A 240967-nucleotide genomic window follows, 5' to 3' on the forward strand; every position below is an offset into this window, starting at 1 on the left:
CATAATCATATCCGGTCCAAACTAATATATGAAAAAAATCAACAAGGTGAATGTGTACACTAAAAGAAAATATTGCTTTAATGAGGTTTTATTTGGTTCCAGATGTCTGAAAATATCAGATGCTGCAGCAGAGAAAAGACCACTGCTTTGTTAAAAGGTCTCCAATAATAGCAAATTTTTGAGGATGAATGAGAAAAAAGCAAAAGCCCTCGGGAACATTTTTTGATTGGAGTTTTAAGCATCAAAGAAGTGAAGATGCTTTTCACATAGCAAGAAATTTGTCTTTTGTTTCTTTTTTTTCCAGCAAAAATAAGATATTTTTTTCATTTTAAGCCAAAAATGTCAATGACTTCCCCCATATACAATCAGCTTCTGCCACACCAAAATAGATCTGGCTGTGTGAATCACAAGAGAGGGTATTAGCTCAGATATTTTGCATGTTTGGATGTGGATTATGATGTAATGATCCAAATGTTATCGTAATTCAAACAGACATCCCTTAATTTTTTTCCCCCTCTCAGCTGGTTTGGGTTGTATTGGATTAGTTAGTATGCCAACTGTTACCCCTAGTGCTTGTGTAACTTCAGTAGTGTAGTTAATGGAGTTGGGAGGGGTCCTGGAAAAGACATGTGTTGCGTAACATTTTTTGGCTTTAAGTATTGCTGACATTCAACACGTACATATCACAGATGACCTGCTCAGCTGCCAGAAAATGAATGCCGCATATTTCAAAATATGTGTGTGTCAGTTGAGGTTATTTCAGGGCTTATTCATTCAGAGCTAAACTACAGAGTGGTTATTTATTGATGTTTGCATATTAATATGCTTTAGTTAGCAGAGTTGATGTCAGCTGAATATTTAAGCTGATACCAGCAGATCTTTAAGCCATTTTTTGATATTACAAATAATAACCAGAAAAAAAGCAGGAACCAGTTTCTCATATAGCTAAATGTCTCTCTCTGTCATCTCATTACATTTCTGAAATTGCAATTTGCCGTGTTTGTACACAACCTTTGGCTTGAGTTCTGTTTCTCACGTGTCACATTTTGCATAGCTGTTCAATGTCAGCATCACTCATCTGCACTACAGCAGCTCTGTATTCAACTAAAGTACAAAGAAAAGTCTGACTTATTTAGTTGATGCATTTGAATTTTTTATAGCAAAAATGGCTTTTAGACCTTAAGGTTTTGAATTGTTTTGTAACTCCTTTCCAAAGGATGAAGCTCAGTGTTAATCACAGATAAAAAACGTAAAAAAAAACCCAGATCAGTCACTTCTTGAGCCACACACGAATGCTGATTCAGACTGACGACTTTAATTAAACCAAGATTGGGCTACGAAGATGGTAGAGTTGTAATAGGATTGCAGGTCTGGTCTGTTTCCAACAGAGTCTATTAGGCTATCACGGACTGAAGGGATAAGGCTCTGACACTGGACAGCGACCAGCTGAAGCCAGGGTTTACCTAATCAGAAAACAGAGTTGGTCAAAGGATCATTATCAACCAATGTGATTATAATAAAAGTAAGTCAGGATTTCAAATGAGGAAGTCAAATTGCAACTCTGCAGAAGTGGTCTCAAATCTGAAGTAGTTCCCGCTTGTTTTTGTTGGAAATCTGTCCTGTGAGAGTTTGAGGGCAGTGCAAAATGTGAAAATGAATAAAAGAAATGGTTGTAGCAGCAAAGGACATGCAGGGTGAAATTGCACCAATCAAAGTTTTGCTTCGGTTCAGGTGACAAACTATAACACTGAAGACAGGGCTGAGATGTTGTTTAACGTCAACACATGAACCAGCTATAGTGCGGCGGATTTACTTAACTTTTAATGCCATCGTAAGATTTAATGGTTAGTGACAGCTCACCGCCACAAATTTCATTGGTGTGGGACTTAATGAGGTCTTGTGGTAATGTTCTTTTAAGTGGATGGAGCTGCAAAGAAATTACTGCAGGGCAGCAAGTTCTCCAGCAGCATATTTAGCACATTTACAAATATTTTTGTCAGTACGTTCTTCAAGTGAAGGTAAACTATTTCACCTGCAGTACTTTAAGTTTAAGTTTTTAACATGTTCTTGTGGGACTTTTCTGATAATGGGGAACATATATAAAGGAAATTCAGCTTAAAAATGCATTTCATAAAATATCTACAAAGTATAAAATAGAATCTAAAAGAGCCTCTGACTAATTTTCCTTGGCATTTCAGCAAGTGGGATTTTTGGTTGGACAAGTAATAACATGGAAGGCAATTACTAGATAAAATCAGGGATGTATAAACTGGTTTGGATTTTTTTTCTTAGATAACAGAATTGAAAGAGAGAAACATCAATCAAGGTTAAACATTAAGACCTCAAAGAGAAAAGACAAAACTGTTGTAAAGTTTTATTTTTGAACCACATAAATCAGATTGTTTAAAATTATGCTTTTGGGGTCATTACCCAAGAAACTAGAATCCAGAAGATGCTGATGCATCAGTGATTTTCGCTTCAGGATGGCCCCCGAATCATCAACCATGGACCCAGCAGAACCATCATACAGCCTCCCCCATGCCAGGCAGCTGTTGAGTCCCCTGTATTGTAAACCTTTAACTAGTCCCCAGAAAAAGGTCAGTTTAAGTCAGGGGTCTGCGACCTTTGACACTAAACAGTTTCAACCTCCCTCCTTATTGTTTAGAAAATTACAGTTTATTTAGCTTTTGTGGCAATTAAGCTAATCATTTCTAAAAAAAAAAAAAAAGAAAAGCTTTTAAACATTTTAAATTTCCTGTAGCAAAAACGAACGGCAAACACACTATATCACATCATTAGTATCATTAACCGTGGAATAAAGACAAAGCAGGATTCAGTCAATCCTAATGCCATTACAGGCTGCCTGCCTCGGCTGGATCCTTTCCAGTTTTTTCCTTGGAGTCCCTGGCAGTTGGCACGGGGACTGAAAATTCTAAAATGTTTATTTATTTGTTTATTTATTTTTACAATTTTTTTAAATAAGTTTTCTAACCAAGGTGTGTTTGTGTCTGAAAAAAAATAAATTTCCAAATTATGCTGCATGTGCATAAAATGCACTAGTCACAATGGTTCCTCCTGTTCTATGTCCGTTAACAGTGAATCTTTTGGTAGCTCAACAAATAATGTGCATACAAAATGTTGTTTTTACTAATGTTTTTTTTTTCTGGTGGACAGAGTTCAGTCTACAGCTTGGTTTAGGTCAGATGAGGTGCAACAGTTACACACACCTTTGGCCTGTGAAAACATATGCCCTAACTGTGGATCAGGTGTTGATGGACCATTGACAGCCTTTCACTGCCTAATTCCAGATTTGCGGCATGCACAGTGTTCACTTGCTAAGCGTAGTAATCCCAAAGGATTGGCAAGTATTTTTAGTAATGGATTTACTGACGTCTGTTGATCCCTTGATGGGTGGTGTCTTTCAGAACATGTAGAAGTGCACCACACACGGCTTGCTGAACAAAGTGTTTGTGTGGACTCTTAGCCATCTACTTAAAGGGCCAAGTGACCAAGATCTGCTCACAGTTCTCTCAAGGAGGAAGCTGACAAACCTGTAAAGGAGACTAATATTTCCGTCTGAAATATAACACAAAGCGTCCTGATTTGAATCTCAGACTGAAGACAGACGTTTCCTCAAAGTGCTGCGGCTAATGCACCAGTAATTGCCATTCTTAGTGCTGGAATTTTTGTTCCAATTAACGGGACATACAGTGTTTTTCAACTCTGAATCTTAAGGGATGTTTTTTTCGTCGGCCAATTACCGGGACATCAGAAGCTTTTAGGCTGCTGGTACTAAATGGCTGACCTTTGCCACCAGTAGTTAAGATATAAACAATCTTTTTCTGGAATTGAAATGTGATCGCTGAGGAAAGGATTTAAGTATTCAACTTATATTATCCTCATTCTACAATACTTTTAATTATTTAAAAAAAAAAAAAAAGACAAGTTGATGTGCAGAGAAAGAGAAAATCCCCCCAGGGATTAAGGTAAAGATACATTAGGCACACATCATTGATATCTGGAATTGGTTGTTTAAAAAAAAAGACAGTTTAATTTGTTTATTATTCTAGAGCATTGTTAAAAAGTCATACTTTTTTTTCTCTATCAAGTCTTTTGTCCTCTTGTACACATCTTAAGGTAAAAATGTGCAGATATGGAGGGCAGAACTAGAAAATTATTTATATATATATATATATATATATATATATATATATATATATATATATATTCATAATCTTAAATATGGCATAGCATTCCTTCAAACATTAGCTCTGCGAAAAATGTGAACTCTAGCAAACAGAATTTCTCTTAATTGAAAATATTGGGTGATTGATCCGAGTCGCTCTGAGTCATCATATATCTGGCGACTACTGTTGCCATTGCCATAGATACGCTGAGTCAGAGTGAGTGGAACCAATCACTGTCGACTGGTTTTAACATGTCGGCGCCCTTATCAGAAAGCAATGGTTGATGGATTTTGCCTCATTTGGAGAGCTGGAGGTAAGGCATTTTCTAGAAATGACGTTACACTACGATTCATGTTTTTACAGTCTATGGGACATACACAAAACCATGTACAAGTAACACAAATTTTGAGATGACAAAATTTTTAACATAAAATACCAAAGCTTTTAGTGACTGTTGGGTTAATACCATAGTAATCCATGGTTATGTGAAGTACTCCTAAGTACCAGGCAGGAGAGACCACAACCAGCTTTAGACTAACACACAGGGATGTACTCATCTCTGTGCACACTTACGTTTTTGCATTTAAAAAGAAAAATAACTGCTTCGGATGAATTCATAATGTAAGAAGAAGATACAACATTTAAAAGTTGAAAAAAGGAGTTTAAGTGAGCCTCTGCAGAGTAGTACAAGAGTTTTGATGTTTTCGTCATCCAGCCGCAGAATTATTCATCTTCTCCTGTTTCCACGCTACTTTTTCTGCCAGGTCTCTCCAAATGTATTTTTTTGTGACATTGCAGCCCTCCTTTTTTTCTGCATTTTTTCTTTTTCCCACTCCTTCTACTTCCTATTCTGCAATGGCAACGAAGCATCCTGTTGTTCAGCTCTGCTGTGTCAGCAGAACAGCAAGGATTAATCTTTCTACAAAAAAAAAAACCTTCCTACAACTTCACCCAAAACTCAAGACACTTAGTGACAGCAATTCAGTTTGATCATAGACTTCACATTTAAGGGAGTAAAATTAAACGGAACCCCTGCAAATGTGCTGGTATATATATATATATAGATAGATAGATAGACAGATAGACAGATAGATAGATAGATAGATAGATAGATAGATAGATAGATAGATAGATAGATAGATAGATAGATAGATAGATAGATAGATAGATAGATAGATAGATAGATAGATAGATAGATAGATAGATAGATAGATAGATAGATAGATAGATAGATAGATAGATAGATAGATAGATAGATAGATAGATAGATAGATAGATAGATAGATAGATAGATAGATAGATAGATAGATAGATAGATAGATAGATAGATAGATAGATCTATATATATATGTATATGTATATTTATATATATGTATATTTATAAACCACCCTTCCTCGGATGGTTTCTCCTCCAAGCTCGGGTCCTCTGCCAGAGGCCTGGGAGCTTGAGGGTCCTGCGCAGTATCTTAGCTGTTCCTAGCACTGCGCTTTTCTGGACTGAGAGGTCTGAGGTCTTTCCAGGTATCTGTTGTAGCCACTCCTCCAGCTTGGGGGTTACTACCCCAAGTACTCCAATTACCACAGGCACCACTGTCACCTTCACTTTCCAGGCTTTCTCCAGTTCTTCTCTGAGTCCCTGGTATTTCTCCAGTTTCTCATGTTCCTTCTTCCTGATGTTCCCATCACTTGGCACTGCCACATCCACCACAACGGCTTTCCTCTGTTCTTTATCCACCACTACAATGTCTGGTTGGTTCGCCATTACCATCCTATCAGTCTGGATCTGGAATTCCCACAGGATCTTTGCTCTCTCATTCTCTACCACCTTTGAAGGTGTTTCCCATTTTGACCTTGGGGTTTCCAGTTCATATTCTGCACACATGTTCCTGTATATTATTCCAGCCACTTGATTGTGGCGCTCCATGTATGCTTTCCCTGGCAGCATCTTACACCCTGCAGTTATGTGCTGGATTGTTTCATGCGCCTCTTTGCACAGCCTACACCTAGGGTCTTGTCTGGTGTGGTAGATCTGAGCCTCTATGGTGCTGGGTCTCTGGTGCTCAGGGCTTGTTCCTGAGCTGCCAGGATGAGTGCTTCAGTGCTGTCCTGTAGCCCAGCCCTTTCTAGTCATTGGTAGGACTTCTTGATATCAGCCATTTCAGTTATGGTCCGGTGGTACACCCCATGCAGGGGTTTGTCCTCCCATGAGGATCTGTCCTCCAGCACTGTATCCTCTACTCTTGATTGCCTGAGACACTGAGACATTCACTGAGCACACTGTCAGTTGGGGCCTTGAGCTTGATGTGTTTATGCATCTTGGGTGTTGGGTGTTTAATCCTGAATAGTGGCTTCTACGCTCACTAGTCCTATATATATTATATATATCTATATCTATCTCTCTCTCTCTCTCTCTCTCTCTCTCTCTCTCTCTCTCTCTCTCTCTCTCTCTCTCTCTCTCTCTATATATATATATATATATATATATATATATATATACACACACATATACATATATATATAGCACCTACAAGTTTTGGATTTATGCATTCAAAACTCTTGCATCGATATGCATATTTCTACGACCGTTTTTTGAATCCACATACAAAACATGTGGCCACTGAATGAATGCACATTGACAGTGAAACTAGCTCGAACTTTGACCAATCAGGGACATAGATTTGGTAGCGACGTGTATATGGCGTACCTTTTAATTCACAGAAGTGCCAACCGTTTAAAAAGTGATCAAGGAGGAGAAGTTAATGGTTTGTACTGGGACGTAATTATATGACACCAAGTCTTTCCTATATCAGAATAGAGCTGTGAAATAAAAAGGTTTGGAGCATGATTTGCACCACTTTGACATTTCGCTCGAACCCTTTCTTATAGTAGGTGTATATGTGCCAGTAAGCAGTAGAAAAAAGAAATGGAAGATAAAACCCCTCCCTGGTTATCCAGTGGCAACACCATGGGCTAAAGGCATGTTCAAGAACCCACATAGCGTGTTCTTGACAGCGTGTCACATGCCTGGTGTGTGCCTAGCCTTTCCTTGTGAATTTCCTTTTGTTTGTTTCCTGGTTTGGTGAACTGCCTCTTGTGTCTTCGGGTAAGATGTGTTGGTTTATATGGACACAATTGTAACTGTAAATGTATTTTTTTTTTATGTTTTCATTCAAGTGATGCTATTTTTTTTTCCTATGAGAGAGACAGGAAAACTATGGAGATAAAGCTTGATCCCTGTCCAGGTTCCTGCTGTTCTGCATGCTGGCTGATTGTCAAAGCTTGCTGGTGCAGTTGAGTGGATCATTGCTTAGTAACACCTAATGCTTCTACTTCTCTGACCAGCCGAGATGTCCAGTTTGAGAAAGGCAAAAATTCAATGGAGAGATGATTGCGGAGTAGTAAAAGTCAAAAGAAATTTCTAATGTTGTCTAGTCTAAACTCAGCTGTGTGACTATTTTTCTCAGCTACTTTAGCGTGTTATTTCTGGATTGAAAGTATTTTATTCATTTGTTCAAAGTGGACAGTTTACAGCTTCGGACTTTGTCAATAATTGATTGCCAAGCAGTTCATAACAGAAAACATTCCTCTGTTACCATCAGTGAAGCTTTAAGATGTGCATGAAAGTTGACAAAGCATTTTAGAAAGATCCACTTGAGGCCAGATTAGCTGTAAAATGAGCAGACTGATTTGAACTACAGACTTTATTACGTCTGGCTTTGGCATCTCTTGTGCCACATTCATCAGGAGTATTACATTGTTCCCATCCAAGATGAGAGACAGTCAGACTGCTTTGGCTGCAAGCGTGTTTTCTCTTGCTCTTTCTCGTCATGAACCAACTCGACCTAAAAGTCTTTAAAATGACACGATCGAAACAATCTGTTCCTTGTGCTGTTGTATTAAATTGCATCTGCTTTCTAAACTGCTGTATTATTTATGGTGTCCTGTCTATCAGAAAGTGAGATAAGCATCTCCTGGTCACAGCAATACTGTCAGGATGCATTAATGTTTAATTGATCGTTGAGAATCAGGTTTTTTTTAAGTGTATGGTGTCCAGTTTGACTGGCCATCTCTGATTAAGCATGACATTTTGTTCTGAGGAAGCTGCTATTTTTGAGGATAATAGGTTGCAGTTTTAAAATCTGATGGAGCTACTGTCAACAACAACAAAAAAAAAAAAAAAAACTCAGCAAAGAATGCTGGGAGCTTGCACGTTCACAGCGGGCCTCCTCCTCCAAGATAGAAAACAGGCTTTCAACTGTGAGCCTTTTCTTAATATATCAGTGGATCTCATTGGCTGCGTCCAAATTACATTACTTCTCATGACTTAGAGCACTATATAGTGCGTTCGCAATTTTGTCGGGATGTGCAAACCTACAATTCCAAAATCAAGTGCACTGGAAATTTCCCCGGACATCACTTTGAAAAACCAGTCTCCATCAATCACTAGATCAGAGCACTAATACCACAATGTACTGCGTGATTATTTCTGTGAAAACAACATATTTTTCTTTATTTTTTATGAAACATCCAATTTTTTATCTTCAGATCAGTGGATTGATAAATAGTCTTTGTAAAATGTTCTTATTTATTACGTTTTTATTACTCTTGAAAGCCTGCCGCCACGTCCAACCGTAGAATAAGATACTCAGTCAAACTAAACATTTAATGAAAACATCTAACTCCAGGTCTTTGAGCTAATCCTCATCAATAATTACATGCCTATAATGGTAAGGTTTACTTGCTCTATCTTAAACTGATGAATTCATCACTAATGACTTTCTTAGCTCACCAGGCTTGATATCCGTAGACCCAGCATTTAAACACAACATGGACGAGACAGCACAGCTCCTTTAACTTGAAGTGTAAAAAAAAAACCTTTTGTCTCCTGTAACTTCTATTCTGCATTTGTTTATTCATTTGCATTTCACAAGGATACACAAACCTTTGGTCAAGTTGCAAATTACTGATTACCCGGTATTCACAAATGAAACCTATTAGAGTCCTGAAATCTGGAGCATTTTCTCAGTTTCCTAGATTAACAGTTAAATAGGATTAGACGATTTGGGATTTATCAGCTCTTTAAAAGATCTTGTTGGTCTTGATCATTGAGTGTGTGTAAGAACTGGTTGTGGTTTCTCATCGAACATTTGAGATGTTTGATTGACAGATTCTCCTGGCCTTCCAGAGTCCTTGGCAAGCAGTTGCCATTGAAATGTTGATTCAGACCGACTCGAACCAATAAACTACTTACTGATGTCATCTGGCTCCAAGATGACGCCATTCTTATCGTGAAAAAATGGCAACTGACTTGACTTCATTCATTTTGCAGCCAGAAGTAAGCCATATTGAGTGGGTGACGTCACACTCAATTGGTCCAATTCTCATATAAAGTCAATGGTCTTGATAGCAACATTTCCAAAAGATCAAACCAGACCAGGAGAAAGCTTAAACACAAGAAAAGGAAGGACAGATGCCCTAGCTTTAAAAATCCATCCAGTTTTTATACCTGCTTTTTCCTGTTCCAGGGTCACAGGTCACTGTTAGGAGAAGTCCCCCAGAACCATCTGGATGAAGCCCATCTGCCACCCCATGCAAACATGTACTTGTAGAGTTAGATAAGCTAGATCTTCCTTAACTGTCCTGGTACACTGCCGGTCCGTCCTGGGAGAGGATCCCTCCTTCATGTGGACATTCTTCTTTTTTTTTTTGCCGGAAACGTTTTTTTTTAGGAGTTTTTCCTTACCAAGAAGGAGTGCCTAAAGGCAGGTATGCCTAGTTTAGCTTAGTTTATTTAGCTTAGTTTAGCAATTACCTGTTGAACTTTATGACAAATTTCATGTTTTTGTACAAGTATTGCTGTGAAGCCTTTTGACACCACTGTGTTGTCATGTTGGGCTATAAAAATAAAATTGATAAAATGATTTGAGAATTGAGAGAAGGTGTAGTACATCCTGGACAGTTTACCAGTCAATTGCTTTAATCTTCTTTCTCTTTCGGCTTTTCCCATCAGGGGTCGCCACAGCGAATCATCCTTTTCCACCTCACTCTATCATGGACATCTTCTACCCTAACATTAGCCAACTTCATGTCCTCTGTTAAGACATCCATGTATCTCCTCTTTGGCCGTCCTCTTGCCCTCCTGCCAGGCAGCTCCATCTCCAACATCCTTCTACCAATATATCCACTATCCCTCCTCTGAACATGTCCAAACCATCTCAGTCTGGCTTCTCTGACTTTGTCGCTAACACAGGCAACATGAGCCGTCCCTCTGATGTACTCGTTCCTTATCCTGTCTAACCTGGTCACTCCTAAGGAGAACCTCAACATCTTCATCTCCGCTACCTCCATCTCAGCCTCTTGTCTCTGTCTCACTGCTACCGTCTCTAACCCATAGAGCAGAGCTGGTCTCACCACTGTCTTGTACACCTTTCCTTTGAGTCTTGCTGACACTCTTCTGTCACACAACACTCCTGACACTTTCCTCCACCCGCTCCAACCTGCCTGCACTCGCCTCTTCACCTCTTTTCCACAATCCCCATCACACTGAACTGTTGACCCCAAGTACTTAAACTCCTGCACCTTCTTCACCTCAGCCCCCTGTAACCTAACGCTTCTACCTTGATCCCTCTCGTTCAGACACATGTATTCTGTCTTACTACGACTGACCTTCATACCTCTTCTTTCCAGAGCAAACCTCCACCTCTCTAGCTGTTCCTCCACCTGCTCTCTACTCTCACTGCAAATTACAATGTCATCCGCAAACATCATTGTCCAGGGAGATTCCTGTCTTACCTCGTCTGTCAGCCTGTCCATCAGCATAGCAAACAAAAAAGGACTCAAAGCTGATCCTTGGTGTAGTCCCACCTCCACCTTGAACTCCTCTGTCTGACCTACAGCACATCTCACCACCGTCATACTTCTCTCATACATGTCCTGAACTACTCTGACATACTTCTCTGCCACTCCAGACGACCTCATACAGTACCACAGCTCCTCCCTCGGCACCCTGTCATACGCCTTCTCTAAATCTACGAACACACAATGCAGCTCCTTCTGACCTTCTCTGTACTTTTCCATCAACATTCTCAAAGCAAAAATGGCATCAGTGGTGCTCTTACGGGGCATGAAACCATACTGCTGCTCACAAATCTCCACCTTCTTCCTAAGCCTGGCTTCCACTACTCTTTCCCACAGCTTCATTGTGTGGCTCATCAACTTTATTCCTCTATAGTTGCTGCAGTTCTGCGTGTCACCCTTGTTCTTAAAGATTGGAACCAGAACGCTTCTCCTCCATTCCTCAGGCATCTTCTCACTCTCTAAAATCCTATTGAACAACCTTGTTAGAAATTCCACTGCTGTCTCTCCTAGGCACTTCCATACCTCCACAGGTAGGTCATCAGGACCAACGGCCTTTCCGCTCTTCATCCTTTTCAGAGCCTTCCTAACCTCCTCCTTTCCAATCTCTGCTACTTCCTGCTCCACAACAACCACATCTTCCTCCCTTCTTTCCCTGTCATTTTCCACGTTCATCAGCTCCTCAAAATACTCCTTCCATCTTTTCTGTACACTCTCCTGGGTTGTTAGCACCTTTCCATCTCTGTCCTTAATCACCCTTATCTGTTGCACGTCCTTCCCATCTCTGTCTCTCTGTCTGGCTAGCCTGTACAAGTCCTTCTCTCCTTCCTTTGTGTCTAACCTGTCATATAGCTCATCGTAAGCCTTCTGTTTGGCCTTTGCCACCTCTCTCTTCACTCTACGCTGCGCTTCCTTGTACTCCTGTCTACCTTCCTCAGTCCTTTCTACATCCCACTTCCTTTTAGCCAACCTCTTCCTCTGGACGCATTCCTGTACTTCCTCATTCCACCACCAAGTCTCTTTACCGTCTTTCCTCTTTCCAGATGACACACCTAGCACCTTCCTACCTGTTTCCCTGATAATCTCTGCTGTAGTTTCCCAGTCATCTGGAAGCTCATCCTGACCACCCAGGACCTGTCTCAACTTCTGCCTAAATTCCTCACAAGTTTCTTCATTCTGTAGCTTCCACCACTTGGTCTTCTTTTCTGTTTTCCCTCTCTTCTTCTTCCTGGCCTCCAGAGTCATCTTACACACCACCATGCGGTGCTGTCTGGCTACACTCTCTCCTACCACCACTTTGCAGTCAATAACCTCTCTCAAATGACCTCGTCTACATAGGATGTAGTCCACCTGGGTACTCCTACCTCCACTTCTGTATGTCACTCTATGTTCCTCTCTCTTCTGGAAGTAAGTGTTGACTACAGTCAATTGCTTTAATAATAATAATATAATAATAATAATTGATACTTTATTTATCCCACAATGGGGAAATTCTTCTCCGCATTTTGGTGAGCTGCAGACTAGCTCGGGGGGCGACAGCTGGCTGGGGAGAGCAGGGATTGATCTGTCAATCCTTCGGTTGTTGGACGACCTGCTCTACCGCTTGAGCTAAACTGCCGCCCAAAAATAATCAATTAAAATCAAAAAAATGATCTTCAATGTCTAAAGAGAAAAGATCGTATTGCCTGTAAAAAAAAAAAAAATTGTCTTTGTAACAAAACTTTACCTGGCTGTCCTGACTCCACTTGAAATGAATTGTAGTTGCCTTTGACAAAGACAACATCATTAACACAAAGAGCTGAGTTAGTGCTGAAAAGAGGAAACACATCTGTTTAATGTTTTCTGCTCTTAGAATTTTAACCTTCTGTTCTTTTCTTGTTTTTTTAACCCTTTAACACTGGAGATGTAGCTAGAAACACATTCTTTGACTTAACACAATTCTTTACGCTAACAATGTGAATCAGTTGATTCTGACTGCTATGCATCACATCACTAGAATCAACTCAATTCATATTCATTGCGAAGCAGTTGAAAAGTTACGGTGATCGAAAGATGTCCACTAACTTAAAAGGTTAACTCAGGACTTCATTTTAACTATGTTTTTATTCACACACAGAAAAAATAATTAAAAAACATCAATATTACTTTAAAGTTGTTAAAGCCTTGGTCTCTAAAATGTCAACAGGAATTTGGCAGCCTCCACTGAGAGCAGTAACACCAGACCCCTAAGCTCATTCGGAATGATTCCCAAACAGCACAACATGGCAAACAGCCAATAAACAAAGGAACAGCAGAACACCTGCCAAGGTAAAAGACTCACTTTTAAATAAAGGTTTTAAACTGTAATCAGCCACTAGATTTAGATCAAAATCACTTTGACATATTTCCTTTCTTAGATCATTTTAATTCAAGCATTAAACAGTTTTATGACAAACAGGACAATAATAAATCAAACTGGACTTCATCTTTATTGTAATTGCTTTCACGGTTTCTATATATACATTATTGAGATGGTAATGAGACAGAGACCGCTACAATAAAAACACAATTTACATTGGCTAAGCAATGTAAAAGAAAATAAATTGAACAGAAAGCTATGGAAGCAACAACAAACAAACAAAAAGACATGGATTCTCCTTGACTGTGGTTCACCTTTTCATTTGAGTTCTTTGGCAATCAAGAAGAGGACAACAAGAATCTTATCAAAATTACCCCCCTGCTGTGATGACTGCAAAAGGAAATGCAGATTTTTTAAAATTAATCCAAGACAGTATTAACCATCCCCAATGAGAGCTTTCTTATCATGCTAAAATTTAACAAGAATATCATCTCCTTCGAATCACTGTAGAGCAGGAAATATTACCCCGACATAATTGTCTCAGCTTTACATTAATGTTAATTAAACAACCAAAATAAGTTTCATATTTACTTTCCTCAATTACAAGTATTGACATCATATTGTTAGTGAACAAAATATATTAAGCATTAGTGTTTTAGTATAAAGCCTGAATAGAAATTTTTCTTTTTCTCTTCACAGCTACTAACACGAGAAACTCTGACTTTTACTTCAGAGATCACAAACTGCGGCTCTGCTGTGGTGCAAAGGTATAGCTGTAAGCTTCTGATTAAAGGCTTCCAGGTTTGATTCCCGTTTGTCTCACCTTTCGTTGGAAGTGTCTTTGACACTAAAGCCCACATTTTTCCGGGTAGTCTGGTGAGTAGTGCCTTTCATGGTTGCTCTGCCATCAGTCATTGTGTGTGCACATGGCAAGTGACTTGAGGCTGCAAATTACTCAGACCCTTAATGAAAGTAGAAAATTCTTTACTTTTACCATGGTCACTTGAATTTTTAGCTTCTGTGAATGACACAAAAGGGCAACTCTCCTTTCAGTGGCACTTAAGCATTATTTGATACTCATGATTATAATGTACTATGAGTTTAGAGCTGAAAAAAACGTGAAATTTAATTTAAATCTTTATTTTCATCAAACAATTTCTACTATTTCTAGCAACTGTTTTCCTTTTGTTGTTGTTAAAAAGATAACAATGGTATATGAGTCCTTCACACCAAATTCTTTTAAAAAAAAGCAGATAACTTCCGCAGGAGGTTCTGATATTTTCTCCTTCTCAAATAATGTCAGAAGGATTTCAAACCAAAGTTTGTAACTCTACAATAATAACACTAACACACAGTATGGAAGGTAAGACTATGAATGTCGGTTTGATGTGCATCTAAAGTGGAAAGCTAAAGGTGATGCAAGTCATCCAGACTTTAGGAATTCTGCTGATTTGCATAAATAATTTGCAATCATGCAAATCACTTACAGGAAAACCGATGGGGAGGTTCATGGATGTAGTTTAGGAGGACAAGAGGAGGGTTGGTTTGATCGAGGAGAATGCAGAAGAGAGGGTTAGATGGAGGCGTATGATTTGCTGTGGCGAGCAGCCAAAAGGCAAAGATAAAAATGCTCCAATGCACTGTCGAATTAAAATTGCACAGGTTACAACTGGAATTGGCTCCACTTACTTTGTTTCAAGGAGGAGATGAAAGTGTAGTCTCTCAGAGAGGGGCAGCTGGAAGAAAAGATGTGATGACGTCTCTGTGAAACCAGGTTCTGCGTTCGACTCCTTGTGTAGGTGATTACTCACTACGAAAGAGAGCTCAACTGCACCTGTATGTTGTGATCTTGAACAAACAACATTATTAATGAATCTTTAAGATGATGTTTCCATCAAAGTATTCATTCTAAATCACATTTCTACCAAAACTTGAAAAATTAAACTTATATTATTAATCAAATTTGCACTTGTGTGATAGGAGCAGAGTTGTGCGTGTCTTTAACAGGACCATGCCTGGTTGATGCCTGCAAACCTTTCTCTGCAAATAATAAACCTGTCGTTCCATGTTTACAGCACTGGCTAGGTTATGGAAATTGCTCTAATCTGTTCACTAGTACAAAGCAGCCGTCATTTTGATAATTAATCTGGCTGGCTTTAGATGTGGAGTCTAGGCTGATAAGCACAGATGAGCTCCTGTCATGTGTAGACACCATCCTGTTATGACAATAGATGTGCGTCCTCAGCGATGATTGTTGAAACTTCCGCAGGGTTTGGCGATTGCAGTTTAACGCCATTGAGCAGTACCAAAAAAAAACAAAAAAAAAAACAGCTCAAGATCCAGAGGGTGCAAACTGTTGCCAGGCTGCTAGCAGAATCCGGACACTGACTGGTGTTATGTGGAGGCTTTCTAGAAAATGAGGTTTCAATGCCAGAACATACAGTTACTGATGGATTGCACTCGGCTTTTCCTTTTTGTGACCTTCTATTTGTCTGTGGAGGGTCAGACTAAAATTTCACTAATCAAGAACTGATTGCTTTATATTCGGTCTGCTTTATCGTGACCTCAGTGCATGTGAGAAGCAGAAGATTTAAAATCCAGCAACCTTCAATTTGTAGCAATGATGAGAACTTGAGCCAAAAGCACCACACTGTTTTTTGCACAGAAAAGTGAACAACAGCTGGATGGGACATGTGACTAAGCAGCTGCCACACAGCAAAAGAACTGCATCATGATTGATAAGCCCGAACATTGCCTTAATGGAAGATACTGTGTCACTCAAGGATACCAGTTTTACGCAGGCACACGCTCCGTGCAAGAATAATGACCAAAAAACGAAAGGATTTTTTCTCAGAAACACTCCCGTCCATTTGTTGTCTGCCTTTGCTAACCACCTGCTGTCTCTACATATTTTCTACTTTTTGTGGCTTACTGAAATCCCTTATACAACAACACTGGGGGCCTGTCACGGTATTCTACCCAGCTTCATCATCATACTAATAATGGAGGCAGAACAACACGTGGTGAACAGCTGGTGCAGCTTCCATCCATCCTCTGTCTGTCTGCCAGCATCTTTACACCGGAAGGTCAGCTGTGGACCGCTCGCCTTGTATCATTATGCAATGCAGATTTTCTTTTTTGGCTCAAATTTTTTTCCTATAAATAGCTTTAACGGTGATCCCAGGTTTTTCAAAGAGTCTTCTTGAGTTTGGAACAACTGAAACCAGGAGTGGCTTTAAGATTCTATTGGGTTCTACTCAAATAATCTGATATAATATAACAAAGTAATGTAAAAAATAATACTCTAATATAAGGATGGTGCAGTGGTTAGCACTCTCACTTTACCGTGGGAAGGCCCTGGTTCAAATCCCTGATGGGACCTTTCTTTTTGGAGCTTGAATGTGAATGTGTGGATTTTCTCCAGGCACTCCGGCTTCTTCCCACAGTTTAAAAGCATGCTTCATAGGTTCATTGTGGAATCCAAATCGCCTCTAGGTGTGCATGTATCACTCAAGTGACTCTACTGCACAAAGAAATTGACTTATTCACAAAAAGCTTGAACACTGAGGTTATGCTCTTTTTTCTGTCATTTCAGAATGTGACAGGAAGAAATCTCACTTAACTCCAGACTGTGATCAGACCTGGAATCGTGTGGAAAAATGCGAAGGTATGGAATCATTTTTACATGACTTGGTACTGACTTGGAATTGGATGAATCTTATTCAATTTCCCAATGTCACACTCCCCAGCAAGTAACTCAGGGAAAGCCTAAAAAATGTGAGATTTCTTTGTTTCTATTCAGTCAAAAATAAAGTTGAAAGTAAAAAACGTTCAGAAAAAAAAGGAATTACCAGACAATTTACTGTCTGATAAGGATCAGGATATGTGCAAACAAAACCAAGATTCAAGATTCATTTATGTTGTCATTGTCAGTGAAAACAACGAAAATGCGTTTGGAGCATCAACAACAACAGTCACTCAGTTCCAATTCACCAAATAAATACCAATAAATAAATAACCAAAAGTGCAGCATCAGTATAGAAGGGAACACAGCAAGGACTAAATGGTAAAAAAGATTAGAATCCAAGCAAAAGAAAGATAAAGAAGACAAATGTAAGAAACAGCTAAACAAATAACTAAGGCACATAAGCAAAGGCTTTAACGATATCCATAAAACATGATATGCAACCGTGAGGCCAGCATGAGGCTAAGATGTTTACAGAACACGAGCTGATGGTTCTTATCCGATCAAAGATTTATGTTCATTAGGAAGACGTCCTTCACTCCAACAGCCTGGACATCTGATTGTCATCTGTACTTTATTCTCCAAAAGGAATCAGAACACGCAAACACGCTAACAAACTCCAGTTCAAGCCTCATGACATGCAGAGGGTATGATGATGTACACAAAGGGGCTTTTTTATATGTTTGTGGCCTTTACTGTGTCCACAGGAACTTTTGGGTTTTAAGGTGAAGCGGTAGTGACTTGTTATGCAGCACGGCATCCTGTACAGAATGCGTGCAGAATGCATTATTCTTCTTTTGCCAAATGAGATATGCTTTTTCGCCCCTCTGGAAAGAAGCTCTTTAGCTTCACAGTGCTATTTTTCTCTGTCGGTGAGGTGGAGTGTGTGTTTACATCCAGTGCAGCTGACACCTGTGTGTAAACCTAGAACAGTGGCTGTAACACTCACAGCAGGACTGCAGCAGGAGAGGATTTGATCACAGATACTTCAAGTGCAAAGAAAGGACAATCCATCTGAGCTGGGACTAAATCTCTGGGATTATGATTGCCACCCTAACGCATCTATCCTTGCATGGTGTACTTGATCATTTATGCCTGCGTGAATATCATGGACACCAGAGGCATAAGTGTAACTTTTTTTAGATAAAGCATCAAAAACCTGCAAGAAACATCAGAACTTCATTGAGGACAAGAATCCTGACTCTTTTTTTTCCTTGTTTTTCTTTATCTAAGAGAACAAAAAAAGTACATATTTTACATCGAGAGAGATTGTTGTATTTGCAGATTTTAGATTATAGAGCAGGCACAGTTGGCTGCATGATTAATACCGCAGTTAACCAAGTACCCTGAGATAAATCAAAGACACTGCTTAAAATATAATCTTCACAGCTTTTATGTCAGCACAACTGTATACAAAGACTTTTATGTAGGTCAGCTTGATAAATTGTGTTTTCATGGATATCCAGTGGAGTATATCTGGAGTAATAAAGTGGAATTATTTAGCCGTGACTTTAAGGTGCAATCAGCTGCTGATCCATAGACCCCACCTGGGGATTCTCACTAAATAATGTCATCCAAAGGCAAGGTTTGTTTCTAGCTGATAGTCGATATTCCGACACACTGTGTTCGGCTGCAAAAACCCTTCGCAAACAAGTGGACGTTTTTTTTTATTTTTAAGAAGCTTCTAACTTTTTGATCTTTTTTTAATCAGTATTTAGTTAGCTAAAACATTAAGAATACACGTAAGCAAAAACTAGAAAGGCAATTATAGCAAAGGTTGACTTGCAGTTATTTTGGTTCCTTAAATTAACCTGCAGATTTTGTCTGGAAGTGGGTGAAGGCTGTTTGACAACAGTGTGTGTACGTGTGTTCTAATGTATGCCTGTTAACACCTGTACTATATATGGATCATCCCAGGTGTTTGCTTTGTACCATATGATGCAGTCCTAGTTTGTTATTTTAGGCCCACATGGAGCTTTACTGGGTCTCTTTCTCCTGTGTCATCATCTCTACGTGTTTATAGAGATTATATATTTTGTTTTGTTACAGGAAATTATTCAAATCAGGTCTTTTTGTTATCAGGCAATGCTCTTAGACCTGTCCGTGCTTGTATTTTAAGTGCAAAATATTGCAGTTGAGTCCAGCACGGTACATTTGTCAAGTTTTTGCCCAATAATCATTGATGGCCAGATGGCACATAACTGATGCTCGTGTTAACTGAGAAACAAAGGATCCCTTGTTTGAAATTTAGTTAACAAATAAAAAGAAGAAAAGGGGCGAGTCAGGTGACAGAAATTGTTCTTGCACAGAGGTTGTTGCGCAATAAGTCACTGGAAATGGAAGCCCTGTTCTTTTTCCAAATTGCTTTCCACCCTTGAGAAGATGGAAGCTGGTTTGCCTTTGGTTTGACGGGGGTGAGACCGCCCCAACCATCGGTGATGAACTGTCTCTGAGCCCAAGGATGGACAGACATCATAGACACCACCCTTGTGAAGTCTCTATTAAATATTAAGATGAAATAGACCTCAGCACAGTGTTCATTTTTTCGGAGAAAAATATTTTTAACAACTTATTCTCCCTTTATTGTTGCATCTGGCCCTCTTTAACCTCAGAAGAACAACAAAGGGTTACCTCATCTGGTGTTTTTGCATGATCCTCTGTAAGTACTGCAAGCGCCAGACTGAGAGGAAAATCACTCTTTAGATGAGATTATTCGTCTGATGACCCACATGTGGAAATTAGACTGCTGCGTGTCATAACAGCTGTGAGAAATCTTGAAAATGTGCATGGCGAATCCGCTGATGGATTCCAGTTTGTCTGCGGAAAAAGCAGGAAGGAATCTGGAGGTGCTGCATGTTTTTTTAGCAATTCCAGATTGTCTGGGATGTGGCACCACAGTGGATTGTCATACATGACCCCAGTGGAGGGAGGGGGGGGGGGGGGGTAAATTACTTCATCCAGATGTTTGATTTAATTTGAAAAGTGCATTTTTAATACCCATCTTCCATCTGTGCTGCTCAAAATTTCTAAAAGGAATAAAACGTTTTTTCACGTTTTATAATCCTTATTTTACTACAAAAAATGGTGAGTTTTGTAAAGAAAATAAATGTAAAAAGTGCAAGAGTTTCCTTTAAACTCATCATATCATAGAGAGACTGTGTTGCCCCCCAGACACTGCTGTTTTATGAATTGGAGCAGTCTACATCCCCAAACTCCTCCATGACTTCAGTTTGTCACCTCAGCTTATACCTCCACTCAGAGGAAACCTCAATCATTTTTAAAACGGGGGTTCCAGATAATATATTTCAATTAACAAGGTAGGAGGATCATATGTTGAACTGATTTTAATACAAAACCAAATAAAAGACAAAAACAAAACAACAACAAAAAAAGAGGATTTGGTGTGATGTCAGAAGCATCAAGGTGCTGATGCAAGGTGTAGGCTAAAGGGACACACTTTAAAATCATGAATGACTTTCATCCGTAAAAGAAACAATTTGATATTAATGACAATTTATACTCCTTCTATGAGTGTTTTTGGGACAATAGACCATTAGGTTTAATAAAACTCAAACATTTTTTAATCATGTACGGCACCAGTTAAGACTAAAAACTTGTGCTCAATTTCTAGAGATTATGTAACATTTGAAATCCTTCTACCAAACAAAGAAGAAAAAAATAAGTAATAATTTTATTTTTTGCATAGCAACACAATTTATTTATAAACACAGAAAAGAAACCCAATTTTTCTATTTATTGTTGTTTGTACTGGAAATGTACATAAATTCCTCAAAGTATATCAAAACACGTGAAAAATGTGGTTACTGAATTTTAAATAGAAGTGACTGAGAATATATATATATATATATATATAAATTTTAATGTTTTTTTTTACCCTTAAGCTTAACCCTTGTTTTAATGTCCTTGAATTTTTGTTTTATCATTTTTTATTTTTTTTTTCTACCCAATGTAGCATTTTTTTAAAGCCTTGCATCACAAAATCTGTGATTATTCTGTTTTTCCATTATATGTTGTTCTGTATCTGTTCCATCTCACTGCAATTACTAATTACTATTTCAAAATAGACAATAAACAAAAAAGGACAAAGACAAGGAGGCAAAGCCAGAAAAAAAGTTGAAGAATAAAAGAAGTCAGATCTTAACTGAACTTCCATCTTCCGTTCATTTGTTCACTTATTTATCAATTGTCATGTTTGAGTACATGTCCACAGTCAAATGCATATTTATACTAGTTATTAACTTTTTTTTTTTATTTATTAGAAAGCCTCAAACCTAAAAATGTAAATATTCTTTTACTCCATCTCATTAAAAAAAAAATCTATCTTTATATAAAGGGAAATGGTCCATCTTTTCATGACATAAACTTGTTTTAGTTTAGTTTTTAATCCTTTAATGTTGGTGTTTTAATATTTTTCCTATTAATTCCAATATTTTTTCTTATATAAACTTTGAAAAAATGCAGTTGGTAATATGTTAAATGAAATGAAAACAGGCTGAATCCCCACATTTTCAGTGCTCAGCTTTCATCTGGTCATAAATCTAACACACAGCCTCTCCTCCATCCACGTCAGAAGCTCCGTTCTGTCGGCTATCTCTCACAGATCACATCAGCCGCTCAGCTCTTTGTCAGGCGGGCAACAACATCCACATGACATCACAAACTGAAACTGGACCAGAGTCTAAAATGTCGCTGAGGGACGCAGGGCACACGGCGCCTGCCCCGACCTGTAATCAGAGGAGTGAAGGTGCCGGCCGGTCTACTCAAACAAGCCCTTTACAGCCCAAGCACACATCACATCACAGCGGTCCACTGACCCGCAAACAGTGCCCTTGTTTTCACAGCAGCCCTCATCCATTCACTGTCTAAATGAAATGAGCTTCTCAGATTGTGGATGGGGTGGGGTGGGGGCGTGAGGTGGTTGTGGAAGTGAGTGTGGGATCAGGTGACCATCATATTCCAGCTCTGCCTCATTGGAACAATGTAGGTCACACCTCTTTTGACTTATTAAAGTTTCAAGAAGAGAGGGGCCAGCTTTTCTTTGCAGACATGCTACAAATGTCTCGCAACAAAGAAAAGCTGAAGGGTTTGGAGCACAAATGCTGAGAAAAACAGTTTTCTTTTTTTTTTTCCAGACACACATTTGAAATAACCTTTGGGGAAATCTGAGATATAGTTTTTATTTAACAGGAATAAAATGTGTAAAGTTTACAGTATCCAACTTTGGTTCATTTGTTTAAATTTTAGCCTGCATTATCTGCTGATGCTCCATGTCACATACTGCTAAAAGGATACATGCCCCAATCAAAAACTTAGTTAATCAAACTGGAAATTTTTGGCAATTTTTGTATTTGGCTGAATTTACTGAAGACAAGAAAATTCCAATGAACATTGAAACATAATTTCCTTTATCTTTCTTAAACCAAACCAAACCCATGTATTATTTTCACCTGATTTCTCTTCAAAACCACCAGAAAATATTGACTGAAGTACTCTAACTTTTCCTCGAGTGCTTGGATGATGAGCATTTACTTCTAGTTGAGCAATAGTATCTTGAATTAAAGCTACTCCTACCAGAGTAAAGGTTTTCTTTGTTGTGACAACTTGGCTTGGTTGGACTGAAATATTCAAGGAACTAGAGGGATCAACTAAACAAGGCTATGTTTTTTTTTTTTTTACTGCATTACTGCAGGCATGAATTTGAAAATAGCATAATCTAAAAAAACTTAAATTGGAAATTCATTGTTACATCAGGAGAAAAAAAACTGCTAGTTTCAATATTTGTTTTCTTTTTTTAATCCTCCTTTGCTGCCCTGTAGTGAATTTGATCAGGTTAATTTCTCTCGTACGGTAATTTTTTTTTTTTCGTTTTTATTTACCAAAATGTCCTTTGACTCTTTTGATAGTTAAAGTAGATTTCAGATGTCCATCAGACAGAATCTGTCCATCAGATTCTATTTTTTTAAAACTTCTTGTTGGATCTCACACATACTGACGAAAACACACTAATTCCAGGGTAAACCTTGGGAAAAAGTAGTCTATTTAAGTATACAAGTATACATACTCTATACAAAAAGTGAGGCAGTATACTCAAAGTTCACTTTTTATATACCATCTATATAATGTCAACTCAAAATTTTCAAATTTTGTATGAAGAAGTATTCAATTAGTATACTTCCAACACTACATGGTCTTTAGTATACTTGCTATACTTAAACTCAAATCTACTTAAAAAAATAAAGTTTTACTTTTTTATTAAGGGATAGTACATCTTTCTTTAACTACATCTCTCACAGCTGGGACAGACATCTTCTGTTTGACCACAATTCTGATTGGAGAAAATTCCTATTGAGTAATGCGACCACACATTTAACATCCTCCACATTGTTGTCTGTTTGTTCTGATCAATTGAGCTGACAGTGACAAAGTGGAACATATTAGCTGACAGGAATGTGTACAATCAGCCATAAAGATATGTTTCTGCCCGGTCTTCCTGATGTCTACAGCAGCTTGCTGTACAGGATGCCCTCCTGTTTGAACTGAAAGCTTAATATACTCAAAGAAAAGTACAATCTTAAAAATGTATCTAATAGGGTTTGATCTACGTTTGTTTTTATTACTGAAATGAGTTTGATTTTAACTTGCATCAGAAAAAAGTGAAGGTTCATAATAAGTTAATTGGAGGTTGCAGCAGCCAGCAGAAATGTGTCTTAATTTTTTAAGTTGATTCATTGGGAAATGTATTAGAAATGAAAATCCAAGCTTGGTGCTGCATTTCTGACATCTATGTTTACAACTTTCAGATGACTTCTCACCTCCTCGTTTTGCAGTCGGCACCTAATATTCAAAACCAATTCTTGTCGTTGCTTTTTTTCCCCCGCTTTGGCCTTTCCACAGTTGCCGGCTTGATAGATGGATGTAATATTTATATCTGGCGAAGCTTCTCATGAGGAACGCTCCCCTTCTCAGCTGCAAGGCTGCTGATGGCAAGCTGAATTCTGCTTTACTGGCCACACAACTCACAGGGAAACAGATGGGTAATAAGGTCACAGCAGATGTCTTACTAGCACGGACAAATTGCAGACACACCAACTGTGCTGACTCAGGGAGTCATTGAACTCGTGGGGAAATGAATTAGGACTGTCTTTTGTAATATTGAGAAGTTTTGTCCCCCATTTTTTGTCTGGTTGTTTACAAAAAAAAAAGGCTAACGTACCGTTTAAAGGCTTAAAATCCATTGATTTAATTAGTTTTATTTCTGCTGACAATGTGGGATGTTTGAGTTCTTCACCCAACCAAGACTGGTTTTAATACATCTGCAGCTTTCTGGATCAGGAATAAGATTTTTGAGAAAAATATTGCAGATCTTATGTTGTGCGAGGCATCTTGTAGCATGGAACTCTGAATTCTGCTAATAAGCTAGCATTTTTTTTTTTTTTATTTCATAAATATCTATAATTTTATCATGTTGCAAATTTTAAGGGTCATTCAATAACAGGATAAAAAAAATAAAAAAATAAGACTAAGACAACCCAATATCACTGTAATTATTTTACACTCTTTATTTAATAATACTGACTACAACATGTGAGATTTCATCGAGTCTCTTCAAACAAACAGGCACATTCTCTCTGTTATTGTGGCTTATTTACCTAAGATTCTGAAACCCCTCTTGTAGCAGCACTGCAATAATTACAACACCATGCACGTGAAAAAAACCCAAAACAATATGCTACCGTACACATTTGGCAAATACAGTTTAGTTTCTGATCTCAGAGGAGTTACATTCATTATCATGTTTTCCCCAGCTTCAGTCTTCAATGTCTGAGCTGTCTGCTGGCTCTGTGTTGTGGGTCAGCATGTAGTTGTCCATGTCAATAGAGGTGCAGTTGTGGATTGAGTATCGGAGACGCTCAGCGAGGATTGCCTGGCTCGAGTACGGCGGCAGGCGAAGCAGGAAGAAGCAAGTCTGAGCGGTAGGAAGTCCGTTGATTGGCTGAGCAAAGAATGAAGGAAAAAAAAATCAAATTGTTGAGCGCATTTTTGAATTTTGCCATTTCTGCACGTTGGTGACCTTACCCTGTCGACTTTGATGATTTGAAACTTCTGCGACATGTCGGCAGGGTTGGAAGGCAGTCTGGACCTGCCAGAAACAAAACGCAGGAAGAGAACCCGCTCCTCATTGGTGAACTCCTCCAAGCTTTCCCAGAACCAGCCAATTAGCTGGTTGCTCTCGGTGATGTCGCGGTACCGCACCAGCCTCTTCAGCATCTCTACGGAGACCTCTGGCAGACCGCAGACCAGCTGTTCCAGCTGCTGCGCCGTCAGCAGGGAGAGGAGGGGCACGGGGATGATGGTGGACATGCCCTCTCTGACTGCTGCCACCTGGACACAACAGAACAAGCTCTGCTTTGATGGTCCTGACAACAATCAGGCTTTTGAGCGGGCACTAATGGAAACAGGTGGGCAGACAGGACCTGTGTGTGTTTACAGTAAAGAGAAAGTCACAACACAGCATCTTTCTTTTCCTAAAATAGCTTTGCTTCTCAGAGCCATGTATCATAATTAGATCCCGGTTTAAATTTGGATTGGGTGTTTGCTGACACCAGCAAACTGCTGCATGCGTGCAAATCTTTCCATAGATGTCCTCAAACCTGTGAGTCCATCTCATGCAGTCGGTAATCCAGGGCTCTCTCCACATATTCAGTGCGGTTTGCAAACGTCAAGGAGATGTTCTGACCTCCAGGCACTACAGGTACCAGCATTCCATCTGCACTGTGGGCCACAAATGAATCCAGTGGGATCATCTGTTCACCAAAAGAGAAAAAGAAGTCAGCAGGGAGTACCCTAACCCAAACACTAAATCTCAACAAAATATTTCTGTCTAGTTTCATTATCGTATTACTTCTCTTATTGATAAAGACAAAAACAGCTTTCTAGGAACTTTTAAGTAAGATGCAACAACTTTTTCTAAAATAATAAATCTTTAATATCTTTTTTGGTTACTTGATCTTGAAAACATCCTATTTTAAAGACCCACTCCAATGAAAAATGTGTTTGTAGTGTTCTTTTCTGATGATGGAGAACATATATGAAGAAAGTTAAGCTTAAAATGACATTTCTGGGTATTTCTTCATTCAAATTGGGGTCAAACAGGAGCAGACAGAAAGCTGACATTCAAAAAAGCTTGCAGGTCACAAATTCTCTGTTTTGCTTCATTCTGATGCATCAGCTTGCAGACAAATAGATTCATGTACGTCTTTGTTTTTCTCGTCTGAGCTGGAATCTGGATCTAAACTGTACAGCTGGATAGCTTCAATATTGCTCAGCATTTTTGTTGCACCAGTAATGTTAGGTTGGGGTTGTGAGGGCTGTAAACTAGTGGAAGAGCATGTAAACAGATGGATGATGGGAAGGAGATCGGGTTACCCTGGACAGTCCCGCTCAAAACTCAGAGGGGAATTTCTAATTGACTACTGCCGCTCTGCAGAAAATATGTCCTAAAAATGAACAGGTTTTTTGATTCTGGCAAAAAATAAATAAAAATGGCATAATTGGGAACACTTTCAGATCAAAAGATGATCAGAGTGGGATTTAAGGCATTTTATAACATGAAACAAGTTTTTTTTTTTTTTACTTAAATATTTTTAAGCGGAAGTTTTACTTGTGACTGATCAATCGTCTTGCTTCAAGAAACAGTATTGCTTGATTTGGGAAAAATAATATTTTTATTTGACTCGCAATTTACATAAAGTGTTTACATTTATCCTAAATGTGTAAATTCAGTCTTAGTTTAGGGTGATTTTGTCCTAAAAATAAGGTGGGTTGTTGTAGCACTTAAATTAGGATTCAATAGGGGGAAGGTGCATAAATATATGCATATTATATATGCACATAATATATATAAACATAACTTTTTTTTAGCAATACATGCTTATTTTAAGTCATAATATTTCCAATTAGTAGAGCAATATACATACATTTGAGTGTACCTCATTTTAAAATCTACTTTGGTCTACAAAAGGCAGGACACATCTACTTTTTTTCAGAAATATTACCAAGACAAATTCTTTTAGTTCTATTTAGTATTTTTTTCCCACTTATAACAACTCTTGTATTTTTTATATTTTTAAACTTGCTTTGGGGACATTTTTTTCCAGCGAACACACTTGTGACTGTAAAGTGCCTTGGGCCTTAAAGAAGGTAGAAAAGACCAAAAGAAACAAGTCATAAGTGCAGCTCCAACAATAACTTACCACATGAAAGTTTTCCTCTGTAATTCCACTGTTTTCTAAGTGAACAATGCCTTGAAGAGTGCGGTAGGTGAGCAGGTCGACCTCCTCCAAATCAGGTCCTCCCAAAGGCATGGAACAAAGCTGCTTCCACACCCAAGGGGCCAGATGCAGGTCCAGGGGCTTCTTGGTGCGGATGGCCACTGCCATTAGAATACCCAAGAAGCGAAACTGAACCATGTGATCATCAGAATGGGCGGCTGGATTGAGCAAAAACCTACAGAAGAGTGAAAACATTTTGAGAACTAAAGATCAGTCATTGGAACCATATATTTAGCCAAACTGACAGGAAAAAAAATGATCTGCACCTGTCTGTGTTGCTGCCTACATCTGCACAGCTGTTGGGAGTTCGAATCAGGAGATCCACCACACCCGACTGCAGCTCCTGATTCCACACAGTCCCTTAGTTTACATTGAGTGCTTTTCTATCACCATGTACTCATATTGCTTATTAGGGATGTCCTGGTCTAATCATGTGATCAGAAATCGGGTCCAATGACGCAGTTTCAGACTCGTTTGGAATCAGATGTTGTATCCCGACCAATGATTGGATATTTATTTTATTCTCATTGTGATAAGTGATATATATTTTAAGCTTATTATTACATTTAAATACTCTAGTAGAAGTCTGCATATCACAAACGGATCACGACTTTTATTGCCGTAAAGCGTAGCAGAATAAAGCACTAGTTTGAGCGCACAAAAAGAGTTCGGTGTAGTTAGTGAAATTCACTTATTTGGAATTCTCGGATCAAGAGCTCTTAAACATTTGAAACTGACAGCAAGCATCTGGTACTATTGGTTTATTTTAACGCAAACTACGACCTGCTAAAGCATTTTTAACAGAAAAAAGATCGTGTTTTTGTTTTTTTAATGAAAACTGCTTTCTCCGTGGGATTGTCTCCAAAGTGCAAGCTCCGTAAAAAGTGATTTAAAAAAAAAGAAAGAAAGAAATCCATTATGTCTCAAAAACAACCAGAACAAATAAATGGTTCCATTCATATGAGCTAGTCATGAATACATTCAATTTTAATGGAGATAGGAATCTCATATGATCCAAAATATTTAATAGTTCTGAGGATCTGAAGATACTAAAGCTACAGTCACAGAATTTTCTCATGTGATAAATTATCACCTATTTTAACGAGCCAATAGTTAACTATTTTTTCTAGTTGATAGCTTTATTGTTCAAGCTACTTCACAGAGGTGCAATGTTTAAGCGTTAAATGATAATAAAAGGGTTAATATAATAAAAATAGGGAAAAAACCTGGATCTATTCTTTAAATTTGTTCATTTTTTTAATATGTTACAAAGGATCGGATCGAGACTCGGTATCGGCAGGTACACAGAATCAAAAGAATCAAAATCAGATCAGAACATCCCTAGTGTTTGTAGATTGGTAATGTTTCATCTCACCTGGCACATTTCAGTGATGGTATCATCAAACACTCCCCCAGCATCATCAGCCCCCTCCCCCACTAACTTCACCTTCCAGGCCCGTGAGGGCAGCCGCAGCTCGAGGGGATTCAAGCCCACCACCTGCTTTGCGATCTGCACAAAGATGGGCTTACTGCAGCGTCCTCTGTAGGAAGAAACGACAAATATCTAAGTGGTAACAGAGTATAAAAAGCTTGAATAAAATATGGCATTCTTGCACACAAAAAAGAAAAATAAAGGTAGGCAAGGTAATGCCTGCTTTTGAAATCTCCCAATGACAAGAGCTCATGGTTCCTTTTACCTTGTGGAAATGCGTTTCACTGTGATCTGGGGCCCATATGTTTTGCCCTGGGTCATTGTCCTACCAATTGAGCGAACAAGAGGCAGTGTGTTGACCTTGGGTGATAGAAGGCCTCTGAGTTCACCCCGGATGATCGCCGATACCCCTAAATTATAGCGTGAAGTGGACATCTGTACAAAGGTGTAAAAACAAAAAGAAATGGAAGTGAGGCTAATGGCAACATGAAATCCAGGTTCACATTTCTGTATGGATTCATGTTATTGATACCAGGTTCCTGGTGTCCAGATTGAGCAGCCTCCAGGATTTGTACATAAGATCCGAGAAGTGGTGGAGCACCCTGAGACGCATGCTGAGCACGTCGAGGCTGCAGTCTTTCAAAGTGTGGTACTGGGGAGGGACGGATGGGGGAAGACCTAGCTGCAACTGTCCAATGCCACCTGCCATGCAATTCGAAACCAAAGTGTGCTGCTTCATCAGATCAGAGAACTAAAGTGGGCAGAGGGGCAATGTTGCTGCGGGCGTACCTGAGTTTTTTATTGAGGTAGACGGAGTTGTCCATCCGGCACTGTGGCAGCGGCCAGCAGAAATCTGTCGGATGTTCCGACCTTGCAGGGCCGTTATGAGTGTCGGCTCCCTCACTGGGTTGCAGTGCCCGAGGCCAAGCTACAGCAAACGCAGAGAAGAAAACAATGCCGTCTCTGGAGTGTCACTGCAGTGCAATGTAAGAAAATGGCAAGTTCTGATGGAGCCTGCTGGTTACCTGTCCCTCACTGTTGAAGCCCCAGGCATAGACATCCCCAGTGCAAGACAGGGCCAACACGTGTTCACAGCCTACAGCAATGTCGTCTATGAACAGCCCTTCCAGGGACGGCACCACCTGAGGGTGTGATTTATTCTTCAGCAAGTGCTCCGGTAGACCAATCAGACGCTCTGAAAAATGAGCAACACACAAAGAAACACTAGGACGAAAAAAATAACACTTTTTTGAATCCTGCCTTTAAAACTGCCAGCTGAGAAACAGAAGTGAACTTTTTCTGATTACATTACCAAGCCCCGAGTGACTGATGTACCTTGTCCAAACGTGTAAACGTGTCCGTCACTGGCCAAAGCCACAGAGAACTGAGTACCGCAACAGACCTTTTTAATTCCTTTTTTACAGAGTGGCTCCACTCTCTACAAATAAGGAAACACAATGATAGCATCTTATCTCCTGAAACAGCAGTTTGATCAATAAATACCTTATTTGTCAGATACTTTAACATCTGATTGTGTTTCAATACCTGAGGGTAGTATTTTGCTGTGGAGGAGCCTGTTCCCAGTTTTCCATAGTCACCATCTCCAAATGCCCACATGACCATGCCATCCAAAGACAGCACCAATGTGTGGTTGAGGCCACAAGACACCTAAGAAATGAATGTAAGCCATCAACGTTGTTGGGGGCCCAACGTCCTAGTGGCATTCGTCAAAGAAGGCGGCCTACTTCTCACCTGTCCGACGTGATATCCCTCTAGTGCAGTCACCCTTTCAGGGAGCATCTTGTTGGATGTTGACCTCTGACCCAAACGTCCAGACTCACCACTGCCGAAGGTGAACAATTTTCCATCTGCCGTGACAACAGCAGAGTGTCGGAAGCCACAAGCAAGCTAAGAAGAGAAAGAAAAGCCATTTTTTTTAAAACATAGGATAGTTCATATATTCATGGCTAAATAAAGTTTGACATTATTCACTTATTTTTATTTCCTGTCTTTTATAAAAAATAAATGGCTGAAATATTATAGTACTTTTTCTGGATGTTTTCTTTTCTTGAAAATAGGAAAGAAAATTTTAAACAAAATCACATTTTAAAAACATACAAAAACTGTTCTTACAAAAAATTGATAAATGTTAAAAAATCCTAGATCCAGAATGTCAAAGCCCTCAGTTGATCTTCACCTGAACTACTTCCTCTCCTTGTAAAGCCTCTATCTGCTTGGGTCTTCTTTGCCTCTCGCTGTTGCCATGCCCCAGTTTTCCAAAATCTCCATCTCCCCAGCTAAAAACTTCCCCCGTTTCCATGAGGGCCATGGAGTGTCCATCTGAGCCGCAGGACGTCACCAGCTGTGTTACCACATACCCTGCTCAAGGATTCAAAAGTTAATCCAAATTTAAGCGATTAAAATCCTTCTCAGTTGGGCCTGAAAATAACAGACCTTGAAAGGCAGAGATTATTGTGGGGACATAGAGGTCGTCAGAATTCCCCTGGCCCAGTCTACCATACTGTCCTTCTCCGATAGCCAGAACCGTCCCATTGGACTGGAGCAGAAATGTGCAGTTCTGTCCGCAAACAACCTGAAAGACCCACACAAAGGACAGAAATATTTTAAAACAGTGGAGGACAAAGTCAGTATAACCTCAGGGAAAAGGTCGCCAACTACCTGCTGTGTCTGTAACAGAGCGGGGGCCAGTGTGGGTAACATTAGGTTAGCTCCTGTTCCGGCCAACTGTCCATATCGCCCATTCCCCCACAGATACACTTCAGTCTTGCCCCCTTGTTGCCAATCCTAAGAACCACAAAAAGTGATCTGAAATGAGGATGTTTGCACATCTCTTTGAGGTCATAGGTAAAAATGGCTTTTCTGTTAACCTCAGGTCTGCAGGTGGACCATGACATCAGCTGTTCGTCCATCCTGAAACTCCACTTACTGTTGTCCTGTAAAAAAACAAATGACAGGATGAGAACACTTAATTAAGATGCAGAGAGCAAAGTTTACTGAGAAATACCACCCACCAGTGCCTTGGTAACACAGCTGTCCTGCACATCTGGAAACTCTGAAACAACAAAGGACTCTGGGAAGGCAGTGCCGCTGGCGATTGCCTCGGCACTGCGGACCGTAGTGGCATAGGTAAGAAGCCAGCTCCACTCTGACAAACACGAGTGAGCGTTGGGGTGGGTGTGGTGTGGGGGCCGAGGGTACGAACAGAGATGTTTTTCTAAGGACAATCCCACAGCCAAGGAAGCTAGACTCTGCAGGAAGGGACTGTGGACAAGCTGGTCTCCGGACGCCACATGGCTCTGCAAAAACAGAAGTCATTGAAATTCATGTCTCAGATGACACACAAAGCGGCTCCAAAAAAATAAAAATAAAAAAAGATTTTGGTTTGAGCAATGACCCGCTCATAGCTGTACTGCTCCTGCAGCAACAAGGGCAGCCTCTCCAGAAGAACAGCCAAACACAGAGCCCGATTCAGCCCCATGATGTTCTGACCTCTGAGGACCATGCGGCAAGTTGCCAGCGTGTGGTTTTGACTGATCCAATCAGGAGTGCAGCAGATCAACAAAAGATCCTGAAAAGGAAAGAAAAAAAAACTGTCATTTATCAGAGAAGCATTGAGGTATGCAACAGGTAAAAACAACTGTTACTAAACACAAACGGTTTAAAGAAATACAAGTAAAGAAAAACCCAAATTACCTTCGATCTCCCAAAACAGGCAGCCACACCCAAGTTTGGTATCCAGGCAGTGCTGACGACTGAACCCAATCCTGTGACGGTCTGCAACACTGAACCATCCTACAGAAGGAAGGGAAAGCCGCACAGCACAGCAGTGTTTACATTCTGTCATCTACTCTAGCTCTTCAACTATTTACCCAATTAACGTCATTCTAGCAGATTATAAAGCGGAGAAATGTAGCCACCGTTGGCGGCTCTGAATCCAAACACTGATCCCAACCTATAACCTCCAGGAGCAATGTGGGGTTCAGTGTCTTGCCCAAGGACACTTCGACACACAACTGAACCTGCGGTCACCCAATCAGGGCTTGACCGCTCTATGTCTGCACTGCTACCACTCATTTAGAATAGTTCCAAGATTCTTTCAGCATCTAAACAAATAGTAACAAAGCGAAAATCAATCCTCAACCAAATACAGTAAAGGAAAAAATAAGAAACATAATGACATGTTTGATTAAGGGATGTTGACAACTAAACATCTGCCATCTGAAAATCTTCATAACATATTGTTTATTTTACCTAAATTTTGATTTTAGTATGTTTTCAAGACAAGAATTATAATTTTACCCCCCATGTTAGTAATACAAGGATGATACAAAAATTTTAATGAGGAAAAATACTAATTTTAATTTGGACTGATCTTGAAAATGGGCCACCATATTGACACATTCAGGTGGCTACGTGCTTTTGTAACAGATGATGTCCTGCGGTAAACCTATACTTAATGTGGTGCTTACACAATAAAATGAATAAATAGGGCTAGAAAACTGGAATGCAGTAGATTTACAACACTAATACCTTTCATTATTTAACCTCAAAAAGTGACTTGATGCTTTTTCAGAGGTCAAAACACATAAAAGTTGTTTTTTTTTGGGGGGGGGGAACTTGACATTGACATTTGGTGATAATCACATTTCAAAAGAAATCATTCCTGTGAGAGTTTTAATGCACATGTGTTGCAGGTGGCATGTGCTGACCTGAACTCTCTTACCTCTAGGGACCAGATGTTGAGAAGTCCCCCAATCCCCCCAGAAACCAGTGCCAGGCCGCTGAAGCAAAAGGAAAGGGATTTCACGGCTGTGATGTGGCCGTGCAGGACAAATGCACACTTGGCACTATCCTGCTGACAAAGGAAAGAGACGGAAAGTCAGAGATGAAGAACGCTTCATTTGAAATATTTTTGGTAATGATTCAACTGATTCTGATGGATTTGGCTTGTGAATAAAAAAAAAAAATAGGTTCGGTAGAAAGTTGAAACTAACCCTCACTTCAGGGCTTTTATCCTGTGTGGGGGAGTTAAATATGTTCGGCAAAGACACAACAGTGCCCCCCTGTGGCATTGTCCAGACATAAACTGAGCCATTTTGACAGCCTCTGCAAAAGTGGATTTACATGAAAAACAAACAATACTATAGAAATGTATCAACAAAAATACAACAACCAATCAATCAAGAGATGGAGATATTTAACTGTGGACATAAAAAACCTTTCAGAAAGATCAGACTATATTGAGAAAAACTGAAACTTTTGAAAACTCACACAGCCATCATGAGCCTGGGATCAGGCGCTCTCCCTGCAAGGGGGCACCACTCTGCAATGTTGACTGTGCTGCTGTGGTAGAGTGAGTGCAGCGTCACCCAGGTGCCCCCGGCCTGTCCCAAGATCTTCACCACATCCGATCTCCCCAAACAGAGAAGCATGTGCCCTGTGGGGTCCCATTTTAGAGAACTCACACTGTCCTAAAGGGGGAATGGAAGAACAGATAAGTTGGAATTAAAATGGATTATTAAATAAAAAACATTCAAATTAATTTAGATGTATTTGCTTATTTGTTATTTTTATTGAAGTTTACAAATTATTAGGAAAAATCTAAATGCACTTTTGAACTTGTAAATATGGTGTGAGACAGACAAAGGTCCAGGCCAATGCATCAAGAAAAGTTAGGTCACACAAGCACAAAAGAGGTAAGAAGTAGACAGAGATCATCTGCTACCTTTGGTTCATTCATTCTTGATAGAATTTGATTTAACTTTGTTTCTCAATGATAGCATTAGATAAAAAATGTAAAGATTCTGGAAGAAAAAAAATGGGAAAAATGTGGATTACAGCCTAAAAGAGAGTAGAAAAACAAGAGTGGCTACTCAGTTAAAAGTCCTGACATGACCCAACCAGAATCTGGACCTGAATCAAGTTATACATCCCTGGAGGTGACTGAAGCTTCTGGCTCAGCAGAGCATGAAGGATTATGTCAAGAACAGGTGTGCCTCGATTTCAGGATCATTTATTAGGAACCAGCTTTCAGTAAATCTACAAAAAACTGAAAATCAGCCCCCTTTAAATGTTAAAGAAATTTGTGTAACTTGTTAAAAAAAATATTTAAAAAAAGATGAGTCTGTTTTTTTTCTTTTCCGCTGGAGTTGCAAAACGTGACAAACCTGGAAAGGAGAAAGCACGACAGGCTGCGTGGTGCCGTAGGTCTCTGTGGTACCCAGAAGTACCTTTCCGCTGAGGTAACCCACAGCAAAAGGCTTGTCCTCAGCATGCCAGGCGACACACAGGGGAGCTGCGGTAGACAAGAGGAGGCTCTAAGAGATAATCTACTTTTTATCTTTTGCAAAGAATTTTCTGAGAAAATAAGACCTAACCCTGAACAAAAATCAGAGTTTGTAGATGTTAGCTCTGCATACAAAAAGAAAACTAGAATAAGGGTTTTTCCTCTCTACATAAGAGACCTTTCTTACGCATATTTTTGTTTAATAAACTGAGTTATGAATAAAATTGAACTTAAAGGGTTTAAATGATATATTTTTAAGCCAGTATCAGAGAAGTCCTGATTATTCAACCTCAACTTCAAAATTTAATCAAAAAGCTAATCATTTTCTATAAAACCAAGTGCTCACAAGCTCTTGGAAGTGAAATCCTGTGTATTTTACAGCCCCAATGTTGACTTTACTCATTTATTTACAATCAGTGAAAAAAGGAAGAAAGTTTGTTTTTTGATAACCAAGAATAAAGCATTTCTATTCTGTTCTAAACATTTTTTGAATATTTCGTCTGGCAACATATGGTAGTATTCATTGATAAAAATATACATATTTGATCAATTTTATTATGTATATTTGTAAAAAGTGTGTTGGACATTCTTCTCACCCTCTTGACTTTGGCAGTGGGTTAGTTCTGTGCTTTTAACAAGCAGCTCAAAATCCTGCAGTGTGACTTGTAGCCAGCAGAGGGAGCCATCCAGCATCCCCACCAGCAGACTCTCAACAGTTCTGTTCTTGCAGTTTGCAGACTGGTCCATCATCCACAAACTGAAGCTCTGAGCCCAACAAAGAGCTGTGACCCGAGAACTCTGATGCTCCACATGGCAGAGAGATCCTAGAATTTGACAAAGAATGGTCACTGTTAAATTGCAACCATTTGCAGTTACTACCTTTTTTTTGGACAATTAAGAAAGCATAAGATGGGGAAAAAGTGAAAGGTATTAAGTACTGTAAAGTTTTGATATTAACTACATAGGCAAGTTCCATAGCTTTCTAATATTACTCTAAACCAACACTTTATATACAGATTGATCTTCAAGTCATTCTTTCTTGGTTTTCTCAAGTTATTAAAGGAAAAAGTCAAATAAAAAGTGGTAATTGTAAGATTGTGTTTTAATTTTTTGTCTTTTCAACCGGCGCTGTGATAGGCTGCCAGTTACCACAGCTCCAAGTTAGCCGTCTTGTGTTTGTGTTTCGTTTTGTTGCTCTGTTATTGTTAAACCTTTTATTTTAAATACATAGCGAGTGTGATGGCATGTCTGCTACTCCTTTTTGGGACGTTTTCCACCGCTTCTGGGGCTGAAGGGGAGCATTGTTTACCCGATCAACTGTTGTCGCTTGGCAACAACAAATGCCGCCGGAGAAGCGACCAGAGATCGCAGGAGAGGCTGAAGTGACTGGGGTTTTGCATCTGCCCTCCTCTACAATGGGGGTGGGGGTGCGGGTGCGGGAACAGAAAGAGGATCACCAAACTGGTGCGGAGATCTGGCTCCGTTCTGGGATGTCCCCTAGAGTCTGTGACTGTGGTGGGTAAGAGGAGGGTGTGACGGAAACTGGAATCCATAATGGACAATCCTCTTCATCATCAATCCTCTGCATGGGAAAGTGGGTACAGCGAGGAGCTCCTTCAGCAAGAGACTTTAACACCTCACTGCAGGAAGGAGTGCTTTCATAGATCTTTACTCCTGTAAGCTGTTAGACTATACAAGGCCTCATAGAAACTGTACACTTCATTGTCTTCATTATGATCCTTGTGTTTTTATTATCTGTTATCTGATGTTTTAATTCATATCTGTTGTTTATTGAGCCATGGTAACAAAGCAATGTCTCTGTCATGGGATCAATGAAAGTTCTATCTATGTTTACTATATCTATCTAGTTCCAAGCTTGCAAGAGTAAGAGCCTAACCTCTGAGGTTCATGATGTTGATGAGTTTGTTCTCAGGCGCAGCCAGGAAGTTTCCCCCACAACTCCAGTATACAGGAGACATGTGTTGGCATCTGCTTCCTCTCTCGCTGTTCGATCTGTCTGTCTTACTGTAAAACAAGAACATTACCACTTATCAGCATGGAAACTCCTGTGACAAACACAAAAATTAGAAAGATTTCTCACAAAATGTTAAAAATCTGAAAAGGTGAGACAGTGAGACTATTTTCTTTTTACAAAGTATTGTTAAAAAGTAGATGTAACCTGCTAATGCAGGAGAAAGTGGTCTGCAACTCCACAGAGTTCTGGCCGATGCTCCACAGTTGCACCACACTGTCCTGAGAGCATGTGGCAAGAAAACTGTGCTCACTGCTCCAGAAACAACTGGCCACCTGAACAGGAAACAAAAAACCGGAATAAGCCGAACTCAAACAGGATAGGTTCAGAAGGCATAAAAAAAAGCAACACTGGAAAACAGGAATGATGACACAATCACCTTGTTGTAATGGCCCTCTAGTCTCTTGAGAGGACATTTGCGCAAGTCACCAGCCAGGTCACTATATGTTTGTGGGCGATTAGGGCTGTCTCTCCCCGCAGCCGCCAAGGCCTGCACCAGCTGCCGCGCTGCCCACTGCCGGTGTATACTGGTCAGCTTTGCAGACAAAACACATGCTGCCAATGCGTTAGCCAGTTCTAGAGGGCCCACTCTGGCACCTAGGTGTGGCAAAGGCGAAGGAGGCAAAGATGGAGAAGACCCCTTCTGATTTCCTGAATCTGGACCACAAAAGTATTAAACAAGCTAATTAGAGCTCAGTTATATTCAACGTTACAAAGCAGTTTCATATAATCTCTACATTCTATCATTTTAGCACTTTTTTAATTTATTTATTCATTTATTTATTGATGTGTGTGTGTCTGTGGGTGTGTGTGTGTGTTTTTGCGGGGGGGGGGGGGGGGGGGGGGTTGTCGCACGGTTTGTCTTGTCATCTTGTTTTTAAATTTTATTGTATTTTATGCACAGCACTTTGAGTGACATATGTTGTTGAAAAAGTGCTATATAAATAAAGGTTGATTTGATATAATGCAAGTAATCAGTGATAGATCAGACCTCTGTGTTTTTACTATAATACCTTCTTGTTCAGTTCTGTCTGGGCTGTTGCAGTGAAGGCTCTTTTCAGTGAGCAGGGACACCAGACTTTGGGTGACCAGGAACGTGAGTGGCGTTTGGTCACCTTGGACTCTCTGCTGCTGGGCTCCCTGAGTGGCAATCGTGAGAATAGACCTCTGCTGAGGTTCTGTGATACCCCCGCTGTTTGCACCAGTAGCTGCAGCCTTTAGGTTCTGGATGTAGAAAATTAGTCAAGTTCAATTTAAACACTTTACCTTGATGTGTTATTTGTGTGCAACAAAGTTTAAAGAAATGAAATCACTGAAACAATGGTCACATTTTTCAACAGTTTTAAGTGGTTTTTAGACAATTTTGCCAAAAGTAAAAGATTCACATCGTTTTGCCACAAATGTGTTTGTTTATGTATAAGAACTGGTCCAAAATTTCAGTTAAAAATAAAAAAGAAACCAAAAACTTTTCCTAGCCTTGTACAATTTTATTTTTAAGCTGAGGTAAGCTAAAATGCTATACCTAACAATTCTCAAATCTCACTCTTCAAATTTAGCAAATAAAACTATCGTTCTTGTGTTTCAGACAGAAAACAAACCTACCTGAGTGCAAATCTCCACCAGCTGTCTGTAAGCAGTAGGGCAGTGGGACACGACGCTGCCGATGGCTGAGGTGAGAAAGTTGAGACAGGTGGACGTGTTGCGTTCTGACGGCAGTCCCTTCACACCTGACTGGTTGTTTAGGCAGGTGTGAACCCGTCCTCCCGCTGCCAACGTCATCAGACGAACCAGGATACGAATGTCTGCCAGGCCCAACAACTCCAACCCGTTAGACTGACTGCTCACTGATACACTGGGGGAAAAAAGGCAGACGAGGGCGACTGGACATCAAACGACTGACAAGTGTGGAGAAAAAAAATGAAGGGAAGGATAAAGTTCAGATGAGGCTTACCTGGAAGCAGCTTGAGACAGAACTTTCATTACCATGCTGTAAGCTAGCAGAATCTGCGCAGTAGATGTGACTCTTCTTAAAGCTTTAACTCTGTCGTGCGAGTCTCTCAGGGACACTGCCTGCTGCCCAAGGCTCAAAAGTGTCTTCTGCTCAGGAAGGCTGTTGCCTTGTGAAAAATGCATACATCAAAATATTTCAATTACAGCAAGACAAAGCCTTACCAAATGCTGCATTACATTTGTTGCATCTTTCACACTGAATAACAAGATCTTATTAGACATCGTTGACAAAGGTTTTGCTTCAGCTGTTATTTGATTCAAGTGGTGAGTCATTTTGCTGCAGAGAGTTGCTTGGATATTAACACTCCCAGCAGGCACAGAGGTAATATGGGTGAGTGCTACAAGTGAGCCACATTACCAGAGGAAAGAATGATTAAACAACCTCTGTAAACAGGAAAAAGACAAGCATAAGTGACCTTATCTCTCCAACAGTTTATTGGTTTAACTTTAACTTATTGGTGATTGAAAATAAGGGGGTTGGAAGATCAGTTTCATATCTGGAGCAACATTCTGTGTGCTTTCACCTGACTAAACGTTTAGGGGCATCTAAAGACTTGATGGATTGAAAAACAAAAAAAGGTTTGATTGGAAAGAAAAAAAAAATGTTTCTGGTTTTGTGAACAGCTCTTACTCTTCTTTTGGGTTATTTACTGTTAGTTTATCATAAAAAAGTGTTGCTTTTCATTATTATACAGAACGCAGTAGGGCTGCACAAGGAAAAAAATAAAAATAAAAATCATAATTTTCAATATTAGTGATCTATATTGCGATGAAGATATAACTTACGATACATGAACAGATGGCAAAACATCCAAAAACACAATTTCCATTTTACTGCAACAGTTTAATCTAAATAACCCTCGTCTACATAGGAGGCGAACATCTAACCTAAAAGGGGCTCCATCCAATTGGTCAACAACGTGAAGCACTCCATCCGATCGGTCAAATGCATAAAGGGATTTATTTGATTTAGGGCTGCACGATATGAGGAAAACTTGCGATATGCGATATTAGTGATCAATATTGGGATAACGATAAATTTGCGGTAAATAAACAAATAGAAAAATAAACAAAAACATCGTTCCCATTTCATTGCAACAGTTTAAAAATTATACTCCAAATGACCCTCATCGACATGGGGGACAAACGTCAGGGTGGCTAACCCTGGTCCTCAAGAGCCTCGACCCTGTCTGTTTTCCAATTCTCCCTAGACTGCTCGATAATGATAACCAAAATCAGGTGTGTTCAGTCAATCAGGATGTGAAATCACTTGAGTCAGCCAATCAACAGCAAGCTGGTTAAGGAGAGCTGGAAAACAGGCAGGGTTGAGGCTCTTCAGGACCAGGGTTAACATAATAGGCCTCCATCTGATTGGTCAACAATGGGAAGGCGTCCATCTGATTGGTCAAAGCATAAAGGGATTTATTTGATTCGTTAAATGCTTCAAGCGGCTAGAAGATTGTTTTAACACATTTTGGGTTTGCGATTTATTGCGATATTCGCCGTCTTTTGCGATATGCATATTGCAGAGCTGGATATTGCGATAACGATAAATTTGCGGTATATTGTGCAGGCCTAATTTGATTTGTTAAATACTTCAAGCTGCCATAAGATTGTTTTAACACAAGGTAAGCAGGTAACCATTTATTGCCATTATCGCTGTCTTTTGCGATAAGCGTATTGCACAGCTTGATTTTGCGATAACAATAAATGTGCGATTTATTGTGCAGTTATTTACTTTCATCTTCTGATGTTTACTTTTATCCTCAGATTTACCTCTTTATTAAACTGTAAAATCAAATTTAATGCCCTTAAAACATTTTTTTTTCTTAAAAGATACATCTTCTTGGGTGAAAGGAAAAGACAACCATAATACCTTTAGTAGAAGTCGCAGCTGGAGATGCTGAACAGCAAGCCAAAGCCCCTAGTGGATCGGGCTCAGTATAAACTATAGGATCTGGTATCAGCTTCTTTTCCGTCAGCCCCAGTGGTCTCAGTAGGAGTCCGAAATCCTCTAGTCCTGTCAGTTTGTCCGAGTCAAAGTCATCCTGGTGGCTTATTTCCCAATCATCTGAGCAAACGGGGGGGGGGGGGGGGGGGGGGGGGGGGGGGTTATAATAAAGTGGTATACTTGCACAGACTTTTTTTAGAATTTACTTTGAATATTTTTAAGTAAGCGTGACCTTCTTTACCATCTGATGTGCTGTCTCTTTGGCCAACCAAATCTGATGTCAGACCTTTCATCCTGCAGGAAGTTCATGCCAAAAAAACAACTTAAATCAAATTGTTCTTGCTTACAAAATGAGCAATTAATTCATTATATCTATAAATCATACTTGATTTCAAAACTTGAAACTGTTTTGTTAGCTTTTTTATGCAGTTATTTATTACATTTAAACAAATCAACATATAGTTGGGTAAAATTAGTTGGTATTTTTGCCCAAGAAATTTGCCCAATAAATCAATATTTCATGTAATCAAGCTGAATAATTTTTTTTTTAAATAAATAAAATTGTGAACTCAGACTCCCATCGAATCAATTCAGTGGAAAGGGAGTGAAACTTAGTCAATGCAGTCAACAAAATATATAGCGTACCTCTCATATTTGGAATTTGGATCGTTCGTATTTGCAGCCATGTACTTTTCTCTACACGAGTTGCACAGAAGGTAGAAGGGGAAGTTGGAGCCACACTCCCCTTTGAACCAGACATCAACATAAGCTCCAGAGCTGTCATAGCCCTTGCGGGCGGCGCTCTGCCCGCAGCCTGGGTGTCGCCGTTTAATGTGATTGTTGAACTGCAGAGTGAAGGTGTTGCACAGCTCACATTTCACCATCTGGCTGTTTTCTTCTCCTGTCTAAAAGAAGGGAATCATACTGGTTGATTATATATTAAAATAATAAATAAAATCTGTGCCGTACTACTTTGCTTCAATAGATTTTTAAAGAAGTAAATTGGTTCATGATCAGTTGAACTAAAGTTGGTCATGCATAAAAAAGCAATTATGAATGTTTAACATCACCTCCATTAGTTGGAGTGTGTCAGTCTCCAAACTGAGAAATGACGGTGTGAGCAGGTCCTCAAAAGTTTCTTCCTGGTATGGGTAATCCATGTAGCCCAGCTCTGACTCTTCAGCAGAGAATGGATGGACCTCCACTTGCTCTGGCCAATCACCAACTGCTGTGTGCTGCTGGTACAGCTGTGGGAGGGGGCTGGGTGACGGCAGGTCTAAAAATATGACATAGGGTGAGAATGAAAACAACATTTTCTCCACTTATGGTTGAAAATAGAACTTTTCTGTAAACTGTGCATTTTATTTGTGTACCACTTTGACCTGCTCTTCTGAAGGACGTTCTTTGAGTGGGCCCCAAGCGTCTCCGTCGGGCTGGGGGAGGTCGGTTCCGAGTGAGGTGGACATCCAAGAAGTTATCCCTCTCTATCCAGTCGAGCCCTGACAAAATGCTTTTAAAAACAAAAGGAAATCAGTGTCAAATACAACAAATGCAAAACAGAAATGTTCAGGTAACTGCAAAAAAAAAAACCTTTCGTGGGTTGGACCAGTGGGGTGTTCAGGACATTGCACCGTCTCTGGGCCGTCTGGAGACGGTGTGTCCGGAGCACCCTCTGGCCTCGGTGAGTCCGCAGCCTGCTGGTCGTCTGTTAATGGGTGCTCCAGCATCCAGCAGGCCAACACCTCAATGGTTTGAGAGTCCAGGTCTCCCGCGACATCTAAAAAAGCACGACAAGGAGAACCATTTGTCCCCATACTCCACAACGAAAATGGACTAGTGTGCGTTACATTGCAAATTAACATTGAACATCCCCAACAAGGGACCATGCTAACATTCATGCTGAGGTCAGGCTAATGCAGAAATATTTGTGAATAAGAATGGTGTGAAACCTGATAAAGTAGAGATATAAGACGTATGAAACTTATGCAAAAAAAAAAAAATGTACATACAAAAATATAGACCGGTAGATATACATCTATATAGATTTGTATGTGTAACGTGTATATAGATGCACTTGAATTTATTGACATGCTAGACAATTTATCAGTGTGAAATTGGAGTATGCTTGCACTTGACGTTGATCAATAACATTTTATTGTGCAAATGATTCTGATGTATGATTTAGTAAACAGAGTTTTTGCATATTGATATTGGGTATTAAAAAGTAGAAAGGAAAAGGTTCAAAATGAAAAACAAAACAATGAGTTTCCAATTTAATAATTATCCTGATAAAAGATATCACATTTGGTTTGAAAAGAAGTAGTTTTTGAGATTTTCTTTTTCAAATGTACATACAGCCCCTTAGGTTAAAATTGATTGGCATTGTATACAGCACTTAAAATAGTACCTGCCGCCTCCATGGCCCAGTAGATATGCCTCATTGTGAATCCCATTTCTAACAAGCGACTGGTGACAAACATTTGTGTCCGCTCTGATGGTTAAGGAAAAAAGGTGAAGTGCACGAAAAAATCCAGGAAACAAATATAAAGTCTAAAAACAGTTTAAGGGGTTGATCCATGTTTAATGTCCTCCCCACCAAATGAAATAAACTTTTATTAGATTAGACCATTAAGTCTCATGTTTTAGCTTTTTAACATCAAATGATCGCTGCAAAAAAACATCTACATCACAAACAAAACAAAAATTAATTAAGATGTCCATTTCATTTTGTAAGTGAATGCATGCACTTAAAGATCATTCAAAATCAGAGCAAAAACATGCAGTTTTGAGAAGCACTGACTTTTTAGTAAATCACATGCAAAATGCACAAGAAGTTACAATTTATTTGTTAATTTATTTACTTTTTTTACTATAATGATAATTCCCAGCAATAGTCAATTTACTTTTTGAATAAATATACATCTTAAAAGTCAGAAAACAATTTTTTTAAAGATCTGACAAATTAAAATGCCTGTCAATTGTACAATGGAATGATTCTAAAAGATAGTCTCCCTTTCTTGGCTTGTTTTGACAGAATAACTGACTCCTTGGCATTCGCCTTGCTCTTACCCAGGCTACTTCTGGCCTGTGTGCTGCAGGGGCCCGGTTCCATGAAGCTAGTCTGCTGTTCTGTGAAGGCATCACAGGAAGCAGAGCTGGCCAGGCTGAAGCAAGGGTGCAGCACTGGGGGGGCACTAACCAGGCCCGTAAGTGTAGGGAAGCGGGTTAGCACCATGTGCCTAGAGGAAGTGGAAAATATAGTAACATTGCATTGAGGCAAGGTTTTTAACCTTGGTCAAACTGACATTAGACTTTCTCTAAAATGTTCATCTTTAGAGCTTTGATTTGAAGTTTTGTTTTTTCTTTGTTTTTAAGTGAATTTTATGATAGACAGTGGCACTAAAATAGCTTTTTTTGACATGCCATTGAGTAAAAACCACACGGTTATGCTTTTTGGCTGGGTTAGACAAAGAAGAAACGGGCAGAGCTGGTGCCAACAATTAAGACCGAGCAAACAAACTCTTCTAAAGCTCCTTTTGCAAGTTACAACACATCCTAACTCACCAGATCCCTGGACTTCAGAATAGCTGCTTTTGCCACCAGAGTCAGGTCTATGATGTTCAGTAAACATTTCAACACTAATTACAATGAGAATGGCTACAGTGCTTTTGTGCAAACCTCCTAACTAAGCATCTAACATGGTTGTAACTTCAGATATTTTCCTTCTATTACTTACTGGAGGAGGCTGATGGGGAGAAAAGGGTTGAAATTATCAAGACCGTCCACTTGCAGGTTTGTTGGCAGAGAGGATGCCAAGTCTGTGTTGGAAGATGAAGCAGAGGCTCTGTTTGATTGGCCAAAGATGGCAGTGCCCTCTGAGCCAGCACTGTACAAGGACACCGAGCTGGAAGACTTGGAGATGGGCTGGGAGGACAGGCGGTGGGCGGAGTCTGTGAGGGAATGGTGGTGCTGTGGTTAGTTTGTAGTTACTCAAGCACAGACAACTTTTTTCAGATAGCAAATACAACCATGACAAATTAGCAGTCTTCATTTTTAACTGAAAACCAAGAGTAACTTTATTCAGCTGCATCAGTGTTTTTGAGATACAGTATCAGTTTTAGAACTGTTAATGACCATGACATTCATGTATTAAGTAGCTGTTTAACTTTTATTCGATCTGACAAAAAAAAAGTCATGTCATTAGCACAAGCATGCAGCATGGAAATTGAATATATTTATATACCTTTGTGTTCTTTGTCCTCCTGTCTGTTCAAGGCTCCCATGTATATCATGACTTGAGCTCTTTCCAAATCAGCGAGGGACACAATCTGTTTGATGGGACAGGGCCTGACGGCCCACTTCACCATAGTCTGCACCACGTACTGCAGCACTGATCTTAGCTCACAAACCTTGTCCCACCCTACACTGCTTGCCTTGGCCTGGTCTGGGGTTGAGCTGGAAAGGGGACTCACTGATGGCTTTGGAGGGTCAGGTTTAGGCACTAAGAGCAAGTCCGACAGCTTCTCACAGCTAAAAAAGACAGCCAGGGTTTTCAAACCTCCAGTGAGCAGATATGAGACTTTAACTGCCCTGAGTTCAAGAAGAAATGAATCATCTTTGGAGATTTGTGAGGTTTGGGGGGTCTGGGCTGAACTAGTTGATTCCTGAGAGTCGGCGGTCTTGTTGGTTTCGTTTTGCGATGGAAGCAGATCCCCCTCCACCTTTTGCTCTCTCTGCCTCCTCCACTCGTCCTCTAAAAGCCATTTTCCATCATGTGATTCACCTTCATCCAGACAGTACTGTGTCTCAGGCTCTTTAATCTCTTCAGAGTGTGTCCTTTTAGGAGGTGGATGAACCCCCATCCATCCCTGCTCTTCCAGCAGCCCCATCAGATAAATCAGATCTAACAACACTCTTGGCTTGAGACCTCCGAGGCGAGCGACATCGAGCCAGGATGTGTCGCAGGGCTCCAGTGAGGAAATTGGCGTGTCGCTGGGTGACCAAGAATTCATGGAGCTTAGTTATTGGGAAGGACGGAAAAACCCACAGAAACAGCATGGAGTGACATCAGGACGGATTTGACAGGGGATAATGGATTTAAGAATGAAAGGGAGAAGCAAGAAAAAGATCAGGAGGGAAAAATGATGAAAATAAATTTCAGACAGATTACAAAAGGAACAAAAAGGAAACACTGACAGAAAAAGAGTTCAAGTAACACACATACTGAGATGATCAAGACAAGAAAATATAAGAATTGTTCAATGGAAGTGAATGAGCTATTACATATGAGTCATTAGAAAATGTATTTTGATCATAAGTGAATGTATGCGTTTTGTGATACCTAAAAGAGAGATCAGCTTCCTCCCACTGAAGCTTGGCCAGATAGCTTCCTTCTTTTAGGACCCCGAGCAGAATGGCCCTGCGTGCGCTGGGCTTGTGCAAGCACAGACCTCCAGCACGAAGACCACTGTCGACCCCCCCAATCACAGCAAAAACAGGCCACACTTCTGTGCAAAGAGCAGCCAGCTTCACAGTAGAAAGTGGCTTTCGGTGTCCCGGGGGATCCCTGGAGCCATCACCAGTCAGATCTTTCTCACTCCCAGTCTCACAGTGTGGGAAGCACAGGTCTGTTGGAAAACAAAACACAAAAGCTGTCATCCTTTGAAGTATAAGCTTTACAAGACTGAAATTTAAAAGATAAATAAAAGACATTTACAATGTCTGCCTTGAGGCTAGAATATTGTGGGTTCCACTCCATAATCAAGTCTCACCAAAGACTCTAAAACCACATCTTTTAAATTGAACCTGAGGGCAAAAATGTCAAATACTTCTCAGAAATGTGTGTAACAGCAGCTCCCTCTGGGGGTTGGACCAAACTTTGCACAGCCGGCATGTAACAACCAGCAACACTTAAGACTTGATTTAAAACTTTATTACATTTTAAGGTGATCTACTATGATTTGAGCTTCTTGAATAAAATAACCCAATGTTGCATTTGGACTTAAAACACTGTCTAAAGTTTAAAATCTGAGTTTAAAACAGATAGAGAAAAGTAAATTAAGATTTACTCTAAACAAGCAGTGTCCAACTTTATTTCAGGGCCACAATACGATTTACTGTCAGACAATATTTTTAACGGCTGTCCTATTTTTTTATTTACCAACAGTTTTCTTTAACTTTTGAGGTTAACATTTATCTTCATCCTCTGTAAGTTATTTGTAACTTTATTTGCAGACTACATTTCATTTAGGGACAATTAAAAAGTAATATAGATTTCCCTTAACCATAACTGTCAAAATAAAAGCTAAAAAACAGACAACAAATTTAACTTCATCTGCATTGTAAGGTGCAGATACATTTAAAATAAAAAAGTAAACAAATCCTGGTATTTTCTAAAAATAATAATTGTAAATCTAATGTTTGAGCAACTTTATTAGCAGCATCCTCATAACATTAGACTTGACATTTTGACATGCATCAAGAATGAGTCAGATTTTGTGGGGAGGATCTAGTGGTTTTCCAAAATAAAACTTCCTTCAGAATAAGATATAAATAACACAAAAAAAAATTTAGGTAGTCTTTTTTTCCCTCTGCAACCCGGTACCAAGCTTCCCACGGACCGGTACCTTATTGTAAAATTACATATGAAAAAAAAACTAGAACTACTGTTGGTAGCATGAAAGGTTAGTATTTGCAAAAACTGTTCAGACTGACATCACAGACTGATTAAGAAATGGAGTGAAGACAGATTTGCTGGACGAAGAAAAGCTACTGCAACTGCTGCTTACTGCGGGAGTTTGCCTCACCTGGGTCTTTGCAGCATCCCGACTCATCCTCTCTCAGCAGGGGACCAATGAGCTCCAGCTGGCTGTGAATGTGCTGGTTAATGTGCGAGGACCACTGGTCACACTGATGGAGCCGTCGCAGGAGCTGCACTGTTGCTTCGAGCAGCACAGTGGTCCACGGGCTGCAAAGTGGCTCCCCAGGAAGGAGGTTACTCGGCATGCCTCTAATCTGCAGGTCACACAGTGCCACCTGTAACATATACAGAGATTATGTTCAGTGTTGCTTTCCCAATTATGCGACCTCGGAGATTCCTGGAATATCCAAGTCTTGAAAAGGTTTTTGCTCATAAATCGGATTCTATTCTAGTAATGTCAAATGGTTACTGTTGAAAAATTTGGATTCAAATGATGTGGGAGCACGGTCTTCCGTACCTTTTCTCCAGGATTGCTGCTGTAGAACAGCACACACGGGAAGAGTTCAGATGCAACCACACCCTCAAATGCCAACTTTGGCTCCTGGAAGATCATCAAAAGCAGTGAATAAATAAACACTTCAATCAATCTAGTCACAGGCAGTTACGGTAATTCCAATTCGAAATGTTTGCCCACACCTTGTCATTCTTAGCAAAGGAAATTGTATGGGCCTCCATGTCCAGAATGCAGGTGATGGTGTCACCCTGGGTGAAGGAAGGAAGCGTACGGACCAGCTCCCCTCCGTGGTATAAGTTCCCACTGTATGCACGATACAGCCACATGTCAGTGGTAGTGTGGTGGTTGTGATCTCTGACGGGCCAGCGGGAAACGCCGATGCACGTGCCCTCGTTGCCCCTGTTTTCTTTAGCAATGCTGAACTGAGAGCAGAGGAATAATATGGGGTTACCAAATAGCATTAAAGTCTAATTATGATAGAGAAGTGTTTCTTGAGGTACCTTCCATATATAACAGCCAGAGGTAATGGCTGTAGTAGCCAGGCCATAACCTTTCCCCCCTGAACCATGGGAGAGGATGTTCCCACTCTCCAAAGAGCAGCAGACCAGCTTTTGTGGGTCAAAGGAAAAATCTCCAATGGGGATGCACTCATCATAGCTGCTGTGATTCTGGAAAAAAAAAAAACATTAGTGGGAAATAAATGGTTGAGCACATTTTGATTTTGATTGTATTATTTACTCAAGAGAATATCAAAAATATTTTTGTCTTTTGGGGTTGTTAAAGGTTTAAGGGTCCTCGAGCTTCTTCAACTCTGCTCCCTAACCTCACTGTTAAATATCTGGTTCTCTTTCTTGGCAACCATACTGCTGCTCATTTCACTGTGTAACTAATCAGCTTTATTTCTCTGCAGTTTCCACAACTCTGCAGAAATAAGAACATTCCTTCAACATCTTTTAAAGATCTTGTTAAAAATTCCAGTCAGAAGCTCTACTTCCAGCTCTCCAGAACATTTCCACACCTCCAAAGGTATGTTGTCAGGAACAACTGACTTCATCTGATGCCCTCCTCACTTTATCCTTTCTGATTTACCAATTCAATTTCATAACCTCTTTGAAGTTCTTCTTCCATCTTTCCATCAAATTGTGGATGAATAAAATATAATTTAACAATATCTACCACTCTCTCTTTTCCAGTTGTTTCTTCGAGGTTGACTTCATCGAGCGGTTCCTCCCACATACACACAGACAACAGATGAAAGAGCTGTTTGACAATCTGGACAAAATAGAGTAAATTTGAGTCATTACACAAAAGCGGGTAGTAAAATACTAAAGATATTTCAGGGAAATAGCAGGCTTTAAAAACCTAGATGAGGCTTAAACCTTTTGAAGTCATACCTGTTGAATCTGAACAGGCTCCGAACAAGCAGGTAAAAGTCTTTCTAAAACATGAAAGGCCAAAAGTCTGGTGCGAAGGTTCTGGAAGTGTGGAGATCCTAAAAAACAAAAATGTGATGACAGAATTTTAAAAAGGAGATGGCTTTTGTTACACAAGCTACGATTAAAAAAGATGTGTGTGTGTTTTTTCCACCGTCATACCTTCGGAGCGTTTGTGCAGAATGATGGCCATTAGTGGATCAATCCACTTAACAAAAGTGGAAAGTCTTTTCATCACTCTTAATGACAAAACTCGCCTGAGAAAAACCAAGAAATCTGCCAGCTGAGATTCAACTACTTTGCTGCTTTCAGCTCCTGAAACATCAAAACAGAGGAAAAAAAACATGAAAGTTCATTTTGTCACGTTGTCATTAAAAATTTAATTTTTCCTTGTACTGTGCATGTACACCATTCAATTAAAACATTCACACATCACTAAAGAGTTGGGAGCATTTTAAATGCCACACACCAAGTATGTGTGTGCTTCTGTTGACATGCACATCCGTTCCGTCAGCCTCTCCTTTTTCTGACGTCTGTTGCTGGTGGAAACTGTGCAGGATGTTCTGCAGGTGCTGACACATGATCTCCATTAGAGCCTGGGATATTTCCAGTGGCAACAAATCCTCACAGGAACTGAGAGGAAATTATATGATTGGTTGAGCAGCAGACAAAACATAAAATCAAATAAATTAGAGCATCAATTTTGCAAGCGATTAAACTCTTGTCACGCCCACCTAGCAGCAACAGTAAGTATCTGAAGCAAGCGGGCACATGCTAGTTTGACAGCCCCACTGAGTAACGTTGGACCAGACGCCGAGGCTGCAAACCATCCCTGGTTCATCAAAGCGCAGCTGTTGTTATGTAGCATTGAGAGGATATCTAGGATGTCACTTTTGATGATGAGCACCAGGTCCACAGGTTGGTAACAGAAGTTCAGTGCAAACATTGTGGCTAACAAAAGGTGCTGGCAGGAACCTAAGTATTGATAGAGAAAGGAAAAAATATTATACAAAGACAAAAATCAACAAAAATGGAGAACAGAAATATCTAGCAGCATCTTCTGCAGCACTAATATCTACAGAATATCAATCTTTGAGTCCAGATTCTAGAGTTATTTAATAACCTCTTAGTAAATGTTGCTTTATACTTAATCAACATCTGCTCCTTCAAAATGTGTGCTTTTTTTCTAGGAATACCTGGATGTTGTTTTTCTAGCTGGACTTTCTGTTTGAGAACATGCACCACTTGTTGGTAAAAGATGTGAGCTGCTGACTGAAGCTCTCTTTGCGTTTCCATAGAAGCTGCACTTGTGCCAGACTGGATTTAGGTGAAAGAAGTAAAGACAAACAACAGCAATGAAGACAAAATATAACAGAATATATTATGTCAAGCGTTTGTCACATTAATAAATCGGATAAATTATTGATAGATTATTATGTCTTTTAAAAAAAATAACAAATCAAAGCCATCATTCTATTGTTATTATTAAATGTACCATGTAATGCTGAGTTTCATAATGAGCTCCAGACTGAGAATCAATGATTTGTGTTCCTAAAGAAAAGCACCCAGAAAGAAATTGGAGCTGCACCGACTGCAACAGAGCAGGAAAGGCTGGGGAAGCCGAGGATCGACTATTCTTCTCCTCCATCCTAGACAGGAAGGATGATATCTGACACAAGGCCTCCAAGCGCATCTGATTATAACAAAGACAGTTAGCAGTTGGTTAAAACCTTCACAATATTTAAGAGCTTAGAAGGGTTATTTGAGGTAAAAGCTACCTGTGCCCGCTGTTGCTGCTGTTGTATGGCAACAGCAATGGACTTTGGATCTGCCTGACGACAGCCTAACAGAGATGATGGGCTGGCCATGCTTCCACAGACAAAGTGAAACACTTGGTTTAAAATAGGCAAAATATTGATGCTATGTGGGTATGTGATGTCTGTTGGACTAATGCACTGCCGCAGGCGATCCCACGCATCTTTCATGATCCCCAAAGAGCACAGAGGTAAGCCTGGAGACAAGAAATGAAAACCTGCAGTCTTCACATAAAAAAAAAAAAATAAATAAAAAAAACTACTCAAACTGCATAACAGACTGCGTTTGAACAAGACATTATCCAAAGTGAGTTAAGATTGTTTGACTGGTGAAATAAATGAAAAAATTATTGTTTATTTAAAAAAACAACTGTTTCTCTTAGCTTTTGATGAGATATTGCATAGATATATATTGGTTTGGAGTAAAAATATTCAAGGTGTATTAGTCAAATGTTAAAATTCATCAAGAGAAGTTGGTGCTTTTAATTTGAAACAGCATGTTGAGTAATTTTAAAGTATCTTAGAAAAACACTAGCTTCAGCAGTAGCAGAAATTTAGGGATTTAACATTTTCCACTCACTCATTTTATTCTTTGAAGATCCATAGTTGGTTTTTGTATGCTCCAACTAAAAGAAAAAAGAAAAACATCAAAACCAGAATGTGTCTATAGTTTAGTATGCAGATGGCAGAACTGAGGTTGAACATTTGATTTACCTGTTTATGTCCACTACCAGCTGCTGTAAGGGACTCTGTTGGTGGTTTCCTGGAAAAATAAGTTGATGCCGATAGTTAGTGACCACACAAACAAACAAACTATTGTTCTACACAAATCTCACCTTCCTGCTGTGTTCACAGTTTGATTGTTTTCTCTTGTGCTGGGTTCGACCCAAGCGGGTCTGACCCCCAGTAGCAGGAACAGGCAACGGGACACGACCAGATGGCAGGCAGCGGGGAAAGAGGAGCTTTCCTCAGATTCCCAATGATTTTCCCGCAGTTGTTTGGTATCAGGGGCCCTTTCTGGGCTGGTTGGGCTCTCCATGCTGCTGGAGAGGTTGGACGTGCCAAACGACTCATAGACTGTCACATTCTGCTGCATTTGAAGGGCTTCCCGGGTGGCCATAAATGATTCTAAGACTTCTGCAGAAACAAGAAAGAGAAACAATTTATAGTCCCAATCAGTTTACAAATTTACTCCCGCCAGTCTGTAATTTTGTATGTTAAAAAAAAAAAAGCTCCCACACAGCCTACACACAGTGAGAGATTTAGGTTGAGCATATTTTAGTCAACTTAACCAGTCAAGAGATTCAGCTATATGTTCTAGTGATTTAAACCAATGTTAAAATGAATACTTGAGTAAATATTTAGATACATAAAAGAAGATAGATAGAAATCAGCATGATACTGACATCAAGTAAAAGCGATGACAGATTCTAACCTGACAAGTACATACGACTATTGCTGAATCTGTCCTCCTCGGTTGCCTCGTCCTGGTTGTGGTTTGCTGTGGGAGGTGGAGGTACCTGCACCTCTCGGTCACAGTGACTTCCTGATTGACGCCCCTGATCCTTTGCCACAGGCTCCAAGGAGCAGCATGGCTCTGTCCCATCTCTGTCTGGACTTTGGACAGACTGAGATGTCTGCAATGAAGAAACAACGTGAATATTTTTGCTTAGCAGAAAATGACAATACAACTTAATATAATGACAACAATCCTATTCATCAAAACATCCCTTTATATTGAAAATATCAAGAAAAATAATGGAAATATCTCATGAAATTATTAAGTAGGACTATTTAATGACTCTACCTGCTTAGTAGCTGCTTGCACCTGGGATATTTTCGGAGAGTTTTTAAAGGCCAGCAGAGTGCTCCTGATTTTACAAACAGTTTCATACACATCCAGCAGCATGTCACTGGGCTCATATCTGTCTCAGTTGGGTGGAGAAATAAAGCTTATTGTTGACATGGCAGCCCACAAAACAATATTTAAAGAAATCATGGAAAAATCCAGCACTTACATTGTACAGTACATTAATGAGCTTTCAAAACAGTTCTTAAACAAAAATCCACTTCTTTTACTGACCTGTCCTGGCAAAATGCCTCCTTCTGCAGGCCAGTGTGTTTCAGAAGAGCAGCCAGACTGCAGCGGCAGACCACTTCCAGGAGACAATCCCCTGAAGTGCCTCCACTCTCCCATTCTACTGACACAGCAAACGACAAAAAAGTACACCCCGATAATCAGAATCATAAAAAAGTATACAGCATCTACATTTTAGACATTTTGACTCAATTATTCAGAAACACGTTCCTTTTAAGAGACCTACTACGATAAAAATTGTTTTTGGTGTTTTTTCCATGCTCTTGTAGCACTATTTTTTCATAATGGAAGACATACCGGTACTTAAAAGAAAATCAAGCTTAACATTGCATATTTGAGTATTTCTTTGTTCAAATCCTTGTGAATCATGAGGAGGCAAAAAAAGTTCATTTGTAAAAGCTTGCACACAAGCCACAAGCTCCCTGCTCTGCTCCATTCCATCCAATGTAGGCGACTAGATCCATGTTTGTCTTTGTTTTCCTCATCTGAGCGGACATCTGGCTCATTATCAAACCCATCTGCAGTCCTCCTCCTCCTGCGGCTGTCCATTCTTTTCTTCACTTCTTTCTACCACAATTATCCCTTATTTTTTCAGATAGCTTTTTTTGGAGGGGCTTGTAGCTCCAATAATGCTCACCCTTTTTGTTACAGCTGTAATGTTAGATTGGGGATGTGAGGAGCTGTAAGATAGGGGGGGGGGGAGAGTGTAAGCAGATTGGTGACAGGAACAGTGGGTGGGCTTACTCCGTACAAAAGGTCTCGCCAATAACTCAGATGCAAATTTTTCTAAGGAACGCCAGCCGCTCTGTTAAAACTATGTCCTAGAAAACAACACAGGATTTTTTGATTTAGCTAAAAACGACATGATCATAAGTAAAAGACCGCTGGGTACACTTTTGAAATAGATCAAAAGATTATCAGAGTGAGACTTTAAAGAGAATTCAGAGTGGACACCTTTACTGTGGGCGTACTCCTCCATCTTCCACCAAAGACCACCAGCATGACCTCTGTTGGATCCGAGAGCCAGCTCCAATAAAATCCTGGTGTCTTCAGTGACATTCAGTTCTGCTACTCTGGCATCACTGCTGCCCAGCAGCACTACCTCAGTCAGCCATCCCGTGCTGAAGTCTGAAGGAAAAAGGATCAAGTCAATATGAATTCACAATTTACAACTACCGCCAACCTACTCTAACAATAAAACACCCTAATTCTTCTCTCTAAATAGTGTTGCACTTAGAATCTAATCTTTAAAATTAGGAAACTATTCTGTAAAAGCATGTTACTTACTGGCATTTAATGAGCTCACTTGCTCAACTTGAAACCTGTCTTACCTAGCTGTTGAAAGTCCATCTCAAGACCATTCCTGAGAAGGACATCCGATAACCAGACCTCTGATTTCTTCTCCTCAAGAGATGGTGGTGGTCCTTGCAGCATCCCACAAAGACAGCGACCAACCGCCAACGCAACAGACCGTTCCAGGTCCAACAACCAAACCCATCTGCAGTCGTCCTCCTCCTCATCCTCCTGCGGCTGTCCATTCTTTTCTTCACTTTTATCTACAAAAAATATCACTTATCATTTTTTCAGATAGCTTCTTTTTTTTTTACTTTCATTGTGACTAGCAATTTTGGGATTAGTGAGAAAAGTTCATAAAATGTAAAGATCGCTGAACTGACCAGAGCATATTTCCAGCTCTTGCTCCTCCAGCAGACCAGTCTCTGGCAGCAAACTGCTGTAATCATTGAGGTGCTCCAACAAGGACAGCAAATAACTGAGGAGAGGTTGAACCATGCCTACAGGCAGCAGCAGCAAGGAGTATATGATCTGACACAGGAGGCTGCCAGCCACTGAGTTGTACAACACGGCTGGATTAGAGCGGGAGACAAGAGTGGGATTAAAGTTGGGATAAAAAGGTAAAAGAACTCAGAGGATTTTACAGAAACAACAGATAAGGAAACAATGAATATCTTAAAACTAACTTGTACATTTCAAAAACTGTTAAAATAAAGAATAATTACAGTTACAATGATTATTTTCATATAAGTACTGATAGAATTAACAAACCTCTGCTAGAATTGTTGAGGACAACATTTTAATTATTGGGTTTAAATTGTTATTTTGAAAGATGCAAAATCAAACTAGATTTTGTCTTTATTAACTTAGATAAGTTTGTCAAAAATTGTGAAAAATGGCTTTTTATTGTTTTGTAAAAAAAACAACAAAAAAACAACTAACACTTCAAAAATCTTTGCAACACTTTTGCATTTAAAAGGATAAAATATAAAAAGAAAAGGGCTGAATTTAGCAAATGTGTTAATCAAATGTTTTTGCTGCAGTTTGAATTAAATTACATTTGACCTCACATTCTAAGAGCAGTGCGTTTTTTTTTGCATTTTGTGAATAAAAGAAGCAGAATAACTTGAAAAGGCCCTGAATGGATTGATTTAAAAAAAACAACAACACATAAGTAGACTTACTGTGCAGCTTTTTAATGATCCGTTTGTCTGTGGAACTCTCCTTTAACAGTTTGGTTGACCTCCTGAGTGTCTCAGCAGCACAAGGAAGCAGCAGATAGAGATGCTCATGAAGCAGAGTTACACTGCTGTCACCCTACAGAGCAGCAGGATAAACACAAACAAAAATGTAAAAATACATTTTTTACTGTAATGCATCACATGATTGTACAAAAAGATTTCCAATTGTGTTGTACAAATCTTTTATTTCTTGCACAAATCATAATTTCTGAAATCTTTCAACCCAAAAGGGGTTTATAAATGGTTGTGCACCTCAAGGCTAGACTGAATGTAGCAATGGGCAAGAAGGTGTTTGTGAAGACCAGAGAGCAGCTGGTGGAAGCGAGACGGAGGATCACTTTGTCCTCGAGTATCTTCAGATAGCTGTTTATCACTGTTTTTCTCCAATTCCCCAAACTGCTGCTCCTGTTTAGAGACAAACATAAAAAAATATATATATATATAAATATAGTAAAATTATAGCATCTAAATGTATCTACTTTTAATAAGTAGTAGTATGAATTGAAAATACATGGAAGAATTTATAAAAGCATTAACATAATTAAAACTCTGCTTCTTGTGTTTTATTGTAAAAAACTACAATTTTATTTTAATATCCATCATTTAAAGTAACTGAAGTTAAAATGGATTTTTTTTTTTATTAAAACATCAGGTTGAGTGTGGGACAACTATAAGCTCAAAGTGAATTTAGGTTATGAAACTGTTTGACAGAGAATGGCTTTGAGCAAACATCTCTATCATTCATAAAACACAAAAGAGTTTGCTGTTCGTACCGTGTAGAAACCAACACTGAGCAGCAAAGTTCTGAGCAGCACTTCTGCTAAGTGCAAAGGATCGTAGGCCTCGACAGAGCTGCACGAAGAAGGAGGTCGGCCTGACAGAGCAGGTGTCAGTGGAGGTCCCAAAGAGGTTATCTCACCAAAGTTGTTGTAACCTAATAGAGAAGCTATGTGGCTTTGGTCCTGAAGGCTGCTGAGGACCATGTCTAACTGAAGACGCTGCAAAAGATGCACAAGAGAAGAGAAGGAACAGTTTTAAACTGTAATATTCACACTTAGGTGTTTTCACAGCATTCTTTAACACATCTCTTCTGGCAATAATTCAAGTCAGTATTTATTTAAAGTTTTTTTGGAGAAATATTTAACGGATTCTTTGGATCAAAGTATGTTACAAGGAAATAAATAGCTGAAAGCAAGATACATGTGAAAAATTATGGTTAACTCTCCCTTATACAATCAACGTTGAATATGTGTCTGATGTTAGCAGTGTCCTTTCACAAAGGCATTGAAAATACACGAGGTCCTTATGAGAAACACTGCTATTATGGTACTCAAAATACCGGCACCTGTCCTTTGGAGAGAACATTTAAACTCTGGGGTCCCTGAGGAAGAAGAGATAGGAGCAGCTCTGTTCTTTCCTTGAGAGGAGGCAGCAGCAGGGATGCACCAATGGCCAGAGTGTCCAAAACTGCCTAGATATCACACAAAAATGGAAAGATGGACAACAACTACTACTAAAATCACTTTATCACATGACCATGTAAATATTAACACTTCTGATACGTATGCTTTTCAGAACAGCTGAAGTTTGATTTCTTTAAAGCGAATCTCTTCAAGTTGAGCAGTAAACATGAAACAACAGGTCTACTTTAATGCTAATTAAACATCACCAGAGTAATACAGTTAATTTTACTTGATGTATGGAATCTGGCATGTTGGTGTCTATGAGCCTAAAGAGCAGGTGTCTCAAGGGCCTGCCCTGAGCACCCAAAACCATGGCACCAGTGCCCCCCGCATGGGCCAGCGACAAGTGGATGGACAGCAGCTTCATGCACAGCATAAGAAAATGATGGTGGTCCCTGAGGAGACAGAGCAGAGCATTTTTAGAGTGTTTTAAGCAGACAGCTAGAAAGTGCTGACTCTCCGTACGACCATGACATGATCATTAATCTAAAAAAATGGATTCAGATGTAAGCGGTCAACCTCTTGGAAACAAATGGAGGAGGTGGCGTGTCGTTGCTGATGCCATCACAATAACTTTCAAGAAAGTTGCGCAGGTACGTAAATGTACTCTCCTCCAAGTCAACGCAGAAGGGTCTATGCCAGGCCACCAACTGTCTAGAGGAAAAAGCAGAGATCAGTGATAACCAAGAAAGAATTCTTTACATCTGTATAAGTGTACCTGCAAACCAAGGACGAGAAACAAAACTGCCCATGTTAATTATATAGATTGTGATAAAAATAACAATACAGTAGATTAAGTGTTTACCTGTCACTTGGAACTGCAGTCCATGCCAGACTGTGAGAAGTACCAGCAGTGATTTGCTGGATGGAAACTCCTTCTAAGCCAAGCACCTTTTTGGGTCTGGTGATGGGAGTAGAAGTGTGGCCCTGCCCACATTGGCCCATTGTGTTGTTACCCCATGCATACACTTCATTCTCTGAGGACAGAAGGCCAGTACAGGTCAGAGCACGTGTCATACAACAATGATCTGAATGGGTATAAAGTTATTGAGATGTCTAACCATGAGACAGAGCCAGGCAGTGGCTGTCCCCACATGAGATATCAATTATCTTAGTTATACTCAGGTCCTCCACAAATCTTGGCCTCAGTGACGTGGTTTCAGAGGAGCCACACCCCAAACAAGAGCCACAGCCCCATGCAAACACCTTCATAAGGACACAAATGACCAAAAGAAAAAAACAGTGCAGATGAATTTCTGCTTCATTTTTGTGTCTTGTTTGCACTGAATATAGAAAAAAATCAAATAAGTTATTTAGGCTAAAAAGCATTTTTCTTTGTTTTTCTTATAATAAATACAGTTGAAGTCAACCTAATATTAGATAAAAGGGAATTTTATCCCTGAAATCCACTGCAGCTCACCTGGCCTGCAGAGGTAAGAGCGAGAGATGATTGGCTGCCAGCGCACACTTTCCTAATGATAAAACCATGCAGGGCCTCTATCACCTTGGGACGGTAGATGCGATTGGTGTCACCATGACCGAGTTTACCTGTAAAGGTGAATTATTTTACATTAAAGTTTCATAATGCTCTCTGTAAATCGTTAGACTTTCTAACAAAAATATCAATATCAAAATGTCAAATGTCCTATGCCCAGTAGCATAGAACTGTCTGATAACTCACCATTGTCCCCTCCTCCAAAAGACCATACAGTGCGTCCATCTTGTGCCACTGCAATAGTGTGGGAGCTTCCACAGGCGACCTGGCCCACACCACTGATGTCCTTTACCAGTGTTGGCACACTACGACTCTGACTGTCACTGTGACCTTCATCAAGTTGACCAAAGAAAAAGAAACAAAAAAAAAAAGCACCAATTTAGTTTAGAATTTCTGTCCAAATGAAACTTTTACACTAATCTTCAGGTGTTTCATTGAAAAATATTGCTCAGATCGGTTTCAGAATATGAGCTGTGTACCAAGTCTTCCAAAGTCCCCCTCTCCCCACGTGTAAAGCTCTCCATCATAAGTCACAGCAGCACTGTGTCTGTATCCAGCAGACACACAAACAACAACCTGTGAGAGATACAGACAAATGTAATGAAATGTTATACCCCATGTTGTATTTTCATTAAAAAATACAATAAATTAAAATGTATAAATCTTTTTCTATTTTTTTTTTTTTTACAAACTTTGCCTAGCAGTGGTCCTTGTATGATTTTGGGGTATTTCTGAGTAGCACTGTTGCCATGACCCAGTTTCCCGTATTCTCCATCACCCCAGCTGAACACCTGGAAGAGACATTTTTAAAAAAGGAGAACCAGGAAAATCCAATTTAGATTCAGGGCTGCTCATTCCTGGTCCTCCAGATCTTCCACCCTGCCTGTTTTCCAGCTCTCTCTGCACCGCTTACTGCTGATTACCTGGACCAGGTGTGTTCATTCAATCAGAATCCAGAGACATCTGATCGAGATAATCAGCAGCTAGCAGGGCTTGGAGATCTGAAAAACAGTCAGGGTGGTAGATCTCGAGGACCAGGAATGAGCAGCCCTGAATAAAACCATCTGCATGTTTTTCATTTGCTCTGGTTAGTTAGGCAACTCTTGATACATTTTAGCATCTCACCTCGCCCTCCACAGTGATGGCCAAAGTGTGCCCATCAGAGCCCTTAGAGGAGGAAACTTTCTTCATGTTCCTATGTGGCTCCAGCACAAGTTTCTTGGGCATGGATTGGTTGTTTGAGTCCCCCAGCCCCAGGCGCCCATAGCTGCCTTTTCCACAAGCTTTTACTGAACCATCCGCAGACACTGAGAATGTGCAGTACTGGCCTGCCTCAATCTGAAACAAGCACAATGTGGGTTTTATTGAAAATGTTGATGCCGGGGGACAGTCTACCAGCTGTCCCCGACTTAGTACACACCCTTTACCCCTCAAAAAATACACTACAACACAAACACACATACAGGCACACACACACCCTCACAAACACACACACATGCATGCATTTCGCAAGGAAGGTGGGACCTCGGACCATCTATCCCCTACTACATTCCTGGTAGGGGTTACTGGGCCCTTGGCAACGGCGGCTGTGTTCCCTGGGTGCTGGCTTCCTGGGCCCGGCGACCCTCTCTCCACGCAGGGAGAGGGATCCCTGAGCTTTCTGGTAAGACCAAGAGCCGGGGATCACATCACACCTGAGCCTGGGGGTGTCTGTGTCCCTGTGGTGTGGGTTCTGGTCCTTGCCCCCAGGCGCTGGGCCTCGCCAAATTTCCAACTGTGGCCGAGCCTAGTCGGGCCATGTTTACAACACTTCTTGTGGACCCCCTCTTCCCCTGGGGGTCTTCCTCCTGGGCGGGGATGGCTGGCCCCTGCCTTGCTCCTTCCTGGAGTAACCGTGGGCGGGGTAGGTGGCTGCTTGGAGCGCTGGACTGGTCTCCCTTTTGGGGGGTCCTGGCTCGTGCCTGGGGTTGAGGTGGGGGGATGCCCAGAACTCCTGGGTGGTGGTGGTGTGCTTGTCTGGGGCTATGAGCACTCTTCTGGGACGGGGCCCTGGGTTGGGCCCTCCAGGTGCAGCGGGGGGCTGCTCTCCTGGTTGGGCCAGAGCTGCACTCTCTGTCCCCCCATGCCTCCCTGCTCTCTAGCTTTGGGGGCCCCCGTAGCGGTCCTGCTGGCCCTGGACTGGGTGGCGGATGTGATCGTGCGGGGGGGTGGTTGTTCTCTATCTGCTACTGTGCCGGTGTTGGGTAGTTCTAGCTGCCACTGCTGCTGCGGCAGGGGTCTTGGTGTGGGGATGACTGGGCTCTCTCCCTCCTTCTTTTTACATTCCATCATCCATTTTAGAAGAACATAAAGACTCACTTAAGCACAGGTATTAGCTCACCTTTGCACAAATACTTTGCGTTATTTAATGACATGTTTCACACTGGTTGGTTTGAAGGTATAAGTATGCATGTGTGAACAATATTTGTATTGTGTACATGTTGACATGTGAACATTTTTGGAGCCAGCAGGTATGTTTACAACATTTGAGTGTGTGTGTAGACAGACCCCACCCTTATAGATTTGTACTACATCTGAACCTCACCGTAATAAGGATAACCATCCAGAAACTTGTTGCTTTATGCTGCTTCATGGTTTACCCCCCCCTTCTATAATCACCCTCTTATTCCCCCCTCTCTAATGTCCCTCTCTTTTCTTTCCTACTTTCCTTTTCCTTCCGGTCCAACACAAAAGATTTTCAAATATGATTAACATGAATAAAGTTTGGCCTCGATTACAAAAGGGGTCTATTCAGACCTCTGGATTGTCAGAAGATTCATAATCCCTGTTGTTAAAATATAATATGTCCAACACAAGAGGCCTTCAGCTCTCATCTGTTTGCCCAGCTGTTGGACAGGGCAAGTAAAAAAAAAAACAAAAAAAACGGATGCAAAACTGCAGAATAATATTGTCCAGACAAAACTACATTTACGCAAGAGGTCCTGAACATTCAGAACTTAGAAATAACAAAACGCTCTTTGTAAATCCAATGAATGGTACAAGCTGAAGGTTTCCACATTCTAACAAACTTTTAACTTTTTCTTTCCTCTTTCAAACGTCTGCTTTGATACACTTACATAAATGCATTAACTCATTTGAATCTTTTCTGGATTTTAAGAAGGACTTTAAAATGTTTCTCTTATGCTCTATTTCATACACACTCTAGCAACATCACACAAAACAATCCATAGTTGAAGTGTTTGGCATCTACAATCCATACCTAAGAGGTACATGAAGGGAAATCGAACATCTGGGAAATTGTTTAAAGTAATGAAACAGGACCTTACAAGTAGACAAATTATAAATAATCTTTATTTAAGAGGATTAAATATTTTAAATTCTTAGGTTTTAAACAATCCTCCACCTGAAAGCTCTTGGTTGAACTACTATCAACCAACACAAAATCGATTTCCGCAAATTTCTAGAAAGAACACTATCAAAAAAACAAAAACTGTTCATTCTTAAACTAAGATTACTTTTTTTCCTTTTATAACAATCACAAAAGGTACCACACTACATCAGGAGTTCTCGCACTACTTTTCATAATCATCCGGTCAGAGCGTTGGTTTTCTGTTGAAGACTTGTTTACAGAGTCACTTCTATTACACAAAAGGTAAAGCCCATAATTTTCTCATTTGTACATGTATATGTGAATCTTAAAGACACAGATGCTGTCCCCCTGCACAGACAGGGTTGTGAATTTACTGATTGTTGTGGCAGAATGTTTAGACATTTTGCAACAATTGGATGAAAAACCCATTTTCAGGAGCACAATTTTTGCTTTAGAGGGATTTAAAAGACGAAGGCACATTTTTAAAATAGGAAAATCAAAGTCAGAAAGGGTTTTACCCCACATTTATTCACAGAGAAACAATTTGAAATCTGTTAAAATGAAAAAATATAAAATAAAATAGAGTGACTCAGTGGAGTCTAACATACCATTTGGGCATCACTGAAGCCCTGTGTGACTTTTGGCAGCAGGATTTTCTCCAGTGTTCCTTCTGCCAGCTGCTGGCTGCTGTTACTCCCCCACACATACACCATGACTGCATCCGTCTCCGAGCCGACTGCAGCTGCATTTGTGCTGCATGAGCTCAGGCAGTAGGATGCCAAGTTACATATCTGTAACGAGATCAGATTTTGCTGTTGCTCATAAAAGATCAAGTGTCAGGAGACCTTTGTTGTGTTGACATCTGTAAGCAGTGCAGTGTGTTTCTGTTTTTACCTCCTCAAACACAACGAGAGCTGCCTGAGAGAGTTGACACAGACCATCAGCATCCTTTGTTAGCACCTGAGTGTTGACAGCATCTCCACGAAAGCCCTGCAATAACAAAAGTTTTTTTACCTGTTCAGGTGTTATTCTGTAAACAAAGACTTTATATGATTGATGAAAGTTCTCATTAATCCAGGGGATTATTTTACCATTCATTCAAGTGGTTTTATCATAGCAAAAATTTTGAAGAAAGAAGACTTTAAGTTCATTTGTCAACTTCAAGACGTCACCTTGATAAATAAAACCTTTACTGATATTTAATTCTTACAGTTTCTTATTTTAGTCACTTATATAAAACCATCTGCAGGAACTAAATGTAGATCAAAGTTATTTTTCTTTCTTGATTTTAAATCAGAAGATAAAATAAACAATATTTAAAAGAAAATACTACATGCAAAAAATACTAATCTTATAAGGGTTTATGCAGTTAGAACAGAATTACAGGTTTAAATAAACAGGAGAGATAAAGCTTTACATGTAAAATGATAGGAAACAGTAATACTCAACCAGATATCACAAAAAATGTCAGCTCTTCTTTGACTTGCTCAACCATATAATAAAAAATAAAAAAAATCAGATATAAGATCTATGACAATCAAAGCATGGATAACTTATCTTAGCTACTAGCAGAAAGACTTGGCAGAAAACACTAACAGCAGCTGCCATTCATTTGTATGATCTGATGTGTGGTCCTGTGACTGTTAAATAGAATAAAATAACACACATTTTGACATCAGCAGAGAGATTTAAACTGAGCCTAATCTATGATATAATCAATAGTATCTTTCCCCTGATGATTATTAGATTATTTGATATGAAAATGTGTTTAAAGACGTACCGAATATTGCCTCATTTGTAGAAGAGTTTGTTGAATGACATCAAAGCCTGCACCAGCTGAATGCTGGGAGCCCATTGTGGAGGAGGACAAGGAGGTGGAGGAGGAACACAGCACAGAGGTTGAAGAGGACATAGATGCAGCCAAAGCTACTTCCACCCACTCCAACAAAAACTTCAGGGAGCCTCTCTGCATGGCCAACCCAAGCAGCAGCTCCAGCGCTAGTCTCCGACCGGTTGGGTCAGCCCCACCCAATCCGCTGCTCACTGCCGTCTTCTTTAGAAAGTTGGCCACCTGTGCCAAGCAATCCAAACCCACAGATGGGATCTTGTTCTCATTAGCAAGTGAAAGCGGCGGCAGTGAAGCCAGGACAGAGGAGGCTGTGGCCAGCACATCATTGCAAAGCACAGACTCTGGATGCATAGAGGCGGCATACCTCCAGTTCTGCTGCAGTAAAGAGAAGAGCAGACTCAAACCTGTCCTCACACCCATCTCTATCAGAACATCTGTGCCCGACTTGACTTTGCCAGCTGCTCCCGAGTGGCAAGGTTCTGTGGGCAGTTCCAGAGGGCCACCTTCAGTCCCAGTCTCTGTGCACTTAGAGGACAGCTGCACGCGGAATTTGTCATGATATTTGCTGTGAAATGCATAGTAGATCCTCTGCAGAACCACCAGCCTGCGGTGAAGGGCCAGGGTGTAGGAGGTTTCTGTGAGCATGCGGTGAGCCAGCCATCGTTGACTACGAAGCAGGGATGACAGGTACTCTTCCTTCTCCGCTGCTGCACTGGCATCACACTCAAAATCTGGCAGCCGCGGGCCGACAAGTTCTTGCACAGGCTGGGCAAGAGTCACCAACTCCTTATTGTGAAGTAGCTTATCGTAAAGAGCGGCAGCCCCGTGTCTCTTTGCTGTCTTCAAACCCTCCTCTGAAGCCCAGGAACTATTGAAGTGCTCCTGCCACTTCAACAACACATGGGTCTGACAAGGCACCATAACTGTGCATTATCCAAAATACTCCTGCATACCTGGAAAACACAAAGCAGCAGGTGGTGAAAGATTTGCACTGACTGAATTATCACCCCTTCAGACTTGACAACAAAATGAAGATCTGTTCTCACCTACATTTGCTGCAGAATTACCCAGTTATAATATCTTTTTTCAGCCAAGTAACTTGACTCTGAAGGCGTCAGGTTTCTCTTTAGTGAGGGAAAAGTGCAGCATACAGCAGGCTACATTCAAGCTAATGCCACAAACCCAGTAGGAATCCCTGAAATAGGTCGGCTCACTCCAGGATAAAAGCTAAGTGGCACACCCACATTAATAGAAGACTCTTGTCCTCATATGCTTTAACACCAAGACATGCCTATGCAAAATATGTATTACATAATTATTCAGATTTATCCCTGGTTTCCAGCATTGATAACACTAAAATGTGGTATACAAGCAAATAATAGTTTTTATTGTCCTTATTTTTAGTTTAAAAACTTTAAACTAAAAACTATGATTTAATATAATTTTTAAGGTGGGGAAAAAAATGAATGTGGCTTTATATGGATGACACTTTTCGGGATCAAAAATCCAAATCATGTGCCGATTGTCCAGAAATTACAAGTGAATGATGGGCAGCAAGGAGGCGTCATGTTCCACATTTTAACTGAAGGAAAGCCCACAACATCACACTTTGAAAAATCACTTCTGTGTTAATAATGAGCAAGATAAACTTGGGATTTTTTTGTGCATGTTAAATAGTCAGGCAGCTGAAAACAATATAACAAATAAAGAAGAATAACTTAAATCGCTGCATACATGTATTGCATGAAGTCCCTCGTTTTTTTTTATATTCTAAGATTCTCATTAAAATGTTAACTACATTTTATTCAAGGACATCTTTGCTGCACTAAATATAACTTAAATGTTTTGTTAATGTCACATACATTTCAAATAATGCTATGCTTGAATGTAGTGTCAGAGTAAAAAGGAATTACTCATGACCCAAGTTATCTCTATTATTAAAACCTATAATAAAATGCAAGCTACTGTGAGTTACAAGCTGCTAAACATATGGCAATGTCACTTTCCTCATAGACCCCTGTTGCAAAGACCCACTGCTCCTGCTTGCTTGACCTCGGGGGGCTATATGGTTTCCACTGGGGCCAAAAATAACAGCCAACACTGAGTAGCTGTTCCAACAGTCAGGGAACAACAACAAAAGCACCAGATATCTCTAATATATACCTAGTGAATGTACATAAATTTTTTTGATACCATCTCGGTTCAAAATATTTTTAACCAGATGTCAGCTATTCAAAAAAATGATTTAAAAAAATTTCAAGGCATGGGAATCTTCTAAAACCAGTCCGATTAAATGTTCTGTTACACAAGCTCAGACAAAGAAGGATATCAGTGTTTTTCTCTTTACAGACGTAAAATTTAAGGAAATTATTACAACCAACATACTATTACAAAACTGCAACATTTTTATTATAATATATTTTAATAACTAAATAGTGGTGCCTCTTTATCAATTAAATTTGTTTTGCTTTTAATAGAAGATATAAAGACTTTTCGATTTGGTTTAACAATATAAATAACAAAATCTCCTGATCTTTTCAACGAAATGTTGAACACATAAAACTAAATTTTGTAACAAAACTCCAAATTTCTTTGAGTTATTTGCCCAAATCAGACATTCTCTATACTCTTGATCCAGTACAAATGACACGGAATTGATCATATTTCTTATGTTTATAGACTAATGTAATTTAATTTATGTTTGCTTTTTTTACGTTTATAACCCCCCTTGTGTTTATCTATAGATTTTGATGTACAGTTTGTTGTCTATGTTCCTTACTGTATGCCATTTCTGTGTTTTCAATAAAGATTTGAAGAAAGAAAAAAAACAACAGAACTAGCAAATTGACTGAGCATTCTAATTAGGATCAAATAAGCATTTATTTCTAGCCTAAACTTTCATGTTCCCCCTTAAAACTGTGTTTTTACTAAATTCACCTCTGTCGACTTTGTTGTCTTTACTTAACTGGTATTAAAATAACATTTACCTAGGATCCGCGGGGCCGTGGACTCTTCCTGGACGGGCTGGAGGAAGTAGCTGGGCTAATTAGCGGCTGTTGTTGCCAGGGCAACCGTGTCCAAGGTGAACAGTTACCCTAGTACACTATGAGCGTGTGAGACTGGCCGTAAATGGAGAGGTTGGTGGATAATTACAAATTCTGTTCGCTTGCCTTAAAAGGGGATTGATGTAAATGTTTTATAAAGATAATAAAAAAAAAAAAAAATAAGTAAAGTTATCACAAGTGAGTCCAGCTGGAACACAAACGAGCAGGCGGTAGGACAAACTAACTAAATTCAAACATAGCGACATTGTCCATCCGACTCTCCCCGTCTTACTGCACTGTCGAAATGTAGCGTTAACGTCTCGCGCGGCTGATGATGATGATTTTTTTTAAGCTAGCTACTAGCTAGCTGCGTGACACCAGCACAACGTAAAGTGAGAATTGAAAACGCCTCGTCATCGGCCGTAACAACATTTTGGAAATGCGCTGACAGCTGAGCTAACACAGGCTGCACTGCAGTTGCTAGTCAGCACCACACCACGGCTGTCAACCCGACCAAGCCCCTCTGCTTGTTTTCCTGGCAGCAATAACACACCCGTGGACCGCTAACCATCATGGAGCTAATTTTTTTTTAAGCTGACTGCTATACTATAAAATAAATTGCGTGTATTCAACTAACCTTAACATTGGATCTCAGCCGTTGTGCGGTTTACGTTACCTGTCCCGTCCCACGGTCCCAGTGAGGTCTCCCTTGGACGTGATTCTCGCGTCAGCTTTATCCTAGCTCGCTCACCCACCCCCTTGTTCTGCTTAAAACATTGATGGCAACAAGATATTGCTTCATTACCTTCGCGCCACCGCCTACTCGGGAGTGATCCATTTCAACATATTTCTGTTGTTTTTGCTATTTTCATTTGTGTCGGATACCTGTTTGATGAACCAGAAGAACTGTCTGTGAGATCTGCGGCCCAAAGCTTAAACTTTTTTTAAATATGAAATATATAATAATTTATTCTTCCCAATTCGGTGGTAGTTTTGTAGTTTTTTTAATATATATATAAAAATGAATGTAATTATTTATACCCCGATATTATAAAGCAGCCCAAAAGGAAATTTTAATATGTTGCATTGTGGGAAATGTAGGCCGGATCAATGTCTTAGACAGAGGGCCTGACGTCACAGGTCATTTCTGGATCTGGATTATAAATAATTAAACGTGCCACTCTTGCAACTTTACACCGTAGAGCAAGTATAAACGACCAGAAATACAAAATATTATTTTTAATTAGGCAAGGCAAGGCAAGGCAAGTTTATTTGTATAGCACAATTCGTACACAAAGTAATTCAAGGTGCTTCACAAAACAGAAAAATGCATTAAAATCACAATACATCATAGAAATAATCAACGTAAAATTTACTTTAAAAGAAAAGAAAAAATTTGAAAATTGATTTAAAAATAAAGGAAGGAAAGGAAAGAAAAGTGTAGATAGGACCAGATAGGACCTTTCAGTCATATACACGGCTAAACAGAAATGTTTTAAGTCTAGATTTGAACATGAACACAGAAGAGGCCTGTCTTACGCCTTCAGGGAGGCTGTTCCAGATTTTAGCTGCAGAATATTGAAACGCTGATTCCCCTTGTTTAGTTCTGACTCTGGGAATCAACAGGAGGCCGGTCCCTGTGGTCCTCAGAGTACGAGATGGTTCATATGGCACTAACATGTCAGAGATGTACTTTGGTGCTCGGCCATGGAGAGACTTGTACACAAGCAGAGCTGCTTTGAAGTCTATTCTTTGAGGTACAGGGAGCCAGTGCAGAGACCTGAGCACAGGACTAATGTGATCATACTTCCTGGTTCTGGTCAGGACTCGAGCAGCAGCATTCTGGATGTACTGAAGCTGTTTTACAGCTCGTTTGGAGAGGCCGGTGAGCAGGCCGTTACAGTAGTCTAACCTACTGGAGACAAATGCATGAATAAGTATCTCCAGGTCTGGCTTTGACACTATGTTTTTGATTTTGGCAATGTTTTTCAGATGGTAAAATGCCACTGATGTTACTGACTTGATATGGCTGTTAAAGTTTAGGTCAGAGTCCATGATTACCCCTAGATTTCTGACTTGATTTGAGGGTTTAAGAGACAGAGAATGAAGGTAGCTACTGACTCTTTCTCTTTGTTTCTGTGGGCCAAAAATAATAACTTCGGTCTTGTTTGAGTTTAGCTGGAGAAAGTTGTTCTGCATCCACGCACTGATCTGTTGGAGGCAGTGGCTGAGTGAATCCACCGGCCCATATTCACCTGCTGTCAGTGACACATAGATCTGAGTATCATCTGCATAGTTGTGATAAGATATGTTATTACTGCGTATTAACTGCCCTAGTGGCAGCATGTAGAGGTTGAACAGAAGGGGTCCCAGGATCGATCCCTGGGGCACACCACAAGTCAAGGCCATGTAGTCTGAGACACAACTCCCAATTTCAACAAAATATTTCCTGTCTTCTAGATAAGACTTGAGCCAACTTAGGGCAGATCCAGAGATGCCAACCCAGTCTTTACTCAAAAATTTCATCTCAAATTTGTTACCAAATTAATGTATAAAGATTTTTAAAAAGTGGCTGTTTATTTAGCTAAATGTGGTTAAAGCTACAAACTCCAATTTGATTATCAAAAATTCAACCATATTAAAAAGCTTTTATGAAAAAAATGTCAAGGTTTTTATTTTAGTTAAATATAAAAAACCCAAAGTTTGCAGATTGCCTTAACATTTTCATTTATTCCAAGCAGGTTGGACAGTGTTTATTTCCTTTTTCCTTTAATCATTCTTTGAAAGCAGTGATAAACTTTATTTAATCTTTTTTCAAATAACACATAAGTGTGCTGAACATAAAAAGAAAAATAACTGCAAAAAGAAACACATGAAAACGTATTTTTGTTTCAACGTTTATCTTAAAGTGATTTTTGTGTCAAGTCTCTGGATGTTGTCTTATAGGTGACATGACTTTAGCAGGTGGTCGGTCGGGGAGAGTTCCTCTTGACTGTCAGACTGATGGTCCCTCTTCTCGAAAAGGGGGAACAAAGAGTTTGCTCCAGCTACAGAGCTACTTCCCCTCACTGTGAACTGGAAAGGAGAATTTGTCCGATAGCTGAACCTCTGATTCAGAAAGAACAGTGCAGTTTTTGCCCATTGAACATTGGATCAGCTCTACGTACACAGGGTGCTTGAGGGTTCATGGGAGTTCACACATCCACTCCAAGGCTGTGCGGATTTAGGGAAAGCATTTGATCTCGCCCCACCGTATTCTAGGTACTCTGGTAATATGGGATCTTGCCTCCGCAAATTAGGGTCGTCAGGTCTTTGTATAACTAGATCAGGAGCTTGGTTAATATTACTGGTAGTAAGTCAAACTTATTCACAGTAGATGTTTAAATCTGACACCCTGTTCAAAATCTTTATGGACAAAATTTATGGTAGCAGTCATAGGCCATGGATGGATGGATAAATGGATGGATGGACGACAGACTGTTGGAAGGGTGGATGGATGGTCAGATAAAGGATAGATGTGCAGGTGGATGGATTAATGGGTAGGTGGGAAAATGGAATGTTGGGATGGGTGATTTAGAGGGATCGTGTCTTTGAGGAATCAAATAGTTTAAAAAATCTATGAACATGCCATGTGAAAAATTAATCAAATTATACATTAAATGTTACTCTAAACCAAAGAAATGCCATTGTTTTTTGTTTTTTTTACTTTAAATCAAGTTAATTTTTTTCAGTTCAGTACTTTACTAAGACTTAATTATCTAGACTTGTTGGAAAATACATCACAACAAAAACACGACTTCCTCAGCTAATGGGTTTATTAAATATCCCATAAACACCAACATCACTTTTATCCCTATTTTTATCACTTTAAAAAAAATACCAGCAACATTATTTAGAAAATATTAGAGAAAATACTATTTAAGGCAAGTAAACCGCCATTCATATTTAAATTCTTATTGTCAATGAACTTGTGTGAAAGTGTAAAATATTTCCACTGTGGTATTTCCGTGTTACATAAGCAGAAGACAGCAGATGTGTGGACATTTTAACCACATGATTATCTTTGTTTTTCAAGTAAGTCTTAGCTATGTCTGACTGGAGCAACTGAAGTATGATCAGAGGCAGATAAGTCTCTCCGGGATATATGGGCATAAAACATTCCAAATAATGGGAAGTTCTCAAGTATGATTTTTACATTTCTGTTTACCTTAAATGTCCTTTTTTCGTGTCGCTTCTTCTAACAAAGCTTTCTTGATGTTGTGCTCTGACAGCTTGAATGAACTCTCCACATCCGCCAGAGTCACACAAAAAGCTGATGTCATGTGAGGTTGGGGGTTCCGAGACTCAGACAAAAACAAACCAAAGATAACTTATGACATCAGGTCACACCAACTTCAATTCCTGGATGGCGGTTCAGAGTTAATCCCACGGCGGATTTCTAAAAAGGGGTCTGACTGACAGAAAGGCACGACAACAACGGAACGAGGAAATTGACGAGGGCAAACCACGTGCAAAACAAAGTTGTTCTTCACTGAAAACCGTGCAACCTGATGAGCCGCAAGTCAGAGCGCGCAAGTCCTGCAGAGAGTCTCTTTCCTCCCACGGAGATCACGCATTTAGATCCGAGCATCCTCTCCGGGGTCCCTCGCGTCCAATAAAGATGTCCATTCTCCTCCTCACAGTGCTGTCCTCGCTGGTGGTGCGCGACGCGGACGCGTGGGGTGCCAGCCCAAAGTACGCGGTGAACTGCCCGGACAGATGCAGCGTGGAGCGCTGCGGCGGGACCCAGCGGTGCGCCCGGACGGTGCTGGATGACTGCGGCTGTTGCCAGGTGTGTGCAGCCGGCAGAGGGGAGCACTGCTACCGCACCGTGTCGGGCATGCACGGGGTGAAGTGCGGACCGGGATTGTTTTGCGACTTCTACAAGGACGAGGACGATTATGGAGACGAATATGGAATATGCAAAGGTAACGTTTAGAAATGACTAATAGATGCGGCATTTTAATTACAGTCATATTCTTTGCCCTTGTCTCGTCACACCTTTTTCAGCCTATAGGCTTTTCCCGTCTCAAAGTGGTTTATCTTCAGATATAAAACCCTTTTAAAAAATCCAAAATAGTCTTATTTCCATAATTATTGCTTTTCTCTTTTTCTCTTTGCAGACTGTCCATACGGCACCTACGGAGTTGAGTGCCGTAAATCATGCAACTGCAAGGGAGGCATCTGCGACAGGGAGTCTGGAGCTTGTCTCACTCTCACCTTTTTCTCCAAAATCGCTGGAAAGCTTAAAACTGGACCAAGACCAGGTGAAGAAAATGCTGCCCCCCCCCCCCCCCCCCATTAACTCTGTTGTTTGGTTGGAAGAATAACCAGCTCCTCCTCCCCGCAGGTGAGACGGGCTCAGGTGAAGTGATTTCTGCGCACATTGCAGCAGACCAGCGCGCAGACAGATCCGCCGCTCCAAAGAGACTCTCCCCCCGCTGACAACACGTGAAAAACGCGATTAAGGATGTGGAACATTAACTTATAAATGAGCCGAAAATTATATTTTATTATGTTAAAAGATAGGTTAAAAAAAAGATGATTTTTACAGCATTTGAAAGTTTTGTTCTAAAGTTGGCACGTGGACTGTTTTAAATGTTCATCCATGAAAGTGTTTAAAGTTCTTCATTCTTTATCAGTTCTTAAACGATTCCCATAGCTTTCAATATATTTAAGGGTGAAATTTAATACTGATTTATCATTGAATATGTTTTTCTTTGTCTTTGTTGTTAAAAGTACAACAACACACCTTGGATTTCCTTCTTCTATTCTGTTTGTACTGATAATGCAAACTGCTGATATCTACAACGCAGAAAATGTAATGTACCTTTTAAAAATCCGCTACTGTCTGAATAAAAGCAAAGTTTGCAAGTGTTATTTGGTTACCAGGAGTGACGTGATTTCAATTGACTTTTAACATTTGAGTGATACCTTTTCATCATTTTGGGCACACGTTTCATTATTGACTATTTTTGCAAAGACAAATACAATCCTTTTACCACAATTTAGAGTTATAATGGCTGTTAGGGGTCAATAATTGTGAATATACTTGGAAAAAAATCAAATTCTCTGCGAAGAAAATAGAAATTCAAATTACCTGGATAATTATACTAAATTAATTTTGATTATAGGATGTGCTGCGTTTATATAACATGAAAAAATCAACTCAAGGGGAAGTGAAAAAACTGTATAATTCTTTAAAAATATTTGGCTTTTTAATTAATAACATTAAAATGGTGAGAATATTTTTGCTATTTTTAGAATATCTTTTAGTTTTAAGAGACATTTGATTGCGTTTTCAGTATGGAAAGTGGCTTCAGCAAGACCATATAGTTCCAGGTAGAAAAGAAGAATTGTCCAAATGTGTACAGTTTAATAAGAAATCTGTTTTTATTTTTGAGAGTCACACAGTCAGTATTGCAGTTTTCTTTTTTTATGCCATTTATTCTGTAATGTTCTACTCAAATCAGCAATCTTCCTAAAAACAAATAACAAGAAAAATGCATATCAGTGCAATGTCAAATATTTGAAAGAAACAATTTCAGATAAAGCAGAACATTTTTATGTACACACTTAATATTTTTATGTGCCATTTTAAAAACAGAATGGAGCAGCAAAATCTGTTATATCAATTTTTAGTATATATCACTATTAAACCTTAACATAAATTTTTGAATTTTATACCACTCAGATATCAAAACTGATTCAAACAGCATTTTGAAACAGTTCTTCTACGCTCACAATCTATTGATCTCACCTCTGACTCTGTCTGGTACGAAACTGTTTTCCAGTATTCAGCCTGTTTATTTCCTGTGCTTCCTGACACCTGTGAAAATGGCCCTTCTTCCTGTTGTTGTTGTGTCTGCACGGCACAGGAATTTAAAGGCATGGCTTTTCTATTTTCTTCCAAGTGACACTCCGAAAGCTTGGATATTACGAGTGACACCAAACTGAAATGCATTAGAGTTCATCGAGGTCACGATATGAAAGATATCTCAACTCAATGCAAACAAGCTGTGATATACGTCAACATTTTCTTTTCCACAAATAAGTAAAGTTTATTGATTTCAGATCAGATCAGATCCTTATTTTGTTCCATTAGGGATTCAAATAGAAGTAACTAGCTCCAGGAAAAGGATAATACTAATTCCTCTGTAAATTTGCTTTTTAATGCAATGTTTCTTAAATAATTTGACTTTTCATTTTTTCTACTTTTTCCTATTTAAAAATTAGAAAAGGAAATGTTTGATCACAATCATTCTGCCAAGAAAAATTATGAGTTTTTACTCTTGAAATAATACATTGGTGTTTTATTCTCTTCATTAATGTTTCCTACCTCTGTTTGAAACATCTTAGATGCTGCTTCATCAAGATTTAGTTACCTACAGTTAATTTAGAGTTGATTTTATCTGGAAAAAAAGGAAAGTTGTTCAATGGAAACATTTAATTCACAGCTTTGATATAAGCAACTTTTAGCTTTATGTTCCCAATATAATTCAGTAAATATTTTTGCATTATTTTGTAATTTTCAATTTTAACCAGAAATTGTAAAATAGTTAGAAGTAGCATTGGTCATATAAAATGTTAAAGTTTCTAATTTAACAACATTGAAAAATGAGAATGATGCAAAACTTTTTGACATCTGACATAAAAATATTTCTATACTTTCTATAGAGCCCAATTACTGACTTCTTCATTAAGTACTTTGTAAGTCCAAAAACAAGGTGACAGACACCCAGGTATGTGAGCTGTGTGTTCATGAATGTTCCTCAGGCTCTAATATTCCTCTCAGTCCCCTGAGAGCCGACAGGCTGAGGTTCCGAAAACCAAACAAAGGACCCTGGAAAATAACAGGAAAGCATTGGTGAGAAAAACCCTCCATCTGACTCCCTGAACGCGTCACTGCCGCCTCTGCAGAAACAAAGGTGCGTGAATGGAGTAGTAAATAACACTGAATTACTACAAATAGATGTTCTGCTATTTAGGTCTGGCTGCGCCTCAACAGGTTGTTTACTGTAGCTGTGGAATGACAAGTGCTTTTTGTAGACAACACATCAATGCACCAAACAAGGAAATTAAGAACGCCGATTGATTACACTGATTGCAAACCCCAAAACTAAGATTTCTGAGAAGTACGTCATGCCATCTGTTTGAAGTGATGCAAACGGAGATGGATGAAAGAATTCCTTGGCTCTCTCTTCCTTTCTTCAGATTCTCAGATTCTCAGAACTTCAGTAAACAAGAAGCAAAACAAGAGGCCAGAACCTTGACCTCAGTGACCTAACAGAAGTCTGACCCTGGAGGGCTCGGCCTTTCTCTGACGAAATGACGTGAGGAGGAATATTTGTCACTCAGAAGAACCAGAACTTTCTAGACTTGTTCTGCTGTTCAAAAACACTTTATATTTTCATTGGAATCAAATGCATAATTTATACCACACAAAAAAGAGACAAACACATGTATCAAGCAACAGTTGACCACAAGAATGTTTTTTCCATTATTTAAGGTATTTAAATATTTCATTGAGATAATACATCTGTTTTTAAATTGGGTCTTTGTTTGGGGTTGGCATGAGATTACAACTGGAGAGAAAAGTGCAGCAGGCTTTCAGATGGTAAATCTTCATGCACATTAAATCTGTTTCCTAGATTCTAGTCACTTTTGACATCATGGTACAACAAAACTGATCAAAACCTCTTTCAGAGTGTTAGCTCGTGCACTAACCTTGCATGTTCAAAAGGCACCAGAGGATAGGAAGAGCTGAAAAAAAGTATTTTTCTTGTTTCAAATGAACACATCATGTTCATAGAATAAAACACACACACACACACACACACACACACACATTTAAATTTTAAAATTTGCTTACCAAAAGGTTTGGAGAAGAATGGATAGTTGTTTGTCATTTAGTGGGACAATAAAAGGTTGTACACTACTGATTTTGTTTTTTGTCAACCTTTCACACAAGTTTAAATGATTAAAGTTATGCCAGATAGAAATAGAAGCCTGTTGTAATTTGGAATGGAAATGGGGCAATGGTGAGCAATTAACATCACCCAATGAGGGTCCTTGGGCAAGACCCCTGACGCTACTGCCTACCTCACAACATGAGAGACAATGAACCACATTTGATGCCAGCTCAGACGTCGCCCGGCCACACAAGGTCTGCGTCAGGTGCTGGGGACCAGAGCATCCTCATGGAAAGTGGGCTACTGGAATAAGACGGAAATGGACTATATGTGATAATCGTACAACTCAAGTAATCCCACCCAGAGGGGTTACATACAGAGAATGTGGAATGAATGGATGCTTTGAAACCCACAATCAAGGCTAACTGCCAAACAACTGGTAGCCCAATGCTCAAACATCCATAAACGGCAACTCTTATCACAACTTGAGATTGAAGCGATACAATACAATTGCAATACCAGGGGAGAGCCAGAACAGCAGGTCAGAGAGGAGGCTATACCACACTCCCAACATGCGGTCAAAGGAGCTCTCCATGCAGGTGAAAGGAGCCATCATTAATCTGAGAAAACAGAAAAAAAAACATTCCAGAAATTGCTACAGTATTAGGAGTGGCAAAATCAACAGTGTGGTACATCCTGAGAAAGAAAGAAAGAAAGAAAGCACTGGTGAACTTAGCAACCAAAAAGACCTGGACGTCCACAGAAGACAACAGTGGTGGATGATGGCAGAATCATTTCCATGGTGAAGAGGAACCCGTTCACAACAGCCAACCAAGTGAACAACACTCTCCAGGAGGAAGGCGTATCATTATCCAAGTCTACCATAAAAAGAAGACTGCATGAAAGTAGATACAGAGGGTACACTGCAAGATGCAAGCCACTCATAAGCCTTAAGAATAGGAAGGCTAGATTGGACTTTGCTAAAAAGCCTCTCAAAAGCCAGCACAGTTCTGGAAAAACATTCTTTGGACAGATAAAACCAAAATCAACCTCTACCAGAATGATGGCAAGAGAAAAGTATGGAGAAGAGGTGGAGAAGCTCATGATCCAAAGCACACTACTGTACATCATCAGTAAAACACGGTGGAGGCAGTGTGATGGTCTGGGCGTGCATGGCTGCTAGTGGCACTGGGACACTAGTGTTTATTGATGACGTGACACAGGACAGAAGCAGCCCAATGAATTCTGAGGTGTTCAGAGACATACTGTCTGCGCAGATCCAGGTGAATGCAGCCAAACTGGACGGCGTTTCATAATACAGATGGACAACGACCCAAAACATACAGCCAAAGCAACTCAGAAGTTTATTAAAGCAAAGAAGTGGAATATTCTTGAACGGCCAAGTCAGTCACCTGATCTTAACCCAATGGAGCAGGATTTTACTTGTTGAAGACTAAACTTCAGACAGAAAGGCCAACAAACAAACAGCAATTGAAAGCTGCTGCAGTAAAGGCCTGGCAGAGCATTCAGAAGGAGAAAACCCAGCATCTGGTGATGTCCATGAGTTCAAGACTCCAGGCTGTCATTGCCAACAAAGGGTTTTCCACCAAATATTAGTAATGACCATTTTGTTTTCAGTTCTTTCATTTGTCCAATTCCTTACGAGCCCATGAAATAAATGAAGGGATTGAGTTTAAAAAATGCTTTAGTTTTACACATTTCTATGCAATCTTTTTGTTCAACCCATGGAATAAAAGCTGAAAGTCTGCACTTCAATGGCATCTGAGTTGTTTTATTTAAAATTCACTGTGGTAATGTACAGAAACTAAATTAGATAGAATGTGTCTCTGTCCAAATATTTATGGTCCTGACTGTAACTGCAGGGTGTAAGATGCTGGCAGGGAAAGCATACATGGAGCGCCACAATCAAGTGGCTGGAATAATATATAGGAACATGTGTGCAGAATATGGACTGGAAACCCCAAGGTCAAAATGGGAAACACCTCCGAAGGTGGTAGAGATTGAGAGGGCAAAGATCCTGTGGGACTTCCAGATCCAGACTGATAGGATGGTAATGGCGAACCAACCAGACATTGTAGTGGTGGATAAAGAACAGAGGAAAGCCGTTGTGGTGGACGTGGAAGTACCAAGCGATGGGAACATCAGGAAGAAGGAACATAAGAAATTGGAGAGATTTCAGGGACTCAGAGAAGAACTGGAGAAAGCATGGAAAGTGAAGGTGACAGTGGTGCCTGTGGTAATTGGAGTACTTGGGGCAGTAACCCCCAAGCTGGAGGAGTGGCTACAACAGATACCTGGAAAGACCTCAGACCTCTCAGTCCAGAAGAGTGCAGTGCTAGGAACAGCTAAGATACTGCGCAGGACCCTCAAGCTCCCAGCCCTCTGGTAGAGGACCCGGGCTTGTGTGAGAAACCACCCGCGGAGGGTGAGAGGGGCGTTTTTTTTTTTTTATATATATATGAACATAATATTGATGTGCTCATTCTCAAGTTTTAAAGTTATGGTTTTGGTCAAAGATAAGGATGTCATTCCAGGTTGACACTGAAAACAAAATACTTTTTTTTGTTGTGCATCCTCTTTAGCAAACAAAAGAATCTCGAAGAAGACAGGAAGTTTTGGTACAAGCCAAGGCAGGAAAGCCAATCTGGATGTTATCAGGAAGAGGTGTAAAAGCTAAAGTGTCTGATGAGGATGGTATGACCACAGAGGAAATAAATAAATCTTGCTGTTGTCAGGAATAAACAAACATTTAATATTTATTTAAAAAAATAATATAAGAATACATTCTTTATAAAAACGGATTGTTCACTGCTAGTAAGAAATTCTAGTTTTTTTTATTTTCATTTTTCATGGATTAGAAAAAAATCAGAATAGAATTAGTCATTAACAAAACATTGAATCATCAATTCATATATCTCTGACTCCCCAGAGTCAGAGATATATGAATTGATAATTGATATTAAACAAACATTGTTCATTTTAGAAACTTTTGTAGCCAAAAAAATTTTAGACTGTGAAGCACTTTGTGAGTTGCTCTCTGTGAAAAGGGCTATATAAATAAAGATTTACTTACTTACTTTTACTAAAAAATGTTTTTGAAAATGTCAATCAACCAAAATATTTAAGCTTTAGGATAAAAATACAAGAAAACTAGAAGCTTGTCTGTGGCAGAGGTGAAATAATCAAAATTATGATTCCGCGCCAGAAAGATTAGTTCATATAGCTTCAATTCAATTCATGTTGTTTATATGGTGCTTAAAAGAAGCTCTGAACATTAAAAACAACACCTAAAAGGCTAAAGCAAGTAATAGGAAAATAGTAAAACATAACTGACATATTAAAATAAAAAGCACAGAGAGAAGGCAAACCAGCAAATATTCTTAATTAGCATTCATATGGATTTTTTTACAAGTTTACAAGGCTGATAATCACCTCAGTAAAATTATTTTTTTAACAGTAAATAGAACTGCAAGTCTGTTCATCGTTTGCATGAAGAAACACAAAGCAATCAAGTTTCATCAAGTTTCTGAGTTGGTCTCCAGTATTTTGCTTTAAAAAAAAAAAAAAAAAGCTCAGGTCCATGTTTACACACTCAGACCTGATCCCCTGCAGCTTTTTCCTGTACTTCAAATAATTCAGACGATTGAAGGTGTTCAATCATTTTGCAGCAGACAAAGAAAATGTGTCTGTTTTAAGCAAATACAGGCCACAATGAACATGCAGCCTAATAATCTGTTGTGTGGTTTTCCGGCCTTCTGAATCAGATACCCACTGCCCCCTGGCTTAATTATCGTGTGCTGCACTGTGAATGGGCATGTATGGGAGAGACTCTAGGTTTACCATGAGTCGTTCAGAGACAAAGCAAAAAGAATTTGAATGTACAATTTTTCAACAACAGCACTCTGAAAGGGGCTTAATGCTGAGCAATGTTGTAACAATTCCTTTCTCAGCATTTTGTTTTCAACATCAAATTTGTGGTTTATTTCATTTTCAAAATGCAAATTAGGTACAAATTTCTATGTTCCAATATGAGTTTTATTTTGCCAAAGTTCTGCTCTGTTGTTTGGAGTCACGTCATCTTTTAGTTAGAAAGTTTGACACAACATTGTGCTGATTTTTTTCCATTCAATGTTGTATTCAGTTTAACAGTTGCTTCTTTCAGTGTGTTTTGCATTTTAATTTCTAAACTGTTACAAAAACAAGTGTATTCTTCAAGCCGCCATTCATTTTATTTTATTTTTAATATTTTATTTGTATATGTATGCAAGTAAATAATTAAAAAAAATGGCTTTTATAATTACAATAATAAACATCTAAAGGTATCTAATTAATCTATGAATACTCACAAGTTAACTATTCATGTAACGCAATCAATTGAAAATAAATTATGTTTCTCTTGTCTTGTCTTAAGTCAATGATGTTCTTACTGTTATGACATACACAGCAGGAAAATGTGTATTTCATGCTTGCTATTGGTGTTTTTTTTTATTTCGTTTTTTTTTCATCGTGCCAAAGAAAATACAGGATGAAATATTGTTTTGTTCAGAATCAGTATGACATTCTGCTACAATGCCCATGTGTATTTCTAAAAAGGATAATGCTGTGCTCTAAATACTATTGTCCATAGAAAAACAGAGGATTTTTTTATGGATTCACAAAAGCACAGGCAGGCAATGATGGAGGAGCACATTCCTGAGGTTTGCCTTTGGAAGATTCTTTGATCTACCAGTAGATGGCAGTGTTGCATAAAAATCACAGTTTTTTAAAGATTATTACTGCCCATTATTTTAGAGGCTTGTTGATAGGGAATCAACCATACAAGCAACATATTTTACTTTACTTGTTTTGATAAGAGAATAGAAACAAAATTCATCATCTGCTGCTGTGTCATGCTAGTGTATTCCTGACAGATTTTTTCATTTCTTTTATTTTGATATGTGTTATTTTGCACGAACATTTGCATTACGTTTGGCTGTTGAATAGTACTAAAGTCTTTGTTTAGGCAACTGATGAAAATCAACAACATACGTTCTCTTTTAATTTCATTCAGTACGTCTTCTGCCTGTTAATCCACTTTTAAATATAACTCTTAATTTATTGATTAAAAGATTTTTTTTCTCTTATTAGTAAACCTGGTCAGCAAGGCCAGGAGAGCCACAAGGTTTAAAAGTGATCAGAAAATATGGGCCCTGAATGGTTTCTTTTTTTTCAGTTTCCGTGGTGGCCCCACCTGCGTTTGCCCAGATTCACATTGGTGGAAGTGGGAACTCAGTGGGCTGGCTCGCTATGCTTGCCAGTGCTTCCTGCTTAGTCGGGTTCAAAGTCAGAGGGTACCTGGAGCCCATATCAGCTACCTCAAAGTAAAGATGGGGTTCACTAGTCCATTGCAGGGCCATGCACACAGACAAAAACATACCCGAAGGGTTATTTAAGAGTCCCTGATCAACCTACGAAGTGTTACAAGACTGTGGAAGGAAGCTGGAGGGCCTACAAACCCTAAAATGCATGGGAAAAAAATACATGGAAGTTCCAAATACCCAGGATTTAAACCTGGGCCACCATTCGCATCGTGTCACCATTCAAGCCTGGATCATAACTCATCTACCAAGTTGTGAAGTTAATGTGTGTTAAAAGATGACTAACTAGCCAAAAAACTTCAGAAAACAAGTAATAGCAGACTCTCATCTGTCTTCCCCATCTTACTTCTGGATGTTTTATTATATTTGTAAAACAAGGAATGCTAAACATGGGGGCTCTGTGACCTGATGATGCAAAAACAAAAAAAAAAAAAACTGACATCTGTAAACAAACTGTAGCTTTATCGTGTCTCTGGAGATTAAAGAAGACCTGATCTGAAATACAGCTACTGAGATGAGATTGGAGGAATCTTCAGAGAGGAAGCCTCTGGGACTTGAACTTTTCTCTATGGGCTGGGGTTCTCATGGCCTCTCTTTCAGAGGTTTTAGACAGTTGGTGACATCTGGAAAGGAAAGAAAAACAAAAAGCAGCGCCTCTATGAAAACAAGATGTCTGTATATTTCCTTAGTTTTTTTTTTTTAAGTCAAACCTAAACATGTCACTGTTTAAAATTTGAATGCTGGTTAAGTAAAAAGGAAGAATTAAATTGAGCATATTAGAATGTTGTCAGCTAAAATGTTTTTCATACTACTGTACTGATATTTTATCATAAAATGAATGTCTGTTTGTTTGATGTTGATGTTGTCATGAGAACCACATTGTTGCATCCAGGTGGTACATCCCCAGGATGTTAGTTATGGCGCCAAGGACTTGCTGTAGTCCAATGAAGACTCTGGAAATCAAATGGAGTCCTTTTTTTCTCTTTTGAATCTTAGATTTTGGCAAAGGAGAATAACAGCACAACTTCTTTGTCACACTTTCTCAAGATTTATACCTATAGGTTCTTTGTTATTAACCGCAAAACATTTAGTCAAAACTCATGTTTCCTACGTTATACCTAATGAAGTATTGTTAGAAATGTGACTTTCTCCATGAAAATAGTCTCCTTCTATAAAATTGCTCCTAAAATTTTTTTCCCCCTTTTTTCATTTTTTCTTTTTAAGTAATAATCATGTGTTGTATCCCCTGGTGAAGTTTGTGCGATGGAACCAATCTACAGAGCTGCAGCAACTCACAAGAAATTGAATGGAAACAATGTTCAGTCAAAAAAAACAGCTATTTAAAAAAAAGTATAATTATATATATATAATTATAATTTATATTATTATTATTATTTATATTTTTTATTATATTATAGGAGTCACCTACTCCACATTAAGTGCTAAAAATTCTTTTTCAACCAGTGCAGCTTGTTTTTCAGCTGTACCACAATACACTTTATATTGCTGAAGCTGGAATTTAGTTCTTTATTTGGCATCGTAAAATATACTCTGAACAAAAACAAAGCAAAACTGATTACAGCTTTTATGTGACGATACTTACCGGAGCCAGTTCCTCTTACTACAGTCAGGAGGTGCCAATTTAAATCGTGGCTGGGTCCTTTCTGTGGTAAGTTTGCTAGTTCTCCACGTGACATACATGAGTTTTCTCTTACCACAGTCCAAAAACATGCTTTTTAGGTTAATTGGGGATTCAGAAGTGACCAATTTCCTTTTGACTCCCATGTTGAAAGAGCCCACATTCTATCAAATATAAACTTATATTCAACCTGTTGACAAAAACGTTCATCTTCATCGTTTAATTATTTTATTTACTGTCCCACTTTTTCCTATCCCATTTTAGTTGGTCCATTTCAATTCAGTCAAATTTTTATTGTTCATAATCCCATGGATGATGCTAGAGATTATGCCTCTCTGGCCTTTAGTTACTGCTGGCTGATTGGCATTCGAGCTGATTTAAGATCCTGTTTCATTAACTAGAACTAGGAATGTAAAAAAAAAAAAATCAGCAAGTTTATAATGGCGTCTACTTTGTCTTAAGTCATTAAAAAAATGTGGTTGATAATGGAGGAAAAAAAATGTAGACATTGGTTTTTCAATGAGATATGCCAGAAGGAACTTTACTCAAAAACCACATTAGGTTGATAGATATGTCAGTTATTGAAGCAAGAAGTACACTTCATACTTTTTTTTGTTTCTTCATGCAAATAAAGCTATTTATTGCATACATAGCTGATGTTTGGTTATGCAAGCTGTCACTAGTTCCTAAAAAGATAACAGGAACTGAGAGTACCATAATCAGTAATCAGAATCAGCTGGTAAAACACGAATTGGTGCATCAGTAACTTTTTTTATGTCCATTGCTATAAAATGAGTACCATATATTTACCAGCTTATTTAAATTGAACTTTGAAATGTCTCTTTATAGGTGGAGAAATAATGGCTTTTCAAAGACTTACCTCAGACATATTTGCAGTCTGTATCCTTTTACTATGATCACATACATCGTTTTTATGTCTATTTTTTACATAATTAAGTAATTCATCTTTGTTATGTGCTTTATTGATACCTAAGGATTCTTAATTCTGTCTGATAATAAAAGATATGACCTGGATAATGATAAATCATGTAATAAAATGGTTATGGTTACAGGGGTGGGATTATATAAATTCGCTTCATTCCACTGCCTTTCAAGCAATATTTAATTTTATGTCTAATTACCCAAAGTTTGATACCTCATTGGATGAATTTATAGCTGATGATTGTAATGTTTTTTTGTGTATTATTCTTATTAGATTGCTTGAAATAGACCATTTAAAAAAAAAAACAATAAAAACAACTATAGAATGGGAAAAATGCCTTTCATTGTTACTACGTTGTTAAAAAATAACCAGCATAGCGCTATGAATTGAGAAAAAAGCATTTAGAAAAAGTCCCAAACAAACGACACATGCTTTCCAGGGTGTGTATACAGCTGGGTTTGCTACAAAGTGAGTACAAACCAGCTAAATAAATGTTTGCTGAGCTGCATTTACACATTGATTTGTTTATGTCATCTTGAGAAGTCTTTACAACTGGAAGATTTTCCAGGTGTGTTCAGGCGTAATCTCTAATGATGTATGGTAAGTTTGGATTCTTGAACCCCAGAATGAGGAAAACTTCAAATGGAGGCGACAATGTATACAAGTGTATTTCAAAGCTTGTTTAGCTTGACTTCTGCATAGCAGAGTCTTGGGACTTCCTCAAACACGCTTCTCCCCGCCTTGCCCTCCTTTCTGCTCCTGTTTTTGTACTGAGCTCACTCAGTTTCAGAGTGAGTGTACACGCCAGAGCGAGAGCACTCAGGGCTGCATAGATTGCGGTGTTGGGAGTGTGCACGGGTGTGTGCGAGTGTCTGGGCGGTCTACAGCTGCAGTGGTGTCTCGTGTGTTTCTGTGCTGACAGCCACCATCACCCTGTCCACAGTGGAGTCTTTCTCAGCATGCTGATGGTGTGAGCAGTCAAGGGAAAAGTTTCTAAGAGCTCATCTGAGGTCCAGTTTGCACACACTGAGTCAGCCAAGGAGGGAGCAACAGCAGCACTGGCACATTAGAGGGACTTGAGCTTGTCTCAGCCCGGGATTTCTACTGCTATTGGCACATTACCTGCAGTTGGATCTTGCATCACATCACATCAGAACTCAGGGATTCAACTAGGTGAGTGTGTGGGAGCTTGTTCTGTCAGAATGTTTTTTGTGGCACTATTGTCTTTGAGCTACATTCATATAACTGCCCACACTTTGGACTGTAACCCGAGAAGAAAAACCAGCAGGCAAATGGTCGGAAGAGAGAGTGACCCTGGAAGTTACTTAATTCTATTTTTAAGCACTTTTTTTCCTGAACTTCAGCTTGATGTGCAGCTGCTGTGGTAATGTCACACTTTGACAGCATATAGAATTAGTGGTGGGCTGATGTTCAGTTCTCTTTCATCAAGACCAAGCAGAGATGCTGGATCGCGTTTTTAGTAGGAAATAAATAGACATCCTTTTCATTGTTGACCCAGCTTTTGAAATGGGGTTTTGATTTGATTGATTTCTCTGCTGATGATTGGTTAAGGCAGTATTGGCTTCCCCAATGTTCTCCGAATCAGAGATTTCTGCAGAGATGCACAGGACCAGGTACATGCACAGGCTCTAGCTGTCTTTTGACAGTCAGACCTTTTTCCGTGAGTTTTCTACTGTGATTCAGATGTGTGGAGAAAGCACCCCCCCTCCTAAAAAGCTGCAGTCCAACTCTGCTGCTGCCCAGTCAAACAGACTAAAACTCAATTATCTCCAGATTAATTCACTGCCCTGTGCCAGTAAGCTGCTGATTGCCGTTGCTCAGCGCATAACTACATCTGGAAGCTGAAGTATAGACCGAATGTTGATAAAACGGATGGAAATGTCATGACTGCAGCTCGTGTCCCCTCTGCCTGCTGTGTTAATGGAAAAGGAGGATGTAAAAGCAAGCTGGGCATGAGCTGAGGTAAAAGCAGAGAGGATGACCCTCATGTGCCAGGAATGTCTGCAGCGCACAAGCTGTGCTGCTGGAAAGCTCAGGGATCGGGTTCCCGGCGTCAGCTGCTGCATTCAACTGTTCCCTGGTCTGACTTTGTGATATCTGTTTATTGATAGAGGAAGGGGTAGGAGGGTCAAAGCTTCAGCAAAACTGGGATGGGGATTGGTTTGAAGAATGCTAGAAAAAGTGCGATAACATCAGAATTACATTTGTTTATGTTGTGACAATCTTATGCTTTATTACATCAAGTATAGACAGCAAAAAATATGTTAGCTGCGAACATAGAAGTTATATTTTGCTTTAACAGAGTAAAAGGTTAGCAGCTCTAAAGATGCACAAGCTGCCCCTCAACCGAAAGAATTACAGAGGGTCTTGAAGAAACAGGGAAGGGACTCATGATGTAGGTGATTGTTAAACTCTGTAAATGAAGGAAGATGTCAATAATCAGATTTTACTGCCACAGATTCTATCTTATAAATAAATGATTGAGATAATTGAATGAGAGGATTTAGAAAAACAATCATATACAGTATATAATAGAAAGAAAATACACATAGGAAACATGGTTGACACCAGACCACACATTGGTTTATTTTTATTTTAGAAAGTCCTGTCTTCTGAAACTAGCCCCAAGTGTTTATTTGAGGAACTGTGATACGTCTTGGTTAGATTCAAATTTGGGAACAGAAAGTGGGGGTTTGATTAAAAGTCAAAGATAATAGCCTTCCCAATCCCCCAAACTCTGAGATGAGCTACCTGAAGCAAAAAATGAATGCAGCCTCATGGGTAAGAATGTCATCAACTATCAAGCATCATTATATTGCAGTCATTTTAGAATTGTTGCATTTGGTTGTAATTCAGGGCAAAAAACAAAATTCTAACTATTGACCCCTTAAACATCAGCTTCATTTGAGTCTCAGCTGTTTTTCCTTTCCTTTATTTAACCGTGTGGTTCTGGTCTTTTCTTGAGTGTCTGTCATGCTAAACTATATTTGGTTCTAAAGTTCACCAGAGCTTTGTGCTTTGAGCACTTTGACCATTTTTTTGGTGAAACAGAGGATCAGCATGATCATTTAAAAAGTGTGGTTTTATTATTTTTTTAAATAACTTAAAGATCCACTTTGACCATCTTTTGCAACATTTTAAAAGCCGACCCAGCCTCGAATTATGATTATGTCGATTTTAGCCAAAATCAAAAAACCTGTGTCGCTTTCTAGGACAGTTTCTGCAGAGTGGCAGTAGTACGGCACCATAGACGTGCCTCTCCATTGCTGATATGTCAGAGCAGGGAGCTAGTGGCCCGCCCAGCGTATTTTCTACATCACAAATAGGCTCTTTTTCAAACAGAAAATTCAGTAAATTCCTTCTGCGGTTTCCAATGGTTACTTTTTAAAGTTAAAAGCAACTTAAAAAATATGAAGGTTTTTCAAAACAAAATGCAATCTATTTAAGCTGTCTGCTTCTGATTCACTATGATTTGAATAAAGAAATTTTTAAAAATTTCTAGCTTTATTTTCATTATATATGTCCCCCCATCATAAGAAAAATGCCACACGAACATGTTAAAAACACCAAAAACACCATTTTCATTGGAGTGGGTCTTTAATCTGGCTTGAGTTTTTCCAAAGTTCCATCAACGCATAAATATTAGCATTAACCCACTATAAAACTGGCAATAAATGTTAAAAAAACAAAGTCAGTGTGGTGCCTACTTTGAAGAATAAACCCACTTTATTTAAACATATCTGTTTTTCTAAGAGTGCTAGTGTTCACATTAAAAAAAATCACCACATCAGCACTGTCAACAGTTTAGTTGCATCAGTGTGTTAAACACAAATAGCGTGACTCAGCGGTCAATGTGAGGTCCTTACCCTCGTCTCTCTACAGGGTTGCTGCTCAGTTCTCAGATATTCAGTGACACATGTTAGAGAGAAAATGAGGAGGGAGGGGTGATGACAGTGCTGAGAGGGGGTGGTGGTGTATCATTGAAGAATATAAAAGCATATGCTTTCTAAATCCGTGTGCACACATAGCAGACAGCGATTCATCTGGGGTTACAACCACACAACCAGGGTTTTTTATCTCTATGAATCGATTCTTGTGTGTTTGTGATCTTACCCACCACCTATCCTTTCATCTTTCCTGCCTTTTTTCTTTATCCAGTCTTCTATTTCTGTGACTCACAGTGAGTTGTGTGTGAGTGGCGACTGATCATGAACCAAGTACACCATAAAGGAAAGCCACCAAGTTCTTGACCTCCCCGCAACCCGGCCCTGCACTCCATCACGACAGACCTGACTCATGTATGTGTTGGAAGAAGTAATGGATCACTTCTTTTTCTTATATGTGCAACTGCTTCCATCTGTGGCCGCTCTAAAGCCCTTCTTTTTCACATCCTCCACAGCACAGCAAGCGACATGCCCTCCCTGCACCCCTGTGTCTTTATAGCTTGAGTCTTAACAGAAGCAGACTCCTGCTTTGGCAGGGTTATATTTGTCTTTAACACATTTGGGTTGTGGTGTCTTGACTGTGCCCACATTAAGAGAGAAAATTGCTTGGAGATATATAAAGATTTGACAGCAATGACAAAAAAAGGGAAATTTTCGAAGGGTTTTTGCATCTTTTTGGGATGCTTCATGCTAACATAGGCTCAGATGTGAAATGTGGATATGTGACTATGCTGCAGTTTGCTGTAACCTTTCTGTTTCTTGATGTCAGAGTGTTTGGCATGGGGGGGGGGGGGGGGGGGTAACAGCACTGTGTGCCATGTGTTCCAATCCATTTCTGTCATTCATGAATCATAAAACATTTAGGAATATTTGGACTATTGGCATCCTCAGTTTAAGACAGAAAAAATTGTTTACAGTGCTGTGAAAAAAATGAATAATAAAAAGTTATTAGCAGTCATCTAATCTTGTTAAAAAGAGCAAAATATGAATCCTGATTAACAGATTACTACTGAAGTGGTTGCTTAAAATTTTACAGTATAAAACGTTGAATTCCATAAGAAATGCTCAGATGCTTAACTTACATTTAATCCGATTCATACAGATTGCACTGCATTGGACACTTATTTGTTGCAGTATTTGGTCAGTTTCAATCAAATTTCTGTAAAAGTTGCAATTTCTCCTTATATGTGAAGTAGCAACAAAATTTGTCTCTGTTTCTCGTTGAATGACTTAGATGTCCATTCTTTTTTACAAGATGTCGTAATAATTACAGGTGGTTAGATGTATTTCAACAAGGAGAGATATTGTGAATAATAACGATTTATTTTGGGATACTTGGATGAGCATGAATAGTCCATAGTCTATTGGTGGTTAGGCTCTGGGCGGATGACGTCTTTATTCTGGTGTTATATGTTTAGACCACAGATGGATAAACCCCAGAGCCAAAACGCTGATGGTGGTTGAGGAAAGGACCTGCAAAACAGTCTATAATGTTGAGAGATAAACGTCCACGAATTTAAAGGCAGAAATATGATTGTGATTGGCTGACAAAAAAAGGTGGGGAAAGGAGCTATAGAGTATACTCAGAAGTGAGGTAGAACTTCCTTATTTGAAATGTGCCAAAGTTTCACTTCTTATGTGGAAAGGGGTAGTAGATACACAACATTACATATATCACGTAATTTACAAATGACAAAGGATCAAACACAACCTGAGAGAAACAGAACAAAAAATTAATTATAAAAAAATCCAGTGTTACAGGTTGTATTTGCATCCTGACAGCAACACATTGCCAAAGCTGCTTTTAACCGTTTCAACAGTTATTTGCTTGTTCGAAGATTTGAATTTTTTTCTTCCAGAAAATGAAAATAAAACAAATGTCTTGAAGTTGAACCATGGCATCTGGACTTAAAGTCTTCTTTCTTTGAAATACTTACCACTCATCAGTCAACTTCAAGACGTCATCTTCATCAACACAAAATATTATAGTTATGTTTACAAGTTATGCAGTAGTTAATCTAACAGCAAGCACTGGGTTGTTTATTACTGTGTTGCAAATGTTTGCTTTTTAAACGAAATTTTATGAATGTCTTTGTATGTTTGGTTAGTTTCAGAAAATTTGGAAAATCCCAGCAACAAATCTCTTCAAACAATCACAGCCAGTGAGTGTGCCTGTTAATAACCCAACATGAACAAGGCTTGACTTGTGTCTGTGGGTCAGAAAGTTCGGAAAATGTGCGACATCTCTTTAATAGTGTGGCCCCCAATGAGACTAAATTTTAGAAATTAGAAAACTGTTTGTCGGAATTTCCTTGATTTACAAAAATCTATCAAACAGCAGCTCAAACACGTTTGCATGCGGAGAAACAAAAAGTACTAAATACCGCAGCCCAGAAAAACTGAGATTTCCTTTTTTTAACTTTTGATATGACACTATATGGTACTTTTAGAAATGCTTCTCATTATCAGAAACTGGGGGTTGAGGACTCAGTGTTCAGAGTAACAAGAATGGTGGCAGAAAGTCAAACATTTTATATATAAACTCAAACATGTCAAAACCCATGGAGAACCACAAATGTGACAAGCAGATGATCTGGCATTAAAGAAATGAAATCCAACTTTTAAATACACTAAGGACCATTAACACAAATCAAGACAGCGGAAGATAATTGACAGCCTGGTGTGACTAACAGAATGAAAACAACAAACAGGACATGACAAGAACCAAGAATACCACTGAAAAACCAGATTAAAGCGCTCACACTCGATCTCTCTTGGGTCATGAACATAAAAATCAACACATGCAAACTTCCTTCTTAATCTTTTATTAGTGCTTGTGTAAACACAGTGTTTAAAAGCGCCTTCAGCATGTATCTGTTACATCAAGTAGTCATGCACTAGAATACTTCAGCGCTCATTTTAGTTCTACTGAATAACAGTCTTTCATTACCTGAGAGTCATTAAGTAGCTGTGTTTACGACATGACCGAAAAATGTTTGTTTTATTTTTGAACTAACGACGAGATGTCCCAGCAGAGCCTGAGACAGTCGGGAACAGACAAACACAGAAGCAAATCTGTTTATCTGTGCAAAAACAGAGGCAAACAATGATAATGGCTTAAATAATCTCTGACTTTCAGTCTGTTCTCTTCTACCCAACTAGTTTAAATTCATCCTTTTTCATGCCACTTCCTCAAAGCCGCAGATATGTTACGCCCTACTGAGAAATGACATGCTTGAAACCTTGTAGCTATCTTTGTGTTGTCCTTTCACATGCTCGGTGTTTATGTGAGGCTCTATTTGCTGTACACTGCATTTTTGTTGTTTACAGAGAAGGTCAGAGTGTCTCTTCCCACTCACTTCTCAAAACGGTCAGAGTTCGCACGCGTGCTGTGAGAACATCCGGGGTTGTGCTTTAATTCAAGATGTCTTCAGTGTTCCTTGGCAGATGTGGCAGACTCAAGTCTAGACATGATTTAGCATTATTCTAATAAAATTTATTGCAAAGGGGTATTTATGTATTAATGGTGTCACACATATTTAAAGACCCACTCTGATAAAAATCATGTTTTTGGTGTTTTTAACATGTTCTTGTGCCATTTTTCTGATGAAGGATGACGTAAAGCAAATTAAGTTCAAAATTGCATTTTCAAATCGTTATGAATCAGACGCAGACAAAAAAAAATGCTGTTTGAAAAAGATCATATTTATGACGTAGAAAATACACTGGGGGGGGCCACAGGTTTTCTGCTTCGAGTTCTCAGCAATGGGGAGAGGAAGGAGAGGCGAGGTTGCCACGCGCCAATGATCCCGCCGACAACTTATAGGTCGAATTTCTAATGAACTACTACCGCTCCGCAGAAACTATGTCCTGGAAAAAGACACCAGACACCAAAATGGTATAATTGAAAGACCACTGGAGAAGTGTTTAAAGTAGATATAAGATTGGAGTGGGTCTAAAAAATATGATTTCCCTTGAAAAGTGTGTATCTGCATTTTAATTTTAATTTTTCATCAAAGTAGATTTCCTTGCAAAGTTTCATAATCCAACTGTGTTCTGTATTCCAAGTTTGAGGTTCTGCAGGACAAAAATTTTTATAAAACCATAGAGTTGCAATGGTTATTTATTGGCTCTTGGGACAAAAAGGCTGCTGAAAATAGCATTCACACATTTAATACACTCACAGGTGTTACACAGAAACACAGGATACTTCTCTACCATGCTGTCTTTATGTGCTGAGTGGACACAACAGTCAAGAATTGATGTGTTCCTACAGTTGCTTTGCATCTGCTCCTACCCACACCCGGTGCCAGAAAAAGGTAGGTTTTTCATACCTGCTCAAAGGCAGGTATGAAAAATGGGTCAGTCATCTCACCTTCAGTTTACTTTTTGTCCTCACCTTCAAATGCTTCATTAGTCAGATTATGTAGAAGGTTATGTTGTGCCTACATGCTTTCTAACTTTTCAGAAAGAAAACAGAAATAATATAGCTGTTATCTTGGTTTTTGTGTTGCAGTGCATACTCAAAGCTAAAAAGAAAAAATACATAGATAGAGAAAATAGTACTTACTTTTTATGTTTGCATGTAGTTAAACATGCAAATAGACGTCAAATATCAGAAGTTCAGTCTCATTTGGGCTAAATCTTAATTCACCTTAGCTGCTCCAACCATTGGCTGTACCTCACATCTCCTACTCCACACGCTAAATATTAAGGGCTTGAAATGCAGAAACTCAATGTTTGGGAACCACGTTAGACCTAAAACAAAATTAACCCTTGGGGGCATCTGTGGCATCCCCGGTTAAAGCATTATATGGGGAGTAATGTGGTCTATCAATCTATTAACTGTTGTTCATCCAGGGTTCAGATCACAGGTACAGCAGGCTGAGTGAAATCCAAACCTTACTATAATAATAATGGATTAGATTTATCTGCGCTTTTCCGGACGCTCAAGGTGCTTACAATGTGTCCATTATTCATTCATTCATTCATACATGGTGATGACAGAAGCGTGGCTGCCAGCTCGTGCCTACGGTCTCTCTGATCATCACTGGAACATCCATACACATTCACACACCAGTGGAGCCACACTGGAGGTAGGGAGGGTGAAGTGTCTTGCCCAAGGACAAAATGGTAGTTGACTGGGGGAGCAGGGATTCAAACCGCTGACCGTTCGGACATTGGACGACCTGCTCAACATCCTGATAATGAAACCTGCTGCAATTGGAACCAGTCGTCTGCCAGTTCTTGTGACAGTTACAGAAATAAACATTACCCGAAGGTCAAAATTTACTTCATCACGATGGATCTAAATGAGCATGTTGACTACAAAGCTTCTAACCCTAACTGACATTGTGGTCTAGTTTTAACTTATCTTCTTTTATAACAATTTTTTTCTTGTGCACAAAACCATAGAGCAATGTTACTTTTAAATAATGTTCTTGCTGTCAGCTTCTGCAAACCTGTTCACATAAAAGAAGCTCAGAGTTATTTACATTTTACTGTGTGGCACAGGCTGTTAAAGTGTGCCATGTTCAGGAAGTGTGACACTGTGGAGCTGCAATCACCCATTTAAACAAACGATACCTGCATCAATCAACTAAATGTGTGAATGACACAGTTCCATCTGGTTCATGTGTTAACTTCACTTGCATACAAGTTCAAATGCTTGCAGCTCACTTTAGCAGAAGTGTAAGATGATGACATGAATAAACTAATTCCATAATGAAATTGTTTAACTCTAGCTTTGTTAGAATATTTAGAAGTCATGACATTTTTTCACAGTTTTAGCTGACGTGTCTGACAAATGTCTTTGGAGTGTGTTATCAAGTGTTTTGAGTTGATCTCAGTGTCTATCATGCACTTGCTTCTCCAATGCAGTGAGAAATTCTTATGAGCATCTGGATCTCATTTGGAGCTGTGGCCTGGTTGGACATCCACCAAGCCAAGCAGAAGCAGAGCAATGGACAAACTGGCATTGCTTAACATTGACAACAGCGGTCTCAGCATGTCATGCTGATGCAGAGTTATTCAATGTTGAGAAACAAGGGGAAATCGGAATTCATAATAACACACCATCTATATTTGATCAATGCAGGGTATTGACCAAATATTTATTAATGTTTGAAATGGAAGATAAGTACATATGTTTGTTCTAATGGGATAGTGTTTTCTTAATTTAAGACTTTGCTATGACAAACCAGAGATTACAACATTGAAATGAATTAGCCTCCTATCAAAGAAAACATTTGCTTCCATTTAATGACCTGATATAGACATAGGCAAGGAGACTTAATATAAAACATAAAGGCAAATCTACAGAGATATGAATCAGAAAGCCATTAGAGGATGGGACACCAAACAACACTTGTTTAATCCAAAAATACTGGAGCTGACGCTGACAACACCTCAATAACAAACGCTCTTTAAAGTATCATAAGTCTTTCACCATTTACGAGATCAACATGAATCAGTTGATAGTGATGGGGAGAAAAGTGACTTTTCATATCAGTCTCGCACTGATTTATAAGTACATTTCATATGAGTGCATGGCTCAAATCAGAATCCGTTAAAATTAGTTAAAGAGTAACGATTGTCAAAATAATGTCAACACTGGAGATTAAGTCCCAGTGTAAAAGGTTTACGATCATTTAAAACAGCAAATATACTTTTTTTACCATTTGGTAGGGGGAAAAAAGGCTGCTGTCAAAAAGACGGATTTAGGCCAATGTTACAAAGGACAACAGGTGGCTTACCAGTGAAGTAAGGCTTACACTACAGCAAAGCTATCATAAAAGCAGACAGAATGGACCAGACAACCATGACATCCAATCTGTCTTTAGAAGAGGACCCTGGTTATTGGGAGGCCAACTCTGTGAATGTGGGGTTTAAAGATGAAAAATAACAGTGTTGGGTTTTATTTTTCTGACAGAGTTCCCAGGTCTTTTTGTAATCAGAGTTACAACCTTATGTGAATTCAAACAGATTTCATTTATCTTTCTTTGTAGACTGTAATGGACGACCAGTGTGGGTCAAATGGCAGTCCTCAGCGCATTGGAGGTCAGCCCAGATCCGAGGCTCAAAGGTCGACTGTCATCAGGTGTGGATGGCTCAGAAAACAAGGAGGTTTTGTCAAGACTTGGCATACTCGCTGGTTTGTACTGAGAGGGGATCAACTCTACTACTACAAAGATGAGGAGGAGACCAAAGCCTTGGTAAGGCAACAACGCACCTGTTTAAACTATTGTGCTACTATGTTTCAGTCAAGGTCTTTGTTGGCAAGAGTTCAAAGTTTGCTAGTTTTGTCTACACCAAAGTTCAGATTGACTTTCACCCGCCAAATGAAGTGAATTATCTGAGGTAAAAACTCTGTTTTGGACCAAACGGTTTAGTGTGAAAGTGTCCACATGGTCTTGTAAAACTGCAGGCAGCAACTGAAATGTAGGTTAGGACAAAAGAATCTGTTCAAACTGTAGCATCTAACATAACTTTATCACTGTTTTATGATATTTTGACATTTTAGGTGATCTAACACGCTCATTAACCAACTGCTGTAGTATCCACTAATGGTTTGTCATAACAGATAAACAATTTTTAACTAAACACCATGTGTAAGTATTAATCACAAATGTGTGTTTCATGACCTGTTTTAATCTTCATCCATTTGATCTTTGATATTTTCAGGTGCTTGTTAAACCATGCAAATGGTTGAATCAGGGTCTTGCTTGTAAGTGCAACCTAAGTCCAATGCTTTCTCCCTAAATCCTATTGTATACCAAAATGAGAATTAACTTATGATTAAAAAATGTATTAGTATCAACCAAACTACTTTGACTTGGTAGATTTAAGTTAAAGTTTTTTTTTTTTATTATTTCTTTCGTCCGGCCTTCCTGACAGTGAGAAATGAGTAAAGCACATGACAAAGTCATCTCTATCGTTACTGTCACCAGGCAACCCCTCTCACTGAGCATCTGTACTCAAGGCTGAACAAAGAAGCAGCCAGACATATGGTAGGTCTCCATGACAAAGCAGAAAACAAAGACATGCTCAATATTTATTCTCATCTGGGTAGTTTAATAAGGTTCTCTATTTGTCTTTGGTGCAGCTGAGCAGACAAATTTCATATTCAAATTGTTCATAATATTTGCTTTTTTTTGCAAAAAAAAAAAAGTTGTTGTATCCTGTAGTCTCTTTCTAAGGACCCCATTTCTGTCTGTAAAATCAGTTCCTTGTAACTTCATTTTCCAGGAGAAAAACTAACACTTAAACACAAGGAACATCTTTATTCTGTGTGTCTACCCACTCATCTTTCTCTGGCTAATTTCCCAGTAAACTGAGCCACATCAACAGCAGTTGTCCATAGAGGTTTGAATCTCCAGACCTGAAGGTGGGCTGCTGGCCAGACTCAGCAGTGGAGCTATTACTCACAGCTGGTTTTAGGAGCTTGAGTCTTTAAGCAGTGCACTTAAAAGTAGAGGCTGGCCCTCCTTTTTGAGTACCAATTGTTTTATTTTTGTTTTTGGAAGTCTGCCAATCTCATAGCAAATGAAGGATCATGGGTCTTCATATATAGAAGTTAAAAAAAAGCTCATTTTAAAAAAATACTTTGGTTTCTTGATTAATTTACCAGAAAAAGATGGATATCTGCTGCTACAATAGCTACGGAAGAGGATCAGGGCCATTGAGAAAAAAAAGGGGCATATAAAATTCTGACTTTAATTTCAGAATTCTGAGATTAAAGACAGAATTCTGAGAAAAAAGTCAGAATTTTCTATGCCTTTTTTTTCCTTTCTCCATGGCCCTAATCCTCTTTCGTAAATAGCAGACACATGAGGAAAAAAACTTTTTGTTGTTGTAATTCTACCTACTTTTGCTCTACTTCTTACCTGAGGCAAAAACGAATGCCTGAAATTGATATTTGAATGGAAGAAAATTTCAGTTAAAGTAGGTCAGGAGCAGGAGAGTGCTCAAACTCCTTAAATCTCCATGACCTCCAAGACAGAGAGGCATGGAGCACCACGAAAGCAATATGATAGTACCAGCAGAGTTCGAGATAACAAGGCCAGGATCCCATAGGGAAAAACACAAGTAGGACAAAGAGGAGACAAAGTCATGACTGTCTGCATTCCTGGCCTTTAAAGTCAGTCTTAAAGGTCAGGGCAATCAGACATACTAAAGGAAACATTCAGAACAATTTTCTGAGCATATACCTCTGTGCAATGACATGATATTGACCTGAAAAACCTTGTGACGCAGAGTTGTGAAACCATGTCCACAACAGCCATTAATTAAATCTCCCTCACGCTGTGAAGTCTCTGTTTGTTCATAGTCACATTAGCCTAATTGCTACCTCCTCAGTGGGAGAAAAGACATCTGTCCTTTCCCATAAAACCACAAGGGTCCCTAACATTATGCCTTCTTTATGAAGCTAAAGCAGAATTAATTTATGCTCATCATTAGGAAGAAAAATTAAAAAGTCTTGATCTTTTTTTTTTATCAAGTAACTAACTGTGCTGAAAATTTTTTTTTATTAACGTTAATGGAGGAAAACGAGCAGTGCTGAAAGAGGCAAATTTGTTAATAAATACACACACAAAAGAATGTATATTGTTCAATCTTTGAGTTGTAAAATTAATTTTTCAAAGGGATTTAAAAAAAAGTTCATATTGCTTTTAGTGTCGTAATATGCACTAGCTCCAGGCCCGGAGCATAAGGGGTCCCGGGTGGGGGTGAGGGGCAGCCCCCCCCCACCCGGGACCAAGCAAAGTCAATTTTGAAGTCAATATTAGTAGAATTATTGGCAAAGCTTAATTAATCATCAATACAAGCATCATTAAGCATTGCAAAAATGAATAAAACAATACTTCCTATGAAATCTTTAACCCCTCAAATTTTTTGCTTCACCCCTGTGTTTTGCCTCTGACTAGCTCCACTAAAAGAGCACACATTTTTTACATTTATGTATGAATATAAAATAGTGGATTTTAAATAACATCCCTCTGATAATATAAAATAGTGGATTTTAAATAACATCCCTCTGATTATGACTAAACAATCATTCTAATTTTTTTGTTTTTACCAAGCACAAAGTCAGTCAATGTGTAAAGAAGAAGTTAATATTTTTCTTAGGATTGGTATGATCAAATTAAAACTATCATGCTGGGAGTTTATTATTGGTCCAACTATTGGTAACATAGTTGGAAATCAAACATATTACACTGAAATGGCATAGGCTGCATGATGGCAAAGTGGTTATCGCTTCCAACTCACAGCATGAAGGCTCTGGTTCAAATTCTGGCTGGGACATTTGTATGTAGAGTTTGCATGTTCCCCTTGCACATGAATGGGTTTTCTTCCTACAAAGTCCAGTAACATGCGTCCAGTAACAAATAAATTGGGGATTCTAAAATTGTCCCTTCGTGTCAGTCTCTGTGTGTGGCCCTGTGACAGGCTGCCGACCTTTCCAGTGTGTATTTCACCTTTGCCCAACAGGACAGGCTCCTGCATCCCCATAACACCAAAAGGGATGCAGTGGCTTAAGAAAATGGATGGATGGTGTAATGCTCCTCTCTAAATATGCATTAGAGCAACACTTCCAGCAGAACCTCTACTTCAGAACATTTGGAACAGCGTGAAATTATTGAGGTAACAAATAAAATCATTGGTTTCTCTGGACCACTATTAGACTGAATTTGCTTGTTTTTATAACAGTTAGTTTCAGAACTATCCGTGAGATTAAAGTAACTGTATGTCCTCCAAAAACTACTCTAAGGGATTTCACAGCAGGTTAGAAAATTGTCAAAGTTGTAATGGGAAAGCCCTAAAAAACCACACAGCTTTAAAATTTCATAAAGTTTTCCAACATTAGTTTTTTAAACTAGTTTTACCTGTTTTTTAGTCCATATTTTAACAGGCAAAGAAAGTAGACATATTGAAACCAGAGTTTTGCTGCTTTATTAACATCTCTTTAGATCCACCTGAACAAGTAACCTTTACTTCATCCAACTATCTTAGTTTTGTTGGTATGAACCAAACTGTGCTGCAGGGACAGACTGTAACATGATGCACTGTTTTCTCCAAGCCTCAGTAAAACACGGATGATTGCAGATAAGATTATACGCAAAAGTGTGTCACGGTGAAGGTGGTCATGTTTTGTCTTCTCCGGTTGTGCCAAACCTCACATTGCAGCGTGAGGAATCTGAAGAATGGGAGTCAGATGGAGGTGAAGGGTCACATGCACAGGGTACAGCTTGCGTAGGCTTAGTGTCAACATACCATCTGCCTGCCCCTACTCGTCTATAGAGATGTAAGAACAAACAGGCATGGAATCCCTCATATTCTAATGCACACACACACAAACATGCTCAGATTTTATCTCTGAGTCATAAACAAAGACAGTATTCATGTGGTGACTGAAACGCTTTCATTATACCCATTTAAAGTGCTCAAAAATGGATTTGCATGCCACAGAAGTAAGGTAATGAATGAGCAAAATGGTTGTAAATTGATATTTTGAAACTATTCATTTGGATTTGGAATTTTGCCCATCCATCTATCTATTCATCCATCCATTCAACCATCCATCTTTTACTTCTACTTATCTATCAAGACTTTAAGATATTTTAACTCTTTCACTTAGGGAAAGAATGCTCCACCTATCTGGAAAGAACAAACTGCCATATACCATGGCTTCTGACTGAATTCTAATTCCAACTTCTTCACACTTGACTGCAAACTGTCCCAGAGTACCTGGAAAGTCCTGGGTCAATGCTAGCAGGACAATATCAACTCCATAAAGAAAAGATAGAATCCTAGCTAGCAGGACAATATCAACTCCATAAAGAAAAGATAGAATCCTACCGTCCCTTAACTGGACTTCCAATTGCCCCTTGCTCTTCTGAGAAATTCTATCCATTAAATCTATGAATAGAACCAGAGACAAGGGGGGTTCCTCCCAGAACCCAAAATGCACTGGGAACAGGTTCAACTTACTGCCAGCAGAAACAACCAAGCTTCTGATTTGGTTGTTCAGAGACCAGACAGCCTTTAGCAAGAAGCTTGGACCTCATGTTTCCAGAAAAACTCCAACAGAGATTAGACCAAACTCAATCTCCAAATGGACTGGATGGGCAGACCCCTTTGAACCCGGAGGTGCCCTAAGATGTGGAGTAGAACCACCATTCCACACCTGAAACAAAACCAACACTGGTCTTCCAGAATGACAGATTTGACTGTCTGAGAAACTCCCAGAAGGCTGGGTAGTCTGTACTGTCCATAAACTGAAACTACAGCAAGAGACCAGAACCTGACCCAGCACAAAAACATCGCCCTTTTACTCATTAGGTCAAACCTCAACACATATTAGCTGAGCTGGGGGACCAAAAGCAAACCCAGACCAGCCAGTCACCTCTTACAATGGTAAGAGGATGTTAGTTCAACTCCTCTCATGGTGTTGGGTTTTAGAGCCCAAAATGTACATGGTGGCAAGGCCAGCCAGCTCTAAGAACCGCCCAATAAGCCTGGCCAGGTCCTGTGGGAGAAGACCCAACTTCCAGGTGCTCACCTGTCAGTCTGGGCTTTGCTTTTAAGGTGTCCAGTTTCCATTGGGGGTATTTGAATCACTCTCAGTCTGGCTCATCACGTGGGACCTGTCTGTCACGGGAGACCCCACCAGGGGCATTTGCCCCAGACAGCATAGCCTTCAGGGTCACTCAGGTTCCCAATCCCTCCCCACGTCACTGCTGAAAGTGGTTGAAAGGGAGGATTAACCCTTGTGCTATCCTAGGCACTTTAACATTGGGAGTGGGGTCATCTAGACCCCACAAGACAGCGCGCTAAACCTTTTTTCTTCAATGATTTGTGATCTTTTCTGGTGTCCATGGATTACATGAAATCCTCTTCACCTTTATCCACCTGTGTCATGTTAGGGATAACACATCAATGTAAGGATCGGGACATCTGGACCCCATAGGTTAGCACAAGGGTTAAGAAGATCTGAACGGAATTAAATAATATTATTCTCTCAAACCCAAAAGCCATACAAGAAAGCCATTTAATATTGGTGGCATGGGGGAGGATCCTTAAAAACACATATGTTTTTTTAGAGAGAGCACAACAAAGTTTATTTAATAGCAAGGTGAAGCTCTGAGACTAACTAGTACTGCCATTTAACTGAAGCAAATACAATGAAGCTGCAGTGCCACTTTAAGTGCCACTGCAGCTTCATTGTTATTCATAATATAAGACTGTAACTTCATCTTGTTATTTAGATGCCAAGAGCCACTCTATAGCCTCATTTGACAGTGATACACATAGACAATAGTAACCTTTTATTGGAATCTAGGTTCCATTATGACATTGAGACGTGATCTAACTCCCATTCTTGTTCGTGGAACCTGAAGAAAGTGGATACCATTCAAATACTCCCTTGTTTTTTTCATTAAAGCCACGCCTTATTGTCTTCTGGTCACAGACACAACATTTATATTATCATGCCACTGTAAATGCACATGTGACAGCTGATGTCAGACACTAAATCCTCTTATTACTGGCTTACTGCTAAGCTTGAGCAATAAACTTCAGACGAAGGGATTTTTTTAGGAGGCTAAACACATAGTAAACTTTGAAAAAAAAGGTTTAGCTTCACCAGAATATCTTTCTGTATTAGTATTCTTTTCATACATTCTAAATTTAATTACCATGTCCCTCATTCTTATGTGGCACACAATCTTTAATTGTCTGCAACTTTGAGTAAGTCAGTTGCAACAAGTTTATGCAAGTTGGTTTTGTAAGCATTTATGAGTCCTTTAGGAGATATGGAAACAGTCTTGCAATGGACTTTGGGGCGTGGTGGCTTTGTGCAAACAAACATTAGCTTGTTCAAAAGATAAAGACATGGAAGGAAAAAGCTGGAGGAATATGTGGCACACATCATTTACACTTAAATATACTGATAACTGCCTTTGGACCTGTTATGTTTTGTCTGAATTTATCATTCATTCATCTTCTAAACCCAATTTGTCCCTTTCGGGGTCATGGGGCTGCAGGAGCCTATCCCGGTCACTCAGCTGTTTTCTTAATTTGTAACCCTATGTCTGTTGTTTGTTTATTGGAGGCAAGTTATTTCTAGCTTTATACATAATGAGGGCTGTTTTAAGCTTCAGTGTTTCCATAATTTCAATAAACCCAACTTTAAAACAGTTCATTCGTATGTGTCCAATAATCTTTTGTAAGATGTACAAATACTGTAAAATTGTTTAATAAGTATGTCCCCCAAACGTCTACACTGTATTATAAATATGGTAGTATTATCAATGAATGTATTAGTAAACGTGCTGTGTGAGTGAGTGTATGAGGTTTTTCTTTCCCCTCAACACTGCAAGTTTAGCTCTGACTTGCTTTATTTGTGGCTTCCAGCTTATTTTGTGGTCCATAATTACTCCAAGGAACTCAGTTTCACTCACTCTTTTCAAAGCATGATTAAAAATATCAACTTTTACTTCCAGATCTGCGCGAATATGGTGATTTCCAAAAAAAATGACAAGTCACGTTTAGTCATGAAAGCATCTGTGACTATTTAGGTGAAAAAGAGGCCAAGAATTTGAGCTCTAAGAAAGTTTTTTTTTTTTTTTCATTTAAGCAAAGTTTCTGTAAAAATTGGTCATGTAAAAATCCCCAAATTGAAGAACAGCACAACTTAACACAACTGAAAAAGAAAAGCAAGAGATAAGCTCAATAAAGGAGAACACGTGATAAATAAAGTCATACAAAGTGAGGTCTGACAAAAAATTAGTCAGAGCCAATGATAAATAATCACTCCTTGGTTTGTATTCAGACAGGAATTTAGTTCATTTATCAGTTAAATTTCTGGTTTTGCAGCAACACCTAGCACTTATTTTTCCTTAACACAAAACATTGTTACTTTGGATCCCTGAGGTGGCTTTTTTTGTTGTTCTTTTGAGTCTTTCTCCTCTCAGAATCACTTGCAGGTTCATGATCATTTTCATCTAAAGCTGTTTTCATTTCTGTTCATGTCCATAAGTGTCTGGTTCGAACTTTTTGTCATTTTAGGTTTGTCATGAATTGCCCTCTTGTGATTTGGTTTTCTATTGAGTTGTTCTGTGTGGGTTGGCTGTGATTTCCTGGATGCCCTGTGCCATCTGGCTACTCGTGGAGATGTTTGCAGCTGCTTGGAATTAATTCATTAGGATTCACCATTTAAGTCAGTGTCTGCTCTGTTCTCACCATCTAATGCTGGGGTCACACTGGGCATGTGACACGTGCATTCTTGCATATAGTGTTCCCACTCGACTGTCACTACTGCAAATCTCACAAATCTTGCTCCAGGCTTTCTTCTTTCGCAGCTCTATTCCGATATGTGAAAGACTTGATGTCATGTAATTCTGGCCGGGGAAAAAAAAAACAATTTTCCAACAGTTGGCACTTTAAAAAGGGGTGCCATCCACACATCACTATCAAATCCGAGTCCCTGATTGGTCAAAGTTCAACTGGTTTAACTTTTAATACACGCTTAATGGGTGCAGGTTTTACAAACTTGCGTGAACTTGAGTTTTGAACGCAGACGCCTAAAACACACATTTACGCACGTTTACATTTTTCTTTTTCTTTGACGGCAGTCCAAATGTAGCCTCAGTGTCTTATGTATATTGCAGAGATCTCTCTAGTGTATTCAAAGGATCTCTCCAGTTTTTGTTATTTGACCTTTTTCCCACGCTGCCTTTTTGTTAATAAATTATTAGAAGACTCTGGATGTGTTCAAAACTTTCCTGCTCCTGAGTTTTCCTCTACCGATCAGCCACAAGAAATTCATCTGTTTTGTCACCCTTTTGTTGCTCCCTTTGTTTTCGGCTTTGTCATGTTTATGTTTAATTATTAAATATTTAAGTATCAAGCCTGGTTTCTTCCTGCATATTTGGGTCCAACACCACTGGTTCCTGATAAGAATTAGTCTAAGCATGCACATTATGTTCATAAAAATGTGCTTTACTGAAAAAAAAGAAAAGTACTAGTGCAAATATTGTCACTTATGTTGTGGTTCTGCTCTCAAATCAGTCTTCTTTCTTCATGTCGTCCACATGAAGTGACACTGGTGTTACAGATGGGTGGAGTTTGTAGTGGTAACAAACATCGATTGAAACTGATGCTGGAAATCATTTTTATTCTGACAAGCTGGAAAATTAGTTTTTATTAAAGCAATAAATCTTTTCTCTCTGAAGAAAAAGTCAACTGAAAACTGCCTGTTGTTCCTGCACCCCACACTGCTTGCTCCATGGAGTCCTGAAAGCCATTGGTCACACCGAGTTAACCGAAGGAGTCCCTAGAGAAGGTATTCCAGACTCATAATTAGGCACAGTAATGTGTATATCTATTATTTATACGTGTTGGAACATTTCAGGTTTATGTATCCCACTCAGTTTATGGTTGGGTGATAAATGTGGCCTTTAGGAACGATGGAAACAAACAACTGAGTTTTCTTCAGTCTTCTGGACTGAAAATGAAAATCTGAGGACTCAATAATGTATTATTTATTGTTTGGTTGCAGGTAGAAGCAAATAACCTAGCGTCAGAGTGAAAGAGCAAGAAAATACTCACTTCTCTCTTTGGGATCATGATAGATCTGCACCTGCAAATACATTTTAATAGTTTGTGAGAAAGGAAATTGACTCCCGCCTGCATATTTGCTCATTTTGCAAATCAAATTTCCACTGCAGCTGTGTTCCCTTTTTGAATGTTTGCAAAGGAGAAACCAATAGTTGCAGGTTAAACCAATGCTCTCTTCAAATTTTTGCATGAAACACATGGGTGGCCTTTACGGCTCAGTCAAAGAGCAACAACATCACTATGTTAGTCTGCTTGTTTCCAATAGCTATTTGATTTACTGCCGCTGTCCTCAACAGATGTTGGCTGAGAGAAAGTTACAAACTTTTCCCTTTTCTTGAACTTTTAGAGGCCAATAAAAATTTCATAGCTTCAGTGTTTTGTTGTCTAGGATAAAAATATTGCCTTTTGTTGTCCTCCGCCTTCTTTTCACGGGATGCAAGTTTTAGATTATTTCGCCTAAAATGTCTTTCTTTGTAATAAAGGGTTTTTGCTTCAAAATATAGGAGTGCAGCGGTTCTCAATCTAGTCACAAATCGACTCCACAAAGTTCTTTTAGACTGTGATAAATCCAGTTGTAGAGGCATCTACGCATGGTTAAATCATGAGTTATGCGTCTTTTTCATGCTGCAGTGATTTTCCAAGAAAAAAAAACAATTTCTTTGAAAACGGTCTTACAAGGAATAGATTGAAGATGTATAGAAAGAAGTTATTTAAAAAAATAAATCTCCTCAAGAATCTTTGATTCAAAGTCACTTTATCATTTACTTTCTGAGCCTTTTGGAGCTTTTTTCCTACTTGACAGTTTGCTCTATTCGTTTATCGTTAAAACTGTTTTAATGGTAAAGCTAGATATCCATCTTTTTGGTACAACTACAGCCCCCTTTTTTACACAACAATTCCACAATGAGCCTAAAAATGCCACACAAAAAAAAACTCGATTCCAGGTAGTAAATGCATTTATTTAATGCAAATATCACAAAAATTCACAAGTTTTTTATGTTCCGTAGCAAAAAAACAAACATGTAGAGACAAACGAAAATGTATAAATCACAAACAAAGCATGTACACGGTCAAACCAATGGGAAAATTATCTAAAAATGCAGATGAAGCTCTATTGCATCATTGTAAATGGTGTATACTTATATAGCGCTTTTCTACCTTCTTTCGATGGCCTGAAGCGCTTTACAGTCACAGTCACATTCACACACTGGTGGCGGCTCCGCTGTAAACACTGGTGCCAACCTCCCACCAGAGGCAAGGTGGGGTTCAGTGTCTTGCCCAAGGACACTTCGACACATGGGTTTGCAAGGCGGAAATCGAACCGGCAATCTTACAATCATGGGACGACTGCCCTACCACTGCTCCACAGCCGCCCATGACATAATGTAAACTAAAGTGATTGGCATTTCAGAGACTACTGAGGGCTAAAGTCCCACTCCGATCATCGTTTGATCCATGTTAAAAGTGTTCTCAGTGATATTTTCATAATGATTCTGCCATGTGTATCTAAAAACCTGTCATTTTTCAGGACATAGTTTCTGCAGAGTGTCAGGATTTCACTAGAAATGTCCCTCTTTCCCACTTCCTATCATCCATTTGTTTACCCGGTCACCAACTAGCTTAAAGCCACTCACAACCCCATCGTAAGATTAGCAGTGCAACAAAAATGTCGAGGAACATTGGAGCCAGATTCCAATTTAGATGAGGAAAACAAAGAAGTAAACAGATCTGTTTATCTGCAAGTAGATGCATCAGAATGGAGCAGAGCAAGGAGCTTGTGGCTTGCCAACAATAATGCCTACATCACTGCTGCAGGCGGTCTTTAAGATAGAATGACAATGGTTTGCCTGCTGAACAAAACTGTGGTTTCTCTTGAGAATACATCTGAACAGCATGACAAAAAACAGCAGCCCTTTTTTTTATTTTTTACTGATAAAAGGCTTTGATGGTATAAAGAAAGCTTATCTTACTTTTGTTAGGTTTCTTTCTTCTGTCAATGTAATCCAAACAAACATCACATCTGGTCCTTTTTTGCCCTGAGGTCATGTGTTCACCTAAATGAAACATCCGCTATTAAATAAAAGGTTTCACTGACAGTATTCCAGTGCCGATGCCAAATAAAAGAGAAAAGGTCTAATTAGAAGTGGAAGTCACTGCTGGGTACAGCCTTTGAAAAACTCCCCCCTGATGGACAGATCTTCTGCTTACAAGGTTGAACCTATTTTTTCTGACAAATTACCTGAATTTGTATTTTGTTGTTACTTTTCATGTAACATAAATCTGAAAAGGACTCATTTATCTGAAACAATACACTTTAGCTGGGTAAATAACACTCTATTATTGAGTTTGTCTACAGCAAATGGCAGCCCAAGTTGAAAAATCTGCGGTGCTGTGAGTTTTCTGTGCAGTTTTTTCTTTTTTTGTTTCGTTTTAAACCATTGAAACTGTCTTGAATACACACAATTCATTAAAACCTTGTGCTATCCCAGGCACTTTAACATTGGGAGTTGGGTCATCTAGACCCACTTGACAGTGCGCTGAATCTTTTTTCTTCAACGATTTGGTGACTGGTGTCCATGGATTACATGAAATCTTTCCACCTTTATCCACCTTTGTCATGTTAGGAAGAACCCGTCAATGTAAGGGTGGGGTCATCTAAGATAGCACAAGGGTTAAGTCCCATCCTGATACAATGTGAGGATGAAAATGTCTGCACTGGATGAAAAACAAGCTCTTTATGGTCTTTGGAATCTGGAGATGTTGAAGCAAAGCAGATTCTCTTGCTGACAGCCACATGAAACGAGCTCCTTCCCTCGGTGCTCCTCCACCCGTGCCTGTCTCATCATTATAGCTGTCTTTAAAACCTTTGATCTGAAGCCTCAGGTGGGGTTTCACTTCCTGGTTGTCACAGTTATGGTTCATTAAGGAGGAAAGAGACTCCCTCTTTAGATCCTGTTAATGTGCACAAGTTCTTTGGTACTGACGCTGTCACCCGTTCACAGCTTGTCTGCATTTGTCTGACCCAAATAGAGGTCAGTCTAATGGCTGTCAGATGCTGCACTGAAGGTGAAAGTTGGCAGAAGTTTGCCTATTCTGCAAAAGCATGTAATGTATTTGTTGGCTTAACATGTATTCAACTGAGCTATTTTGGAATATAATCAGTTTTTAGAAGAAAAGTAAGAGAAAGATAAGTCCTGATTTGCTCTTCTGATCCACAAAACTGTGTTTTTGATTAGTTAGTTTGATCAAAAGTTACCATCAGATTAAATTTCAGAACCAGCTCACTGTGAGACCTCCACGCTGAACACGATCCGTTTTTTCTGCCCTGCAAAGATTGCTGTGTGTTTGACTCCGCTGTGCTCCTGCTATTTGAAGCAGATGGTGAACCATCAGTGTGAGGCTGGGATGTGTTTTTGTGATGTTGCCACTTTGCCACATCAGTAACCACTCAAAGTCCATCGTCCTGAAGCATTCCAGGGGACCTGCACACCTCATTACAACCTTTCTGAATTAAAGAAAAAGGAGAAAAATAAAAGCTACACGCCTCTGAGATGAAGGTTTTGATGTTACACTAGAACAGCTGGAAAAGTTGCATTGTCTGCAAAGTTGTTTTATGCTTTGCACATATGACATGAATAAATCAAACGCGCGCTGTTGGCTCCTGAGCCGGGGAAGTTTTTCAACATCCAGCCCCCTTTGTCAGCCATTAAATAATTGCTTCAAAATGGCAAAACTACCTTTGATGAGTCCTTTCTTTTTTTTTTTTTCTCCACAGGGAGCCATTTTTCTACCTGGAAACAAAGTCACAGAGCATACAACAAGTGGGGATGAAGGGGGCAAATTTATTTTTGAGGTCATTCCAGGTAAGATTAAAACACTTTAATAGTCGCTTTGGTTTTTATTGAGTGTGGAGTGATGAAACACAGAGGAGCAGCTGGGTCAAATAAAAAGTAGCCGTCAAAACAATTGGGAAAATAAATGTTTAACTAATGACAGCTAACAATTTGCTTTCATCAGCTTTTTATCTTTGTAGACATGATGTCAGATGGAGGATTTCAGTTCAGACAGAATACTTTCTTCTTGTTTCGGCATGCTGTTTTTGAAAGTGGATGCACTTTTGGCACAGGTTAGTGTGGGTTTTTTTTTTTTTGTAAAAAAATATTAATAAACGATTTGATGAAAGAAAAACTAGAGTTAGTCAAAACCAGCCACCAGTAAGTGACAACAGGTACCTTTTTTTAATACTTTTTTCCAAAATTTAACCCAAGAGCTCCGCAGCCTGTTGCTGCTTTTAAATGTTTGCTTGTCTGGAACATTCAATGGTGAGGAAAAGGCATTAACAATGATTGAGGGGGGGGAATCATTGTTACTGAATATCAGTTTGGGTTTAAATCCATAATAAAATGTTTGGAAATCATGTTTTTATTAGTGAAAGGACTTATTCAAAAAGTTGAAAGTATTCAAGACAGCGTTGAGTGATTAACAAAGCAAACCAAAAACCACTTCACCTCCTTAACCCTTGTGCTATCCTAGGCACTTTAACATTGGGAGTTGGGTCATCTAGACCCACTAGACAGTGCTCTGAACCTTTTTTCTTCAATGATTTGTGAACCTCACTGGTGTCCATGGATTACATGAAATCTTTCCACCTTTATCCACCTTTGTCCTGGTAGGGAGAACACGTCAATGTAAGGGTGGGGTCATCTAAGATAGCACAAGGGTTAAACACTACAGGTCTCGCTTTACATGTTACCGTAAACAAATGTTTTTTTTTCTTTCTTTAAAAAAAGTTGTGAGATAAGACAATGGTTTGGCAGTTTAAACTTGAACTTATTTGATCAAAAGCTCCCTAAATCATCGCTCAAGCATGGTGGCAGAGGGTTCATGATTGGGGCTTCTTTTCCTAACCCCACAAATGCATGCCCATGTACTCTTCTGTATCCCACAGGCAAGTCTTATGAGTCAAAACTGTGTTGTGTAGATATAATCCAAAGGAGCAAGTCTAAAATCAAACAACTAAACTTGGCTTTAAATGCTTCGACTGGATGTCGAGGTAGCTGTATATAAAAGACTATCTGAGAAGGTATTTTGTTCAAGATGGTGCTGTATGTGTCTAAAATGCTGAATTAAAATACAACTTTATTTTTCCATCATGTTTCATTTGCTTTTTTTTTTTTTTTTTTTTTTAGAAGTCTCAGTACTTTTTACCCAAATCACGTCAGAGTTTCTTTGATTCTGGCATAGTGAAGTGTTTATTAACACAATACTCAGACCTATTTTGGGCAGAGATTTGTTGTTGGGTTTTTTTTTTCCCCCCCATACAATAATATATGCCAGTAATTCTAAGAACTCAGATCTTCGTCCTGGACTGTGTTTCTTTGTGTAGGTATTTTGCCCTTTTGTGGAGAAAATGTTTGCAAGTTCCCAATACAATCAATTGGAGCAATGAGAAAAAATGAGTACTGCTTTGTGAAATTGGACACTTAGTAATTTCTCTTTTTTTCTTCCTGAAACTACAACAAGAAGCCGATTCAACCCTTTTTAAATAGCATGACAATCATGCCAGAAAAATAGGATTCGAAATGTTCATCAAAATTTACTTCTATGACTAAACTCACAAATTCTGATATTTAAGAGCAAAAATAAATAAAAAGGTGGTGCAAAACTAAACTAAATCACAACAAAAAAATTGCTTTGTTTTCTTTTTTCAAAAGCACCAGAATTAAGAGTTCTTTTAGGATTTTTCAGCAGTGTGTCTTGACCACATGAAGCAAAACAACCATTCATCAGCCATTTATAAAGATCAGTAAAGGACTACCCAGGCTAAGATAAGAGTTACATAATGGATTTATGCAGCTGCACTAAGTGACAGAAACACAGTCTGAGTGTGTCTGATGTTTACATGAGGGCCTGTCTATGGTGTCCTTTGCTTCTTTTGAGATTTCTGCCAGTTTAAAATTTTGCACATCCGAGGAGTATTGATAGTTTTACATGGAGTTCCTTTTGAAGCTCTGCACAAGAGAAACAACACACCTTGTGTCTCTTTTCATAAGGCCTGCTTTGATCTGTCAGTGGAAAGAAAGCTCTTTTAATACAATGCCACACTTCAAATCCTATTGATACTAGTTCCTTTCAGTAGACTGTATGTTTTTAAGTGACTGTGAGATGATAGGTTGTCTTTTATTCATATTTTGGAGCCCAGAAATTACATGGGTAAATATTGCTTTGAAAATTTTAAACAAATGAGAGTAGAAAACATTAAAAAATGTGCAAAGTTTGTAACCAAGTAAATGTGACAGATTATGATAGCAAAGAACAAAAAGGAGGTTTTAAAAAAAACTAAAAGTTTTGCTCCTTTTTTGTGTTTTATTTTTTCGTTTTTTGTGTAGATGAAAACATGTTTTTTCCAGTTTTGGTAAATAAAGTGCATGTGAAACATTCTGCACATTCAGTCTAAAAAGTAACTAAACTAAACTAAATGTTGATTTTGTTTTCCACACCAAGAAACTTCTACTGCACTGACACGCACAATCACTTACTGGACTGATGGTATGTTTGGGTGGTCTATATCCACTATATGTTTCAAGGTGAAGCTGCATACTATGTTGAGTCAAAAGGGTTTTTCCAAAACGTTCATGTGACAACGTCAATCAATGTGGCATCAACATTTCTGATGCTGGTTAAAGACCCACTCTAAATCTCTTCTGATCTATTGTAAAAACGTTCCCAGTGGACTTTTAATTGTGCCATTTTTAGCCAAAATCAAAAACCTGTTTCATTTTCCTACAAAGTGGCAGGAGTTCGTTTAAAATTGGTCTCTAAATCATGGGTAGGACAGTTGGCGACTTGCCGCGGAGCAAGCCCAACCCCTTTTCCTCCCTATTGCTGAAAGCAAGGAGCTTGTGGCTACATCATAAATACACTCTTTTCAAACTAATTTTTTTGTCTGCTCCTGATTAACAATGATTTAAATAAAGAAATACTCAGAAATGTAATTTTGAGTTTCATTTTCTTTATACATATCTTTCATAATCAGAAAAATGCTACAAGAACGTGTTAAAAACATGTTTTTCATCAGAGTGGGTCTTTAAAGATTCGACATTTATGCTCACACGTTTGTTAGCCTTAACACAACAGAAGTTTTTGAATTTTTTCTTTACCACAAATCTGCTGTTTTCTTAGAAAAAATAAAGACTGGCTTAAAGTGGTGGAAGAATTCATTCTTTGCTAAATATTTTTTTTGTACCCAGTACTTTTACCCTCATATATCACCAAGGAATCTAGTTGTTATGTAACCCATTAGATGTGTGGATAAAATTTCGCCAAAAAAAAGTTGTTAAATGCATAAAATTGGTAGTGCATGGGTTGACATTTCTTCTGTATTTTATTAATCTTTTTCTATCTTCCTAAACATTTATATTTGTTGAATTTGTCTCCCATGTCCTTTTTCCTCTACTTGTAGTCCTCCATGTCATCAGTTTCAAAGGCTGGATTTGAGCTAATATTGAATCTGTTCAAATGATGGTTAAAGTAAATTCTGTCAACTTAGAAAAACACACACTTTGAGTTTGTGTGCACTGCTGTTGTTTAAAAGACACTTTTCAAGTATCTTACTTCACAAATCATCTTTGGGTGCTGCACCAAGCAAAAAGGTGATGGTGCACAGGGACAAACCCTAATTTAAACCCTAATATGTTTAAAAATCATAAACAAGCTGCTCAAGATTGTATCTGCGTCATAGAGCGGAAATCCTCTGACCAAATCGCAGACATATTTTGAAGAAGGCTACTTTGCTTTGGTCTTTTTGGATAGGAGCAAACAGGTTAAATAATAAACATCAATGCTTGCTCAATATCTCATCTAAAAGAACTGCTTTTTCACCAATTACTTTGCAAATACATTTGAATTATTTCTCTCTAGTATTCCCCCCAAGAAAAGACTTTTCTGCAACACAGTCTTGTCTTTTTATTTATTTATTTATTTATTTATTTATTTATTTATTTATTTATTTATTTATTTATTTATTTATTTATTTGACCAACCAGTGCAGTTTAGGGGTTTTGGGAGACTGGACCTAAGAAAAAAACAGAGCATTTCATGTGGAAAAGGATGTAGTATGCTGCAGCTAGTGAAAGGAAAGTGGAATTTGTGCTACAAATCCATAAAAGTGTTGTCTAAAATTTATAATGAAACCTGTGCACAAGTGAAGTATGGGCACCTTTTTCCAGTTATGACTTCAGGATTGCAGTTTTTTAATATGCAAACACTCCCTTACATCACCCCAGCACTGTCCAAATTTATGTCTTCTTCAAGCTGTCAAAGTTTTGATTGCATGCCGTGCACACACACACACACACACTCGCATGCACGCACGCACACACACACCTGTTTAAGAAACTTCCAGCTCAGACAGCCTCTGCTGTCTCACGTCTCCCCACTCTGCATCAGTCTCTGTGCCCCCGCTTCTGTTGGAAAACAACGAGCCTATAAAGGAGTCTAAGAGAAGCAAGAAAAGCACAACACATTTATTCCACTGCTCTAAATCTGGCTCTGCAGTTAGAACACACCATTCGCTGGCAGACAGACAGACAGGAAGTGGTGTAGCAGTAAGAGTCGCATGAACAGAGATATCTGTTGTCTTCTAGGGGTAGTGATGGGGTTTTAAGCCCAAGTTGGCTATTTGGTCACTTTCTGTGCAAAAATGTCAGATTTGAAGTTTAAAGAAGTCAAAGAATGTTAACAATCCATCTTTAATTAAACAGAGTTTGGCCGTCCCTGCTCCTCCTCAGCTGTGTCTTTGTGTCCCCACATCTGGAGGCCGTGTGCAAAAACTGCAGCAGTATGGGGCTGAACTCACCACAACATTTAGACTAGAATCATAGCTGTTTATGTTGTTTTCAACTGTTTCATATGAAAACCTGTGCAGAAACTTTGGAGTTTTTGTTTCAGTAATCCAAACTGAATTGTTTTCCAATGACATTGTTTTCCATTACTCCAACATGTTAGAGCATGCAAAAAAGAAAGTATAATGCATTTATACCTCTGAGGGTTCTGGGGCTGTTTTTGGCATCTAGTATCAAGATTATGTAAGTTAAGGTGTACAATTCATAGATTTAGGACTTTTCCAGCCCTCTGGAAAGCAGAACTAACTGAAAAATGATGTAAAAGTCTCTTGAAGACATGAATTACTATCAGAATAAAAATGTGATATTACTTTGTGCAAATATCTGGAATACACATCAGAACATCCTGCCTCTAAGGTTCACTGTGCAGTTTTTATCTGGTACTTAATCCTCCAAAGAATGCTGCATGGGGCTGAGCTACGAACAGCAGATTGAGGCTGCAGTCTTCAAACAGCAAATTATAAATTCAGAGTAAATGGCAAAGACTGTTATTCTACCCTAATTGTTCATGTAAGGCGTACCTGTTCCTAAATGTCATGCTCCACCATCCAACTGTGATTAATTATCTCATTTTGTTCAGCACAGGAAACACTCCCTGCTGTTTTGTCCGGGTCTTTTCCAAAGGTCCAATAAACACATGACTTTGGCTCCTGTGTGTGTTTCCCTCTCAGGTACTGTCTTTAAATTTGAGTTTATCTTTTATGTGAGTTCATAACTAGACTTAACAGACAGAATTAACGTGGGCTTGTCCCCATCCACAATCTCAAATAAAACTTGTTTCTTTATGTCCTTCAGTTTAAAATATCTCTACAAGTATGTGTAAAATACACAGTTTAATCCAACAAGAACGTAATTTTCCTTTTTCAATTTTTTTGATGTCTTGCTAAAGCTTAGAAAGTATTATTATAGCACCTATATATATTTATTTATTTTACAGTAAAATTGAGGGACTAGTGGAGCTTTTTTTCTTAAGAAAAACTATGCTGCCCTCTTGTGGCTACTTCAATGCATAACATTACCACAGGAAAGCGGCTAGATCATATTAATTTTCCCGCTCCCCTGAAGGGGAGTGGGAAAGAGGGATAATACCACATGAATCGCACTGCACCAAAAAGAGGCATCTTCTATTCATCTAGGCATCATCTTTCTAAACAGACATAATTTACATGTTGCTTATATATGCAAATCAAGAAACAAAAATGCATTTTGTCGCACTGAAATTTGCTTCCCTGTAGATTTAAACTATAAAACATCCTCATATGAAACTCTTATGGGACACTGCTTTACATAATTTTAGTTTGAACTCAAAACAATTAATATTTATGAACTTTTACTTTCTATCTTCTATACCTTTACCTCAAATAACCCAGTTTAAATTCGAGTAATTAAAGAAACCACATATCTGTCATGTCAATTATGAGTGACAGGTGGCACTGATTCATTTTTATACTAAGGAGCATGTTTTAATCTTTAAATTTGTAATGTCAGCAAAAATCTGACCTTTTTCTTAATATATTTTACTTTGCTGATTAAAAAAAATGTAACAATGTGTCTTTCTTGAAGGATAAATTGCCTTACCTGTCATGTCAATCCTCTCCTCCAAGAATATTAAACAGTATTGACTAAAAGTTATATTATTAAAGTAATATATTACAGGCTGGTGATAGACGTGCAATTTTGTGACCACAAATGAGGGCGCTGTTCTTTATATTGAAGCTGATTAATTGTATGTGTAAGCTAGAAGGTAGACTGAAAGGATCTAATGTTGATGATGGACAGAAGAATTAGGTAAAGCAGCAGCCAATAACTTTACAAACAATTATTCACTTGTTCATGTGTAGGAAATGTGACAGGCTGAGAATATTAAGTATTTGAGGTTAAGTAAACCCCCGTGGAGAAACAAAGAAAATGCAGGAATCTGCTGCAGGTGGTGTGTAACTGATGGGATTTATGGAGACAGTCTTCAAATAGGCTTCCCTGTAACATTAGTCACGAGTGGGTTTTGCTGCTGGGACCTATATGCATATGTTGCAGCATGCAAGAAGTCCTGCAACTACTGCTGCAGCTTCTACTGTGTCGCATTTTAGGGTTATCCTTTATTTTAATCCAAAACTAGTTTCAGGACAAATCTATTGAAATTCCTCCACAGTTCTGTTGTGGCCTCTATACCATGTAATAAAACAATATTCATTGAGTCTGAAATGAGATGTGCTATTTCAGTCACCCGATGTGTTATCTTCAGAACATTATGGGATTGAAAACTTAATTTTGTGGAACCAAATAACTAAACGGACAGGATAAGTTACCAAACCCTGAAAAACATGGAATTGGTGGCAAAAGAGGACAAAAAGTCAGAACACATATCTCTATGTAAAAAAACCTAGACAGATGTTTGCTATTTTTCCCCAGTGTTGCTTTTACTGTAACTAACACACATTAAAACACTGATTCAATATTATTTCCTAAAACAGTGAGGAAGCTTTGTTTCAAAATGCAAGGAAATAATAGATAAGTGAATATGTTATAAGAGAAAGATGGCTCGATTTCAGATATTTTAGGCTTTCTCTTCATTTAGCCAGGTCTCAGAAACCAATAAATAGCTATCTTGATAATTACAGGGACATGTATGCAATTCGGTGAAGCATTATTCTATGTGAAACAAAATCCTAAATCTTACGTTTGTTATTCCATCTGGAATTTAGTAAAACCTCTATAATCCATTCAAACAGTAACTACATTCACTTGAATCTGTAATTATAACATTTTTAGGAGGTTTTATGGAAAAGGTGCTGTTTTAATTTCCCAAAGAAAAACTGGTCAAATAATATGTTCTCTAGATTTATGTAAAATTAAAAAAACAGTGATAAAAAATAAATTTTAAAACGACCAAAAAGAGTTAATTCATTTAAAAAAATGTATTTTTGTGCAGACTATGGGAATGCTGTTAGATCAAAGACAGTCTGAACTGTCTCTATAAGGGCTGTATATTTCACGTCAAAGGTAAAAATTAAGTAATTTAATAATAATAATTTTTTTAATCTATACTTGTTAATTATCAACTTAACCAAATTTAGTCTGTATGTTAGTTTTCTAGTAAAACCAAATATAACGCCCTTTAAAAGAAAAAGACAAAAAAGATCCAGAAGCACCTTTGATGTCAAATGACCTTTTTATGGAAGTGACTTATTAAGGTTTGAAAGATACTTGGGCCTTGTAGCTCAAACTCTCGCCGCCAGTGAAGAAGGGGGGCTGTCAGTTTAAAATAGGAGACTCTCCGTCAGTTTGGTTCCCCTTACCCTGAGTTATTTGCAGGGCCAGTCAGGCTGTTTCCACGTAGTTACCAAGGCAGAAGCCTGGGGTGGAAGAAAACGCAGGGGAGGACAAGAAAAGGCTGGAATATTTTCCTCTTAAAATCAATCTGATTTTTCAGAAAGCATGGTGGAAATCCTTTGTAAATTTCAAAGAGGCCTCCCCTGCAAGCTCACTCCTCAATGAAAAACTGATGTATGAGAATTTTAACCCATAGAGTTGGACTTTTTTTTTTAGAATTTGCCACTTTGGCTGTGCATTGCCATCATAATTGTGAATGAGTTAGCAAGCGTTCTTTCTTTGGTCCTGTGATTTTTTTTTCAGAAGCACTTTCTCAGCTGCTTTAATGAGTGTGCCACCCTTCAAAGGCGAGGGTGTGCGGATGAATTACAAAATCCGTCTGGGTGGTGCTGCAGGAGGATGAGGGAGGCAGAATATTCTGAGGTGTGAATGAGCTGTTCAAACATAGTGTGCAACTTAATTCTCCTGAAAATTCCTAACAAGACAGTGAGTAAAAAGATCCTGTCTGACTCTCAGGACTTCAAAGAAATCAGTTTCTGTTGGTTATGAAAGCTCCTATAACCTTTTTAGGTTCTATAGTTAGAAAGAAGGAGGCTTTGTCATCCTGATTTACTTGTAAATGTGACTGAACAGGGTTATTTTTTCTCACAGGGAGTCGAAGCTTTCAGAGGCAGCTGCAAGCTGTTAGTCAGCATGGACTGAGAAAATTGTTTGCATGCTTAAAATGATCAGGTATGTTGGAGGATATTTTGGTGCGTCTGATGAGGAAGCCTGAAGCCTCCCATGTGGAGATTTTGCACAGTCTCCTCATTAAACCAGAGCCTGCAAAGCATTTATTTTAAGGAGGTGCAATCTGCAGTTTGTAAAGGTGTGCAGCTTCTTCTTTTTGGATTATCGTTTGCAGTGTATTTATTCAATGTATTTCATAAATACACAATGATGATGCAAGAATAACTATTGTTTTATCTATTAAATGTATCGTAGGACATAAAGCTATGAGCTGCTGGATTTGAGGGTTTGGAGGAACATGTACTTTTGGCACAAACTGTGACTTTTGACAAACTAGTCTAGTGCCTCAACTCAAGTTAGTGTAATGACAATCTGCTGCTGTCTGATGGTAGGAAAGGGATTTAGTCGTTTCCTGTCATAAAATCACAACAGTTTCCTCTCATTGTGTTAAGAAGAGCTAACCAACATCATTTTGTGGGTCGTACGCTGTGTTTTAGAGCCGATGTTATCTGTAAGTGTAGTCCACATGACACAAAATTATTCTAAAAAGTGTTTCAAAAGTTGCTCTAAAATCCATCTCTTCCTAATGCATACAAAGACACCTCTAGGATATTTGATGTGTGATGACATCATGCCAAAGGATTTGGTCTCTATTTTTCTACATGATACAATCAAACTTTAAAAATGAAGGATTTAAAGGTTTTAAATTTCAAAAAATTTGAAAAAAAATTTCACGTCTTTACAATTCATTCAACTATTTATTTGTATCAAATTCGCAAAGCAGAATTTCTTTACTTTTTTTTTTAATTAGAAAGTTTATGGTTTGACAATCTTTTCTTTAAAGTGGTTGGTACATTTGATTACAAAGACAACTAATTCAAGTTTTAATCTACGGACACACTGAGCATGCCCATTCTTGAAGGTGCTTTCAGCATATGGTTTTTATTCTAGACAAGCAGGAGTGGGGTGTCGTCATGTTTTTCTTTTTCTCCTTTTTATAAGCGCATGTCTACCACCTACAGCTTGAAGATTCAATTTTCAATTCAATTTTATTTATACAGCCCAAAATAGAAGAAGAGGCTTGGTGTGAAATGCTGAAGCGGTGCAAATCTCGCAAATCTTATCCCAGGCTTTTTCTTTCACAGCTCTAATGCGACATATGAAAGACTTATTGGTGTCATAGAATTCCGTCCGGGCACAGACCGCAATTACTAATTTCTCCTCCTTCATCAATTTTTAAACGGCTGGTACATAAAAACTACTAAATCAGAGTCCCTGATTGGTCAAAGATTGACCTGGTTAACTTTCAACACACGTTCAATTATAGCATTTTTGTACGTAGAGCCCATCCGTAGAAACCTGCGTAGTGACAAGTGAGCTCAAATGTTTTGAAAGCGGAAGCCTGAAAGACATTTACAAAACCTTCAATCGGAAGTGCCCGCTTGAACACGAGCTGTCGAGGGCAGTGGGAACGTAGCTTGACTTTTTGTATAAACAAAATACTTATTTACATAAAAACAGTTACTTAAAATTTTTTTACCAAATGTAGAAATACTTTATTCTATTGGATGCACCCTGTGTATGCTATATTGTTTACATAATATCCAACAATGTTTTTAACTTAGATTTTATAAAGTTACAATTTTTCTGTTATAAACTTACATTTTTATATGGTTTACAATTTAGTCGTCTTTCATCAATTTTCATCTGAAAGAGGATTTTCTTATTTGTTTCTTTTGTTAAAAATCTAAAAAAAATTTTTTTTTTTAAGTTAGGCCGGAACAAGAGTTTTTTTTTATCTTCCTACAGAGATACTTTATTGTATTTTTCAAAAAAAACAAAAAACAAAGATGTCTTCTTTATCCGAACAATAGGGTATAAAACATATTTAAAGCAATTAGTTTAACCTTTGTTTGGATTACCGCTAGTTTAAAAATATGTCCTGACTTGGACTTATAATCGGCCCTAAGTGGTTATTTGGTGAACTGCACCTGGTTTCACCCAATTTCTTTCTTAAATGAGCTTCAATCCAGAAGTTAAAGGGTCTCTACTTATGATCAAAACTTTGCAAAAAAACAAAAGTAGATTGAATAGATCATTTCTTATATTTAGCAGCACTCATAATTTTTTTAAATGTCAAATTTTTCAAAATACTGCAAAAAAAAAAAAAAGAATGTTTACTTTGCATTTCTTTGTTTTTTTAAGGTCCTAAACTGTTTTACAGGATTTCTCTGTTCTATTGCTGAGTAAATAAAGGCTGCTGAGGCAGCAAAAAGGGATGATATAGGAGGCTTTGATGGAAATGTGTTTTCTTCAGTTGCTACTAATGCTTCATTGATGACGCCTTCATTTCCCCACGATCAGAAAATAAGTTATTAGGTGAAAAGTCATGGGAAAGTTGGCTGTTAATGAGGTGAAACAAATCACGACCTTGTAATTTCCCATCCAAATCAGTCTCTGTGGTGGGTCGGAAATGTTTAATTGTTGTTTTAAAAAGAGACATGATGAAATGCAGGAGACTGTCCGGCCTGTCCAAACAATGAGCTGCATACCATTCGTATGCGTTGGATGTTTGGAATATCTCCCCTCATTTATGCTCCACCGAGAGTATCCGAGGTCTCCTTCCTCCCCCTGTTTTATGTCCACGCATCATTATTTCTGTGTGTGAGGCTGCAGTTGTGAGATCCTTGGGGGGGTGGGGGTGGGTAAGGGGGGATGATCAGGGGGTTGAGAGCAGGCCAAGTCAGAGATATAGGGGAGAAACAGCACAGGAAGTTTAAAGACTTTTGTAACAGACTTACTGAAGGGTCCAACATTTGACATGCAGCATTCCTTCCTCTGCTCTCAGAGTCTTTCTCTGACCCCCAAATGCGACCCCTGCACTCCCCCTCCTTTGTATGTCACTGATCAGGTTGACTGTTACAGTTTATTTATCAAACATGCACGAATTGAATGTCAAATTCTCAAGAATATTATTAGATTTCTTTGAGTATGTTCTTCCATTTGCCACTCAAAAGCAGCACTTTCTAATGAGTTTTTTAATGGTTCTACCATCGGCTGATGCCAGTATCAAAGAGACTGTTATTTTTTGTATCCCTGTGATGTACTTCAGCAATGAGATGAAGATAAGGAGGTGATTAGGAGCCTTCGACCCAGAAGGAGAAGCCCTTGTGTCTCAGGGTTTCTTGGCCTTCAGTAGCAACAGCCTTGTCGACCCGACACGGCCGTATTTATAGAGCACTGTGGATGAGTTATTTGGCTGAGTGCCCACTCTTGGTTCACCAGATTTACAGGTCCTCACTTTGGGGAGGGCTGCTTGATTTACAATGCCCCCACCTCCCTCTTCTAGCTCCCACCCCCTTCTCTTCCTTCAGAAAAGAGCAGACAAACCCTTTTGCCTTTGACTTGCCGTTTCGCTCGCAGCACCCCATCTTGCACTTTTTTTTTTCCTGAAATATGCTTCCTCCGCTCTTTCAGCTTCTTTGACAGGAGTTTAGAGGAAAAGCTTTGGAGCAGGCAGACGGACTAGCCTCAGCCTGACCTCGCTTTTAGCTTCCACTGATTGATGCATCATTGTGACCCGACTTTGACTCAGCTAAATGAAGTTGTGAGCCAGATTTATATGTTGTGGGGAGGAAAGAAAGACGTAAGAGGAGGAGAGTGTGAAGTGCAGCAAAGAGGGATTTAGCAGGAAGAAAGGGAGATAAAGCTACAGCAGTGGTGGTACAGAACTAGAACAGATGAAGAAGTGGCACTCGGGAGCCGGCAGTCAGCAGCGAGAGCGTGCCTTATGCTTCCCCAACCCTCAGCTGACAAGGGGGCACATCTTTTTCCGCTCCCCATGGATCTTAACTCCAACCCAGGTGTGTTATTTTTGCTTATTTCAGAAATAAATCAGATATTTAGTTGAAAGTCAAACTGGAATGGATTTGTACACTTTATATTTGCTTAAACTTGCAGAAAAGTAGCAGTGGAGTCTTTCTTAAATATAAAATAATTCCCAATTAGGGCTGGTCTTAAAATAATGATTAAAAAAACTCCATATTGATTAATCAAATTCATAAATCAGGATCCCTGTAAAGTAATTATACATTTTTCAGGCATAACTACATTAAGTCTGTTTTTATTATAAGAAATTATGAACTCATTCAAATAATTCCCACTTTTGCTCGCTAGTATGTGAAAATCATTTCTCAACAACAACAAAATTGAAAAAAAAAAGATTGTGAATCAAATTGAATTGGCAACTTATGAAGGAAAATCAATTTGATTTAGTACTTTTGCAGCAATACTTTTTTTATTGTGTCCATGCAATGCTAATCATAAGCTACTGTCTGCACGTTGATAAAGTTTCTTGTTTTTAAATTATTTTTTTCAATAAACTTTATTGAACATTATTCCATTTGAATTTGAAGTTGAATTTACTCAGGCATTTCCAGGTGCAGCACAAAAGTAAATATGTAATATTATAGATTATTCCCATCGTTATGTGAAATTTTGATGGAGCAATTTCTAAAATTAGTGCAGGACTAAAAAGTCTCTAAAAGCTCCTAAAAGATTATTAACCAAGTTTGTTGTTTGACATAAAAAAAATGAAAAACTTCCGGTTTTCTATCAATGTTTACCGTGTGGGGTTTTTGTGGAGCAAAATTTGCAGATGAAATTTATTTGTGAACCTTTCGGCCTTTTATGGACCTAACTTGTAAATTTCAGTGACTATTAATGCAGGATCAAATAAAAAAAGTAAACAAGCTCCACTGTAAACTGACAGATGGTAAATGTTTAGAAGTGCTCTTCAGATTTGTCGGTAGGAGTACAGCTCTATCTAAATTATGACCTGACGCCTCTGAAATAACACCAATGAAAATAACCACAAGCCTCTCAACGATTCATGTAGTTTTAAATGTCACTCTGCTTGGTTGCTTCAGAAATGCAGCAAGGAAATCTCGCCAGAGGATGAAAAATCATGCTTCCTCAACACAGCATTCTCATGGTTGGATCAAATTTCACTTTGCTTGGCTGCTTGAGGCCGATAACAGAACAGGCTGCTGAATTCATAGCTCCCAGCCGGCCTGTAAATCCATCCTGGTAGAGATGTTCTCATGCAGAAAATCTGCAGCAACAGATGGGATAGGAAGCAGGCAGAAGAAAAATTGTAGTAAAAAGAATGTTGGAACTGACTGTGCCTTTCAGGAGCTGTTGATGGAGATGTGGCAACTCTAAACCACAGAGAGAAAGAAGAGCTTAAAATATTAACTTGATATTTAGAAAAAGGTCCAAGGAGTTTCAAGAAAGCAGAAGTAATTTGCAAAAGAAACTCTCTGTGTTTCAGTTCAGCGGACATGTCCTAAACCAGGTCAGCTGTGGATTTGCTGAACCTGCATTTATTGTCTGAAGTCCAAGTGTTTTGCTATTTTACCTTGGGAGGCTGCAAGTGATGGATGATGAGCCAAGAATGCTGAATGAGAAGCTTGCAGCTCTGCAAATAGAACAATAACACCACTGTGCAATGGTCAAAACCAAAAACAACATTGGAGGGGGTGCCAGTGTAATTTATTCTTTATTGAACCAGGTCAAAAACAAACTTGTCGTTGTATAAACTTTTTTTTTCAATTTGCAATGAGTTAACCTGTACTTCATTGGGGCATGCTTGGTTTTTTTTATAATAAACACATGTGTAACTAACAAGGGATGCACCTACGTCTGAACCAATCCTGGAAACTTCTAGATAAAAGGATTGTTTTAGCTATAAACCTGCAGTACTTATAGCTAAACTCCCCATAAGCATTTATTTAGCCATCGTTTCCCTACATCACCCACATTTGTTTTCTCTGACAACATCAGCGTGCTGCCCTCAGTCTGCAGTGCAGCTTTTCTTTTAGATCTACGACCAGCTTTGTCAGAGGAATCAACAAGAATGAGGAGTGGCAATGCGGGCAGCAGCGCTGCTGCGGTGGTCGAAATGAAACCACTTATCTTGCTGAAGCTAATAACTGTTGGCTGCCCACATAGCAACTATACTTGAGTTATGGTTAGTTTGTTTTTTGAACTCTGCCACAAGCAGATGGATATTTAAAAAAAAAATAGTTGTTGCTTCTTCTTTATAAACTCTGTTCCTGTGCTTGTCATGTTTCATGATCCACCATATCAGTCACTTAGCAGAAAAATGTCAAACGAAGGAAGAAAAATGTGAAAGTCCACATATGTATTTCTATGTTTTATCATAGAATGACAGCTCTATTAATCTCTCAAAGCAATTTAACAAATGAAAATGCTGATTAATGCTTCCGTGGCACGTCCAATAACTGGAGTGAATTACTTGTCTCAGGAATTACATTTGGATTTGTCAAATGTGGTGGGGATATGCAGAATCAGGACTGTGCTGGGGGTGATGTGTATACTTGTAAACTTAAACAATTGAATTAAAACCTTTAAAGAATAGTAAAAATAATATTAATAAATAGATGACGTATCATTTTGCTCAAAGACACATCAGAGTCGTTGTAGTTACAGGTGACATTGAACAAATATATAAAATATGCCCATAGCATCTTTATTTCAAGGCACTCATGCATTTGTATGACGAGGACTGTAGTTTAACTGTCACGGAATTTGCATTTTCTAATAAAGTGACATTTTAAGAGTTTTTGAAATATTTATTACATTATTTAATTACAAAGACCCACTCTGATGAAAATTGTTTTTTTTACATGTTATTGGGGCATTTTTATGATGATAGATGACAAAATTAGACTTAAAATTACGTTTCTGACTATTTCCTTTACTGAATCTTTGTGAATCAGGAGCAGATGAAAACATGCTGTCTGAAAAAGATTGCATTTGTGAAGTAGAAAATACGCTGAACTGGCTACAAGCTCCCCACTCCGCTCCATTCAAATGCATCCTCTTGTAGACAAGGTCCATGTATGTCTTTAGTTTTCCTCATCTGAACTGGCATCTGGCTCAAAAGTGGACGACTAGATAGCTTCAATTTTGCTAGCCATTTTTGTTACACCGCTGATCTTAGTTTGGGGGTGTAACTGGAAGGGGAAGAGAAGCAAATTTCCAAAGAGCTGCTGCCGCTCTGCAGAATATACTTCATATATAATAATTTATACATATAATCATAATTAAAAGACCACTGCCAACACTTTTGAAACAGATGAAAAGATGATCAGAGTGGGTCTTCAATAACCCTTCCTAATACTGAACAGCATCCATCCATCCATCTTCTACTCTCCTGGATTCTGTTTCAGGGTCATGGGGCTGGAGCCAATCCCAGAACAGCATCAAAAGACAGCTTAATTTGCACACTATTTTCCTCTTGTTTTCTTGTTCATTTCATTTACTTTTTACTGAATTAATTTATTTCAAGTTTTTCTTTTATGCTGTAGCTCACCAAGTTAAACCGTCGTCTAGCTAGTGTGTTCTTGGCTATTAATAATTGAAATGATCTTGAGCAAAGCACTGCATTAAAGATTAAGCTCAGTATGACCAAAACAAAATCAATCCATAGGATAAATATATATATTTTTTTATTTAAGCTTTATTTAATAGGGACAGTGCACATTAATGAACATCTACCAAACAATGATAGGCGTAAACATGCTGGATTATAGCAATGATGCTAATTTGCATCCATAGTCCCTAGGCAGGAAACATAAAACAGGACAAAACAAAAGACAGAATCACAGATACAATAAGAACACAAGAAGGTGGTACATTATGAGAGTTAAAAGTCAGTGGCTACAGGACTGGTTTGCTTTCAGCCACTGCTTGAGCTGTGTTTTGAAGGTCTGTAATGTTTGACACTCCCTGATGTACAGTGGAAGACTGTTCCAGAGTTTACTGGCCTTTACAGAGAGAGCGTTTTGTCCAAACGCTGTTTTTCTGTATGGAACCTCACAGTCCCCCCGAGACGAGGCCCTAGTCCTGAGAGCGCTGTGAGCCCTTTTTTTTAAAAAAGTCAGACATGGGAGGCGGAGCAAGTCCATGTAACACCTTGTACATTAAACAAGCAAATTTAAAATTTTTAAAATTCTCAAAGCTTAACAACTTGTACTTTTTTTCTTGTACTTTTAATTTACTTGCTTTTAATAAAAGTGTGTGTGATGTAGATATACTAAAAAAGCCTTTAACCACACAGGTAAATATTTTCTTCAGGTTTTAGTTTCACTTTCACGTTGAATCTTTATCAGTTTATTTTCATTATTCTTATTTATTCTTTGAGTTGCTCTGTTGGTTAGAAACATACAATAAAACCCCAAATGCAAACTAAGGTGGAGAAGAGGTTTTAAGTGCGAGTATTGCTTTGATTGGCAGTCATAACTTATTTTAACATTGTTCCCTGTAAAGTACAGAGAGTGGTGCAACGATTAAAACTATAATCTAATAACTAAATCTTTTGATAATAAAAACATACTAGTTTGCTGAAAACTGATAGCTTTAGAAAACTAAATAATCAGTCAACTGTATCTATTTACACTGACCAAAAATATAAACGCAACACTTATTGTTGCTCCCATTTTTTATGGTATGAACTCAAAGATGTGAATACATACACAAAATATCCATACACAAAATAACCAGGTGTCTGAAATATTGTTCACAAATCTGTCTAAATCTGTGATAGTGAGCACTTCTCTTTTGTCAGGACAATCCATCCCACCCCACAGGTGTGCCATATCAAGATGCTGATTAGACAGCATGATTATAGCACAGGTGTGCCTTAGACTGGCCACAAGAAAAGGCCACTCGGAAATCTTCAGTTGTATCACACAGCACAATGCCACAGATGTCGCAAGTTTTGAGGGAGCGTGCAATTGGCATGCTGGTCAGTTATTTTTGGTCAGTGTATTTTGTTTTTTCTTCAATCCCCCATGGTGTGTGGGACATGTTACGGTTTACACCTCAGGAACCCAGATGCAGAGTAATACATGATGCAAAATGCTAAGTTTGAAGACTGTTTAATAACAGTTCACCAAAACCAAGGAGTAGCACACAAAAGGCTCCAACATAGAGATACAAAACAAGGTGGCTTAAATAGACAGACAACCCAATCAACTAACAGGGTCCAGGTGTGGACTCCAGCAGGAAGCACAGCCGAATGGGCGGAGCAGGAGGGAGAAGCCACAGCAGACCTGCACAAGATCACAGTGAAAACCAAAGACAAGCAGAACGTGTCAGGACAAGGGATCGCACACTGGACATGTAATCCGTTGGTTGCTGTTTTTTAGACCTGGTTTAATTACAATCTGGCCATAGAAAGAAAGAAAATTTGGAATACAGCATCTGTCAAATATGTGTAAGAATTGCTTTATGGAAGTGCCTGTTTAAATTGGAACTAAATGACAAACAAAAAATGTAATAAATAAGTGACTGGTTGTTGGCGAACAACAATCCTTAAATTGCTTAGTCTCAATCACATCACAAAAGGACGGAATGTCAGCTTACTTTAGTCTTGTCTAAGTTCAAAGAACTCTCCGAAGGCCAGGTTGACATAGCCTACCAATTTTGACTGCAGGGAGTGCAGGTGTGCGTCTAGCCTGAAGCTCAAACCCGCTGAAAGGTGATATTAGAGGGTATTATTTGGCAACAGGCACTTTTTAAAGTTCACTCCCTTTATTCTCTGGCATGAGAAAAGGTTTCCTCTTTTCTGAAAGAGCAAGACATTGTACCGGTATCCATTTAAGATGTGAGCTATCAGGAGGAACCCTACTGTCTGTAAAATTGCAATGCAGAAACAAAAGATCTCTGGGTTTTTCAAGACATTTATAATAATTAGACAAAACTCCATGACATTCTTTTTTGTAGTTTTATTTGAGTTCTCAATGATAAATTGCTGGAAAGTGATCAGAAATTCATCTCACAACCACATTTGCATTGAAAGGGGGTGATCAGAGAAAACAATTTAATTTATGACTGGAATTTATTACACAAAAACAAACATCCAGCTAGTTACTCATAATTTCAAATCAATTTGAAGAAACTGAGAACACTTAAAGACTCCAATCATCTTCTGAGCTGTTTTCAAAGCCTTTCCAGTGTTTTTGAATAATTATGATTATTCAATTTTCACCATAAATAAGAAAAACCTGTCATTTTCTAGGACAGTTTCTGCAGAGCGGCAGGAGTTCATCAAAGAGCACAGCTGTTCATCAAAAATGCAATTTTAAGCTTATTTTTTAAAATATATGTCCTTCATCATGAGAAAAAGAACATGAACGTGATAAAAAAAAAACTCCAGAAATACCATTTTCATTGAAGTGGATCTTTAATGGCATAATATTAAGTCACTTTTCCTGTCAACATCTCAATTTTCAGTGCATGTTACATTTATGTCCAACATCATGACACTGTAACCCAAACCACACGTTCAACAGTGCATCACCGTTGCACTGTGATGCCAGACTAACAATAGCCTGCTGTCTTAAAGGAGGTCTCTTGTGGTCCTGGTGAAGGGTTATCTCTTGATCTGTCTAGAAATCTTCTCTGGAATGTGTGTGTTTGTACCATTGAACCAATACTTCAGTCTCCCAGCATTCCATGTAAGTGAGGAAGTGGCAGCAGCTGCACGCCTTCTCTAAATTTCAACACTATACTTTTTGTTTGGATTAAGTTTTGAATACATTTTGCTTTTTTAATCATTCACTCCAAAGAAAAGTCGCAACTGAATTGCTAATAATATCACTATTATTAAGATGGCAAAGCCTTCAAAATGTAGCAGTTCAACTGGCAGCACATGCTACTTTACCTCTAGATTAATCTCCATTCATTGTGATGATTAGGTCATCTTATATTACCCAGGGCTGTCTGAAATTTTTCCTTTTTTTTAAAGTGAAAATTGATTCCCCTCACATAATGGTATATTTCCAGCAGCCCTGGCAGGACACGCAGCCACGGCTCTTAATTTAGTTGGCCTGAAATCAGAACGGAGACTCTTGGCTCTTTGACAGCCCTGTGACCTCGCTGAACGAACTGACCCAACGCTCCCCCAGTCGTCTTCATAACAACCCATTAAACAACTCGGCTCCCTCACACTACTCACCAGCTGCATTTTATCATTGACACAAAAAAAACTTGAGGCGTGAACTTGTGGTGACAAGCTTTCTCCATTTCTGAAATTTGCAAAATGCACAGATTTTAAATATATGTCTCCTGTTTGTTTGATTTTTTTACTTTTTCAAATTGTAATTATGTCGCCTCAAGTAAAAGCATCATGTATCCTTTTAGAATCAAACAATAAAATCTGTGCAACCATCATTCTCAATTTTTTGGTGCCGTGATCCCCCTCTTCCCTGTGGGCCCCTATTAAGAAACAGAGGAGCCAAACAAACCTTGTCCTCTTTGACCTCCTCACTCCTATTGACTTTGTTTTTGGTTCAGCATCAGGTGGTAATGGATAGCCTTCACAGCTCTATGGAGTCTGTGTTCTCCAGCTGATAATGTCTTTAGATCCAGTTTTGGTGTCTGCCTTGAGATTATGTCTGTTGACAAGAAAAGACCACCCTGACACCAAAAACACAATTAGGCATAGATACCTTACAGGGGGTCAGGTGAAACCAGACACCTGTTACTCATAGGCAGAAAAATGGAGCTGCAGGGAGAGGCTGGACATCATTGAGCTGAAAGGTCTGACTTTGTTGTCAAGCAGGACAGGAAGCATGTAAAACTTCTCATGTCATATTTTTTGGAAATGGCAGATTTGTACAGGTGTGTAACGTCTCACGATTGAGAAGGAGGGTCTAAGGGCAGGGATGCCCAGTTTAGCTTATGGTAGTCTGTTTAGTTTAGTTTAGCAATTACCTATTGTTTTTTATGACTGATTTCATGTTCTTATAAATTACCGGTATGAAGCCTGTTGAGACAACTATGCTGTAATATTGGGCTACTTAACTAAAATTTAATTGAATTGATTGTTTTTCTGTCTCTGTCGTTTTATCATATCTGCAAGATTCAGCCTTGCCAAAAGTTGCCAAATAGGTGGAACAAACAAAACAGACAGTTATGGGAAAATTCAAAGTATGAGGTCGTGAAACGGCAGAGAACACATGACCGTCAAAAGGCCACATCCACGTTTAACCCTTTATAGCTAAAGCTGTCGCCAGCGACAGGACATAACACACGCTTCCAACTATTGTAACTCTCGACCGTTTACGCAATAAAGTAAACCAAATTATTCTAACGCAGAGAAAACCAGCTTTGCACCATATCCGCACAAAACTCTTTAGTTCTTTAAAGTGATGCATATCATCCCAAAGCTGTTTTTTCGGAATCTGCTGGAATTAAGGTAATTGCAAAGGTAGTAGAAGTGTTATGGTAAGTCAAACAACATCAACCCTGGAGCTGAAGCTCTGTTGTTAAATTAAATTTAAAATAGAACTTTTGTAGCAAAAAAAAAAGTCACATGGAGTACAATTATCATGGATTGTAAATCTAACCTTAAAAACAAAAAAAAGAAAAAAAAAGTTGTGGAACCAGAGTAAGAGTGTGTTTACCTACATTGTAAATGTAGATCTTTTTGCATTGGAGTAAATGGGAATGGCATTTCATGTCTAACAAGCCACCTACTGGTTAGTAAAATGAACTGACATGGTTCCTGTTACAATTTCATACCAGTTTAGAAATAACTTTGAGGTTAACCTCTGGAGAGCAGTGGCGCCACCAGGGGGTGGCCAGGGGTGGCCACGGCCACCCCTCTCCGACACCTGGCCACCCCAGTGGCCACCCCACGGCCACCCCAGTAGCCACTATAAGCTGTGGTAGCATCAGTTGTGCGTTTCATCCCAAATGCACAGCCAGCAAGCGGGCAAGTCGCTCTGATCACCTAAACCGGCCCTCACCCCCTCCCCTCCCTGCTGCCTTTGAGTGCGCAGACATCTACAGAGAAGCCGCTGGACGCAGAATGAATAAGACGCGTGGTTCACTTCCGCTTTCGAACCCTCAGATCCTCCGGGCCGGTCAGACAAAAGAACCAGCCTCAGTCACTAAAGAAAAAACTAAACACTAAAAAACGGCGACTGACCGCGCGTGTATGCGCTCCACACCCTCACACGCGCTCTCCCCCCTCTCTTCCTGCATCGCGCGAGCACCGGTTTCAGCACGCACACACACGCGTGCGCGCGAGAACGCACGCACGCACACACAATCACACATCCCAAAATGCTACGTTTCTTTTCCTGTTAATTTTCCGTGGGTCTTTAACGATCTGTTTACTGTACTTTAGAACTAGATAGATTAGATAGATAGATAGATAGATAGATAGATAGATAGATAGATAGATAGATAGATAGATAGATAGATAGATAGATAGATAGATAGATAGATAGATAGATAGATAGATAGATAGATAGATAGATAGATAGATAGATAGATAGATAGATAGATAGATAGATAGATAGATAGATAGATAGATAGATGACTTTATTAATCCCACAATGGAGAAATTTCATTTATCTGTGGCAGCAACACGACATTCAGAAATAATCTATATAATATAACATCAATAAAGGACATCACAAATGACATTTATATTAAATAATAAAAAATATCACTCAAATTATTACGAAAAATTACTATCAAAAATTAGATTCTTATTAAATAAAGAAATAAATATTAAATGTTAAATAAATACAGCTGCAAAGGTGTAAAAAACATGCGGTCTGCAAAACATGTAAACCCAGTGTGCAAATACTTGGTGCAAATACGCCACATCATCAGCGGTGGTGGATGTGTCATTACTTCTTATTAATAAGTAAAAAAAGGATGTCCCTGTCACACGCGCCACTCATTTTCATGGCACTATTTAAGCACTGGTTGTTGTGTTACCGCAACATTTTGATGTGTTTTTGTTTCCACAGAGTTACCTATAGTCATTAGTTGATGCTTGTGTCTGTCCATTTTCAGAGAATGAAGAGAAATTCAACATATATTCTTATTTTAAGAATAAAAGTGCAGCAGAAGGAGTGAAAGAGATGGTAGGGGAACAACAGAGGAGTAGTGAGGAGGAGGAAGATGAGACAGAGCAGCATGAATGACAGAAGAGAATGAGGAAGACAAAGATGAGACGGCATCAGAGGAGGGACAGTCAGCATCATTGGTCAGAGAAGCAAAGCAGAACTCAGCATAAGCAGGGGCTCCACCTGTTCCTGGACCAACTGGTGAAGTTAGAATTATGTTACCCTAATAATAAAAATGTTTCATGATTATTAGTCTGAATAGAAATGTCAACAGATATAATTAATAATTAGAAGGATATTTTATTATTATTTCAGAACAACAGATTTCATTTTTTGTTTATTATAGACATCTCTCAGTCAAGAGCCGAACAGCCCAAGCAGACACACCAAAGCATTAAATATAAACAAAAGAAAATAAATATATATCAGTAGTAGTATCTACTAATGGTATCTACTAGTATCTATTAGTTATTATACTAGTAGTATCTACTATAAGTTCATGTTCTACAAAATATCAGTAGGCATTTATCTTTCTGTTGGTTTTCTAAAGGTTGTTTTACTACGTTTGGTAGAATGAATTTTAAAAATATAGCTCATGGTTTTTGTGTGCCACCCCAAGATTTAATGTGGCCCCCCACTGGCCACCCCCATGAAAAATTTCTGGAGGCGCCACTGCTGGAGAGGAACAATTTATCTGCTGAAAAGATTGCTCTGAACATTAAAGTCCCACTCCAGTCATCTTTTGATCTAGTTTAAAGTGTTCCCAGTGGTCTTTTACTTATGATTATGCATTTTTTGGGCAAAATTTAAAAAACTGTGTCATTTTCTAGGACATAGTTTCTGCAGAGCGGTAGTAGTTCATTAGAAATTCCCCTCTGGGTTGTGAGCAAGACTGTTGGTGTGGAGCAACCCCGCCCCTCTTGCCATCCCCACTGCTGAGAACTTGGAATTGGTTGCTTGTGGCCCAACTAGCATATTTTCTACGTCACACATAAGCTTTTTCAAATGACCTAATGATTCACAACAATTTGATTAAAGAAATACTCAGAAATAAAATCGTAATCTTAATTTCAGAAAAATAATACATGAACACGTTAAAAACACCAAAAACACAATTGTCATCGGAGTGGGTCTTTGAATTTGGGTCTTTGTCTTCTTTTTTATTTATTGTAACAGAAGAGTTTGATCATATCATATGCAAGAGATACCGGTGATACTTTGTCCTCTGTTTTTAAAGGTACAAAAGCCTCCCAGTATGAATTGGAGATGTTTGCTTGTAGGGTTGTGACCCTTATCAAACTGTGGCCTCTCCATGCCCAAACCTTCAGAGAGATCTGCCCATTGTTCCCATACTGTGCCTAAAGAGTGTCTGTGTGAATGCATGTGCATTTGAATACTCACCAACCCCCTCTACAAACCTCACCTCCCTCCCCCCTTGCCTTTCTCTTTCACACCCTCTCAGCTCAGCTGTGCTCTTTCGCTCACTCACACTTTGGCTGAAAACTGGCAGCGGGGTTTCTGAACTCAGGAAGTTGACCCACGCCGTTGGGACTTTGTAAAGCGCTCATGGAGGTGGTTTATCATGCGAGTCACACCTTACCACAGTATGGATTGTCTGATGTATGCTCTTCACATCAAGGTAAAGCAGTGAGCGTGTTGCTTGTACATTTTGAATGGTGCTTTATTCATCCTTTGCAGTTCGTTGTATGCATTTCTGTCAACATAATCTTTTAGATTTACCTTCTTTTGGAAACCAGCTGAGGTTTCAATATTAGATCACACCAAGTCAACAATAAAGAGCATCTTCAAAAGTCTTAACTCCTGCTTTTCTTTGCAACAGCCGTCATCCAAGCGGCGCAGGGAGCAACTTCCTGTCGTGTTGGAGGCATTTATGATGTGTGGATTTCAGAGAAGACTATCATTACACACATTGCTGCATTTCAACTTGCCCCTGCTTGCAGAAAACTGGGCAACTCCGCCGACAAAAGAGAGCAGACATGATTACATTCACTGACAAGCACAAAATGGACACAGCGAGGCGAACATTTTGCACATACTTTTGTCATTTCAAGCTAAACAAGCCTGCTTGCATGTGTTTGCATTGTTTTCTGGGACAGCAGCAGCAGCTGCTTCCTCCTCCTCCTGGCAGGGAACACAAAGTCTGGAAGAGCTCAACAAATCTTCCACATTATGAAAGTCTTTAGATCCTTTTTCACCCTTAACCATTACTTTTTATTGAATGTTCTTGTTTTTCTACCACATGATTCCTGTAAACTACTTAGAATAAGGTTTCCATTTGTCACCTTGTTGAAGGTTTAAACTGCCTCGAAGGCTGAGTAACTCAATATCCCAGTTGTTTGAAGTGCCTAGTTTTAATGTATGGCTTTGCTAGAAAGGGTGATCCTTCTATTAAGCTACGCTTGAAACAAATCTCTTAGGTCTCTGTAAAATGTAAAGCTGCAAACAGCTGAGATTCCCAAATCATGTTCATAAAACAAATAATGAATGGAAAATGGAAAAAACTCATTGTCTTGAAAAAGAAAACTTTAGAAATATCTTTCACTATTGTCATTTCAGAGGTCTTTGGCATTTGCTCCATACTTTCTGCAATTATAGGATATTTACACAAAAAGCAAAAAAGGCTTTGCTCGGTTTGTAATGAATAAAATATTGTATTTTCTTGCTGACATGTGTTTGTATCCCGGAATAACAAAGACCATATTCTGTTGTCCATTTTGTTAGCCGTTAAACTGATAGGCTTGGAAACACAGAGGGCAGCATTATGAAAGATGCTCAGGTGAATAGGACATGCTTAGCCCCAAACGAGGCTACAGCTAAACTGTCCCATCAGTGGAATTCAATACAGATCCTTGGAAAGTACATTCTGCAAAGACAAACTCAAAGCTCGCATCGTCTAATGTCAACAAATTGTTTTTTTAATGATTTTTAATTTGTCTTGTATTTGGATTTTATATATTTTGTATGACAGACGATAAAGCAGTTCTTACAAATGTTTTACTCCACCTAACTTCACTTTTACATCAAAAAGATGGGGGGAAAAGGTGGAGGTGTCTGTGCCTTTTTTTTTTTGTTGATGACAGAGTTACCTTCAGGCTGTCATTTGGGATGTTTTCATAGTTTGAATTTGTTTCATCAAAATGGAGCCAAAATGAACCTCTCCCATATGAATCGGTTATTTTACTTTTATTGTAGGTCATTTTTGATGTGCATGTGGGTGATGGCTTTAATAGAAATGCTGAAGAATGCTGTGCTGTTCTTGAAACCTTTGGGCTTTCTATGCATGTATATGAGCCTCCCCCATCAAAGGGCACACTCTGGACCTCCTCATCACTAGATATGTCAAGAATTTCAATATTTATGTTGTTCATATTGCTTTGCTTGATTACTTTTGAGTCTTTCGTGCCCAGTCTACATTCCTAAACCATTTGTGCAGAGGAGACACTTAAATCGCACCACAAGAACACTATTTATGCAGAAGATTAGGTCTGCACTGGCTTCCTGCTGCTCAGACTTAAAAACAGCTCTGCTGGTCTTTAAGTGGGGCCTTACAGACGACAAAGTACATCTCTGACAACTTGGTCATAAATGAACCACCTCGGATCCTGAGAAGCTCTGGGAAAGACCTTCAGCTGGTGTCCAGAGTCAGCAGTAAATGCAGTGAAGCACTGTTTTAGATTCATGCAGCTAAAATCCGAGGGAGGTATGGGCATTTCTGCTTAGACTGCTGCCCCCGCGACCCGGTCCCGGATAAGCGGAGGAAGATGAATGGATGGATGGCAGCTAAAATCCATAACAATTCCTGGAGATGCTAAACAAGCATTCACTCTGACTATGTTTAAGGCTGAAAACAGTGTTTTAGGGTCAAAGTATTACAGCTGACAGTCTTTCGCTGACCTTCTTGATTTTTAATTCTTTTCTGAAGGGATTTTTTTTTTTTATAACTTCTGATTTTTACTACTTTTAATGTGATTTAACTGCTTTCCTTGTGACTGTGATTTCATCGGATTGTAATTCTGGTTTGTCTTTTTTCTACTAAAAGCACTTTGGAGTGCTCAGAGTTTGCCTGAACATGTGGCGACTCCGTTTGGTTGTATGTGGGTTTATAAGTATAGGCCAGAGTGAAATATGTGAGAGCACCAAGTATTTGGGAGCATTTCCAGCACAGTGAGATCCTTTGTTGTCTCCCACCTGTTTTGGGCCATTAGTTAAAGTCTAGTCTGCAGCTGGTCACTCATGAAAGCAGGTGGTCACAACTGGAATGAGGAGGTTTTAGCCGTTGTGACTTAGCTCCTCTCAGATGGCAGTTTCAACACCAAGCGGCAAAAATGGTTTTATGTGATGCCAGCCAGTCAGTGATGGGCAACGAGATCAGCTGTTATTGTATGCTGCACACATCCAGTTCTATTTAGAATAGTTGTTCCTGTGACGAGTCCAGTTTTAATATAGTTTTTGTAGTTTATTGTAGTTTAAATATGATGACTGTGGAGTTCATTATTCTTTGCATAGCAGTGGAAGACAAGTTTATTTTGGGTTTCCAATCTGGTCCCATCTGAATTCCAAATGGAATTATTTATTATTTTTCCTTTCTGTAGAATCCTTTTAAACTTTATCTGTAATTGAAGTTAATCAGGGTAAAACAATGTCAGACTTTCACACTACAAATGTGGTCATCCCATTGTTGTGTTGGCCCAAAGATTACATTCAAATATACGATTGTGTGTCATTGTACAGTACATGAGGTTACTCAGCAAGTTATCTCACCAATCTTTTTAAAGAATGAAGCCAGCCCAGCCACTGTGAAAGAAAACCCACAGGATATGGCAGGAGGAACACAACTGTGCTGTACTGTAATGGCTGTGGTATGCTGCATAATCCTGTTGCATGCTTGTTTAACAACCTCACAGCGGTTGTTTCTGGGATAAAATGCAGCCTTTCCATGCAAACGATGGAGAGGTTTATTATAAAATAGTTAAAGCAGCATAAACAAATACAAACCCACACACACCTTGATACAATCCCGTTACAATTAACACAAAAAATACTGGTGGGGGGGCAAACTTTCAACTGACAGTCTAAACTCAGAGGTCTGCAACCTTTTACCTCGGTTGTGGCTCTCCGGTTAAGGAAAAATAAAAAGGTTTAACTTCAAACTGCAAAGTAAAAAGAAAGAAGTAGAGTAAACTAACTTAAACTTTATTCTACACATCCACAAACAGTTAGGGGACAGTATCTAAATTCAAACTAAATCATTTTAAAGGATTTCTGAGTGCTGTGTACCACCAAATCATTGTGAGGTCGGTAAGCACAACCATCACACCTACTGGATTATAGAGTAGATTTTCATATTTGGCAATTTCAAAGATTGTAAGTGGGCCTCATAGTTCGAAAAATGTAGGGTTGCTTCATTCGCTATGATTAAGTTTGGTTTGTTAGATTTATAAATTTCTTTGGGTTGGGGGTCTGGGCCTCCTGGTGCCCGGCAGGGGCGGTGTGGACTCCGTTGGTCGGGGGGCCGGGTCCGGTGCCTGGGTGGGGTGTGCGGGGGTGCCGGGTGGCAATGAGGCAGGAAACCCTCTTGGGGCCCGCGGTTGCGCCGGGCGTCCCCCACCGGGGCTGCAGGGTCTGGGGGAGGCGGGTGGGTCGGCCCTGGAGATTTGACGGGTTGGGGTCTCCGCTGAGGCAATCGGTGGCTGCCCCGGCTGGTCGGCTTCCTCGGTCCCATCGAGGCCTGACCAGAGTTCTCCTAGGGGCGGCGCTTTCTTCGCTCCTCTTTCCTTGTGTGGGGTGGGGGGGTATGGGGGTCGGCGCATCAGGCGATGGGGCCCCTGGGCTGGGGAGGCCTGGGCCCAATGCTGGGGGGGGGGGGGAACGGTTGATTTACCACCGGGGTCAGTCCTCCAGCTGTCCCCGATCCTCTTTCTCATATAATCATTTATTAGGGTGAGGGTGGTGGGGTCCTCCCTTGGGGGGTCCTGACCCAAGCCTGGGGCTGGGGGATACTCAGGACTCCTGGGTGGTGGTGGGCCACCTGTCTGGGCCCCCTGGGCGCGGTGGGGCGGCTGCTCTACGAGTCGGGCTGGGGCTTGTACTCTCTGCCCCCTGCGCCCCCCTGCTCTCTGTCGTGGGGGCCGCAGTGGCGGTCCCGCTGGCCCTGCCCGGGGTGGCGGATGTGGTTGCCCGGCAAGCGGTCTTTCTTTAGCTGCTGTACTGTGCAGGTGTTGGGGGGGGGGGGGGGGGGGGGGGGGGCCCCGGCTGCCGCTGCTTAAAAATACAAAGGAGAAATACACATTTTAAAAGTGGAATTTTTAAAGTTTCAAATTAGAATTTTTTTTAAAGCCACAATATAAGCTTGAGATTCCTGCATCTGCGACATCTGCTGCAACAAATAATAGCCAGGTTGTCACGATGCGGGGTGGCTCGAGAGCCGGTAGGACCCAGATGCAGAGGCGGAGGCACACGGTTCAAGGACAAGGGGGTTTAATAACAAAAACAAACAAAAGGCGCTGCCGAGCAGGATTACAAAACAAAACTTACTGTGGCGTGGCTAGAAACATGGACCGTGAGCGTGACTAGAAACATGGAGACATGAACACCATGACAAAAGGTAATGGACCAGCACAGGAGGAAGGCAGAGACAAGACTTAAATACAGACAGGGCAGACAAGACACAGGTGAACACGATCAGGGCAGATGGGGACCAAAGGAAGTAAAACTCAAGAAACAAGACAAGACAGGAAACCTTTCAAAATAAAACAGGAAACAGAACCAAACAAGACAGAACAAGAACTAATACGAAAAACAAGACACAACAAACTCAAACCATGACACAGGTCAGGCTAGTCAGCCAGGTTTGTATGATAACGTTAATGCACCTTCAAAAAAATAAGAAAATTAAAATATGTTATGTGTATTGTGTAACCCTAGCCTTTGATAATAGAACAAATTATATTGTTGAGTTAATTTCTTATTTGTCTTTGGTTAAAACAATAATACAATAATAAAACAAATTGATTAGACTATATAAGAAATCTAAAATAAAAATAAAATCATATATAAACAACATAATTCAATGTTTATGTGCAGTTATAAAGTATTTCTTAATCTTTCCCCTCTCTCCTACAACTTTCTGCACACTCATGAACATCACAGTTTTTATTTGTGACTGCTAAGGATTTTTTGGTCAGTCAACAACTACTTCTCCTATTGGTAGTGGGCCCCTCAAACCGGGCCCCCAAAAAAGCTTAGCACAGCCCTGCGCCTTATCTCGCATGTCTGAAGATATTTCAGCCGCAGCCAACGCGTCAGGAAATCTCTGCATTTTCTCTCAATGAAACTCGGTTATATATTAGCAATATTGTCGCTTTTGAGACACTAAAATGTTAGGTTAAAAGAGAACATTCGGTGGAGGAGTGGAAGCTTTGGCACCGGCTGAACGAACGCATGCGCGGATTAAGGAAACTGTTCATCCGGTTGGTGGTTTACTGCTATAGTTTGGAGTGTCATGAGTCAAGCTTGAGAAATCTTGAATGCAAACCTGCGTGTCAGAAGGTGAGTTCAGAATGTTTGCGTTGTTTTTCGTGAAAACATATTTGTTCAAAAAAAATGTTTAGGTCCAGAATTAAAATCTAGTATATTTGGGATTTTAAAAGGTGAAAACTGGATTAACAGGGTTTGTTTACTTCATAGGAACATAAGAAAAATAAATAGCAGTGGATGGTGGCCATACTACTTTAATACAATCAATGACTAAAAAAGAAAGCTGTTTTGGACAAAAACAAAACACGGAATTTTTCAAAAGATTTCATTATTTTTAAGACCCCCAGAGCAAATTTACACAGTTTTCTACTGAAGATTTTTCTTTTTTAAATATGGCAACAAACATAGTTTTAGGGTCAAAAAGGTGATCTTAAATATTAATGGGCTCTCTCTCTGTCTCTCTCTCTCTCTCTCTCTCTCTCTCTATCTATCTATCTATCTATCTATCTATCTATCTATCTATCTATCTATCTATCTATCTATCTATCTATCTATCTATCTATCTATCTATCTATTATTGATCCTCATTTTTTAAATAGTTGACAGGCCATAGATGATTTATCGAAACAAAAGCATGGACAAGAGAAAAAATGGAAAAACAAAATTTGAGTATTCTCCAATCTAATACTTTTTAAATACTTTAGTTTATTGTCTTTGTATGTGTGTGTGTAGTGTTTACATTGTGTTTGTCAAGGAGGCACTGTTACATTTTTTTTATTTTTTAAACATGACATCTAACTGCTAATGAGATTTTATGACTGACAGGGAACATTATTCTTGGTGTCCAAGTGAAGCTCTACACATAGCAATTAGACCTGTTGTGCTCACCCAGGCTCTCTGAACACCATAATCACTCAGTTGTTACCTCATAACTGCCTTGTTTACATGTTAAAGTTGTCCAGGATAAGCATTTGGAAAAGATGTCCATCAAACATCTACAGTTTTTTTTTTAAATCTTTTGTTTTGTTTAAATCTGTGTGGTTTATTATTATTATTTTTTCCTCTTAACAGCTTCAAATGTCAGATGCAGACCTCATCCTGGGATATAATCAATGGCCTAAAACCCCTGCTGCCAAAGACATGAATAAATGAGCGGTTACATGGCACTCCATTCGTCTTTTAATAGTGCCTTTCTTCCTGTAATAAACCAGGTGTATCCCTTTGAAATGCCATGATTTATTATTTTTTTGAGTCACGTTGGTAAAGCCGAAGTAGAGCTACGGAAAGGTTTCAGTTGTCATAGAAACATCTGCAGCCAGCATTGCTGTGCGTTTTTCTGACATCCCAGAATACAATATTAAGGGTAATGATGTCAATTGTCATTTATGTGCTTTTTGGAACAGGGGCAGACAGAGAGCGGATGACGGCTAACCATGAGACGTACCTTCTTATGGCCAGCACCCAGAATGACATGGAGGATTGGGTGAAGACCATCCGGAGAGTCATATGGGCACCTTTTGGTGGAGGTTAGTTAAAACTTTACAGATGTTTTTTTTTATTGGATGTTACCTTTAGACACCAGTGTTTAATTAATGATCAGTGTGAAAGCACAACTCAAGCGAAAAGTGTAGAGTTGTAGAGCATGTTGACCGAGCACTGAAAGCTTAAAGCTATTTCTGGTGACAAAGATCCTTTATTCTCACATAAAAGTGGCACTCACAATACCATAACATTAACACGTGTATTACACGAGTATTGATTAAACTCCCACTCCGATCATCTTTTGATCTATTTTAAAAGCGTTCCCAGTGATCTTTTAATTATGCTTATGCTGATTTTAGATAAAATAAAAAAAACTAGTGTCATTTTTTAGGACATAGTTTTTGGCAGATCGGGAAGAATTAATCAGAATTTCACCTGTGAGTTGTGGGTGGAACTGTTTGCACAAAAGTTAGCCGTTGCTCATTTCCCATCAACTCTTTGTTTACAATCTCTATCCTGCTAGCTTACATCCCCCTCGAACCCCCAAGTTAACATTTCTGGTGCAACAAAAATGGCGAGCAATATTGGCACTATCCAGCTGTACAGTTTAGAGCCAGATGCCTGCTCAGACGAGTAAAACAAAAACATTAATGGCTTTATTTACCGTATCTGCAAACATTTGCCACTACAATATTTTTTAGACAGCATGTTTTAGTCTGCTCCTGATTAACCACCTTCCATCAATTACAAAAATGCAACAAGTAAATGTTTAAAACACAATTTTCATTGGAGTGGACCTGTCAGGGTTTGATTTTCATTAAATGTTGATTCCAAATGTAAAACACCTGTTATATGGTTAGGGATACAAACTAAGGCAACCTTACCAAATGCAGGAATACCAAAAGCTTTAATAACTAAAAGTATTTTTTCTGAGCTAACAAACAGTATGATGAATGAGCTGAAACACTACAAATTGAACCAACAAACTGGTAAAGAATGAGGAACCAGATGAGATTTAGAGTGTTATTTTTGTCATTAATTCCTTCCTGACTCGATTGGAGTAACGTATAATGATTTGTCCCCTGGTTTTTGTTAACAACTGCTCTGCCAGATTTCGACCTGCATTGTGTCGAAACAGGACACAGGTTCAGCACTTGTAGGCAGGCATGCAGTTCGGGCAGCTTTCAGAGACAAAGTGAATAGATGAGGCAGAGCTGGCCCCTCTGTTTTCAGTGTGGGGAGTTTGATGTCTATTGAAGTTGACTGCTCTTCAAAAGGACGAGCCATTTGTCAAAGATGCCACAGGAAAAGGTGGCTTCATTTTGGAGCTAAGCGAGGCTTCCACTGCAGCACACAAACACATGCACTTGGGGCGCACACGCATCAGCCTTTTTAGATTTTGCTGTGGCAGCAGTGCGGAGCAAAGCCCCAATTGGAGGCTCATGCCTCCAGAAATGTGATGAAAAATTCCTCTTTAGAGAGTATCAGAGGCAGCACCCATAGAGGAACTTGTGTTGCCTTCAACGCTTGCTGGGATTTTGTGTTTTATCCCGTCAGGCTGAAAAAAATAGTTTGACTACAAACTTTTGGGAATTCAATTTTGATGAAACTTTAAAATGTGCAGTTGCGGCTTCTCAATCTGGATTTTAGGAGATATATTTCAAGGTAATTACCAATTTTCCGTCTTTAAAAGTAGGTTTTGAAAGAACTAAAGTGGATTAAGCATTTAAACTACGTATCTCAAGTGGTCTTTATTAGGTGTTATGATATTTTAAATAAATGAATAATGATAATTAACAGATCAAACCCCTTCAGCAAAACTGAAACAAAACTGAAACAAAATTGAAAGCTTTTTGTGTTTTTTTGTTTTATTTTTCTACAAATATCCAACACTGTTGCCAGCTAAATTCAATAAATGTGAATTTTCTCTTGCATGGTGCTTTTTGGTGCAGGAGCAGGGACACATTCAGAGAGCATTAAGAGAGCAACATAAGAAAAACTTGGAAAGTCTTAAAAAAATGAGAATTTTTGATTTTAAGTATCACTTTTGTACAATCAAGTTTTCGTAAGAAGTCTCCAGGTTCTTTCCATCACCTGTCCACAGATGATATTCTGACCTCAAATTCCTAGCTGTTGTAATGCAGAGAAATAGTGCCAATACTCTCAGACCCTCCAAAAACTGGGTGAGTCATATTCAAGAGGGCAAGAAGAAATTTTTTCCTGGATTTACTTGCATGTGTGTTTGAGCAGAAGTAGGTTTGAGTCTGAAGTGTCAAAGGAAACAAGTGCCCCGCTGAGTGCTTTGAGGCATCAGTCTTGTGTGCCAGAGTCTCGTCAGGGTAAAGGGTGTCTGAAAAGGGCTTTATACATGCATAATGAGTCATGCACACACTTTGCATAAGTTGATCTGCACATACTGTTACACGTGACCCACAGAAAACATTCCTGCACTCATGACTTCAACGTCTGGACGCATGACCTCACCTCAGTTTTGTCTTTTGTTCTGTAGTTTTTTTTTGGACACAAATTATTTGTATTCCTTCTGTTCAACTTTTCAGATCAGTCGAAGAAATTATTCTTTTTATATTTTACCAAGTCTTCTTGCATTTTTTTTACTTGAACGCTGTCTTCCCTTTCTATGGTAACTGTACTGTTAGGTGCTCTTAACGCTGCACCTCTGATATGCTTTCCTATCTCAAGTGTATTAATAGGCATCTTTTCCAGAAGCTTTGTAAATGTGTCATTTTCAGGAGAGGTGAGTACAGAAGATTTTACTGATAAAAGCTTAACTAAGAACATTTTCAAACATCTTTTTGCAACAAAAATAATACAGTTAATGCTCCACTTTATTCATTCAATAATCAAGTGGTTTAAGTTGAGCCTTCTGTGTCCTTTTAAATGTTGTCATGTATGTCATGAACTCTAATTTAGTCATCCTATTTTGTCAGAGTGCATGTTTGAAACTGTGTAAGTAGCCTCAGTCTTTATCTAGAGAGTGGAAAAGTATGCAGATCTAAATCTGTCTTAATCCCCTGCTGTATTGCGTTCCACTTGAGACGGCTGCTAATGGAAATAGCTGTCAGACAAAAGGTGAAAGGTGCTCCGCAGGAAGTTAGAGGTTTGACCATCAGGCTGAGGCTATATATATATATATATATATTGCTGGATCTGCCTTAACAGCTATTATGAAGATGTAAGTAACTAAGAAGCAGTACTTTTTTGCAGTTGCAAGGCGTGGGGTCCTGTATGAATGCTTTTAAAGACCCATTATAAAATGATTGTGTTTTTTAACATGTTCTTGTAACATTTTTCTCAGGGTGGAGGACATATCTAAAGAAAATTAAGCTTAAAATTGCATTTCTAAGTATTTCATCATTCAAAATGTTGTGAATCACAAACAGATGAAAAAGCTCTGTTGGAAAAAGCTTGTAAGTGTGATGTAAAAACTACAATCAGCAGGCCATAAGCTCCATTCTGATGTATCCACTTGCAGACAAATAGATCCATGTACGTCTTCGTTTTCCTCATCCAAGCTGGCGTCTGGCTCAAAACTGTATGACTGGCTAGTTCCAATATTGCTCGCCATTTTTGTTGCACTGGCAATATTAGCTTTGGGTTGTGAAAGGAGTGCAAATATATGGAATGTTGGGAAATAGGGGCAGGTTTACTCCACACCAACAGTTCCACCCACAATTCAGAAGTGAATTTCTAATGAACTCCTGCTGCTCTGCAGAAACTAAGTCGTAGAAAAGACAGTCTTTTCTTTTTTATTTTGCCTAAAAGAAGCAAAATCATTGTTAAAAGAGCACAGGGGACGCTTTTACAATAGATCTGGAGTGAGACTTAAAATGTGTTCCTGCATTTAGTCTACATGGTTACAAAGAAAGCAATTTCATCTATGGAAGCAATTTGTTTTTCTGATTTCTGATCTGTGATTCTGTTTAAAATAAAGATCACTGTTAATTGATTCTCAGGGATTTGGTTGTGTTTCAGGGATCTTTGGTCAGAAGTTGGAGGAGACGGTGCGGTATGAACGTCGTTTTGGGAACAAACTTGCCCCTATGCTGGTGGAGCAGTGTGTGGATTTCATCCGACAGTGGGGTCTTCGGGAAGAGGGCCTGTTCAGGCTGCCAGGACAAGCCAACTTGGTGAAAGAGCTGCAGGATGCCTTTGACTGCGGAGAGAAACCGTCTTTTGATGGGTAATGCTTGACTTGCACTGCACTTGAATAGCATTTAATTAATATAAAATTCCCACTATTTATATTTTTATCTATCTATGCCATTATGAGCATTTTTTTTTTATTGACATTGACTTCTTTGAATTTCCTCCCAACAAACAACAATAACTTTTCGGTGCTACTTAATACATTCTTAAAGTAGTAATTATTTCAAAAAACTGTCAAATTACCCACAAATTTTTTAGTTCCCCTTCATGCTATATATTTTGTGCTTAGACATCAAGCAGTTCTGCGCCCAGGAGCAGAACAAAAAACAATCCCAGCAACCAAATGGTCCTTTTTTGGCTCAGATGTCCTTTTGGCATGGAACAAATGGTATGCTGTGCATAGGCCCTAATGTGACAATCAGAAATATAACACCATACCATCTGGTTGCAGGCTGTATGTCAACATCTTATAAGAAACACAAGACAAAAACGCACTTCAGTTCCCACCTTAATGTTTTAACTATTTTGTTTACTGAGTGGCTTTATGCTTGTTCCTCTCTGTCAGTGTAAGGTTGTTCCAAGTTTCCCTGATTCCCTTATTAGCCCCATCAACCCCCTGCCTGCTTCACCAGCTGCCACTTGTTGGCCCATTCTTTCTCTTGAGCCCCACTGGAAATCCGTTTGTTTTTCAGCTGAGCTGCTTGAACACACTGACGCTGTTCTTCCTCTTGAAATTCTTTTCCTTGTTTTTACATCGCCACCTTACAGAGATAAATTTAACAGCAAAATTTAACTATTTAGAGCAGGGTTGCCCAATCGTGGTCCTTGAGATCTACCACCCAGCCTGTTTTCCAGTTCTCCCTGCACTCCTTGCTGATGATTAGCTGGATCAGATCTTCAGTCAATGAGAATAAAGAGACACCTGAATCAGCTGATCTACAGAAAGCAGTGAATAGAGAACTGGAAAACAGGCTGGGTGGTATAGACCTCGAGGACCAGAATTGGGCAGCCCTGATTTAGAGTATCACATTTCTCTTACTTGACTTTCTTGTTTTATGTTGCTTCAGGGTTTAAAGACAAATCCTGTTGTAACTGTTCAGTCTTTAAAGTCCCACTCCCGACATCTTTTGATCTATTGTAAAAGGGTCCAAGTGGTCTTTTAACTATGATTATGCAGTTTTTAGCCTAAATCAAAACCTGTGTCGTTTTCCAGGACATCATTTCTGTAGAGCAGCAGGAGTTCATCAGAAATTCACCTCTGAGTTGTGGGCGGGACTGCTGCTATGGAGTAAGCCTGTCCTCGTTTCCCATGATCCATTTGTTTATAGACTCTGGAACAACCCCAATCAAACATTACCAATGCCACTTAAATGGTGACAATATCGCCGCCATCCAGCTGACTTTGTAATTTTGATCCAGATGCCAGTTCAGACACGAAAAACAAAGACGCTAATGTGTTTGTCCACAACGGGTTGCAGAATGGAGCGGAGCAGGAAGCTTGTGGCTTGCCATAGTACCTTGTCTACAAGCATTTTTTTCCTCTGCTCCTGATTCACAACAATTTGAATAAAGAAATACGTAGAAAAGCAATTGAATTCTTAATTTTCTTTATATATGTCTTCCATCATGAGAAAAATGCTACAAAAGCATGTTATAAACACCAAAAACATTATTTTCATTGGAGTGGGTCTTTAAAGACAGTGGAAGGAAAATGCATCTTTTTGTAAATTTTACAAGTTCTTTTCAGCTTTTTTCTGTTATTCTTAGCTAGAACACGTGAAAGTGAGGGTAATAAATGTACAGTGTTTGTGTCTTATCTTTTGCATATGTATCAACAACTAAAAAGTGTAATTGATTCACCAAACTTGTTCTTTTTTTACATTTCTTTATATATTCTCTTGTGTTTGTTACACCTCACTGCTAAACACAGAGTCAATGATAGTCCCCCGTTTGCTTCAGTGCTTTAGTTGAACATGTTGTATGTCGACAGCAACACGGACGTGCACACAGTGGCTTCCCTGCTGAAGCTGTACCTCAGAGAGCTGCCTGAGCCGGTCATCCCCTTCCACAAGTACGAGGAGTTTCTGGCCTGCTCAAAACTTATTGGCAAAGATGATGAAATGGTGAGAAATAAAACATGAATTTCATTTTCTTCATGTATTACTTCCTCAGTTTCCGACATGCAAATGTAGTAAGTTAAATAAATCCACCCTCATGGTGCACAGTCCTTCATTTGACTCATGTTTTTCCTCAAATTTAGCTTTTTTGCCTCTTATCTCAGCGTGGATGGCTTTTTTGAGATGTTACCATTATTTAACTGAAAAAAAGGAAACAGATTTTTTAAATTCTGGTTTGTTTGTTTTTTATTATTGCTTGCTTTTGCCTTTGGATTTCCATGTCCTGATATTACTGTGTCAGAAGAATTTAGAATTATTAAGCTAAATTCTTAACAAAATGCGAAATACCACTGTTGCTTGATGTAAAAACTGTTGCCTCAAATGATAAAAAAGTAAAAATTTCCTTTCATTACCATTAAAAGCTTATTTTGCATTGTTTTAAATAAAGACAATACATCAGATTCATGAAAAACTAATTATTATTTTTTTTTTTAAATCGCATTTTTCCCTTCAATTCTTCATTGTATTTCTACATTTGGTATTTATGAATCTCGTGAAGCCAGAATTGATCCTCCAATATTTTATCATCATATGAATTCTGGATTAATAGCTTCTTAAAAGTATCTTTTGCCTGCAGGGTGTGAAGCAGTTGAAGACGCTTGTGGAAGGCCTTCCTCCCGTAAACTACAACCTTCTCAAGTACATCTCCAGGTATTGCTCCTCCATTAAGGTGGATAAAAGGTACACGGTTCGCAGCAGGGATTGAGATTTTTTCTTTCTTAGATTTTTAGATGAAGTCCAGTCATATTCAGGAGTGAACAAAATGAGCGTTCAGAACCTGGCTACAGTCTTTGGACCAAACATCATGAGGCCAAAGATTGAGGATCCAGTAACAATTATGGAAGGTCAGTGTTTAAAAAAAGGTTGTTTTTTTTTTTTCCTGTCTTATAAATGTGTCTTTTTACTAATGAGTTATCGAAAATGTGCGTTCTGATTTTGTCAGGAACTGTTCTGGTCCAGCAGCTGATGGCTGTGATGATCGGCCGCCATGACGTCCTTTTCCCTCGAGATGAAGACAGTCAAACACTTGAACTAGTCAACAACAACAACATTGAACTCCCTCGGCGACCAGCCCTCACAGCTACCTCCACTGTCCCCTCAGTGTCTCAAAATGCAGAGAACAACAACACTCAGGTGGTGCGGCAGTGCGTCTGGGAAGCTCCTGACTCCCCACCGCACCGCCAACACGTAGACAACAGCGGCTCCCCACGATCATCCAGCCCCCGCAACCTCGCCTCCGGACGCTTTGAAGTCACCCGCAGTCCACCGCTGACTGTGAAAAAGAATCCCGCCTTTAGTAAGGGCAGCGGGATTGTCACAAACGGCTCTTTCAGCTCCTCACCTTCCTCAGATCCCACTCTGGATAAGAGCCAGACTGTGACAGGAGGCGGGCACTTACCTGTGCGTCGAACTGGGACCTTTAAAGGTTCGGGTACAAAAATGGGAACCAGTGGTGTAACGAGTGTCAGCGGTCCTGCAGGGAACGGGACTGGTGTTGTACGAATGGGCATTTCAGCGGCTGATCCTGGAAGTATGAACGGTCACAGTGGAATTTGGCTGCAAAACGGCTGCGTCATGCTTCGAGAGAACACCAAAACTCGGGACTGTCCCAATGGGCATCAAGCAACCAATCAGAATCGCCTGTCCACATACGATAATGTGCAGCTTAACCAACAGAACCTGCAGCAACAGAACCAGATAAACAGTTTGTGTCTGAACAGCTGTGAGGACAAGCAGAGTGTGGACAGCGCCACCTGGTCCACTTCCTCCTGTGAAATCTCACTTCCAGACAATTCCACTTCCTGTCGCTCCTCCACCACCACCTGTCCCGAACAAGACTTCTATGGAGGCCACTACGAAGACTTGGACGGACCAGGCAGGCTGGCAGCGGACAGCGCGCCTTCTGAAGGAGGAGAGGGAGGTGGCAGGAACAGTAACAGAGAAGAGAATGAGACAGGGGGGAGCAGTCGGGACACCAGCAGCAGTGACAACAGTAAGTTTGTCACTGCTGGCAACGGACCTGGCAGCCACAGTGCACTGCATAGTCTAGTGGCAAGCCTGAAACAGGAGATGCAGAAGCAGAAGACGGAGTACGAGGCCAGGATTAAAAGGTGAGGATGCACAGGTCAGGCGGCACAGCTGATTGCGTTGCATTTCCAGGTGCATTTCCTTCCTAAATTGTCCTTTTGCAGCTTGGAGCAGCGAAACCTGGACCTGGAGACGGAGATGGTGAGCCTCCATGAGGACCTGGATCAGGAAAGGAAGAAGTACACCATGGTGGAGATAAAGTTGCGCAATGCTGAGCGGGCCAAAGAAGATGCAGAGCGGCGGAACCAGATGCTACAGAAAGAAATGGAACAGTTTTTCTCTACGTTTAGCGACCTGACTGCAGCTGGCAACGGCGGAGCCACCGAGCCCCGCCGGCCAGAACGAAGCAACCCAATCTGGATACAGTGAGGAGGGCTGATGAAAACCAGCATTTGAAAGGACTTCAAACAAGAAAAACCCTGATTAGTTAAAGCATGTGTAATTTAATTTAACAGAAGGTTAAATCTAATGGAAGCCGCCTGTATTATTGATAACATCACCTGGAGTGATGTCAGAATGATCTGTATATAGTCTTATTTAAAAAAAAATGTAGGAGAAGGTGCATTATTCATATGGTACTGCTATATCATGAAGCTCATAAGAGGAATCATATTTTTAAAATTGCGTCTTCATATCTAAAGATGCAGAAAAGATCACACATCAAATATCTGAACCGCTTTATTCATTCTTAACTTGCAACCAAAAACATGTCTGATGTTCAAAGTAAGTCTGTCTGTGCTAGTGTACATAGAGGGAAACAATGCAGAACATGTTTTTAAAGAGATGCTAACGTTAAATGTTACTATTTAAACAAAGTTATCCTTGTGCGATATTTTATATTAAGATGTTTTCTTGCACTTATGTGTCTGTTTTGTCCCCACAGGTCGGTACTGAGTCTTGTCTGTTGTCAATATCCGATCTGATGTGTGCACCGTTTTTGAAATGTATGCAGTTTGTGTGCTTCTGTGCTGCTCCATCCACTTATGACCAAAATCCTAGAGCCCTGTTCTGTAAATATTTTGTAGATAATGTCAGACGTTTCTCGTGGGACTGCGCTGTTGTGTGACATTCGGATGGGTACGGCACGAACTGAGTCAATTTTAACTGAACCTTTTGTAGCTTTTAAAATTCTTGAACAAGTGGGTAATCAAAACGGTAAAATAAATGTCTTGAACTGAGAATTTCACGTGAGAAATTGTACTTTCACATTTAAATATATGTAGCCATCCTAATGAATGTCCTTATAAATGATAACAGTTAAAAAGTTCACGATTTTCTTTGCCCTAATGTCGCTCAGAAGAAGGTGCTGCAGCTAAGCTGAGTGATCTGTGAACTCTTTAGTGCACTGAGGACAACCATCTGCAAGAATCATGTGACGTGTGCAGAAATCTGTGGGTAGAAATATTAGATGAAGTGTATTTATGTTACCATAAACCGAACATTTTCACAGATGGGTGGCAGGAGATGGTGATGTGTGCATGTGCTCAGACTTACTGCTTCCCCAGCTCCTGTATGAAGCCTGGCCAATGCAGATCATCTAGAATGTGTGCAAAAAAGGGACAAAAAAAAGTGCCTGGGCAACAAAGGAGAATGAAGTTGGGGGGGAGGGGGTCCTGCAATTCATTATGGACCATTCGCTGGCAAATAATAGGCTTTAGCCGAGCTGAGATTGTCACTCCGTTCTGTGAATTCCACACAAAAGAGCAGGAAAAAAATGGATGTGATGACAGATTTTCAAGATGTAATACTTGATACTCAAAGAAAATCCTTAGACATGAAAATATGAATGAAAACGTGTTTTCTTGTGACTTCTTTTACTCTGGTTTCTTGGGTGGTTCTTCAAAAACTGTTCTGTACACCTGCAACATGTGAATGTTGTAATGTCAATAAAACGTGAGTAATTCCTCCTCTTTATTTTTATAACTATATTGTTTTTACGTATGAAGTTTTCCAATAACATCTAATCAGGTCTAACAACGTCTCATAGACACCTGACAATAATTATTGTCGTTATGTATTTTTTTAGTGTTATTTACTGTGTCTTCTGCTGTTGATAGAGCTACAAGGTAATTTCCCCTTTGTGGGGAATTATTCTATTTAGGTGGTGATGCACACGTTTAAATCCTAAAAACGCTTTTGTTCTTTCAAAGTTGGTTTTTCATTTTTTTAAAACATTTTTTACATTTCCTTTTACAACAGGATTGACTACAGCTCCAGTCCCACGTTTACCTTTAAGCTACTAACCAAACTTTTCTTCTAACTGTCCCACCTTATAGTCTATTTTTATATTTATATAGGCGTTTCAAATCCTTGTTAAATAAAGTCCAGAATGAACATAAAATATATATTTTTGTGTTCAAACAAGCTTTGTAAAAGTACTTAATGGAAGGCAGAACTTTAACGGTTCATGCAACTTGAAACAACAACATTTTCATTAGAAACTACAGGGCAAGTCCATCTATCCATCCATTCAAGTCAATTTTATTTGTATAACCCAAATTCACAACAAAAGTAATCTCGATGAAATCAAAAGGATCATGAATACAAAAAATTCAATAGGAAAATACTAACTTGAACTAACAAATTGACTAAGCTAAACTGGCATCCCTGCCCTTAGACCCCCCTTCGCGGAAAGGAAAAACTCCTAAAAAATAGGAGCCAACTGGAATCTGGAAGCACTCCCACTCACCATCTATCTATCCATCCTTCCATCCATTTATCTATCTATCCATCCATCTATCCATCCTTCCATCCATCTTCTGAACCCACTTAATTACTTCAGAGTTACAACGTTCCTGGAGACAAGTCAACTACTGTTGAACGTTGGCGGGGTACTTCCTGAACAGGTCGCCAGTGTGGCTACAACTAATGCAGAATTTAGGACTTTGCTCGTTCAGGGCTCTGGTTTAAGGATTCATGTGAAAGATAGGGGGCTTCGTTTGCTTCATAGATTAAACAAAAAGATTAGACAACTAATTCACTTATAAAATGTTTCTTGGTCACACTTTTATTTGGAAATTTTGAAACGTGGGTGTGATCTAGTGTGTTTTACAAAGAAAAAAAATAGAAATGATAAAGCAAAAGTTGTCGCTGAGGCTCTTTACTGTAACTGTAAAAGTTGACAAATAATGGATAAAGGTATTGTCTTTTCAAGTTTAGAGAAGCTTGCATACAAGCATGTAGCTTTTCTAATTCGGGTAGTACACAAAAGGTTTAATTATCTACGCAAAAGTTTAATTTAATGTTTACAAAATGTACACGATGGCCAACAAGCACCAAAAAAAAATCAGTTCAAGTTCACAATTTTGGGGAATTCCATTTTTTTATCTGGTAAATGACACACCATCCATGCAAATTGACTATTGCAATCTTGGGTTTGCTAATCTTTTAATGTCAAAATCCACCTTAAAATAATCTCTTTAAGGGGCTCATCTTTCAATCCAGAATCATTTCTGGTCAGATGCGATGGATAACTACACAACTTAGGCATTATGTTATACAAAACAACAATATGTTCTGGAAAAAATCTGGATTGGTAACTGGACACAATTAAAAGCCAGCCATAATCCAAGGTCAAAGGTTTTGTTTATTTTCAGTCACATACATATACTATTTGTACATACACAGTTCCTTTAAAATGTTGTGTTTACAGTAACAGCTTTCAGTATTTCTTTTTTTTCCATTTGCATTTGTTTTTACTTTTATTTGAAACGCTATAGCCTGAAGCTTTAAGATCAGCGTGAAACAGATACAGTTCCATATTTTTTTTTTTTTTTTTTTTTTTTTACATTTTTATCCATAACTTGACAATGTCAAATAAATGATTCATTAAAACAGCACAGAGGAAAAAGAAACAAGAGAAGGAGTCAGAAAAGAACTGCAGAACAACATCACCTGATTCAGATGAGCTATACAGGGTATCTTTGTCCGGACACCGTCGTACCACCAAAATCTGCAGTAGCTTGCCTCCCTGTCTGAGTGCAATAACATGTTTATTGCATTGTTGGATTGTTAATATTTACAGTAAAACTTGTGAAAAGTTGTGAAAACAATGAAATAAAATACAAAAATTCAGGGGATTATTTTTACCAAGTGCAAAGTTTCCAAAACACAAGATGCGTAACATTTAGTCATTTATGTTTTTAATAATTGGCAATATTTATTATGGCTCAATGACAAATTCAGATTACGAATAGAACAAGATTTAATCCTTCCTGAACACAGAACATGTCACTTTTGACATAAATTAGAAAGATCCATAGCTTAAACTGTACTTTCATTGACCATCATCGAGGACACACCTCTTCTAAACACACAAATGTGCTGGTTCTCCTTCACAAAATCATTCAAATATGTGATTTTGTTTTGAACTATTCTCCAGAATCCAGCTCTCCAGTAAACAGTTTGACTTGAATGCTGGTAGTTAAATCTAAAACTGAGCAGAGCTGCAGTTAGGTGTTTGTGAGATCGGTCGTTTTTACATTCAGTGCCGACAACCCATCTGCTTGTGTGTGTTTCAATTGAGGGATGTCTTTGGAAAACGAAATCAACTTCACATTCAGAAGGAAAAAAAACAAAACAACAAAAGCATAAATACGTGTCAGTGTTTGCAATCAGCAACCAGGAGCATATCAAGATTTACAAGAAAATTGTGTTGTTACATGATTCAAAACACCCTGCAGAAAAACTGCACCACTACTGTGTGTGTGTCTGTGGTGAAGGAGCTCTGAACTCCTTTCTGAGAAATTCTTCTTAACATTTTCACACAAAAAAAAGAGATTTTCAAAGTTGCACCCTGTTTTTGAAATTCTGCCCCAGGCCAGACCCTGACCAGAAAGCCAAGCTAAAAGCAGCTTATTCTAGAGGAACACCAACCTCAGTTTCCTGAATCGTGCTCAAGCTGCAGGCTGCACAAGTGAAAGGAGCTTGTTAAAATCTATCATTAGGAGAGTTTCCCTGTGCTGGAAACACAAAATATGGAAGAGAAAGGTCCAATTTTTTGCAAGCCAAAATGTGCATTAGCCATTCAATTTTTTAAACCATGTAAAATGGCAAAGACTTTGGTGATAGTCAATACATCCGGACTGTTTTCTTGTATTTTGTGAAAATCTGCATGGCAGGAACAAAAGTCTCAAAAGTTAACCAGACTGTGTCGCAATAATAATTGGAAGTAATGATGGCCAATTGTAGGACTTTATTACTGAAAAAGAAAACATCCGTTTTAATTTATTTTTTAGCTAACTCATGTTTGAGGGCTCCATCAAAGATCAGACAGAGATTTGGAGATGTATGCACCATTGAGTGTTTCTTTATCCATTTATTTAAATAAAAAAGACTCCACTCCTATTTCCTTGTTTTATGTTCCTTTAGGCCTGTTTGAAGTCTAACAGTTGCCATGTTTGCTTTTTCCTACAAAAGGTAACATCTTAATTACAGTACTTGGTTTATGTTGTTGCCAGATCTGCTGAAAACAAGTAACGTAGACATTTAACTGCGGGAAGGCTTGCAAGTTTTGATTTGAAAAACTCCAAAAGTTAAACTCTAATGACTGAAATAATTATCAGCTAATTTCACAGCAGTTACATTTCCAGACACAGTGAGAGGCCAAAGTTAGGTTAAAAAGTAGTGTTAAGGAAAGAAGGATAAAACCAGTTTACAGAGCTTGTTACTGAATGTATTTGTAATATATAAAAAAGGACAAATATCATATTGTATTTAAATTTCATCTACCAATTTAAAATTATAGAGGAATTATTCAGCAGAGAAATTGAGATCTTTTCTATCCAGGTTTGAATTTTTATGAAGTGTGATTGTACGTGCAGGGTGTTTACCTCCAAACTACAGAGTTGGCACCCTTCACCTGTCTTTGATTCCTCTCCACATGTTTTAAAAGGGACTTAAAGTCACCTTGTTACCATGACACCACAGGTAAATGCATCCTTCTCCATCACAATGGAGCACAATGACATGCAGGACTGTGTGCCAGCATTTGGAGAGATAGAGGCAGCGCTCACATTCTGCCAGGAGGGGGTTAAAAAAAAGAGAGAAAGGATTAACCTCTTCCCAGGAAACACATTCATTTCTGACCCCTATTGATCTGTTTGGGCTAGAAACACACACACTCCCACATTTCACTGAGAAAAGACCCCCCAAAAACGTCTGGAGTCGAGTTAGTTTACATTGTACATCCACAGAAGCCTGTATTTTTTTACGCATACAGTGAGATTGTTTAAATCTAGTCATGCAGGACTACAGCGATAGGCGTGGACAACTGAGGGGGCGAGATGTAATGTGGCAAGGTGTGTGATTGTAGGAGGAAAAATAAGAAAACTCCCAGAGTACTGGCCGTCAGTCCCACACCGTCTTCCTTTGAGCTGTACAGAATTACATTATTTACAGGTATTTTAGGGAGCCTCCTGAAGACTCGCTGCGTAAAAACACACAAATCCGACAACCTTCCCTTAATTTGGATGGAGATGATGAGGAACAGTGATTACGTGAAATTAGAATGAAACGTGGTGATAAGAAGAACAGCAGCCCACCTTGCCACATTAAACAAAAATGGAAGGAATATCAGTCTGTCAGCACTGTGCTATATATGAAGAGTTCCTTTGCTTTTGTTTGAATGCCATATACAAGACATGTGGGGTAATATAAGCAAAGCAACTAGAGGATCATAACCATATATCTCATTTACTTCAGCTTAAATACCACTGTTGGTTTTCAATGACAATGCACAGGCTGTTGGGTTTTAGCATTTCATGTTCTGTGTTTCCATAGCTCATGTTTTTGTTCTCAATATAATCATTTTTCCCTTTTTTTGCATTTTTTTTCTTCTTTTTCCTCTGTCGTAGATAGTTCTTCACCGACGGAAGAACGCAGGGTTGCGCAGGCAGGCGGCTAGTCACCTGCAACACCCCAGGGGTCCCGCAGAGGTCTCCAGGCTGCTGTCAGTGTCGGAGGCCAGGGTCTGGTCGGTGGACATGGAGGAGATGTCGTTGATGGAGGAGGACGGAGGGAGGCTCTCGCTGCTATTCACTGCTGCACCTGTGCTAAGGGAATCAACAGCAGAGGGGGGGTTACAACGTAAAAGAGTGCTGGCAGGGGGAGAGATTCTTGTAAGCGCACACGGGGAGGCACCAACGATGAAAACAACAGCCAGGGGGCACAATCACACCATCTACAACAGAGACAAACTGATTAAGGTTTGGGTTCTTTTGGTTCCGCAAGTCAAAAAAACCTTGTTGCCTCATGTATCTTTTACTTTTTTTATAATATATTTATTATAATTAGTTTAGTATTTTTTTGTTATTTTGAGTCTCATAACATTATAAATAATGCTGAACTAGTACTTATTTTTCTACCCTTTAGAAAACAAGCTTTACAATTGTCCAGACTTTTTCTTTTAAAAACAACTTCCTAAAATGTTTTTTTTTTTTTAATTTAAATGGGGAACCTGACCTTCTAAAAGTCCTCACTGCTTGACTTAAATATTTTTCAAAGGTTTCATTGTTCCAGAGCGTTTTCTTGATTTCTCTGGTTTTGGGATTTAGTTCATTAGCTTTCTAAACAAACCATAACCAACATTTTCCTATTCATGTTTATCCTTTTTTTTGGTTTCTAAAGTTTGTTTAATCCATGAGAGTTTTTTTGTTTTGTTTTTTTTTTTTTTTTATTTCAGTCATTTTTCAATAGAATATCATGTAAAGGCTGTGATGCAGATATTTTGCTGATGCAAACACATGAGCCTGGGGGGAGTTCGGGAGGCCATGGAGAAGGACTGAAGTCATCAAAATAGTCAGAAAGCCTCTGGATGGAACTTCGCAGAGGATAGATGAGATTTGCACCAAATGCCTCAGGTTTCTGGGCTGTCTTTGTTAAAACCCCTATGCACAATTGAATCGGTTAGTTCAAAAGGGGCCCAAGTCCAAGAGGTTTGTTTTTCCAGGAAATGATATTAATTGCATAGCTTAAAGGGAGGCTACCCCAAATGATTAATACTTTACCCAGATTTAGCACCAGTTCATAGATTACAAATGCTATAAAATGAAGTACCTCCCTTTTATAATTTCAGTGGACTAACAAACTAATGTCTCTGGACTTGGGCCCTTCTTGAATTAAACAGGGGCGCTGTCATTTTGGATAACTAGTGCTGCCATCTATGGGATAGAGCAAAACCCATGCAAGAGAGGCCCAAGTCCAGGAATTTTGCACTTAATGCATTTTAAATGTCAAACAAAGTCAATACATTACAAAAGACTTGGGACTTTTTTGCACATAATCAGATAGCTTTTCCCTTGAAGACCATAGAACATATAATATCTCTATTTTGAAAAATTGTGGACTTGGGCCCCTTTTGAAACAACCGATTCATTTGTGTGGGGGTTGAGAACAGTGTCTCTGGACTGGAAAATAAGGGGTGGTGGTCCCTTTTTCAAGAAGGGGCATTGGGGAATGACCTCTACTTACAAGTTGATCAAAGGATTTCATATCTGCTTATTGAAAATGATCCTCCTCTGCTGGCTTCACCAAACCAGATTTACTGATCAAGCTAAGACCCTGCCCTCAGCTGCATGGTCATGAGCTTTGGGTCATGATCCAAAACGATAAGGTCCAAGATACCAGTGCATGGGTGCAGGGTGGCTCCCTTAAATATTGGGGCAAGGAATCCAGAAGATCCAGAAAAGTTTACTATCCACTTATTAAACCTGAGATTTCTCATAATTTGCATTATTTGATCATTGGTAGTCGTCCTCGCACAGGATGCAGTGGAACAAAAAGGGGAAAAGGACATTGAAATCTAGTCTCATCAGTCGCTAACAAAAGGTTAAATAGAGTTTTTGTGAAAATATTCTTTTTTTTTATAATGCATCAAGGCATTTTCATTTTTTCTTACATAAAAATGATGTGTTTTTTACGAGTATTTTTGCAGAACAACATGAATGTTAAGGTCTTCAGTGATACACTTTAACCAACTGTATTAATTTCATTAATTACAAAGTTTTTAGGACAGATTAAATGCAAAAAAACATCCAAATGCTGATGTTTTTTGTGTGTGTGTGTGTACAGTTCAGTGGAATATTTATCTCTTTAACTGACTAAACACAGAATCACAAAAGGCTTACATGCCAGGATCGGTGTTTCACTTTAATGGAATTGTGGGATGACTTGCAAAGACTCTAACAGCAGTGCAGATTTTCATAAAGTGAACGGGGATGGGCTCAATTTCAGAGCCCTTCTCCTTCTCTGCTGCAGTGAAATGCCCGTGTCTGCAACTCCTGCACTGCGTCTGATGTGCTCAGCCTCAGAAGCAAAAGTCCAGCCAGTCCTCTTATAGACAAGAGGATGGAAGGGTGGAAAAGGATAAAGGTTGTACGTTTTGGAAAGAAAAGAAGCATTCCAGACGATATGTCTATAAAAATTTTTTTCAAATGACAAGATTACATTTTTTTTTTTGCAGTATTGCTGTTCTGCTTTTTCCAATCCGTAGAGGAAGTCTGCCTGCTCTTTGTGGCTCTTTACTGCCCCCCTGCGGTAGATAAAGTGAACATCAGTTCTAAAAATTGTACAAATTTGTGGCTGTACCTCCTTTACATTGACCTTCACTGGAACTGCAGAACCCAAACCTTAAGTTATAACATATTTTAATCACATAGTGTCACAAATGAAACAAGTGCCATGAAATCCTCAGTGACAGGAAGTTGTTTGGTTGATTAACAGTTGCAAGTTTTTTAGTGTCAGTTTCACAAACACATCAAAGTACAGCCATTGAACTAAACGATATTTCACTAGAGATGCAGGACACACACACACGATCAAGAGCACAATGGGTTTCTCTATTTACAAGGGGAAACTCCAATAAGTTTATAGTAAATTCACTTACAGAGCGATTAGGCTTATGCACTGAGAGTACCTGAAGGTGAAGGCTGTCCCTTCACAACGCCATTCTTCGTTCTCTCCTCAAAGTTCATGACCTCTTTGTAGATTAGTTCTGACAAGGTGCACAGATTAAGGGGGATAGGTCAGAGAATTCACCCCCCAAAACAAAACAGTTCTGTTGGTTAGTAAAGTCTCGAAAACAACCATTCTCACCTTTCCATTCTTCAATGGAGTGTTCTCGCTCATCCAGCTGTTTGTCGTAGATCTGAGGAGGAGGCTAAAGAAGAGATAGAACAGTCCATTTTAGCATCAATGCAAGCTATCAAAACTAGGTACAAAATCATATTCAACACAAAAATGCACAAGGTTAGGTTGCTGTGCAACAGAACTTGAAGTTCAACAGTTGAAGAGCAAGAATAAAGCAGTATCTGAAGGCCAGGTGAACATAGCAATGTGTTTTTTTTTCCTTTTTGAAATTTGAAATTATTTGAAATAATGTGTTATGGTGTATGACTGAGTCTGAAAATATTTTTCTGGCACAAAAGACCACATATTCACAAGCAAGGTTATAAAGTAAACACCAAATCAACAGAAGAACGAACAGTTTAGCCCATAGCAGCATAATAGGAAACAATCTAAAAGAGAAGAGAAATTTATCGTATTCAATCCTAAATATTTGGATTGTATTAAACAACTTTCTTACATTTTTATATTTACTTACTTAGTTAAATGTCAAGGAAAAATGAAAGAAAATATGTTAACAGATGTATCTTTTGTCATTTAAAGCTTTTCACAGTCAGGAACAAATTGTTGTTAAAGTGCCTCAATCCTTCTTCCACATGATTTCATTGACCAGAGCACAGATATGTTGTCTGGCATCAACTCAATCTCTTTTATCTCTGTTTCATAATGATCCTGGCTCACATTCAGCCCAATGATCCTCCTCTCTTTTTCACTCAACCCACAAACTGAGCAGATACGACCTAGAAAAGTTCTTCTGAAAGAACTGAGTGGCTTTTTTTTTTTTTTTAAAGAATAAGTTAGCTATTATTCCCTTTACAAGCAGCCAGCAGAGATCAGACGCAAAAAAAAGGGTTTCTCCTCCTCTTATCTGCATATGCATTCAGCAATAAGGCAGTATTTATATACAACAGCAGTCAATTAACGATCTCATAATAAAACAAGATGTCCTTAAATGTCATATAAATTAGCAGAAATTAGCAGCGATCATTTATTTTAAGTAGAAAATTGCAGCCATAGTGAATTCTAGGAAGCAGTAAATGTCTGTAAATAAACAAAAACCTTATACCAAATTAGCTCAAATTATTACCCCTCCACCACCATGCTTGATTATTGGCCTAATTGGCATTTTACAAACGAAGTGGTGTTAAAGTTGTTTGTTTTGGATTTTAAGACTAAAGTTCAAATGACTTGCACTTCAAGGCCACCATTAAAGTAACACTAAAAAGACAGTTCCTTACAAGAAAATGCCAAAACGACATCACTGACTAAAGATAAATGTAAAATAAAAAAATTAAAAAGAACAAATAATACGATTGAAAAATATTTAAAGGGCCAGTCATCATTTTTGTCTACTTTTTAGTTTTTCCAGGAGACACTGATGGTTAATCTGCCCATGTTCTATAGATGTAGAGTGTCCTGACCAATCAATCACAGACAGAACTGAGCACCAACCACAGACAAACAGCTGACTCACCGCCTCCACTTCAGCCGGATCGTACCACACGTTGATGTAGGGGTGCTGTAAGGCCTCGTCCACTGATATTCGTTTAGCAGGGTCAATGATCAGCATCTTAGACAGCAGGTCTCTGGCCTGGCTGGCTGTGGGTGCAAATATAAACCAATGAAGCACAGTTGATATTCACCGCATTCAATGACATCAGGGAAAAATCAGCCTTTTGAACCCAGGAAACATTAAAGAACACTAATGAGGTGAATGATATTTTAGTACTCTCAGAGTATGATTTCAAAAATGGTCGTTACAAATAAACATCATAATCTGTTAATATTTTGTTAATTCCTGATAAAAATTAAAGCAAAAACTTGATTCTTTTTTTCTTTTTTTGACATTTAGTGTATTTTTCTAGTAACTATAAATAAATAAATAAATAATATATATATATATATATATATATATATATATATATATATATTTAGTTACTAGAAAAAACATTCACCTTTTTGCTTTTTTTTTATTTTATTTTTTACTTTTCTTCTTATTTTTTTATTATATGTGCCATTTTTGTGTTTTCTTTTAAACTGTTTCTGGGGTTGTTTTTATCGGATTGCTGTTTCACCATTGCTTTCAGTCTATTAGAAGCTTTTCCATCCTTTTATCAGGCACACTTTGGGTTTTTCGGATCTAAAAACTGCTTTAAACATAAACAGAGGCCTTCTCTCACACACACAGACCTTCATCAAAAATAGTTCCACAGCAGCTCAGGTGAAGGAGCTCAACAGAGAGCCTTTACAGGTACAAGAGTTGACGCAACCTGAGAGATTTGAATGTTTTGCCTTTTCTCTTGCATTTCATCAGTATCTTTCTATCCACAACAAATGGAATGAGAAAACACAACACAACGCCCCATAAAAACTCAGATGTACAAAAAAAAGCACTTTGCACTGCCTCTCCAGTCACCTTTCCTTTACAACAGTCACTCCAGCAGCCTATATATAAAAGATTTTCTTCTGTCAAAGTCGTTTATGCTGAAAAACAGAAAGTTAATTTTCTGTTTTCTCCTTAGGTGAAGAAGCAGCAAAAAAATTGTATTTAAACTTTAATTTCATTTTTGACAACTGAGAATTTAAAACGTTAATAAACTTCTTTTTAAACATTTTATTTCAAATATGTCTTATATTCCTGACCCATAAAAAAGTATAATCAATGAGATAAATTAATCCCTTTTTGAATTTTGTGGCATTGACATTTAGAATGTATTGTTAAAAATGACTTTTTTATTTGTAAAAGTAAAGTTGTAGCACATAAATTACATAATCTAGAATCTAGAATCACACCAAAATATTCTAAACATATCAGTATGTGTGGAAGCGATTTCATTTATTGTAGTTAACGTGTTAGTTTTTGCAATGTTTTTTTACACTCTATTAGGAATTTATGTGCCAGATAAAAAATAAGACAGCCAGCAGAAACTGTTATGTAAGATCATACTTGCTATTGGCATTTGTACAGAGCAATAAAGAATAAAGAAAAAATGAAAAATTTTGTGAACTGCTTCCCATCGCAGGTTGTTGCATCGTCTTATCTTTTTAATTCACATGGGTTTTTTTTTGTATTTTCTTAAAATAATTAATATTTACACCAGTCTTGTCCACATTTAAGACTAGTGCTGCTGTTTTTAAACACAATCCCAGCAGTAAAATAAATTGTTTCAGGTATTGCTTGATGTAATTTTAACGTGATAATGCACCATCTGCTTATGCAAAGTAACCAAAACATTCTCTTACCTTTGAGTTTGTTGTGCTCCGAGTCAGCAGGGAAAAGGCAGTCAGGGAATAGCTTGGGAAAGGTGAGGCCTGCATACTTTGGCCGGTTTTCAACGTAGTTCCTCACTGTGGGCTGCAGCTTCTTCATGAACTCTGGAGAAGGGGTGCCCAGCTGCTCAATCACCTTGTTCCACTGGTCGATGTCTAATGTGGCAGGTCAAGGTTCAGAGCAACACACAGCTGGAATTCAAAGTACCCCACCATCCTTCAGAGTCAACCACACACGCACAAAGCTATTTTTCTGGAGCACAAAAACACCAGCCACAACACCTCGAAATCTGTTGTAGAGGAAAAGCAGAGAAAAATGTTGTTCTGATGTGATGCTAAGGAAAATTTTGCTTTTCATATGCTGTAACCCCTTAAGACCTGAGCTACTATTTGAACTACCGTAATCCTCCACTCACGCAGGTCAAAATTGGGTTGCCCCAGTTAAGCAGAATTAACCACTGTGAACTCAAAATGTGATGTCTAAGTGGATGCCGGGTCTTCAGAGGTTAAGTTCTTTTTGCCTCCTAAATAAGCAAAAAAAAAAAAAAAAAAATTCGGGGGGGTTTCCATGTTAAAAGTGTAAATAACCTTCTCCACTCCTGACGTTCTCTCAGGGAGCCAGCTCAGATCAGTCCACTGCGATCTTCACTCCAGATCCCTTTCACTGGAAAGATCCAGTCTTCCACTTTACATCTTATGCTTTTACCTTTAACTTAAGTTCTCACTCTTCAGTTCTCTCTACCTTAGAATCCATTTTTTTTAATTTTTTTTAGAATGGCACCAAACACCAAAGAAAGAAGAGACGGATGGAAGGATACGGTCAGTCCCCAGGAACAGCACTGTTCCTCTTATCACCTCTCCAAAGATGCAGCCGACTGACCACATGTCCACTGGGGTCACACAAACATAGCACACGGCACAAACACAAATGTTGTGTCTCTGCCATTGCAGAAAATCATCTCTAAGCTATTAAATGCTCTAAATTGAAAGAAGCGCTATCTTGTGTCAGCTAACATGTTCCAATTTCATTTATTTGTCTTCGTTACTCCAAACAAAATATGAGCCACTTTGAAATTTGCAACTTCAGATTGAATGATTGGATTACAGGCTCACACCTTATATGTCGTCATTTAATTTCATGCTCTTTAAAAGTTTCCCCTCAACTTAAGATTGCTTTGCAACAGTTCTTTTTCATGTGAAAAATCCTGAGATTCACATCAAAGTGACTTTTTTTTTCTGCCAGAGAAGCTGCAGCTTTAGATTTGCAACACATCAGCTGTGGACATAAGCGAGATTCATTGCCGTGCAAAGACACACACCAAACACAGCGTTACAACAATTACTTAGCTAACTAAACAATAGGAACATAAAAAAGTTTGGAGGAAATGTTATGATTTGTTTAAGTAGCGCAAAAAAATGGAAGATATTTTTAGCCTTATGTCTGCCATCTTCACTTTTTAATAAAGTTACTGCAAAAAATTAACTTTGTTAATAGGATTAAATATGCTTAAAATAGAAAATATGCTGCTATTCTTCTTCCTGTTTTTCTTGTTTGAAAACAAGCTAGATTCAACACACTAATCAACCATTTGGTCAACTTTGTACTTGGAAAAATATAAGCTTGGCTCATGAGCACAACTCGTTGATTTATTGCTAGAGTTTAGATTAATTTTAGTAAAAGCAAATTGAGCAAAATCGTTGCTGAGAATCGTTGCAAGGGTGTCTAACAGTCCAGTACATTAATCTGTGTGCATCTTACACCGTTGGGGCTACAGAGCTGACGATTTCCCACAAAACACACACAAACACACTGGTCTTTCTACTTTTACCTAATTAAATTAGTACTGCGATGAAAAAGGCTGGTCATTCTTCTTGTTGACAATAAACACCAATGAAAGACCAGAAAAAACTCCCATAGGGACCTCGCTTTTTATCATGAATCCACCCACATGTAAAATCTGCAGGCATGCAGATTGACTGCCATTAATCTTTGTTCACTGTCACGCACAGAGGCTGCAGAGGAGCAGAAACACAGAATAATTGGACTAAAAAAACAACACTTACTTTATATCCTGCATGTATTTTTTATCTTTTTTGTGACTGTTTAATTACAAGGTTGCAAAAAGACAGCTTCAACTGAGAACAAAATCTTATTAAATTACAAATTTTCTTAACCCAATGATGAATTTGTATTTTAAGACAGTGTTAAGGTTAATAACGTCTGCCAAATTGTTCGCACAAAGTAAAAACTGTCACAACAGTTAAGAAATGTGGGTATAGTATTAAAAGTCCACAGCAAAGAAAAGGGAAAATTGTATGAATTTACACAAAATTATTTTCTTAAAGAGCCTGAGGGAGGAAGTTTAGGTTAGTTTTTCTTTTTGTTGATGTTGTTAGTTTAGTTAGTTTTTCTAAGGAAGAATGACCATGCAGGGCCACATTTGATTAGATCATAATGAACCAAATAAGGAAAAAATAATTTTTTTACAAAATCAGCAAGCTTTCAACAAGAAAACAAGATTTTGGAAAGCTCAGCTTAGATAGGTGAGACCGGAAACCACTGCTGGATGCCTTTGACCTTTGAGCCCTCAGGCGGCACGGCGTGAGACATCCGCATGGCACTGCGATCAATATGGCGCCATGGGCTCGTGTTAAACTGCTTCGATTCACTACACTCAGCTGCACCCAGAAATGTAACACAGAAGTATAATCTGTCTCCCAAAATGAAAAAAAAACAAAAAAAACGACAAAACAAATGAGGCAATTATTAGCAAAACAAGCTTTTTTGCTGGTATGTATGTATTAGCAATACAGTTTTTTATATATTTCGGTGGAGGCTATATCTGATGTGACACATCTTTTATTCAATTTAAGAATTTTAAAATATAACAAACATTTTTACAGTAAAGTTGTTACAGATTATAGATTGTGATTTCTTTGAACTCAGACAAATTTTATTATGAAGCAATAATTTAAAGGTAAATGTATCTATCCCATGATGCACAAATAATGCAAACAAATATATTAATAAAAACCAGTAAAAAAGTTAGACTACTTATTTTAACCAAATTATTAAATGTAGTCCAACTACTGTCAGAAAGGTCAAATCGCAATAATTTTATTTTAGCAATGTCTTAACAGACTCCATAATAGTGTTTTCAGTGCAAATCCCCTATACTGACTGTTCTATAGCCTGTCTTTAAAAGTAAAAAAAAGAGAATCCAGAACATTTAGAATATTAACTTCCAAAAGATAAAAAATTCATTAAGAAGAACATTTGAAAGTCGTTTTTTAGTCAGCACAGCTTTTTTATCAAGCAGTGTTATTCATGATATTAAGATTTTTGTTTTGTTTATAATACGATTTTCTTGTTTTATATTGCAGTTATTATGTACTTATTTAGTACTCAACTGAGGTATATGTTAGTAGTTGTGATTAGAAAACTGCAGTAAGCTGTTATTAAGAGGCGTTCAAGGGAAATATGTGAATGTTGGATCTTCATGAATGTACTTTTTGGTGCCAGTCTGGACTTCATTTGTTCACACTTTTCTACAAACAGACACCATTTCACCCAATTAGTGGGATGTAGTTAAATAGTCTCACTGTTGCTCTGAAGAGACACTTCACACTACTACTGTGCACATATGAAGCTCAGTGGAGAGTCTGCCCTGAGAGTGGGATTGTAGGCTCAAATTCACAGTTAAACTAGGAACCATGACTTCCTGCTTAACTTTCAGCATCACAATGATCAAACTTCCAATAATTCCATAGTGTGCTCCCTCAGAGGATAGGTTAGGTGTAGAGGGCAGATTTTGCACACTAGTGTGTAACAGCTAATAGGACTTTACCTTAGACTTTATATTCAGAGTAGGGATTCCTCAGATAACACATGACTGAGAAAAACTGCAGAGGCTATGTTAATGGTACTCTTCAAACAGCAAAACGCGAGCGTTTACCACTGAAACAAACATCAAGTCTGCATCGCTTCGTAAAAAAACACTGTCAATACTCCTTGCATATTTGAAACTGTAATAATTTCTCCAAACACAAAACAAGCAAACTCCATTTGTGTTAACAAGGATACAGTCCCGGCCAGGAAAAAGGATTTTGTGGCGTACCATTTCTCCCATAATGCAGCCCACCGACCAAATATCCACTGAACGTGTGGGAGCAGAGGGAAACAGGGAGAAAGCAAAGGAGACGAGGGAAAAGCAAAGGTTAGTGTCATCCAAGGTGATTAGCTGTTATTCAAGAGAGACATTTTTAGTAAGAGGCATGTTACAGGTAAAGTGCTTTGGTAGGGAACTACAAAAAAAAACCAATAGACATAAAAGCGGAGTCTAAGAAGAACCAACAAGCTGCAGGATGTTGAAAGTCTTAAAGCCTAGGGCTTCTATATTTGAAAGGACTGGCTAATGAATCATAGCAAGCATCCAGGCTTAATGTCTAGAGGGCTTTGAATCAATGTGACTCAGCTCAAACACTTGAGTTCACTCTCAACTGAACTAGAATTCCCAGTAAAGGTTTAGTTTTGTCTCTATTGTCCCAGAAACAACACTGCAGTGGCTGCTACGTTCTGGTGGAATGAATCGAAGCAAAAGCAGACAAAAGCTTCCATTAAAAAGGAAAAAAAAAACTAAAAACAGTGCTTCTCACCATTCTCTTTGTATCCCATTCCCAGGATGACTTCTGGGGCTCTGTAGTACCGCGTAACAACATACGGGGTCATCATGAAACTGGTGCCTGCCGTTCTGGCCAGACCAAAGTCCAAGATCTTCAGTGTGCAGTCGGATTTTACCACTATATTGCTTGGTTTGAGATCCTGGAGAAAGAACAACAAGGTATATGGCAAAGCCACTCAACTTTTATTCTTCTGTAATTCCCTTTTTTTTAAGCTAATACGGTAGAGCTTACTTAGCTGACACCTTATTTATTTGCTATTTTTCACGTTCCTCTGTAATATTGGTGTGATCTTAACAAAAGCTTAACCTATCATTTAAAGGGACATTTTAACACAGAATAGTTTTGGCTTTTTTTTAATGTTTGCTTTTGCAGATAAGTACACATTTTATCTCCATAAGTGGCACATAACCTTTGCAGGTCTTCATTGCCTATTTTAAGCTCAGTTATGGTGTAACAATATTGTAAAGGTCATTTTAATTATAAAATCTTATTGTTGTTTTCAAGTTAAAATCTTTTAAAAAGAAACAAGAACAATTTTGTTATATATTTTTCTAAACCCCAGAATGGCCACATTAGCGCTGGGGCTGTTTAAAGAAAAGCTATAATGAAATGAGTATAAAATGTTATTTAAACCACAGATGCAAAAATATATATATATTTAATTTTTATTAGACTAATTTTGACACCAGTAAGGACAATTTTTTGGCATTTTTTCATTTTAACTTTCAATTCATAACACTTTTAAAACCCAAAATTCTGGTTTAGATGTCTAATTTTTCAAAACTAACCCTTTAAATCATACTTACTAAAGCATGTGCACTGCATTTTTTTAAACAAGTTTTTTAATCTATTTCAAATATAATGCTGTTCAGTTGAATATCCAATCTGTGGTCTGTAAAAGCCCTTTTTAGGGGTTTTTAGTCCCTGCCAGTACAAAAGAATGTCTACAGGATCTCACAGTTTTACAGTCTTTTATCTCATATAACTATATAACTTTTATCTCATATAACATATAACATATAACTAAGGAAAGCTAGTAAGACGGAAATCAACTAAATTAAGCTGTGGTAAAAGTATATTTCCTCAGTTCTACTTGTGCATCATTGATGGATGAAACCTTTTTGTTTTCATGAATGTAAAAGCAAATTGTAATGCAGGCCAAGAAAAGTGGCCTGCCTTCCTACCCTGTGAATGATGCCCGCTGAGTGCAGATGCTTGATTCCACATAGCATCTGGTAGAGCAGGTAGGACATTCTCTCATGGTCGAGCTCCATCTGAATCACCTGGCATAAATTGGCATCCATAAGCTCCATCACTAAGTACCTGAAATCAGAAAGAGAGTTTTTCCATGCATGAGTAGCTGACAGGTTTGATTTTTGCAGAATTTCCCACCTTTTCAACAGAAAAAAAACATGAAACAATCAAGTCTTTGTGCATAGTCGTTTCAGGGAGCATCTATAGGACTTTTACTGACTGTATTTACTGCAATTGGCATTTTCTCTTCAATATGAAAATGCCTTAAATGTCCACCTCTCTTTTTCAGTTAGGATATTATAAAGTTTCAAAAATAATTATTTATTGCCTATCACCTGAAAAAATCTGATAAAAGATTTTTTTAAACTTAAAATGAATACTAGTTTCAATATTTTTTTTATACTAGTTGCATAGTTTTTCTATATTATTTTAATGTTATTTGCATTACGAAAAGTTTTTTTTAAACTATTATTTCTAAATAGAAAACCTCAACCACAAGTTCTAAAGTTAAGGAAAGTTATTATAAAACAAATTGTAAAAAAAACATCCAAAAGTGCTATTTCAAGCAAGCATATTAGGCACTATAATGCAAAACAAAATAAATTGTGGAATAAGTATGAAATATTTTGAAAGAAATATTTGGAAAAAGGCAATTTTATGGACAACCATTGAAACATTTGGGAAAACCATGTTTAACTGTTTTAAAGGAAACTTATTAAATTTAATTTTTAAGAGTTTAAACCCATTTATATTATTTACTGATGCACAAACCATTTTAAAATGAGGGAATAATTTCATTTTTTATGGCTCTCAATAAAGGTTGATATATTGAAAAAAAAACTCTGCAAAGACAAGTTTGCAGTACTTACACATCTTGAAACTCTTCTAATGATTTCTGTGGTGTGAAGACATTTAATAAACTGATAATCTGAAAGAAAAAATGAAAGAACAAGAGTAAAGAAAGGACAACAGTAATCATAGAACAGGAAGTTAAAAAAAAGTTGTCTTAAACACTGTGGATGCAAGTTAGCAGTGTAACTAACAAAGAGCCTAAGTCAAATTGCAGGGTTTTGATAAATGTAGTCATCAACTTTTAGTTTCACTATTTACAACATAGTAAATCTGTGAAAAGGTTTAATATAGTCACAACAGACACTCATCTAAATAGTTTTTATATCAAGGAATTGTGGAAGCCAGTAACAGAAACTAGTGTTTACAGGGTTTTGAAAACATCAGCTTCTTTTGATAGTAAAAGACATTTTTCTTCATTCTTCCATTTGTTATTATAAAAAGATATACTTACATTTTTGTGATTGACACATTTCATGAGCACCAATTCCCGATATGCCCTCTTGGCATGGGTCTGGTTCTGGAAGGGTCTGCTCAGCTTCTTAATGGCCACGTTTCTGTCCAGGACAGCATCATAGCCCGCGCTGCAGAGAAGAGACATATTCATCAGTATTCCTTTAGCATTCATCGTTGAGTGATTGCCTGCAAGTGAAGGTGTGTTTGTGTGAGCGTGACCACCAATAACTATGTTTTCTGTTTCTTTTTTAGTGGTTTCTTATCAGCTTTTTGGTTTATCGTGGATAGGTTTCAGATTTTAAGTTTCAGGTTTTGTCATGATTTAGTTTTTTGGGTTGTTTCATTAATGCTCCAATATATTTTAAAAATAATTTGGGATTTATTCATGTGCTTCTGGTTTTAGTCCCCGAACAGCTTCTAAATGTAACACAAGAATGATGTACTTCCTTTATATATGTCCTCCACCATTGGAAAAATGCCATAAAAACACCAAAAAGTACATTTTTATCAGAGTGCATCTTTAACCTTTTTTTCTAAACAGTACAGGAGAATGCTTTGCAGCCCCAACACAATCTCAAATTCAAATATTTTAGCTTGGAGCATCACTTCCTGTTGGTCTCTAATTACACAGGCATTATTCCAGCTACCGTGAAGATGTCACATCCTGTTCTGTAACTTTTCTGACGCTCCCCTCACAAGATGAAACAAATTGAGTTTCAAGGCATCTGGATGCAGGCTGCAGAAGATGTTAGGTGACATGTGCGGCGGTCTGTCGTTTCTCTGCAAACAACCAGGCCAGAAATGATGTGTGGTCATGGAAACAGTGGAGCCCTCATAAAAGCAGTTATGCAATAGGGATTTCAGCCAGTCTTCACTTTTGTAGCTGAGTGAAAGATGATGTCATGACCAGCTAAACTACTTAAAGCTTTTAAGATGCTTGAGAGAGCTCATTCTGACTAAGCATAAAAGTTGAAGGGGGCAGACATGTATCCAGATTGCTGTGTTTATGGGAAAACACTAAAGAAAAGCTCAGTTAAATGTCTATTAACATGCTCTTGGGCTATATTGGGACAACTCTGCTGATTGCATAACAGGAGCAGAATATGTGCTTCCTGAATTTTCAGACAAGCTGTTGGATCCCTTTGTTTGTATGCATATTTTCAATTTGTGGATTGCTGTTTTGAGTTTATGTATTATTAAATTGGGCAGATGTTTATGCAAATTATCTTATGTCATCAACGCAATGGTAAAAAATGGAACTTTTTTTATGTTTATTCTTCAGATTATGATAGAAACCTTTGTTTGAACTTACATAAATTTACAAGTCACAGCATGTTTTGATGCTTTTGTGATCTCCTACAGGGACACTGCTCAATCTCCAACATTATACGGACATTAGTCTGTATGATTAAGTAATAGGTTCATCATATGACACCACATGGCAGTTGTGGTCACAGCCAAGCAGGATAAAACTCAAAATTCAAAAAAATGTCCTCCCTTCACCACTCATCCAACACAATCCTCAAAACGGGCACAATCCCAGCATCTGCTCCCCCAGAGTGACCAAGCTTATTTGGCCCTGCTTGGTGTGGCTGTGGAGCAAAACTGTGAGCATCAGCAGCAAAGAAAGGTCAAGAAAAGAGGGAAAATGGAGGATGGGGGCGTTGAGAGCTCTTCACAGTTTAGACATAGCACTGTGTCATCTGGGCCACCTAAAATGGGGTTTCTGAGAGGGGCTGCATGTCAGCACAGCACTCACATGAATATGACTTATTGATCTGTTTAATTGTTCAATAGCAGCCATAAGAAACATTCTTTTTAAGTGAAATTCTGAGAAGGCGCTCCACTACTTTTGAAGAGAGTAGGAGATTTACAATTAATGCAATGTCTCAACGTGACCCGGATTAAGGATCCATCCTGTTAGACCCTGATAACCAACTCATCCCTATTCTAAATAGCAGTTATGTTGTCAGTTCACTAGGACAGCACGAGCAAACCATGCAACAATGTACGAGCAAACCATGCAACAATGTTGATGTTTTTCTTTTACAGAAATTAATTGTTAACTTTCTATCAACTTTTCTGCACTCATTTTAAGTGAATGCAGTATTTCCATTATTTACACATTTCTTCTATTACAAGAAAAGACAGAGCTGTTTTGCACAAAAGTGTAGGCAAAACTGTTATATTCCTCCACAAAAAAAAGTCCTGTCAATTAAAAAAAAAAAAAAAAAAAAAAACAATTCCCAGAAGCCCTATCCCTTACATTTGGTATCATTAAGCCCCAAATGTCCACTGTATGAGTGAATCCAGTAGCTTGTAATGGTTGGGAGTTATTCAGGTTCAGAAATGTTGAATGTTGAATTTAAACAATTCATCTCTTTTTACAGATCTTACCTTTGAACCCCATAAAATCATCTGCCCATAATTAGATTTAATTGAAAATCTCACAGCATAAAGCAAAAGTTTATCTTGTGTTGTCTTTTTTAATGGCAAATTTTTCAACTTTAAAAACAAAATTTTACAGATAAATAAATAAAACACCTGTTTCTTTTTTTAATGTTAGAATTCATAAGTTGATTATACCACACTTGATAAAACAGCTCATGTTCTTCTTTTTAAACAAAAATGTAAATGTAATCAAATACAGACAAACGGGACAGCAGCACACTAAATGAAATCTAAAAGCAACAGCTATCAAACAGTGGGATGTATAATAAAACAGGGCATAAAAGAGCTGAGCAGCTGAGAACCTACCAGACAATTCCCTGAGCTCCAGAGCCAATGGGTTTTAAATTCTGGTAGCGTTTTAAAACGGTGAAGGTGGAGTCTCCCACTTCCACGCTGTAGAACTGGTTGTCCACTTTGCTTTTGCTCATGTTGTAATGTTTGGCAATATATGACACATCCACTTGTTTTCCAAAACCCTGCATGAGCCAGAAATGACAGTGGGGACTTGTTAGTGATGCTGGAGATGATTAATAAACTCACTTACCTTTTAAGCAACAAGAAAACAGTCACTCTGAAGTTGACAATAAACACTCAGGAGGTTGTATAGTCACAAAGAATTAACCTTTGTATAGAAACACATAATAATAAAACCTAAATAAATGTCTTGCATCAGCAGTTTATATTACTGCCATGGACAGAAATGGCCTCCTGCTGTTTTAGAAGCACTTTCTTTTACTCTTGCAGTCCTTTAGCTGTAAGACATTTTAAGATTTTCCTGAATGTGCTCGACTGACTTATATCACCTTACCTCATGCCCGTGGAGCTAAAATCTGACTCTTTTCTTCACAAGCCTGTATGACTTGCTATCTCAAGTGGATTGTTATTTTGCTGAAAGCTTTTCTTTCATTTTGATTTTTAGCGTGAATCGTTTTCCTCAAGCAGTGTGTGATTTGGTGCAAAGTCATCAGACCTTAAATTATAGAGATACAATTTGTGTGCTTTACAAGTTTAATCAAAATCTTCTGGGGAAAATAATTAATATTTTATTGTTAATCTGTACCAAAGAAAAAAACGGCATCTGAGATTTAATTCAAGACAGAGGACGTTTGAGTTTCTTTTCAGTTTAAAGTTGTTGGTAGATGATCCTTGTTACGTAGCAACTGACTACTTTTATCCGAGCATTATAACTTTGAAACCATTAGTGCTTTTCACTGAAGAACATCTGACACATGCACTGACACATGCAAAGAGGAGGTGCTATTTTCTTTCTCTGACTGTACACATTCACACCAGCAGCTGCCACAGTAATCCACTGATTTATTGTTTCCATCATGCATCTGATGTTGTTGGTCCTGGATAAGGTGGAACCTTACCTCATATTTGATAAATTATTCATTTATTCAAACTAAATCGATGCGTTAATAACCATGCTTTTCCCATATTTCGCAAAAGATTTTGCACTTTGTCATGGGAATGTATAGTATTTTAATACATTACTTCAACAAATAGCAAAATTTCCTAGTACAATGTTCCTATTAACAGAAATTTGAATGAAAGTTATTAGTAATTCTTATTGCACATATTACATTTTAATTAATATAATGCAAAAACAGAAGTTACATTGAAGCCCTTTCAAGCTACAGGTGCCTATAAAAAGATGCTTGTTTAACAGTTGGTAGAGTTTTTATGCATATGCTAGCACAAGAAAAATTATAAGATAAAAGGCCTAGTGACCTTGTGGTAGAGTGTCCACTATGAGACTGGAAGGTTGTGAGTTCAATTCCACATCCAAGTCATAAAAAAAGGGATAATTCCCAAATTCAAGTTAAACCTGAGGTCATGTTAATGTAATATGCATTTACTGTGCACAACAGCAATAAACAATGGCACATTTATTTTGAAAATTCACTTTAAAGACATAATAGGTTATTCAAGCCATTGATGTGTCCCTGCCTCAAACAGTATTATGAAACCCATGGAACATATAGTGGATATCATATGCTCAGATGCACATGCATATATGATGCCAACATTTCATGCAAAATGTTTCAATAACTGTGGTAGACTGGCCTGTCGTATTAGCTTGTAGCTGTCCTCACAAGCATATCACATCTATGCTGCAGAGAATAGATGATTTGAATGAGCATCTAAAATGTCAGAGGTTAAGTTTCGGTCTAATTAATCTCCAGATGAAAATAAAAGATAAGTATAATTAGCACATTGTTTTAAAAACATTCCCATATGATAATTTCCCAACCATTTAATTGGATTGAATATGTATTGATAATTAACAGATTATAATGCTTGTGAGGACAAACGAGTTTAGTGGATCTCACTTTGTAAAACAAAAACACAAACCTTGCACATACATTGCATAACAGGGCAAATGGAAGTGAATGAGTACTGTACCTTTTTTACCTGTAAGGAACACACACCTGACAAAAGGCTATCTTTACATCCAGGACTGGTTGGCTGCAGTTATATAAGAAATGTCTGCTCATAAATACCTGGAAGACACAAAGAAGAGGAAAGGACAAGCAGACGGGCATTATTGGCGAAAATGTCTGAGGTTTAAATTGTTTTTTAAAAGACTTCTATCAAGAAGAGCCTCTGGATTAAAAAGAAAATAATGGTATTCATCTTGATTTGGATCAGCATGCAAAGAGCGGTGTGATTTATTACGGTCTGCCTGAGAAACTGAGGTTTATTCCTGCAGTCACTTAAAGCGGGAGTGGTACTGCATCCTCCCAGTTAATTCAGAGCTGCTCTCTCTTTTCTCTGCTCCAATCAGTCAATAAAATAAAAGAACCAGCGGAGTAACTGCCACCTACTCCTCTACAAATACAAACTCATCAGCCCATCAATTCTTCCGTAATGGACGACAGTGATTGCTGTCTTGGCTTTTCAAATTGACAGGAAAATCTTTTGCCTTTGAAGAAAAACAACACGACAATAAATGTTGACACATTTATAGTTTCTGATTGTCGCAGCTCTCAAAATTCCTTTTATTGTATGTCGTTTAGTTGAATTGCATTCACAATGGTCTGTATGAATCAATCTGTAAAAGCAGGAGACGTCCACTCGGTACATTTCAGGCAAAGATCAAACACCCAAATCTTTTAGATCTTTTTTTTTTTTTTCATAAAAAAATAGGTCCCATGTAGCACAACAAAATAATCAATCAACTTTTTATTCAATATGTGAACCATCAGTATGTTTATTCCTGATACTTGCTCTTGGCACATTTCAGTTTTAACAATTCAAGACTTCAAAAAAAAAAAATAAGAAGGTAAAATCGATGCTTCTCTTAAAAAATGTCAATTGATTTCTTTCTGCACAGCTGAGCTGGTGAGACAACATTCACAAATGATTACAGTAAACAATTGTTTCAGGATTTGGCCATTTAATGAACAGCCACAGTAAACCCGAGATTCCGAATTACAACTTTTGCTTCTTGTCACAATCAGAGCGTTTTCTACTGTTTTTATTTGTACTTACGTATTTACACTTGCCTGACTGAAAGTTTTAAATACTGAGCTTGACTATTGTGCCTTCCCATCAGAAATCAGGATTTAATTCAACTTGAAACAGGAAATGTTTAGTTTCTTGGCCTCAATCCTTAAGGTAATTAGAATGGAAAGGGTCGGGAAAAAGGTTGCTGGAATACAAACATTATTTTTCTCACTTGCAAAGTAAAAATTGGAGTTAAAAGTATTATAATATATATATACATTCATTTTTGTTGTTTTTTTTGTTTGACTTTGGATTTCTGCCAAGATTAAGATTTGTTTGTGTTGCAGTAATTTAAAGAGTGGTATATATTTTTTCAGCGACCAATGCTAGGTCTTAACTGATGCAGCCTTCAAAAAGACATTTAAGGAGGACATCGCATTTTTAATGAACCAAGATCCTGCCATAACTTCCCTTAGAATGTCTCTGAGGTGTCATTTAGCATTTTTAGATATAAACTTGTGTCATGAGTGAATTCTGACAGATCTCTAATGATTTTTGGTGCACATCCTTCATCTATTTAATGCCTGTGGGTTTACAAAAGTAGTCCTGTGGATTTAGTTTGATTGGAAAAAAAATGCAAAAAAAAAAAAAATGACAGCCTAATTATTTTAATCTGCTTTCACGTAACACTCTCAAGAGCAAACAAACCAGATCGAGAATTTACAACAGCTGCTTGTCTTTGGGGTGCGTTGAAATAGAAAAATGGGTTGTTTTGTTAGTTCTCTAACAATGATATATGTCTCACGATAAATGCTTCTACTTCTTCAACAAAATTACAAACAACATAACATAATGGTAATTCTTGTTTTCCCAGATGAGCGCTAGATTGTTTGGTTTCTATTCAAAATGCACACTGATGTGCATTTACAGTGTTGCTGGATATTAATTTTCACTTTAAAAGCATTCCCAGAGGTCTTTTAAATATGATCTTTGTTTTTATTAGTTCATCAGAGATTTAGGTGTGAGTTGTGGGTGGGGCTTGGAGTAAGCCTGTCTCCACTTCCTATATAACCCATCTGTTTACATTCTCTCCTGCTAGTTTACAGCCTCTGACCCCCCCGACGTAACATTACTGATGCAACAAAAATGGCGTGCAACAGTGGAGCTTTCCAGCCGTACAGTTTTAAGCTTGGATGAAGAAAACAAAGACGTACGTGGATGTATATGTCTGCAAGTGGATGCATCAGAATGGAGCAGTGTTTGTGGTTCACCTCACATATTTTATACATCACTAATAAGCTCCTTTTAAACAGCATTTATTGTCTGTTCCTGAGTCTCGGTTTAAATAAAAAAAACTCAATGCAATTTTGAGCTTAATTATCTTTATAAATACTCTCCTTCAGAAAAATGCCACACTAACATGTTTAAAAGATCAAAAGCAGTATTTATATCTGAGTGTTTTTGTTAACCACTTTTTTTGTCTTGCAATATGTGACTTTCTTCACATTTTTAAAGTGTCTTTGGTATCCCTAAAAGTTTGGTGAATTATTAGAATAGCTAAGCCCAGACCCTCATTTTTAGGTCGATCTGCTTGTTTTCTCCAAAGTTGAGGTGTCACATCTGCCAAATGAAGTATGTCGGATATGAATTATCAGAAGAAGCAAAACCTTGATGCAAACCAGCCCACCTGGTGTAAAATCCCCTTTTATTCTCATTTTACACTCCAAGAACTGTTTAAGCAGTTTGTGAAAACACACCAAAAAGGTTACCTATTCTTTATCTATATTGAAATTCTTTAGAAAGAAATAAAACAGCATTTGTCACAATCCCTGCTACTTTTTATATTTTAACAGTAAGTTTTAAATAAATCAATAAATTAGTTTCTAATGAAAAACTATCTCCACCAGCTTAAAGTATCCAAAAGCAATTTCAAAATCATGGTTATAGACAGACTGTTTTAAAATTGACTCAATTTTTTCAGCTTACGTAGCTTCCTTTGAATAAACTTTCTTTTGCAAAAATCCACACTTAGGTTTCAAGATTAACCAAAAAATTAACCCCGCTCACCCTTGAGTGGACCTAATAATCGAGACACTGACTACACAGCATGATTTCACAAGCATGCTTCATTTCCAATTTTCTTAAGCCTTTCTGTTAAAAGATAAAAAAAAAAAATTAAAAAAGAGGAGGACGTGTTCTGAATGACTTCCCCTTTATCAGCAGGAGTTAGATACAGTGAAGGTCTGGGACACTTCAGCAGTTATTCCAGGTAACGAGTCTTCTTATGCTAACAGCCGTGTCTGGAATAGCAGTCAGAACATCCAAAGGCAAAGCATTTAGTGGCACCATGACCATGTGGCTATAATGCTGCCTTTTGTTAGTGGTGGTTTAAAATAGGAGAAAAAAGAGAAAAAAAACATTCTAGGAAATAAAACCAATAGAACGGTCTAAGAAAACAGACATTTGAATTACCCCATTGTGGGATAAATAAAATCTAATCTAAACAGGAAAATGTCCTATTCTCCACAGAAAATCTTAAACTTTTAGCTGCAGCAGATTTTCACAGTTGAAGCTTTGATGTGTGTTTTAAATGGAAATGGAGCAGAGCAGCTTTAAAAAAAAGAGATGTGGGACATAGAGGCTGGAGATTTCTAGTTCGCCTTATTTCCTGACCCTTTACATGGTCTATTTTTCCATGCTGGGTGAAGAGCATGAACACAAACCATGTGAAAACCAAATGGGAGACAAAATTCTAAAGAAAAACGTGGCAAAGAAACAAAATGGGACAGATACATATTTAAGTATAGAGAATCAATAGTTGCACCAATGATAATCTTTAAATGTTACAGTAAATTTGCAAAAACTGAAAAAAGATTTGTTCTGAATTTGGTGGGTTAAATGCTAAAAACAAAATGCAATCTTCAGCCAAAAGCATGCAAGCTACATAAACTTTGAAATAAATACTTGAGTTGAAATGAATTATTACTTTAAACTTAAATTAATAAGAATATAAATATCAGAAGGATTAAATACTAAAGAAAAAAAAACAAATAACCTTAATCTTTTCCTGCTCCTGACTGCAAAGAGATGCATTCAGGATGATGCATGAGTATTTTAGGAAATGCCGCTGAGTCTTACATGGATTTCAGTCATGACCACAATGGGTTATGGAAAAAAAAACTCCAGTTCTGCTTTGTTGTACTCATTACTGATTGAGGGGGTGAATAAAGAAAGATGCTTATCTTCATATTGTTAGCCTCAAATGATTCTAAAACAGTGAAGGATGTTTTAAGCATGAGTGCACAATGTCTTCATGTCAAATATGTCCTTCTAGTACCTTTAATTGGATTTCTTTTGGCAAATAATCACATACAACGTGACAAAAGATAAGAACTTGTGTCAATAAAAACACTGCTAGAAAATTCAAAAGATATATTTAATCTTTTTAAATTTTAGTTCTTATAAGCCATTACTTAAAAAGGTTTATTACTTAAAAAAATCTCTCTATTTTAAGGTGTTTTCCCATCAGTTGGATCTTTAGTTCTGATTACAAACTGTCAACGACTTGCTAGAAGTAACAGAAATTCATGGAAAAAAAACGCTAACTATTTTCTGGCTGTGGTTTTCTGAGATCTGAAAAAAAACGTATTTAAATGCCAGACTGAGAGATACTGATGGTGGGAGTAAGCTGGCAGAAGAGAAAGACCATTAGAAACGTGGAGCCATATTCTCCTAACAGATTATCAGGCAAAAAAATAGGCTTAGCTTCTGATCAATGCCATAGCAACCCAAAAGGAGCTTTTTGAAAAACCAAAACTGCATTCACTTTTTCAAGAGATTCCAGTATTATTTTTAATGATATTATCAAAATTGCTAGTCCAAGAACACAACATTTTGTAGAGCAAAATGCATTTTTGATTGTGATGGAAGTCTTTAAAAGACTGTAGCTCTAAAATACATATAGAAACTCTTTATTCATCTTCTAAACCCTGTTTTAGTCCCTTTCGGAGTCACGGGGCTGATGCAGGGGCACAATCACACACCCATACACATTTCCATTCACACCTATGGACAATTTAGAGTAAACAATGAATATGAAGCTAGAAACTATTTGGAGTAATTGGTTTAAATAATCATGCTTTAAATCTCGCTTTTTTTCTCAAATATGATAGAAAGTTTTCTGCAAAATCCTTAAGTTTTCCTGTGTAAAGCTTTCAGCGCTGACTTCACAGCACTGTTCAGTGTTTCATCAGAATTTAGAAAATTGAGAGGATTATTTTTTGGATAAAAGGTCTAGTGTGAGGCAGCTGAAAGAATATTTGCTGTACTGAGATGTCCTCTTTGTGGAAGTGACTGCTGATCTGTAATGCCCTCTCTGAAGAAGACAACTCAGAGTCCGTGTCAAAATAATTTCATGCTGAGTCAGAGAACCCAAGTGAACAAGGAGCCGTCAAGCTCAGTCCACCATGTGATGATCAGAAATGTGAATATCTGGATGAAACGTTCAATCACGTCTGGAGTCATACAAATAAATCTATTTTAAATGGTTATAAAGATAAGTCATACATTTTTTATTCCTGTAGAAGATCACACGGATGCTGTAGCCAACCCAGCTGAAGAGGTGGAACAACTTGGGCAAAACACCAGGGTTATACAGAAATGGTTATCTATGGGACAATTTAGATCACCAATCTGTAAAGCTTTGCTTTTGGACTATTATGCTATGTTCACACTAAGAATATGACGCACATTTCTGAATGCGTGTTTAGCCCATGGAGTTCACACTTGACAAGCAGGGAGGGGCTTCTTCTTCTTTTTCTACTGTTTACTAGCGCGTGTCCGCCACCTACAGTTAGAAGAGTCTTGGTCCAAAATGTCGAAGCTGTGAAAATCTCGCAAATCCTACTCCCAGGTTTTTCTTTCACTGCTCTGTTCCAATGTATGAAAGCCTTGGCGTCGTTTAAATCCAGCAGGGCACAAACCCTAATTATTAAATTCTTTTCTGTGATCAATTTTCATTAATTGATACTTCTTGAATTGAAAAGGGTGCTGTCCATGAGTCACTACCAAATTAAGAGTCGTTGATTAGTCAAACTTTGACCTGGTTTAACTTTCAACGTGTGCTCAATGGCCACGCATTTTCTACGTACATCCCGAAAACGAGACTTGCGTAGCTATGCGTGAAGAGTTTTGAATGCTGAAGCTTGAAAACGCACATTTTGAACCACGGTGTACTCACAGTAAGGCATCAGTGCTAACCATTACACCACCGTGCACTGTGGCATTTCATAGATTAAAATAAAAGCTGCCACAAAGTGGAGCTCATGTCCCGTGTTTTTTTTTACAGTGGTTTGAACTGGTTGTTTAGGTGTGTTCTAATACAGGCCCCTCCGCAGGCAAAGCAATTCCTAAGGCAGTGACCACTCTGGTTTATTCTATTCCAATAATACTTCTACGTTAAAACTGTATTTACTTCATATTTCTTCTCACTTGTCACAAGAAGTTTCATATGGGTTTTTGAAATTGACTGCTTTTGTAGGATAACTCAGTGTTTTATAAACCATTTTCCACCTTTAATTATTTTTTCCAGCTTTCTGCTTCCAGCCACTTCATCTTAATCCATCTTAATTTAACAAGAGTCTATGTTATTAGACCTTTGAATCACTACTATTGTCAATAAAGATTTGCTGATTGACCAAATTAGATTGAATTGCAAGAAAGGACCCCCAGGGGCCCCTGAGCACTCAAGCTAGCTAGATTTAGGACTTTGGCTTAAATGTATTATTTAGTTTCAAACTAAATATTCCACAAACTTACAGCCCAGTGACTGGTGTTCTAATATCACAAATAAAGAGGAGAAAATTGTGTATGGATGACAATTGATTTCACAGGCTATTTACTTGCAAGTGATGTTTGCACAATGGATCACAGGCAGAAGCTCCAGTTTTTAAATGAGGATTCACTGGTTTTTCTATTGCAGGATAGATTTTTAGTAATGGAACATTTGAAGAAAGTGCAACATTATGCTGTTTTATATTAAAAATAAGTGATCTGATCCAGAAATACTATGCAAATTGTTTTTGTGCATGGTGTTTACATTTTTACCTGTGTTTACTTTACTGAAATAGTATTTTATAGTATTCTGTGCATATCCAAATGTTTTAGCAAGCCTGTGGACATTCAGGGTCCCATGCCCAGTTTGCTCTTATTTATAAATACAGGTCAGTTGAGCTAAAAGCTAAAATATGTTGTCTTTTAGCTACTTCAGAACACCGCACTCTCATTTTTCATTAAAATGTTTTCCATTGTGATTGTGTTTATTGCAAGTTGGAATTTTATGCAACAAGTTCAAATTTAAGTAATTCCTGTTTTCTTTGAAAACAAAACACACAACGTGTGCTCATGAGTGTATTTCTCTTTTTTGTCTTTTCTAGATCCAAACTGCAAGAAGTCTTTTCCTATGAGAGGGAGTTCTTCCTCTCACAGTTGCCCAAATGGATGTTCAATTACAGAAGAGTATTCCATCCATCCATCCATCTTTAACCCACTGTTTCCCTTTCAGGGTCACGGGCATTTTTATTAACATGAAAAAATGATAGAAATCATTTACATTATTGAAATGATCTGGATATAAGTTTAAGCAAACCCCTTTTTTCTTAGTTTTGTTGTTGTTTTTTTCCTTTACAAAGCACTGGAAGTGGTGAATTTGAGTAAACCCCTTTATTTTAACACTGATTCCTCTTTGTATTTCATCATAATAATATTTATGGCTTATTAAACAGAACTGACTGTGGTTTGCAATCTAGTTGGAGCTGCTAAACCCAAACCATGATATTTAATTCACCATTATCACCATGACTGCCACGTTGGATTGCTGAAACTATTTATACATTTCTATTAGCCTTACATTATATATTCTACCATAGTTTAAAGGGTAAAGTTACTACCCTTTACTTTTAAATTATGATTGGGAGTTAAAATTGTTTTCTGGTGAAAGAAAAGAAGGAATTATGTGATCAAACATTGCTAATAATTCTTTCCAAACTCCAATTACCATAAACAGTGTTAGAATTTTTAAAACTAAATAAAGTATACTGCATTATCTACATTGGGCTTCAATATTCCACTTTAATAATATTGGAGAATTGCAGTTAAGTGACACAAGTGGGTTTTAATAAAAGTTTTTCTGCAACAATTCAAACCAAAGAAAAAAATGAAAACAAAATATGACATCATTTTTTAAGAGAGACAAAGGTTGCTTCGAAATGAAGCCTTTGTATTTCATGAAGTACTACAGGAAAAAAATGGGACACGTTTTAGAGAAGACAGAAAACCCTTAAATAGTGTGTTTTGTTTTTGGAAAACTCTCAATCTTACCCTGAAATGTATAGTCACTGTGTTTAACCACAGCGAAAAGAATGCCAATTCACATTAAGTATTGATTAAACGCAGGATTTGGAATCTAAAATTGTGTTGTGCGTTTCTACTGAGTGAAAAATATAACATTTAAATGGTTTCCACATTATTAGAATAAATGTATTCTACTTACTTTTTTCCCATAACAAAACACCTGCTAAGAGAGGCGATATGGATGTCATTCTAGAGAAATGAATCACGCAGTTTCCATGTTTTACAGATTTTCAAGGTGATAAACTGTTCACAGTTAAATGAATGCATGATTCATAGTCAAATTGTCCATATTGTGTAAACATGAGCAATGTGTATAACGCCTGTTATTGATATGTGAAGGAATGAATTTATCAACACATTGGACTGTATTTTGCAAAGACACGTGACCATGCAGTGTGGTAGAATGTTCTAAATATGTTCCATTTGTGTTATTTTGATGTGGAAAAACAACAGTGGGCTGAACTTGTTTACTTGTTTGTCCACATATTTAATTTACACTTGATTATCTTGCAAGAAATACAAGGAATCTGGAAAACTTTGTCTGTACTGTTTAGTATCCAGGTTTTTATCCCTGAGTCACACTGGTGGAATTTCTGGCTGAAGATCTAATTGGATTGTTCAAATGGAATCAATGTCAACTATGAATTGTATTGTCAGCCACAAATTATGATATAAATGTAATTGTTCAAATGAATTGTTACACCCGTCATGTAATGTGGTGAAACTGGTGCTTGCAGGCTCACTCAGACTTGTTTTTTTTTAAATAATTATCCCTATAATCCTTTCCTAGGGCGAGCACACAGGATTGAACAAGTTGATCGACTTTTGTTAGTGATAAAGCACAGCGTCCCAGCACAAACATCCTCAGGCTCCACTGTTTTTTTTCCTTTTCTCTATCCATCTTTCCTTTCCTGAAAGCAAATCTCTGTGAATGTCGCCCAGTGCAGGGTACATCCATCCAGTCTTTCGCTCCATCCTCAATGTTGGTCGACAGCCTCCGTTCCCTGTCTCTCTTTTGTCCCTCCCTTGCTCCCACCATTCCAGCTCCCAGACTTCCAGCCTGCTGCAACCGCTTCCCCTCCCCCTCCCTCAACGCTCCATTGTGAGTGCTTGGTTCAGCAGCCTCAGCCTCACTCCTGCAGTATGCAGCTTTGCCCTGCTGTTACTGTGCAGCCTGAGCCAAGCGCAGCACAGCCTCCCATTTGGGATCAGGGGAGGGGAAGGGGAGCGCTTCAAGCTTCAGGGCCAGACAGGGGGAAAACATGACACGCAAGCTCATCCACAAGACTGAATGTTCAGCAGATCTCATTGATTTGTACCTTCTGAAGTGGAAAGACTCCACAACCTTCTTCAGAGCTTTCTTTTTTTTTTTTACTTTCGTCTGTTGTCTCCCTCATGTCTCTTTTATTCATTTTAAGCACTCTATGGACAAGTTAGCTGAAGAACCTGCTTGCACAGCAGTTTGGGGATAAGCTGCACTGTAACAACATGCAGAGCTCTTGCAGGTGCTGAGTACATTGATCTGATTTACAGCTTCTGCTACGAAGGCAGAGGCATATTCAGAGGATTAAAAGAAGACATGGGAAGAAAGCATGGGCTACCTGTAAAGCAGTTTCACAGAGACCACAAAATCTCTTTGTTTGACACATAAACAAATCCTTTGTAATAAATGTTGCCCCCAAAAAACAACATGTCTCCATTGTTTGGTGCAAGATGTTTTTGGTGCACCTTGCTATGTCCAAATTCCCTCCCTACAACCTAACAACTAAAAAAAACTATCCAGTGCCCTAGATTAGAAAAGCAATTTGGACGCTCACTATTATGTTTTTTATAATGGCAAATATGACATCACCAATTTCCCAAAGTAAAAACTTTTTTAAAAAAATGTAAACATTTCGTGAAGACTATTTGTGAATCCACTGTGTTCTGACAATGAAAACCTGGACGGTTTATTAAAAAAAATATTAAACTACACTTTTTCACAAAATGTGTTCTAAAGCAATGCCTTGTGGTTGATATTTGCCAATCTAGTGAGCATCGATGCACACTGGTTTTTCACAGACTTCTGGAAAACGTAAAGAATTTTGGAATTGTAGATTTGGACAGCCATACAAAAAGACAAACGCGCTACGTAAGTGCAGTAAGTAGTGAGTTGTGAGGGAATTTGGACACAACCTGCTTCTTTTCCTGTCCATCTAATAGAGTTTATTAACAGAATAAATCGCTAAGTAAGCTGAGAGAACGCCTCGTGGTTTTGGTATTTAGAATTGTCATTTGTCAGGATTTAATTCTCCCTTTGAAATCCTGTGATGGCATCCGCAAAGCTGCAATTTCTGACCTTTGGTGCCCCTTAATACTCTCTGCAGATGTGCTGCTGGGAGATTGGGACCAAACCTAACACAGCTTTAAGTCCTCCCCTCGCCTGTCTGTAAAGCAAATAAAAGCTGCGTATTTGTCTGTTAAAATTGACCCATGAGGCTGTGAGTCGGATTCTGTAGGGTTTGTAAATAAACATGGCAACTTTTTGTTGTTTTTGATTACAGTGATATCTTTAATCTTCAGCAAAAATTGAACGTTTTTGGGGTTTTTTGTAATTTATTTCAATTTGTTTGTTGCCCCTGAGATGGTACCTGTCATCTAGCATTACTATTTTGTCTTATAATTGGATATTTTGAGTCTCTGTTTTGACACAAAGAGATATTTTATAACTAATTTTTACCAAATAAATTATACTTTCCTAAAACAAATATGATTTCATCTCAAAGTGTAATTTTAAAGTGAAGCCAGAGCTCTAGTCCTGAACTTGAACTGAGAAAAGTCCTGTGACAGCCATCAAACATGCCGTGTCTGGAGAAGCTGCTGCATGGGAAGTTGTGCACTTAAAAGGTGCCAAAAACAGCTGGCTGCCCGAAAGGTCTTGCAAGTTGTGTCGACCAATCAGCATCGTCAACCTCCCTACATGTCCTGTCACATTTGCTAAAGTCCTCTCACAAGTTTTCACCAAATGAGCAGAAATAAAGTGGAATCGTGCTTTTTTAAACAACGTGGTGGCTCTGAAGTGCAAATCACATTGTCCATCATTTCAGCCAAATATTATTTGGCATTTGGCAATCACCAACGTCACCTATCCCTTCCACTTTCTTATTGTGTTTAATTTTTCTAACAATTCCTTTTGTTTTATGAAAAATACTTTTGTTTTCCGAAATGGTTTTTTTCTTCCTTTTTCTTTACTAATTGGTTTCTGAAATTTTCTTTCAATATTTATTTGTTTGTTTGTTTGTTTGTTTGTTTTCTTGTCTTTGCGATCTTTGATATGTTTTAGGGTTGAGTTCAGTTTGGATTAAGTTGTTATAATTCAACATTAAACATGCCCACCACTTTCAAACTTCTTTTACATTATTTATTACAAGCCTATTTTTTATATATTCTTGTCCAGCTTTATCAATCATTACCCACACAGCCTTGATATTTAATTCATTTTAGATAATAGTTAACAAGTGAACATTTTGTGGTGAATTATTATGTTAATGTAATAATAATTTAACCTTTAAGAAAAAAGGCACAGAAGACTTCAGCAAATATCTGATTGGAATTTTAAGAAATTAATAGGTATAAACATAAAAAGTAGCTGAGGCTTCAGCGACCCTGTGACCCTGAACAGGAATAACGTCTAGAAAAGGGATCTCTGTCTGATGTTTCTCTCCTTTGTGTGCTTTTAATGTGAAAGATTTTTCTTCTTCACACACACAAAAGCAAAGAGATATTAAATGATGCCACCTTTGATTACAGCAAAATACTTTTTTTACATGGTGGGCAAAACTGTCTCATTAGAAATTAAAATGCTTTCCCCCCTTTTATCTGATCATAATCCAGACCCTAATATCATTACAAAACAAAGGATTAGCATCATCATCACTGCAAAGTGAAATGAAAACACGCTACAGTGGAACATGACCATCAACCTGCTGGTGGCTGTTTTTCATTGATGACCCTCCATTAAATAAACACCCAACCTCCTGAAAAATTACTGCTGTTTGTTATCTGAAGAGGCAGAGACTCCACTGAAAGCTGTTGTGTCATAATCCTTTTTTATAAATGTATCACGTTTGTTTAAACATATCTTTTCCCCACAGTTGACAAGGAATAAGGAAAATGAGTCTGTTTCTTAAGGAAGAGATGTAACTGCCACTGCAGAAAGACCCAGATGAAGCTTTGTTTAACTCCTATGCTGTGTTTCCTGCAGCGCTCTCACAGGCATGGGAGCCTGCTCCTGAATTATTCAGCACCCAAGGTCACAGCGGCAAAACCCCACGCTCTCCCCTATCGCAGACTTTGTTGTGACACCTTTAAACTTTCTCTCACTTCACGTTACGGCACCATTCAACCAGGCTTTTCACCTTGCACCGAACAATGCAGAATTGATTTTTAAGAGAACAAAATGAAGTGAAATATTGCATTCATACCTGTACAGTGTGGGCATGTGGTGAGATAAAATCCCAGTTTAATAAAACTGGCTCGTCTGTGATTTAAAGATGAAAAAAGGACCAAAACAAAGCTGGTTAATAGAAAAGGTCTGGCTCCGCTTGCTTTAGTTCTTTTAATTCAGATTATAGACTATTTTCTTCCCAAACAATCATTGAAAACCTCCTGAACTTCTTCATTATACAACATTCTCAACACTCCCATTTACCCAGCATCATTCACCTAGAGAGATCATCAATCTAAGATGTTCATTCATTCTAGTTTAGAACTACTGAAAGATCCTAACTGGTCACCATCCTGCTGTGTGGGGATCCTCTGCATAATGCACAAGGTGCAGCTGACTTCTGAGAGGGAGGAGGCACATGCCATCCCTGCATGTAGGCCTACAGGCTGTTGCCAAGCATCCTTCATCTATTTGTAGTTCCAATTATATATGTGGAACATCCTTCCACTATTTCCCACAAAAAAAAAAAAAAAACTTGCAACAAACAGACATCAAATCAATTATTTGAGGATCAGCCTACATAAACCGAGGATAGTCTTTGTGTATGTTTGAGCTCAGGGATGTTTTTCTATGCAGATTCCAGATGATTTTTTTGTTGGTTTTTTTTAGGTTGGGACAAATTAAATGAGTTGTTGCGAAACAAAAGCAGTCAGTGTGGCCTTGGAAAAGTGTCGTGTACCCCCCCCCCCCAACCACCACCACCACCGAGACATCACCAGTGGACTTCATTAACAACCCCGTCCAATCAATATTCGTCACTCCACCCTCCTGACAGCCGCAGGTCCAAGCATCAACCACCGCGGGCGGCCTCTTACCATTCCGTGCCAGCTGATGACGATCCCAGTCCGGTGTCAGTCCTTTTCAAAACATCCCGACGACAAACGCTGCGAAGACCATCGCTGCTGTGCTGAAGAAGGCGCAGTGGGAGACGCTCGTGCAGATGACGCGGCTTTCAATTATGGAATAATAATAATAACAATAACAAACAAAAAGGAGAACGAAAGTAAGAAATAGGCGATGGGGAAAGTAAAGAAGCAAAGGTGGACGGAACCGAGGTCTGCTGATGCTGAATCACTCTCTCCCCCAGCTCACCACCTTGCAACCATTGTGCTGCAAGATGCTGGCTGTACCATTGTGGACCTACCAGAGCTCAGAGAGGGAGGGGTAGGGAAATGTGTTGCCATAGCAACCGCTCGGGCCCCGTCTGACGTCAGAAGCCCGGCCGGAGAAATCGAGTGAGAGGACAGGATCACATGGGTGCTGTCTCTCCGGATGGGAGGGGGGGGGGGCTGTCAGCATCTCACTGATAAGATGTCATAACGCCGCTCAGGTCTGGAACAGTTTAATTGAAGCTGACACATTCAAAAGTGTGGGGAGGGTGTACCAATTCCAGTTAACACTTTTAAAGTAGTGGTAAATGTTTGTTTGGAGTTTGTGGTCTCACAGGGTCTCTCTAGTTTTAACAAATTTGGTAATTTATATGCCATTGCACCAAATTGAACTTATCAATTGAAGGATCTACAAACACCACTTTGTCCTGTGCAGGGTTATGGGGCAGCTGGAGCCCTGTCCCAGCTACCACACAGAGCAATAACAGAATACATCCCGGGCAGTTTACCATCCTCGGGCAATACACAATGACCCCTAAGGGAAAATTTGAAAGTCACCAATCATCCTTTGAAACACGTTTTTGAACGTTAGAAGCTGGAGTGCCTGGAGAAAAACCACACATGTCCAGGGGGGAAACATGCAAACTCCACAACGAAGGAATCAGACCAGGATTCAAACTGGAGCTTCTCTGCTAAGATGCAACAGTGATAACCACTATTCCACCGTGCAGCCCTTATTTTTAACTGACTACAACCCTTTATTTTTAAATGTTTCCTTAAACTTTTACACTACAACTGGAGATAGTTTATTTAGTTATTTGCTGACTATTTTTATATTCTAGTGTCTGTATGTGGCAAATTATGAGTCAATAATAAACTAATATGTTTTAGTTTAAAAAAACGAGGTATAGTTTAGTCCAAAGGAATTTTTTGTGTTGTTGAATTGATCAGCAGAGAATAAACCAAAAAAAGTAAAATAAATAAATGAATAAAAAAATTAAAGAAGTTTATATTTCAAAAGTTAATCAACAAAGAAAACTGCCCAGTAATGTCCAGTAGGAATGAACTAATCAGGCAGATTTTAATGTCTTGTGTCAAAAAAATTCTGCTAGAAAGGTAGAAACGTCCAATCGGCATAGAACCCACCAATTCAGATATTTTTTGATTTATTAAGAGAAAAGCACACCTGATTAAGTTGATAAATGAAAATCCTGCATGAACTTAACCAGCCTACCTACATGGCAGTTAATTGGAGCCAGATGGTGTATTGTGTTCTGAGCAAATAGTTCTCTAAAATAAATACTTTAAAAAATAACTCTTTTTGTAGTGTTATTGGTTTTACCTATTTAAGGCTCTTCTGTGTTCAATTCATAGACAGTATTTCAATACAATGGCTTTACAAATAAGAGTTTAAATCTGTATCGGAAGATCACAATGTAAAGACATACTTTAGATATTGTATTTTTGGAAAATTAGTATTTTACTTTAATTCATGAATACTTTTTCAGTGGTTTTGCCTTTATTCTTGTAACTGCCATATAGCCTATCTGTTTGTTTGTTTGTTTTTATTCTGGCGTAAATTGAACTCGGGGTTGAATTCTGTAGGACAAACAGGGAAAGAAAATAAACTATTCTTAATCTACTCAGACCCCCTTTGTTTTTCTTTAACCCTTGTGCAATCTTAGATGACCCCCCCCCCCCCCCCCCTTGCATCGACATTATTCCTACAAAGGTGAAGGTGAACATTCCGACAAAGGTGGATAAAAGTGGAAAGATTGCATGTAATCCATGGACACCAGTGAGGTTCACATATCATTGAAGAAAAAAGGTTAAGTGCACTGTCTAGTGGGTCTAGATGACCCAACTCCCAATGTTAGAGTGCCTATGACAGCACAAGGGTTAAGAATGACTGATTTTCCAAACTTTGCATCTTGATGGGGAACTCTGTGCCTCAGGCATAGGAAAAGGTTGGTGAGACTTCAGCAGTAATTCATAAAATACACAAAACCCTAAAGGAAGCCTGGACAATTACATATGGGACGAACGTTCCTAAAGTAAAATGACATTTTCATAAAATATGATAAATTAGATGATTAAAATGATTTGGTGGAAATAAGAAGAGAGTTGGGGAAAAAAAACTTTGTTTGGTCACAGTTTTTGACTGAGTTAAGATCCAATACCCACACATCTACCCACAATTGGTTAAATTATTTAATTTAGTATTTAACTTTACATTTTGCAAGATGTATTTTCAAAATATATATTGCCAAAACAGATTTTTTTTTTTTTGGTGATCAAAGTATTTTTTTAATTACTGTTTTTGTGGGCGGAAGAAAAGAGCATGCGCATATCACTAATCACCACTTGATGGCGCAAGATTTACCATATATGTGTCCGCTTTGAGGTGTTGTATAGGAAGGAAGTACTCAGCAGTGAATTGCTTCCTGACTTTAAACACGACTCAGTTTGATGGTGTGGGAAACCCACCAATACAAGAAAATTCGTCTTTTTAGATTTAAATCAAGCTTCCAAAAAGAGGGCCTGTTTTCAATGCAGCCTAATAACCATCTGTTGAAATATTTAAAAATGAAAAGTATTAAAAAAAAATTCCATAAACCTTTATTGAATAAAGAAAATTAAAAATAGGAAAATTTAGGACTGATTTAGGGGGGAAAGATAATTTAAAATATGCTTTGTAACGAGGATATTAACAATAAATATGATGATATTTTTTGTTTCTTATGCTATGCTTGTAGATTACAGAAAAAAGAGTTTTGGGTAGGATGCGATATATAACTCTCTGTTTTTCCGTTTTCTTTTAGTTTTTAATTTGCTACTAACACCTTTTTAGAATTCTCCAAAGTTTACAGAAATTATAAATCAATGGTGTCCCACATACGCAAATGTATTTTAAAGCTCCCTACAACCCCTCGATCAAATTAACTTGTCTGCGACGTTTGTGCACGCAGTACATTTTGCTCCAAGTTGTGCGTTACCATAGAAACGGTCAAATGACAGTCCCCCGGTGGTGAGCCAATCAGCGGCCGCGGGAGGGTGTCTGGTTACTCCCAGTCAGCCCACGCTAGCTGGCGGAGGGAGGGGCTATTCGGGTCCTCCGCAGAAATGTTAACTTGGCTTCTTCGCTGGAAGAGAGGTAGAAGCTGTATGGTAGCCATCAAACCCAGCTTTTTAACGAGAGGGTTTATTTTGTTTTAACTTTTTTCTCCTTTTATTATTTGTTTTACCGACGCCCGTGGGAGTAAAAAAAAAGAAGAAAAAAAAACCTTGGAAGTGCTAAGGACTTTTTCTAGCTGAATGCATTGTGGGAAGGTAGACCTGTTGCCCGCCTCGCTGTTCAGTCAACTATCCAAGATGTTGCTTTGTGGATGGGATGTCGTCTGGAGCCGCTTTTATGCACTCTCTTAGCTTCGTTAAATCTTTCTTTCCGCCAATTTTAGCAATTGTAACTTTCAGGTAAGTTTCACTCCAAATTCAATGTGTATTTTCAAATTGTTGTTGCTAAGTGTAGCTTAACCTGAGGGAAAGAAAGAAAACCGAGAAATGTTTCATGATAAACTAAGCTAGTGACTGGTTGCTCTAAATTGTTTGTGTAATGTTTAACTACGACTGGGTAAAATTGCTGTAAGTTAATTTCTGAACTGCACCCTCACCCTGGCCTGGTGTTTGGGACATCTTTGGCTTTCCAGTGAGTAACCGTGTTTTGGGTTTGGTAGTAGGGAGGAGAAACCACTTCGAAAAAATGTTTTTATATGCTTTAAAGTTTACATTTGGCATTTTTCTCAGGATAGAATAGAACATATACAAAGAAAATTAGGATTAAAACTGCATTTCTAAGTATTAGTCAGACCAGGAACAGAGGAAAAAGTGAGTTGGAAAATGCCTGTAGCTGTGACGTAGGTGCTACAGTCAGAGGGCCAGAAGCTCCCTGTCCTGCTCCATTCCAATCCATCATCTTTCAGACAAATTGACCCTTGTATGTCTTCTTTTTCCTTGTCCGAGCTGGCATCTGGCTCAAAACTGTACGGCTGGACAGCTCTGATAGTGCTCGCAATTTTTGTTGCTCTGCTAATGCTAGGTTGGCGTTGTGAGGGGCTGTAAGCTAGGACTGTAAACAGATGGATGGCGGAAAGTAAAGGTAGGCTCACTCCACACCAGCAGTTCCGCCCTACAACTGGGAGACGAATTTCTGATGAACCACTGCCGCTCTGCAGAAACTATGTTCTGGAAATTGACTAACCATAGCCTAACCATATTTAAGACTACTTGGGACGCTTCTACAATGGATTAAAAGAGGATTGGAGTGGGACTTAAAGTAGGCCAGTGCATGTAATATCTGCATACAACCTTCAGTAGTGACATAGTATGTGTCACAACAGACTGAAGGTTTTATGGGGTGCTAAGGAGGTACTTTTTTGTTACCCCTCCCCCTTCATTACCATAGAAAACTCCTAAAGTCAGCCCAAAGTCAAAGGTCTGTCCTGCTGAACCCAAGAGGTTGTCTTCAGTGATGCTGGGTACCTATATAAAAGGGGGCATGATGTAAGCAATGTGAGCTTCAGTATAGGAAAAATGCTTGGAAGTAGTCATCAGTATGGGTTTTTGTGTTGAGAAGAGGGGAGGTTGGGGTGAAGTCTTGCAAAACCATGCTCTGCATGCCACTGTGCTCACAGCAACCCTGTGATTAGCAGAAATGGAGCGGATGAGGTCCAGACCAAAATGAGAAATCAGGCCTGTCGGTCCAGATTTGCTCTGATAATAAACAAAAATATTCCTGGCTGTTTTGAGTTAGAAAATTATATTATGATTTAGCCTATCAGAAGTGGTTCACAGCTGCATTGGGAAGCATTCAAAACCCCCTGAAAATGTCTGACAGTTTTTTTTAAAGACCTAGATCGATGAAAATGGTGTTTTTGGTGTTTTTAACATGTTCTTGTAGCATTTTTCTTATGATGGAAGGCATAAATTAAGCTTTAAAATTGCATTTCTGAGTATTTCTTTATCAAATCTTTGTGAATCAGGAGCAGACACAAAATTGCCGTTGGAAAAAGTTTGTAAGTGTAACGTACAAGTTACTACGGCAAGCCACAAGCTCCCTGCTTGGCTCCATTCTGATGCATTCGCCTTTAGACAACTAGATTCATTTACATCGTTGTTTTCCTTGTCTGAGCTGGCGTCTGGCTCAAAACTGTACAGCTAGATAGCTGGAATATTCCTCCCCATTTTTGTTGCACTGGTCATGCTACGTTTGGGTTGTGAGGGTCTGTAAGCTACCGGGAGGGCATGTACTAGTACCATCCAAAACTCAGAGGGAAATTTCAATCTACTGCCGTTCTGCGGAAGCTATGTCCCGGAAAATGACAGGTTTTGTGATTTTGGCTAATAATGTCATAATTAAAAGTCAATTGGGAACACTTAAAAACGATCAAAGATGATTGGAGTGGGATTTTAAATAGCCTGATGGCTAACAACAGTAAAAAGAAACTACTGAGCTGAGTGTTTTTTCTTGTGTTTTTTTTTTTAAGAGGAGCCACTGCAGCTGTACAATTCCCACTGCTGTTTTACTAACCAGAAACAGATTAACACCTTGCTGCCAAAGTAACCATACTTCCTCTGGACTATTATGATGCTAAAAATCTACTTTTTATACTGGAATCATACAATAAAAGATAGAGGGGGCAAAAAAAACTTTTCTGGTAATATGTTAGTGATCTAATAATGTATTGTGCCTACACTTGTTTGTTTTTATGTAGTTATGGCTGTGGTTGAGTCACTGGTCTGACATTTGCACTTTATTACCTTAGTGGTGTGCCTTTCGGTTTTGGTCTGCAGTATTTGCAATATACTTCATGGTATTGACTATAATCTAAAGGAGTACCGGTACTTGTTTGCATGCAGAATAACATTGCGGGGCTTCGGGAATGGAATTTTACCTTGAGTTTTTTTTTTTGTCCTGAATTTTCCTGGCACTAAAAACACCAAAACGTTTTGTCAGTGTAGTATCGGTGCACTTCTCCAGCTTCCGTTAGCCAACTGAAACCACAGTTCTGATCTGTGGGGATATGAACACATTCTTCCTGGTGGCTAACATTACGAGTGGAGCATTTGGAAATTAAAATGAAATCTCTTATTCTGATGGATGATTGCTTTTTATTTTTAGCTTTTATAGTAAAAAAAAAAAAAAAAAAAAGGAAGAGTCGTTAAGCTTTTTTTTCCTTCTTTTTTCTGCTTCATTTGGAAACATGAAAACCAAATCAAAGCAGACATTATTGCCCTTTAGAAGATTGTCTTTAACTCTATCGCATGGGGTGTATCTTTGTCACAACAGGAAGCTGAATGGAAGGGGAAAAGTTTTCCCAAACTAGAGTTAGGAACTTTATCGTGTTTCCTGATTCATTATTTCAAATTCCAGGGGCTAATCTCTAAGCAGCTTAAGCCGTGTTAGCAGTCGGGGTGTTTTTTCTATCCTCTATAGTGTTTCAGTTATCTATGGTGTGGGAACACATGGGAGTCCCAGGGACCAAGATTTTTTGCGCTGTTTCGAAACTAGAAGGAAAAGACTCAATTGGTGAAGGATTTTTTTGTGTTTGCTGTTTTGGCTGGAAGCTCTTAAGCACCCTCAATAATGAGCGAGACCACAGTCCAATGAGAGAGGAGCTGGCCTGCACAGCAGCCTCGGTGAGGATAAAATACATTCCACTGTAGGTCTTTGTTGAAATAACAAGGGTCACAAAACAATCAGTCTTCACAGCACAGGCTCTCCTCATTCTCATGGGTAATGAACAAGATGGGTAGTATCCCACTTGGCCTCAAACTTCACGCCTCCCCTTGACTAGGATGGTTAACCTGCATTCCTGCATAAACATTTGGGCCGGGAACATGCTTGTTCATTAACTCTGCTCTGTGAACTAAGGCATTATGGTTTATAACACTCGTTTTTAGAAATCCATTTTAAAGCTAATGAGTTCAAAGAGTTTATTGCAAAGTTTTTGAAGAAGTAACACACATGCAGATCCAGACTATCACGTGTCAGAAACAATAAAGTTAGTGGACTTTTCTTTTCTGAGGGGAGAAAAGGACACTTCCTGGGTAACTTTTTTTATGTTTCCTCAAAAATGTCTGCACATCTTGATGGTGCCGTGAAGCTGCATACAGAGATTCATGGTTCCCAGAGGTTTTGCAACTGCAAGCAGGTCAGATGTTCTCCTGTTCAGATAAACGGCTCAGCAGCTGGCCGGACCAAATCTAGTGCAGATGTTTACAGTGTTGTTTTCTGGATGACACTTCTCAGTAACCTTGCTGGCCCTCTGGCTTTTCTGCCACGGTTGTTAGTTCCTAAAGCTAAGATGTAAAAAGCATCTCTGAATCAAATAATTTTACACACATTTTATTAAAAAAATACTACATCATGTACTACAAAATTGATCTTAAATTATTTTAGGATTAAAAAAAATCAAAACATCACTTTGACAAAGTTTTTTTATAGCTTTTTATACCCATTGCAAAATGTACTTTCATTTGTTTTTCAAGTTCAATGCGACACACATCATAATAACATTTTTTTGGGGGAAAAAAAGGCTTTTAGTAGTAAGGGGAAAATTTAATACTGGATGAAAAGTTAAGGTGTAATGATGAGAAGGATTTTGTTTTGAGGTTTTGTTTTTGATTGATTAAAATGAAGAATAGGCAGGTAGTTCTACCTCCTCATTTGTGATCTACTGCCTTTTGGTTGTCTATTTATAATTGTCAAGTCACTTGGGAAAAAAAAAACCCTGAAATAAAACTATGCGTCCTTGTAGATCATGCATTCACAAGCCGTATCAGTTTCAGGGTAGACAATTGGTCTGGCTGTGGTTGGGATTGGGAGATGCTGCTGAGGGAAGATGGTGAAGTTTGGTCCATTGTGTATCCAATTTTGTCTATGGTGGTGTTGTGCTAGTAACACTTAACTGCAGCCACAGCGGCCCCAAACAACTGCTCTGTTTGCAAAGAGTAAAAGAAAAAATGACCGTATTTTAACATCACTGGTGCTAGGAAGAATCACCATTTGATCTCCAAAAGATGCCCAAGTTTAGGTTATTATGTGATGTTCCTCAGGCAGTTGCCAGTCAGGGACGATCACACACATTTAGCTAATTTTGGTCATTAGCTGATGTGCTTTTTAGCTTCTGAAATCTTATTTATATGTCTACTTTTGTTCAAATGCAAAAGTCATACGAATAGAAAATATTGTTGCAATTATTCTTTTAGCAGAAATAATATTTTTTAAACCTGGTTAGTTCAAGTACTTCTTTTCTTTATATCAGTCTTAAGAAAAATCATTTCCCATGTTTCTGCCACCAAAACTGTAATGACAGAAGAAAACAGTTTATTAGTAGATCAGTCTCAACTTGTCCTAATTGAAGACCACAGATCAAGTTGTCTCCCTCCCTCTAATGAAATAAGTAGTGTTGGGTGTCATTTTCTTCTCTGTAAAGGCTTGTTTCAGTTGACCTCTTGACCACACCATTGTTTCAGCATAAAACACCTGAACAGACATGCTCACCTGCATGCTTTCAGCATTTTGTGGCAGGCTGGTATTTTTAGATGGTTTGCATTGCCCGGGATATTTGCATGACAGCACCAGCATGTTATACAACATTCCATTTCGTCCACATTTTAAGTAGCAGTTCACCTAACTGTTATGACAAACATTTTAAATTTTACAAAGTTTTTAAGACCTAGTGGCAAAACGAGGGATTTTTGTTGTTGTGGTAGTAAGTACCTTTTCGGTGTTTTTACTCTTGAGTTTCTGCTCAGCTGGTTGCAGTCTGTAAAACTGGTGCTTCTAGTTTCGCTGTCATTGGTGTCATGCCATTGCTTAACAGAGCAATTGAGACAATTGTTTCATCTGCAGTTCAGATAAAGACTTGACAGATGACATCCTTCATGTCTTTTTGTCCTGTTCAAGGATGATTCAGACCCAAATCCTGAAGCATTTGCAAGTCTGTAAAGCAGCAGGATAGTTACAATCTGACTACTCATACAACTCTTGACGTCACATTAAAATACTTCTAACCACCAACCTAGACTATTGGTTCCCTCGAATAAACGAGTTGTTGAGGTGGACCTCATTTGAGAAAGGATTCAGTGTACTAGTCACGTGTCAACATTTTTGTAGCTTCCTGCATCACATGCATTGAAGCCAGTAATCTGTTGCAGTTTCTGTACTTACATTTTTCTTCCTTCAGAGCTAAAAACAGGTTTTTGATTTTCCCTTTGCCCCTTTTGCCGGTAAGCTATTTTTACTCAGAATTTGCTCCCTAGTAAAAAAGTCTACTCTGAAGATCCGGGGTGTTGTTGCGTGATACTGGAATGCTGCAGAACTAGTATGCGTCATCGTTTACCTAAACTCTGTTTCACTTGCAACAATAATCGTAATCTATCTGCATTATTTCCTCATGCTAAAATTTTTTTTTTGTTTTAATTCTTTTTATTGGGTACATTTAAAATCTTACTTAAAACATTTTTGTAAAACAATCATTTGGGCCTTTTTGTCACTATGTTGTTGGGATCCCATTTCAGTGCTTTTATCACCAAGACTAGAAATGAAATACAGAGCAGGGAGAGACTTTGCCCCGCCCATTTCAGTTTCTACGTCACAATTGAGAGCCTTTTCAAACTGCTTTTTTTCCCCTCATCTGCTCTTGATTCACCATGATTTGAATAAACAAATACTCAGAAATGTATTTTTACTGTTAAATGATTTTATATATGGCCTTCATCATAAGAACAATGGTCCAAGCACATGCTAAAAATTACGAGATCCTTTAAACTAACAAAACATAGCTTTTTTTTGTCATTTTATAGCCTTATTTTTTTAAGCCACTATTTTCCAGTCACAAACTCTCACTTGTAACTTAAGGAGCATTTTTCTCTCTGATGCATCATGTGCTTATGTGACCTCTTTTATTAAGGGGGACGACCTAATGGAAATATATGTTTTTTTAAATTCAAATGTTTTCTTAGGTTTCACATAAGTACAAATAATTGAAGATTTAAACACATCAACTTTTTATTTAAAGTTGATAAATAATAAAATCTGTAGACCATGCCTATGTCTGTATTCCTTCACTACTCACTGTATACAGTAGTGCTCTATATAGTGTGTTTGCCATTTTGTAGTCCTGTCCAAATGTACAATTCCAAAATCGAGTGCCCTAGAAATTTCCCAGAGGTCTCTGCGAAAAACCAGTGTGCATTGATGCTCACTAGATTGCCAAATATAGACCACAATGCATTTTGTTTGAACAATTTTTGCAAAGATAGATGTATTTAGATTTTTTAAATCCTTTTTATAAAATATCACCTTTATAATCTTCAGAACTCAGTGGATTCATAAATGGTCGCGGCCAAACGCTCATATCAATGAGATGACAATCATTCAGTGACATCATATTCTCCATTTAGAAGAAAAAAAAAATGAGGGAGCAATGGTGTCCGAACTGCTTTTAAAATCCATCTCTCTATAGTCCGCAATATATAGCTTTTTAGTAGTTGGATATGGCCTATAATTTTTTTTAAATCCTTCTCCAAACTACATCCATTATGTGGATTTGCTCAGTCTTTTAAAAAACTAAAACTTTGGTCAGGCTGGTTAGTTTCAAATAAATGGAAATAATATGTAAATGATCTTTAGTTTTGAAGCTTTCGGGCATTATTCTATATTTATTTGCCTCTATAGGTTATGTTGTAATGTCAGTCTTAGCCACCTCTGCTTTTTTTTAGAGATTAAAAAAGAAATAAAAACTAATTTTGTTGGAGCCCTAATGCTACTTCAAAGCAGTAAATCAAAGAGCTGTCAACCACACACCACTGATACAAATTTAGAGATGTAATTGATTCATTCTGCTTTATTTAGTAGGAAAAAACCCTTTGTAAGTCAAAATAAGTTGTTTAAAAATACAACAGACTTTGGATCCTGCAGCCTCTCCTATAAATGGAAGATTACCTTAAGTTGCTGACCTGGCTGGGAGTGCATAAATCAGTTACCCTAAAGAAGTTGGAATTTCCACTGCAGAGATTTGAGTGTTTGTTCAAAAGTGGTCTGGAAAAGTCGCTTGTTTTCAATCAACTAGCATAGGATCTTCCACAGACGAATTGACACTTCAAACAAGTCAGTAAATACTGGTCAGGTGAAGCTGAGCTTTTTTACAGTCCAAGAACAGTTTAAATGCAGCACAATAACATCTGATTTGAGAAGCTATCACTGGAATAGTAGCATTTACTATCAATGTTATGAAAATAATGCAGCTAAAAAGTGTGGCTTTCTGTTATTTTGCCATTCATTTATAATCGTCTTTTTAATATCTTGGGTCAAAGCAGCATTAGACCAATATATAGTCTAATGCATTTTTTTTCTAATGTTGTTCAAAACCTTTATTTTGAGAACACTACACCACAAATATAGCTTTAAAGGGCAAAATAAATTGCTGGTCTCACTCTTTACAGGTTCTTGTGTTTCTTCTTTTGTTTACATCAAACTACTTTTTTTTTTAAAAACCATTTGCTTTTCTTTTTATGTCTGTTTAGGAAAGATGCACGTGTCTCTGGCAGAAGCGCTGGAGGTTCGAGGAGGCCCACTGCAGGAGGAGGAAGTTTGGGCTTTGCTGAGCCAGAGCGCTGAAAGCCTCCAAGAACTTTTCCACAAAGGTAGGCACATTTCATAGAATGGTTTTATAGAAATATTAATTCTATGAGAACAGGCAGTTTTTCAAATGCAGAATTTATCTAAGAGACCCAAAGTTTATTTTAGCTCATGGTCTATTGCTGTTCCAGTAAGTTTGAAGGTTAGAATTAGCTGTCCTCAGTATTTTTTACTGCTTCCTGATGCTCCTCGTGTTGGTAGTGTTAAGGTGGTTCTGAAAAGGCCAACAAAAATGACAGTGGCATTGAACTGGATGGATATAAATGTTTGGAATTATATACCTGGTATACCTGGTACTTTATAAAAATGGGCTAACTTGGGTGGCATGCCTGTCAGTTGTCAAAACACCCAGAGAAGCTGAAAAATGTACACGTCAATCAGATCGCTGCACCTCCATTTTAGATAGAATATATAAATAAAAATGTGAATTTAAAGAAATTATAATTATTCTTGTAATAAATTTGTGTGGATTGGATCCAAAATCTTTGCATGTGTATTTCTACTGTGAAGTTTTTCATTTATTAAAAAGCTACGTATTATTTAGAAGATTTATTTCTTTGGATTCACTTAATTTTTTTTATTTTTAATTTTCCTCCAGGACGAAAGTACCAGTGAATGTCTAATTCTAAGCAGAGTAGACACACTTAGTCATTTCACGCAGTTAATTGTCAGACAGCCACACTGTACAGCAGTAGGAATGCTGCTGTACAGCCTCCTGTATGCTGTTTACCTCATTAAAGTTCATCATTTTCAGACACCAGAGGTTCAGAGTGGCCTGTTCTGAACAAACATATCAGACACTAACAAGGTCATTTCAGGGGGTCAAGGGAAGAAAAGCAGACCCCTTGGATTGTGAATTGGATTGTTATGGGTTCCTTTTAAACAGTAGGTGACCTAAAAAGCACAAGTCGGCAAAGAGGATGTGAGTCAGAAGTTACATCAGTGGCTTTACATTTGATTTGTCATTCATAGTTCTCTTGTATCTCATGTGCCATCTTAATCTGTTGGTCGTTGTAATCTGTTATGAAACACTACCCAGGATCTTGACGTGTTCTGATAAGTTTGTGTTTAATCAACGTCATGTTTTGTTGTGTGGTCACTGTGCTGATATCCCTGACACGCCATCAAATCCGTGTTTCCTGTAAATATTCCTACTGCTCCGAGGCCGTAGTCAAGATTGTGCACAAAAGCTTTTGTATGGTAGTGTGACAGTCAAAGCTTGGGAAGATTAAGGTAAAGATGACTCATTGTTTTTGAAAGTTTTAACAAGACATTCTGCTGCAATCACAGATGTCTTTTTATCTGACTTACTGACTTTATGTCACTGTCAGTGGCTTATTCAGCTTTAGATTTCTGAATGAAGTAAATATATTTACAGCAGCTGCTTTATTCAGTTATGATTTACTATGAAGGTTGAACCATGGAAACATCTCAAGCAAATATTAAATGATCACCTTATAAGATCTAAAAATATCAAGTAAATCAGTGTTTTCTGTAAAGGATGAAATGATTATATCCTGCACTTAATGTGACATTTTACGTTTGTTTTAGATTAAGAGAAAAGGGGTGGGGGGCTTTTTTATATAGTTACCACATTGTCAAATGCTTCATGTAGTTGCTGTTTGTAAAATAATAATTTGTTTCATTAACTGATCCGTCAGTGCTTGTGATTAGACAAAGGCATTTCCCACCGTGCCTTCACAGTTTCGTTATCCTCCTTTGGGTAATTGTTGTGTACCCTGCATTGGCTCTTAGTCATTACTGAAGTGACTTTAACAGCCTATTTGCGAGGGAATTGTGTATAACGTGTGCAGAACGGTTTGTAAATATGTATTTAAGGAACAAACTGTTAGTAGAATGCATGTTTGCTTATCCTAATTCCATGTTAAGATAGCAGCTTATCAGACAGATACACTGGATTGTTATTGGGATAAAAATACAGGAGTAAAGTCAAAAGAAAATCAGCAAAACTCATTTCTAACCTTGCTAGCTTTATTCTGTCTATTCGATTTACATTTGTCATTTTCCTGGAAGATAAATTCATTGTTTGATTTTGATTTTATTGATTTATTTCAAGCATTGCAGTCAAAGCAATAAAGAATTTACACATATTTATCAAACTCATTACAGAAATGATGAAATGCATAGATTAAAAAGACAGAAAACAAAACAAAACCGTCACTTAAATCATATATGCTTAATTAAATACAGTGATCATTAACTGAGGTATAAATAGAGTTTGATTTATTGCTTGAAAAGGAGTAGGAAGAAGCAAGCTAATGTAATCCCACCCCTACTGAATTCATTCATTTGGTAGTTTTAAAGTGTTTTAAATCTGGTTCTGATCAGATAGACAGATTGTTGAGTGTGTTGAGCTCTTTTGTCCAGAGCTTTGGTTCAAATAAGTGCTCTACACCTTGTGACTCGGCCTTATTGGGTAAAATCTCCAAATGGTCTCTTGTTTTAAACAGGAAACTTATATTTACTTAGTAAATTCCAGCTTTTGAAAGCAGCTTTTCATTTTTATTTTTTTGTATGTGTGGTGCCGCAAATTAATTTTTCTTTTCCAGTCAGTTGTTCCTTGAGATCGAAGGTTTTGTGTCCGTGCTCAAGCGTTTCCTTGGATGTTTTCTAGAACATCATATCTGTGGCTGGGAAATTATGCCGTGGAGCCATTTCTCTCTGCTTCTTCACCTCAACAGTGATTTTGTTTCAGGCCGAAGAAGCAGCACGACTTCACTCATCCTTAAAATCACTGCACACTTAATCATCAGTGAAAGGCATCCACCATTTTTATATTTTGCTTCATTTTAACAGTGTCTCTATTTGGAAGTAGGTCTGAGATTAAAGGGACAAAACGTTATCTTTGATTACTTGTTTTTATTGATCAAATATTCCTCCTTTTCCATCTCCAGACCCTTCAGCCATGGGTTTTATCATCTCCCCTTGGTCGCTGCTGCTCATGCCGTCGGGCAACATCTCCTTTGCCGATGAGTATGTCACACAAAAGGACTTGAGAGCTTTCACGGCCCCAGAGGTTCTGGAGGGGAATGCCCTGAATTCAGTTTCTGACTTAGAAAAGGTAAAAAAACAAAACAAAACAAAAAAAAAAACAACAATTTATTTTTCCAATAAGTTAACTTTAATCATGCTTACAAAAGTTTATTTTAATGTAGTTAAATTCATTTCCAGCTGTTTCCTTTTGTTATTTTTAAAGACAGTCTCTAACCAAGATTGCTCATATTTTCAATGTGATGGAAATGTTGCCAACTTGTTTTAAAATGTACAAAATTGATTTTTAAACTATGTCATAGTTTTCCTCAGTTTCTGTCATTTGTTTTGACACAAATGTTCATTTCAGGGTATGAAAATATCCACCACATCTACTGAGTTGATGCAGATTTTATATCCCAAATATCCACTTTTAGGAAATCCATACCTCAAAGCAATAAAAGACAATGACAGAAATGAACGTTTGGCAAGAGCATGCAGCTAATTAAAAATCAGCACACTCCACTTGTACATATCCAAAGCCTGGAGTCCCCTGTATAATCGTAGAATCGCCACACCCGCTCATTTCATCTCTGCTCATTTGCTAAAAGAGCCGAAAGCTTGCATGCCTGGAAACCTGTCTCTGGCAAAACCCCACAAACCTCAACACAGTTTTGTGCTGACTCAGTTCTCCAGCTCTGGGCTTGACTTCCCAGCCGAGTTATTTCACTGTAGAAGCCATCATCTTTTTCTTTCAGTGTGAGACTGGAGTTAATTATTTGTCAATGCTCTTTTAAACATTAAAAGAGTTTTATGTGGTTTATATTTTTTACTTTTGACCTCCCTGGTATTCTTTTTAATGAATGTGTTTAAATTTGTGCTCAGACATCTGTTCCTGAAAGACCTTGAGAGCCGTGTTGCATACTTTGGCAGTCCCTTGGTTATTCCTTCCTTCACCAACTATAGCAGTCAAGGAAGTCATTTCTCTCTTGAGATGGAAATGAAAAAGGATTTTTGGAGTTGAGCTGAAAGCCCTTCCCTTTTTTCCTATGAGAGAAAAAAAAAACAATTTATGGTGTTTTTTCCACACAAAATTATACTCTGACTTACTTCACTTTATGTGCAACACATTTTCTTTGACCAAGACATAATAAAAAATGGTAACTTTTATTTTTCTCCCCTCCTTTACAGATGCACATATACTCTCTAGGAATGGCCTTATTCTGGGGGGCAGACTATGAGATCCCCCAAAGTCAGGTAAAATCATTCTCACTTCTACTTTAAAGTATGTGAGCCCCTTTACACTTGTTAACAAAAGCATAATAATGTAGTATCAATTCTAGTGTTTTAAAGGTTATAAGCTGTTTTTCTTATGATGCATTCAGCGTCTGTTTTACATAAATGTGGATTTTTTTTTTTTGTCAGATTAGTGCAGATGTTGTCCAGATTTACTACATTCAAAAGAAATACATACTGCTTTAATGCAAGTCTTTGCATCATCACATAGATGACAAACAATGATAGATCTGTACCTAAAAAATGTTTTCCTTGGAGCTGTGATCTCATTGTGGAATGTGATGATGGTGGTTCTCTGTCTTATCTCCACAAAAATTATTCAAGTGCAAAACAGACGGCTCTGCATGGGTTTGGTTTGGAGGAAGCTGCCTCTCACACCACATCAACTCCTGGTTTCAGGCTCAGTCTAATGAACAATGTTCTGTCACATAATCACAACACCATTCGGTTTGTTTTTATTTACAGAAAACGTAAAAAAAAAAAAAATTATACTGAGAGATTGCATGGATCACGGGAATTTTTTTTTATAATTTAATGAAGTTGACCACAAAAAATTGAGTGCAGAAATGATGAGAACCTTTACAACCAATGAAAAAATATACATGCATTGCAATAAACGCCTACATTGCAACTGATGCACATGTGTGTGTGTATTTGGTTTTACTAGCAAAACCAAGTAAAACCAAGCTCATTTAAAATACTGGGTGGGACAAGCAAGATTTGGTTCTGCATAGGAGACATTTTAATAATGCAGTATGATGAATGAATAAAACTTGATGTTAGATGTCTTCTAATGTTTGATGCAGCCAATGAAGCTGGGGGAACACCTGAACAGTTTGCTCCTCAACATGTGCGATGAGGTTACGGTGAGTCGAATGTCGCTGCGCACGGTGCTGGACATCTGCAGCAAACACATCCGAAACTCCAGCGGGGACCCCCCCTTCTCCTACATCAGAAAACTAGTCCGGTTGGTGCTCGGCAGCCTCTCCCAGGTACAGGAATTCCTCTTTGCTGTTCCTACAGCAGACTTGTATGACATTTGTTTTGAAAATGACTGAACAGCCCTCATGATAAAGCCAAGAAAATGTGGTTTAACTTTTTTTTTTTCCTCGACCTTGACTCACTTCATCTTTCTCCATCTTTTTCTCAGTTGGATGGTTTGGTGACGGATAGAGAGTCTCTCCCAGAGAGGAGTAAGGAGATTCGAGAGCGGCTGAGGGGCAAAGGTTTGCCTGCAGGTAAGATAAACTCCAATGACGAGACCACTGGAACATCTGAGAAATGCTGTTAATACGGTTTAAGATGTGAAAACTAAAGCAGTACTAGCTCATAAAAGCTAATCATCAATACTGGTTTAGAGGTTATTATGGCCAAGCTAATAGGCAGGTGTAGACATGTTGGTTTACTTAAAGAACACTAAATGTTTTTGCTTTTTGCAATATGTACTAGCAGATAATCTGCGAGGATTGTTAAAGCTTTTGTTTTCCTTCTAAATAGGGCTACTAAATCCTCAATGCTGTGATCTTCCTCCTTCAAAAAAAAAGTTCTGGACTTTAAGCCATTACCAGTCTGTGTATATGCATGTACTAACTGAATATTTGTGCGTAGAAACATTTAGATGGACATTCCTTCAGGCTTTCATTCACTTCCATCCCACATTTCAGTGTTTTGTCAAGGAAAACTCTTGAGCGAACAAACACACTTCAATCTCAAATTCGGGGATTTAATTCTGGAAAATGTGAGCAAATGTTCCCGGTGGTTTGTGAGTGTTTCTCCAGGCCGTAGACAAGGAGCAGAGCACAGTCATGGCTGTCATGGCGATTATGTAAGGCACGGTATGGCATTGATTACAGATGCATATTTTTGAGTCACCAGTGAAGCTGCTGGTTTGCCGTTTGTATCAGAGCTTTGTTGCTCCGACCGAGCACCAGCCAGCCCTCAGGGGAAGTACATTCATGGATCATCCCTCACTTCCTTCGCATCTTTCTTCTCAGGGATCTACGCCTTCTGTCTAGTATGCACCAGTGGATTTAAGTCATACGTATAATTGCCAAGTTATATTTTTCTAGAGGATAATCAGTCTTGTGGGTGTTAATTGCTCCTGTAGGATAACTGCAATATTTATGATGTACTTCCCACTTTATAGGGTTTTATTTTTTTAATCAATTGTTCTTCTTATATTTTAAACTGTATAGTAAATTAGGATAGCTAATGTCTGTCTGGAAAAGCAGCTTTCAGTCCTTAAGTTCATGAAGTTTTTTACATACAAGGACTGAAATGTAGTTTCCTGAAAGTCGGTTTTGGATTTCTTTTGAAAACAATAACATAATACCAGGATTTAAGATGAAGATTTATGTGGTCAACTTGTGTTTGTGGCTTCTGGAACTTTGTTTCTGCCCTTTTAGTTTAATAAGAATTTTTGTTTCCAGGGAGGAGTGCGGCCCCCAGGGTTCTGGAGCGATACAGAGCCAGGAATCAGGAGCAAACGTTTCTTAACCGGGGCCTCAGCCGGTCCATGGGTTCACTCACCATCCAGGAGATGTTGAAGGGAGATGACGGCACAGCCCCTCAGTATTCTGTTCCCGATTATCCAACAAACTCTGAATCCCCCACAGAACTCTACCCCAAACCACCCTCGCTGCCGCACCAACAGTCCTATCCCCATCTGCACCCTCTTCACCCTCAACAGAAAGGTCGGCCTGTGGAACTCGACCGAAGGTCTTTGAACTTCTACGGCGGGGATTTGGGGTTGAAACAGGCCAGGAAATCCTGGGCGTCCTCTGTGGATTTGGCTTACATTGATCCAGATGCTCTTCGTTTTGGAGCCTTGGAAGATGCTCGCAAAGGCAGCAGTGCCTTAAGCACCCGTTCAGCGGGCAGGCGCACATCGCCTTTGTTGGCGACTAGAGGAAGAGATTCTCGCCTCTTGGAGTTCGGTGGGCTGAAGACCCAAAAGCCTCATCACTTCTCTGCTCTGTCTGTTGGCTCGGCCCTCCCGGGTGCTTATGACAGGTTTAAGGAAAGACAAAGAAAGCTGCAGGTGCTTCAACAAGCAGTGGATGGTGAGTAACTGCATTTTGCCTGAAATCCAATTGCATTTGGTCCTGAAAATTGATATATAAATATACAAAATGTTTCATTTTGCATATAGAAATGTTATCTTTCTGTTATAAACCAAAACAGATGTTAATAGTTTGGCTTTGCCATTTACACTGAGTAGCATTTTAGACATTTGCTGGTATCTATTTCACGCTAACAACCATAACTGCTTTACCTTTTTCAAAATGCATCAAAAATCCACTGTCTACCTGACCTGTTTGGGGAAACTTTCTCTCAAGATCCCGTCTTCCATGTCCTTCCTGATTTACAATGCATTACTCATTACAAACGCCTCCTCATTTGAATTAGCAGATAATACGATTGCGGTGCCACACCTAAGCTGTGGTCATGTGACGTTACTTATTAATGTGCAGTGGCTCGTACATTGTCACAACGTGCTGCTTGTTGATCTTAACTTCAGTGTTTGGAAATCAGATGAATAATTGTCTAAATCTTCTGTAAAGGTTTGGATTTCAATTTCTAAATGTGTGAGTGAGATGTAAAGAAAAAGTCCAATCTAGCACTCAGGTTATTAGGCTTAGAACCAGCAGCTGTCCTGATCTGGGAGGAGGATTTGTGGGATCATATTAGCAGCTAGGTACTTAGACTTATCAGCAGCTGTGTATGGAACCTATATGTGGGTTAAGAGCTGGATCCTGGCATGAATGATCATTGGTGGTGGCTGGCTAACCCAATTTTGCAGAATAAATGAGTCACTGGCACAAAGGCAGCCAAGTGGCAGATTTCACTATAATTACAAGCCATCGTATTTCCAGCCCCTTGTCCAGCTGGCTTTTCTATTGCATGTTGGTGTGAATATTTGGACAAATGATCTCACATCCATGCAAAATGTTTCAATATACCACAAACTGTCAGGGTGGCACTGAAGGAGGGAATACTCTGAACGGTGTCGGGTATAGACTTCACACAATAACAACAGCGGCTGTCTGTTTTCCCCACGAATATTTTCTATTCTTACTGAAGTCTCTACAGGTGGGACATTTTTGCTGTCATCACAAAAGTACACGGAGAAAGTAGTGCTTTATTACTATTTGCAAACTACATTTTACTACAGAAAAAGAAGAGGTTTGCCATCATTACAAAGAGGAAAATTTTTAGTTATTATAATGGGATGGTAGTTATTTGCAAAGACAAGAAGGTTAATGTACGTGTATTTTATAAAAAAATCTGCGATGAACTCGTGAAATATAGCAAATATTGTTTGTCATTTACAGTTAAACTTACATAACCACTGCATCTCCTATGTCATCAGTGATGCTGAATAGAAATACATTACTGACAGTCAAAGAAGAGAGATTTGATGTGTTTGTAAACTGAAAGATGGCCATAAAGTTTCTGACTGGGCTGATTAACAAGATCTTAGAGAGGGAGAGGATGGAGGAGATGCAAGAAAGAGGTTAATGTACCGGTGCCCATTTTTAAGATGGGGAGAAGTGCAGAGATGTGGAAACTGCAAAGAAATTCAGATGATGATTCAGACAATGAATTCATGGGAAAGAGTAGTTAATGTTAGACAGAGGTAAGAAGTGAGTATTTGTACATGGTGAAATAGTAATTGTCATATTTTGACTGCAATTTTCTGCATGTGCATATTCTGTGTGTAAATGAGAGGGACTCGAGTGGAATGGTAGTCAAAGAGAGCAGAATATGGAGGACTTAGTACTTTAGACAGTGGCAATGAGAAATGGACAGCAGGCAGATTTTAAATCGACGAGGTTCTCTTTGGGAATGATGAGGATGGGTTGAATCAGGAATGAATGCATCAACAGCTCATGTTCGATGTTTTGGAGATAATTCTGAGATGGTTTGGACACATTTAGAGGAGGGACACTGATAATGTTTTGTAAAAGAATTCTGAGGTTGGAGCTACCAGGAGAGAGCCCGTAACCCTTTTGCTATCTTAGATGACCCCACCCTTACTTTGATGTGTTATTCCTACCATGACAAAGGTGGATAAAGGTGGAAAGATTTCATGTAATCCATGGACACCAGTGAAGATCACAAATCATTGAAGAAAAAAGGTTCAGAGAGCACTGTCTAGTGGGTCCAGATGACCCAACTCCCAACATTAAAGTGCCTAGGAAAGCACAAGGGTTAAAAAAGAGGAGGTTTATGAATGTCGTAAAGGAGGACATGAGGATGGTTACTGCAGGCGAGGAGAGTACACAAGATAAAGATAGAGGTGGATGATTTTCTGAAGGGAGAAGCCAAAAGGCAAAAAAAAAAGAAAAACAGATGTTTAGTTCAAAAATTAGGCTTCAGAGTGAATGTTTTGGACCTTTGGTGAGCATACTTGATTGTTTACAAAGAAGAATCTACTCTGTAGAAAAAGTTTGTATTAAAAAATTATATAGGACCCAATTTAAGATTAAACATTTGTGTTGGGACTTTGGAGAAACATATGATTTGGATGGGTTTGGAAAAAAAGAAGCAATCGACAACTTTTTCTTGACTTTCCTCCCCTCCTTTCACTTCCAAACTCCACGTTTTTCAGCTCCGTCCAGCCTCCCTGCTTTTTTGCAGCTATTTTTGAGCTAGACCAAACCACCAACCAAGCATTCTTTTCCTCGACTGTGGCTCTCACATCACCAGTAAAAGCTACATTTCTTTCCTCCCCTTCTTCAGCGGCTTTTATTGATTTAATTGTTGGCTTTGATGTTTCATACATTGGTTTAAAAATAAGGACCTGAGTGTTTCTGCCTAACGATGTCAGGGCAAGATCATTAAAGTTGGGAGTTTCCAAGTTTGTTACGCTCATCAATCTCTGTGTAAACAGTAGATAAAATACAACAACATATAGACAAAGAAAAGAGGCTTTCTGCCTAAAGTTTAACTCACCTTTGTGTTTGATTGTGTACAGTGTAACATTATACAATTACGGTACATGAAAAAAACAAAGAATAGTGGGGGACCCCACCTAAAAATTTTTGTTGGCTTTTAGAGACCCACTCTGATCATCTTTTGAGCTATTTTAAAAGCATTTCCAGTATTCTTTTAGGTGTGATAATGCCATATATAGCCAAAATAAAAAAAAAACAGTTTTGTTTTCTTGGGACATTTTCTGCAGAGCAGCAGTAGGTCATTAGAAATTTGCCTCTGAGTTGTGGGTGAAGCAGCCTCGTCCCCCCCGTCCCACCTTGCTGCTGAGAGCTCTCTGCTCACACACTCTCTTGCTAGCTTACAGCCAACAAAAATGGCGAGCAATATTGGAGCTATCTAGCCGTACAGTTTTGATCCAGATTCCAGCTCAGACGAGGAAAACAAAGATGTAGAGGGATTTATTTGTCTGCAAGTGGATGCATCAGAATGGAATGACGCAGGGAAGTTGTTGACCCCACATCACAAATGTACTCTTTTTTTTTTTTTCTGCTGCTCCTAAATTTACAACAATTTGAATAAAGAAATATTCAGAGATCCTATTATGAGCTTAATTTTTCTAATCTATGTCTTTCGTCATCATAAAAAAATGCCAGAAGAACACGTTAAAAACACGCAAACCTCTTTTTATATTGGAGTGGATCTTTAAATGGGTCATTTATGACAAGTCAAGGCTAGAATTGAGCTTTTTGCTGATGTCTTTTTTTCTGTAACAGACTTAAAATGCAACAGCTCTCTCTGTTCGCAAAGCAGATGATAATGTGAAGGTATTCCTTCCTACACAGCCACAATGAATCAGAGAAGGACATGACAAAGCACTGAAACTCTTGAGTTGTGATGGCAGTCATCCCTAAAGAAGTAATAGCTGAGCAAGTGAGGCATATTTACTGTTTTCACAGAGTTGTCAAAAAGAAAGTAATCATTTGGTCTGTGGTCTTTTTTCTTTTAGACTTGAATCAGTTGTTTTTGTTTAGCTCTTGTCTGGTTACTCTTCTAAAGTGGTTCAGCTGTCTGAGAACCAGGTTTATTTTTCTTCAAAACAGATCTTTCTCACTATGTACTTCTCAAAGTCTGTTCTGACACAAGCTGAAGTTTCTTAACACTGTGGTTTTTTGTGTTTTGCTTTTTTCTATTTATTAAGTACCATTTTAAATCAAATGTCTCCATCTATCCCCAGAACAGATCCCACATTTTATATTTAATTTCTAAACTTTTATTAGAATTAGCTATATAAACTCTGCTGCAGAGGGATTTTTAAAGAGTTTTTTTTAAACACAGTTTTAAATAGAGTAAAAGGAATTGTTTTATTGTCTTAATTAAATAAATGTGGATTTGAAAAATAAAAAATATCAACAGGAATTTATTTAGAATTTTGCAGCCCTACGGATTTTTCTTGTCATGTGAAGTTCATTTTTCTTTACATTTTTCTTTGTAGATTACACAATGGCAGATAATAATTACATGTACAGTATGTTAAAACGGAATGTTTTTTTTTGTTTCATTTGTTTGAGTTGCATCAAATCTATTCAACAAAATAGAAAGTCCACAGAAGATTCACAGGATTATTCTTAACTCTCTGCTAAACTGATTAAAAAAACCTTCAGAGCTACGAATACTTGAAGAGTCTTTACATGCCATCAAGAAATGTTAGCGACTATGAAGGCTAAACCAGAATAACTATGCATTCCACCCTGGATTTCTTTTTTTTACTAGAGCATGAATGAGACCTATTCAAGCTCTATTCATTTGTGGGGTCTTGAGGATGTTTGGCTTGGCAGATACTTCCTTTTTCTGTCTTTCTTTTTCTTCTTTCTCTCCTTTTCTTGCAGGAAAGTGATGGCACAGCAGTAGCCAGAGGTTTCAGGTTCCACAGAAGTACACTCCTCGTTTCTGTCTTCTCTATGTGCATTTGCAAGTCATGTGCATGTCTGTGTGTGCAGGGGCATGTTTCTGCCTGGCCCCTCTATCTAGTCCTGTGCCTTTGACACTCCATTCCCTTCTTCATTTTCAACCAACTTGTGTCAATCTTGACGGAGAACGAACTTACCCCACAGATCAAGAAAGTGTAATTTGAGTCATGCACATTGAAAGAATTCCGAAAATTATTGGACTTTTCCGGCTTTTGGCATCCGGTCATGTGGTTTTGGGCTGGGGCTGATCCAGTCTGAACAACAACATAGGAGAGAAAGATTGAAATGTTCTTCTTCTTTAATGTAAAATGGAATAACAAGCTTTTTCGAGTTTTAATACTAGCTTTAAGAAGTGTGTGTGAACTTACTGACAAATTGCTTCATCAAATCAAATCAATCTTTATTTATATAGCATTTTTACAACAACATATGTCACTCAAAGTGCTGTGCATAAAATACAATAAAATTTAAAAACAAGATGACAAGACAAACAGTGCGACAACCCCCCCCCCCCCCCCCCCCCCCCCCATCTATATCTTTAATGCCAGTTAAATGTTTACAACTTAACTGCATTTATATTTTTTAAAAAGTTTCTTTTTACTTCTTAAAACGGGTTAAACTCTGTTTTATTCCTGCATGTTTTGTCAAAGAAACATCTCTTTGGACTGTCTGCACTGGTATCCTGTGGATTGTGGAGGAAACCAGAGAATCTTAGACATGTGGTTTTGGGAAGCCAGGAACTGCTGAATAAGTGTGGTTCCTTGTGATTAAATGGCCAGCTATCGATCGTGCGCACAGAACTCAGGAAGATTCTCTCTCGCACTAAGAATCAGCTTGAAAAACTTTTTTTTTTCTCGTTTCATCCTTTATTCAAAAATTTTCTCCAACTTTTAAAAGCGTAAAGTCTTGACTTTTAAAGACCCACTCCAAAGAAAATTGTTTTCTTGGGGGGGGGGGGGGGGGGTTAAACATATTTTTGTAGCACTTTTCTCAAGACTGTGTGAATTATATATATACACAAGACAACAATTAAAACTGCGCTTCGTAGTATTTTTTTATTCAAAGCATGGTAAAAGAGAAGCAGACAAAGAAATGCGGTTTGAAAAAGCTGCTCCGCTCCATTCCGATGCATCCTCTTGCAGACAAATGCATCCATTAAGGTCTTCGTTTTCCTCGTTTGTGCTGACATCTGGATCAAAATTATATAGCAGAATAGCTCCAATATTGTTTGCCATTTTTGTTTCAACAGTAATGGTAGGTTGTGAAATGTTGTAATCTAGTGGAAGAGTGCAAACAAAAGCATAATAGGAAATGAGAGCCGGCTCATTCCGCACTCACCCACAACTCGTAATGGAATTCTGGAGAAACTAAGTCCTAGAAAACGACACAGCTTTTTTAACATTTTGGCTAAAGACGACACAACCTTAATGTAAAGCCCACTGTGAACGCTTTTAAAATGGATCAAAAGAAGATCGGAGTGGGACTTTAAGTTCCAGTAAATGCTCTTTGTGCTCAATTTACTTTAAAAGCCTAAATGAATAATAAAAGTATCTCAATGTTTGCTTTGTTGTTCTTCCTGCATTACTATTCCTACTTCACCTTTTTTGTTTCCAAAGGCTTGCAGATCATGTGGTTGTATCACTAATGGGGAGATGAATTCCGTGTTAGGTAACCGCATGGATGTCTGAGTGGTCTTGATAAGCATTTTACCGGGAACTGCATGGCTACATTAAAGTTTGGGAGGTGCCACGTTTGTAGCTCTTCAAAGAGGCCATACTTGCAAAAATGAACTCATGACTCACCCACCAGTGGATGCTGGGTGAACCATGGAAGGTCCTCCAGCCTCTCGGTGAACATAAAGCTTTTTTACTTAAGGTGTTTACCAAAGAAAGATAATAACAAAGATGTTTGAGGGCTATTGTGAAACATTAAGGTAAATTCCTGGGCAGGTGCAAGAGAATGCTGATCACTAAAGCTGAAACTGCGGAGCAGGACTTTCAGGTTTAGTTGAGGAAAACTCAGCATGTGGCACTTTGGTTCACTGAGGTGCTGTTTGACTTACTGGTACCTCAGAGTTCAGGGTCATGACCAAGTTTGTTTGTTTATAAATCTGTGGTTTTGTCAGTTAGGTAGACGGGGAGGAAACAGCAATGACAAAAGCTGTGACCAAAAGCTTGCCTCCAAACTTGTGGCGCTTTCCTGTATGGAAACATGTGCCCGTCATTATAACTGTGTGCATAAGCAGCATGACTAATATCTGCTTTGTGTGTCTTATTCTTCTGGCTTTTCAACACACCAATAAGGACAGAAATAACTTACGTCTTTTGTAAAGTAAAAAAGATTTTTATCGGTTGAGTTCGTTACATAAAATTTCCGTTTTACTACTTTTACAAACAAAAGAGACCTATTTATTTTTAGGTTCAGGACATGGCATGACTCGTATGTTTTCTCCATAATACTCTATAAATTGTGTGTGTGTGTGTGTGTGTGTGTTTTTTTTTTTAATTCTTTGTAATGATAGATAGACATTTTATGTTTGCAGGTCCTGCTTCCACCCACCAGAGGTACCACAGTGACTTTAGTTCGTCCAGTGAAAGCCCCTCAGTGACCTCCTCGGATCCAGAGTACAGACAAGGTAGATCTTTGTGGGTTTCTTATTAAACTGTTTCATGTCAACCATATCAGTGTGTACACTACCTATGTGGAGTATGCTCATCCGTACTTTGTCATACATTTGTAGTATTGGTGCTCTGCTGGTTGTATTTTTTTCTTTTTTGGACAGACACGTGCAAATAGTTGTGAGTCTCACTACTATGCAAGCACATTCCCATCGACTCCACAGCTAAACTTCAGCAGATTCATAAAAAAAAACAGATTAATGAACAGATTTCTCCAAATGTGTTTTCCAGATCCTACTGCACTGTGGTGCCTTTGAGCAATTCTCTTGACCTTGACCTTGCTTCAGTGGTGTTTGCTGGCTCTGTGGTTCCAGTGATTTATACAGGAAAAAAAGATTAAGAATTAAGACTCCTACTAAATCTGAGTTCTGAGAAATTATAAGAAGACTGGAATTGGGCAAATGTTTAATTTTTGTATTTTCCTTTTTTGCTTCTTCTTTGGTGATCAGATAAACAGTAAAAACCTTTTGCACGACTGGCTAGTTTCCAACATGACTGTCTAAATGTTCTCAGCTGGAAAATGTTACTGCGGAAAGATACCGGTTGTCGTCTCTTCTGGCTGTGTGTCTAAAATTCCAACTTCCTCGTCGTGAAGTCACAGGGCGATGGCTGGACAGGTTTGGCATCTCGAGGTGAACTGCTCTGACTTGATTCCTGTTAGCATAGCATTCTGTAATCAGGTGGTTTGAAAATTCTTCTGCAGTCTTGCATCATATCTCTCTCTGCATCAAGTTGTGAAGAGTGTTTGAAAGTGTGGACACAATGAAAATTGCGTTTTTGGTTTTAACATGTTATTGTGGCATTTTTCTGGTGATGGAGGATATATAATAGGAAAAATTCAACTCAAAATTGCATTTCTGAGTATTTCCTTATTTAAACTGTTGTGAATCAGGAGCAGATGAAAAGAATTCAATTTGAAAAAACTTGTTGCAGTGAATAGAGAGTACAAGCTCCCTGCTCTGCTCCGTTCCAGAATCTTCCTTTGTTTTCCAATCTGAGCCGGTATCTGCCTGGGAACCGTGTGGCTGGATAGCTCCAATAGAGCTCGCCATTTTTGTTGCCCCGGTATGGTTTGGTTGGGAGTGTATGTGGCTGTAAGCTAGCGGGAGAGCACGTAAACCACTTGTGTGTTTGTGGCTAAAAACGGCATAATCCTAATTAAAAGACCACTGGGAATGCTTTTAAAATAGCTCAAAAGATGATCGGAGTGGGTCTTTAATGTTTTCAGTGTCATGATAGGAAAAAAAAATGTTATTTAAAGTTGTTAATAAGTTTTACTCTAAAAAGTCTGAACAGGTTTGTTGGATCTTGATATTTAGGTTCCGTTAAGCAAGGTGGTTCTGAAATGTGGAATGACAGACCTGTATGGAAACTTCCAAAACTAAAGTTAGGTGGAACATCTTTGAACTGAATCTTGGTAGCTTTAAGACCGGCAAAAACACAGTTCTTGTAATACAAAGGGGTCCTTTATTTCCTCTTTTAGGTTACCAATGACTTTCATTTCTGTGGCTTTAGTAACTAGTTTTCTATTCAAACATGCTCATGCAGGTCGATTCATAGCAGCCTGTAGGTGCTTGCATCTGAAAGGGTGTGTGTTTGATTTTCAAAACAAAAAAAAGTAGCTCCTTTTTAAGTGTGTGTTTGTGTGCAGTGAATACTCTCATGTCCCTTCCAGCTAAAAAACCCAGCGAGGTGACCAGGTACGGCTCGCAGCTGGCACTTTCATCTGATCACGACGCCCTGTCCTTGACCAGTCACAGCACACGCAGACTCAGGTAACAAACCCTGACTGTTCCTCCTCCTCAAGCTGCTGCTCCAATTTTCCTTTTAAAAGATCTCAAAAGACTTTAAAAAGAAAGAACAAAGCAAATATCTGCTCTATTTATCTAAAATTATCCCTTAAAATTCTTGCCCTTAGTTTTGATGTTCATGCAAACCGTAAGAAATAGTGTTTGTCTTTACTAATGAACTCTACCTGCTTAAAGAAAACGTAGGTCATTTTATGGGTGACTATGAAAACAGAGCTTCTTGTTTTTATGGATTTTTTTTCCCCTTCCCCTAAAGCTAGGTTCTCAGCCCACCTTTGCTTCCCCCTGTCACTGGAGAACATCGCAAATGATACCATCTTAGATACACGCTAGTTAGCAGGCTTGCAAATAGAGATAAGCATCTATAAGGCCCGTACACACCGGGAGAATATTCGCCAGGCGTTAAGCTGCCTGAAAATCACCTATTGACTTGAAAATTGGAAGAAAAAACTCAACGCTGGCAGTTTCCACAATAAAAAAGGCTTTGCTTTTGTTCCATGTGTCTCCAAGTCAAGATGTTATTCTCATAAAACATAAAACTACTAGATTAATTTAAAAAAAAGGGCAATAATATGCAATTTCAAACGTTAAAAATCGTTTTAAATTTAGCAGGTGTAACTGTTAAAGGGAGTGCACGATGGCCGTACCAACTGTTTCCTTTGGCTGGACTGCAGGCTTATGTAAATGTGATGTAATGATCTGAGAGCTGATGGAGTTGTTGCATAAATGCCTGCTGGAACACATGGTAGCATCTTTGTTTTCAATCCTTATTTTGCCTGCTGGTTGTTTGATTGGAAAGCTGGCGTCGCCGCCTCACTGACTTCCGAAGCAACGCACAACGCTGTTCTGTTTGGCTGTCTAGACCACACGCAGCTGGTGTCGCTCTGCAGAGTCTGCTGCACGCTTCGCTAGTGAGGTCATCAAATGTGACATCCACATTCAGCGGTCTCCATCGCTCTAATCTCTGGCATTACAGACCCCGACCTGCCTGCTGTATCTGTGTCTTCTTTCACACCCGAACAAAACATGCGTTCTATCTGTCCAAGCACAAAAAGATTATCTAGCATTTTCTTTTGCATTTGCCCTGAAAAAGCAAGTTTGGAATTCCTCTGTCTTGAAAGAGGACAAATACATTTTTTTCCTTTTTAAAAACACAAAGCTAACAAGGCGGTGCACGTTTGGCAAAAAAAGAATTTGGCTGTTGATCTTTTTCTTTTTTTTCCCCACTGTAGGCAAAATGAGGGGACACCTGAGGAGGGTTTGGGAGCTGAGCTGCTCCTCCAGAGACAGGAGGAGGAGGTGCAGCGACTTCAGGCCCATTTGGCCAACCGGCTGTCCAGAGCCAATCTTTACCCACCAGATGATCCCCAGGCTTCACTGGTCGACCTCCAGGATCCTGTCTACTCTTCTTCTGTGCCACACCGCAAGAACAAGGTCTGTGCTGTAGGCCCTAAATACTTTTTATGGTTTTGCAACCAGCTATAATCTAAATTATCCCAAGTTTTTGCATAATCTTTGTTGTTTTGGGTCCGTTTTTTTCCTATTTGTGACAGACTCGGTGTGTGGGAGCATAAAAAAAAAAAAGACTTGGCAGCAATAAGCTGCTCCTTACATTCAAGAAGCTTGAACATTGTTTATGCTGCATTGTAGGATTCTGGATGTACATGTTGAACTTGCATGAGCTTGTTGGCCACCAACTTGCTGAACCTAATATTGTATAATTGCATACGCAGTTCATAACTCAATTCAGCCTCTTTGTTAATTACAGACGTGTGGAACGCAGAGCTTGTAGCCTCTGATTTATCTTGCATTCAATCCAAAAAGATGTAAGATGTAAACTTTGAAGCAAATCTGCTGATTTTGGCGGCAGACTTTAAACACTGAAGAACATTACATTTATAAATAATCTATCTTATTTGTGATGGGGAGTTTTTATTTTGTTATTTTTTGCATACCGGTATAGTTGTGTAGAGGCGACTTTCCTAATAGAAGAGAATAAATAGAATAAAACTTTATTGATCCAACAAAGGGGAAATTACCTTGTTACCTTAGCTCTATTAAAATCTGCAAATAGATGATAGATAACATTAGTAATACACTCAAAAATAAAATTGAAACCTATTTAAAGTTAATGGGTTCCATTTGTTTTTGATGCCACAGTCTGTTGCGTAATTTTGCTAGTTTGTTTCTTTTTGCAAAAACAGTGGAAGAAAATAATACATTTATTTTTTATGAGGTAATAAACTTGATCAACAGCGGGTGGAGACAGAAAACTGGAAAGAAAACAGTAGCGGCAAAGTGGCAAAAATAGAAGTCAATAAAAACCAACAACCCAAGGTCTCCCCTCCTCCTCGATCCTTAGTCCAGGTGAGCGGTTGCTTAAAAAACATTTTACCCAGGTGTCATCAATTAACAAATTAAAAAGGGTGAACCGACCAAAACTATAAACGATGAACAAGCAAAAATACTACATTTTAGCTCCTGCAATTGATTTATTTTAATTTTTAAAAATAAATCTGCAGGTAAAATAAGGAACAACCATCTTTAAAGTCTCACCTTTTGGAAAGAATGTTTCTGGAAAAGAAAGAATTGTATGGAGCATTTCTTTTCCCATTCAAGTGACTCTAGGTTTAAATGAATTTTCTCTCTAAAATGAGTTTTTTGTGTTTACCCTAATGGCAGAACCTCCATGGGCCAGAGTTTGTGAAGATGGCCAGTGAGCCTTGCATCAGTTTGACTGTGCCCGGTTCAATCATGGTGAGGACAAAAACCTGTGTCTCTATGAATCCAGTTATCCCTTGTTTTATTTTTGTTTATAACCTTTCGTTCTTCTCTCGTTTTTTAAATATTTTTTTTTAACTTAAAAACCAGAAACGTGGGAAGGCTGAAGAGGTGCAGAGAAAGGTGGGAGTGGTGTTGCTGAACGGCCAAAAGCTGGAGCTGACCTGTGACATCAAGGCAGTTTGTAAAGATGTTCTAGACATGGTGGTCGCCCACACCGGGCTTGTGGAGCATCATCTTTTTGGCCTTGCTTACCTCAAAGGTTTGTCTTTGCTCTCTAATGTATTTTATTTTTGTGCATTTTGTTAGGGGGTAGTTTTTTAGTTTAAATTGTGTGGAAGTTTTTTTTTTCCAGCTTAAGATGGTTTTTATGTGTTATTTTATTTTAATCAGATGTTATAAATGTTCTTTAGTAAATGAAGCAATGCACCTGGAATGGTTCCTAAATGGCTAACTTTTCTGTATTTTTAGTGTAAAGAAATTTGACATGCACTCTTTTTCTGTAAAACCCTCAGACAATGAATTTTTCTTTGTCGATCCTGATGCCAAACTCACCAAAGTTGCCCCTGAGGGGTGGAAGGAGGAGCCTAAAAAAAGGAGATCTGACGTGCCTTTTAATCTTTTCTTCCGCATAAAGTTCTTCCTTGATGATGTCAACTTCATACTGTAAGTGCAGGCTTGCTGACAAAGTTTTGACAATGACTAGACGGGACACTCCCCTAAATGTTGCCACCTGCACTATGAGATAACCAGACATTTGCCTGTACTTGTGATTTTTCTGTGTAAAACAGGCATGCCATGACCAAACATCAGTACTATCTGCAGCTGAGGAAGGATATCTTGGAAGAAAGGATGCGGTGTGAAACAGAAAATGCCATGCTGCTGGCCTCACTGGCTCTGCAGGCTGAATTTGGGGACTATCAACCAGAGGTATCAGATGATCTTTATGGCCATTTTTAATTCAGGAAGAACAGATTTTATTATGAGTCCTAAAGCCACTTTCCTATGTTTTCACTTTTTACTTTTCATCACTGATGATTCTCTTTGTGTTGCAGCTCCACGGGAAGACCTATTTTAGATTGGAGCACTATTTGCCTGTGTCTGTCTTGGATAAGGTGGACCAAACAACTCTGAGAGAAGAGCTGCCAATACTTCACAGCAACTACTATGGAGCTTCAGACTCTGAGGCAGAGTTTGAGTTTCTCAAGGTAAACAAGGTTAAAGTTCAGAGGGACTTCTCTATATGGACCATAATATGCTTATCAGAAATTTTAAGCCAAATTTTCATATATGTCCTCCATCATCAGAAAATGTCACAAGAAGATGTTAAAAACACCCAAAACACAATTTCCATCCGAGTGGGTCTTTAAGAAGGGCCATTCTGATGCTCTACCTCATGAGCACTTTATTTATGACAGTTAACTAATTATGAAAAAAGGGAGTTTCATTAAATGGCTTAAATTGTGCTATAGTTAAGGTAGCAGGCGTAGCATAAATATTCAAACTGAAATACATTAGATTAGTTTTGTAAAGAAAATATCATTTAACCCAGATGTTAGCCAGAAATTCTATATATTTTATGTGGCTGAGTTTTTTGTAACGGTAAGCTTAACACATACCATAGCCTCTGCTTTCTATCTCCAGGGTGACCCCGAAAACTAACAAATCTGTATGTTGTTTTCTCAAAGGTGAACCAAAGACTGCCGGAGTACGGAGTCCATTTTCACCGAGTACTTCCAGAGAAGAGGTCTCAGACTGGCATCTTGTTGGGAGTCTACTCCAAAGGGGTGCTGATTTTTGAAGTCCTTAATGGCAATCGCACCCCTGTATTAAGATTTCCCTGGAGGGAGACCAAGAAGATTACCTTTATAGTGAGTGCATGTTTCTGATCACAAATAAGAAGACTTGTAATCGTACAGATATTTCATTTCTAAGATCTAAAATCTTCTATACTTTTCTCTGTTTTTCACCGTTTAGAAAAAGAAAATTTGCCTTCAGAACACATCAGATGGCATAAAGCACTTTTTCCAGACGGACAGCACTAAGACCTGCCAGTATCTGCTGCAGCTGTGCTCTGATCAGCACAAGTTCCACCTGCAGATGAAGGCTCGCCAAAACAACCAGGAGCTGCAAGACCTGCAGGACCTGCAGGACTTGGGTATGTGAGGAAAGAGCACTTCTAAAGCGACTCGCAAAGAGACAAAATTTTAAAAAATGTTTTTTTCATTCGTGCACACTAGAGAACACCCCCTTGAACAGCCTGCCATATTCTGCCGATGTTCGGAGTAGAGGCTCATCAGTATGGACGGGGAGCTCGGACGGCCCGGCCAAGAGTTTATCAACCCGATCCAACCCAGACCAAATAAAGAGGATCTCATATTCAGAACTGGCCCTCAACAAGGCCCCGTTGGGTTCTGTTATAGTCCACGATGAGCTTCACCTTCCGGGTTACAATCCACGAGCCTCCACAGCCTTTCCTAACCCATCCATGATGAGTCGCTCTCACCACAACCTGGCACTTTTACCAGAGTCCATGGATGGCAATCAAAACAGCAGACTGGCCATCTCCAAATCCAGCCAGGGGCTGTCTCTGTTCCAGCAGCATCAGAGAGCCAGCTCAGACACGGACTCGCTGTTACAGCTGCAGGACAAGTAAGCTGACGTTAAAGAACAAAACTGTTAAAGTCACAGCTTTGAAAACAACAAGTTATCAAAGTTAAAAATTAAAGTACCATTAGGTGTAACATTAAAGTCACACTAGCTGTGTGAAACTTGTTCTCCGCATTTGAACCCCCCCTTCGGGGATCTGTGAGCTGTGGACACAGTTTAACCCCTCAATCCCCCTTAATGCTGAGTGTCCAGCAGGGAGACACTGGGTCCCAGTTTTAAAGTCTTTGGTCGGACTCAACCGTGAGATTGAATCTAACCTTTCAGTCTCAGGGCGGCCACTCTTCCACTAGACTGCTGAGTTGGGTTACAATCACTTTTATTGTTCTGTATCTGTACAATATTTTCTCTGTCAAGTAACTTTTATCCATCACAAAATTGATTGGTATAGAGATTATTTCAAATATTCAAAACATTTGATCATTTTAAACTTTTTTTAAAATAAAAAAATCCCCAAATTAAAAAAAAAAAATCATACAATACCTTTAGTCTTAATTTAAAGGGTATGTACCTTTTATAAATAAAATGTAAGCTGAAATACATTTTGAAGGCAACATTTTTTGAAGTTGTCGTGTAACATGGGCCATGGAATTGGCTTTAAAGATAATGAAATAAAACAGATGAGATTAGAACTTTATCAAGCCTTAAGATAATTCAATTGAATTTTTTCACATTCAGCACCGTTATGAAGTGAACAGATGACCTAAAAATAATAATCAAAAGCACAAAGGCTTTAACAAAGACAACACATATAAAACAACTCTTGAAGAAATCAAGTTAGTACCTGCTGCTCTTTTTTCACTATTATCTAAGAAAGAATGTTACCTTCAGAGAGCTCAAATTTCCTTCTTCTCCTAAAGACTTTAGGAATAGTCGATGGAGAAGATTTGTCCGCTCATCACATCGCGCTGCAGGTGGCTCCATTCTGAAGAACACATTTGAACATTTTCGCTGCTTTGCCACAACTCCCACAGAATTCTGTTCTGCACAAAGACAGATGTGATCATAGTAAATATGTTGAGCATCTGTGTCTATTGAGCAACACGTTTAAACTGTCCCAGTCTTAGTTTAAATAATTACTTTATTGGTTCTTATTTAAGATTTTTCAACTTTTCCCTTTTTTCTTTTAGTTTATAAAAAATAAAATACTTGTTGGATCTCTGTAAAAACTTAGACATTTAAAAAAATAAACATATTTTTAATGTATTTAACATTTATAACCAATCTGGACATTTATATTTCAAATTCAGTCAAATCTAGTTGTGTTATCCCTCCTTTTATGCTATGGAAAGTCTGAGTTTCTCAAAGTTTGGTTGCTAGGACTTGTTGCTGGGATTGCATCTCTGTTTTCGGTACAGACACAAGAACTCTCTTCAGCCTTTAATTGTTCCTCTAGAGATCTCTTCGTATGGGAGCACATGTACTTTCATGCTTGTTTATGTAAATACATCAGCATCAGCATTGTGAGCTATAGTTATGATGATCTGCACAAACATTTTATTTTATATTCAGAGGAAATAATTATTTTGAGGAAAAAAGGCATCTCCTTTAATCGCAAATCTTCAATTGTACTGCAGTTTTCCCCTTTGTCAGATTTATTCATGATCTTTACAGTTTTTACTTTATTGGGATTAATTGTGCTTTTTCTGAGTAGGCCCCCTTCCAGCTAATAAAGAATACTGTTACCTTCTCAGGTCTCTTGGTGCAGTCTCTCAGGGCAGCCCGGCCTGGCGCCCGAAATCCAAAAAAGAATTAGACTCTTCATCAATGGAGGATGGTGGCCAAGCATATGTTGTTGGTAAGGACGTAGTTCCTGAAGAACATTATCACTGGTATAAAATCCCAGTTTAAATCCATTTCTGACTTTTGTATGTCTGGTCTAATCACAAACCCAAATTTTGGACTTGTAATCCTGATCAACTTCTAGTTGGGTAACTAATTAAGCCAGAGAACCGACTGCTGTTCTCTCTGATTGTGTTTTCGTTCACAGGTGTCAGCGTCCAAGGCTCTTCTGGACCGCCTTCAACAGACTCGGTTACAGGTATGTTTGGACTTTTTTTTTTGGTATCTCCAGTTTCTCGTTTACCAACGGAGACAAACCAATGAAAACAAAAGTTTGCTTTCTTTTAAAAATAATTTAAAAAACCCAAATTGCATAAATCAAGTGTTTTTTCATCTTCAAACTTCAGGAGTTTTTTAAAAAGATAATAAAATTGTATTTTTACCTCAAATTGGACGTATGCATTTCTTCAATTCACTGCATCATATGAACAGTAATCTACAAACTTTTTTTTTTTTAAATCTTATAAAGTTTTTTTCTTGTAAAATTAATAAAATAAATGAGAGCAAAAAAATGAAAAGAATGATCTCAAAGTATATTGAACTATTTTTTATAAATATCGCAAAGTTGACCACACCCACAACGTCAGCGATCCAATGTTGTCGTTGGGATTGACTCTCAAACTAAAATAAACAGTTCATACTTCCACAACCTTTTGCTCTGTAATGTTTGTAGATGAAGTAAATAGAACAACACAGACTGGCGATATCGTGACAAGCTCACAAAGAAATCTGATACAACACGGACTCGTTGCTTTCAACTTTAAATTGCAGATCCTCTTATAGTTGTCATGAGCAGATTAATTCAGTGCCCAGCCTCTTTGTAGTCCTTAAAAAAGAAAAAAGAAATGCAGAAAAAAATGTTTTTTTTTTCTCAATACACTAGTAAAAAATAGAACGAAGATCGGCCATTTAAATATTTTTTTTACATTGAATGCAATATGCTTCCATAGTGTTAAAACTGAAAATTAAATAAACAAATAGTTACTTTTTTTTTCCTTTGTTGAAAAAATACCAACAAAAAAAACACGTACCATCTATGTTTTTCCTTTACTTCTACTACGTCATAAAGTCACAAATAGCAAAATACCTAATATTGTGCTAATTTTAAATATAATTTTCTTTTGTTAAATCCATACGCCTACAAGGCTGTTAATAAGTAAATGTTCACAAATGTATACATATCATGTTTTATGATACAAAACTTAGTTTTTGTCCTCTCTGTGCCATTTGGCCTCACCCCTTAACTTTGGCTGCAATCCCTCCACGTCAGGCTTGGCACTGAGCTTCTTCCTTTTTTCCAGTTTATCCAGTCCTTTAAAACTCATCTGCCCGCATGCAGAGCCTTTCAGTAGAACTGCATGGACTGGATTAATAGATCCGTGCTGATTCATTCATGATCTCAGAGGAGTGCCTGCTGTTTCCCCTTGGAAGTTACAAGAAGACATGCATTAGCCACACAGCGAGGAGAAAATGTTAAAACATTTAAAAAATGTTGCAGCGAAATGTAATGAATGTCTTGGCTTTCATTGGACAGATTCCCTGAAGAAAAAGCTAAATGACCTACCGTCTCCGGAGAGAGAAATCAAAACTGTAAACCTCAAGAAAGATGTGAAATACGGCCTGGGTAAGCAGGTTTCTACGTTTTTATAAAAATGGTTCACTTTCATACGTTTCTGCCAGTATTTTTTTAAAATATCAGCATTGACCAATTACATATATGGCTTTTATATTCTCAAGTGTGTAAACTTGCAAACACATTTTGTGAATTTATTTGAACAAAAACAACAAGTTTGCTTAGATAAATAGATGACTTTATTAATCCCACAATAAGGAAATTTCATTTATCTGTGGCAGCAAAAACGACATTCAGAAATAATCTATGTAATATAACATCAAAAAAGGACATCACAAATGACATTCATATTAAATAATTACAATTATTATGAAAATTATTATGAAAATTATGAAAATGAGATTCTTATTAAATAAATAAGTAAATATTAAATAAATACAGCTGCAAAAGTGTGAAAAACATGTGATCAACTGTAAAAAACATGTAAAAAAAATTCCTTTTTTTTTTTTTTACTTTTTAACCCAAGAAGACTTAAAGTTAGCTACCAGCTGTATGAGGTTTAGTAATAAAACGTTTAAGCTGGTGTGTTGCAGGATTTCAGGTGGTCGGAGGAGAGAACTCTGGTCGGAAGGACCTCGGGACCCTCATTAGCTCCCTCACTCCTGGAGGTCCTGCTGATGTTGACGGCTGCCTCAAACCTGGTAGGAGCCTAACGGGTAGCGTTGGTTGGGATAAATGGTTGGGTCCAGCGTTGGGATAAATGGTTCCGATTTTCAGTGTGAGTGATGGAGGGGCTGTTGTTTCAGGTGATCGGCTCATCTCGGTGAACGGTAAAAACCTGGAAGGACTCTCTCACTCTGCCACAGTCGATGTCCTCCAAAATACTCCTGATGATGTCACTCTTGTGGTGTCTCAGCCTGTTGAGAGGCTCTACAAAGGTACAATGCAAAATGTAGATTTAAAAAAAAAATATGGATATAAAGTTGAGATTTGTGGTGTTCTCATACGCTTTTTCTCATTTCTACAGAACCTTTCTTAGATTTTGAGGCCAAGTCTTCCTTTGAACCCTCTCAGAGGCGAGATCTAGATTTGGATACCTCCTCAGAGGAGCACCCAGGAACTAGAAGCCCCTCACTTCTCAGTGCTGCTAAACATGTATCCCCTTCGTCTTCAGCCCACCCTCACGGCAGCCTCAGCTCCCAGGACTCCTGGAAAAACAGTGCTGTGAAAATCAGCCAACCCCCTCCTAACGGAGCTCAGCAGTTCCTGGAAAGAACTTCCGTTGCTTCCGCATTTCCAGCCGGTCCCCAACATCGCGGAGCCGAACCAAACGTGCGTTTGGATCCGACACCACCTGCTCTGCCACCAAAAATGAGAAAAGTTAAAGTTCCCGAAGCTCCTAAAGCTACAGAAAACTCAGACTGGGGAGATTCAGACATGGACGAAGAGACTTATTCCAATAGTCAAGAGACACTGAAGGTCAAAAAGGTGTGGTACATGTGGTTATGAATCCGTTGACATCTTAATTCATTTTCCTGTAAAGTAATCTCTGGAAAAACTGAAAGTGTGCTTTAGTGGGGGTTTTTCAACCTGCATTTGTGGAAGGTATTGCTTGTTATTTGTTAGTTGCTTGGCATAATTCTGTCCCCGTCTTACTTCTGTGAAGCTGAGGAAATTCATTTGTTTGAAAAATCAACTAATCTTCTCCCCTTATTCAGCCGTTTCTGCTGGCCTCTTTCTCTGCACGTTCTTGCTTGTTTTGAATCATCTTAATCGCCTGTTCTCTATTCACAGGAATGCTTCATGGAAAATGTAAACGGTAATGCCTCAGGGGTCAGTAGTCTCCATCCAGGAGAACTATATGACATTGAACTGTCTAAAATAGACAGCAGCCTGGGCATAAGTGTCACGGTACTGTTCGGCAAGGTTTCCTCCTTTTTTGATTTTTTTTTCCCCCTCCCCTTCCTTTCATTTCTCTGCTCTGCTTTTGTGTTGCATCTTTTGCTTTCTTAACGCCTTTTAAAAAGACTTGTTTTTTGCATGCTTGTCGTTCACGATTAAAGCAAAGTCTTACATTTCAACACTTTCAGTCATTTCTACAGACTGTTTGACAACTAATTTCTGTTTTTTTTTTTTTTGTAACTTAAATAAAGCGGTATTTATCTGTAGAGCCACAATCCCCAAGCTTTTATCCAAGACGAACTCTGAACATTGATCCTTCTTTGGCATAATTACTCCCAATATTTAGTCGCTTGACTGTGTGCCTTACTTCTGAGTATTCATTTAGGTAGTTCGAGCAGTGTTTTCTGTTAATAATTTAATCAAAAGCAGTATTTAAAAGTTAAAAGTTCCATTAGTTGTGTGACAACTGTTTTGTTCTTTGCATTTGAGCAGTGTGCTGCAGACAAAGGGTCCTTAGAAACCATTTGGTAGTTTAATTCCCACAATCCAACCTCTTTAACACTGAGTGTTAAAGGGCCTATACCATGCAAAATCATTTTTTTTGACCTTCTAAGCGTAATATAATGTTCATTCCTCATGAAAAACAACCTCAAAGCGGTATTTTGCGCAATATGCACATCCATCTTTGCAAAAGTTTGGATATTTTCGTGGGCAAGACACAGACACGCTGCAGAGGCCAGCTCTAGGTTGACGTCATGAAATGGGCGGCACCCACAAGGAGCGGAAATCGAATTGCCTTACTTCGGGGTTGGAAAAAAGCTGAGGAAAATAACTAATATTTAATACAAAATGTATTATTTTGTGTGCCAAAGGTATCATATACATGAATATGGTTTACTATAAAAGGCCTAAGAGTAGCATGGTATAGGCCCTTTAAGGAGTAAGACATTGGGTCCCATTTTTAATCTTTGGTATGGCCCGACTGTGGAAATGAACCCAGGACCTCTCAAGTTCAGGTTGGACACTCTGGCATTAGGCTACATTAAGTCTACTCTTAAAAGAAAAACTGTTTTGAAGTCAAATGAAGAGTTTCAGTGAATGTTTCTTCATGTAGATTAAACCCCAAATGTATGAAGACATTTTTACTTTTTTTTTAAATATCTTTTTTTTTTATCTTGTAAAATGATAACTGCTTTGTTTGACGTTTCATTGAAGGTTTGTAAGGTTTTAAAGAAAAATTATATTGTTCATTTTTGGGGTATTTATAAAAAACTTGGCAATTATCATTTTACAACATAATTTCAACTGAAGATTCTTCAACTTTCATTAAAACCTATAAAAAATAAATACATCAAGTTATCCAAGATTTTAACATTTGGCTGCCTAGATTAACAGTTGTGTTCACTTTTCAGGGGGGAGTCGACACATCTGTTAAACACGGTGGAGTCTACATCAAAGCTCTTACTCCAAAAGGTGCTGCAGACCTGGATGGAAGGATACAAAAAGGTAAAAACAACAGCAATAATAATAATAATTGACACCAGGAAACTTGAAATGATCTTTAAATGACATTTCCATGTCTGACTCGTGCTCAGGTGATCGCGTTGTGGCCGTAAATGGCAAAAGCCTGGAGGGAGCCTCTCACCAGCAGGCAGTTAATGCCCTCAGAGACACGGGACAGGTGAGGGATACAGTTTACACTGAGGACAGGTCTGTTCAGCCTCCACCCACATGTTCTGTAACATCGTGAACATTCTTATTTCTGCTTCAGACGGTGCACCTATCGTTGGAGAAGAGTCACCTGCCTCTAGACAGAGTCTCCGCTCCAGTCACACCTCGGTGCACGGTACGAGGTATTAACAGTGAGCCCGACCACGCCAAGGACAGAGAGAAGTCAAGTGAATCCAAAGACAAAAAAGACTATTTCTTTGTTACGAAAGGTGAGGTTGTAGCAATGCTCTCTAAGGGGAATTCTTAAATACTATAGATGTAGATTTTTTTTTTTTTGCCCACCATATTTTACTGGAGGGATTCTTGTGTATTTTTCCCGCTGAGGCCGTCGTGTCTCGTGCAAATGTCCTCTTGGAAAACCCTCAACAGCACTGGTTATTTGGGTCACTAAGTATTCAGCACAGCTAACACTGAGACCCTTTGTTCTAAATCTGAACGAAGTAGGTTGCTGTTCATAATCTCATTTAAAGTAAAATAAGCATGTGTGCACACAACCTATTAGCTGTGCCTCCATGGTTGTTTGGAGATCCATGGGTGGTTGGGATCTGCTGTTTTTCCTAGAACTCCATGTTTAATCAAAGAACTGTGCACCGTTAAAGTGGCAGCAACTAAGAACATGCCAGTTCTTCATAAATTCAATCATTCTACCAACAAGATCATTGATTCAAAACAAAAGTTTTGTGGCTGCCTGGAGACTGCAGCGTCCTTCTTTTTATTTTTTTATTTGTAGTTTTGTTAAATGAACTCAAATCTACGCTGGCCCTGAATAGATAAAAAATAAAGAAACAAGAAAAGGTAGGTATACTGGGAGGTCACTGATTGGATGATGGTGTTAGTCCAGCCTTTGAACAGGAAGTTATTTTTTTCTGACAGAAGACATTTCTCTAAGCTCCTGGCCTCGCCCATTGCAATAATTTGGTGATTGCTCGATCAAATCTTTACCACATTCCAGGCAAAACATCCGTCTGCTTTTAAAACTCAAACATCATCATCCAGTCGGTGGTGTCCCATAATCTCTTCCTACCGTTTCCGATGTGTTTGTTTCACTTTTTTTTTAAACTTTCCGATTTCTGGAAATTACTTTTGTCATCTGAAATGTAATGGTTTTGTCACATTTTTGGTTTTTGAAAAAAAAAACCTTTACTTTCTGAAATGTAATGTTTAAGTAATTTGCACTTCAGGGCCACCGTAGAAATCCTGTTTATACATATATTTCCAGCCTCCTGGGGTTGCATTTCATTCTTAAACATTTTAGTTACACCAAGGAGATGGAAAAGTAGCATGCATAAAGTTTTTTCTTTTTGCGAACAATGCTTTGCTTTATGACCTTGGCAGATGCTTAATGGGCAACATGGATTGTGTTGATCTTTAAAACTAGAAGATTTAATGAAATAAACTCTCAATTCTGTAGAAGTTTTGATAAATCTATCGAATGTTCCTGTTGTCCAGTCTGATTGCAGCAAAACTGGTTGTCATGGCTTGTTATTTCATTTTTTACAGTGTACATGTCCTTTAATAGTCATGATGGCTTTTTTAGTGCAAGTCAGGGCAGACTTGGATGTAACCACAAGGCGATAATTTAGTTTATTATTGTGACTAAGCAGGAGACTATGGTAATGGACCAAACAGAGCATTTAAATGGAGGTCCCTTGTGATTCTTTGATTAATGGATCTATGTGTGGACAGAATGTACATCCGAGGAAAAATAAAACATTTAATGCCCCACCGTGAGAAGGAAATGGGCAGAAAGCATGTTTATGTGTTCGAGGAACTATTTAGTAATCTTTCTTGGCATTCTTGAGATGACATTTCCCAGGAAATAATGTGGTAATCTGGGAAGAATAATTGGAGAATGGAAAACCTCTTTCTCCACAGATAATGTGTTTGAGGTGCGGCTGCTGAAGAACACATCAGGCCTGGGTTTCAGTTTCAGCCGGCAGGAGCAAGTTCCCGGTGAAGCCCACGGCTCCAGCATGGTGAGAGTCAAAAAGCTTTTCCCAGGCCAACCTGCAGCAGAGAGCGGACGGATCCGGGTGGGCGACGTCATTCTGCGAGTCAATCAGACGCCGCTCAAAGGACTCTCGCAACATGTAAGTTATTTATTTTTCCTTTTTTGAGTGTTTTTGGTGCGCTTTCTGTCTTGAACGCTACAACATTTTCATAATACAAAGGAGGTGATATCTGCCCTGAGAGGGACGGGACAGGAGGTCACTCTGCTCCTCTGCAGGCCTGAGCACGGGACTCTTCCTGAGATGGATTCTTCTTCTTTGGTGAATATTTTTCTTCAACTACTTACTAAAAGCTCTGTAACGTTCTGAAACCAGAAATGATCTTTTCTCAGACCCCAAAGCCATCACCAAGAAAAGAGCCAGCAACTCACGCCGATCCCAGCCTGCTCAGAACTACTCCAGATTCAGTAGACGGGAAAAAGCAGGGCCCCGTGGAGGCAGCCCTAGATAGACTGCTAGGCAAAACCCCCGCCCGACACAACAGCTACAGCGACAGCACGGATGGAGATGAGGAGGTGGAAGAAGCTTTCAGCGCAGCCAAACTCCAGCACAGCAGACAGACCTGGGAGCAGAGCGCTTATCAGCCCTCCAGTGGTGACACGGGCCTCTCTGCTTTCTATTCCCCAAACCTTTCAGCAATGAGGTCGAAAAAGACCAACAGGTAGCCGGACCGACAACCAGAAAATAACCATTTTAGGATCTGCCTGTTGTTACATTTTGATTTGTGAATGTTTTTAAAGATGTTCTTCACCACCGATGGAAACTGATCTGGACTCCTTAACCGGAGGAGGGAAACCTTCGCTCTCTGCACCGAGTCCGGCCCCCTTGCCCCCTCCCCTACCAAAGCCCCTGAACGCCTCCATCCCCGACAACAGTCAGGTCATGGAGGAACTTCTCCCGGTAAGAACCCAAGAGCAGAACAAAGTTAGGAATAACACGCGCTGGGCTTCTGGATTGGGATTTTAAATCATAGGACCACAAGGCGACAATTGTCTTCTGTTGGTTTTGTTAGGAAGTGGAGTTGAAGGTCTCTTTAGTGAAATCAGAGAAAGGCAGCCTTGGCTTCACCCTCACCAAAGGCAGCGATCATGGGTGCTACATCCATGACATTGTCCAGGATCCAGCCAAAGGAGACGGGAGGCTCAAACCTGGAGACCGAATGATCGCGGTACAAACCCACTGGCACCATTTTTAATGCACTTTTTATATTTGTTATAGAATATTCTCTCCAAGCCTCCTTTTTCCAGAGGTATTGTTTTAGTTGCAGTATCATAATTTTAGAATTAAAAATTTAGAATAAAAAAAACAAACAAATGAACACAAAATTAAATATATTTGCTTTTTTACAGAACTTCAAAGACACGGAACAGTCAGTTATTTAATATAAAAAGACAAATTTGTCAAAACTGCACTTGAATTAAGATCTGATAAAGAAACAACATTAAAGAAAACTCCACCTTTGTTATAGTAGTTATGAGGAACCTTTTCTTTTAGAGTCCCACTCTAATCATCTTTTGACCTGATGTTAAAGCGTTCCCAGTGGTCTTTTAATTATGATTATGCCATTTTTAGCCAAAATCAAAAAACCTGTGTCGTTTGCCAGGACATAGTTTCTGCAGAGTGGCAGTAGTTCATTAGAAATTTGCCATTGAGTTGTGGACGGGGCCGTCAGCGTGGAGCAACCTCTTCCCCTTTTCCCTCCCCGTTGCTGAGAGTTCTTTGCTTACATGCTCTCTCTTGCAGCATTTCACACCCCCAAGCTAGCATAACTAGTGCAACAAAAATGCCGTGTATTTTTGGAGCATCTAGTCGTAAAGTTTCGAGCCAGACACCAGCTCGGACGAGGAAAGCAAAGAAGTACATGGATCTAGTCATGGATGGATCTAGTAGATTCATCAGAATGGAGCTTGTCCTCTGCCCAGTGCATTTTCTGCATCACAAAAACGATATTTTTCAAACACAATTTTTTTTTTCTGCTCCTAATTCACAAATATTTGTACAAAGAAATAATAGAATTGCATTTCTAAGCTTAATTTTCTTGATATATGTCCTCAATCATCAGAAAAATGCCATAAAAACGTGTTAAAAACACAATTTTCATCAAAGTCAATCCTTAACCCTTTTCTTTCCTCACTGTAGACTGGAGCTTTTCACCTCAGGAGCTCTGAAGATGTCTTCTCAATCCCTTTTATCCTTTCTAGAACCTCACACTTTAATTTTCCGAGGAAATCCCCGCTTCCTCTAGGAAGTTTCTTTAGGTTTTATCACACGGAGCTTCTCCTCACAAGATATTTTTAAAGGATCTAACCCGTGGGCTCAATGTGAAAGGGTTGGTAGTGCACAGCAACACTGAATGAATAAATCCCTTTGTTTTTCTGTCAACAGGTTAACAACACCGATGTGAGTGATATGGGTCACACCGAGGTGGTTAACCTTGTGCGTGCCGCCCCTCCGGTGGTGGAGTTATTAGTAGGGAGGATCCTTGAGATTCCCAAACCCCCCATTGAAGCCCATCTGCTGCCTGACATTTGCTTTAAGAGCAACAGAGAACCGCTTGGTAAAATACACAGAACACATCCTTCCTTTGTGTTTTTGGTTTAAATTAGCCTTCCTTAGCTGATATCTACTCTTATTTTTCTCCTACTTTTTACTCTGTGCTTAGGGTTGGTCCTGGATGGAGGCAGTGACAGCATGTTTGGGGTTTTATTTGTGAAAGATATCCACCCGGGGTCACTGGCCTCAAAGGAAGGAAGCCTGAAGCCACTTGACCTGATCCACTACATCAATGGGGCTCCCACGCAGGACCTGACTCTGAGCGAGAGCCAGAGACTGCTGGAGCTCTCCCCGAAAGACCTCGCACTCAAAGCCACAAGGTTATCTATCAACACAGTTTTTTTCTTCTTTACGCAATGCCATTACCAAATATTTAAGATATTTAAAAATATCCCCAATCTTCCAGGGGTGGAATCCCGGTTTATCCTCAGGAGAAAAGCGTCTCTTTTCTTGACGATAATTCTAAGATTCCCTCCAGCATAAATGGTTTGTGTTTAATCTTTTTTTTTCCCTAAAAAAAAAAAAAAATGTAATATTTCCCCCAAATCACAGTCAGTTTATTTTCAAGGGTTCATAAAAGACGAAGATTCAAGAGAAATGAAGGAGCTTGAAGCACTTTGTCCTTCGGAAGTGAGTAAAGTTTGACTTATTTTCTCCACACGATGTCCTTGTGCTTTGAGGAGTTCCTGTACCAAACTCTTTTGCTGAAAATTCAGGAGGACATCATTAAGGTGGATCTGGAGAAGTCACTGTCGGGAGGTCTGGGTTTCTCAGTAATTGGTGGGGAAAGAGGAATCTTTGTGAAGTCGATCACACCGGGGGGAGTTGCAGAGCTATCGGGCATTCTCCAAGTTGGAGACAGGCTGCTGAAGGTGAGTCAGCTTTGGAATTTTAACTATCAGACTTTCCGTATTTTTTGGTCTATAAATCACTATGGAGTACACATCGCAGCAGCAAAAGAAAAAAAAAAGCCCGGCGTATTGCTATGTTCAGACCGAACGCAAATCACGCATCAAATGCGCGTCCGCTGCCTCTTGCTCTGCCGATGCTCAAATTTGCTTGACCAAAAAAATCAGATCATTCGTTTTTTTTTTTTTTTTTTAATCTTTGCCTTTTATACTGCAGGGGCTAAGTCTGAATGACAGCGCTTTTAGCAGTACTTTTTTAGCAGGACTTGATGATGTAATGCCTTGATGCAAATAAGATAAATATAAAGTTCAGGAGGAGGACAATCAGATTCTCCTCCATGTTTGGTTTGGACTTCACCGCTGATCAGACTATGCAGAACTTCTTCTGCATTGCTGTCAGTAGCGAGTACTGACTGACGCCTACAGTGCCCTCTAGTGGTTGCTAATAGGAAACAACCGCTAAATGTGAGAAAATAACGAATATATGAGCCGATATTTATTAGTTCAAAATCACATACAAGTCACCTCTCTGGCAAAACTATGTAAAAAAAAAAAGTGACTTATATTCCAAAAAATACAGTAAATAGAATCCATGGACATGCAGATTTGTTTCAGTTTGATATCTTTGATAAAAACCTACTTTTCAGGGTTTTCTTGTATACATTGATCACTTTTATTTTGTAAAGTCAAAACACTTAAGGTAAGATCACAAATCTTCATCTTGCAGGTGAATGAAGTCCTAATGGCAGGTGTGTCCCACACCAAAGCTGTCGCCACCATTCGGAAAGCTAAAGGAGTTGTGCATTTATTTGTGTCTCGACCACCTGATCAGAATCCAAACACCTACCTGGCTTATCTACCCATCAACTCTGACACGTGCAACGGCAACACGGGTATCCGTTTGTCTTTGAATTTCTTTAACGAGTCACTTCTTTAAAGTATTTTAATAATCAAGGAAGATGCTACTCTTGTTGTAAATGCTAACCTCCCTTACTCTGTTTTCAGATGAGAGTGAGAACAATGGAGTAAAGGCGAAGCTCCACGCTCTACAAGATGAGCTGAAATCAAACAATGTCCCTGCCATTCCCCCCATAGGTACTTTAAGACACACAGAGTGCATTTATTCAACTTTCTTTATTTTTTAAGTTCAAACCTGACGAAACTCTCACTGCAGATTATGAATCGGACCCGCTAGAGCAGAAAAGAGAGCAGAGTGCAGCGCTGTCGGAGGACACGGACTGCGATGGCTCCTCCTTACCCGAGGATTCTCCTGTGGTACAAATCTGAAGAGTTCCACTCAATGAAACAGCCTTGAAGGGCTTTGGTTTTCATGTTTTACCAATGCTTCATCTTTCTAGACTCCTCGGAAAGCTGGGTGGCATGAGGAGAGCGTTGACGATTCGAGGAATGAAAAGTACACATCTGTTCTGGCTGAACAATCCTTCAGGAAAAAAAAAAAAGATTTTCTGCCCTAACTTCTTTTTGTGTTTTTTGTTTTGACCACCAGCTATCTGCAGATGAGTGCCGGGCAGCCAGAGGAAGATGAAATCACGTGGGGAAGTGATGAACTACCCATTGAGAATCTTAACTCCCAGTCAAAAGACGGTAAAACAGAATTTCTTGACTTTTACTTTGTCGCTCTAATCATAACCGAATGCTGAACAGTTTTTGGACTCCAATAACTGTCAATTAACTTTGCTTGATCTTTCTTAGATGAACCAATCATCACAGATGCTGAGCTGACCTCTTTGCCTCTTGTGCGAGTGGTTCCTGATGGCCAGTACACGGGTTCCAAACTCTACAGTGTGGTCCGAATGATGAAGGGACTTCTGGAGCAGAATGTGCCACTGCAAGAATTTGAAGTAAACCTCTCGAATTGAACAAAATGAGTAATGGCTAGTTGGGTCTTGGTTCCCTTTGTTTAATAGTGTGAACATAATGGATGCAGGTGTAGCCTTTCAGATTTTTTAAAGACAACAGTGCGACAATGACGACTGTTTTTTGATTCCAGACACAAACCTCCCAAAGTGAGCTGAGAGGAGAAAAAAGTTTAAGTCAGAAACTTAATAAGATTGAAATTTAACTTTTGACTTCCCAAAAATTTAGAATTTTGTTCAAAAAATTAAGTTATTTGTTTTTCAGCTTCATTAACTGAATATTGTATTTGAATGCATAGTGCACAGATATTATTAAAAACTCTCTGTATATTGTATCTGTGCACTATGCATTAACTGAATATTGTATTTGAATGCATAGTGCACAGATATACAGAGTTTTTAATAATATCTGTGCACTATGCATTAACTGAATATTGTATTTGAATGCATAGTGCACAGATATACAGAGTTTTTAATAATATCTGTGCACTATGCATTCAAATACAATATTCAGTTAATGCATAGTGCACAGATACAATATACAGAGAGTGTTTAATAATATCTGTGCACTATGCATTAACTGAATATTGTATTTGAATGCATAGTGCACAGATATTATTAAAAACTCTCTGTATATTGTTTGTTGATCACATTAACGACTCTAATTAAAGTTTTTAAGGCAGATCTGTCAGCGGTAGTAACACATATTACCACTAGGGGGTGCCAAAACCAAATGAGAAACATTCAGTGAATCAGATGAGCCACATTTAAAAGCAAATGAGAGCTATGCACAAAGGTTCAGACATATTCTATAATAGTTTTGGATATCAGTGGTAGTTTTAAAGCCAGTTAAGCTTAAACTTTGTATAACTTATGTCTATTCTCTTATGGTAAAGGGGGAAGTTGCCTTCAGAAGTCCATTAGTTTTTACGAAATGCCCCAAAATTGTTTTCTAAAACGTGTTTTATGGTGTAAATTTAAAAAAAAAAAATTTTAATCCACAGTTGTATTCATTTTTCGACTTAAAAACTGTAAATGTACACTATAAATGCAGAAGACATCTTCACACGCCACACACAGACAAAAAAACAGCTTTTCTAAAATGTTGTTTATGTCTGATCTCTGTCTATATTTACAATATCTTTGTGCAAAATTCCTTGTTTCCAAAGAAATTGGCTTCAAAGCAAAATATTGCACCAACAAAAGCCAAAATGTCCCATCTTTTTTACCGATGCTTAAATGCAGTATGAATTTGTTAGTCGCCCTTGAATTAATGGCAACGTTTTTTAAATTGCAATCATTTTAATAAGGCCAGATTGTCTTAACTGTTTTAGACAGTAGATAGTAAATCTGTTGTGTAACCGATAATGACACATGCAGAGCTTTTGTTAAAGAACTACACTTTTGTTTGACTCCCTGGCAGAATCTCCAGAATCTGCAGCCGCTGGATGACTGCCTGATTGGTCAGACGAAGGAGAACAAGAAGAAGAACCGCTACAAGAATATTGTCCCCTGTAAGAAAAGCCTCGTTTAGTCTCTAAAATGTTTTGATGGTGACTTTATAATAACAAACAATATTTTTCCAGCCTCTATATTAAGACTGAAAGGTGTTTGTGTTGTTCTTTTGTCCAGTTGACACCACTCGTGTTGTGCTTGGTAAAGATGGAGGTTACATAAACGCCAACTTCATTAACATACCCGTGAAGGAGGAGAACTTCCTATACATCGCCTGCCAGGGACCTTTGCCCACCACGCTGGGGGACTTCTGGCAGATGGTCTGGGAGCAGAAGTCTAACGTGATCGCCATGATGACCCAGGAGGTGGAGGGAGGCAAAGTGAAATGCCAGCGGTACTGGCCGGACACACCAAGGACATCAGAAATGGTCGATGACAGGTTACAGATAACGCTCATCAAAGACCAACATCTGGACAATTTTGTCATCCGACTCATCGACGTCAAAGACGTCCAGGTGAGGATTAACTTTACCTTCTTCTCTTTAAAGACCAACTTCAATCCTCTTTTGATCTATTTTAAAACCGTTATGATTGTCGTTTTTTTGCTAAATCAAAAAAATCCGTCGTTTTCTTGGACATAGTTTCTGCAGAATGGCAGTAATTCACAAGAAATTTACCTCTAAGTTGTTTCCCTCCCCGTAGCAGAGAGCTTTTGGTCCGCCCAGTGTGTTTTTTATAGCACAAATAAGCTCTTTTTCCAAGGGTGGTTTTTTTTTCAATAAAGAAATACTTAAAAATGCTATTTTAAGCCTCATTTTTCTTTAGACATGTCCTCCATCATGAGAAAAACCCTCTGACATGTTAAAAACACAATTTTCATCAAAGTGGGTCTTGAAAAGCTTGTAAACCAGTGAAAGTCACTGTTTTCTTGTTTCCAGACAAATGAAATCCAGCACGTTACTCATCTGAACTACATCGGCTGGCCCGACCACGGAACTCCAACCCAGCCCGAGCAGCTGCTGACCTTCATATCCTACATGAGGCACGTGTACCGATCGGGGCCAATCATCACACACTGCAGCGCCGGCATCGGCCGCTCCGGGACTCTCATCTGTTTGGACGTGGTTCTGGGCCTCATCAGTAAAGACGCTGATGTAAGTCAGACCTTCTGTTTGTATGTGAGCTTTTTCTTCAGATCCCAGACTAACCGGATGTGCAATACATGTTTGTTCAGTTTGATATTTCAGATATTGTTAGGAATATGAGGCTTCAACGACACGGAATGGTCCAAACAGAGGTCAACTCTTTTTACTTTAAATTTGACCCAATTACATTTCTTCTACTGGCGGGATTTTTCTCACACTTTGTCTGTATTCTTCAACAGGATCAGTATATTTTCTGCTATCAAGTGATCCTCTATGTGCTCAGATGCCTTCAAGCAGAGGAGAACATCTCAGGATAGCAGCAAAAAGCCTCGTGATTCTTCATGACACAAGCAGAAATTGCCAAATCACAATACAAGGTTATTCCTGAAGCTGTTTGATTCTTTGGGACTAAAGTTTCTTCAGAGGATTCTATTTTTTATGTCTGCTTTTACTGCTGCTCCCCTTTGATGCATTTATGCAAGCTGCTGATTGTAACTCTTATCATCCACATGAGAACACTAATTTTTTTTTTTTTTTAATCCTGGATGTTTTAAATGATTATAAATTTGTCAGTGATTTCATGTTTTATATTTTTTGTGTATTTTGAAGCCTATTTCGATGCTGGAACATGCCTTGACAGAATACTATGTCAGTATTTGCTATGTAAATCTATTACACAGTTACCTGCTCGCTGCCTGAGGCAAACGATGAAATTGGAAGTGTATATATTCATCTCTTGAACATTAAACTGGATACATTTTAAATGTGTATGTAGAGAATTTTTTTTGTAATCAAATGTAAATGTTTATTACAACGTTCAACATAGGGGCCTGTTATGAGCCTCGAGTGATGAGTTTGCATTCCACAGTTCAGTTACCAAAACATTGATTTTAGAGTTTTTATCTATATTTTGTTGCTCATTAAAACATAAATGGTGAAGAAAAGAAATCTTGTCTTTTTCTACAACAGCAATGTATTGTTTTTTACACAGTTGTGCACTAATATACAGTCAGGACCATACATATTTGGACAGAGACACATTCTTTCTAATTTTGTTTCTATACATTACCACAGTGAATTTTAAATAAATCAACTCAGATGCCATTGAAGTGCAGACTTTCAGCTTTTATTCCATGGGTTGAAGAAAAAGAATGCATAAAAATGTGAAAAACTAAACACAATCCCTTCATTTCATGGGCTCGTAAGTTATTGGACGCTTGACTTCCATGCTATTGCATGGGCAGGTG

General features: G+C 38.6%; 5 protein-coding genes across 26 annotated transcripts; 3 read left to right on the forward strand and 2 right to left on the reverse strand.

Annotated features, from left to right (window-relative positions):
• Window positions 1-24679: 24679 nt before the first annotated feature.
• Window positions 24680-68439, reverse strand: LOC101171181 (probable E3 ubiquitin-protein ligase HERC1). 10 transcript variants are annotated; one of them, XM_023960418.1, is made up of 80 exons: window positions 68161-68439; window positions 64411-65432; window positions 63525-63620; window positions 63239-63421; window positions 60386-60598; window positions 59953-60051; window positions 59740-59836; window positions 59447-59590; window positions 59186-59313; window positions 58827-58971; window positions 58571-58742; window positions 58285-58419; window positions 57995-58160; window positions 57648-57773; window positions 57076-57300; window positions 56555-56707; window positions 56246-56378; window positions 55445-55633; window positions 55100-55324; window positions 54723-54896; window positions 53754-53871; window positions 53478-53595; window positions 53121-53307; window positions 52507-52807; window positions 52385-52433; window positions 52251-52296; window positions 51635-51867; window positions 51352-51549; window positions 51053-51173; window positions 50591-50831; window positions 50326-50489; window positions 50019-50171; window positions 49818-49915; window positions 49600-49695; window positions 48924-49091; window positions 48606-48845; window positions 48427-48510; window positions 48016-48244; window positions 46551-46836; window positions 45453-46225; window positions 44946-45159; window positions 44279-44448; window positions 43617-43700; window positions 42800-42986; window positions 42583-42719; window positions 42280-42485; window positions 41855-42114; window positions 41451-41503; window positions 41135-41329; window positions 39200-39365; window positions 38851-39100; window positions 38262-38472; window positions 37628-37905; window positions 37396-37523; window positions 37114-37241; window positions 35813-36040; window positions 35098-35225; window positions 34202-34401; window positions 33925-34036; window positions 33654-33785; window positions 32624-32722; window positions 32325-32498; window positions 31942-32226; window positions 31798-31863; window positions 31589-31714; window positions 31364-31502; window positions 31107-31288; window positions 30662-30817; window positions 30455-30577; window positions 30245-30347; window positions 29935-30104; window positions 29699-29837; window positions 29442-29611; window positions 29175-29344; window positions 28853-29018; window positions 27744-27820; window positions 27400-27652; window positions 25798-25950; window positions 25223-25528; window positions 24680-25139 (listed from the first exon to the last, which is right to left on the reverse strand). In XM_023960418.1, the coding sequence occupies exons 2-80, from the start codon at window positions 65398-65400 to the stop codon at window positions 24954-24956; spliced, it is 14406 nt and encodes a 4801-aa protein (XP_023816186.1). In that variant the 5' UTR covers window positions 65401-65432; window positions 68161-68439; the 3' UTR covers window positions 24680-24953. The 10 variants fall into 10 exon arrangements, with proteins under 10 accessions (XP_023816186.1, XP_023816181.1, XP_023816189.1 ...); XM_023960413.1 differs by having other exon boundaries at window positions 53106-53307; XM_023960421.1 differs by lacking the exon at window positions 44279-44448 and adding an exon at window positions 44774-44820 and having other exon boundaries at window positions 53106-53307.
• A 1839-nt stretch (window positions 68440-70278) lies between these two features.
• On the forward strand, window positions 70279-73443 carry LOC101168305 (endothelial cell-specific molecule 1). Its single transcript, XM_023960423.1, has 3 exons — window positions 70279-72490; window positions 72686-72829; window positions 72913-73443. The coding sequence occupies exons 1-3, from the start codon at window positions 72184-72186 to the stop codon at window positions 73005-73007; spliced, it is 546 nt and encodes a 181-aa protein (XP_023816191.1). The 5' UTR covers window positions 70279-72183; the 3' UTR covers window positions 73008-73443.
• An 11779-nt stretch (window positions 73444-85222) lies between these two features.
• Window positions 85223-151264, forward strand: arhgap24 (Rho GTPase activating protein 24). Of its 5 annotated transcripts, XM_023960755.1 has the most exons (11): window positions 85234-85607; window positions 88614-88753; window positions 95407-95613; window positions 108795-108882; window positions 140840-140962; window positions 144912-145119; window positions 147076-147208; window positions 147840-147913; window positions 147986-148107; window positions 148206-149373; window positions 149455-151264. In XM_023960755.1, exons 3-11 carry the CDS (start codon window positions 95413-95415, stop codon window positions 149717-149719), a joined length of 2382 nt encoding a protein of 793 aa, XP_023816523.1. In that variant the 5' UTR covers window positions 85234-85607; window positions 88614-88753; window positions 95407-95412; the 3' UTR covers window positions 149720-151264. The 5 variants fall into 5 exon arrangements, with proteins under 5 accessions (XP_004074777.1, XP_023816523.1, XP_011479984.1 ...); XM_004074729.3 differs by lacking the exon at window positions 88614-88753 and having other exon boundaries at window positions 85223-85607; XM_011481682.3 differs by lacking the exons at window positions 85234-85607; window positions 88614-88753; window positions 95407-95613; window positions 108795-108882 and adding an exon at window positions 121390-121844.
• Window positions 151265-152916: 1652 nt separating this feature from the next.
• Window positions 152917-188943, reverse strand: LOC101168799 (mitogen-activated protein kinase 10). 7 transcript variants are annotated; one of them, XM_023960632.1, is made up of 13 exons: window positions 188600-188943; window positions 174871-174942; window positions 172742-172911; window positions 169983-170112; window positions 169549-169607; window positions 168610-168748; window positions 167399-167564; window positions 163561-163632; window positions 162716-162898; window positions 160947-161071; window positions 159443-159506; window positions 159264-159341; window positions 152917-156397 (listed from the first exon to the last, which is right to left on the reverse strand). In XM_023960632.1, exons 1-13 carry the CDS (start codon window positions 188600-188602, stop codon window positions 156255-156257), a joined length of 1404 nt encoding a protein of 467 aa, XP_023816400.1. In that variant the 5' UTR covers window positions 188603-188943; the 3' UTR covers window positions 152917-156254. The 7 variants fall into 7 exon arrangements, with proteins under 7 accessions (XP_023816400.1, XP_023816399.1, XP_023816405.1 ...); XM_023960631.1 differs by lacking the exon at window positions 163561-163632 and adding an exon at window positions 166827-166898 and having other exon boundaries at window positions 188600-188939; XM_023960637.1 differs by lacking the exon at window positions 163561-163632 and adding an exon at window positions 166827-166898 and having other exon boundaries at window positions 152917-156402; window positions 188600-188939.
• A 2973-nt stretch (window positions 188944-191916) lies between these two features.
• Window positions 191917-240664, forward strand: ptpn13 (protein tyrosine phosphatase, non-receptor type 13). Of its 3 annotated transcripts, none has more exons than XM_020707615.1 (49): window positions 191917-192367; window positions 200483-200602; window positions 203513-203679; window positions 204780-204845; window positions 205691-205876; window positions 206035-206122; window positions 207314-207946; window positions 215334-215426; window positions 217145-217244; window positions 218510-218711; window positions 219960-220034; window positions 220149-220320; window positions 220574-220724; window positions 220850-220988; window positions 221114-221266; window positions 221747-221929; window positions 222036-222216; window positions 222299-222710; window positions 224420-224523; window positions 224716-224766; window positions 226102-226191; window positions 226734-226841; window positions 226947-227078; window positions 227168-227628; window positions 227935-228066; window positions 229455-229548; window positions 229638-229723; window positions 229814-229982; window positions 231649-231863; window positions 231945-232043; window positions 232115-232443; window positions 232523-232682; window positions 232795-232950; window positions 234168-234339; window positions 234445-234655; window positions 234742-234821; window positions 234904-234965; window positions 235052-235207; window positions 235971-236136; window positions 236249-236338; window positions 236418-236518; window positions 236602-236657; window positions 236751-236848; window positions 236957-237105; window positions 238544-238634; window positions 238753-239090; window positions 239514-239729; window positions 239810-239872; window positions 239960-240664. In XM_020707615.1, exons 2-49 carry the CDS (start codon window positions 200488-200490, stop codon window positions 240035-240037), a joined length of 7629 nt encoding a protein of 2542 aa, XP_020563274.1. In that variant the 5' UTR covers window positions 191917-192367; window positions 200483-200487; the 3' UTR covers window positions 240038-240664. The 3 variants fall into 3 exon arrangements, with proteins under 3 accessions (XP_020563274.1, XP_023816332.1, XP_023816333.1); XM_023960564.1 differs by having other exon boundaries at window positions 227935-228051; XM_023960565.1 differs by lacking the exon at window positions 227935-228066.
• Window positions 240665-240967: the final 303 nt, after the last annotated feature.

Source organism: Oryzias latipes, chromosome 12, assembly GCF_002234675.1.
Source record: "Oryzias latipes chromosome 12, ASM223467v1".
Lineage (NCBI taxonomy): Eukaryota > Metazoa > Chordata > Actinopteri > Beloniformes > Adrianichthyidae > Oryzias > Oryzias latipes.

Bases quoted from the DNA above. Each gene is read 5' to 3' on its own strand.
- LOC101168305 (XM_023960423.1), top strand. From the start codon at position 72,184: ATGTCCATTCTCCTCCTCACAGTGCTGTCCTCGCTGGTGGTGCGCGAC. The intron at 72,491-72,685 runs GTAACGTTTAGA...TTCTCTTTGCAG, and splicing joins CGAATATGGAATATGCAAAG to ACTGTCCATACGGCACCTAC. The intron at 72,830-72,912 runs GTGAAGAAAATG...TCCTCCCCGCAG, and splicing joins TAAAACTGGACCAAGACCAG to GTGAGACGGGCTCAGGTGAA.
- LOC101168799 (XM_023960632.1), bottom strand. The intron at 167,565-168,609 runs GTAGGAAGGCAG...TTCTTTCTCCAG, and splicing joins CAGCGGGCATCATTCACAGG to GATCTCAAACCAAGCAATAT. The intron at 163,633-167,398 runs GTGAGAAGCACT...GTGTGACCCCAG, and splicing joins AATGGGATACAAAGAGAATG to TGGACATGTGGTCAGTCGGC.
- LOC101171181 (XM_023960413.1), bottom strand. From the start codon at position 65,400: ATGGTGCCTTGTCAGACCCATGTGTTGTTGAAGTGGCAGGAGCACTTC. The intron at 58,743-58,826 runs GTTAGACATCTC...TTCTGTCCTCAG, and splicing joins CTGCCTGGCTCTGTCTCATG to AGAATGAAGTGTATGCATGG. The intron at 51,550-51,634 runs GTAGCTTTTACC...TGTTATAATCAG, and splicing joins AGCAGCAACAGCGGGCACAG to ATGCGCTTGGAGGCCTTGTG.
- arhgap24 (XM_004074729.3), top strand. From the start codon at position 95,413: ATGGACGACCAGTGTGGGTCAAATGGCAGTCCTCAGCGCATTGGAGGT. The intron at 145,120-147,075 runs GTAATGCTTGAC...GTATGTCGACAG, and splicing joins GAGAAACCGTCTTTTGATGG to CAACACGGACGTGCACACAG. The intron at 147,914-147,985 runs GTATTGCTCCTC...TTTCTTTCTTAG, and splicing joins CTTCTCAAGTACATCTCCAG to ATTTTTAGATGAAGTCCAGT.
- ptpn13 (XM_020707615.1), top strand. From the start codon at position 200,488: ATGCACGTGTCTCTGGCAGAAGCGCTGGAGGTTCGAGGAGGCCCACTG. The intron at 204,846-205,690 runs GTAAAATCATTC...TGTTTGATGCAG, and splicing joins ATGAGATCCCCCAAAGTCAG to CCAATGAAGCTGGGGGAACA. The intron at 239,873-239,959 runs GTCAACTCTTTT...ATTCTTCAACAG, and splicing joins ACGGAATGGTCCAAACAGAG to GATCAGTATATTTTCTGCTA.